General features: G+C 38.4%; 5 protein-coding genes and 3 long non-coding RNA genes across 24 annotated transcripts; 5 read left to right on the top strand and 3 right to left on the bottom strand.

Annotated features, from left to right (window-relative positions):
- The first annotated feature begins 24,299 nt into the window (after positions 1-24,299).
- CFAP206 (cilia and flagella associated protein 206) lies at positions 24,300-56,231 on the top strand. Of its 10 annotated transcripts, none has more exons than XM_070223545.1 (14): positions 24,316-24,443; positions 25,315-25,403; positions 25,821-25,933; positions 26,557-26,640; positions 29,237-29,327; positions 31,029-31,217; positions 32,002-32,160; positions 33,507-33,715; positions 40,651-40,770; positions 42,425-42,623; positions 44,168-44,308; positions 47,051-47,244; positions 51,668-51,808; positions 55,762-56,231. In XM_070223545.1, exons 2-14 carry the CDS (start codon positions 25,361-25,363, stop codon positions 55,990-55,992), a joined length of 1,914 nt encoding a protein of 637 aa, XP_070079646.1. In that variant the 5' UTR covers positions 24,316-24,443; positions 25,315-25,360; the 3' UTR covers positions 55,993-56,231. The 10 variants fall into 10 exon arrangements, with proteins under 10 accessions (XP_023506547.1, XP_001503782.4, XP_014589598.1 ...); XM_070223543.1 differs by having other exon boundaries at positions 24,324-24,443; positions 25,825-25,933; XM_070223546.1 differs by having other exon boundaries at positions 24,340-24,622.
- Positions 56,232-62,348: 6,117 nt separating this feature from the next.
- SLC35A1 (solute carrier family 35 member A1) lies at positions 62,349-90,613 on the top strand. The gene is made up of 8 exons (XM_023650788.2): positions 62,349-62,720; positions 67,887-68,064; positions 79,069-79,228; positions 79,421-79,573; positions 84,720-84,786; positions 86,830-87,006; positions 87,448-87,582; positions 89,693-90,613. The coding sequence occupies exons 1-8, from the start codon at positions 62,705-62,707 to the stop codon at positions 89,815-89,817; spliced, it is 1,011 nt and encodes a 336-aa protein (XP_023506556.1). The 5' UTR covers positions 62,349-62,704; the 3' UTR covers positions 89,818-90,613.
- Positions 90,614-92,022: 1,409 nt separating this feature from the next.
- Positions 92,023-159,672, bottom strand: RARS2 (arginyl-tRNA synthetase 2, mitochondrial). The gene is made up of 20 exons (XM_001500331.7): positions 159,528-159,672; positions 141,180-141,253; positions 136,638-136,740; positions 135,101-135,184; positions 131,751-131,848; positions 126,113-126,168; positions 123,676-123,759; positions 120,844-120,920; positions 109,593-109,751; positions 108,445-108,551; positions 101,265-101,360; positions 98,673-98,733; positions 97,432-97,508; positions 96,795-96,919; positions 95,882-95,949; positions 95,691-95,800; positions 95,144-95,239; positions 94,084-94,158; positions 92,606-92,669; positions 92,023-92,139 (listed from the first exon to the last, which is right to left on the bottom strand). Exons 1-20 carry the CDS (start codon positions 159,561-159,563, stop codon positions 92,053-92,055), a joined length of 1,737 nt encoding a protein of 578 aa, XP_001500381.4. The 5' UTR covers positions 159,564-159,672; the 3' UTR covers positions 92,023-92,052.
- Positions 159,626-219,210, top strand: ORC3 (origin recognition complex subunit 3). 8 transcript variants are annotated; one of them, XM_023650785.2, is made up of 20 exons: positions 159,626-159,799; positions 162,899-162,953; positions 168,170-168,267; positions 169,968-170,112; positions 172,759-172,863; positions 173,782-173,924; positions 175,198-175,328; positions 177,010-177,169; positions 178,436-178,549; positions 182,663-182,796; positions 183,280-183,343; positions 193,490-193,606; positions 194,470-194,549; positions 207,376-207,509; positions 210,090-210,166; positions 211,555-211,655; positions 215,387-215,528; positions 217,121-217,237; positions 218,171-218,250; positions 218,813-219,210. In XM_023650785.2, exons 1-20 carry the CDS (start codon positions 159,776-159,778, stop codon positions 218,916-218,918), a joined length of 2,127 nt encoding a protein of 708 aa, XP_023506553.1. In that variant the 5' UTR covers positions 159,626-159,775; the 3' UTR covers positions 218,919-219,210. The 8 variants fall into 8 exon arrangements, with proteins under 8 accessions (XP_023506553.1, XP_023506555.1, XP_023506552.1 ...); XM_023650787.2 differs by having other exon boundaries at positions 159,675-159,799; positions 210,087-210,166; positions 218,806-219,210; XM_023650784.2 differs by having other exon boundaries at positions 159,675-159,799; positions 210,087-210,166.
- LOC138915792 (uncharacterized) lies at positions 192,552-195,841 on the bottom strand. Its single transcript, XR_011422079.1, has 2 exons — positions 195,688-195,841; positions 192,552-193,626 (listed from the first exon to the last, which is right to left on the bottom strand). It is a non-coding gene; the product is annotated as an uncharacterized lncRNA (long non-coding RNA).
- A 6,505-nt stretch (positions 219,211-225,715) lies between the features above and the next one.
- On the bottom strand, positions 225,716-247,895 carry AKIRIN2 (akirin 2). Its single transcript, XM_023650790.2, has 5 exons — positions 244,520-247,895; positions 229,782-229,925; positions 227,732-227,881; positions 226,652-226,723; positions 225,716-226,397 (listed from the first exon to the last, which is right to left on the bottom strand). Exons 1-5 carry the CDS (start codon positions 245,376-245,378, stop codon positions 226,387-226,389), a joined length of 1,236 nt encoding a protein of 411 aa, XP_023506558.2. The 5' UTR covers positions 245,379-247,895; the 3' UTR covers positions 225,716-226,386.
- LOC111775312 (uncharacterized) lies at positions 245,839-251,270 on the top strand. Its single transcript, XR_002810861.2, has 3 exons — positions 245,839-245,975; positions 249,409-249,595; positions 250,895-251,270. It is a non-coding gene; the product is annotated as an uncharacterized lncRNA (long non-coding RNA).
- Positions 251,271-282,931: 31,661 nt separating this feature from the next.
- LOC111775313 (uncharacterized) lies at positions 282,932-286,305 on the top strand. Its single transcript, XR_002810862.2, has 2 exons — positions 282,932-283,141; positions 285,970-286,305. It is a non-coding gene; the product is annotated as an uncharacterized lncRNA (long non-coding RNA).
- Positions 286,306-288,358: the final 2,053 nt, after the last annotated feature.

The raw sequence follows: 288,358 nt of genomic DNA on the forward strand, positions 1-288,358 counted from the left end.
ATTTGTATTCATAAATAAGATATAAACTTTAAATAGATGCTATCATCATATATACATTATTCTGCAGCTTGTCTGTTGTCACCTAACATTACGTTTTTGAGGTCTATACATGTTGATACATGTCACAGTTTCATCTAGAGAGAAGTGAAATCATAGCAATTTTTATTGTTATTTTTCATAAGAAAATATTATGTGAATAGGAATTGGATTATTTTCTAAATCCCCTAAAACATTAAGACTATATTCCCAGATTGTGCCAAGTTGCCCCAGGGCACTGCAGCAAGCCCACAGCGGTAAAGCAGGGTATTTTCAAGTTCCAAGGGAAACAGTGACATTTGTCAGATCCCACACAAAGTACTACTACGTGGTTCAGACCTATTAGCAACCTGATTTGGCCTAGGTCCTGAGGAGTTGGGTACTTCCTTTGGCCGAGGTCCATGAAAAAATTATTGAGGCACTAAAGTTGGCAGGAACGGAGAAAGTTTGAGAATCTCTGCATTAAGATAAGGAAGCCACGAAGCTGTGTTCTCCATCAGGCCCACTACCTGGGGTGCAACTGCGGGAATCACAGGCTGCGTGTCTCGGAGAAACCGTGCAGCGGTGCAAAGCGAAATCTCCTTCACTGATAAAAACGGTGAGTGACGATACGGAACACCCAGCAGGGATAGGTTAGCGTTTTAAAGCCCTGGCAAACTGCCTAAGGTGAGCTTCTAAATTGTTTCAAATACATGGTTTTCACCAAAAATGCTCCTCAGACCATGATGAAACTTGAACGTGCATGTAGCTATTTACTCATACCAGAGCAGGGCAAGCGTCGAGAGAGGGTCAAGGAGGGCCACGAGCTACAAATGAAGAGGAGATGGTTTTTAATGAATAACAAATCAATCAGCTTTTGCTCACAAGCCGTGTTTCTGACGACTGAACCGTGGTTCGTTCCTTTCGAGAGACCAGGAAATCGGCTGGAGGAATATTGTTGAATACTTACCCCATTTCATCTCAAAGGACAGCATCAGGGCCCCTGTTGTAGGAATGCTTGCGTTCATGCTTATATGTCACCAGGGGTGTCTCAGGGACACTCTGAGGTTTTCTGCTGAGGGAGAAGGCCATTGAGAAGACAGGACCAGTGACAGTCACATTCTCCTCCGTCATGGACACATCTGCACGTGATTCCCTCCGTAATCCCAGGGCCGAGGCCACAGCTTGTTCCGCCACCACATACATTTATTTCTACTTAAATATAAAGAGTCTTATAAGAGAAAAAAAGGATTGTCTGTTTATAAAAGGTTATAAGGGTAGGTTATAAAAATCTTTAAAAGGAAACATGAAGAAGCCTGTGCTTGGGAGGAAATCGCTGAACTTGAAAAGGGAAAAAGCAGTAGCTTTTAGAGGAGATGCCTTTTGATTTTAGCAAGTTAATTTCTTACGTTGCTAAGAAATCTGAGCTGAAAATATACCTCTTTTTCTTCCTGAGTAAGTGATATCCATCTCCCACAGGACCATCTGTGGTCACTATGATGTCACCCTGGCAGAAACTTGAGGACATGAATGGATCAGATGTCTTGAGTCTTAATAAAGCACCAATAACATTTTAAGATAAAAGATTATATAACCTATGGCACTTTTTTGGTAGAGAGGGGTGATTCCAAAAAATATTATCAACCATATTCTCTTTCAATTATAAATGGATTCAAACATAATTTTTTTCCGGGATGTTAAGGTCGTATTTTTTGACCCTTTGCAGGCAAATAAATAATTTGGAGTGTTTTCTGGATTACAGGAATTTAAAAATAAGGCCCACCTTGAGGTCATGTAATAGTTTTGCAGACCCTAAAGCCGTCCTAAACGTCAGCATTGGATTCACAGTTGTTCTTGTAGGTCCTACGTGATTGCACTGCTTGACTAAGTGGCCATGGAGGGGTTTTTCATTTTTCCCAGACCGTGATTTTAATTAGAGAAACACTAGCAGTGGCACGTTGGACATCATGTCATAAATGCTAAGGTAAAATCTGGTACCAAGTAAGGTAGGTGGTTTGACTCCTAAGTGGAATGAAAATTTAATTGAAAACTTGAAAATTGAATTTTTTCAGATCCTAATCTGAAATTTAGGGAATTTAGGCTGGAGATGGTAGGTTCGGTCATTCACTAAGTATTCATGGAAAACCTATTGTGTGCAGTCATTGTGCTAAATTCATGGGGACTTCAGAGATGTATCAGACAGTAGTGGGAGATGATGGGCTCATAAACAATAATAATAACAACACAATGCCAAATCTGGGGAGTGCCCCATGACACCCACTAACAAAGGAGTGTAGGAGTTCAGGGAACAGTAAGAGCTAGTTTTGATCTGGATCTCGAAGGACCAATTCAATCTCAGTAGGCAGATTTGGTGAGAAGAAGGTAGGGTAATTAAGCAGGTGGAGATTTACGAGGAAAGGCACACTGAGGAAACTGTAACCTAGCATGATACGTAAATGGAAGTCGTGAGAGATAAGGCTGGAAAGAGAGGTCAGGACTAACCACAGAGGCTCTCCAACACTGTGCTAGGGAATTAGGAACTTATTTGCTAGGCAACAACATGATCATGAACACCTTCAAAATGAATCAGAGAAAGATGTCCACAGTAAAGCAGAAAATAAAGAGCTAAATCAACCGAGTCATACTTCACATTTGTGATGCAGGAAGCTCTTTTGTTCAGTCAAGAGACACTTTCCTATTAAGAAAAAATATATAGGGTGAAAGCTTTTTGCTATCATCCATGTTTGTAATTTGGAATACTGTTTTCTAATGGAGTTTTGAGAGGACCTAAGGATCAACAAAATAACGCATGTGAAAGAGCTTTGCAAACACTAAAGTCCTAGTTGTTTAATTCTTTCTTGTCAAGTAACATAAAACAACAATTTACATGAGTTGAAGAATAAAATAACATTACGGACATGGAATAGAAGTGTTTTATCATATAAACACTAACGATAAATAACATTCTCCACGACAAGTGAGGGAGAAGGAGAGACTGGATGGAGTGGGGGAAGGGAGATGGAAGAAAGAGAGGGAAGACAGGAGGAGAAAGGAAGATGGTGAAGAAAGGAAGACAGAGGGTCCATAGGAGAGACACACAGGGAGGGTGACGCTTAGGCACACAACTGACAGGAAGCTTCAGAAGATCCCTCATTCGTTCACTTCTCTCTGCTGACAACTTCCTCTCTTTTTCCATCACCGGCACCCTCTCCAAACTTCTGAGCTGGGTACTTCTTGCTCCTCAAATCAAGGAATGAAGAGAACTTAATGGTCATATTTAGGTCATGGTTCACGTGATGACAGACTCTTAATGGCCTATGAACAGATAACAATCTTAGGAATTGCCTGCTTTTGCAAAAGATTTCATAGATGTATAATTTTACTGCCAAGACATTTCACTTTTCAAAGTGCCTTCATATCTGTTGTCTCCTTTGAGCTTCCAGTTATATATGATAAGCATTCTTAACCTCATTTTACAGATTAGAAGAGGGAAAATGGTTGTAGGGTCTTCCTAAGTGATATCTACCTCCCAAAAGACCATCTGTGGCCATTATGATGTCACCTTGGTAGAAACATGAGGACATGAGTGGATCAGATGTCTAGGGAGTGAGTGGAAATTATCTAAAATCTTGATAAAACACCAATAACATTTTAAAATCAATGATTATATAACCTATTCCTGTTTTTTCTTTAGGAGGAGTAGTTTATTATAGTGAAAAGGGTACTAGTCTAAATCAGAAGATCTGAGCTTTAATAGTAACAATGATATAGTTAACTAATAAAAATATCTATGTTTAGTAAGTGCTTATGCCAGACACTATGCCCAACCCCCTCCATCCCTTATTTCCCTGCACCTCCCCCACAACTGTATGAGGTCAACATTATTTTTCGATAAGTGATGTAACTAAGGTTTAGAGAGCTAAGTAACTTGACCAAGTATTGTAATTCAGGCTCTGTATCATTCACATTATTAATAACATCTTTGGGCCTCATATTCCTTCATCTGTAAAATAAGGCCACTGAGATGATTTGAAAAAGAATGAAGATATAGTTTATGCATCACAGTAAGAGAGTCTGTTGCACTATGTCAGGGCTTGCTAAACTTTTGTAAAGGACTAGATACGAAATATTTTAGGCTTTGCAGGCCATACCATCTCTGTTGCAACTAATCCATTCTGCCATTACAGAGCTAAAGCAACCTGAGACAATGTGTAGGATGAGCGTAGCTGTGTTCCAACCACACTTTATCATGGACACTAAAATTTGAATTTCATATCGTTTTCACATGTCACAAAATATTATTGTTCTTTGTTTTTTCTCCAACTATTTAAAAATAGAAAAATCATTCTCAGCTTGCAAGCCATACAAAAACAGGCAGGGGATGGACTTAGCCTGCGGGCTGTAATTTGCAGACCTTTACCTTACGTGAAGGTAGCACAGATATCTATGTCTACAGAAGGTTTTCCTAGAAAACAGTTGCATCCATAAAATAGACATGATTGATGATATTATTTCTAAATGATCAGGAAGGAAATGCATTTCAAGTAGAAGAAATTGTTGCATCTATTCTCATCAATAACCACTGACTCTGCAATGCCTTATACTTTTGGTGTGTGCCGTGTTCGAAGGAATTGCTGGAACACATGAGAATCCATATATCCTGGGACTAGATGGGACAGATTCAACAGAGGCAAAGACCAAACTGATCCCAAAGGCAAGCCCCAAAGAAGAACTTCTACGTAAAGCATTGTTGCCAGACTGAGAAATAGTAGGTTTTAAAAAAGAAAAGCATTAAACAGGCATTTAGTAAAAATAATGAATAGCTTTTTGAACATCCACGATATGGGTCTGGTTCTCCTCAAGGTAGTCAGGCTCCTGGTAGCAGTGGACAAACAGGTTCGGAGAGGGCATCAGTAGAAGTGATGACGAATGTGTTGTCTTCGATTTTGTCTCCATATGCAGCCTTCTTGATGATGTCCCCTCATTAGCACCTCAAATTATAATATTCAGAAGCAGAAATGTACATCACCACCCTCTGGTCCGCGCTCACGGGCACATGTGCACGTGCATTTGGTGTTGTCAGGATGTGCTCCTGGCCAGAGTCCATTCATCTTGTTGGCTTCTCTAATCTCACAGGCATCCTGGTGTGCGAATTCCTTTTGTCTCTTGATACCCCGGCCAAGTAATGGCCACCTGCTACCATACATGTACATATCTCACATGGACAGTCCTGTTGAGGCTTAAGAAGAGGACTCATTCCTGGAGGGAGGGGCGGCAGGGGAGGCATCCCCCCAAGAGGTCACTCATCTCCGACGTCCATCATCTGTGGCAGAGGCAGGCCCTCCTGCGGGAAACAGGAATTCTGAATTCTGTCTCACCCCATAGGAAAGTCCCACCTCCTCCCGGACCCAGCCTCCAAGGGCCCGACTTTGAAGAGGAAAGGTGCCAGATGAGTGCTCTTGTGTGGCAAACACAAGAATGGAGCCTCAGCAGGAAGGAAGGTCAAGAGTCTCCGTGTTGTTCAAGCCTTGGAGAGAGGACCACATCTTGTAACCAGATTACGGTGCTCTCTGATATGCTCCTTCTTTATTTGTTTCATTCCCCCAACTTCGGTAAATTCTGTTTAAATGTTTCAGCCTTGCTTCAGGATTGTCATGGGTTTTAAAAGCAAGTAAAAGCTGAGGAGTTAAAAGGGGACCAGCGCCCCTCTGAGGCCGGCTCAGTGCTGGCAGCAGTAACCAGTGAGATCCCCAAGGGCCTACGCAGTACTTCTGTGGAGACTCGGCCTCCGGCACCACTCTTTTTTGTTTTGTTTTGTTTAAAGATTGGCACCTGAGCTAACAACTGTTGCCAATCTTCTTTATTTTTTTTTTCTGTTTTTTTCTCCCCAAATCCCCCCAGTACATAGTTGTATATTTTAGTTGTGGGTCCTTCTAGTTGTGGCATGTGGGATGCCACCTCAGCATGGCCTGACAAGTGGTGCCATGTCTGCGCCCAGGATCCAAACCCTGGGTGGCCGAAGGGGAGCACGTGAACTCAACCACTCGGCCGCGGGGCCGGCCCCTCTGGCACCACTCTTGCGCCATCAGGAGTTGGTGTTCTGTGGCGAAGGCCATCTTCATCACTGTATGTCCTCCACAATTTCAAATCCCTTCGCAGATAATCATTCTTGCCCAGTAGGTGTGAGCTGATAGCATACAGGTGAGGCATAGGCTGGAGTCTGTGTGACTTCAGGCAAGTTACTTCATTTCTCTGTACTTCAGTTTCCTTATTTATAAAATATGCATAATAGAATCTCTCTGAAATGACTATTAAAATGATTAAATACGTTAACATATAAAGATACTTAGCACAGGGCCAGGCTCATAGTGCATCCTCAGTACAAGTTCCCTATTATTACTACAGTCTATTGTCAGACTTGTTTTTTATCAGCCTGAATAATGGGACAAAATGACCCTCTCCCCTGGGTCTTCTCACTTCCTGGAAAATTAGTAAACTGTAGTAAAACTGGACAACAGCCTCGAAGATCCTAGCACTAGGCTGAGCATTGTGAGAACTCCAAAATGCTCTGACAACGTATTTCTTGTCCCCTGGATGCTTGCAAACGAGTTGGAAAGGCCGATGCATGGATTTAATCTTTGCTCTACTGCTTAAAAGCCTTGATGACTTTGGGCAGGTTCTTTTAAACCTCTCTAGGCCTCAGTTCCCTCTTTTGCAAAATGAAGATTATAACAGTAACCTCATAGGGCTAATATGAGAACTAAATAAGGTAATGAAAGTACAGTGCTTCCAACAGTGCTGGCGTACGGTGAGCGCCAGCTCTTAGCATACATCACCACCGAGCAGTGCGCGTATGACGAAGCGTTAGCAAGTGTGGTGCCTCAGGGACAGAGCACAGGGCCAAGCAGGGAGGCCACTGCGGCTGGACAGGGACAGAGTCTTCATGGAGGAAAGGCTTGAGCTGAGGTTGCAGGTTAGGTAGGATTGGGACGGGCAAACACAAGTTCCAGAAGGAATGGTATTACCAAAAACACTAAGAAGGAAATTGGCAGGGATATTTGTTATTACAGAGCGCCCTATTAATTCCAGCATGCCAGAACCCTCTTTGAGAATTGCAATGGGTAATAAATGGATATAAGAGCTTAATGAACGTTTTCTGACTAGCAAAGAAACAGAGTATTGTGAGGTACTTCTCCTTAAAAGCTACTTTATGTCAGCTTCTTGAATTCTGTAAAATTCTTGGTCTAGATTGTTGGAGCTAAGCTTACGCGGTTATGTAGTCCGGGGGAAAAATGGACGAATTTGTAGCTGTAGGATCCTATTTTGACAGCAGGTGGCTCCCTTACATATATGTAAGAAAAATGGCGCTGGGGTCTGCATAGGAATCATTTACGTCCTTTGAGTAGTTGTCACATACTGTATATCATTGAGGCTGAATTTGGAAGCAATTCTTTGCATTGATTTTTGTATGAAAGATAACATAAATTCAGAAAGAGGGGATTTCTTCCTTCTTAGGAGCTATACTTACCTCTGAGGATAACAGTCCGATTATTGTTCTTTCTGGGAGTGCAAGTCAGACACTTGGCAGTGCATGTTCCCACCGATGCTCTCAGAGACTGCCATTCAGCTTTAACAGTAGCTCACTCGTACATGCTGTAGACCGCACAAATTTGGACTTCTAACCATTCCAACATTAAAGTACAATTTTAGTAACAGCACTGATTAAGAGTAACCCACCAGGAACATTTCATTTCACCGTTCCTTGATACTTAGACCCCACAGAACTCAGCTTCATCTCACTCAGTACCAGAAGTAGTAGTGCTAGTCTCTCTTTCCACCAACGGACCTCCTGACATCCTCACTTGGTGAACTCAGCTCCAGCCTGGTCCGCTTGGCCCATTGTCCCACACCATTTCGCCACATCAACAGGAGCTTTGCTAGAGTCCTCCATTCTGGGGTACTGCTGGAGAAATGGAGCAAATCTGAGCCATTGCAGATTTCAGGATTTTTTTATTTTTCCTTTTTCTCCCCAAAGCCCCCCCCCCTCCCCCCCGGTACATAGTTGTGTATTTTTAGTTGTGGGTCCTTCTAGTTGTGGCATGTGGGATGCCTCCTCAGCATAGCCTCATGAGCAGTGCCATGTCCGCGCCCAGGATTTGAACCTGCGAAACCCTGGGCCACCAAAGCGGAGTACGTGAACTTAACCACTCGGCCGCAGGGCAGGCCCCCATTGCAGACTTAAAATAACGGGAATCCTTGGGGCCAGCCTGGTGGCGCAGTGGTTAAGTTCACACCTTCTGCTTTGGGGGCCTGGGATTCGCTGCTTCGGCTCCTGGTTGCAGACCTACGCACCACTTGTCAAGCCATGCTGTGTCAGGTGTCCCACATTTAAAGTAGTGGAAGATGGGCATGGATCTTAGCTCAGGGCCAGTCTTCCTCAGCAAAAAGAGGAGGATTGGCAGTAGATGTTAGCTCAGGGCTCATCTTCCTCAAAAAAAAAATTAAAATAACAGGAATCCAGGGCTGGCAGGTTACTTAGGGCTCCTCTGGTTCAAGCTCCTCCTTTTATGGCTTTCTAAAATGAGGAAACCAGAAAAGTTACTTGGTCTATCAATTCCACCTTTGCCTCTGCAGGCCAGTCTTACTCTCCCTTCCTTACATCCCTTGTGGACTGTCCGACTTGCTCCATTGGCCACACCTAGAATGTTCTATATAGGACAAGCTAGGGCAACAACATACCGGAAGGAGCAGAGGACTCCTCTAGAAGCTGCATTCACATAGCACACTGCTCTTTCTACTTTGATATATTTATTGGGGAAGTAAGAGGAATCTAAAGCACTTGTCCCCAAGCCACCCCTTGGTGTCACCACTGTGTTGTGCTCCTTGGCCCTCTCCCCGACGTGATGATTGAGAAGTTTGTTTCAATAAGAAGATGGAGAATACAAGGCCAGAGTGTTGTTGAAAGGTGTCTCCCCACCACAGCACACCCTGTTCTCACTTTCTCAATCTTTTCAATCATTTGTAGCCTTTATTGAACCATAAAACCTTTTGAAGATGCTGTGAAACCATGATCCCTCCCTCTAGAAAGAAATGCCCAGGTTCACAGAAGTTTGAATACAGTGTCAGGTCCACACAGCCTTGGAAGCTCCTCTATGCACCTCTGATCGAAAATCTGTCTTAGAGAAAGAGATACTTTTCCTTAAAAAAAAAAAGAAAGAAAAAAAAGAGAAACCCTAACTACCCTACCTGCTATATTACACTCGTTCTCTCACTGTGAGATTTTTTTCTTATGATAACCCCTGGTACTTCTTGAGTGCTTGCCTTGTTCCAGGCTTCTCTCCTAAGGGCTTTCTGTACAATAAGTGGTTTAATCATCACAAGGCCCACGTGGTTGGTAGGTACTGCTGTACAGATTAGAAAAGTGAGACCCATGAAGTTTCAGTAACTTTCCCAAGACTGCCCATCAGTCAGGCTGTTTATGTCCAAAGCCCAGAGGCTTCATCACTCCACTCTATTTTTATGTTTCTTTTCTGGCATATTTGACTTGTAAGTTTAGATGAACAGATATTATCTGAAAGGTTGTATATGAATTTCCTGGGGCTGCCATAACAAATTAACACGAACTAGGTGGGTTAAAACAGCAGAAATTTATTCTCTTACAGCTTCTGGAGGTCAGAAGTCTGCAATAAAGCTATGGACAGGGTCATGCTTTCTCTGGAAGCCCTAAGGGGAAATCTGTTCCTTGTCTCTTCCAGCTTCTGGAGACTGTTGGCATTTTTGGCTTGTAGCTCTATCTTCACATTGCCTTCTCCTATGTGTGTCTGTGTTATCTCCCTTATCAGGACACTTGCAATGGCATTTAGGGCCCACCTGGATAATCCAAGGTAATCTCCTGATGTCAAGATTCTTAATTACATCTGCAAAGACACTTTTTCCAAATAAAGACACTGACTGTTTCAGAGTTAAAAAGACAGGACTGGATGATAATATATCTAGACAGTTTTTAACTGGATGAATGACAACACCTCAAAAACACTGAGAAAGGTTTCCAGAGCAGTGTTTCTGAACTGTGGCTGCACACTATAACCACCTGGGCATCTTGGAAAAATTCAAATGCCTGGGACCTATACCAGATCAATTGATTCAGAATGTCTGGGAGACGGGGTTGAGCATCAGTATTTTTGCAATGGTCCCCAAATCAACAAAAGATACGTGAGACATCTACACAGAAAACTATAAAACATTATTGAGGAAAATTAAAGAACTAAATAAATGGAGAGATAAACCGTGTTCATAGATTAGAAGACTCAACATTATAAAGATGTTAAAAATTAATCTATAGATTCAAATTCTATAGCCACCAATAAAAATCTAGCAAGTATTTTCAAGGAAATTAACAAGATGATTTTATATGGAAAGGCAAAGGGCCAAAAATAACTGATACAATCTTAAAGAAGAACAAAGTTAGAATAATTTGCTCTTATGAAGATTTATCACAAAGCTACAATAATTAATACCCTATGGTATTGATGCAAAGTATGGTCTAAAAGAATAGAATACATTATCTAAACAGGCCAATGTACCACACATTTATGAATACTTGATATTTGACAAAGGAGACACTGCAATGTGATGGGGGAAAAAAATGCTCTTTTTAATGAATGGTGCTGGACCAACTGGATATCGGTATGGGAAAAAAAATGAATGAATATTGACTTCTACTTCACATCAAACACCAAAATCAATTCCCAGTGTATTATAGGTCTAAATGTGAAAGGCAAAACAATAAAGCTTCTAGAAGGCGATTCAGAATATCTTCGTGACTTTGGGGTTAGGCAAAGTTTTCTTAAACAGGACGTAAAATGTACTAAACATAAAGTAAAAGATTAATAAGCTAGACTTCATTAAATTTAAATGTTTTAAAATTTACTATTACACCTGCTACCAACTTCTTATGACTGGATTTCTCAGTTCATATTCTGTTCTTGCTCTCCAAACTGCTCATTCTCCGCTGCTTTCTCTATCTCTTTCAGACCTTGTTCTTATCACATTTCCTACCTTTGATTAAAACAAATAGTCTCTTAACTTATTCTTCATGTGCTTCTTGTCTGAGCAATTTCATTAATGTTAAAGAGTTCTACCTTCTGATTTTGAGCCAAATAACTTTATTTTTACCACATTAAAAATGCGGACTTACTACTTGTGATAAGGAAATTGTGGTCTACTCATACAATGAAATACTAGTCAGCAATAAATGGGAATGAACTATTGATATACACAACAACATGGATGAATCTCAAAATAATTATGTTGTCTGAAAGAAGCTACACCAAAAAATACATATTGTGTGATTCCATTTATATAAAGTTCTAGAAAACGCAAATAATCTATTGAGACAGAAAGCAAATCAGTGGTTGCCTGATCTGCTTGGATGGGAGTGTAAGGGAGGAATGGAAGGGAGAGAATGCGCTGGACAGGTGGGAACTTGCGGGGTGGGGGCGCTGATGATATGTTGATATGTTCATTATCTTGATTGTGGTTATGGCTTCATGGGTGGATACATGTCAAAATTTATCAAACTATCCACCTTAAACATGTGCAGTTTATTGTATTAGAAGTCTTCAGCACTTCTAATAATGGTAAAAAAAATGTATCAGTATCAATAAATTATGACAATGCTTTTGGTACTTCAAGTCATTTTTATTACCAAGTTGTCAACATAGCTAATCTATTTTTTAAAGCGTCTAACACACAAAATTATCATTGTCCATGAAAATTAAAGACAGAGGGGCCAGCCCCATGGCCAAGTGGTTAAGTTCGTGTTCTCTGCTCTGGTGGCCCGGAGTTTCGCCCGTTCAGATCCTGGGTGTGGACATGGCACTGCTCATCAGGCCATGCTGAGGTGGCATCCCACATAGCACAACCAGAGGCACTCACAACTAGGATATACAACTATGTACTGGAGGGCTTTGGGGAGAAGAAGGAAAAAAAGAGGATTGGCAACAGATGTTAGCTCAGGTGCCAATCTTTAAAAAAAAAAATCAAAGACAGAATTTTATATAATGCTGAAAAGATGGAGAAGTGCTTGCTAGAGATTAGGTATTTCTTTCATATTAATTACTTTTTCAAAGTTTGTGCCTCTGGACCACCTGAGCTAGAATAACCTGGGATGCTTGTTAAAATGCAAATTCCTGTCCAGAAATAGCAGGGAACTTTCTTAACCCAAAAATGGTATTTATTTTCAGCAAACATTGCACTTAATGGGATAATATAAGTATTTCTTTGAAAATAATGGAGCTCAGTATTACCATCACTACTATTCAACATCAAACTAGAAGTCCAAATTAGAATAGTAAAAGATGGAAAAGACATGAAAAGTAAGTGGAAAGACTGACACTTCCTTCACTTCAAGACTGACTACAAAGCTACAGTAATCAAGACAGTGTGGTGTCGGCCTAAGAACCGACACGTGGATCAATTGTATAGAATAGAGAGCCCGGAAATAGACCCACACAAATATAGTCAACTAATCTTTGACAAAGTAGCAAAGGGAATTCAAAAGAGAAAGGATAATCTTTTCAACAAATGGTGCTGGAACAACTGGACATCCAGAACAGAAAAAAGAAAATCTATTCACAGACCTTACTCGCTTCACAAAAATTAACTCAAAATAGGTCATAGACCTAAATGTAAAATGCAAACATATAAGACCCTTAGAAGATAACATATGAAAAAATCTAAGCGACCTTGAATTTGGCAATGACTTTTTAAATAAAACACCAAAAGCACAATCCATGAAAGAAAAAATTGATAAGTTGGGCTTAACTAAAATTAAAAACTCTGTTCTATGAAAGAACTGGCTAAAAGAATGAGAAGACAAGAGGCCAGCCCTGTGGTGCAGCAGTTAAGTTCATGCGTTCCACTTCTTGGCCCCAGGGTTCACCAGTTCGGATCCCGGGCACAGACATGGCACTGCTTAGCAAGCCATGCTGTGGCAGGTGTCCCACGTATAAAGCAGAGGAAGATGGGCATGGATGTTAGCTCAGGGCCAGCCTTCCCCAGCAAAAAGAGGAGGATTGGCAGTAGTTAGCTCAGGGCTAATCTTCCTCAAAAAAAAAATAATAATCTTTTTAAAAATAAGAAAATAAAGTGTATTAATTAAAAAGTAAATGGATGAGAAAGGAAGAAGCGAAGCAGTCATTGTTGGCATGTGACATCATTGTATGCTTAGAAAACCAAGAGAACCACTATCAGTTATTAGTAGAATTGGTAAGAGACTTTAGCAAGTTTGCTGGGTACAAAAATCAATGTGTTTTTGCATACTGGCCACAAAGAATCAGAATATAACAAAACATGTTCAAGCCTTCTACAAATAAAATTATAAAACTTCATTGAAAGACAATAGAGAAGTCCAAGATGTATGAAACATATTATATTCAGTGAGAGGAAAATTTGAAGGATAAAAAGATTTAAACATGCCAGTGTTCCCCGTACTGATCCATAGATTCAAAACAATTTTAGTAGCTGTCCCAACAGGTTGTTCTCTGCGGCATGAAAAGATGATCCCAGAATTCATATGGAAGAGCAAAGTGCCAAGAATGGAAGGAGGAGGAGACCAAGGGAGACCCAGGGCAGAGGGGAATCAGAAAGGGGATTACAAGTCTTGAAGCAGCAAGGTGGGAAGTCTCTGGTCCAAGTTCTGAAGGGCGATGTTATGGACTGAATGTATGTGTCTCCCCAAAATTCATAGGTTGATGGTATTAGAAGGTAGAGCCTTTGGAGGTAATTAGGTTTAGGTGAGGTCATGAGAGTCGAGCTCCCATGATGGAATTAGTGCCCTTATAATTAGAGACACCGGAGAGCTCTCTACTACCTGCTCATTCCCAACTCCCCACCCCACCCCCTATGTGAGGGCACAGAGAGAACGTGGCTGTCTGTAAACCAGGAAGAGAGCTCTCACCAGAACCTGACCATGCCAGCAGCAGGGTCTTGGACTTCCAGCCTCTAGAACGGTGAGAAATAAATGCCTGTTGTTTACGCCACTCAGCTAGTGGTATTTTGTTATACAGCCCCAGCTGACTGAGACAGGCAGCAGTGGTTTGGAGTCTTTTGGAGCTGGCAGATGTTGGATGCAGTTTCATGGGGTATGCAAAGCAGGCAGGCTCTAAATGGCTAAAAGTAAATGCTTATCGGAGCTATATTTAATGTGATTGAATATGTCAGATTTTGGATTTTGCACTGGCAGGCTTTGAGCTAACAATCCAAGCATATTGTGAAGAAGTAAACAACATGGGGCCAATATGTGGGGGCCTCCTTTAACCCATTGTACAAGACCAAGATCCTCGTGGAGAAGATCAGGCAGGAGGCAATGCCTCTTAGACACATAGCCTTATTATACACACGTTTTAATTCAAACAATGTGGTATTGGCTTAGGCATCACCAAATAGACAAATGGAATAGAATAGAGTACCTAAAAATTGGCCCTTTTATTTAAGAACGTTTGATTAATGACAGATCTGGCATTGCAGAGCAGTGGGAAAATAGGGTATTCACTAAATGATGCTGGGACAATTGGGTATTCACATGTAAAAAAAGACCTATAAAAAAATCTGGAACTCTTTCCTGAAAAAATAACATGCAATACAAACAATTTTTAAACTCAAAAGTATTTGTCCCAGTGTTATTTATAATGGAGAAAACTTGAAAAGATGCTAAATAATCAATAACAGGAATACTTCGGTAAATTATGACACATCCACTCAATTGCATATTATGCTGCTAATAAAAAGAATGTATACACTCTATAATAAGATGTAGAAATTTGTGTTGTGATGGTAAGTGTAAAAGAATAACATAAGGTATGATAAGAATGTAAAACAAACATACATGAATAAGCATCGAATAAATAATTACACAAACATGTTATCAATACTAATCTTTGTTAATGAAATTATAGGTGATGGGGTTTTTTCCCCCAAATTTCCATAAACAGCATATGCTACTTTCATAATGGAAAATGTCCCAATAAACTATTTTTAAACCTAGGCACTTAATAAATATTTGAACGCTAGCTGAATTTTCGTGCTTTTAATATTGTGGGCGTGTATCTAATTGCTGAGCCAGAATCGCTTCCATGTGCAGTCAGCCTCAGCTCGCCGCGCCTGTCAAACCACCTCAATTATCCGCTCAAACTGTCAGGCATCTTGTGGCTTAATTTTAAATGGAACACAACTCTAGCATGAGACTGTGATTTAAGAGAGGTTATATTGTATTTTGATGAGCTGACTGAAATATATTCCTTTTTCAAGGTTTTTACCTGTTGGTGAAGGATTTAAATTAGGATGTTCCCTGTTTCTGAAAACTGATGCAATCTTGACGTTGTGAAAATTTTTTTTTAGTACTCATTCATCCACAAAAGTAGTTGTTTAGTGTATATTACAAGTCAGACATTAGTCTAGGAGCTGGGAATACAAAGATGAATAAGATTGGGGCCCTGCCCCCATCCCCCAAGCTCACACTATGGTAACAGGAAATAATAGTGTCTTGAAGGGTTGGGGGCACAACAGTAAATCTCCACAGAGTGCAATGGGGGCCCAAATGGGGAAGTGATCAATTGTATGAGGGTGGGAGATTTGGTTGGGAAAGACTTCACTGAACAGGGTGACATTCGAGCTGTATCTTGAAAGGCACAGTTGGGTAGAACAAGTAGTACAATTAGAGGAAGTTGCCTCAGCAAAAGCACAGAACGTCAAAGGCGAGAGTCTTCGGGAAGATTGAGTTCAGGCGTAGCAGGGGGGAGATAAGTGTGCAATAGAACTTTCTGCAATGATGGAAATGTTCCATGTCTTCATTATCTAATAATGGTAGCCACTAGCCACTTGTGGCTAGTGCAACCGAGGAATTGAATTTTAAATTTCATGTAATTTTAACTAATTTAAATTTAAATAGCTTCATGTGGCTAGTGGCTACCATATCGAACAGTACGGATCTAGAGATAAAGAAGCCAGATCAAGGAGAAATTTGCATCCCATGTGAGGGGACTGAATTTTCTTCTGTATGTAGTGGAAAGTCTTCAAAGGGCCATGCATAGGGAAGTACATGATCAACTTTACATTTGGGAGTGGGGTGGACTGGAAGCAGACGAAACATTGAAGGGATTCCAGTAACAGGCCTCAGATAGAGCATGGTAATTACAGAAGGGAATGGACATGAGACATGCTAAGCAGGCAGAGTGGGCAAGCTCAGTGACAGGTCTGAGTGTGCAGGGTGGGGAGGTAGAGAAGTAAATTACCTGAAACAGGTCTGGGGCTGCTTAAATCATTGGGCCTACTTTTAAATCAATGACAAGTCATCCCAATAAAGAATGGCAAGAGTGGGATGGGTTTGGAGAGAAGATTAGTGTTAGAGATAATGAGCTTGGAGAGCAGATGAGAAATCCAGGTGATATACTACTACCTTCCTGCTTGCAGTGTGCCAGGAGGAATTGGCAGTCCAGCCCTCCCAATCAGAGGGACAACTGAATTGAAATAATCTGATGGAATCTTTGGCCTTCGTTCAGACATAAGAAAACAGCTGCTAAAAGTGGAATGCAGGTCTTTTATAATTTCGGCAAAGCTGGAAGAGGATCAAAAAAATTCCTTCTTGGGCCAACCCCATGGCATAGTGTTTAAGTCTGAGCGCTCTGTTTCCACAGCCCGCGGTTCACAGGTTCAGTTCCTGGTGTGGACCTACACGCTGCTCATCAAGCCATGCTGTGGTGGCATCCCACAAACAAAACGGCAGAGGATTGGCACAGATGTTAGCTCAGGGCCACTCTTCCTCACCAAAAAAAAAAAAAAAATTTCTCCTCACAAAAATGAGGACTTATGGACTACAGAGCAAGGTGGGTTCCTTGATAATTGAGAAAATATTCTTTCTTTAATAAAGGTTTAGACTGTACCAAATTAAAGTTTGTCCTTGGGGGCCATGCCATAGTGGTCCCCACAGTGGGAGAGAATCACAGAGATGAAATTCAATCTGGAGCCCAATGCCCAGCCCCCATGCCCACCTCCAACAGCTGCTCTCCCAGGAAGCCTGTAAGCCTGGGGCCCAATAGCGCAGCACTCCCCTGCTGGAGCCCTGGCACCGTCAGACATTGCCCGGCTCTAGCTTGAGGCATGGAGGGAAGGGAAGACTGAGAACAGACTCTCTTCCTGGGGATGCAGAAAGGGGTGCTTGGGGGTAGGCAGAGGATCCTAAGGCAGGAGAGCCAAAGGTAGAGTCGGAGGAAGTTCTTCTGAAGACCTGTCATTAAATGCCTCCTCCTGTCCTTCCAAAATTGCAGTTTCCTTCAGAAATCACCCTAACCCTTCAGCAGAGACATTTAAAACTTCTCCCTTTCTTTCACTCACCCACTCCTATACTCACCTCTCTAACCCAAATAGTCCGGCATGACGGTTACATCTCAGGCTCTGGGGATTTCACAAAATACTTTCCCTGCCTTCCAGGAGCTTATGTTCTAGTGGGAGAGACAGACAAGCAAACAGATCCCTGGAGAACTGAGAGCTCCATCAGGTGTAAGGACTGTGGGGAGGGGAGTGACTGCTTAATGGCTATGGAGCTGTCTTTCTGGGTGGTGAAAATGTTTTAGAACTTGGCAGAGGGGAAGGTGGAGGACCCTAAACCCAATATTGACAGGTCAAGGAAAGTTTCATAGGGGATATGGCTTCTGAAAACATGGAGGAATTAACCAGGTGAAGAGGGAAAAGGGATATTCAGATAGAGTGGTAAACCTCTGCGCAAAGGCCTGGAGGCCAGCCAGTAATTCAACATGGCCGGAGAATGATGAGGGAGTCTGCAACGATGAGAAGGTAGTTGTGAGAGCTGAGGTTGGATGGGGTGAGCTGACATCAGACCATGGAGGGCCTTACACGTCATGGCAAGGAGTTTGGACTTTACCAAGGCCACCAAGAAGCCTTCATAAAGTTTTAACAGAGGAGTGGCATGATCAGCTTTCTGCTTTTGAAATACCATGTGAGTATAGGCAAAGCTTTGGATGGGTACAAGACTGGAGGCAGGGAGCTCAATGAGTTGGCTGTTTCAGTAATCCGGGCAAGAAAAGGTAGTTGCTTTAATTAATTCAGGAGAAGTGGGAATGAGAGAATTGAATTGATTCAAGAGACATTAATGAAGACTTGGTTGTTGGTTAAGGACTGGGGAGATGGGTGTGGGACTGAGTGGGTAAAAGACAGGGAAAAACCTTTTAAAAAAGCTACACAGGGGGCCGGCCCAGTGGCACAGTGGTTAAGTGTGCACATTCTGCTTTGGCGGCCCGGGGTTCACCGGTTCGGATCCCGGGGGTGGACATGGTACCACTTGGCAAGGCATGCTGTGGTAGGCGTCCCACATATAAAGTAGAGGAAGATTAGCATGGATGTGAGCTCAGGGCCAGTCTTCCTCAAAAAAAAAAAAAAAAAAAAGAGATACACAGTAACATTTTCCACATATACAAAATAGATATGTAGGGCCCATCAGAGTTCATCATCAGGGACTCCCAAGGTGTTTCTGATATCCTCTCCCTCACTCTCCAGAGTGGAGAATGACTGCCACAGAGGCTGTAATAGCAAACGTTTGTATGCTTTAGATCCTGTTTTCCTGATTAGGACTAGGTGTATGAAAGTTACCCAGTTTGGGGGAAAAATAATTTTAAGAACCACTACTGCCTCCACTTCTCTTTAGAGGCTTGAATTTGATTATAATAAAATTCACTGACAATTTTTTTCATTTTGTGCTCTTGTAATTTCGATTATTTTGTAATATGTGAAGGAGCAGGACCCCATACTTGGGTATCTGCAGTAAATGTTTCAATTTGCCCCCTGATTTAGGCTGTGAAAATCTGATCCTAAGATCTGTTGTTTCTCCACTGACTGGTTCATGTAGTGGAGAAAAAGATGGGAAATAAAGAATTAATGCTTTCACTCATCATTTGTCTTACCTTTAAAGATGATTGACAATCATAAAGAAAAGTAGATTTTTTTAAGGGTCAGACTAATGGACAGCAGTGCTATTTTGTGTCAGGAAACTCAACTATTCGCTTTCTTTTCTGCCTCTTCATATCTGTGCCCAAGTAACATACCTCTTAAAAGGAATCTCTGTAAGGAAGATGACTAAGGAATGATCTCATGATCTTGACTGAAAGGATGAAGGAAAGTAGACTAAAAATAGTTCATGCTTATTCTAAGAGAAACTGGAACAAGGGTGACTTACATTGTCCTGCTTGTTCCACAGTTTTTCTCATCATTACCCTGAAAATTCAGCTTCCCTCTCCATTATCAAGCATTTTTGTGGAGAAAGTTAAACTGTAAAAGGAAACTGTCAGCTAATTCCAAGGCTCTCTGACTTCCACAGTTTCAAAATTGATATACTACGTATACAGACTAACGTGAGGGCTGTATTTTTTTTTTAAAAAGTAGCTAAGCATCGCACAGCACATGGACAATAATGGAGAACAAAAAGTGAGAGAGAGTGAAAAGCACAAGATTTGTATTTTTTTAAACATTTAAGTATTTTCTTGAAAACCAAGATGCAGCTATATTTTAGTGACTTATGGCCAAAAAGCAAACTAAAAGTCGAGAAGTTCTACATTATTGTGCCTTTTCTTTACTTTTTATTATGAAATATATACGGAACAGGTCAATGTAACATACACGCATCACTGAATAAATAATTATAAAGTGAACATCCATATAACCACCGTCCAGCTGCATTAGAGATTCTTGATCAAAAATCTACTGAGGCTTGCATGAGCTTCAGGGAATCTGTGAATTCTCTGAAATTATGTACAAAATTAGGGACTTCATGCCTTTTTCTGAGGGAAAGAGTCTAGAACTTTTCTCAGGGCCTTAAAAGAGTTCCCTTCAAATCATAAATACTGATTAGAACAATAGGACTAAGATGGCTCTGTGACCTAGTAGCTGTGTAGCCTTAGGCTGGTCTCTTACACTCTCTGAACCTTGAACCTGTAGAATGAAATGATAATTTTTCGTTCTCTCGTGAAGCTATTGTAAGGAACAGCTCATTTGTTATCTGTGAAATGACTTTGTAAACTCTAAAGTATTCTTCCAACTGGTAATTATGGATCTCTGTTAGTCAATGGAAACTTTCTTAGCAAGGTCTTTACAATATCTAAAGAACTGCTAAATTGCTTTCGTTGATCAAGGCTGGTTTAAAAGCCCTAGTCTATCACTATAACCGCTAGTCTGACAACACTCCGATTCCAGACCAGGCCAACCACCTCATCTTCCCGAGCTGCTGCTGAGCTACTGAACGACGCCTGAAGAAAACCACTTAACTTGGCAGGTGGCTTTCACTTCCTATTCATGATCATAACCTTCAGATGAGCATTCATACTGCCCAGCAATGACCTGAAAATGTCTATTAGGCATACTTTTCTACTCTCCTAGATGACTATTTCCTAACAGCCTCTCTCCCACATTACCCACAATTCCACTTCTGACCGAGATGGAATAACAAAGACTGGATTTAACTTTCCCACCAACAACCAGAAAACTGGACAAAATACATAAAGCAACTCATCTCAGACGCTGGAAAACAGACAACACAGGACTGTGATACTTGAGAGAGAGGAAACATATGAGGTTGATTGCCCGAAGTTTCTGGGTAGGCAATTTCCAGATCACAGGAAAGTAAACCTAAATAGAGTCCAGAGACGTAGCTGAGTTGAGGAGAGGGACATCAGCATCCCCAGAGGCTGGGGGAGCTGGGAGTTGAAGAGCAGAGTTTTTTGTTTTTTGGGGTTTTTTTGAGGAAGATTAGCCCTGAGCTAACATCTGCTGCCAATCCTCCTCTTTTTGCTGAGGAAGACTGGCCCTTAGCTCACATCTGTGCCCATCTTCCTCTACTTGATATGTGGGACGCCTACCACAGCATGGCTTGACAAGCAGTGCCATGTCCACACTCGGGATCTGAACCAGTGACGCCCGGGCCGCCAAAGCAGAGCACTGAAGCGGAACATGTGCACTTAACCACTGCACCACCGGGCAGCCCCTGAAGAGCAGAGTTCTGGAAAGGAGGAAGCTGTGCAAAAGAAGAGCTCCATGAATCTGAGTCTTTGCAAGGTCTTTGGCTGTGCATGCATAGACTGAAAATCCACACAGCCCGGCAAAGATCAACCAGGGAGTTGTAGGCTAATAACTCATAGAAGACGGGTAGACATTTGAGCTCTGGCCAGAGCGGAAACCTCAGTGAAAACCTCTGAGCAGTCATTACTTAGTAGTAGGACCAAATTATCCCTGGCATCAAGACTACTCTAGAGTCATCCTAGTAAAGCTGAAAATAGTCCTCAAAGGAGTTGAACTCATCCACAAATAATTTAACCACCTGAAAAAAACAAAGTTAACACTCCTTAAAGGGAGACGACAAAATTCAGACACTTCACAAGGATAACATTCACACTGTCCAACATTCAACAGAAAATCACTAAACATGCTAAAATGCTCAACTCATTTGCTCCTAAGACTTTAGGAAAAAGAAAAATATATACCCCCTCTTTAAAAGTGTGACAGTCCCTGACATCTTAGAGTCACTTAGTCACAGGAATTAAGTCTACAACATTTTTGAAGGTCATCCTTTAGCTTTGAGATAAAAAACATTCAGTAAAATGGAGCTTACTTCCTTTAGTATGACTTCCATCACAATTGGTCAGCTCTATTTATTTATTTTGTGTTAAATTAAATTCACTACCATATGTAGATTTGTAATCTGGTGTTCTGAAACAACATAAAGTCCTCTTTCCCATCTAACAAAACTGAGAATAGTTCATAGAATAGAATACACCAGCTTTTTCTCCAGATAAATATATTCAATTCTTTCCATGTTTTTCTGACAAAATTCTTGTCATTCTCTAGAGGCACTCTAGTTCCCCGGTGTTTCTTTTTAAATTGCTGCCATGTTAAAACTAAGAAAAATTAGTTCTACAAAGACTAGACGTCCAATAAGTCATTGGAGTATGAAATATATTTCATACCTATAGCTAGTCAGGGTCTGTTCTCATGGCAATAACACAGGCTCAAGAGGGAAAGCAGAAATGTGGGGTCTCTTAAAGCCTTGGCTCTGAACTTGGCACACTGTCACTTCCACACATCCCATTGGCCAAAGTCATAAAGCTAAACTCAAAGTCAAAAGTCAAGGAAGGATATTCTACACAAGTCCATGGCAAGGGTGTGCATACAGGGAGGAGTGAAGAATTAGGGCCAATAATTCAGGGTCATACAAAAGGCTAAGTAATGTTTCCAAAGTCACACTATCGTAGGTAGCAGTTAGGGACTGAATTTGGCTGAATGTAGCAGAAAACCTAAATAACAACTGCTTAATGAGAGAGAGGTTTATTTTCTCTGATGTTATGGGAAGTCCAGAGGTAGCCAGTCAAGAAGATTGATATGGCTGCTCTGTGATATCACCAGGAACTCTCCTTTTTAGATTTTTCTTCCATCATCTTTAAGGTGTGGTCCTCATCTTTGTGTCCACAGTAAGCCTGCTGGAACTTCAGCCTGCACATTCTCCTTTCAAGTACAAACAGAAGGGAAGGAGATAGACATAAAATCAAAGTGCTTTCTCTGACACCCTATCCAGTCATTCTACTTACATCTCATTGGCCAGGACCATGTCACAGGCCACTCCCAGCTAAAAGAGGGGTTGACATATCTAGTTTTTTTCCCAGCACAGAATATTGTCATTCACAACATAATCGGGGTTAGTAAGAAAGGAGAAGAAAATTGATGGTAGGTGGGCCGCTAGCAGAATCAGACACACCCAGGAAGTATTTGTGCCAGGATGTGCCCATTAGTTCAAAATTATACTTAACATGATGGCACGACTCTTACCATCTTAAAAAAATTTAATATTCTAATTTATAAGTAATATATGCTCATGAAAGACATTTTGGTAGATATGCTAGAGCATAAAGAAGAAAACAGCCATGATCTCATTGTCCAGATATAATCACTGTGAAAATTTTGCCATATCACTACCTTTTTGTTGTTCTACCTTGTATAGCTACAGTTTCCAAATTGGGCTCAGTCTCTACAAAGAGCTAGGCCCCTCTCCCCATTAGTTTTTTCTTTATTTTGTTTTATAGATAATAAGACAATATATACTCATTATAGGCAATCTAGAAATACCAGAAAAGTATAACGAAATAAAAATAATGACTTAGCCATACTCATATAAGTAATAAATAAAATAAAATCTTACCCTTACTCAGATGCAGACACTGCTAATGATATTGGTGAATTGATTATACATTTTATATATATTATATATGTATGTATATGAATTTGGTTAGGTTTATACTGTATATAAATTTTGCATTTGGCTTTTTAAAAACATAAAACAAACAAGATTTTTATTCACATTATTTTTAATGCCTGCCTAATATTTCACTTTATCAACATTCCTTAAATATCAGGTGTTTAGATTTCCAATGTTTTGCTATTATATATCTTGCTAGTCTAAACATCTATTTTTGCACAAGCTTCATCCACATTTCAGGAAAATTTTCTAGAAGGGGAAAATAAAATCCCTTTGTACTATGACTTGGGTATTTTTGTGTTGATTCATTTCCTAGTAATCTGGGAATGTTTTTAAGCAAAGTATATTCAGTATATTTGTCTTGCAATTTGAGAAAAATCACTGGCAGGAGTCTGTTTAAAAATAAAATTTTGTTGTTTTATGCTCTGCTTCTAATATCAGTTTAATCCTGTTTCATACTTTCACGTCAGTAGGCGAGCCTAACGAACATTATTGTTAAGGGACAAAATCTCATTATCCTAACTCCAGACACGGATGCGTCCTTATCATGTGCTTCTCGAATGTGCAGTTTTCTCCTCTGGCACCTTGGACCATCCTGTTAACAGACCTCCTTTAAACAACAGGTCATGAAACTAAACCGCGATCTTTTTAAAAACTAGAGGCTTTTATAAGAACTCCATTTCTCGATACAACCCCCGGGTTTTCCCGTCCCCTCCGAACTGGCTCCTGCCTCCCGGCTCCCCTCCCCACCTCCTTTTTTAAACGCCGTATAGATTCCCACGCCAGCAAGTTAATACTCCAGTTTAAGAAATCTTGTGTTTGGCACCGTTAACCACTGAGGTTTCTTCTGCCTGCGGTTTGCGTCCTTTTGCGTTTTTGTTTTTGCTTTTGTTTTTTAAGGTTCTCGCCCATCGTTCAGGGACACACTCTCCAGGCGCTGCCCAGCCGAACCTCCCCCTTGGCCCCGCCCATGCCCTTGGCCCCGCCCCTTCGGGCCCCCAGCGTTCGATCTCCATGGTTACACGGCCGACGCGGAGAGCGCCCAGCTGCCCAGAAGGCCCCGGCAAAGACCCCGGGGAAGAATCGTTAGACACGGCTCTAGCTCTCGATTCCGGCCAAGGTCAGCCTCCTCGGGGCTCCGCGCCCTTGAGCCGGAGCTGTGCCCCGCGGGGAGGCGAGCGTGGGGCGGCGGGCAGAGCCGGGGCCGCCGGAGGATCCCGTCCAGCCTCGTTGAGACTTAACTGTCAGTCAGGACTCCTTTCGCGGCGCCGCTGCCGGCCGGAGGCGCCCTGGTGTCAGGTCAGACGTGTGACCCGCACTGCGCCGGCGCCTGCCCGTCTCTGCTCGGCGTCGCTCGTACCCGAGACGGCCAGACCTCCGGAGGCTCAGAGCGTCCGAGAGTGGGCCGGGGAGGGCCTGAGGGGGTCCCTGCGCGGCGCCCGACCGCGCCCGTGCACGCGCACGCAGACACGGACGCGCGGGCCTGCGTTCCCTCAGCGCTTGTGACAAGCTGCTCTTTCAAGCGCTTCACTTTGTCCCACGCTGCTTTAGCCGCTCCGTGTATAGAGCTCGCCTAGTCCTCGCGAAGACTCTAGAAGAAGGAAGTGTCCTGTCTATATTTCAGACGAGGAAACCGCCTCACGGAAGTGAAGCCAATGCCCAAGGTCTCAGCGAGACAGCGGTCGGGTCACGATGGAACCCGGGCAGTCTGGTTCTCCCTGACAAAAAGCCCAGCGCCCCCTGAGCTGAACGCTAGTGATGCCGAGAGTTAGCGTTATGTACCTGGGATTGCCTTTGTTATTCTCTACGTGCGAGGTTCTCCTGTGCTGCTCACTTGCCGATACACAGGAAAATCGGGAATCTCGATAACCATTGAAACCTACCACCTTTTCCTGGTTTACCGTAAATGGAATTAATAAGCAGGAGTTCATTTTTTTCCATGATGCGTAATTCTCATAGTATGTTTTGATTTTTTGCTTTTACGTTTTTAGTCAAGAGTCTAATCTCCAACTTGGATGTGCAGGAAAGACGATTTAGATGATCCAAGCAAGAATTGTCTTCCAAGAGTCTATTATAAAAGGTCATTTAGTGAATGTGGTGGGATAAGCATTTCCTCTTTCAAGCTGCACTCTGCCGCCTACGAAGAGGGTGTGGGGTTGCTCATTTATTCTACTCCCCCCCATACTAGTTAGCCTTTTTTTTAAAGTTTAAAAATATCATGAAGTTAATGTACTTTTGGTGGCCATCATCGTTTAAATAAAGAGGAAATGTCTCAATCATTTGAAGTTCCTATTGCTCTATCGTCAAAATCTTTCGTTTTTATAAATATAGAACTAACTAATGAAAAACAGGAGGGGCCTAGAAACTAATAAACACTAATAAGCTAATAGATAACATTATGACTGTTCACAAATATAGTAGTGGAGAAATCTACAGAGAAAAAATAATATATAATATATAAATACGATTTTTAAAAACCAACCATTGTTTTCTTTAGCCAGAATGCCTCCTACTCAGGCAGAAAGTGTTATAAAGAATATCATTCGAGAAATAGGACAAGAATGTGCCGCCCATGGAGAGATTGTTTCTGAAACTCTGGTTGCTTTTATGGTAAGAATGAATATTTTGGTGAATTACTGCTTTATTAAAAAATGTTTTTAAGTGGTGCCCATTTTCCTCCTAAAATTTTGTGAAGCTTTCCTAAATGTTATTCAGTTGGAAGCATATTGAAATCATCAAAGTTAGTGAAGACTGTTTTTTAAAAGTCTGCAAAGCATGTCAGTTCCAGATTTATAGAGACTGATTTAGAAGCTTGATGAGCTTCAGAAACATCAGTAGTGTCCTGTATTGGGGGGGGGGGGGGTGTTTTTACGTGTATTTTTGTTCACTCTTGTAAAAATTACTCGTTGCTTTGGTTTCTCTATTCTTGCTTTTGGTTTAACAAGTCACAATAAAAATACACTAAAATATTCAGTTTCCCAATCTAAAATCTAGCTGTTGCTTTTAACTTATTTCTCCATATAATCTTTCCAGCACCATCTTCAGATTTGATGTCTATTGCTTCCTTTCTTCAACCTCTGGTGAAAGTGCTGATGAGTTGGGTAATAAGAAAATCAGCCGAATAATCAACTCCTGCGTAATCAAGAGGCAGTTGTTTAAAAAATGGAAACATATTAAACTAATTCATAATAATATGAAATAAAATTATTTAATGGGCTCTTTCCTACTCTCAGGTGAAAGCTGTCGTCCTGGATCCAAGCAATGGCTTCAACATGGATAGAACCCTCATCAAAAGTGATGTGCAGAAACTTGTTAAGGTGATTATCCAACACTTCTCAAGGTTTGGATTATTTATTTACAATTCTAAATACAGTATTTGTGTTAGACATTATTGCCTTTAGCTCCCTGAAACAAAAACCCACCAAGTAGTGGGTGCAAACAAATGAGGCACTTACTTTTTCTCATAAAATAAAGTCTGAAGGTAAATAGTCTGCTTTTCCTGGCTTCTTCCTGCATATGGGATACCATCGTGCATATGGCTTTCATCCCATGATCGCAAGATAGTGCCTTCCTCTCTAGGCAGGTATAAGCGGGGTGGGGAGGGATAAAGGCAAAATGTGTGTGCCAGCAGGGTCTGTCACTTTCTATTCTGAAAATAATAGCTTTCCCAGAATCCTTCCCATCTGCTTACATTTATTGACCAGAATGACATTGCAAGTGAGCTTGGGACATTGATTTTTTCCTTCTTTTTTAGCTGAACAAATCTTTGCCCCAATCCAAATTGAGTCTCTGTTAGTAAGGAAGGAGGGGTATGAATACAGGCAGGTAGCAGCGTCTGCCACAGTATTTTAGAGACATCTTGTTATTAATCTAATGTTACATTAAGAACACTATTAATTGACTTGTCATATACTGTAAAATTACATAGTACTAAATTAATATTCAGATAATATTGATTCAATGTAATTTGTGTTTTTTCAATTCCAAAGGGAAAATTGAAGGCAAAGCAAAATAATGCACAGTTAGAAATGAAGTAGGTGTGCCTGAAAACCTGTTTTAAGAACTAAAGAAGGGGGGCTGGCCCCGTGGCCGAGTGGTTAAGTCGTGCTCTGCTTCAGCGGCCCAGGGTTTCGCCAGTTCAGATCCTGGGTGCGGACATGGCACCACTCATCAGGCCCTGCTGAGGCGGCGTCCCACGTAGCAGAGCCAGAGGGACCTACAACTAGAATATACAACTGTGTACTGGGAGGCTTTGGGGAGAAGAAGAAGAAAAAAAGAAGATTGGGAACAGATATTAGCTCAGGGACAATCTTTAAAAAAAAAAAACTAAAGAAGGCAGAAACTTCAGATATTGTTAATTTTTTCTTATATTTTAAGTTTGACTCACTGAATATGGGTGCTTAAATATTTACTTTCTAAATATTCCTAAATCTATTTCCTAAAAATTCAACATTACTTTTTTTCTTCTGGGTTTAATGATTTTAATTCCCTCCTTCACACAAAGGACCTGACGCAAGCTTTCCCAAGCTTGTACATGGTCATTTTCTGGGCTCAAACAAGTGGCAGAGACAATTTTCATCATCCGCCTCTTCTCCCACAGCAGCAGTTCGCATAGTGGGGTGCGGGTCTGTGTGCTGATGCTGGAGGGAGGGGTCAGGAAGAGCGTTGGGAGCTGGAGCCAGGGAGTGTGTCGTAGGATGACTGTGCAGTGGGGACTTCTTGCTTCTCCAGGGCAGCCTAGAGCTGGGTCTTTCTGTGCTGAGTTTAAATGTGGTAAAAGCCTGTTTTTAGCAGTAGAGGAAATGACTGATAATCAGTGAGAAATTTTATTGGAAAGCCATGGAGGAGAACCAAGGAGGGGCAGAATATGTTTTTCTCCTTTTCATGGCTCAAGATGAGTTTTTCTTTTCCCCCTAACTCAACTAAGTTGGAAAGAATTGAGCTCAATATACTTTTAATGTGACAGGTACATTAACTATCAATATATATCATAATTCAAGTGACAAAGATTGTTTCCTTTTTTCTCAATTAAAAACCACGTGGCTGAGCTAATCTTTGTATTTGTAAAGTCTATGTTTAAAACAGTACTTCTCCACCTGTGGGGCCAGGTGCACAGGTTCCATGCAAATGGAGTGTCCAGTGCTCACTCTTGCATTCTCCTCTCCATCCTCCCAGGAAGGCAGGGTTGGGCTCTCAGGGAGGTGGGCTGAGGGTAATGCTGCCAATGTGCCTGCGGCTGCAGATATAAAGCCTAAGGGGTGAGACAGGGAAGAGAGGGGTTGGGTGGTGGAGAGGAGAGAAGAAAAGAAAAATTCAGATTGATCATCTAATCTAAAGGGGCAAAGGAGAGAGGGGAATGAGCCATTACTGAGGGGGCGGGGGAAAGGGGAATAGGAGAAAACAGACAGAGGATGAAATTTTGAAACAGAAGGCAGGGCCAGAGAAATTTTGTGAGCAGAGGAGAGTAGCTGCAGCAATTTTTTATAAAATGCATGTTACCTCCAGCATCAGCAAAGGAGTGTTGTTTGAGGCTCAAATAAATAGTAATGAGGAGCTGTAGAAAAGCTCTAGGCAGGAGCAAGAGCTTTGTGGAACATTTACCCACATTCAGACTGCATAGACCAACCAAAATGTCAAGTTTCTTGTCTTCAACTAGACTTTTAGCCACCTGGATGTGGTGATATTGGTTACTTAGGGGAAATAACTTATTCCTTAATAAGTGGTGTTGGTTGGGTAAACTATAAAGAGTGAAGTCCTCAAAGAGAAAAATAATAATAAAAGGCATTATTGGTAGGTAAATATCAGAAACTATTGCTTTGATGTTTCCCTTTATTTTTCAAAATAACTTTAGGAAATACTTCTAAGTGTTTCAGAAAATATAACTAGAAGTACTCATGGGATATTCTTTCCTAGCATTGTGTGACTCGGCTCTTGGATAATAAAAATCCATCCCTGGACACCATTAAGATGCAAGTCTACTTTGATATGAATTATACAAGTCGAGGTAACATATGTCTACCTATGTTGATACCCTTTTTAAAGAGAGTCATATTTCAGGTAGTAAAGACTTCATTTGGTTGATAATGGAAAATTTAATTCTTTTGTCTATCTTTTGAAATTGTTTCCAACTTTGGAGAATATAATAGTGTTGGAAATGCTAAATGAGAAAAACACCAATGGCCTTTGTGAGTGTTAAAAGTAAATTCTGATTATTAGACCCATAATAATTGTGTTTCCAAGTTTATTGTGTTTTAACTGTTATACTACTAATACGTAATAATTAGAAATTAAAACAACCAGCCCATTGAAGTTAGAAGTTTTTAATTTGTTGATTTTTTTGTTTCTGGTTTATGTTATTGTCTCATAATGTCTCAAATTATGTAACTTCCCCAAACTGAAGTGAATAATGGGAAATTTAAGTTTAGAACATATTTTCTTATGTATATAGTTTAATGCATGCATCAAAGACAAACTGGAAACCTGAAAAAGGAAATAAATTCCTCTATGGACTAGACTGCCTCTGCACTACGGAAATGCAACCATTATTAACCATTGGTGATTTTTGTTGTATTTTCTTTTTTCCCCTCTGTGTATTGAGCTTTCACTTATGCTACATACATAAAATCACATATCTTGCTTTTTTGCTTAATAATCAAATTTCAGAGTAATAAATATCAGGGAATTAATGACATTGTAATTTAGATTTTTCTTAATTTGCAAACATTTCAAGTTGTTTTTGTGATAAGATTATAGATATGACTTGTGCATGGTTGATATGTTGGTTATTGCCCTTGTAATAGTAAAATAGGATGTCTTATTGAATTAGTTGCAAGAATTGTACTGCTGGTGAATTGTGGCTCCTGCACAAGTAAGCCTAGAACTTATCATGTCACAGGAAGAAGAGAGAAAGATACACTTTTTTTTTTTCTTTGGGGAAGGTTGGCCCTGAGCTAACATCTATTGCCAATCTTCCTCTTTTTGTTTGAGGAAGATTGTCCCTGAGCTAAAATCTTCCTAGTCTTCCTCTGTTTTGTATGTGGGATGCTGCCACAGCATGGCTTGATGAGCAGTATGTAGGTCCGTGCTTGTGATCTGAACCCATGAACCATGGGCTGCCAAAGCAGAGCACACAAACTTAACCACTATGCCACTGGGCTGGCCCCAAAAGATACACTTCTTGATGCAATTCGTGTTATCAGTAATACTATTCAAAAGAAATGTATCTAGAGCTAAAATAGAAATACATGTAATTGAACAGGAATATTTACACTATGTATATGCATATTATATGTGCTTACATGTAGTATACTACATGTACTTACATATAGCATACATGTATGTATATAGAACATGTATTTATACCGTATATATTTACAATATATATTATAAATTATCTTGTATACTTTCTGCTTAATTGGGATATTTTAGCCCTGATATTTCTGTTTGGATTGTCTGCTTAAAGTCATACGTGTTTTGACAAAGTGTGCCATTTACATCACTGTCATAAATCTTTCCCATTAAATTTTTGTCTCGAGGTTACTTGCTGGCCACTGTTTTTTATTTTGACTGTAACATGTTAATAAAATACTTGTTTTTATGCAGTAGGATGCTATACCCAAGCTATTTTTTCTCTTGTCCTGCTTTCTTATGTGAGAAGAATTCTAAATGTCAAAATATATGGAATATTGTCCTTTGCCAATTTTAGAGGAATTTCTTGAAGAGCATCACCGAGTTCTGGAGTCTAGATTAGGCTCTGTTATGAGAGAAATTACAGACAACAGAGCATGTGCTAGAGAAGAATTGGAAAGCCTCTACCGAAAGATCGTCAGCTATGTGTTACTGCGCTCTGGGCTCGGATCCCCCACAGATATCAAGATTGTCAGAGAGGCAACAGGTAACAAGTAGACATGATTTCCATTCCATAATGAAAATATATGAACATTGTGGCTTATACAATGTGTTAAATTACAAGTGTTGATGAAGTTTCATTTTTATCTGAAAAAAAAAATCAGCACAAATAAGAGGTTAAAACTTACCCAGACTCCTTTTACACTGTGTATCAACTCTAAACCTCAAGTAGCACCTCTGGAATGTGAATATTGTTAGCTTTCTTAGAGCCATGTGTCTCTGGGGGCCTGTTACTTCTCATTAGAGAAACACTGGCAGTATGATTAAGAGTACCCAGAGTGGGTAATGAGGACTGCTGGAAGGGAGTTTCATATTGATGAAAGGAATTGTCTCGCCTAAATGGATGATGGAAAAGGACACCATTTTATCTTCAGGAGATACTTGCCACTTTAATACTTTAAGATAAGGAATAGGCAAGATCTCTAACCTTCCTATGGCTTTCTTCCATAATTATTTTAAAGCATCAGTTTTTCTACTCAGAGCCCTAATTAGAAAGCTTGTTTTAATGACCATTGCCAAAAAATTACTGATGGGTGCTTAATTATTGAAATTAATTAATTATAATTATTAATTTATTGAAATTAATTTCAGTAGCCCAGCTTTGGCATGTGATCAATTTTGCTGTGTATTCTGTAATCAGGTATCAGAAGTGTAAAGAATCATAGAAGTAACTATGAAGACCGGCCTCGACTTTCTGCTGAAAGAAACATGATTTAAATTCTGATATCTTTATGCTATCATTTTGTTGTCATTTTTGTGGTTGGTTTTAGCTGCCCTACAGAGTGTGTTTCCTCAGGCTGAGCTTGGGACATTTCTAACTCTGTCTAAGAAGGACAAAGAACGCCAGCTGAAAGAACTCACCATGATTGTTACTGGAATTCGTTTATTTAACCGAGACTGTGGAAAGGGAGGAGAAGGCATTGATGACCGTAGGTATATGGTTAGGTTAATTCTATAGATTATGCAGGTTTAAAATTTAACTTGCATGTGAAGAAAATAACACCCAGTACACCACTGGCATTTTTAGATTTAAGATTTGTGGTTTTGATTATACCTTAGGTAATGTTCATAATGTATAGTGATTTTTTTTTTTTTTGAGGAAGATTAGTCCTGAGCTAACTACTGCCAATCCTCCTCTTTTTGCTGAGGAAGACTGACCCTGAGCTAACATCCATGCCCATCTTCCTCCACTTTATACGTGGGATGTGTACCACAGCATGGCTTTTCCCAAGCGGTGCCATGTCCACACCCAGGATCCGAACCAGCAAACTCCGGGGCCGCCGAGAAGCAGAACGTGTGAACTTAACCACTGCGCCACCAGGCCGGCCCCTGTATAGTGATTTTTAGTTTTGCTAGGGCAAGACTTTAAGTTTTGTGTACTGTGAAGCTAGTTTGGGAGAATGAATCAGTGAAAGAAGTGAGGGGGCCTGCCCGGAGGTCAACCTCCCCAATTCCCTGGGGCTTTGTGTGCTTTACTCCAAATCAGATAACCAAAGGGAATAAAACTCCGTGATTTAGAAAATAAAAAGCCTCCTGAGAGCAGTTGCTGATGCGGTTAGTGGAATGAAGAGGTCCGGGAGGAGCTGTCTGCAGATCTGTGAATTCAGGAGCCTTGGCTGTGCTGTTATATACTTACTCCTTTCCCTACCTGAAGTTTGAGAGTGCTCGTGAACTATCTGGTCAAGGACCTACCAGTAGAAGTTGCTTCCTCGTGGACTGGGTGCGCATATAGGCCCACCGATAAGGGGTTAGTTAGTGGCTTCTACCAGATCACTGATCTGGGACACTAGGGTAATTTTTTGCCTTTTAAAAGCTGTTCTAAAAAGTCAAATTCCCGTTCTTCCTAAAGTTCCCTATCTTCCTAGACTATTCTGTTATTTTTCAGTATCCCAGTCAGTTTCTCAAGTTGCACACCCTTTTTTCTTTTTTACGAGTAGAAAAGAAGACATACAGAAGGAGAGGGGGAGTGGTCTTTGCAGAGGCGCTCGGTCAGTGGCACAGGATACCAAACCTATTCTTTAGACTCTTCTTTCTTTTAGTGGCAAAAGCTGATCTGCTCTAACTTTTGGTTGTCCTTCTGACAATAGCTTTTGTTTGGACAGGTGTTTTTTTCATTCTTCAAGGTGCGGGAGCTGTGAAATACATGCCTCATTATTATTTATTTGGCTGAGAAAAAAAAACCTACTCAATGTTCAAAATATGACCACTTTCTAGGCTTTCTTCTTAATTCTTTTTAGATTCCTTCATGTCTTTCTTAATATGCCTTTTAAACCAGTGCCAGCTATTCTCCATGAAGCGATCCCAGCCACCACTCAGCATATTGACTCCCAACTTCAGATTGCCCAGGAGCAGGCATACCGCTACACAGCCATCCTTGAGAAAGTCAGACAGAACCCGCTCATGAGTGTGCAACTTCAGCCGTATATGTTAAAAGAGGCACTGTATAATGTGCGACAATATGAGATCTTCCTTCAGATCATCTTGGTGAGCTAATGTCATAAGATCTGGGCTTTTCCATAGAATGCAGCTTCTTCATGTATTATGGGGCTAAAACCAAAGGTAGAATGAGGTCATTGATAAAGGAGACGACCTTAATAACTGCACAGTTTCTATTGCATCTGTAGGAACTAAAATAGAAGTGGGGAAGTTGGATTTTGATTTTAATATATTGATTTTCTAGTTGTTTATTCTCTTTGGCGCTCCATCGCATGATTGTTGTTAAGCAGTGGGATGTGTGTATAGGTAAGTAATACTGCATTGTTTGTTTTAATTCAGAGCAAGTGTCTAACATGTTGTTTGGCAGGTAGTTGGCACTCAAATAATTTTTATGTAATTGTTCTTACTGTAAAAACTGGCAGAAAAGATTTTTATTTCTGATGTTTTTAGATCTAATGAGCAAGCCAAACAATATCCCCAGAGTTGGAAAATATGGTAAAGTGGTGATTTTAAACGTTTTTTCAGCAACAGAGCACTTTCATTCAGTTGGAAACTTACTCAGAATCCTAAAAGTATAAGACAGATATTTAGATGGAAAGATTGGAAGACCTTTTCACCAAGGAGCATCCCCATGCCACCCTAGGGTTCCAGGGAATACTGTTTAACTACATCATGACAGCAAGCTATGTTCCCCCTGGTCACTGGTTTTTTCCCCCCAGCTTTATTGAGGTATAATTAACAAGTAAAGTTGTAAGATGTTCGAAGTGTACAATGTGATGATTTCATGTACCTACACATTGTGACAGGATTCCCCCGAGTTAATTGACACTTCCATCCTGTGGGTCACTGTTTACCTTTACACAGCCTCTGCTTTCCAACAACCATGATACTCAGAATCAGTGGAGCCATCTTTTGTATGTGTGAATACTAAGGTCTTGAGGGGTAGAATAAGATGTATTCTGGTCATCTCTTCTTTTTAACTTGTATCTTAATGGCTTGATACTACTTTCGAATGTACTTGATCTGTCTTCTCTCCTTACCTCCACTGTGGAGAATAGGAAGATAAACATCCAGGTGACATGACTTCATTGCAACAAACTAGGAGTGGTCCTTACAACTGACCTACTATCTAATTGCCTTCAGAAGGGAGACTCTTAATCAACTATTCCAAACCAAATCATTCTTTAGGGTAGATGTTCCCCTAACATTGACTTGTGGCTATCAACCTTGTGTAACTAGACACATACTAAGGATTTTTTACGTCAGTTTATCTTGAAGTGCGTACAGGTCCACAGGAATATGACCTTGCATTCACTTTTGTCATCTGCGTTCAGAAGGGATATCATCATATGGTATCTTTTCACAGCTTGTAATTGTGAATCATAGTCAAACAACTAACTGACAGTCTGAAATTCTCACTGGAGTTCTCACTCTTAGAGCTAGACGGACAATGAGTAGAGTGTGTAAGTGATGAGTGTGGGCTCTGCAGCCAGACTGCGTGGGTTCTAATCCTGACTTTGCTACTTACTAAATCTGTCTTTGAGGAAGTTGCCTAACTTCGCTGTGCCTTGGTTTCCACATCTGTAAAATGGGGTTATTGATAGTCTCCACTATGTAAATAAGGGAGAACAGTGCCTGGCACATAGAGCTCAATAAATTGATGATGATGATGATGACAACGATGATGATCCTGCTTCCACCAGTGATGTTTATTATTACCATCATTATCATTGTGAGAGCTTTACCAGAACAGCTCTGATTTCATTTTGGTAGAGGCACAAACTGGAGAGTTCTTATTTTTCTAGATAATATCTTATTTCCAAGGCCTTTGCTGCTCATATTATTGAGAAAGGTAACTCTGATCTTAGCACTCATCGTGACTAGTTCATACTAATTCCAGTCAGGGTCAAGATGAGTTCTCTTAATTTTCTGACATTTTGCTGCTTAATCAGAGTTTCTTTTTTTGTTGTGTTTTTTAACTATTCAGTCTTCCTGCGTGGATCTACCTTAGTTATGGTTAAGGTTGAGTATTACAGAATCGATATTAGTTTAATCAGTATTATCTCTAGGTTATAAAATATGGCAATTTTTGTTTAGCTCAGAGTTTTTCTTATCTGTGAAGTCTATGGATAGTCTTAAAAATTTTTTTACATTATCTGAACAGATATTAATATAATTTTTTGAAGTATTGATTTGAATTTAAAAATTTCTTCTTTTGCCAATGCTACATTCTGTTTATGCAAACATTTGGAAAATCCACTTATCGCCTGGGTAAGATAGTAAGTTATTTTCTTTTCTTTTGATCAAGACATTATCTGCTGCAGTCAACAAATTCAGATATTCTGGAAGAAAAAAGGCGGGGTGATCACAGTCCTGATGGCAGTCTTAGCTGAGAGAACAGAATTCCATCCTCTGTAGGCTGTTGAAGTGCAAGGCAGTCACCAAAGAGAGAAAGCTGCTTATTGTTACTGTGCAAATAAAAGTAGACACAGAACATTTCCTAAAATGTTTAAGTCAAGACTTTTGTAGACTTCCTCCCCCGAGCTCTGTTTGCAGGGCTCATTCACAGAATAGACAACACAGGACTTCCTGATTTTTTCTGATACTGCAAGTAAAAAATCAGTTAGGTGGAATCTGTGTCTTTTTTAGACTTGTTGAAAGACATCCATGGAAGAAAATATGAGGAACTCATAAACTGAAAAGGGAGAGGGGAGGACAAGCAGCATGCTGGGATCACAGGCTTTCCCCAAGCAGTTTTTGACTGCATTATGAAAAAAACTTTTTTTTTTTGAGGAAGATTAGCCCTGAGCTAACTGCTGCCAATCATCGTCTTTTTGCTGAGGAAGACTGGCCCTGAGCTAATATCCATGCCCATCTCCTCTACTTTATATGTGGGATGTCTGCCACAGCATGGCTTTTGCCAAGTGGTGCCATGTCCACACCTGGAATCTGAACTGGTGAACCCCGGGCTGCCAAGAAGCAGAACGTGCAAACTTAACCGCTGCATCACCAGCCAGCCCCATGAAAAAAACTTTTTAAGTGATAGCAGGCATTCCTAGAGGACTAACTTTATTATTTTTTTCACCAACAATCTCATTAGAAATATCTTTTTAAGTGTCAGGATGCTGTCAAGTTCATGGTGGCAGATACATGTTTTTCAAAATGTGGATTTTATCATTGGCAACAAAAACTATTGTTTTCCTGGAGTGACAGACTTGTTTCATCCACACTAAAGAAAATATCTGCCAAATAGCTAACACTCAAAAATCATAGTTTTTCAGTTGTTATTTCAAGTAAAAGTGGTGTTCTGTTGTTGGAGGGGAGAAGCTAGTTCAGTTTGCAATTCAATCATGTAAATATTTTCCTCAAAAGAACTACCCATTTTAATATGCAGTAGAAGAATTTTATATGTACTTTCCATTTTATCACACTGAGTATTAGAAAGCTGTGTACTTAAGGATCAAGATTTAATAAAATTAATACCTTTTACTGCATCATCATAGCTACTGTTAAGTGAAACTGGATTTTTAAAAATTGACGTGTAACTGACATATGACATTAATTAGTTTCAGGTGTACAACATAATAATTTGATACATGTATATATTGCAAAATGATCACTACAATAAGTCTAGTTAACATCCTTAACCTCACATAGTTACAAATTTTGTTTTTCTTGTGATGAGGACTTTTAAGATCTACTCTCTTAGTAACTTTCAAATATACAATACAGTATTGTTTACTATAGTCACCATGCTGTACATTACACCCCCAGGACTTGTTTATCTTATAACTGGAGGTTTGTACCTTCTGACCCCCTTCACCCGTTTCACCCACCCCCTCTTCCCCTGCCTCTTTCAACTACCATTCTATTCTCTGTATCTGTGAGCTCAGTTTTTAAAAAAATTTTTAAGATTCCACATGTAAGTAAGATAACACAATATTTGTCTTTCTCTGTTTGACTTATTTCACTTAGCTTGATGCCTTCAAGGTGCATTCATGTTGTCACAAATGGCAGGATTTCCTTCTTTTTTATGGCTGAATAATATTCTGTTGTGCTTACACGCTACATTTTCTTTATCTGTTCATCCGGTGATGGAGACTTAGGTTGTTTCCATGTCTTGACTATTGTGAATAATGCTGCAGTGAACATGGGGGTGCAGATATCTTTTCTCATGAGTGTTTTAATTTCCTTTGGATAAATACTCAGGAGTGGAATTTCTAGGTCATATGGTAGTTCTATTTTTAATTTTTTGAGGCACCTCCATGCTGTTTTCTATAGTGGCTGTACGAATTTACATTTCCACCAACAGTGCACAAGGATTCCCTTTTCTCCACATCCTCGCCAAAACTTATTTTTTGTCTTTTTGATATTAGCCATTCTCACAGGTGTAAGGTGATATCTCATTATGGTTTTGCTTTGTATTTCTCTCATGATTTGTGATGTTGATCACTTTTTCACATACCTGTTGGCTATCTGTATGTCTTCTTTGGAAAAATGTCTATTCAGATCCTTTGCCCATTTTTTAATTGGATTGTTTGGGATTTTTTGCTATTGAGTTGTGTGGGTTCTTTATATATTTTGGACGTTAATCTCTTATCAGATACTGTATAATTTACAATATTTTCTCCCATTCAGTAGGTTGCCTTTTAATTTTGTTGATGGTTTCCTTTGCTGTGCAGAAGCTTTTTAGTTTGATGTAATCCCGTTTGTTTATTTTTGCTTCCGTTACCTTTGCTTTTGGTATCAAATCCAAAAAATCATCACCAAGACTGATGTCAAGGAGCTTACCACCTATGTTTTCTTCTAGAACTTTTATGGGTTCAAGTCTTATGTTCAAGTCTTTAATCCATTTTGAGTTGATTTTTGCGTATGGTGTAAGATAGTAGTCCAGTTTAATTCTTTTGCATGTGGCCATCTAGTTTTTCCAACATCGTTTATTGGAGAGACTGACCTTCCCCACTGTATATTCTTTATTTTACTCCTTTGTCATAAATTATTGACCTTACAGGTGTGGGTTTATTTCGAGGCTCTCTATTCTGTTTCGTTGATCGATGTGTCTCTTTTGATGCCAGTACAGTGCTGTATTGATTACTATAGCTTTAAAATATGGTTTGAAATCAGGAAGTGCGAAGTCTTCATCTTTGTTCTTCTTTCTCAAGATTGCTTTGGCTTTTTGGAGTCTTTTGTGGTTCCATACAAATTTTAGGATTGTTTGTTCTCTTTCCTTGAAAAATGCCACTGGGACTTTGATAGGGATTGCATTGAATCTAGACTGCTTTGGGTAGTATGGACTTTTTAACAGTATTCGTTCTTCCAATCCGTGAACGGGGAATATCTTGCCATTTATTTGTGAGGTCTAACTTCACAGCTAGAATTCTACATAGTTGTGAACAAGTTCTTTTTGGTAAAATTAAACAGAATGATTACTTTAGGACATTATCAGAAAAAAATCAAGAAGTTCTGCATGCCTACTCTGTGAATGGATCCTGCAAACAAGCTTGGGAAGGAAGTCTAGAGTATCTTCAGTTCTAGGTTTTAAGAAGTGTTCTGTCTTGAATGTAACTTTTACTTTGGAGAACATATGCAGATTTATTTCTGTTTCTTGTTGCTGTTGCACAAATCAAAAAAGACTTTAAGGACTGCATTTTCATATTTGATTCCTAAAGGAAAACTAACAAGGGGGAAAAATAGTCTGTGGAGTAGACAAGAGACCTACTAGGTAGGATAGATAGTATTATATGGAAAAGTAAAGCAAGAGGAGGGGAGATGCTGAAAGAGTAGAATGGATACGATCAAAACAGGATGCACATTGAATAAAAAGTTTTATTAGTTGAAATACAGTAGTAATATTTGCTGTTTCTTATGAAGTAATTATTTTCGTCATTTAAAAATAGTCTAGTAAAGCATATAATTAGGCTACAGATACTGAGAACTCGAATGCACTTTTTTTCTCTTCAAATAGATATCACAGTTTTACACTGTACTGATAAACCCAGACCATTGTAATTTCTGGTCACATCTTAGGCAGTGCACATACTGGGTAAGAGCTGGGCTCTGTCCTCAGTTGGTCTGGGTAGAACCATGATTCTGCCCCTTCTTAGCTGTATATCCTTGGGCAATTTACTTACCTTCTGTAGCTTGGTTTTCTTATTTGTAGTTAATGCTTTTTGTACTTGTGTTTCATATGGTGCTTAGCACATAGTATGAATAAATGCTAGTGATTATTTCAGATTCAGCATTTAGCACTTTATTTTCGGATTACTATTGTTGTATCAGAAATATGCTGTGTTTTTTCAATCCTTAGTTTCTAAGATTTTCTTCATTTTTTTTCACTTAGAAACATTTGCCCTGAGTTAACATTTGTTGCCATTCTCCCTCTTTTTTATGACTGAGGAAGATTGCCCCTGAGCTAGCATCTATGCCAGTCTTCCTCTATTTTGTATGTGGGTCGCCACCACAGCATGGCGATGAGTGGGGTGGGTCTGAATCCAGGATCTGAACCTATGAACCTGGGCTGCCGAAGCAGAGCACATAAAACTTAACCATACGCCTCAGGGCTGGCCCCCAGATTTTCTTCATTTTTGAATGTAATTTTTAAAAATCTTGGCATCAAAATAGTTTTCAGAGGAACACTTCATTAATTGTATCATGAGGAATGGGAAAATAACAGCTATACAAAGTTGTGTCATAGGATTCACCTCTCGGGAATGCAATTATGCTGGATATCAAAGAATACTTTTATACATTTGACAAAAATTATAGCCATTGTGTTTCAAAAGGTTCATCCGTCCAACAGATACTTCTGGAACACCCTCCATGTGTCAGTGCTGTTCTTGGTCTCGGGGTGCCACGCAGGACACACTCTCTGCCCTCACTGAGCTTACCTTCAAGAGATGTAGGGGGCAGGTGGGGTTTAAAACACAGAAGGTTTTTGTAGTGAAATTATAAAAATATTAATGCAAATTATATTGTCTTCACAGTCAGATATAATTACTTGTGCTCAAGAAGTGGAAATGATGATAAAGAAGTTAGGAGCCCAGCTGGAACAATTAAAAATGATTGTAAAATCAAAGACAGCTGTCCCGACATCACAAGTCTTTGTAAGTATTTGTCATTAACTTCGACCTTGTTTAAGGGCAAATGTACTTTTGAGTTCTATAAAATTGAATTGGAAGTAATTATAATTATTAACTATCAAGTACTAAAACTATATTAATTTTATACAAATTGATCCTGTTTTTTATGGTTATTTTATAGTAATAGTATATTATAAGTTGAATGAGAGGATTCCTTTGGTAGGTGATTGTTACTTTGTTGCTTATGGCAACAAAAATAATCCATGGGGTGATTGTTACTGAAGTGTTGCCTATGGCAACAAAAATAATCCATGGGGGGCTGGCCCAGTGGCACAGTGGTTAAGTTTGCATGTGCTGCTTGGCAGCCTGGGGTTCGCAAGTTCAGATCCTGGGCACAGACCTACACACCACTCGTCAAGCCACGCTGTGGCAGTGTCCCATATACAAAGTAAAGGAAGATTGGCACAGATGTTAGCTCAGGGACCATCTTTCTCAAGCAAAAAGAGGAAGATTGGCAATAGATGTTAGCTTAGGGCCCATCTTCCTCACCAAAAAAAAAAAAAAAAAAAAAAAACCAAAGTAAAAGAAAAAAAGTAATCCATAGTGCAGTGTTGAAAATGTGTTCACAGTAGCTAGTTAGAAATTACCTCCAGCAAAGAGATGCTATAACTTGTAACCTTTCTGCAAAGATAGATAATAATCACTTTGTTTACCAGGCCTATACTTACACTGACTTTCTGATTATCTGTACCACTTTATGGGCAAATCTGGTAGCCCCAAAGAGGTATAAGATGCATATGCAGTATTTTATAGAGCATTTTGAGGCTCTCATAATTTTCTGTAATCATTCTCAATACTTCATTTTAAAAACCAAGAAACAAAAAGCTAAGTTGTTTAATTTATAAGTAGGGCCTGATTAATTTTTTTGTTTGTTCTGTAAGTTAGTGAACTTTTATATGAATAAAAAACATTTATCTCACTGACCAAAGATCTTTCACCTGCAGCTCACGAGGCATGCCCCAATTAGCGTCTCTACACTTTCCAGATTTTTGAGTCAAGATTAAGGAAGACAAATCTAGTTATAATAAGTCATATTTAGCTTTTTTGGAAAAAGAGGATATTTTCTCCTTGATATTTTTTTTTTTTAAGATTTTATTTTTTCCTTTTTCTCCTCAAAGCCCCCCGGTACATAGTTGTATATTCTTCGTTGTGGGTCCTTCTAGTTGTGGCATGTGGGACGCTGCCTCAGCATGGTCTGATGAGCAGTGCCATGTCCGCGCCCAGGATTCGAACCAACGAAACACTGGGCCGCCCGCAGCAGAGTGCGTGAACTTAACCACTCAGCCACAGGGCCAGCCCCTTCTCCTTGATCTTTTGAGGTGAAGCGTCCATGAATCTTTCTTAGCTGATCAAGTGTGTGTGGCTTTTTTGAGTAAATTAATTTTATGACAATCATCCCCAAATAAAATGCTTTGAAATAAAATGCAAGTTTATTTTCTCATAATTTTGGAGTCCAATTTCTCTCTAGATTCTATTATCTAACTTCGTGAGACTTTCACTTGTCTTAAGGAAGAATTAATTTCTGTATAAATGAAAAGTTGTATTTATTTTTGAGAGTACAAGGATCTATAGTTTTATTAAACAGTTAATGTTTTGCACATTGTTTTCTCTTCTGCAGCCCATCTTCATTGCACTTTCCAATCTGTGGACCAGCTTTCAGGATGAAACGGTTTTGATTAGTGTCCTCAGTAATTTAACTAGTCACCTGGAGGCATTTCTGGGTGCTCATGAACTACTTTTTCCTGAGAAAGTACTGCGAGGTCTTCTTGATGGAGTGACTGTGAAAACTGATGTGTTTAGAATGAGAGAACAGATGGGTAATAGGAATCATCCATTATTTCCTCTTGCTTTTAAAATTCCCTTTGGAATAAAGTCACTCTTTCGTTTTAACCTTTTCACGTTATATCTTTCTGATAAAATAGTATCTTTTTTGATTACAAAAGTACTAATGGTCATTATAGAAAATGTGGAAAACTGAAAATATGTAACCTGAATATTTTACTATCCAGCAATAACCATTTCTAATGTTATTGTTAGTATTTTGGCCAACAATGGTTGTCTGTGGTTTTGTGTTTGTGTTGTAGTCTTACTGATTTTATTATTGATTTTTAGTAGAAAAGGATACTAATCCTTGCTATAGTTATTTCAAATAAAGCTCCTTTTCTTTGAAATATTTGCCATGTATCTACCTCATATTCAGGTTGAAATTTGTAAATAAATCAATTTTATCCCTGTAAAATTGAGCTTATTTTAGGCCCTTTAAGAGGGTATTCTTATAGGAAGTCTGTCTTTATCGATAACCTTCTTTTAACGTTTTTGGTCCCTTCTATCTTAGTTAAAGACAACTTAAAATTCATGAGAAATGCCAAAGTAGAGTCTGGGACTTGAGTTATTGCCTAAAAAGAAAGTTTTTCCAGAAAATAGATAATTTACTCTCTAAATTTCCTTTTCAAATTTGATTTTTGTAAAAGTGAAAAATAAAAGTGTAGTGGTAATTTCCATTCTTAAACTAGTAAAATACATAAAATCTGGAAACCAAATCAAAGAGACTCAAAAGTATCCTTCCAGTTAAAGTTTTTCCTATTCATTTTTCTTTTCATTAAAACAGCATGTCTAAGTAGATAGTAGCTCAACCGTATGGGCAAAACAGTTTACTTGCACCTGGTTTAGACGTGTCATTTCCCACCATATATCAAAACTTTTTATGCACCAGAACACTATTTATCAAGTGACTGCACCGGTGAATGGGGAGACCTAATGTTCTTTTGAAAGAATTTAATTTACACTTGCCACATCTCATCACTGTTTGGGGCTTTCAGGCTTATCAGGAAAAATGAAGGAAGGTTTATTTTCTCCAAATTATGCATTTACTTCTGGTTGTAGCCACAACGTCGCTGTGTATCTACTGTTTGTATGTAGAGGCAGGCAGAGAAGTGTAGGTAGGATTGCAAAAGCTACGAATCTTGGGGATCAATGTTTTATAAATGCACGTTTTTATTTGTGTAAAAAAATTTAGTCAATTTAACTATCAAATGTAAATAGATCAACCAACACTTGGAAGAATTTTTTGAAAGTGTAAAGAACAAAGATTGTACATCTTGTTATCAAAATTAGGTTACTAAGAGATATTTCCTGACTCTTTCTGCTCAGAACGTTCTCAACTGACTCAGAAGCAGTAGTGTCAGTATATAAGCACCGTATTCAGAGTCTTTTGCCAGCTAGTAGAAAGAGCTGCGCCATCTTGAATGAAGTTGATCTGTCTCTATTTTAGTCACATAGCAGCCACTCTCTTCCGCTTATTTCCTTCCGTTGTTTACTCTTCTCATTGAATAAGTTTTTCTTATTTTCCTTTTCATTTTAGAAGATAGAGTAAATGCAGAGGATTTCAGAAAACTGGAATGGCTTTTCCCAGAAACAACAGCAAATTTTGATAAATTGTTACTTCAGTATCGGGGATTTTGTGCTTACACATTTGCTACAACAGATGGTCTTCTCCTTCCAGGTATAGGGTTGTAAATAATATTACTCCCACTTCCCCATTTTTTCTTTAAATGAAGTGCTGTCATTGTCATTTATTCATTTTTTAAAACTTCATGGGATCTGATGGTGAGCAATGAAAGGAGCTACAAAGATGATTCAGACAAAGTCTTCATCTTTGAGGTGCTCACAGTATAATCTGGTAGACTGAAATAAACAAGAAATTATAGTACAGATGATAAGTGATGGAATGCGTATATAATGAAACATGGATGCTACAATGTCGTAAAAGAGGGCCGACTCATATGCCCAGTGAAGGATTCCAGAAATGTTAGATGGCATTACTAAAATATATCATCTTCAAAGTAATTACTTGAAAGAGCAACACTAATTTGACTGAGATGTTTATTAAAAAAAATTCTTTGTCACTTTATGGTTATATTCTATTAACATAGATCAGGATTTCTGTGTAAGTCAGATGCCTCTAAAGATATGGCCAGTATTTTATCAAGTACAATTTTTTATGATGTATTTATTACTAGAGCATCTCCAAAACAAAGAGTGAATCAGAAATTATGATGAAATAAATTATTATCCAAAAAGTGCCTTGTGAATTGGGAATAACAAGAAGTCAGTTAGAGCTAGAATGAAAACAGTTTGATGACATTGTTTTTTTGTTTGCCTTACACCCTTAACCTCCTTCCTTTTCTTCCCTCTTTGTTATTTCTTTTGTTGTGTTTCACAGTTGGGTGGTACTTTTTTATTCCAAAGAATGATTGAGATTGTGTGTATATACAGGCTAGAGAATATACAAATTGACTCATTTTTTATGGTATTAGATTTTTTCATAATGGGAGTAACAGACGGTTTACTGTGGGGCCCTGAGAGAATAGTATTATTCTAAGGCCCTGGGAGGGTAACTGTACTGAGGAGAAAAGTTAAGAGCCGTGAAGTAAAAAGTGATGGAATGTAGATGGTTTTTTGCTTTTCTTCTCTTTTCTTCTTTTCCTTTCCTTTTTCCTTCCATCTTTCCTCCCTCCCTCCCTTCCTTTCTTCCTTCTTTCACAACGAAGAAAGGAAGGGAGTCATGAGAGACACAAACAGGGACGTGGGGTGATGACAGAGGTAGCAGGATGTAGTTGAAAAAGCTTTGGGCTAAGATTCAGGAAAGCCTGCTTTCCAGTCCCAGTTATACCTGGGAACTGAGTGAACTTAGGAAGCTTCAGCAAATCTCATGCCTGCTGTGGACCTCAGTTTCCGTGTCAGGAAAAGGAGAGGGAACAACTGGGAGGTCTGTTTGGTCCCTTCCAGCTTCCACTATGATTCTAAGAAAGAGAGAAATAGAAAAGTAGAAGGGCTTGTAGGGCTGAGGGTTTCAGAATCTTCTCCGAATAAGCTAGTCGTGACTACTTTATTTCTGTTTACTACATTATTTCTACTTACTACAGTATTTTCTGGGCAGGAGCAACCTGCACTACCTCAGAGGAATTCTGTAGGACTTCCCTCCTTCCGTGGGGGATGCAGACCACATGGCTTAAATCCAAGGTGATGCTGTGGCTTCCCAGTCAGGGTCCTCTTCAGATGTCTTCCCTGACTATTGCCTACCACTCTTTCCTTTCTCACTACTCCAGCGTCACTGACCTTGTTGCTGTTCTTGAACGTTCCAAGCCCATTTTCACCTCAGGAGCCTCTGCACTTCAGAGCCTTTGCACTTTCTATTGCTTCTACTTGGAAGCTCTGTCCCCTAGGTAGCTACATACCCTGCTCCCTCTTGTTATTCAGCCTTTCCTGGTCACCCAATTTAAATGTCAACCTCACCCTTCTACCTTTTACTATGTGTTTAACCTCCTTTATTTTTAATATTTTTTCTGAAGCACTGATCACTTCCTGGCCTATGGTATATTTGTTGATTTGTTGTGAGCAGGAACTTTGTTGTCTTCTATATTCTCAGTGCCAAGAACAGGGTCAGTAAATATTTGTTGAATAATTGAAAGAATAAATAAATAAGACAGTATTGCTGTTTCCTATATAATTACCACAAACTGTGTATATATTTAATAATCCATATTTTATGTAGTATCTTTTGACAGGGAGAAATACTTTCTAACATGCGAATTTGCATTTTGGAAAAGATGTCCCATTTTTGTAGTTCCTACAGATTTTTTTTTTTTTTGAGGAAGATTAGCCCTGAGCTAACATCTGCCACCAATCCTCCTCTTTTTGCTGAGGAAGACTGGCCCTGAGCTAACATCCGTGCCCATCTTCCTCTACTTTATATGTAGGACGCCTACCACAGCGCTTGCCAAGTGCTGCCACGTCCACACCCAGGATCTGAACTGGTGAACCCTGGGCCGCCCAAGCGGAACATGTGCACTTAACTGCTGTGCCACTGGGCCGGCCCCCAGAATTATTTTTAAAACAGTGCTTATAGTAGCATTTAAGAGGATTTGAAAAACCAGCCAGATGACTAAGTGGCTTCTCATAAAAGACTTGTAAACATCTTATATCTGGATAGTGAAATATTTTTATACAAAATCCTACTTTAAAATTTAAAAATATATAAAATTAATTAATTTGTTATGAATTTAATATAAAATATAATTTAACAAAATATATAATTTAAAATTGCTAATTGTAATATTTTAGCCAAATTAAAAAAGTGATATGTTAAAAATGGAATATATAGGGAATGGTTCTATGAGTGTGTTACAAACATAGCCTCACTTAATATTTCGTATCTAATTCAATTCCTTTTCTTAATTTTTAGGAAATTCAGCAATTGGAATTTTGAAATATAAAGACAAGTATTACACTTTCAATTCCAGAGATGCTGCATATTCCTTTGCAGAAAATCCTGAAAATTACATTAATTTAATTACAGAAAAAGCCAAAAAAAATGCAGAGTTAATTCAGCTACTGGAACTTCATCAACAGTTTGAAACCCTCATTCCATATTCTCAGGTAAGCAGGGTCAGTATTTTAAGAATATATGACATTTAAAAGGATAATTAACTAAAGTTGTGTTTTGTTGTTGAATGGTTCCCAAGTCCAGGCAAAGACAGGGTCAGCTGAGGCCTTTACAGGTTATCTGAAGGGGATTCACATCTGAAGATGGAAACTAATGAAATCCACAAAGAATAACGAAAACAACATAGGGAGTCAAATTGACAAATTAGGCTGGAAAAACCTGAATGAGAAAGACTACATTTAGATAAGTCATTGAAACTACAGTATTTCCTTATCTAAGATTGAAGGAGCGCAGCACAGACAACATAGGTGATAACTTTCTTATACTAGGAGTTGTTAAATAATTTAACAGGTTTAAATTGCAGTGGTCTGAAAGGCCTCAGAAAAGATCTGAAGGTGTGTTTCTTTGTATGTCAGTGCCTGTTCTTTAATTCATTCAGCAAATATTTACTGAGCCAATTCCTGTGTGCCAGGCACCATTCTTGGCACACGAGATTAGCAGTGAACAAAATAGATAAAAATCCCTGCTTGCATGGGGCTCACGTTCTACTGCTGTATATTCTTTTCGTTTTCCCTCTCTTTGTCTCTCATTTTTCTTGTTCACCTTTTAATTGCTCTTTCTGTCTCTTCTCTCTCGTTCAGTTCCTGTCTTTCAAACTCACTAAAATAGAAACCTAAAATACATAGTTTAAATGTTTTGTGTTTGTTACTTTTACCAACATTTTGACCATGAAGCAGGTGGGTTTGAGTATGACTGACCAGGTTGACAGGGATCCAAGCAGTGACTGATAAGAGGACGGTCTGGCTGGTGACAGGAAGGCATAGATGGTAGTCTGAATGCTTGGGCAAGAAGACTGGGATCAAGCTCAGGACAGAGTGGTTGGAGGGGTCAGCTGTGGTGGTCAGTACCCTGGACAGCTCAGGTGGCGCTCTTGTTCTCACATGGTGCTACCAGTCTGCTGATGTGACACTCCAGCTGTCCTTTTGGATGAGACAGTTCTCCAGAGTTTCCCCCTGTTGTAAAGAGAGATTAGTCTGTTTGGTATCCTTCTGTATGTGGGCCAATGGTAGGCCTAGAATTTTGGGCTCAAAAGGTTACTGTCAAAATGATTGGACCAGTTTAATTCCAGTCCTTGAGACCTGTCACTTACTCATAATCCTGCTAGCACTTGCTCTTACCTGTGTTTATAATTTTTGCCAATGTGATGAATTTAAAATGGTATCTCATTATTGTTTTAGTTTGCATTTTTCTGAGAATGAAGTTCACCATCTCTTCTTACATCAGTTACTCATTCCGGTTTCGCTTTCTATACATTGGCTACTCATAACTTTTGCCAGTATTTTTTCCCGTACTGCTCTTTCTGTCTTTAACTGTTGATTGGCAGGTGTTTCTTGTCTTGTCTATTGTAAGTGTTAATCCTTTATCAGTTATAAAATTTGCAAATGTCTTTTCCCAGTCTGTCACCTCTCGGTCAGCTTTGGCAGTTGAGTCCTTCATTGAAGATACGTCTTTCATTTTAATGTAGTCAAATCTATTAATTTTTCCCTTTAAAGATTGTGCATTAGAAAGTCTTGTTTTAGAAATCCTTCACTGTCTTAAGGTTATCCATTTACATTTTCTTTTGTTTTAATTTATTATTCACATTTAAGTCTTCAGTCCATTGGAGATAATAAGGAGTTTTAATTTTATTTCTTATGTAGTGAGCCAGTTTTCCCAACACTGTTTACTAATATATGATTTTCCTACTAAATATGATGCCACCCCCATTGTGTTAACAATTCTCATATGAAATGTGTTTGTTTCTAGGCTCTCAATTCTGTTCTACTGACGTATTTGTCTATCTCTATACTGACACCATATTGTTCAAATTACTATTGCTTTGTAATACATTCTATTATCTGATAGAGCAAGCCCTTCCCTTTGCCTTTTCCTTTTTCAAAATTGTCTTAGGTATTCATGCTTGAATCTTTGTATGTCCATGGAAATTTCTTAATGAATTTGCCAAATTACCCAAAGATCTTCCTGAGATTTTAACTGGATTGCATTAAAATAATAAAATAGTTTCTGGGGGGAATTTATGTGTTTATTACATTAGATTGTCCCATCCATAAAAAGTACCATTTGCTTACTTTATTTTTGCCATTAGTAGTTTCATTAATTATGCCTTAATAAAACATAATGGTTTTAGTTATATTTTATATTCTGCCTACTTCTAAAACAGTATGTGAGATAACTTTTTTAAAAAGCACTTATACATCAATTCTGATAAAACAAAACTAAAGGCTAAAAAGAAAAAACTACATGGGAAAATATGTCCCACTCATTTTAAATAAATAACTGGAACTTTTAATTATAATACAGCAAAGGGTATAGAGGATGCATCACTGCATAAAAATAACAAAAACAAATACCTGTGTGTTTATCTCTTATAAAAAGAAAATTCTCTCTCAGTGCTCCCCCTGGACCCTTTTCCAATCTCATTCTTTTCTCTTCCCCACTGCAGTAACTACTTTATGAATTCGGTGTTATTCATCCCTTGCCATTTTAGTTTTGCCATTCATGTATGTATTCCTGAACAATGTGTTACTGTGAAATGACTATGTCTTTTGCCCAATTTTCTACTGGATTATATGTCTTTTTCTTATTGATTTGTAGGAGGTGTTTTTTCAAAAGCACATTTTTGATACTAATTCTTTGTCAGATATATGTTTTGTATACACGTTCCCCCAGTTTGTGACTTATCTTTTCATTCTTTTTGTGCTGTCTTACAAATGAAAATTTTTCATTGTAATGTGTAATTTATCATTCTTTTTCTTCATGTCTTGAACTTTTATGTCTTCTTTAAGAAATTCTCATGAACCCTTGATCATAAAAATATTCTCCTACATTGTTTTTTTAAAAAAAATATGGATTTACCTTTCAAACTAGTTTTTAGTCCGCTTGGATTTGATTTCTGTGTCTGGTGGGAGTGAAGATCCAGTTTTCACTTTTTCCCATGTGAGCAGTAATTGTCCCAGACCATCTGCTCAATAATCTCTCCTTTCCCCACTGAGCTACAGTGTCTTATATGCACGGGCTTACTTTTCAGGCTCTCTATTCTGTTCAATTATTCAATTTTTTAAAAATTCTATATATCTTACTATATAAGATAGTATTATAGTATATACTGTATAATCCTAGATCTTGCTATGGCTTTATAATAAGTCTTTATATCCAGTAGAGTAAGTTCCCCCACCCTTTCTTCTCTAAAGAATTTTGGCTATACTTGACTCTTGACTTTCCATATAAATTTGAGAATTACGTTGTCACGTACCATAAAAAACCTTGAAGGAATTATGACTTTTCATGTCTATAGACAAGAATTATTTGGCCTTGCTACCACTTACATGTAATTTACAGAGTTGTAAGAGAGTTCAAAGACAATGAAAGGATAAAATCAGATAACCAGAAAGGTGTGCCGTATGTAGACAATGCATAGTTTTCCATTAGAGAACAATTTCCCCCTATATATCTGGTCTTCTTTTTCCCTTTCTTTCTATGTAATCTTCAACTCTTCTTCAGTGACCTTCAATACCTCTGAAGGCGAGTTTTGTTCCTCCATATTTCAGTGCTACAGTCCTTATAATTATTTACTTGCTATTTACGTGTATAATATTGTTAATTATCCTTTCCCCATGTTTTTATCTACCCAACTATATCATAAGACCATTCTGAAAGCAACAAGTATATCTTATGTTAAATGGTAGGCACTCACTGATGATCTGTTGCTTGATTTGGGGAAAGAAGTTAATTTCTTCTCCTTCCTCTTTACTATGACCCAAGTTCCTTAAACCTCTACCACCCCACCAGCAACTTCGTATTCAGCATAATCATATCTTGTTTTGTCTGGAATTACTGAATACTTAATATTTGAATAGTGGGCTTCTGGGTGCTGTGGCAGAAAATCAACATATTCAACTAAAACAAAACCACCTTGGATGATAATCTGCTATGTATGCATAGTTTGGGTTTAAGACGTATCCTAAAGATGTTCTAATACTTTAAACAAATGTGATTTATACCTAATATTTAATAGCTACTTTAAACTTCTGTCTGTTTCCAACAAAATATTCACTTACCCTACCAATTGTGAAAATTGGAGAGGGGCATTCCACCTGGGAATGACTGATGTTAGCTTTTCCCTTTCCAAAATATGCCTCCTGCACTAACTTCACAAAGTCAGGGACTAACCCATAACGCCCAGGAAAATAATGACATTTAGCTCACCAAGTATGAGCTTATTTTCTCTGCTACTATTTATAGGTGTATTCCATGTTCAAAATTTCTTGTTTTTTTAATCTTTTGACAGTTTAGCTAAATATTTTAGTTTAATTTTTATTTTTTACAAATATTAATTGCAAAACTCCATTTGTTTAGGTGAAAGATGTTGACAAACATATAAAACCAATTACAAAGTGTGAAAGTGGCACACAGACGGATACACACATATTGCCACCAACAATTGTGAGATCATATGAGTGGAATGAATGGGAATTAAGAAGAAAAGCTATAAAATTGGTTTGTAACAATATTTCCTAAAATTATTTATAGGATGGGAAATTTTAATGTGTTGTTACTCATAGAGTTGGTAAGTTATTTATATAAAATATTGGTTGTTCAGAGTTCTTTGCTAATATAAAAATAATTAGCATAATTTATAATTTGCCAGCTTTACATTGTAAGATCTTCTAATTTTAAGCGTATGTAGAAATACAGAAGCATGAAACTGTTCTCAAATTACACCAGCCAGTAACTAGAACAATGATAGTTGCACGCTATTGATCTATATAATAGTTTATCATCTATATAATCTATCTATATATCTATATATATAATAGTATATTGATCTATATAATAGTTTTAATCTACTGTGCTAATCTAAGAGGTGCTAGTATTTAGAGCACTCCTAACTATTTCTAATCATTTAAAGTATACCTTTGGTTTTTTGGACTTCTTTTGAGGAACAGAATGTTATCTTTGTTGTATCACAGATATTGTCCCCTCTTATTGTCAACATGTTCTCTCCAGACACTGGGATCTCTTGGCCTTCTGATTCTCAGTCACCTTAATCATAATCAGTGCCTACCCTTAGAGCCTATCTTTGAAACTGTGATCCCTGTCGACTCAGTGAAATTCCCCCCACTTACCCTTTTTATAGTATCTTGTCATTTTAAACAACAAACATTTATAGTATGAAGGAAACAAACTCTTTTTATATCTGTAGCCTTTTCTTGGTATGTTTTATCCGTCTCTTTAACTGAGATCAGATGTGAAAATAAACAAAGGCTACCCAAATGAGAACAGAGGCTATTTATTCAAAGCTTGCTATAGCAAGGGTCAGCCACCGTCACTTGGGTTTGGCGGAGACTCAAAGGCAGGCGGGGGAGTGAGAAAGCTTTATAGTGAAAAGGGGAAGGCTTCAGGCGTTCTCTGATGGGAGGCTGTTGACGAGGGAATACGGGAGGTGGGCTGACTTGAAATGGGGCATCTTATGTGATTGATTTGGTGAACACAGTTGACTTTCTCTGGTTGGTGCTCAGTTGCAAGGTGGGGGCAGCAGAAAAATAGGGAAGGTGGCCCATTCCTGACTGTTCTGGGCTGATTGCTACAGCTACAGAGGTTGTGGATCAGAATTCTGTAGTCATATAAGGTCTGGCCTTTGTCCATTTGTATATTCAGTCTCTCACAGGCTCTCACTAGCCACATCATTTCCCTTGCGATCCTCCCTGGTGGCAGCTTTTTAGTTCTCTGATTTCCTGAGATGAGGAAGGTTCAGCTTCCTGGTATATGTTCCAGATCATTGGTCCATTAGCATTCCAATCAGTTACTCTTCTGTAGTTCATGGAGCTCCCTCCCCATATTCTTTTCTATTATCTACTAAACTCACTTGAGCTCATCAGATAACATATATATCCCACCACAGTCATGTGCTGCATAATGATGTTTCGGTCAATGATGGACCACATATACAACAGTGGTCCTATGAGATTATAGCGGAAACAAAAAATTCCTATTGCCTAGTGATGTCATAGCCATTTGTAATATCCTGGTGCAACACGTTACTCGTGTGTTTATGGTGATGCTGGTGTAAATAAGCCTTCGAGTTCTTCAGGAGGTATTCCAGAAGAAGGCATTGTTATCAAAGGAGATCACAGCTCCATGGGTGGTATTGCCCCTGAAGACCTTCCTGGGGGACAAGATATAGAGGAGGAAGACAGTGATATTGATGATCCTGACCCTGTGCAGGCCTAGGCTAATGTGTGTGTTTGTGTCTTAAGTTTTACCAAAAAAATTTTTTAAAAGTTTAAAAGTAAAAAAGAAAGATTTTAAAAATAGAAAAAGCTCACAGAATAAGGATAGAAAGAAAGAAAATATTTTGGTACACTGTACAATGTGTTTGTGTTTTAAGCTAAGTATTATTCAAAAGAGTCAAAAGTTTAAAAAAATCTGAACGTTTATAAACTAAAAAATTACAGTAAGCTAAGGTTAATTTATTGTTGAAGAAAGAGAAATATGTTTATAAATTTAGTGTAGCCTAAGTGTGCAGTGTTTCTCAAGTCTACAGTAGTGCACAGTGATGTCCGAGGCCTTCACATTCACTCACCACTCACTCACTAACTCACCCAGAGCAACTGCCAGTCCTGCAAGCTCCATTCATGGTAAGTGTCCTATACAGGTGTACTGTTTTTTCAATCTTTTATACTATATTTTTACTGTATCTTTTCTATGTTAAGATACACAAATACCTACCACTGTGTTAAAGTTGCCTACAGTACTTAGTACAGTAACATGCTGTACAGGTTTGTAGCCTAGGAGCAATAGCCATATAGCCTAAGTGTGTAGGCTATACCATCTAGGTTTGTGTAAGTACAGTCTGTGATGGTCGCACAATGACGAAATTGCCTAACGACGCATTTCTTAGAATGTACCCCTGTCATTAAGCAACACATGACTGATACTTTGTTCTTCAGGAATTAAGAGTCTAGCAAGTGACATCGATATACTAAAAATATTTCAGTACCTCTTGGTAAGTGGTACATAGCAGAAGCAAAATAAAAATTCTACTCAATTGACTTAGGTGATATTTTAAGTTGCTCTTGAGATACAAATAGGCAGAGGAGAAGAGGGAGTGATGGATGGACAGGATACGAGAGGGGAAGGCGACGGCATCCGTCTGGACTGGAAATGTTAGGAGAGTGGGGTATTCAGTGGGGCTGCACTTCACACCGACCGAATTGTCTTTTCTTCTTCCTCAACCTTCACTTCATTCTGATTCCCACCTGAGACTTAATGATCCCCTATAACTGCATCATGTTGAAAGCCAACTCCCCATATGTTACCAACATAACGTGCTGATGAGACAAGCTGAGTATATTGCTTAAAGTCGTTGGGGGAACCACCACCTCAGCAGAGATTTGAACGTGTCTCAGAGGAGGAACAGCAAGTCAGAATTTATGGAGAATTTGAAGTTTCGTTGAAGGCAGGTCTTTCAATGCCAGGGGTAGGTAGGAGGGTGGGAAGGGGGCTTGAAGTGGGTTGGGAAAAAATCATGAAAAAGCAGTCCAGCATTGATAGGGATAACAAGGTGAAGATTTAGGAGGCTAGGGATGCAAAGAATGTTAGGGCCTAAGCTTTGTGTTGATGCCTACTACTGAAGAGGTGATGCATCTTTTAGGATGTTCTGTAATGAATGCTTAAGTTATTTGCTTCGGCAAGAGTCTCTTGGAAGGGTAAAATTATGCTATGAAGACAACGGAGTAGTAAAGTCCTGTCAATGTAGACAGTAAGCTGCGTGTAGGGGAAGTAGTTTTGGTTCTTAATCACCTGCAGTATCTCAAAACCTGAAATGTTTCCTCGAATTTCAGGTCTCTTCCTCTTCACTCACATGCTCCAGTGCCTTCTGAGTTTTTTTCTTGGACTTCACCATAACTTCAGTAACTCCTCCTCTCTTTTTATGAGCTCCTCCTTGCTTCCCAGCCTGAGTAATCTGTTTAACTTCATGTTTACAAGTAATCCATAAAAGGAGTCAACAAAATGTAGAATAATGTAAAATATAATCTGAAAACATAAGAACTTTTTATTTTAAAAGTTTTGGGTGAAGCTCATTTGAAAAAGACAATGGAAATCTTAAATTTTTTTCTTTTTAAAAGACAAACCAAATATGGTTGAAAAATCCAAGTTGTATGAATCTCAAAGTATAACAATGAAGGAATTAGCAGATTAGATTAACAAATAATTGAGCTCACTAAATCTGAATCTATATGTTCTTTCTTTGGGTCCATTTTCAGAATTTTATATATTTTCCTCCTTGGCAAAGGATATTTATTTTCTATTATGTTCTAGATTTTCTAACGTTCTAATGGTTTATGCTATGCTGTAGGTCTAATTTATTTGTGGATTGAGAAAAAAGGTTAAGCAGATATGATTTGTTCTTTTGAAAAATAATTCCTGTGTATTCTCTTTCTACTTAGGCCAATTTGCGTCAGAAAGTTACTCACTCAGTACAAACTGACCTTAGTCACATGAGAAGAGAAAATGGTTCGCAGGTGTACTCATCGAAGGATGCCAGCACGCAGTCCATGAAGGAGGGCAGCACCAGGGTGCCCAGGCCCCAGGTTTACATAGCTGGTCTCAGAGGGGGCCGGGCTAAAACCACCTGTGGAGTCAAGGTGAACTTAACTAGAGCTATTGATGAAACCTAATTTGAGGCTAATATTTTTTAACCTAATATTTTTTAAAGTAGACACCACCACATTATGAACAATGGCAAATAGTTAAAAGTATCTTTGCATCCATGAAAATGTTAACTTTGTGGTGCTGGCACATTCATTGGTTGTGTGTTTCTTGGATTCTCACTGATATTCACTGTCAAACTGCTACAAAAAACTAAAAATTGTTTTCTGTAACACATTTTCCATTCTATTAAAATTGAAAAATAAAACTCTGTCCATTCATCTTTTATTTGTTAGAAAAAATTGACAGCATCAAGACTGAAATTATGATGCTATCTGGAAATTTTACATAAAATATGGATTTTTGCCCCTTGAAAAAATCAGAATACCTGGCAACACTTGGCCAGTAGTAGCTGTGCGCTTTAATAGACAGGCACTCCCAGTTCCAAGTCCTGCTGCCTTACAGACCTCCCCCTCCGCTTCTTCGCCTTATTTACCTGACCCCGTAGGCAGTTGTGTTTAGGGCCCTTGTGAATGCCTGATAGCTAAATTTTAGAGCTTACATACTTCTAATACCAACTCATAGATAATAAAGGCTCCAAGATGGAGAGACTGTTAAACCTGCTTTAATAGCTGGGGGTCATTTATATTTAGCATATTTTTTCTGCCTAGGTGACTTTTACTAAGGTGTTTGTATAATTTGTCATCTATGTAGGTTAAATGTTATTTATAATATGAATATGTTTCAAAACCCACTTTCCACAGATTTTATAAAGGTAAACATCAAACACACCTACTTCTAAGTTTTCATGATTTTCACACCTGTAGTTTAAAAGGATGTTAAAGATAGGCTGGCTGGCTGTTGAGGCAGGACAGGGAGCTGTACCTGAAGGAGAGGGGATGGTTAGAGCTAATACTAAAGTTTGCAAGATTCACGAATTTGATTTTATCTGTTCTATCAACCCTCATTTGATTCTGCAAGATTCCTAAACACAGAGAAGAATGACTCATAAGCCACAATTTGGGGTTATCAAGTTAAGGCTGAAAGTAAAATTGCCAAGTGAGGGCTGGCCCTGTGGCCGAGTGGTTAAGTTCGCGCGCTCCGCTGCAAGCGGCCCAGTGTTTCGTTGGTTCGAATCCTGGGCGCGGACATGGCACTGCTCATCAAACCATGCTGAGGTAGCGTCCCACATGCCACAACTAGAATGACCCACAACGAAGAATATACAACTATGTACTGGGGGGCTTTGGGGAGAAAAAGGAAAAAATAAAATCTTTAAAAAAAAAGAATTGCCAAGTGAATGAAATACCAAATCCAACTTGAGAAGCTAAACTTAATATCAGAAAGTCACCTGGTAAGTACAAGAGAATCAGAGTGAAGGGACCTGGATCAAATGGTAAACTCATCCTCTCCCAGGACCTCCACCCTCTACCCAAGCCCCATGCTCTCTAAAGATTTCCAAGCACATGCTGAACCCAGTGTTGGAGGTCACCCCCATTTCAGCAGGTCACAGGCTGAACTCATTTTCTTTGCCAAACTTGTTTCTCCTTCTGAATATCCTTCTGTGGTCAGAGGCATCAACACCTACCCAGTAGCATAAATTAAAAACTTCTTTATTGTTTTTGTCTCACGGCCCTTACATTTAACGAGTCATTAAACCCTGTTGATCTGGCTTGACTCATCTTTGGGATCCTTTCTTCCTACTCTCACCGCCACTGCTGGAGTTTAGGACTTAGTCCTATTACCTGACTTATCAGCATGATTTTTCTAACAAGTAAATCTGACCACGTCATCTGCCCCCTCCCCCAAACCTTCACTTCCCTTTGCTTAAAAACCAACAACTCTTTCCCGTTACCCAGGGGATCAAATAAAACCTCCACATATTATGTAAGACTTTTCAAAATATATCTATTTTTATCTTCCAGTTTCATTTTCTGCCCCTCTCATGCTCTCTATACACACTGTACATATTAGGCAAATTGAACCAGAACTCTTCCAATATGTCCTGGTCTTTAATACCACCACTTTCTGCTGTTGCTTTTCACTCTGTCACCTGGAATGTACTTCACAGACACTCCCATGAAATTCTGTTTGTCTTCAAACAGGCTGATCAGGTTTTACCTTTTCAGGGAAAATTTTCCCTGTCACTTCTGAGAGAATTAATTTCTTCTTCCTTTGGATTTTGACTGGATTCCATTTATACTCGTATTATAGCACTTAAAGTAAATAGATGTGTATGTGTTTGTCTATATTCTTCCTGTTAGATTGTGAATTTCTTGAGATTTGAGCTGTGTGTTAGTCATTTTCATATCCCTGACATTTGTATAGTTTCTTGTTGTATGAATGAATGAAAAAAAAAACAGGAATGAATGAAAGGACAAACTGGAAGCAAGGCATTGGTCAAGTGATTATTTTACCAGTTAAGGGGGGAGTTGAAAAGAGTTGAACATCAAAATAGCTATTGGAAAAGAAGAGAGAGAAAAACAGAGAGGGAAATGGAGATTATTTTGGGGGAAGTGGTGGTAAATAAAACTGGATAAGCAGGGTTTGTGTAGCTTTTGTAGGACTTTGAAAGCCAGGCAGAGGACTATGTTGCTTTCCATAGTAGGACATTAGGAAACCACTGCAGATTCTTGAAAGAAGATGAATTGTGGGAGAGGGATTCTGGAGTGGGGAAGGTGGCTAGGAAGCTGTTGCAAGAACTAGGGCATGTGGTAATGGATGACATGATAAGGCAAAGGTGAGATTTAATGAAGGGGATCTCACATCTCAGGAAGGGAAAGTATGACCTTAGGGTTTCTACCCTAGGAGACCAAGGATAACTGGGAAGAGGAACTGTTTGGTCAAAAAAGATAACGTGTTCGGTACTAGAAAATTTGAGTTTAAGGGATGACAAAAATAGTAAGGCAGAGCCCGAATTTGAGCTGGATAGAGATAATTTGGGAGTTCAGCTCCAAGGGAATGGGGATGAAATGAGGAGGAAGAGACGAAATAAGATGGAGGAGCAGTCAGAAGAGTAGAAAAAGACATAAAGGAATCTCTGTTGTCATGGAAGTAAAGTCTAGGGCTGCTACTTACTAGCCGTTACTTAATATCTCTCTGCTGCAGTCTCTTCATCATAAAAGTTGGGATAATAATAGTTCCCAACTCATTGGGTTGTCAAGAGGATTAAATGGGTTACCACACATAAAGCATTTATATGGAAGAGCTTTGTCAATGTCAGCCAAGGGACGAGAGAGTCTCCGATGTCTCATTCTACCGCACTCCCATCCTCATTTTTCCCACTTTCTATTTTCTAGCTCTCAGTTAGTGCCTAGAATAATGCTTAGCACATTATGGCTCTTAATAAATGTCTGATGAATGAACAAACGAGGATGAGGAAGGAGAAAAGGTCAATGGAGCAGGCAACTGCTGAGCTCTGTTTCAACAGAGTTGGCTTGAGTAGAAATAAGATTGCAGCAAATTAAGCAGAAAATCGTAGAAATAAGTACAGACTACATTTCAGGGACTGTTTGGCAGGAAAAGGAAAATGACATTATGGTAACTAAAAAAGGAAACAGAGGCAAGGGAGAGTTAAGCCCAAATAAGAAATGTTTAGATATTGATGATGATTACTCATATTTACCTCTCCTAGTGAAGATATTCAATTTTACATCATCTCCTTGTGTTTTTTTATCTTCTCGGTTATAAAATGCAACAATTCTTCTGGCTTGTCTTTAGTAATATTACACCATAGGAAACAGTTCTTTTAAAATAACAATAACCTAGCAAATTGGTTTTGGATATTTAATAGCAGAATGAGAGTAAAATGCTTAAACTGTCAGGGAAACAATTGTGTTTAGGTATCTGCATTTATCTCCATGTTCTCATGGTTAATGGTTGACTATACTTTAAACTTTAGCACTTTTAATAATCTGTTCTATAGCTACCATATTTGATTTTAACTATAACCCCGTTAAGCCTTTTAGTATTTGCTTACTGCACAGGCTTTTTGTTTGATTCAGTTCACACTTTTACTTTATTACCATTGGATAAAGTACTGGGCTTCCTTTTATACAATTCGCTGAGACTAGGGTAGCTCTGATGCTTGAGAAGAGATAGAAAGGAGCAGGGCAAATACTGCAGCTTGAGAGTGACAATCAGGAATATCAGTAGGGTCTCAAATGGCAACAGCAATAGCTGCCTGAGGCACTGTAAGGTTAGCTCATCATCAGGCAAATGACCTTGTGGTCCACATGTTGAAGATTGCTGCTGCTTGCACTAACCAGGGCTGTACAGAAAGCTGGGCATAAATAAAAGAAACACATCAAGCCAAGAGTTTTTCCTCCAAGATTTAGGATAATTCAGAATGAGAAAGTAAAAATTAGCTCGAACTAAGAATCTAAATATCTGCTTGGCCATTCATTCAGCTGGGATAACAAACAGAATTGCCAGCTGCAAAGTTAACAGGAAATATTTCTCCCAAGGATATGCTGCAGCTGTAAAGTATAACAACCACCCCTCTTTTGAGTGTCTAATTTATAACTCACTGAAAAATTTTGTTCTCTAAGTCATACACTATTTAGGAAACTTGCTGTTGAAATTCTATCAGTAAGAGTGAAACACCCCACTCTTACTGGGAGGATTTAAGTCACTTTGACACAAAGAAGCAGCCCCAATTTCCAACCTACGTGCAATCTTCATTTAAGGGGCTCCTGAATACAACAGTCCACATCTATAATAACTTTATAGTTTCCAAGAAACAGGATCCTGAGACTATTGTGCAGTCCAGATCTGATGGCGACTTCTTTACTCACAGCCCTGCTTTGAGTCTCTCAAAACACTGCTTCCTTTAAATTTCACCTGAGTCTGTCCTTCCCCCAATTCTATAACTCTTTATTTTCCTTTGTATCCTAAGATATCCCTGTTCCTCTGGTGTGTATTTTCCCTCACTGAAATGGGTCAATAATCCTGACTCTGACTATAGGTTTGTCCCTGGCAATCAAGTTGGGCTGATCAAGTTAGGACAAGAGGCATCAAAATCTAGTTAAGCTTCATGCCAAGAGAGTAGAAAGTCTTTGTGGACAACGAAAATTTATAAGAAAAGTAGAGTTCATCAGCATGATATGTTATGTGAACCAGAAATGCCACAAAAATGGCCCAACAGAATTTCACCCACCACCATAATTGTGATTAGTTCGTGTGTGTGTGTGTGTGTGTGTGTGTGTGTGTAATACTATCCTCCACCAGAAGGAACCAAAGTTCCTTGAATTATAGTTGATTCCTCAACCTAGGATGGAAGAATCAAGATTGGCCTGGAACCTCTTGTTGTTGCCAGAAATAAAAAATCTTGTGCAGACTTAAAGAAAGGAGTAGGCTTACAAGGGCCGTACTGGACAACCTGAACATCAAAAAGAGAATAATTATAGTTAACTGAAGTAAGTTGAGACTATAATGATACCCCAAAATGGGAGGAAATAAACAAACTGTACAAAGCACTAGCTGTAAAACAAAAGGAAGGTGTGAGAGAATATTTTCAATTTTTAAAATTAATTTCAAGGACACATATGAGTTTTCTGTTTAAGTGTATGTATAAGAACATACACTGGAACTGAAGAATTAATTCCACAAGTGGGAATGTACCAATTACAAGAAGAGCTGGTTAGCACCAGCGAGCACACATACAACCAGGTAGATGGAGGGTCCAACGTATTTCAAAATGAGATTAATCAAATGTCTAACTCTACAAAGTTAGCTGTGATGCTAATAAAGCACGCAAAATTTTCCAATAGTGTTAATAGAATAGATATATCTAAATGTATATTAACAATAAGACAATGGCATATAACTAACCACTCAAAACTCTAAAGTCATTTTGCGGAAAGATCATGCTATAGAACGTGTAGGCTGCTGAACATCTCACAATCTTGTACCCCTGTTCTTGTAAGGGCTGAGGTATCTTTATTGTATTTTTAACCAATCCACATATCTTGAACGCCTTTTATTTTGCCAATGAATTATTTCTAACATCGTTTTTGCTAATATCCTCTAGTGAAAGAGGAGATTATAGCGGTTGAAGTAAATGCCTGTTGACACGTCTAATACTTTTGAAGAGTTTTCGATGTGTGAAGATCACATAGTTACAATGTCTGGCTGGGTAAATATAATCAATGGCAGTGCTGACGATTAAGGACACAGGCACAAGACTTCTGAACAATATGTAATATAAATTATATTAAGTTTAAATAAGAGGTAAGGTAATGGAAGGTAATGAGCGAGGCAGAAGTTATAAAAGTTGCTGAACGTAGTTCCTGTTACTTTATGAGTTCTGGGAGCTTCTACAACAGCTTTGACAGTTATGAATCACGGTCTAACCTCAAATCCTTATTTGCTGCCCAATCACCTCAGTGAGGACTACAATTCCCAGAAGGCAGCGCTCCCTCCCTTGACTCGGCTTCCTCAGCAGGTCGGGAGTTGTAGTTTACAGAACAACGCTTTCCAACCGAGTTTTACGCACTTGTCAGCAAGGACTCGGTCGTAAAAACCTCTCTTCTATCTGGTCTTCCCATTTTCGGGAGTAGCTCGGATTCCAGAGCCTAGTTTTCGAGCTTGGCTGGGCGGGAGGTGGAGGGCTGGCCGGCCGGCGAGGCGCTCTAGGCCGAGGGGTGTCGTCTCTATGACCGCGGGAGGCGGTCCCCGGTGTCCGGCGCAGGGCGCGCGGAGGGGGCGCGCGTCAGTTCCGCGCGGGGCTGTCGGGGGACGATGGCCGCATCAAGAGGTGAGGCCGCGGCCGCCGGGCAGGGGAGCTCGCGGGGGACGGGGGCCGGCTAGCGTCAGCGCGTGTTCGCGCCTGCCGGCGGCCGACCCCCCTGCGCGCCCGCTGGGCCCCGGAGCCGGGCTGAGGCGGCGGGCTTCGGGCGTTGGTGTGGAGCCCTCGCCGGTCAGGGAGCGCGGGGCAGTGGGCTCCCGCTGCGGCTGCTGCCCCGGGGCCGGCTCCGCGCAGGGCAGGACGTCGGCCCGAGGCCGCCGGCCTCCGGGAGCTGGCGGTGGGTGGGAACCGAACCCCGACGGGTCCGGGCCGCGGCGTCCCCGGAGCGGGCTGGACCGCATCGCCCCGCGGGAGGACCGCATCTCTCCCGCGCGCCTGCCCTGCGGATGCCCGGGGGCTTGGGGGCATGCTCGGTGTCAGAGGCTGGGCGGCGGCCGGGCCGAGGGACAGCCGCGGAGAGCGTCACCGGGCATTGGAACGGCACTGAAGCCGGAACGGGACGGAGACGGCAGTCGTTAACAGAGTGCCTCCCGAGGAGGGTGCTGTATGTAGTGAGAAGGGACACATTCGTATTTGGGGTGGAGGGTGAGAGACATCCCCCGTCGCCCAGCGATGGCACGTCAGAGTAAGAATACTTGATGACTAACTGCCATTTCGTGAGGGTGAGTCTGAATAACTCCGCAGCACTTTTGTTTTGCTCAGCGTAGTAAGTTAGGACCAGAGCTGAATTTCTGGACCCTAGAGCAGTAGCTAGGGGAGACTGGGCCCCGCCCGGGTTCTTTCTCCACCCTTCTCTCATAGAACACTTGGCTTCACCTCTGAGCTCAATGCTGAGCAAATATTTAAAGAATAGGTTTCTGCCTAGATGCCGGATGATCTTCCTGTTTGGGGAGCCACGTTGATCATTCAAGCCCTGCCCAGGGGCATTGTCTGCAGGTGCCTGTGCTTCTCTCATGCATTCTCCCATTTCAAATAAGTTCAACCTTAAGAGTCTTTTTGTAGCAATACAGGAAGTAAAGGGGGAAAAAAAATAGAATTGTTTTGATAACTAACATGGAATGGGGACCAGCAAGATTAATGATGAGCGAAACTTCAAAATTACAGAAGTCAAATCATTATCTGAAATAGTTACAATTTATAGATTTAGACCTATTGCCAGTGCATAGTTGTTGTGCCTTAGTCATGTTATGGCCACTAGAAATGTGTAATACTAACAAAATAGCAGTTTCCATAGCTTCCATGTCTTCCCCAGAGGGCTTCTTTATCTGGGACCTCCTGAATTTCCAGGTTCTCAGGTATTACAGATAATGTCCCTGTCAGGACGGGGAAAATCCCCTTTTTTCCCTTCTTGTCTTCTTATGGTTGGACTACTAACAAAATTGACACAAGACCAGATTAACAGGAGAATAATCCAGTTTAATACGTACAGATTGGAGATCATAGAGAAATGATGCTCGAAGAGTGAACACAGCAGGCAGTATATCTATCTTTTACACAAAGAAACCATAAATTTGTGGGGGATGGCAGGGCAAAGAAACCTAGATGTGAGGTACGTAATTAGTGAGGAATTTCTGCAGAGTATATGTTGGTGTTGCAATCCAATGTATACATCAGGATAGATGCGGAGAGGGCTGATGGCCACTCTGAGTTTATTATAACCAGCGTTTCAATCTATACATAGCTTACATCTGTTAAACATACTCAGGTGTTCTGGACAAGGTAATTAGCGAATGCCAAGAATTCTCAGTGATTTCTCAAGGAGCCCTCCCTCGGCCTCTGTTTTAATATTATCATGTTATTGCTGTACTCGTATATTTTATCTCGGAGCATGCAAGACCTCCTAGGCAGCGGCCCCTCCTGCTCCCGATATCGGGTCTCCATCTGTGCCCCCAGGTGACCGTGCCTGGCTTAGGTTGCCCCACCCTGGAGGTCTTACCCGTCGTTGGCTAACTGGCCTTCTCACCTCTGGGTCTCAGTTTGTTGGCAAGCCTTTTCCAGTGATTATTAACCCCTCCTGTGTCAGGGGTGGCTACAGTATAGGCTTGAGATAGTAAATTATCAAGGTTTGTTTATGTGGCTTCTTGCCCTGAATCCCCCAGCTCTGGTGATAAGGATGTGGGGCGAGCTCATTTCTCATGGAAGATTGATTTCCTCCTTTCAGGGGAACAGAACCAGGAGGGTCAGAATGCCCTTTTTGCTTCTCAAGTAACTTTAATTCAAGATAATCAATATGCTATTATGGGATATTTTGGGGTGGCCTGCCCTAGGCCCCAACGTCCCCTTTAAAATATAGTAAAATATACCTGAAAAAAATAACTTCAGACTGTAAATTTCTTTGGGGCTGCATTTTCCACACAGAAACAGATAATTTGTGGGAGCTAATGGGAACTTTGTGAGAAGCAGAAAACAGTGCAGAAGTGCCAGTTCAACAGTGCAGTTGACTTGTGGGCTAGGTGTACAGTTACTGGCCTTGGGCGTGATTTGAATACTGAGCAAAATTTACATCGATTATGTGTCATGGACTTTTGATACTACCCTGAAAAAATTGAAATTGCTAATAATTGAAATTTCATACTGGAGAGTTTGTGAATAGAGTAAACAGGAAATGTTTTGATCTAATGTTAAACTGAAGTTAGAGAAAATACTTAAAAGCATTAAGTATTTTTTAAAAGTTTATATATGTTTTTAAAATGGTATTCCATACCAAGCCCTGTATGTTTTACAAATATCTAAACTTACTTAATTACTCTTCCATTTAGATCAGTAGTTATTTTCGAGAATATAATAGATATTCCCATATAATCACTATGCAAATGGGTATACTTGTAAAGTTGGTGACAATAATAATTCTAGGTCAGAATATGTTTGTAGGCTGTAAATATTTGGTTTAGTGTTTAAACATCCACTATACTGTTTTTGGAATCAGGAATGTATATAACAGCTAAAATAAAGTAGTTTTTGTTTGGCAGTCCTACCTCTCTTGTTTATGAAACTGTGGATAATCTGGGACATGGGTTGGCAAACTTTTTCTGTAAAGGGCTGGATGGTCTCTATCATGACTACTCAACTCTGCTGTTGCAGGGCAAAGAAGTAGCCATAGACTGTTAGGAAACAAATGAGCGTGGCTGTGTTCCAATAAAACTTTATTTATGGACACTGAAATTTGAATTTCATACAATTTTCACTTGTCACAAAAGGTTATTTGGTTATTTTAAAACGTTTTTTTCAGCCACTTAAAAATGTCAAACTGTTCTGAGCTTGTGGGCCATATGAAAAATGAGATGAGCTGTAGTTTGCTCACCCTTATCTGGAAGATGGGAAGTGCTTCTGCTGTAGAATACAGGTGTTATTGCTGTTTGTTTTTGAAGTCATACATTTTTCCCTGTGTAGGAAAGTTTTAGAACAAAGGAAGTATTGTAGTGATCGCCTTCACTTCCTTTTACATGAACATTGCTTTTTGGCTCCTCAGGTCTTTTGGAAAGAAAGTTTAGGCAGATATAAGCTCTATTTCTTCTGTTATACCGTATTACTTCTTAGTTGAAACCTGATATAATTTTTAAAATTTGCCTACAATTTACAAATAATTCTTTAATTTACTCAGGGGAAAATATTTATGTCAAAGGACCTATTTTCTTGTAAGTTCCTACCTTCCCATATCTAAAGATAATTTCTTTGAAACTCCTATTTTCTGTCCCTATGAAAGTCGTCTTTGAATTGTGGTTAGGCTCCCAAAGCAGAGAAGAGCAGCATGCTTAACACAAGGATGTAGTTACAGGAGCAGTCCAGAGTCACCCTGTGTCCCTCTGTTTCTTAACCCAGGTGGTCAAAGTGGCCCACAGGCCAAATCCAGCCTGTCGCTTATTTCTCTACGGCTCAGAGCTAAGAATCGTGTTTACAGACGGACATTTTTGATTGATTTGTTGGAACACTAACTTTGAAGACCAATGAAGTGAAATGTTACCCCTCAAAAAGAATTCCATTATTCTCCATAGTAGACCTATATTACAAAGCATTGTACTCAATTACTGTATTTTGAATTTGTCAAAAAAATTGTGAGATTTTTCTCTCTTGTTACCTAAATACCTACGTGATAGCCTTGATTTTGCCTTCTGGCCTGAAAAGTCTAAACTGTTTACTGTTAGCCTTTTACAGAAAAAATTTGCTGATTCCTGTTTAACCTGAGCCTGAAGATTTGAAAGAAGATTAAGGAGTGCTGGGGGATGAGTGGTGGGAGGTGTAGAAACCGTTTGAGCCTTGGGTGGTGGCAGTATCGGAGCAGGGCTGGGAGTGAGGAAGTATGAGGGAGACCTGTACCCCAGTGCTCGCAGTTTTGTTGAAAGTGCTGGACTGGCCCTGCCTGAGTTGGCTGCTGCTCAGGTATACTTGCCAGCAGTTCTTAAATTGAGTGTGTGTAAGTTGTATGTATTTCCTGCATTTCAAGTTTTACAGCACTTCATTCTTAATACTCTTCTTTGTGTTATGAAAATTTTTTTATTTTTGAGGGAGACTGGCCCATCTTCCTCTACTTTTCTATGTGGGACACCACCACAGCATGGCTTGACAAGAGGTGCATAGGTCTGCACCTGGGATCCGAACCAGCGAACCCCGGGTTACCGAAGTGGAATGTGTGAACTTAACTGCTGTGCCAGTGGGCCGGCCCCAAAATATTTTTTGTATAATGCTATGAAATGAGAGGCCAGATGATTTATTTTTTATTGTGATGAAGTTCTATATTAAGCTCCACTTTTATCACTCAATAACTCCTTTTATTTTCTTTCTGCTGTCTTTAAATTTAGAATATACATTGCTGTAATTCTGTTTATCCTGCTTTTGTGCTTTGCCTTCATAAGTTTGAATTACAAAGATATCTAAAATATGCAATTTATAACATCCCAAACTAGAGTTGGTATACCACATAATCTTGCAATTGAGGCAATCCTCAGGAACAAAATCTGTCCCTAACAGTTGGTATTTAAAGTCAGTTGTATTTGCTGTATGTATGTTTGTTTGTGTTCATGTAACTGGAAAGTATTGTTTTGAAATAAATTTTTAAATATCATGGAATTTAAAATATTTTGTATTTGAAATTGGAAAGCATTTTGAAGTATAATGTTGACTAACTTATATACATAATATTGTCTACTAAATAATATCTTTTTTGCACATATTTTCCAGAAAATGTCAGTTTATTATTCAAGTTATACTGCTTGACAGTGATGACCCTGGTGGCTGCAGCTTATACCATAGCTTTAAGATACACAAGGACATCAGACAAAGAACTCTACTTTTCAACCACAGCCGTGTGTATCACAGAAGTTATAAAGTTATTGCTAAGTGTGGGAATTTTAGCTAAGTGAGTATAAATACTTTTTAGTGTATTAAATTATTATTTTTCCACTTAGTTAAGGTATTTTCTTTATTAGAAAGTTCAAGCTACATCTTTATATGTTTGATTGCTCTAGAGCAGTGTTTCTTGACTCAGGGCGATTTCACTCCCTAGGAGATATTTTTGGTTGTTCCAATTTGGAGGATGCTACTGACGTCTAGTGGGTAGAGGCCAAGGATGCTGCTCAACATCCTACAATGCACGGGCCAACCCTCCACAACGAAGAATTATCCAGCCCCAAATATCAGTAGTGCTGAGATTGGAGAACTTTGCCCTAAAGCAGAGGTTGGCACACTGTAGCCCACGGGCCAGATCCAGCTTGCTGCCTGTTTGTTCCCAAATGAGACTGTATGGCTCACAAAGCCTAAACTAGTTGCCATTTGGCCCTTACAGAAAAAATTTACTGACCTCTGTTCCAGAGGAATATAATGACAATAGTTAACATTTTGTGCGTGTTTCCTGTGTTAAGTGCTAGGCACTATGCTAAGTGCTTTTCACTAATGATCTCATTTAGTCTCTATGCATTTTTTAGGTAAATACTATAATTACCCCTGTTTTGCTTGTATAGCATCTGAAGTTCTTCAGTCCTACCCTGTTAATATGTGGCAGCACTGGGCTTTGCATCTGTAACATCATAAGGGAATCGTTTTAGCTCAGGATGGTATATGAGAGGGGGTTAAGAAGAGGGCTTTGCAGTGACACAGACCTGATTTTAATCTGAGACTTACTGGAATTATGACTCTGCACACATTTCTTAACCTCTGTAAGCTTTAGTTTCTTCATTTTTTAATTGGAGAAAATAATATGGGGGTGTGAGAATTAAGTAAAATCCTGTAGGAAATTACTTGGGGAAAGAGTTATGAGATGGGGACCCATCTGGGTCATGTGGTCAGGTGAGAATTCATACAGGTTTAAGATGTGAGTTGGTGAGAGTGGGGAACCAGTGAGGAATAGCATGTGTGCAGGCTTTTAGGTAGAAACAAAATACATTAAAACACTTTTAAACTTCATTTAACAAATATTTATTGAGTGATTTCTATGTGGCAGTGTTATAAGAGGAGCTGGATATACAGGTATGAATGAAATACATATGGTTTCTGCTTGCGTGCAACTTAGGTTTAGTGGAAGAGACAAAATAAACCAGTAAACACACACATGATTACAAATAACGATGTGAAAAAAATACTCTAAAAATGGTTTGGGGAGGGAAAAAAGAACAGAAAAATAACTTGAGGCTAGATACTGTGACAGCCTACCTTGTTAGGTTGCAAGTAGGGTAAAATCTCAGGCCTTTCACAGTTTCTTACTTCAGATTCATTTTTATGGAAATTTAGCTTTCTTTAGGAGATTCTTCATTCTGGATAATGTCAGATAAATGAGACGCTTTAAAAGGCCATATTCCAAAGGCACAAGGCTCTGTTTAAAACCCCAGAACAACTTCCATATAACAACCTAAGAGTTAGTAACCTAACAAAATTTAAGGTTTAGCTTCTTTTAAGACAAATATAGGGTTATGGGAAGAAGAGAGACAGGGGAACACATTTCTTCTCTTTATTCCCAGACTTCCATAAGGAGGAAAAATTTTGACTCAGAAGTGAACTAGGACTGTCAAGCATGAAATCAGTTACTTTAAACTGTAAGATCAAATCATGGGTCAATTGTTTTGTAACCATTACGAATTTCTAAAAACCAGTGTGCAAAAACAATGAGGCCTTTGGTGTAACTCAGCAGTTGGGCTTGTGTTCTGTCAAGCTACCTGCATAGACTTTTTGTTTTATTTCAGTGCTTTTCCAGCTTTGCATCGCTTGTATATAGTATTTCTTATTCTTCAGCTATTTGATGTTACGGATATGGTCAGTTGTAGTTTGTTTTATGGAAATTTTTTGGAAATTATATCAACTAAAAGCACAAAAATTTCTAAAAATTCACCAAATAATTGTGATGAAATAACAACAGTGTGGGAAACCAAATCCTGTACTTCATCATCATCATCACTAAGTAGTTGCTGTCTGTCACCAGCATAGTGTAGAGGCTCACAAAAGGCTCACAAAAAAAAGAATCATGACGTACCGAGTTTTGGTCGTTGGCATTTGATAGTATATGGCTAACAAGAATTTGGCTGTGAAGAAGAATCATTTAAAACACATGGAGTTTCTAAGTGGAAAAACCACTGGAAGAAAGTTTACAAAACATGAAAGAAGTGAAATGCATTTGAAACTACTGGATTTTGAAGTGAATATAATTTTTATGGAGAAACATGTTGGCAGATTATGATGTGCTTATTCAAAACACATTGGCAGAAACAGAATACCTGCTATTCATAGCAAGGAAATATTTTGTTTCTTGTAAGAAATGGTTGACTTTTAGAGGGCATCTGTAAAAATGTTAACTTCTTGGAACGGTAAAAGAGTGAAAGATAGAGAATTATTTCAACCTATGAGGTATTTCATATATGTGTGTGTGTATGTGTGTGTGTGTAACAGTATAATGAGAAACCACAGAACTAATATAAAGAGGAACACACAATAATAAGTGCAGTATGTTTAGACAAAGGGAAGTCACCTTGTTTACGAAATATCAAGAGTCAGTCTGCTCTGAGGCAGCATCCTAGAATTTTACGTTGGACCTGTATTAAGCAGGCTAGGGGAAGCATAGCCTCAGTCAGTGCCCGCATTAGAACCTTCAGGTCCCAGGAGTTTAAGCGGAGGCAGTTGGAGCTCCAGGCTTAGTTCATGGCGGCCCTTTGGAGATCTCAAGTCTAGTCACTCACCTCTCGTGTGAGAACTTCGAGCCTGGAAAGGGACTAATTATTGTAATCTCTGTCTAAGGAATCTGACCTGACCAAATGGATCAGCAAGGTTCCAGACCCATGTTTTATTTTTTAATTAATTAATTTATTTTGAGGAAGATTAGCCCTGAGCTAATGTCTGCTACCCATCCTCCTCTTTTTTGCTGAGGCAGACTGGCCCTGAGCTAATATCTGTGCCCATCTTCCTCTACTTTATATGTGGGATACCTGCCACCGCATGGCTTGATAAGTGGTGTGTAGGTCCGCACCCAGGATCCAAACTGGCAAACCCCAGGCCACTGAAGTGGAACATGCAAACTTAACCGCTGTGCCACTAGGCCAGCCCCTCCAGACCCATGTTTTAAATGAAAGGCCAGTCTCTGTCAGGATTTGAGGTGGTAGGGAATTTCTATACCTAGGGAATCCTATTCGGACAGAGACATGATGGCAATCTAGGTCAAAAGGCTGAGACCCCATTCCCTGGGGTAGGAGTATGGGTTGCATCCCGAGGCATGGGTTTGCTGGTATTGTAAAACTTCTGTAGGCTGAAACACTGAAAGGCAATAGCTTAATTTTAATCCCAGATCTTTTCTTTCCCCTACTTATTTATAATATTTAACAAAGAGCTAATTAAAAAATTATAAATGGAATTCACTTGAAATTTTTCTCCCTGATGTGTTTAGGATATTTAACTTCTTAGAAGATTCACAGACTTGGTTCAGTGAGGAGTGCCTAATACATATTGGGGCAGCAAAGATCATGGATTTCATTTACATTTCTTCAGAAAAAAGTAAAAACACATCTTTCAGATTGTGGTAAAAGAACGGAAGGCAGAGAAATGCATACCTTGTTGTGATCTCAAGGAAAACTGGGCGATAAATATGAGGAACATACTTAAAATATGTTGTTGCCATAATATATAAAGTTATGTTAAAATCGCCTGAGAAAAACCAAAGAATAATGCCTCTTTTGGGGACTATTGTGAAAAATGAGTGTTTGAAAACCTAATGAGCAGATATCTAACTTCTTTTCTTTAGAAAGCAAATAACTACACTCTAAAATAACAACAGTTAATCCCTGTCAAAATGTGTTATGTAAAGTGCCAAACATCCTCTTTTAAGATTGCAGCAACTAAATTTGCTGCCTTCAGACGCTCAGGATTGTTGCTATTGAGAATGGCAGGCTGCCAGTGGGATGGGACTGAGGAAACGTTCTTTCCCGTCTCCCATTAGAAACAGGTGAGGGAACCTGCAGGTAAATACAGCTAATTTTTATTTCATTCTCGTACCTCTGTTTGCCATAGCTGTTTCATCTTCTATGATGAGGAATCTTAGGCTGAGGGAAGTTTTAATTTGCCAAAGCTACCTAGAAAGTGATTGGCAGTGATCAAGTTCCCTGATCTCTAATTTTCTAATCATGCGCCTTTCAGAACAGTGAAATAATTGAGCAGTTTTTTGATTAGCAAGGATAAAGATAACCATTGCTAGTAGCATTGTTAGACATTTCAGCAATTTTCAATAATTTTATTTTTTGTTTTCTCTTATTTTAAATTTTTATTTCCAAGTAACATTTTCCCATGTGTGTTTTATCATATTCTTTCTATGTATGTATGTTTGTGTGTATAATTTTTTTAAACTGTTTTAGTATCTTTTACACAAGTTGTCCCTTTGTCTCTAAATTCTTTAGTGCATATTTCCTAAAAACAAGGACATTCTCCTACATAATCACAAAATATCAAAATTGAGACATGAGTATTGATACAATACTATTACGTAATTCACAAGGCTTAGATAAATTTTATCAATTGTCCATTAATGTCCTTTAATAGTCAGATAATCACACTTTACATTTAGTTGTCATATCTCCAGCTTCCTTTAACTTGGAACAGTTCCTCCATCTTTGTTTTTCATGTCTTTGACATTGTGGAAGAGCATAGTCCATTTATTTTGTAGAATGTTCTCAAATTTATGTTTGTTGAATGCTTTCGTATGAATAAATCTAGAGTCCCTGTGTCCTGTCGTGTCCTCCCCCTCCCCCCAGGAATGTCATACAAATGATGTGTTCTTCTCAGTGCAGCATGTCCTGAGGCACATAATATCTATTTGCCCTATTACTGGTGATTAAACTTTGATTTCTTGATTAAGCTAGTGCCTGCTGCATTTCTCAACATAAAGTTACCAGTTTTCTCTTTGAATTAATAAATACCTTGTGGAGAGATATTTTGAAACCAAGTAAATATCCTGTTTCTCATCACACTTTCACTGGATAGTTTTATTGTCCATTGATGTTGCCAAATGGTAATTTCCTAATTCCATCCTTCCCTGTACATTTATTAGTTGGCATTCTACTCTAAGACACTTTCCCTTCTATCCCCTTCTCCCTCTCCGTGTCCCTCTCAGCATGGATTTGTGGATGATTTTGTTGTATGGGCTGGAATCCATTATTATCTTTATTTATTTTGATGCTCAAATTGTCTCAGATTCAACAGTGGGATCTTCAAGCTTCCTCCTGTTTCTTATTTACATATTTCCATCAATCTTTAGCAGTTTCTTTTTAGCATAGCAGGATGTTCAAGGCTTATTTTGTACTTCTCTGTCCGAGTCCTGAAAGCATACATTTCTGCAAGAAGCCTTGTTCCTTCCCCCCTACCCGCCCCAGAATAGTGTTTAAGAAATCAGAATCTAGACACCAGGTATGCACATTGCTCCCAGGGGGTCATTGCTTCTAGGCCCTTCCAGCAGACAGAGCTAGGAAATAAATACATGTGTGTACATACACACCTACCTATTTCTGTATTTCTGTCCATGTAGAGATATGCGTGTGTGTATGACAGTGGAGTATATATTGCTTGACACCTACAGTTCTGATCCAACACCACAGAGGTCATCATAACCTTCTCCTTTTCCATATTTGTTCCCTTCTCCAGTGGTGAGGAGTCTGGCTCCCCTTATCCTCCACATAATTTATGTATTTGCTCAGTTCTGGAATACATAATAATTACTTTCAGAATTTCTAACATACAGCTGTGAAAAAACACACGTACTAACTAAAATTCAGTATTTCTATGTAGTTCTTTTTGCTGTTAGTTTTAGAGCAAACAGTAAAAAGACTAGGTTTTAGAATACTTGGCTTAGTGCTCCTTTTCTCCTTCAGTGTAATTCTGTTATTCATTGTAAAAACTGAAAGGTTTTTTGGTTTTTGTTTGTAATTAATTTTGGGCTTTCTCCTTATCTTTGTTGATTTTACTTAAAATTTCCAGTAATTTTTGGAATGTGAAAGTATGCTTATCAAGCAGAAGTTGTTAGAACTGTTACAAAAAAGGGGGAGTGGGAAAGAATTAATGGATAGCTACTTTGATAAATAAGGTTTAAGTTTATGTGGTCTGATTAATTGGTGAGTTTTAGTTACATGCACAAGACTCTGTGGGGCACTGTGTGTATATATATGGTATACACTGTGCTCTGCTTTACTTTATTTTCACTTGATGTTTTATCTTAGAGATGGTTCCATGTCCGTACATAGAAACCTGTCTCATTCTTTTTAAGAGCGGCATGGTATTCCATCATATGGACGTATTATATCTACCAGTCTCTCTTAATGAGCATTTGGGTTATTGACAGTCTTCTGCTACAAAACAAAGATATAATACACTGTTGTACACATGTATGTTTATACAAGATCACTTAAATTGCAAAGGAAATTACTAAATCCTATTTTTGGGGATGGGAGTGGATTAGCAGTTTGATGTTGCAAAAGTTCTATATGTGAATAAGTTGATTTTTTAAATATTTGAATTATATGTTACCAATTTCTAAGTTATAATCTGATTGAAATAAAAAAATATAACATTTAAGGATTTTTTTTAATACAACTAATTACTACTACAATTCACAGGAGAATTGCTGGTTAGCTGTGTTAGCTATAAAAACTGACAGTTTAGATTTAAATCTGTCATTCGTAGTGTGAAGAGAGGGAAGTGAAAACACTTTCATGGTGTCATAGAACAAAGTCAGCTTTTTGTTGCTTGCTATCTACCACAGTCTATAAAAGCTAAATAAACCTAGCAGATGTGTAAACGTACACATCCTTTGTGTGTGTTTAGTCATAAACCAAATGAATCATAAATCTTTAAACTACTTATCCATATAAGACTGGAGAAAATTATTTTACTATTTTGCAGTATTCTCTTGAATAATTAATGTGGCTGTCAAATACTTATGGTTATAGATTAGCCAGTCCTATTCAATTTCTCTTGCTGGGTTTACATTTTGTCTGCCTCTTTGTACCCATGGTGTAATGGGTTTAGGGTTATGGAGAAGAAATAAAAGTCACGTACCTTATGTGATGCGTATTTTGGTCCTCAGATGACCGTATTGGTGTTTATACCTGGTCCCCCAAGTCTTCTATGTAAGTGAATTATACTTAACTATGCAGATGATAAATTTGTAAATAAGATTTCAATTTCTTTTTTTTTTAAAGATTTTATTTTTCCTTTTTCTCCCAAAGCCCCACTGGTACATAGTTGTGGGTCCTTCTAGTTGTGGCATGTGGGATGCTGCCTCAGCATGGCTTGATGAGCGGTGCCACGTCCACGCTGAGGATTCGAACTGGCAAAACCCTGGGCTGTGAAGCGGAGTGCCCGAACTTAACCACTTGGCCATGGGGCCGGCCCCAAGATTTAAATTTCTTAAGCTCCTGAGTAACTTCTGCTGTGTGCCATTTTGCATTGTGCTTTGGTAACCTAGCCAAGGATTTGATGCCTCCTAGTAGTTCTCGTCAGATCAGGAGCTGGAAGAATGAGGCCTACTTTTGACCAAACAGGTCAGAAAGAATTGGTTTCAGCTGGTTGATAGGAAATTTAGTGGGGGAGGCGACAGTGGAATCTCTGTAGTCAACTCGGAGCTTTAGCATTTCCTTAAGTAGTAAAAGATTGCACAGATTCTATTCTAGTGTTAAAAATCAAACGAATTGTTTAAATTGTTTAAACAGGAAATTAATTGTTTAAATAGGAAATTAGCGTGGTTTGATGAGCAGTGCCATGTCCGCACCCAGGATTCGAACCAACAAAACACTGGGCCGCCTGTAGCGGAGCACGCGAACTTAACCACTCGGCCATGGGGGCAGCCCCTGGTCATTTATTTTTGTCTATTCAATAGTAAAACAAAAGGATGGATGACTACTAGTGTTTTCTGGAAGATATATTGCTGTTATTGCTTTCTTTTAAATTTTAGTGAGTAAAGCTAACTACAAGCTTTAAGAGTTGTATTCTTAATAAATAGGTTAAATTAAGCAGGATTTAATCTGATTAATACTGAAAGCAGTGACCTCCTTAAAAACTTTCTGTGTGGTAAGATTCCCACATATTCTTTCTTATATCTCCTAAATCTCTTTATTCTTCTTTCCGATGTTTTTGTTATTCTTGAGCTTTTGATTTCTTTTACAAGTTCTTTTAGCATCGTCTGCTATTTTTTGTATTAAAATTCTAGGGCACTACAGTGAAACTTGAGCACTCCAGTAGTTGGCTTTCTGGTACCCCTTGGCTTCTCTAATACCTGCATTAGAGAAGGAACCAGAAAAAGATACGAAAGCCTCCTGGCAGTGAAGAGAGTCATTCCTGAGCCTCCAACAAAAAGGGCGTCTTTTATTTCTGTGGCCTAGGCAAGGATGTAGCCAGAAGAGCCAGAGACCTGAAGGTCAATCCAGCACGCTGTGCTCTCCCAGTCTGCCACGCTGAAGGAGAGGAGTCCGCAGACTGGCTGGTGATGTCTCATAGGCCCTTCTTTTTATGTGAAAGCTGAAAAGTGTGGGAGAAGAGATAAGGGAGGAGAAAAGTGATGGGGAGAAAAGAGAACAACAGTAACCTTGATTATTGGTGCAGGCATGGTGGTTATTAGGAGTACCAGCCAGTTCCTTAAGGAGCCCATATTCTGACAGGGCAAAAAGAAGCAGTGGTAAAGACCGACTCTGTCTCTGGATAGCCAGAAATTCAGTTGATACCAGTGAAGGCTTAGAGTCTCTCTAAGGGGTGGGAGTGAGATGGCATTGCCCATAGCCAGAGATTAGGGAAAGGATAGATAGCCACTCGACTAGAGCTTGAGGAATCTTATGTGGGCGATAAACGGATACGGAAGGAGGTGGAATGTGGGAGACGGATACAAACAGGTACTTCTCTGTAGTTCCTTAGGGTACCACTCTGAAGCTTTATTAGTATTTAGGTCAGTATTTTAGAAGGGCATTAAAAGTAATAGCACAGTGAAAGCAGTGACCTGTACTTCACAAAGTCTGTAAGATTTATCTCTCTGCTATCATATGATGCTTACTAGTGACAATAGGACATTAAAGAAAATGTTCTAATCCATCACACTTTGTTAAGGTGGTTCTTTGAGTTGGACCCCTGTGATTCTTTTTAATTTTGATCTCTTTTTTTAAATTTTTTCTTCAATTTTATAATTGAGGGAAAACATTCTTTGAAAAATTATTCTTTATGCTGTTTGAGATGTCAAGAAAGTATATAGGACATCTTAGATTTGCATTAAATAGTAGTTAAAGGGCCAGCCTGTGGCATAGTGGTTAAGTGCATGCTCTGCTTTCGTGGCCTGGGGTTTGCAGGTTTGGATTCTAGGTGCAGACCTACATACCACTCATCAAGCCATGCTGTTGTGGCATACCTCATACAAAAAGTAGAGGAAGATTGGCACAGATGTTAGCTCAGCAATAATCTTCCTCAAGCAAAAAGGAAGACTGGCAACAGATGTTAGCTCAGGGCCAATCTTCCCCACCAAAAAAAAAAAAAAAAAAAAAAGTCAAAAGTTTAAAGTGCCAGTCTTCAGACACTTGGAAAATTCTACTACATAGCATTTCTCAGTAGAGTGATCTTTTGGTATTCTTTCCCTCTTCTGGATGCAGTTTGTAGTCTCCCATCAGGCTGTGGGCATTACTTTTCAGCATATAGATTTATCATTGTGGTGTAGAGCATGTTGAATTTGGCAAAGAGGAAGATCTGTAACTAAGAAAGACATCGTTTGTTTCTGTGGCCTAGGCCACATTTCCTGTCTTTTCTTAAGCACTTTCTGGGGCTGGAGTGTTCTACAGGGGATAGGCAGAGAAGTCAGCTTGACATGATGGACTTTTTGCTCCCTCTCAGGACTTGGGCAATTAGTTCACCCTATTTAAATATGAAAAAAATTCAGTTAATGACTGTTGATTCTAATATGTTAACCAGAAATATAGAGGCTCATTGTGATTATGATAAACTTTGAGTTGAAACAGATCCATCTCCCCAACAAAGCATCACGTCTTCTCACAGTGTGAGGTGCAGTTAGGGCCCTGTAATACTCTTTTCATGTTCATGCTCATTATAAAACACTGTTTTATTTTTATTTGCAGGAAATAAAAGAGCAGATTTACAACAGGGGCAAGTATGAGCCAGATAGCTAGTTCCTCCTGAGGAAGAATGGGAACAGTTAAGAGCATGTATGAGTAATACGGAGTCAGGAAGTAGGCTTTACGTACATTACAAATATAGTTTACTTTTGTTGCTTTTAGGAAATAATTCAGATTTCCTGCAAAATTGTACATATATGTACTTGATTTTTATGAGAATACCTATTTAAAGATTTACTGTCTACTATATTTCATAACAGAACTAATTTACAAATATTGACCTGAATTGCTCAGTTCCTATCCCAAGTAACTGCCCTAATTACCAAAGCTGTTTTCTTTTGTTTGCAATTTAAATCTATTATAATAAAAGAAAAAGTTTTAAAAGTGGATATGCAACTTGATTAATTAAAAAAATAATCAGGGTGAACTTGATGTAATAGCAAAGTGGCAGTTAACTTTTTATAGGTAATATGAGCAATTCTGGTTTCCTATTATCTCATTATTTAATATACTCAAAAACTCCTGGAGCTTTGACCAGAGGTTGATGATGGTAAACTTAATTGTTGTTATATTTTCCCGAATAGAACTTGTAACTGTTTTTCCTTTATGAGGATGCATTGTTGGTATGTTTCTTTTAATAAATCTAAAATTAGTTGAAAGTTATTAAAACAAGTTTGCTAAATTACATCAGTGGACTTAACACAATATAGCTATCCTGTGTGTGAAGGAATCTTATCAAAAGGATGCTCTTTAATCTTCTTCCTCACCCACTTCTCATTTTCCCCTTTTGATTTCCAAAGAGAAACAGCCAGTCTGGGTAGATTCAAGGCGTCTTTGATAGAAAATGTCTTGGGGAGCCCCAAGGAACTGATGAAGTTAAGTGTGCCGTCGTTAGTGTATGCCGTTCAGAACAACATGGCTTTCCTAGCTCTCAGCAATCTGGATGCAGCAGTGTACCAGGTAAGTGGAGTACATGACCAGGAAAAGCGTAGAATTTAAAAAGGGTTTTCCTGGTGAGGAGATTTTTATTAACCCTTTATCACATTATCAAGTATTTTTCTCCGTAATTCTTTTAATGATATCAAAAATAATATATTTGTGTCAGAGACTAATGTTAACTAAAAATTCATTAATTCATTGTTTTGTTTCTAGGTGACCTACCAATTGAAGATTCCCTGTACTGCTTTATGTACTGTTTTAATGTTAAACCGGACACTCAGCAAATTACAGTGGATTTCAGTTTTTATGCTGTGTGGTGGAGTCATACTTGTACAGTGGAAACCAGCCCAAGCTACAAAAGTTGTGGTAAGAAACAAAATGCGTACCATGACTGAAGTGGGAGACTTCCTGAGTCTCCTACACGTCACACAGTCACACTGATGAGTGTGGTACACTTCTGTTCCTTTGACGGAAATCGTCTCTGCCCTATAGATAGGCTTTTTTTCCCCTTAGGACAATGTTATTATTAAGGATGATAATACTTATTGGCTTTCTTTTTTTTTGAGGGAACTATGCATTAAAAATGTTAGAGATGGAAGGTCCCTTAAACTTAATGTAATCCACCCCCTTCATTTTATGGATGACGAAAAGTTCAAAACTTCTATACCTCTTTTAGCCATTCTTCTCAGAAATACTGAGTAAGGTTTTCTCCATCTAATTTTCATCTTCTCCCTCAATTCGCAAAGTTTTTTATCCTTTTGTACATACTCCCATTGTCAGTGATACAGATTACAAGGGAGTAGTGTTTTTACTGACAATTGATAACTAAAATAGGGCAAAAAGTGCCCTTTACTTCTAACTTTTAGTTTGTTCAGGGTTAAATGTTAAGGTACATACTTGATTTTTTTTAATGTTATATGCTTTATTTTTTAAATTTTTTAAATTTTTTTTTTGAGGAAGATTAGCCCTGAGCTAACTACTGCCAGTCCTCCTCTTTGTGCTGAAGATGACTGGCCCTGAGCTAACATCTGTGCTCATCTTCCTCTACTTTATACGTGGGACGCCTACCACAGCATGGCGTGCCAAGCAGTGCCATGTCCGCACCCGGGATCCGAACCGGTGAACCCTGGGCCGCTGAGAAGCAGAATGTGTGAACTTAACCACTGCACCACCAGGCCGGCCCCTGTTATATGCTTTAATAGGTTATTTTCCCAAAGCAAAGTAGGAAGTGGAACTGTCGTGAATGACCTTCTGACAGTCAGGACCTTTCCTCTTCACCTTGTAGCAAATGAAAGACCATGGTTCTCTTAGGGGATGTATGGAGAGCTTGTGAAAGTAGGAAGTCAGTTCCTTTTTAAGGAAATAATGAAAAGTAGTTATTTTCTAGCCTGGTGGGGAAAATTTTCTTTTCCAGAAAATGAGTTTTAGGTTAATATTTATTGTCTTCACATGATGTTTAAGCATGCTCATATTCTTAGTGACATTTCAAAACAGTGATCAAATATGCACTGCACATTTAACTCAGTTGTAGACCTGCAGAGAAATAATTTGTTTGGGAAGTAAGGCAAATGCATAAAAGTTAAATATGAACTTTAAGTAACAACTCTCTCCGTTAGAAAAGGTGTTATGTCCACCTCACATAGGTAATGTATGTGAAAAGTTTAGTAAGCTGAAGCAGAGTATAGGGCAGCTTATCTTGCTTTTGGACCATTCTGGAACGTTCTTTCATATTTTAAACAGAATGCAGCTTCCTGGAACTGCTTCTCATTATTCTTTGTTCTTGTGACAATAACTCAAATCCCTAACTCCATATGATGATCCTTTGACTGTCTGAGGACAGTGTCACATCCCCACCATCCAAGACTTTTTTCCTCCCTCGTTGAGATAACCCTGTCGTTTCTTTCTATGATTTCTAGAGACTTTCTGATCCCTGCCTCTTGCCCCAGTTACTGCCTTGTATTTCTCTTCTAGATGCATTCATCTATTACTGTTCCTTAGTACAGTCATGTACTGCATAATGACATTTCGGTCAACAGTGGACTGCATATACAACGGAGGTTCCGTAGGGACAGTACCGTAGAGCATAGGTGTGTAGTAGGCTATACCATCTAGGTTTGCCTAAGGACACTCTGGTGTTCACGACAACGAAATTGCCTGTCGATGCATTTCTCAGAACCTATCCCTGTCATTAAGTGACACATGACTGTGTGTCCTAAAACTTCACAGTCTCCAGGTGTTGACTGACTAGTGTGAGGTATGGCTTGCTAATTACCTCCTTTGTTCTGACTACTAGAGACTTGGTAAATCAGCATAGGATTGTATTAGTTTTGGGGGGATAGGTGCTATCCATTCTATAACTGATTATATACAACCACATGTAGCTGTTTCACATAACTAGTTTGTCTCAAATGTGTCTTGTGCAGTGGGCTTCTTCTAGCCAAATGCAGGATGTGTTTGTATTTATTGAGCTAATCTTGTTAGCTTTGGGTCATTGTTCAGGCCTTTGAGGTCTTTTCAGCCCTTATCCATTATTAGCTTTTTTTTTGTTTTGAGTATCATACTTTCTACAGATTCAAGAAATAGTCTTCTGGGTCTTCACTGAAAATTCTAGACAGGAGAGGATCAGAGTTGTTATTCTTCAGACCTCTCTTTAGCTTGGCTTTTTTTTCTTGCTTATTAAGCACTTCTTATCTCTCTGTTTTTAGGGGTCTGGAATTTGAGGGTGCCTTGACTAGGCGGTTCCTGCTTGTGGTCTCTCATTGGGTTGCAGTGGGCATATTGGTTAGGGCTGCCATTGGCTGAAGGCTTGACTGGGCCTGGAGGGTCTGTTCCCTAGGGGGCTCATTCATATGCCTGGTGAGCTGGTAGTGCTTTGGTCTGGCTTGATTTTATTCTATTAGTTAGCACTTTGCTGTATACCTTCACTCAGCTATCAATAGAATTGTGCTGTTATCCTCACTGCATTCTCTGGCTCATTCATAAAAATATTATGCAAATCTGTCAGATTTCTCGCTAAACATTATCTCTATGGAATAATTCCCCTTACCACTTACACTAGGAATCCATTCAGTAAAGAAATCTGGTATGTCTCCTCTTAGGGAAGCCACACTGTTTTCTAGTAATTACAATTAAAATTTTTAAGTTGCTCAAGTCATCTGTTCTAGCATTTTGCTAGTAATCAATAATTAGTTACAGCTACAATCATTTATACAGCGCTAAATACCAGCAGCGTTCTAAGTGCTTTACATATAATAACTCACTTATGCCTACAACAAACATGAGGCTCGTATTGTTTTTATTTCCATTTTCAGATGAGGAAACTGATAGGCAAAGAGGTGAGTAACGTGTCCAGTAACATTGCTTGAAGCCAGGCAGCGTGGCTCCAGAGCCCGTGCTGAGCTTGCTGGGCTGCTTACAGGTCTCAAGCAGCCATCAATCATTTCGGCAGCTTTTCTGTCCCTCTGCCTTTTTGAAAATAAGGACAGTGTTTGCCCAATCCAAATTTCCTGGCGTAGCTTCCAGCCTTCATTATTCCTCAGAGACAGAGTGATCAGTATCTTGAATTGCTACTATTCTTGGTCAAGATACTTTTGAATTTATTTTATTTAGCTAAGTATTCTTATAAGAGTAAACCAGATGTCTTGGACGTTTCCTTTTAAATGTTTACTTATTTATATATTATTTAAAAATTATTATTCACAGAGAAAATGGAAACTAGATTTGGGTAACTCTTATTTTCTTACCATATAACTACATCATCTCGCCCAAGCAGCATACTCTTTTCTTCTTGAACTAAACAGACTTTTAAAAGCCTTCTTAAAAGTTTTAAAGGGTTTTGCAAGCCTCCACTGACTCTGAGTTTTCAATTTCTTGATACTAAAATTTCTGGTTAGATTCCTCTTGGTTATGTGTACTGGAGTTCTTTTTATAAAATCAGAATTCATTAAGATGCCCTTAGTCACCTTGATTTCTTTATGTATTCTTTTTTGACTCTTCACCAGAATCTCATTCTTTAGACCCTCTTATCCCTCTTGAAGCATATTCCTGCTAGCTGTGGAATTCTAACTTAAAGTTTTGTTTTTTTGAATTTTGATTTATTCAAGACTGGAACCCATGTTTCTTAACTGTGCTGTGTTTGGCTATAACTCATGCTAAAATGGCATGGTTGCTATTTTCCAAAGTTTCTGTCACTTCCACTTCATCACCCAGTAGTTTATTAGTCAGAATTACATCCAGAGAAGCAGTGTCTATCACTGTTTTTCCTAATTGTAGAGAGATTAAACTGGCAGAAAAGCAAGCTAGGAATTTATCAGATACTATTTTTGGTAGCTTGAGCTTCCTAGCAGTTGTTGGGATAGGAGAAATCTCACACCATTTTTTTCTCATCTCTAGCCACTCTTGTAGTTTGTATTAGGAAAGCACCCGTGTTTATCACTTGTGGTCTCTAGCAGTAGTTCTCAAACTTTAGTGTACACTAGAATCAACTGGAAGGTTAAAACAGATTGCTGGGCCCCATCCCCATAGTGGATGATTAGGAGGTCTGGGGTGGGGGTGTCAATTTTCATTTCTAACAAGTTCCCAGGTGATGCTGCTGCAGTTGGTCCACAGACCATACTTTGAGAACCACTAGTCCACAATATCTTCTGTTTCTCCTTTTATCTTCATGCAAATATTTTAGACCACGCTTTCTTTCTCAAGTACTTAAAGTAATACTCTCCTTATATCAGGTTTATTTATTCTGAACAAGGTATATGCTTGTCTAATATTACAGTCATGCGTCTCAACCCTTTAATTTCAGTGTTACTACTGAGATAGTGTATATCTCTGAGGAAACACTGATGAAAGCTCCTGAGGGTTAGTTAAGGGAAGAAAAAGGAAATAAAGTTTAAAGAGTAGGTTGGGGCCCATATACATGTATCTGTCAGCACAGTATTAGGATTATATATACCCATCAATCTCTCCTATCCATGAACTATTTAAGAACCAGAGCTGCATATTATCTTTATTTAGTATGGAACAGTATATCTGATACAGTATATCTGATACATAGCAGGTATGCTATTAATATTTAATAAAAATTCAGTAAAGTAGGAAATCTTAAAAGTCATTACTTCATCCTGTAGGTGATAGGGAATAAATAAAAAAAGTTAAACTGTAACTGTTTCCATGACTGATGCTATAAGGGGCTGAGTTAGGGTGGTGGCAGAAGTTAAAATAAGAGGCTGGCTTACTATGCAAAATTCTATACTAGGGTGCCCCTTGTTGTTAGGAAATAGGTACACGTGTTATATTGAGTATTTACTATGGCTGCAACCTGAGGGGCACATTTTTAACTTAAGAGCTTTGGTTTAATCTCTGGGATGGTCCCGTCTTATTCTACAGAGTAGTTGTGTTTCATATGGCATACTTTCAGTATCACTATAACACAGATTTTTGTATTCATGTATTTGGTCTCTTGATGAATTCTATTTATTAGTCACTAAAAATAACTTTTAAAACATTACTATTGCAGGTGGAACAGAACCCACTGTTAGGGTTTGGCGCTATAGCTATTGCTGTATTATGCTCAGGATTTGCAGGTAAATCATAAAAGCATCATTTTATTCTGTTGTCAAATTTCTAAAAAAAATCAAACTTTAAATAGGGATCTAGTTTATCTTGCTTTATCATAACAATTTTATTCCCCCTAAAGCTTATCTTCTTATGTTTAGTTATTTAGTTTTGTGTCAGCTGTTTTTCCAGTAAATGCATGCTAGTGTTTAAGTCAGTTCAGACCTCAATCCTTATTCATGCTTGCAGTTATCTAAGAATATACTTCTGTTATCCTTGACCATTCTCAGTCCAGCCAAGAACCCAAAAGTAAATGAAAAAAGGCCTCTGAAAATGGAGGAAGTTAGCCATCAGAAAACTCAAATTCTGTTTTCCTGGAACTGTCACTATCCTCAGGCTAGATTCTGCTGCTTTAGGCTTAGGTACCAGCTCAGTATCTGTTTTTCTCTGGTAACCTCAAGTTCTGCCTGTGCTTCAACAGTTTAGGACTATGGCCTAGGCAGGAAATGGAGGTGGGGTGGAGAGTTCCTCAGAAAGCTTAGTACACAAAAGTCACAGGAGAAAGCGGGGGACACGAACCAAAATCATGAACATCAAATGAACATGAAAGTCTGGAATCTTATGTGTAGGGACAAGCAATCCTCCACTGAATCAAGAAGAGACAAAGTATGAATGTTAAGTGTAACATAAGAAATGAATGTGTTTGAGAAATAGCTCCAACAGAAGAAACTGCAAGTTTTTTTAGTAGAGAGTCTATTAGTTACAGCTATACATCTTTATTAATACCTTTATTGGTGCTATTTCAAGAGTTAGGACTCTGTTTTTATTTTTGACTAGGAAAGTAGGCTGAATTTATAAGTGAAATATTGCTTGTAAAAAAGATGTTTGATAAGGGGAAAATATAAATTTCGGGATATACTTAATGATAACATGCTAAATTTTTATTCTTAGGAACCAGTAAATTAGAAAGAAAAATTGAGTTACCTCAAAAATAATATACTATTTGATTTTTTATCACTATTTTGAATAATTAAATGTTTGCGTCCAACATTCTATTTAGTTCAGCCTCTCAGTACACAATTGAGGAAACTCTAAGCCTGGAGTAACTGAGCACTGAATAGTTAAATGGTTTTCACAGATAGGAAAATCAAAGGAGGAAATAGGAGTAGCTGTGGTATGTTTGTTCCCATTCTCTGGCTCTTTCCATAGGTTCATCAGAAAGAACCTCGTTTTTCATTAGAATTTTTAGGTGATTAGTACTTTAGTGACAATTCCTAAATTTCTAATTAACATGGTCCTTGTAACTAAAACCTTTAATGTCCTTGTTAAATGTGCCTTCATTTTAGGTGTAAAATTTACAGCAGTGGTATGTGATTTTTTTTTTGGTGGGGGGGTTGGTGCTCTTTTGGAGTATCTGAAAAAAGCTGTGGACACTCAACCCCAGAAAAGTGCACATACACACAAAATGTGTTATCTAGTTAGGGAGGTCATGGTCCTTCTGACATTGTGTATGACCTCGGTTTGTGGAATCCTGCTTTAAAGGAAAATGGCTTCACTCAGCAAGTTCTGTTTAAATTTTATTTTGGTTGTGTTAACTTACTCTGAAAAAAATCCCAAGTGGTGATTATATTGGTTATTTTGCAAAGGTGGTAGTATTCATTACCGGGCAGATATTATAGGGGTATGATTGTACTGTAACAGTATAGTTTTCCAGCTGAGCAAAGCAAGTATTTTATTGGCATGAACAGAGCTCTTGCGATCTATCTCACTGCTATAATAAGGCAGAAGCTGTTCTCAACAATAATTTGAGTCTCTTGTTAAATGCAGGTTAGAAAGTTCCTTCTTGGCTATTAATTCTATATGCTCTGTAAAAATACAAATTGGTAATGTTCAGTATACCAGTGTGTCAAACCAATATAATAAATGTGCATTTAATTAATGTAAAATGTCTGGTCCCCAAATCATATATTTATATTATCATATCTCTAGGTTATTGCTCTAAATGAAAGACATTTTAAGTTAATTTCTAATAATATCTTTATTTCGTATTTGCATGTCTAATTTTCTTTCAGGAGTATATTTTGAAAAAGTTTTAAAGAGTTCAGACACTTCCCTTTGGGTGAGAAACATTCAAATGTATCTATCAGGGATTGTTGTGACATTAGCTGGCGTCTACTTGTCAGATGGAGCTGAAGTTAAAGAAAAAGGATTTTTCTATGGTTACACATATTATGTCTGGTTTGTCATCTGTAAGTATCCAGGAATTAAAGCTTCTGGGTAGATCTTCTTTTTAAAGTTAGATGTCCATTTTAAGCCTTTATAGCATTTTGAAATTGTTCCTTTGACACTGTGAACACCAGTTTGAAAACGTAATTTTGGTTTTATTGACTTTTGTGGTGTAGCTATCCCAAAGCAATTTTGCCTTCACAATCAAAAGTATCTAATGTGTTGGCAAGAAATGTGTACAGTTTCGTAGTAGACCACAGAGCCCTTCGGGCATCTGAAAAACAATGTTGTTTTGTAGCAACTACTACTCAATTTTAGTACAAACTCTCTCAGATGGCTGCTTCTATGGAATAGTATTTTCCTAGGTAAATTAGTATGGCATCTCTGGGGATGAAAACTGACTCGCCATCCTAGAAGGCTTCATTTATTTGGGTGTTAAGATTTTCTTTCTTTCTCTATACAAGTTCTTGCGAGTGTTGGAGGCCTCTACACCTCTATTGTGGTCAAGTACACAGACAACATCATGAAGGGCTTTTCCGCAGCAGCAGCCATCGTCCTTTCTACCATTGCTTCAGTGATGCTGTTTGGATTACAGATAAGTATGTCTTAGTTTGTACTGTTAACTTTTCAACATGGAAGAGCTTCTCACTTCCTTGATTCATTTTATCTTGGATTAAATATGGCAGTTGGTCTTAGTGTTCACAGAAATTCCTAGTTTTGTTACAATTTATTCTACAAGGAGAGCAGTTCATAGTTGTGTGCTATGTGAGTCAGCACTTCTTGGGGTGTTGAAATGTTCCTAGAGCGTAAGCTGAGGGTGTCAGTTCTGAGTGAGTGAGGGCGTTCCTCAGTTACTGGGAAGAGCTTTCTCGCAGTCAAGGCCTCCCCGTTCCCCAGGCATTAGGCACATGACAACGGAAGTGCTTCAGGGTGAATACAGTGTGATTAGGTACGCAAAGAAATAAATATAAGGACTTTAGGAAATGATTCCTTTCTGCAGTACAATTAAAGTATTTAAGCTTTTTATTTTGAGGAAAGAGCAGAAAATCTCTTTTATTTCCCCCTTAGTTTGTACCTTCTCTTTTGGAGTTGGGTGTGAACTGGTTTTGAAACTAAAATCCAAATGTGAATTTTCTTTTCTCTTCTATAAAGGTGTCTTTGTTTCATTTAATACGTAATTAAGACAAAATTCATTACGGTAGCTGGCATTCTGGCATCACTGCTATACTATTCCTTCTAATATAATTTTCCCTAGCCCACATCCAGCATTAAGTTGGCTTCTGAATTATTTAAGCAGTGATGTTGATTTAACATTTCAGGGTGCTTTTATGCTTAATAATCATTTTCTTTACTGATCAATTATACCATAAACTAATACATGAGGAAAATCTGTCAAATAGCCACATTAAATACAAGAAACAGACCTGGCCTATATTTACATTTCATTTTAAAATTGATCCTTGTTATACATGCAAATAGAGGAATGCCAACCTTGTAGAAATCTTAGAAAACCATTTTATAGCTGTGCAATCTTTGAGAAGTTACTTAACCTATGTCTCAGTTTCTTCAGCTGTAAAATGGGAATGACAGTTATCACCCATCTCCTAGGGTTGTTTCAGGTGAAGTGCTTAGAATACTGCCCGGCACATACTAAGTACTCTGTGGAAAGCCAGCCACTTACCATGTCAGTGTCAGGTACTATAGGCTCTGCTCTAGATGTTTTTCTGACCTGATTTGGGTGAAGTTTCAATTGTAGTTCTGGTCCATCTTTATGCTCAACAAATCCTTATGCCTTTGCTCCTAAGGAATATTTGGGAACAGTATAAAATGCTTTTTGGTCAATGTTCTGTCTTACTGATGGTCAGGGAAATTAATTAGAATGTCTTAGCAATCTTCCAGTTTCCTATTTAGATTTAATTTACCTCCTTCTCCTTTTTTGAAGACAAAGCTGGTCTTTTCTAGTTAGGACACAGCTTGATGTCATTTCTCTGCATGTCATTTTTAAAGCTATTAAGACTGTGCCATTGTCCTCCATGGAGAATACAGTTCAGTTTTGAACAGGACGTACAGTTTTGAAGTAGATTTTGACACGAGCATTTATTTTAATATGCCTACTTGTCAAGTTTGACAAGTTGTAATTTAGTTTTTTGTGTCTTGATTTTTAGAATTAAGATGGAAAAAAGACAAGGCTAGCAGAAAATTGGATTTTATTCAGTAAATCACCACCTCCTTTCCTATTCAGAAATCTTCAGTGGTTTGAATCATTGGTCACTTAACTGTTTGAATTTTGCTCAACTACCTTTTGCCTTAAATTTTCTCAGGTTTCTAGTATCATGGAAAAGCCACATTCCACTGCCTTTTAAAAAAAAAAAAAATCAGTATATAGGGAAGTTAGTGTGTTCTTTGTCAGAGTGGTCCAGGGCAGCCATACTTGTGTTCTTGAAAAGGGTGTAGTCAGTGATTGTCACTCCCTTGATTTTACCACTTTTTCGGGGCAGGGGGGCGGTGGGTAGCGCACGGGGTGGTGGGGAAGACTAGAATTGATGACCTTTCTAACCTTATATCATAAAAGTATAACATTTAGATTGATTTATTTTCCATGTGATCAGATGTAAATCTACAATTGAAAGTTCAAAATTTTAAGTTGATTGTTGTTATATTATTTTAAAGACACCAATACACAGTAAGACTTTTTTCCCCCCTTTTCAGCACTCACCTTTGCTCTGGGTGCTCTTCTCGTCTGTGTTTCTATATATCTCTATGGATTACCCCGACAAGACACTACATCCATCCAACAAGGAGAAACAACTTCAAAAGAGAGAGTCGGTGTATGATTTCAGCCTCAAAAGAGATTCCTACTAAAACTACACTATTTGCATTAAACTAGAGCCTTAAGTCAATCCCAGAAGGTAGCTTAAACAAACAAAAGCAACAAATTAACTGAGTGGCATAAGAATTAAGAAGAAAGCTATCTGAGTGAATTGCTACAAAGATTTAACATGACCTGTTTGAGGTCAACCCGTTTTGTTTTTAAATGAAGGAATTATATTATTGTATATATAATGTACATACAAAGTATGGAGAGGATATGGTGTTAATAAAAATCATGTGAAGCTACAATATTCAAAGTCACAAAGTTTGGGACAATGTTAAGGGTTAAAGTGCCAAAGCCATTTCTGTATTAACTGTTCTCTTGTTCAGGTACCGGGGAGAAGGATGACCCCTCCTTGTTCTCCAGCTCACATATAGTATTTTGTCGCAGCATCAGTAAAGACCTAGCTCTTTTCTTACAAAAGAGAGCAAAAATAAGACAGGCTAGTTCAGAAACAAACTGAATGTGTGACTTCTCAAACTGAATCTATTTCGTAACTCAGACAGTGATTTCTGGGTGTGACTGAGTACTCCTTTCAGTGCTGTATTTGTGCCATTCATTGTCTGGATTCATATTTCTTTGCTGTTAGATGATATACTTTTCTTCAAAAAATATTTCTAATGTCACTTTTGTACTTTTTTTTATAAAGTATGTTTAACTGTTGGGCTCTCAATAATTTGTGAAATTTCAGTGTTTTTAAAAAAATTTCTATAGAATGTTAATAGGGAAATTCAGCAATAAACTTAATTTATATGAAATCTGTTCGATCACTTTTTGTTCTGTAGATATGACCATTAAGGTAATGCAAAACCAAACCGACAAACCCAAAACATGAAATTTTTAATTCTTCCTGTGTTGGAATTGTATCAGTTTGAGTTCTTTGGTTGCAAATGATAGCTGTAAACCACCTCCAGCCAGCCGTAAGCAAAAACAAGTTGATCAGGAGGACTGCAGTCAGGGTTGTAGGGCTCTAGGGTGTCAGGATTAATGGACAGTCTGTTCAGGGAGCTGCTTTTGGAAAGACCTGGCTTTAATCATCACCGTCCCAGGTCACTTCACTCAAGATTCAAATACTGAGGAGGCTCCCACACTCTGGGAAGGAGAACATTTCTCCAAAGAAGTGGAGAGGGATACTGAACATGTAAAACATGTCCCAACGGTACATTTTTATTACACGGCTGGTTTGCTAAGGAAATTTTAATGATATTTTAAGTAGAAAATCAGCAGTCTGGAAGCTAATTCACTTAAAATTGAGACTGCACGGATGAGTCTTTTCTAGGACTAAGAAGTATACCATACTTGCCAATACAAAGCTATGTTCATTCAACTAGAGAAGCTTTGGTTCACACCAACTTGCTTCTCTATTTTTAAAACTAGACACTCATTGGTATTCAGAGGACATCTTGTAGCAACGTTTGGAATGAACTGTAGCAAACGTAAATGGAAATGCTGGCAGATGAGGAGAGCTGTACTGATCAAACAGAACAGAGCCTACTCACGTTACCTAAACAAATCCTACAAAGTATACTTGACCCATATGGTAGATACATGAAGGAAACAGTTTAAGAAACTCCATTTAAAATTATGGTTTAACTAATGGACTAATTTTTATAAAAAGATTCTAATACAATACCTGTACAAGTAATTCCTTGCTATTCAAATGTCCTCAGTTCCTGAGTTCACATAGTAAGAGTTACCTGTATATATCAACAAAAAGATAAGCAACAAGATCTGTTCTCTGGAAGTAGTTGTCAGCTGTATTGGCAAAAAGGCTTGATTTTAGTCCCCCTGAATTTATTCAGAACTAGCCATAATTATAAGAAAACTGAGATTTTTTTCTTCATCAATTTTATTTGATGAAAATATTAGATCACTTCAGTTACAAGAATAGTTTCTGGAAGAATAACATTGTAAGAAACCTCAAGCTAGAGTTTAAACTCTAATCCTTTATCCTCATTAGACCACAATGAATTTTAAAAGATTTAGCTTAGTTTTACAAAAATCTGTTTAGTACATATTGACCATGAGGGAACTCTGATGATTTCTTTTGTAGGGGTAAAGATTTAATAAGTTGATAAATCACTTAGACTTAATAAAATATAGATTCTGACACAGAATGATAGTTTAAATTCTATTCTAAACAGCAAGGCATATAAGAATAGATAACTAGAATTCAAAAAGCCATTTTAATTAGAAATTACATCCTACATACAGGTGTTATTCCAAGAAGTTTCATTCCGTTGGCTAGGACAGAACGGACAGCTCTGAAAAGATGAAGTCTGGCCTACAAAATAAATCAAAGAATTATTAAGTGTTTAATTCAGTAACAGGCTAACTATAAGTGAATAAGAGTGTATTTAAAAGTAATTCTAACTTTCTTCTAATTAAGTAGGAACAATATCTCAGTGCCCGAGGGTTTGCTATGGGCAAGGGAAGACAAATCCCTAGCATCCCTTGTAATAAGGCTGGCACCCACGGGCTGGGGAGCGGGAGTCACAGGGTCATGAGACAATACAGCCACAGATAAAGGGACTCATCACTCTAACACTTGATGTAGGAGAATGTGTTTCAGAGTCTAGTATGTTGTAAAGTAAACACTGATGGTTAGAGCCCAATTCTAATTATTACCTGAATCTATAAGTACTTTGCTGTAGTTGAACAACAGGATACCATTTTAGAAACATTTACAAGACTGACTCAGTAAGCTAGCCTGAGGATGCCAGACATTACACAGAAAACACCCAACCTACCCCGGCCACTTCAGGAGGACTGTCTTTTACGTGCAGTGTTTTGTGTGCCACAGCTGTAAGATGACTGACACGGGAAAAGAGAAATCATGGTTAGGACCAGCAGTAATTTCCTGTTGTAACCTATCAGCTTGATAACTAATCCTACTCTCTCACCTTACAGATAAAGAAATCAAAGCCTAGAGCCAGTGAAGGATGTATCCAAAGTTGGAAAGCTGAGACTGGAATTCACTGCTTTTCTACAATAGGCAAAGTAAAACACACTCAACTTAAGCTTTAGATTTTGGTCCTGGTTCTACTAATACCAGGTGGCAAGTTCTTAAGATTATGATTTCAATCCTGTTAGTTTTACAACTATGAAGAATTCCTTTCTAATTAGTTTTTCCTCAGTTAGGTGCCCTTTACAAAGATGGAAAGTATAACGTGCCTGGCCTTTCCCCGTCTGTACGGTGAGGAGGTGGAGTAGAGACTAGCTGTCACTCCACTGCACACACACTGCCACTTTTCTTTAAAGTATCTTTTCTCTTCAGGAATGGCAAGTAGAACAATGTGCCAGAGAAATGATGCTTTTATGACATTTGTCTCAATGATTAAGTGACCTTTAATAAGACTTTCTGACTTTTTCAACTCTACGTGTCTAAGTGGAAATTAAAGGAAAAAAAATCTTATTTAAATCTGGGGAAGACAAGGTAAAAAGCATAATCAGGAAAACAATACCAGTAAATCTCTGATTTCAGTATGTCTTAAGTAAAAGAAACTATTTCTTTTCTTAATTAGCGTTATGGGAAGACCCAGCCATCGCCATAGAAGGGCAGACTCAACTTCTATTGGAGTTTCTACAACAGCTCCTGTGGAGTCTCTAGCAAGTGTCACTGACTCACTTCCCAATTCATTCTCTATCCTCTAGCTGACTGATTTTTCTGCGCCTCTGCTTAAAACCTTTTTATGGACGCCACTGCCCTGAAAATAAATCAAAATACCTTAGTGCATGGCAAAAAGGCCTATATGTGCTTCATTTCTCATCCCTGCCAGGACTATGCTTGTAGTTCCTTTAATGCATCATGTTTTTGTTCAACTTTGGGCTTTTTCTGCCTCCTCTGCCACCTTGCTTCTCCTGATTAATAGCTCGTCCTTTCCTCTGCAAAGCCCTCTCTGATTCCTCAAGGCTGGGCTGAGTGCCCTAACATTGTCTCTTACGTCCACTCTATTATAACACATATGCACTGCTCTATAACCACCTATGACAAACTGTTGGTTCCCACTCACTGGACTATAGTGACTGTACCTTATATCACTGAACAAATGAATGAACATTAATTACTAATTTGCAAAGATGAAGCAAGAATTCCTGTAACTTAAAGCACATAATTTTTTAGGCCAAGGGGCTTGTTTATAGGAAACTTTTAGATGAAAGAAAGGTCCTTTGTCAGATCAGTCTTGAATGTCTTTTAACACCTGAAAATAGCAGGACAATAAAGTACCTTAGAGTTAGAAGGTAACTGACAATGTGCCTGGGTTGAAGGTCCTGAGATGACCTATAAAGCACCTCGTCGAACCTAAAAGAAAGATGACAGGAGCAGTTGGCAGGGGAACACTGCTCATATTATACTGAGCTAAGATGCTAAGACAAAGGTCTAGGATGCAAGGTTGACTTGACATCATTAAGGGGAGATGGTATAGGAAAAAAGACCTTGCGTACCTTTGAAAGTAAAGGCACACTTTTCTTTCTTACAAATTCCTTGATGGCAGCTATGTTCCAAAACATCTTCATATCCCTTAAGCCTAGCCCAGAGCAAGGACTCAAATATGGCTGTTAAATGGGATGTAAACAGTCTCTAGCCATGTTTAGGGACATAATCTAGAAACGAGCAAATACAGTCTACCCTCAATGCCAAGAAAACCTGGTTGGCTTATTTTTCCTCACAAATTAGCCAAATGTGAGCAAACTAACTCCTGATCCCAGGCAAGAGCCACTGGCCATTGTGTGGCAATCAGAGAAAACTGCCTTGTGAACCAGCCACATCCGTTCCAGAGACTAATCTCTCCGGACAAGTCTGGCTTCACCAATAACACTTGTGAGAAGAACTCAAAGGTCTGGGCCCTTGCTGAGTGCAGGGGCATTAGACAGACATGTATTTGAGACTGTGAATTGAAACCAAGAGGCAAATGAAGGACTTATGGTCTCAGCGAATCTGCACCAAGGCAGGATTTTCCTTTACTTATCACAGAAGGCGAGAAGATGATCTTTTCCAAAACTAAAAGGTTATGCTTTTACCAGGCTTTACATTCACATACCATGACCTAGAGGACATTAGGCACCTGGGCTGATTCAGCAGTGATAATAATTTTAAGACCTAAGGAGTGACCTTGAGCATGCTCTCTGTCTGCCCTCAAAGGGCAGACAATCACTTTTGGGTCATACCTTCAGGAAAATGCTGTCTAGAGACAGGAGACAGGAGGCCTGTTCACTCCAGTGGTCAGTAAACCACCAGCAGTCATTTCACTAGTGGAAGCTGACTTGATAATACTAGGCACTCATACCTGAGAAGGTGCTGGAGAATTGAAACAGACTGTGGCTCTTGTAAACAAGCAGTGTTGCAGTCATTTAGATAACCACATCCAAAAGTCTCTTCCAAACTGTCATCAAAAGTTTAAAAATAAGAAAGGATTAAACGAGTCATCCAACCACACATAATTGCAAGTGACGAAGACCATGTCAGAATACACAGTCCTGCTCTCCCTAACATAGCCCTAGGCTTTGAAGCTAACATCGTTTGACTTGATGCCTCAATTTCCCCTAAATCTGTTTCTTCACCTGAAAATGGAGTATATTCTTTGGCAGGGTTATTCTGAGGACTAAATAAGGTAATATACATAGAAGCATTTCTTATGTAGGCACTTAATAAATAAATATTCTAAAACCCCCCAAAAACCGGATGTAACAGGAGGTCCACTGTACTTTAACTAGTTTTGAATATGGATGCTGGAGAAGCCCAGAAAACAAGACCTTTGGTCTTAGGACCACACTAGCTAAACCCCCCCCGGGGAAGGTCCACGGGGCCCAGGGTTTCCCTGCAGCCTCCTGTACCTGTGGAGGCGGGCGTGCGTGTACTGTAGGAAGACTCCTGTGTCCCCACGACTCTGGAAAACACGATCCCAGCTGAACTGATAGTCAGATAAGAGTAAACCTTTGAAGTCCTAAAACGACAGAGTAAAGCTTCAGTGCTGGGGTTTGTTCTAGTACCAAAAAAGGGCTCAGAGGAAGCAGTGTAAACAGACCTGAATGATGAGCGCTGCCAGCCCGACCCTCTCTGCCGTCTCCTGTGGGTTCTCGAGTTCTTTGGTTGCTGAAACAGGCAAGGCAACTACCTTTAATGTGTGTGAATCTACAGAATCAGGGATTAAAGTGGAGATAAAATCTGCCCAACGTGTATGAGGACAGCGTCAAGAACAAATAGGTTCACAGTGGGCAATTTACTTTCCTAATTTAAGCTGATTTACCTTTGATAATGACATTTCCCCTGCCAACATTAAAGAGGAAGAAATACAAATTTATTTTTCTTATAAATATCCCTTGTAAGACATTAGACATAGCTGGTACTTATTTTCCCAAGGGTGAAAGTCAAACAAAGCCATAAGGACTCGTGACTTGTATCCAGTTAGATAACACAGGAGCTTTGCACAACCACTCCAGCAAGAGAATGACAGTGCTGAAGCTGTCCATGAACAGAGGCCCAGGGTTCTATCAATTTATTTATTTATTTATTTTTTTAAAGATTTTATTTTTTCCTTTTTCTCTCCAAAGCCCCCCCGGTACATAGTTGTATATTCTTCGTTGTGGGTCCTTCTAGTTGTGGCATGTGGGACGCTGCCTCAGCGTGGTTTGATGAGTAGTGCCATGTCCGCGCCCAGGATTCGAACCAACGAAACACTGGGCCGCCTGCAGCGGAGCACGTGAACTTAACCACTAGGCCACGGGGCCAGCCCCGGTTCCATCAATTTAGATGACTGAAGTGAACAACCACGCAGTAATTCTAAAAATTCTAGCACCTCTAATTAGTGCAAACTATTTTTGACAAGGTCAGTGGAAAGTCAGTGGAGGAACGGACATAATAAAGGACACTGCACAAAAGTCCAGCAAAACAAAAGTGGTACATAAGCTATGACTGTAACAACAAAAAAGTGAATTCACTCTTAATAGAAGCCATGTTCTGTAGCATCCTTAATTGGATCTCATTTAAAACATCTTCCAGAAAAGTAACATCTCCTCTTCGAGTCTTCATTCCTTGTACTACTCCAAAGGGCACGTGCTGGCACCTGAAATGGTGTGGGCATTTAGTTCATGGGAAACAAGAAAGAAGCTGGTGATCAAAGTATATAATAATATCCTTTCAGAGAGTAATTTTAACTTTATCTCTTATAGATAGATTCTTTAAAAGTTAATAAATTGAAATAGAATGTAATTTGTTGTGTGTCACAAAAGATGTTAGACACACAGCTTTATTTCATAGAGATAATCACTAGCACATGATGAAATTACTAGTTGCCTTTATGGAAAAAAGGAGACGGTGATTAAGAATTTTGAAAATCAAGCCACTGAGAGCAGACGTCTAATAACACATTTATTAAATGTTTATAAGCTAGAAATTAATATAACCAGGGCATAAATTAACGCAAAAAACAAATCTGCTTTTTCACACCAACAGCTTGAAACAAAGAAGTGATATTTGCATGAAAATCTTCAACAACCTGGTACATTTTTGGACTTGGCTGACCTAACAAAGCTTTAACGATCCTGAGCAGGCAATTAAGAACCAAGCAGCCGTTACCTTTCTGCCCAATCATATCCCATGATCTGCAGCAGCTGGAATACTTGCTGAAAATGCTTTTTTTGCCCTTTATCTGTCTTGGGAAGAAAATGTATTTAAAATAAAAGAACAGTGATAAGTTAATCTACTTAAATAGGTTGGACATGAATCAAATTAACATACTTGAGCTTTGACAGATGAGAGTCATTATCAACTGATACATTTCAAACACACAAAGAGGATGCCACTAGAAGGACGTCTCGGCTGAGGGTTCTGCAACAGGAAATAAGAGCTGCAGCACCCCACTGAGTCAGGAGGAAATACGAACTATCTTCTTAGTATTCCATTTAAATTCCTTCTCTCTCAGCTGCTATGAACTTTACCTCCAAGAAGGCCAAAGCTACGCTCTAAACAGATATTCAATGGCAAGTGTTTTTCTTAGGAGAAAGGGAGGCTGCACATGGAAAGGAAGGAAAGGGAAGAAGAGACTAGATACTACTTGGCACGCAAAGGCATTCGCTATGCTGAGGGAAAAAAGCCAATCTCAGATTACCTACTGTATGATTCCATTTGTGTAACATTCTCAACGTGACAGAACTGCAGTACGGAGACCACAGCGGTGGCTGCCAGGGGTTAGGGTTGCGGGGAAGGTGTGACTATTAAGTGGTTGCCATGATGGAGTGTGTTTTGTGATGGAACAGTTCTGTATTCTCAATGTGGTGATGGTTACACAAATCTAAACATGTGATAAGATTTCATAAAACCACATACACACCAACATCCACGTCCTCTCACAAGAACATGTAAAAATTGGTGAAATTTAAATAAGGTCTCCAAGAATGTTAATTTCCCAGTATTGACAAAGTACTATGGTTATGGAAGATAGTAGCTTTGGGGGAAGCTGAGTGAAGGGTACATGGAAACTCATGCTATTCTGAAACCTCTTGTGAGTCTTAAAAGATTTAAAATAAGTTATTTTTTAAAAAATGCATTATAGTGACTGTACACATTCATTCTACATAGCCATCTTCCTGATTGGGTAATTTTTTTTTACTATGAAGCAATGTGAACTTTTTTCATTTTTAAGTGTTTTTTAGAAAATATATATAGTGGTTGCCACCTTAAATATACCTAACATTGAATCCTTTCTATAGTTTGACAAAATTATTTTCCCATAGTTTTCAGTGTGGCATCCAACTTCTATCTCTGCAGTTTCACGAGGCAGGGGTCATAACCTTTTGTTCTTTATTGTGATTACTTACCACATAAATCATTCTATCAAAATGATACTTGTCCATTCGATCTATAGCAGCTGCAAGATCTCTAAAAAATTGGCCATAAATCAAGAGTTACTAAGCAGATCTGGGTAACAATTTGTTTTACTATTTAATAGTAATGAGGCTTTTCTAATTAAGAACTCCTATTATCCCACAGCCTGGGGTACACTATCCATTGCTTATATAATCCCAATACCACGCCTTGATACAGAGTAATAACAAAAATAGCTTTGGGGAAAGCAATACCAATAAAAGTGCTATGAAAAGTAATAAAACAAAAATAAATAAAAGCTCTGGGACAAGTAATAACTAAAATAGCTCTGGGCAAAGTGTCTATAGGTAAACGTTTATGATTTGTTAATTAAGCCTCTACTGGAAAAAACCACCTGTCACTTTTCTGCAAGACACTCTCTTAAAGGACACATTGAAAACACAGGTGATGTAGAGCTAAATGGGGACCCTCCAGCTACTCCTCTAGTAGTACTAGCAAGGACTTTCACAGTCTTGGATGAGTCATGAGCAATTCTTCCTAAGGTATTTTAAAAGATCATAAAGTCTTTGGCAAAAATCCCACTTATCTCTTTTCTCTCTCATTAAATACAAAATACTCAGTTTGCATGTAGTATGAAATAATGACAAATAAACCATAAACTATGAAATTTCAAGTCAAGATTATAGAAATACTGAAATTTAAAACTAAAGCTATTTTTGACTAATAACATATGACACTGGGAGGATTTAAAAAGTTCCTACATCTTTTGAAATGTTCAGGATCATCAAAATGTCATTAGTATCTACCTCATTAAAATTAAATTATTTTAATATTAAAATTTCACGAGGGTGAATAAGTAGGAAAAATATAGCATTTTCAGCCTTTTGGGCTCCTGAGACATGTTATAGTAATAATAATAATAATAATAATAATAATAATAATAATAATAGATTGTGAAACACTGGTATAGAAGATTATCCCAAAAATGAAGTCATAAATATACCCCCCCAATTATATTTTTTGGTTTGAGCCAAGAACAAAACAAAGAGAAATCTTTTGATCTGATGAAAGACTAAAAGAGAAGAAAATAAGAAAAAGTTCTAGGTTGAGTTTGTAGAACCTGAATTTGAAAGCCAAAGAAAAGCCAGGTCTTTTAGTCCAGATCTCTCCTTTCACAAAGTAGGGAACCAGGGCCCAAGAGGTCAAGTGATGGCCATGGTCTCAGAACAAAAAGGCCAGGTCTCCAGCCTCACCCTGCGCTCTTGTTAGTATTTTCCTGCACTTCTCTGTGTCTTTTATAAAAACTGCTTTAATTCACATCAACACACATAGATGTATTCTATAAGAAACCCACAGAAAGGGCAGAAACAGCTAAAGTTAAAGTAAGGTGAAAAATCAAACATTTCAACAAGTGGCAAAAAGACAATTATTCTCCCAAAGAAAAAAGAGAAAGTATAGTTGTTAAGATAAATACACAGAAAAATCTAGACCTAATGACAGCTCAGAAAAGATACCACATCAGGATAGTTACAGTGTTTACGACAATGGAGCCTCTGTTCTGAGCAGATACATTTCTTATAACCACTGCTCCAGGGTGTCTTTATTTAATCTGTCCAGTGACGGTTAACTGGCACAAAAATTTCTCCACTATAGATTTTTTTGTATCTAGAAAAATAAATGTACCTCTTAGATATATAGGTTCTTCTCACTTCCTAACCTCAATTGTATGGAACTGATAAATGGAAATGTCAAAAAGTAAAAGAAAGTAAGAGATTAATTTCTAAGGAACAATAAGAGAGCTGGATGGTTGTTCAATGTTGTTTGGGACAAGTGATAATAATTAACAACAATAAAATGTCATTACTTTAACTATGCTACAAAAGTGGTTTCTGATCTAACCTAAACTCTGGCCTGGGACACACTACAGCCTTCTGCCAGCAGGGCTTGAGTATGGCTGCATTTACTTGTGTGGCTTCTTCATTGTCCTGTCTTCTCCTTCCTATTAGCTTTGTCCTGGAAGTAAGTGTGCTTGATAACCCAGTTCTCACTGATTAATAGAGACTGCTCCTTTCCACAAGGTCAGTCATAGAGACGAATAAAAAAATATAAGCGATGTGGCCTACTTCTTCCTTGGCCTATTTTACCACAATCAGAATGAGGTCTGGTACTTATGTCCATGTAAGATGGTTTTTACAGAGTGAGGACACCACTGAGCCAATAGGGCTGCCTTCTAGGATTCACTTCCTGCCAATACGCAATTTTAAAATACTTACAGTTGATTATGAGGTACCTCCATTTTATAGTTTGTAGAACAGTGTATTTAGCTGTGGAAATCCTATGATGTTTAACTCATTTTAAACAGTTTTTAAGTCACTTTTCTGATGATATTAAACCTTTACAGGAACTATAACTGGCAATAAATAGAAACTCAATAAATATTTTTTGAGTGGTGAGAATAAGAGTTTTAGAAATTAGGATTTGGTAACAGTTTCGAGGATAAAATGACTGTCTTAGCATTAATCCTAGAACAAAGAACACGAAGTCATATACACATTCTAATGCTGACTTTCACAGAAGATACAAACCTGGTTGCATAGAGAGAAGTCCCATCGCTTCGCATTACAGTACAAATCGAGGAGGGGTCACCATTCCCAGAAAGATCCACTACAGCTGTTCCTTTTCTGGAAATGCAAAGAAGTAACTGAAGCAATATAATAACACCTTTAAAAGTATAATATCTATAACATAATCTTTGGCAAAGCGGAAGCTATTTTTATTACTCAAGTACCAATAGGCGGTGTAACCAATAACAAAGAAAAACAAGGAGGAATATGACCTAAATCTATTAAGAGTGGGTATAATGTAATTAATTAAGATTTGGTTATCCTATATATTTCTTTATTGTATTTATTTTTTTTGCAGGGAAAGATTCACCCTGAGCTAACATCTATTGCCAATCCTCCTCTTTTTTTTTTTTGCCTCCCCAAAGCCCCAGTGCATGGTTGTATATCCTAGTTGCTAGTCCTTCTAGTTCTTTGGTGTGAGCTGCTGCCACAGCACGGCAACTGACAGATGGGTGGTGTGGTTCTACGACTGGGAAACAAACCTGTGCTGCCAAAGTGGTGAGAGCACTGAACTTTAACCACTAGACCCTCAGGGCTGGCTCTGGTTATCCTATATTTTTAAATCTGTAGCTCTGGATAAAGTACTTAGATAAAATCTTTAATATACACCACTGGAAAATGAGATTTCAACTGCACTTTAACCATGAAATATACTCTTTTTTTAATTAAAAAATTTTTTTTTATTGAGTTCATAAAGTTTACATCAACGTGAGATTCCAGTTGTACATTATTTCTTGACTATCACCACATAAGTGCTCCCCTTCACCCCATGCCCACTCCCCACCCCCCTTCCCCTGGTAACCACTGAACTCTTTTCTTTGTCCATGTTTGTTTATATTCTGTATGAGTGAAATCATCTGATGTTTGTCTTTCTCAGCCAGGCTTATTTCGCCAAGCATTATTCCCTCCAAGTCCTTCCATGTTGTTCCAAATAGGATGAATTTGTCATTTTTATGGCTGAGAAGTATTCCATTGTATGTCTATATATATGTGTATGTGTGTGTGTGACCTCTTCTTTATCTAATCATCAGTCGATGGGCACTTGGGTTGTTTCCATGTCTTGGCTATTGTGAATAGTGCTGCAGTGAACGTAGGGGTGCCTATGTTACTTTGGATTGTTGATTTCAAGTTGTTTGGGTAGATACCCAGTAGTGGGATAGCTGGGACGTATGGTAGTTCTATTTTCAGTTTTTTGAGGAACCTCCATACTGTTTGTCCATAGTGGCTGCACCAGTTTGCATTCCCATCAGCAGTATATGAGGGTTCCCTTTTCTCTATTTTGATTCTAGTTTCTTTTGTCTTGCAGAAGCTCTTTAGTCTAATGAAGTCCCACTTGTTTTTCTTTTGTTCCCCTTGTCTGAGATGACATGGTACTCAAAAAGATTCTTTTAAGTTCAATGTCAAAGAGTGTACTACCGATATGATCTTCCAGGAGGTTTTATGGTTTCAGGATTTATCTTCAAGTCTTTGATCCATTTTGAGTTTATTTTTGTGTATGGCGTGAGATAATGGTCTACCTTCATTCTTTTGCATGTGGCTGTCCAGTTTTCCCAACACCATTTATTGAAGAGACTATCTTTTCTCCAATGTATGTTCTTGGTGCCTTTGTCGAACATTAGAAACCATAGATGTGTGGTTTTATTTCTGGGCTTTCAGTTCTGTTCCATTGATCTCTGTGCCTGTTTTTGTACCAGTACCATGCCATTTTGATCACTATGGCTTTGTAGTGCATTTTGAAGTCAGGGATTGTGATACCTCCAGCTTTGTTCTTTTTTCTCACGATTGCCTTAGCAATTCAGGGTCTTTGGTTGCCCCATGTGAATTTTAGGATTCTTTGTTCTATTTCTGTGCAGAATGTCATTGGGATTCTGATTGGGATTAGATTAAATCTGTAGATTGCTTTGGGTAGTATGGACATTTTAACTATGTTTATTCTTCCAATCCACATGCATGGAATCTCTTTCCATCTCTTTATGTCATTACCAATTTCTTTCATAATGTTTTATAGTTTTCATTGTATAAGTCCTTCACCTCCTTACTTAAATTTATTCCTAGGTACTTTATTCTTTTAGTTGCGATTGTAAATGGAATTGTATTCTCGAGTTCTCTTTCTGTAAGTTCGTTATCAGAGTACAGAAAAGCAACTGATTTTTGTAAGTTGATTTTGTACCCTGCAACTTTCCTGTAGTTGTTAATTATTTCTATTAGGTTTCCAATGGATTCTTTGGGGTTTTCTATATATAAGATCATGCCATCAGCAAACAGTGAGAGTTTCACTTCTTCACCCCCTATTTGGATTCCTTTTATTCCTTTCTCTTGCCTAATTGCTCTGGCCAAAACCTCTAGTACTATGTTGAATAAGAGTGGTGATAGTGGGCATCCTTGTCTTGTTCCTGTTCTCAGGGGGATGGCATTCAATATTTGCTCATTGAGTATGCTGTTGGCTGTGGGTTTGTCATATATGGCCTTTATTATGTTGAGGTAATTTCCTTCTATCCCCATTTTGTTGAGAGTTTTTATCATAAATGGCTGTTGGATCTTGTCAGATGCGTTCTCTGCATCTATTGAGATGATCACGTGGTTTTTATTCCTCAAGTTGTTGACACGGTGTAACATGTTGATTGATTTGTGAATGTTGAACCATCCCTGTGTCCCTGGTATAAATTCCACTTGATCATGTTGTATGATCCTTTTGATGTATTACTGAATTCGGGTTGCCAAAATGTTGTTGAGGACTTTTGCATCTGTGTTCATCAGCGATATTGGTCTGTAGTTTTCCTTTTTGGTGTTGTTCTTGTCAGGTTTTGGTATCAGGGTGATGTTGGCCTCATTGAATGTATTAGGAAGTGTTCCATCTTCCCTAAGTTTTTGGAATAGATTGAGAAAAATAGGTATTAAATCCTCTCTGAAAGTCTGCTGGAATTCCCCAGGGAAGCCATCTGGTCCTGGGATTTTATTCTTTGGGATGATTTGATTACTGTTTCAATCTCTTTCCCTGTGGTTGGTCTATTCAGATTATCTGTTTCTTCTTGATTCAGCTTTGGGAGGTTGTAAGAGTCTAGAATTTATCCATTTCCTCTAAATTGTCCATTTAGTTGGCATATAGTTTTTCGTAGTATTTTCTTATAATCCGTTCTGTTTCTGTGGTGTCTGTTGTTATTTCTCCTCTTTCATTTCTAATTTTATCTGAGCTTTCTCTCCTTTTTTCTTTGTAAGTCTGGCTAGGGGTTTGTCAATTTTATTTATCTTCTCAGAGAACCAGCTCTTTGTTTCATCGATCCTTTCTACTGCCTTTTTTGTTTCAAGAGCATTTATTTCTGCTCTGATTTTTATTATTTCTCTCCTTCTGTTGACTTTGGGCTTTATTTGTTCTTCTTTTTCTAATTCAGTTAGGTGTAGTTTGAGATTGCTTATTTGGGATTTTTCCTGTTTGTTAAGGTGTGCCTGTATTCTGATGAATTTCCCTCTTCATACAGCTTTTGCTGTATCCCATATGAGTTGGTATGGTATGTTATCATTTTCATCTGTCTCCAGATATTTTTTGATTTCTCCTTTAACTTCTTCAATCATCCATTGCTTGTTCAATAGCATGTTGTTTAGTCTCCACATCTTTGTTCCTTTCTCAGCTTTTTCCTTGTAATTAATTTCTTGCTTTATAGCATTGTGATCAGAAAAGATGCTTTTTATTATTTCAATTTTCTTAAATTTATTGAGGCTTGCCTTGTTTCCCAACATATGGTCTATTCTTGAGAATGTTCCATGCGCACTTGAGAAGAATGTGTATTCTGCTGTTTTGGATGGAGTGTTCTATATATGTCTACTAAGTCCAACTGGTTTAGCTTTTCACTTAATTCCACTGCTTCCTTGTTGATTTTCTGTCTGGATGTTCTATCCATTGATGTGAGTGGAGTGATGAGGTCCCCTACTATTATTGTGTTATTATTATCTTCTTTTAGATTTGTTAATAGTTGCTTTATGAACTTTGGTCCTGTGTTGAGTGCAAAGACATTTGTAAGTGTTATTTCTTCTTGATGGAGTGTCCCTTTGATCATTATATGCCACCCCTCTTTGTCTCTCTTTAGCTGTCTTATCTTGAAGTATACTTTGTCTAATGTAAGTATTGCGACACCTGCTTTCTTTTGTTTGCCATTAGCTTGGAGTATCATCTTCCATCCCTTCACTCTTGAGACTGTATTTGTCACTGGAGCTGAGATATGTTTCCTGGAGGCAGCATAATGTTGGGTCTTGTTCTTTAATCCATTTTGCCACTCTGTCTTTTTATTGGAGAATTTAATCCATTTACTTTTAGGGTGATTATTGATGTATGAGGGCTTAATGCTGTCATTTTATCACTTGTTTTCTGGTTTTCCTGCATTTCCTTTGTTTCTCATCCTGTGTTTTTTGGTCTACCCATTGGATTACATAGTTTTTTATGATGTGTTTCTTTGTTTTCTCCTTATTTATTATTTATGTCTCTTTTCTGTTTTTTGTTTAGTGGCTACCCTGAGGTTTGTATTCACAATCTCGTGTATAAGATAGTCCATTTTCTGATGGCCTCTTATTTACTTATCTAAACTGATTCAGTCCCTTTCCTCCTCCCCTCCTAAGTTGTTTTTCTCACATCTTATTCCATCTTATGTTGTGAGTTTGTGATTAAAATGACAGGATTATCTTTGCTTTTGGTGTTTTCCTTCCCTTTAACTTAATGCTATACTCGAGTATTTGCTATCCCATTCTGATTCTGTCTACCTATTTATCTCCTTACTCTGTGTCTTGTGACCCCTTTCTCCCCGCCTTTTTCTTTTCCAGGTATGAGGGCCTTCTTGAGGATTTCTTGTAGGGGGGGCGGTCTCATGGCTACGAAGTGCCTTAGCTTTTGTTTGTCTGGGAAAGTTTTTCTCTCTCCCTCATATCTGAAGGATACTTTTGCTGGATAGAGTATCCTTGACTGAAAATTTCTGTCCTTTAAAGATTTGAGTATGTCATTCCATTCTCTCCTAGCTTATAAGGTTTCTGCAGAGAAATTTGCTGAAAGCCTGAATGGGTTCCTTTGGAGGTTATTTTCTCCTGCCTTGCTGCCCTTAGTATTCTTTCTTTGTCATTCACTCTTGCCAGTATTACTACTATATGCCTTGCAGTAGGTCTTTTTACATTGACATATCTAGGAGATCTGGAAGCCTCTTCCACACAGATTTCTCTCTCTTTCCCTAGGTTTGGGAAGTTCTCTGCTATTATTTCTTCGAACATGCTTTCTTTTCCATTCTCCTTCTCTTCTTCTTGAATACCTATAATTCTTACATTGCATTTCCTAATTGAGTTGGATATTTCTTGGAGACCTTCTTCATTTCTTTTTAGTCTTAGTTCTCTCTCATCCTGTCTGGAACATTTCAACATGTCTATCTTTGATTATGCTGATACGCTCCTCTATGATGTCCACTTGAGTGTTCAGGAAATCCGTATTTTGTTTTATCTCTTCCATTGTGTCTTTCATCTCTTACACTGCTGATTGATTCTTCTTTATAGTTTCAATTTCTTTTGTGAAGTAGTTCCTGAACTTGTTGAATTGTTTCTCTACATTCTCTTTTACCTTGTTGAGTTTTTTGATGATAGCTATTTTGAATTCATTGTCATTTAGATTACATATTTCTGTGTGCTCAGGACTGAATTCTGGATACTTGTCATTTTCTCTCTGGTCTGGAGATCTGATCTAGTGTTTGATATTGCTAGAGGAAGCGGGTCAGATCTTACACATCCTGATATTATTTAGTTGCAGTTACTGCCTATCACCACTGGGTGGGGGTCAAGAGCCACGTATTCTGAGCCCTCCACCTTCAGCTGAGATCCCAGGCAATGGAGTGGGCATGGGATGGGTCGGGGGAGGGCACTTTCTCCTGCGTGCTCTCCGGGCTTCCTCTATCTGCTCTCACTATCTGGTCTCCTGGGGTGTTGGCTTGATGAGGTCACCCCCCCACCCCACAAAAGCTCTCCTCCCAACTGAGGTCTTCACTCTAGGCTGCATGGGCCTTTGGGGGTCTTTACTGTTTCTACAAATGAACGTCCCCTTCCCCATTCTTTCCCTCACGGAGCATCCTGTGGTTGCAGATCACAGTCTTTAGGGCAAGGAGTGAAGTTCTCTCTCACTCTGTTCCAGCTCCTACGAGGGGGGCTCCAGCCTCTCTGCCCTTTGTCGTTTGGCTGCGTGTGTCTCTAAGGTTTTGCGTTGTGTTAGGATGTGTAAGATCCGATCTGTAAGATGTTGGAGTATGGATGATGGAGTATGGACATCACTCTGACATACACTCTTCTTTTAATTCAAGTCATTATAACATTCAATATTGGGCTAATTTTTAACATGCTAGCAAGCACCCTTGAGTAATAAAACCATGGAATTTTGTTATTGTCTTTCTTGCTTGATACGGTCATCTAAAAATTTTTCTTAAGGACATTACTGAGGAAGTTCTGCACCACATTCTCCATGTCTTCTTTATAAGGATGACAAGAGAAATTGCTCTTTGGTGCTATGAAAAGTGGCAGTTCTAAGCAACTATATTATAGATGGCTGGGCTCCTAAGACTGGTGCGATTTCTCTGTTTGATTGGCTGACAGGAAGCTCAAAGATAAATTGCAAATCTAAGCTTTAAGTAAGGAAACAGAATCCCAGTGTGTTATATGATGCACCAATATCACCCTTGACTTCATATTACTTTTTCTGCCTCTATACTTCCTGATTTCTTCATTTTATTCTTTCAAAAGCTTATTGTATTATACTTATTTTCATAAGCTGCCTTTTTGAACAGGATGGAATTTTTTAAAAAGGCAGGGTTGGGTAAGATGTGAGTTCCACTTCCTTTTTCCAGTTATACCATTATCAGCTGTGTGACCTTAGGTAGGTGACTTACACTTTCTGTGCTTCAGTTTTTTCATGTATAACGAGCAGATAACATCCTTTCTCCCAACCAAACAAGGATTTTGCTATGGCACCAAAAGACAGCATGTGGGAAAGTACTCTGAATAGCAAAAAGTGCTATAAAAAATGCCAGGAAGACTGCACACCACATTCTGTCACCCTAACTGAGAAAATACATTAATACCAATTTCAAAGAACAAATAACTTTCCTAAAGTATAGTAACCTGATCATACATTGTTTTCTGTAGGAGTCCTTTACTGTCCAGCAATTTTAAGACTTCTTGAGATTTTTCACGATAAAATGATTCCCCTGAGTATTCATCAAAGTGTACTCCTAGACGCTAAAAGGGTTCAGAAACAAAAGAAAAACTGGTTACTTAAATGTCCTATTATTTTCCCCTAAGACAAAATAGAATGTCCTACAGTCTGTCACAAAGATAGGGAAAATAAAAATTAGATCAATCACTCCTCTGCTCCACCTTCCAACAGCTCCCCTGACCCAGTCAAGTCCTCACAATGGTCCTGTGCTGTACAATATAGTAGTCACCAGGCACATGTGGTTATTTTAATTCAAATTAAATAAAACTGAAAATTCAGTTTCTCAGTCACACTTCTCACACTTCAAGTGCTCAATAGCTACATGTGACTAGTGGCTACCACATTGGTTAACGTGGATACAGACATTTCCATCAGAGCAGGAAGCTAGACTGGACGGCCCTGGACAATGTCCTACATCATGCCTCACCCTACAACTTCTTCAGCCTCTCCTACTGTTCTCATCTTGCTTTCCTGCTCCAACTACATGGGCTTCTTTACTGAAACTCTCCTCATTTTACCCACAGACAGCACACCTGGTCTCCCCTTCCCAGCTTCATTTTTCTCCATAGCACCATCTTCATCTAACAGACTATATATGTTCTTGGTTAATTTGCTTTCTTTAATTCATTCCCTGTCTCCCTGCTAGAAGGTCAAGTTCACAAGAATAGGACTTTTATCTCTTTCATTCACTGTTGCATTCCTCCCCAGTCCCTAAAATGTGCATTAAATGAATGAATTTACACACATCACACATGGCCCAAGGAAGCAAAAGAAGAAAAACTGATTAAGAAAAAGTGAAGGGATGATAGATGGGAGAGAAGAAAACCCAGACTGAAATGAAATACCAGAATGTCACCTGATATTCAGTCTGTGAAATTCACAGGACTCAGGATTATCTTATAGTTCTTTCAGCCCAAAGAACAATATTTGAGTCCTAATTTTCAACCTAATGATAAATCTCTTTTTAAAACATGGGCTTAAGAAGCCAGCTTTACTACCCAGCAGTACCAGTCAAGAGCTCATCGCATCACTGGAGAGCAGAAGGGAGAGCAGGCAGGTGGTACCTTGTAAATCCGAACATACTCTTCTATGCTCAAGTCCCGAAACTTCTGCCAGAGTGCAAGTGCTTGCATGTCACCCAGTTCCAATCGCTGGAAGAACTCACGTGCTGATTTTGCTACACTTTTATCATCTGCTGCTTCTTTATTAACTTGTACATAAACCTAAAAGCACGATAGTACATTAAACGAAGTACGTTACTAGTCACTGTTATCTTGAATAAAGAAAATAAGAAAACAAAACACAATCCTGAGCATTCTCATTGAAAGGTTAGCCAACTGTCCTTATCACAGAGTATAACTTTTTCTTTCCTTTTGTTGCCATGGGCCCTTAGTGAACTCTATGGACCCCGTGTCAAAATGTTTCTAAATGCATAATAAAGTCAAATACATGGGATAACAAAGGAAATAATTACACTGAAATAGAGTTATACAAATATTTAATAAAAATTAATTTGTGATATAGTAATGGAAAATGCTAAATTTCTGGTAGCTGTTGGTGAAAATAATGAGTAATTTTTTCTTCCCACCCAAGTTCACACACCCTTAGGTTAAGAATGCCTGGTTTAGATTAAGTTAACATTTCTTCTTTTTTTTAAAAAAAAAAAAGTCAAATTATTATTGCTGCAACTTCTCTGAGAAAGGTTTAAAAAAGTAGGATGATTCAATCTGGCAAAGAAAAGGTCAAAAGATGATTTAGCAGTTGTTTCAATGAAAGATTTTTTAAACTGTTCATAAATCTGCAAGAGACCAATGTAAAACAGGTGATCTAGGAGGATGATTTAGCAGTTGTTTTAATGAAAGATTTTTTAAACTGTTCTCTAAATCCGCAAAAGACCATTGTAAAAGAGGTGACCTAGGATGACCTGGATAGTTCACTTAATTACCCTCCAGCCTGGGCTCCTGAGAACTGTGTGGAGCACTCACGTCTGGAGTGTTTCACACCATCTGTCTTGGCTGGTTTAGCTCTAGACTCCCCCCACCCCCCAGTGACCAGAGCAGAGCTGGATGGCTTATTAAGGGCTCTTCCAGCTCTAGGATTGTGTGTTCACAATGCAGTAGTTAATAATTTCTCAGGCTCCAAAATGCAAGGTTAATAAATGACATTAAAATATCAACATTATAGCTCAAACAGTATGAAGTTATGGATATGGACTATAAAGATTTTACTTACAAGTTGTAACTCACTTCCAGGTTGAAACATGAATGATAAATTTACTATCCTCGTATTTCTTCTAGAAAGGTATTAAAGTAGCATGAAAGTAATAAAAATTGGCAAATAAACTACCAAAAAAATATGAGGCCTCTAAACTCTTACAGTAATATCATCAAAATATCATGGCAGCAGCATTTGGGTAGAAAAAAGTGATTTTATTGCTGGAGAATACACTGGGTAATTGAGTAAGCCCTAATGTGGCTTATACCCATGATATACTGCCAACAAAAGAGACAGGGCATTAAACATCTATCTCAAGGTAAATCTCATCTTTAACAGATGGCTTGTATTAATTACTGGAATGGCAGACTTGAATGAATAAATACTCCTAAATGAAAGTTAAAAGTACCTAATATTTCTTCCTCTTTAAAGCATATTGTACAGAAAAGAGTTAACATAGCAGGCCTGAGACTGCCATCTTTAAATCTCCTGCTTGCAAGGTTAGCCCTTGGTGCCATCTGGCAACTTGGATTTTGGGTATGTTCCTACCAACCTAACTGATGAGTGGCTCACTGTGCCTAAAACTGTCTGTGCGAATAATATGGTTTATTCTGAACACTGGCTTTCCCTCTGAGAGTTTGGAATTTTAGTCCCTGTTAAGCAGAAGGTACCTACATGATCAACTTCCAATGGAAACCTTGGGCATGGAGCATCTAATGAGCTTCCCTGGTAGACAACATTTCATACATGTTGTCACAATTTGTTGCTGGAGTAATTAAGTGGATTGTGTGTGACGTCACTAGGAAACGACTCTTGGAAGCTTGGCCTGGTTTCCTCCAGGCTTTGCCCCATGTGCTTTTCCCTTCACTAATGTTGCTCTGTATCCTTTCACTGTAATAAGTCATAGCTGTGAGTACAAATATATGCTGAGTCCTTTGAGTCCTCCTGGTGAATCGCCAAACCTGGCAGTGGTCTTGGGAGCCCTGACACACATATCATGAAAAATTAATTTCCACATGGTCCTATGAATAAATCCAGAGTAATGCATGCAATGCCAATTAGAAAACAGAGAAACAAGATTTTGGTAAGGTGTAGGAAAACTGAGAGAGAGTCACTGCAAGATAACAAACTGCAGACTTCCTGACTTTTGAATGACCTACCCGCTGACAAATGCTGAATAGTCCAGCCGACAGGAGTAAAAACATATAGGCATACCTCAGAGATACTGGGCTCCAGATCAACACAATAAAATGAATATCACAATAAAGCAAGTCACACGAATTTTTTGGTTTCCCAGTGCATATAAAAGTTATGTTTATACTATACTGTAGTCCCTTAAGTGTGAAATAGCATCATGTCTAGGTAAACAATACACATACCTTAATTAAAAAATGCTTTATTCCTAAAAAATGCTAATCATCACCTGAGCCTAAAGCGAGTTACCATCTTTTTCCAGGCAGAGGGTCTTGCCTTGATGTTCATGGCTGCTGACTGATCAGGATGATGGTTGCTGAAGGCTGGGGTGGCTGTGGCAATTTCTTAAAATAAGACAAGGAGGTTTGCCACATCAATTAACTCTTCCTTTCACGATATCTCTATAGCATGCAACGCTGTTTAATAGCATTTTACCCACAGTAGAATTCTTTGAAAATTTGAGCCAATCCTCTCAAACCCCTGCCACTGCTTTATCAACTAAGTTTACATAATATTCTAAATCCTTTGTGATTTCAACAATTTTCACAGCAACTTCACCAGGAGTAGATTCCATCTCAAAAAACCACTTTCTTTGCCTATCCAAAAGAGGCAACTCCCCATCCGTTAAAGTTTCATCATGCTATTGCAGCAATTCAGTCACATCTTCAGGGTCCACTTCTAATTCTAGTTCTCTTGCTATTTCCACCACATCTGCAGTTACTTCCTCCACTGAAGTCTTGAACCCCTCAGAGTCATCTATTAGGGTGAGAATCAACTTCTTCCAAACTCTTGTTAATGTTGATATTTTGACCTCTTCCCATGAACCACAAATGTTTTTAGTGGCATCTGGAATGGTGAATCCTTTCCAGAAGGTTTTCACTTTACTTTGCCCAGATCCATCAAAGGAATCACTATGACAGCTATGGCCTTACAAAATGTATTTCTTAAATAATAAGACTTGAAAATTGAGATTACTCCTTGATCCGTGGACTGCAGAATGATGTGCTAGTAGGCATGAAAATAACATTAATCTCATTGTACATCTCCATTAGAGCTCTTGGGTGACTAGGTACACTGTCAATGAGCAGTGATACTTTGAAAGGAATCTTTTGTTCTGAGCAGTAGGTCTCAACAGTGGGCTTACAATATTCAGTAATCCATGCTGTAAACAGATGTGCTGTCATCCATGCTTTGTTGTTCCACGTACAGAGCAGAGGCAGAGTAGATTTAGCACAATTCCTAAGGATCCTGAGATTTTCAGAATGGTAACCGAGCATCGGCTTCAACTTAAAGTCACCAGCCGCATTAGCCCCTAACAAGAGTCTGCCTGTCGTGTAAAGTTTTGAAGCCAGGCATTGACTTCTCTCTGGCTATGAAAGTCCTGGATGGCATCTTCTAGTATAAAGTCCTTTCGTTTACAGTGAAAATCTGTTGTTTAGTGTAGCACCTTCATTAATTATTTTAGCTTGATCTTCTGGATAACTTGCTGCAGCTTCTACATCAGCACTTGCTGCTTCCCCTTGCACTTTTCTGTTATCGAGACAGCTTCTTTCCTTTAACCTCAAGAACCAACCTCTGCCAGCTCCAAAATTTCTTCTGCAGCTTCCTCACCTCTCTCAGCCTTCATGGAATTGAAGAGAGTTAGGGCCTTGCTCTGGATGAGGCTTTGTTTTAAGGGAATGTTGTGGCTGATTTGATCTATCCAGATCACTAAAACTTTCTCCATATCAGCAGTAAGGCTGCTTCACTTTCTTACCATTGGTGTGTTCACTGGACTAGCATTTTTAATTTCCTTCAAGAACTTTTCCTCTGCATTCACAATTCAGCTAACTGGCACAAGAGGCCTAGCTTTCAGCCTGTCTCAGCTTTCGGCATGGCTTCCTCACTAAGCTTAATCATTTCTAGCTTTCAATTTAAAGTGAGACACGTGTGACTCTTCCTTTCACTTGAACACACAGAGGCCATTGTAGGGTCATTAACTGGCCTAATTTCAATATTGTGTCTAGGGAATAGGGAGGCCTGAGGAGAGGAAGAGAGAGAGGGGAACGGCCGGTCGGTGGAGCAGTCACAACACACACAATGTTTATCAATTGAGTTTGCCCTTGTATACGGGTGTGGTTCGTGGTGCGCCAAAAACGACGACAATAGTAACAAAGATCAATGGTCGCACATCACTATAACAAGTATAAAAAGTTTGAAATATCGCGAGAATTACCAAAATGTGACACACAGACACTGAGCAAATGCTGTTGGAAAAATGAAACTGACAGACTTGCTTGACGCAGAGTTGCCAAAAACTTCAATTTGTAAAAAATGCAGCATATATGAAGCACAATAAAATGAGGTATGCCTGTACATGTGTGTCCATAAATGGTTTGTGATTCCACATCTCTCTCTCTCACACACACACACACACACACACACATATACATGGGTGTGGGCACACAATTTATAAGCAAATATATACAAAACGTCCTTATTTTCAGAAAAGGTTTTAGCTAGTTTTTTTTTAAAATCTAGGACTTTAAACTCAAATAGCCAAACATTTAAAAATGCGATATGCATTCAAACCATTGAGAAGAATATTTTTAGGAAAAATTTCACCAGAATCTTTTCCCTTTCTTAAAATTTAAAATAGAAATAATTAAAACACAAAAACTCTTCATACTACTTGAAAAATCTTGGCATTTCAGCAATTTGTACTTATAAACCAAACATTACTGAAAATCAACTGACACTATCAAACAGAACAATAGAAGGGTCTTAATTAGCACTTAACAATCTGCGTGTAAATGTACAAGATAAAACTATGTTAACGTTCATCACTTTTTTAGAAAAGAAATGCTTTTCTCTTCATAAAATAAATTTAACACTATGTACTTCTGAAATTGTAGAGTTTTAATTTACAGTTACCATGATCTTCTTAAAGTATGCATTTTGAAGATGGCTTCCTTTTGAAGCTAGATCTAGACACAAAGGAATAAAAAGGAAATTTTAAATTTGGGTTTGATAATAAGACAGTGTGGCTTAAGCAAAGTGTTTTTGAGGATGGAAATACAATTTTTCTTTTAGTTATTAAAATGCAAAAGTCAGCTGTATTTCCATTAGAAAATAAACTAAGTGTCTGAGATTTCCTTAAAAGAATATTAACCTTTTCTTTTCATGATTTCTAGACGTTGGGATTGCCAAAAAGCATATTACATTTTATTCCTAATTTAAATGATTAAGACAATTAGAGTCAGCTCTTGGAATGATTTTCCCAAATGTAAGAAATAAGTGTGAAAAATAAGAGAAGGAGATATGGCCTCTTACTCCTTCTTAATTCCTTGAACTTGATTCTAGAATACCATTAGCCTCAGAGGCACCATTTACTCCCTTCGTGCAGGGCTCTAACGCCATCCCTAGTTATTTCTGTCTTAGAACTAAGAAACTGCAAAGAATTGTTAGCATAACTTGGACATTAAAGATCCTGTTACCTGTAAACTTATTTATATTTATTTATCTTAAAATGCATTTAATTTTTATCTCATTTTTTAAGAAAAGAACATGCAACAAATTCATGATTTTGACAAACAAACAAGTTCATTGCTGGTTTAATGCTGTTTCATGTCTTGATCAAAAATTTCTTAGAGAACTGTTGGCTGAGATTCCTAATGTTAAATGAAATATTAAAGAAATTAAAACAAATTAATATAATTATATCGATACATCAGTTAATAAAGTCAAAACTTGTTAGGTAAAAAAATAACTCAATTGAAGTAATTATTTCATTAGTCATCAAATTCTTCCTCCTTAGTACATCATTAGTAGCATATAAACAGCATGGTACCATCCATTCATCTTCTTTTATTATCTGGAATCTCCAGTTTTTATTCTCTGTACAACTATAATAACATCCATAATATCTTACACCTTTATTCAAGGTTAGGTTGCTAATTACTAACTTCTTGTAGATCACCATGCACTAGTGCCTAACATACATTTCTCATGTTGAGAAAAGTGTTTTTTGCACATTTCAGTGGGGTAGGATAACGACTGAGCTATGAACAGGTACTCTGGCCTTGTTGGGTATTTCCATCCTTGTTCTAAGAACACTCAGAGGACAAGGAGACACTGTAGGGCTGTCCCAGGAGAGTAGGGTTAGGGAGAAAGGCAAGCAGCTTTGGGAAGCATGGTCAAGAGCAATGGGGAGGCAGAGAAGCTTCCAGGAGAGAAGAAAGGAGAACTGCCTAGACTAGGAAGGGATGAGGGAACACTTTCAGGAGTAGCAGAAGCTGAGCAGCCCCTGGGCTGGTAGCAGGCCCATAGAGGGAAATAGTTCACTGTGTCCCTACACAGGGAGGCTGCTCTCTAGGCCTGTGGAACCTCCCAGGTGAACCCGTAACACAAGCAGAGGTGTGTGCCTCTATGACATCATGAAGGCTTGGATACTGGGCATATCAGTCAGGCCCAGTGTGGACTGAAGAAAGAGGAGGCCTCCACGCCCGTCCTGGGATGCATGTGGAGAACTCTGTGGTTTTGGGAGGTGGGGAATCCCTAAACAACGACTTAAGCTGACTCTCACCAGTCTCGAAAGGGATGGGTGGTTTCTGATTTAATTAGGCTTATAATTTAAGAGCCATTTCTTACATATAAGTGTTATAACGAGTAAAATTTGTATCAACCATTACAATAGCTTTCCCTGAAAAATGTAACGTGACCTAACCACTAAAAAACTCCTAAGTTCACTTCTTCATAAAATAAAAATTTCTAACTGCATAAATAATCCTATATATGTCTAAATCAATTTAGTCTTGAATTGTTCTCTTTACTTAAGTTTGAGACTCTGAAGCCAGGAAAAACATGGTCTCTTGAGGAATAGATACCTCTTCCACATTTTACAAAATGAGAGCAAGTAAACATTATCACTCGTCAAATTGCTGCTTTGATCTTGTCCTATTTTATATTTATTATTATTTTTTTGCTACTGATACAGGGAAGTTCAGAGTCAAATCTAGGTATTACCTAATAACACATTATCTTCTGATTTTCTATGTGGTTTTTTATTAAATGCCTATCAGTGTAATCACCTCAAATCCTTTTAGAAAGAGGCAGTGTAAAAATAATGAAATTCTATGGAACTCATTTTGAACTTAAGAAAAAATTTATACTATTTGTGTTAGTATGTCATGTTACCTTTATAAATGCCAGTGCTACGGTATAGGGCTCTTGCATACTTTATTGGCAGGACATTAATCTCTTATGAGAGGCTGCTCATATTTCAGAGGAATGTCTATGGTTATCAAAACCCATATTAATAAGGAACATGCAATGAGCCGAGTTCTAAAACCTTGTGTAGCAAAAAAAAAAAAAAAAAAAGGCGGGGCTATTTTTTAAGTTTTTATTTTTCCCTTTTCTCCCCAAAGCCCCCTGGTACATAACTGTATATTTTAGTTGTGGGTCCTTCTAGTTGTGGCATGCAGGACACCACCTCAGCATGGCTTGATGAGCGGTGCCACGTCCGCGCCCAGGATCTGAACCGGCGAAACCCTGGGCCGCTGCAGCGGAGCTCTAGAACTTAACCACTCAGCCACTGGGCCATCCCCTGGGCTATATACTCTTAAAGGTACAGTGTTAGATGTTATCGAGGTCCATTCAAGTACTTTAAATCTAGGAGGAACCCTGAGAAATTACTTTTAAAAATTATTAAACCAGATAAAAGTAAATGATACCCATATATCCATGATTTCAATTTAACATTTGTTAACTTTTACAGTAGAAATTACTTTTAAGTGGAACGGCTTTTTATAAGTATTCCAAAGCTTATTAAAAATATTTTCCTTGAATCAACAGTGTGAATTCTCAACAGCAAATATATTAGTTATTTTACTCATCAGACAATTTAGGAGGGAAGAACTATTACAAAACGACTTCCCCATTTTGGGACAACGAATTAGAACAATTAAAGAAAAGGTTTCAAACGTTGGCCAACGAAAGTCCTAAGTCCATGTGCAACACATCTAGATGTCATGGGAGAAGAATGACTATAGGTATAGAGAAAACCAGTATTGAAGCAAAGCACAAAAATGGAAATCCTATAGAGAAATGACTGTAATTGTCAAATATTTTCATCACAGAAAAAAATTCCTGAAATCATCATATAATATCATGTCTAACCTGGCTGAGAAACTGAAACTGGAGGATACTGATCATGGTACAATTTAGAGGAAGGTAGGCCACAAAATCTGCTACTGGATGGCCACAGCCAAATTAAAACAAATATGCCAGAAGGTTGAAACCACCAAAACTGAACTACTAATTGTGTCTCTGGTACAGCAATTCGAGGATGAAAGAGGAAAATGCTATATAAGTAATCACAACCAATGGAAATGAATGGCTCAGAAAGTATTTTGTCATGCCAGTGGGGGCAGGGCAGTGCAGTGCACAGTGCACACAGGAGCCAGATGGACTGTGTTGGAATCCTGGGTCTGACCCTTGGGCTCTTCATCGGTAAAGTAAATTAGATTCTAACAAATCGTAACTAGTGTATGCTACAATAGTTAGCCCTTCTTTGGAGCTATACAATAAGTTTTATATCCCATCATTTAAATGAAAGACAAAGTGGCAAGAGAGCACTACAAGATGGAATTCATTCAAACATTTACTGCCAGGCACAGTTTGTGGGGCTGGGAATAAAAGATCAGGAAGACATGGTCCTTCCCCTCAAAGAGCTCACAACTAATTACGACTTGTCCAGGAAAAAACCAGGGATTCAACCAAAGCCTTGAGAAACAGATGTTCACAAATAAGAAAGGTAAATGCAGATTGTTCTGAAGTTTTGTTTCCCATCAGCCAGTGCCAACATTACTGATTGCTACACCAAACACTTACGAAGCTCAGAATCACCATCCCTGGAAAGATGATGGATCATCTGTATTACCATCGATACCCTATCGGACACGACTGAAGCATGATGCATGCAAGGGCACATTTCGACTTTTAAATAAACTCACTTGCTGGTATGACCTTCACGTTTTCTTTTAGGAATAGAATAAAATCATTTATTAATATTTGCCTAAAGCTCAAAGAAATAAGGAAGAAATCCTCACTCATGCTACAAGTTCTTGTTGTACGTAACCTACAGTGACAACTATAATTTTAAAGTGAAAAGTGGGTTGCAAAAATTAGCACAGATATAAAATAACCTGGAGTTTCCCATTTTAAGCTCTGCATTTTCTCTTTCCTGCAAAGGAAGAGGAGAGCAGGTGAGCGCTCTAACGAATTTCTCCCTTCCATTCCACAGGGCACGTGGTGTACGTGACTTGCCCTCTTTTGTCTAAAGGCTGCTCCCCTAGGAAGCTATCAGACAAAAGCACACTTGAAAGCAATGCCACTGTTCCCTGAGTTTTTAGTTAATCATAGAAGTAGCCCCAGCCTTTGTTTCTTCTTATGTATATTCATCAATTAACAACCTCAAACGTAGATGTGTGATCTCCCACTTTTTACAAGTCTCAAGAGGCAGGAAATTGTATTAAACTGCATAGAAAGAAGTATGTTTAGGTTTCTGCAGAGTATGAGAACAGATTTTACTAAAATACTTAAAACTTTACGGGCAACAAAGATTACTATTTTCAGGATTAAATAAAAACTTTTGAGGCAGGGTGAGAGAAAGACGAGAGTCGTAACTCTCACATGTCAAATTGTACTCTAAATTCTTAACCACGTCCTCTCGGTGACACGAGGTCTCCAAGCAGCTATCTGTATTTTCTGCACTGAGGGTTGGCTCTCTGGGCCTGAATCTGAGGAAAGTTCACTAATCTTGTGGTAAAAGATACTCGCCATTTTTCAAAGTTTTAACAAATAATACAGTAAAAATACCAGGCACTAAGATGGATGCTTTATTTATAGACAACCACAAAGAATTATTAATTTTTAAGTTCTTGCTTATCGATAAAACTCTTAATGGGAAAGAGAGAAGAAAAAATTCTTTGGCTAATATTATAAATCAATATGTGGGCATTTAAAGTGCAGTGCAGGCATGGATTCAGGAGGAAATTCAAACCTTTAAGTTTTTAAGAATCAGAATTTTTTTTGTTAAATTTAACTACAAAGTCAGCTGCAGGAGAAAAATCTTTTAACAAACAGGAAAATGATGACGCGCTCTCTGTGGCTTTGCCTAGTGAAGTGAAGCATTATTTTGGTAAATACTGTTCTTCACACACAGGCATATCTTTAGTCTGACCCCCTGGTATGTCACCAACATGGCTGACGTCCTATCTATGTTTCTCCTTGTGAAGCCCAGAAACAGCAGAGATAACAACTGGGACAATGAAAAGGAAACACATCCCTGGAAACTAATTGGACAGGAAGAGCTTTATTAATGAACTCCAGGAAGGATTGAGGACAGAGAAGCAAAGCATCCAAGAGACTAAATGGAGTAGAACTGAAAGGAGTTCACAGTGGGCAAAAGTCAGGAAAAGGAGCTGAAAGATAAAAATGGAAAAAGCACACACAAATTCAGAAAGAAATACACGACTTCCTCCACAATAGAACAAGAGCAAAAAAGTATATATTCATGTTTTTCAAGTCTAAGTGGATTATAATTATTGCCATGAAGAAACCTGTGGTACCTATCAACTGACAAAAAATTGAGAAATTTCTCTGTGTGTTGAATCTGTTATCCTACGTGTTTATTCTCTATCTGGAGAAATACTGTCCCAAATCAACTAAAATAGTAATAAAAGAAACACTTGGATTTGAAAATGAAAAGAACTCCTAGTAAAATAAAAGCAACATTTTCAATTGTTTTGGTTCGTTTTAAAGAACACTTTTTTAAAGCCTCTGGGATTAAAAAATGTGTTGCCAAGCTGCATAATACTCAGAAGAAAAAGTTGAAGCATTTGCTAATATTGTTTCTTGCCAACTTACTTCAAAGAGATGCTGTAAAGGATTGGACTGGAGTTTTTCTTCATAGCCAAACAGTTGGAAGCCAGTTCCCAGAAGACCTACCACAATAATCCATAAATGAAAAAATTATAAAATGGAACAGCAGAGAACAATCATGGCAGGGAATAGGTATAGTTCTATAAAAAGATCAATCTCTCATAGTTACATACCCTGAGAATACTGCAAAACACACACTATCACCTTCTGCTATACCACAGACTGACACAAGTCAAATTCAATATATTGAATCTTGAACAGATCACTGAAATTAACCTCACAGAAACCAACAGACTATGAGCTCACCAAAGGAAGAGTCTAGGACTAATTTATCTTTTTACTAACAGATAGCTTTATCCTTAGCAGACATTAGTAAAACAAGCATTTATTGAGCAGCTACTCTGTGGAAGGACATCATGATGCTAGACACTGGACACTTGCAATTTGTGAAAACAAATGGATGGAAAGTGATTTCACAACTTTTTAAACTTGTAGATATTAAAAGAAAGCAAAGGTAGGAATTGGCTTGGTGTTATAACATTAGTTCTTAAACAAACAGCTGAAGGAAAACAATAAAAGATAAAACTTGCAACATCCGTGATTACTTCTCCCATTCAAGGGGACCAAGCAACAAAATTCTTTTATCTGGCCATATATGTCTTTTATTTGCCAATGACATTTTGTTAGTCTTCAACGATAGGTTCAGAGTTCAGGGATAGTACTAACTTGAAGCTTTTTTTTAAAAAAAAGTAGCAAATGAGGTTTGTAAACTAGCAATGAAAATTCCTAGTATGGACTGTGAATATTTACACTCAAGATATTTTGCTAAAAGGTGATCACAATTTCAATTTGAAAAGATATATGCAGTCTGGGGCCAAGAGCAATAATAGGTAGTTTAATTATTTTAAAAACCAACCTATTTCTACAACTGTATCAATTACCAAGCCTCAGATCTAAAGGAGCCATTGCCACTGGGCCTTGGTGATACTCACTTTTCTACATGGGCTCAGCAGAAAGTAGGATGCTACTGAACACAGGGACATACGCTACTTTGGAGCTTAGACAGAAACTAGAAGGATGACTGAAATATGTACCAGCTCTACTCACTTTCAAGCAAAAGCAAATGTGATTATGATTCAGGGTCTTGGGAGCAGGGTGTGGAAAGATGCCCAGAGTGTTTTAAAAACAGAAATGGGAAAAGTAAAAGCCAATTCCATTTAACATTCAACCTAATGTATTTTCAAAAACTAATTCTGTGCTTAGGAACTGTCTGCCAACTTACAATAGGGTATAGCTGAAACAGCCCAAATTAAAACTCTTCCACAGTGATGGTGATGACAGAAATGGTGACAGATCATTAACCATAGTGGTCCTTTGGAGAAAAACTGCTATAACAAAATCTTGCAACTAAAATTTCATGAATACCATAATCACACTTTTGCTAATACCTGTGAAATGCTGAATCTGTCAAACTAATATAAAGTGGATGCCATCTATTAAATCTGACTGTTGAGCCTAGAGCCTAAACCTCTGAGTACCAACTGTTGTGAACTGCAGGTGGATTTTTTAAATGCAGGGCATGTTTTCTGATTCTTTCACAGTGAATAGTAAGAGCACTATTAACGGGGTCTAAAAAAGATTTTTATTAACTGAGACGATAACATTCATAAGAGAATGTCATGATAAATCTGTCTTTTGGAAAGTTTGATTTCATTTCACTAGATATAGAAGATAACAGTATCAGTGAACTTTAGAACTGGCAGTGCACACTGCACTTTACAGAAGCTTTAAAATATTACCTAGCCCTTCTTTCAGAATAGCATTGTAAAATACTTTCCAAGACAGATTTATTCATCATTCTGAGTGCCTCTTATGTGCCAAGCACTATGGATACAAAAATAATTACGAGACAGTCCACGGCTTCCTGGAACATACCATCTAGCAAGGGAGAGAAGCACAAAAATCAGAATACAGTAAGCGAGAAGCCTACCTGACAAGAGCTGGGGCCTAGGCACTTGGTGAGGTGAGAAGGGGCAAGGGCATATTGGGTGTCACAGAAGGCTTTACAGAGGTGTCACAAGGGCTTGATCTCAAAATCCACATGGGAGTTGCCAGAGGCTTTAAAAGTTTGTATTTCACATGCTACTGGTCCTTCACTATCTTAGCAACTTCACTTTTCTCACCCTTCCACACCCTGATCACTGGTGTGTAGGAGCGAAGGATGGTTCTGAGTAAACTCACAACACGAGAGAGAATCTGCGGCACTCAACTATTTGGGTCTCACTCCTCTCTTCCACTCTTTTCTTTTTGACCTCCCGCCACTGTACAATTTAAGGGGAAGTCAAAGTATCCCAGTTTATCTTTCCTCTGGGTGACTGGCCAGGGTACGACCACAGATCCCACTTCATGTAGGACGGCCCAGGGAGGCTGGACCTCACTAGTTTTAAAAATGGCAGGGCTGTGGTTGAGGTGTATATAGCTACTTACTTTTTCCCTGTATACTCACTTCATTTAACTAACAAATGTAAGCTACTTTTCTTTAATAAAACCACAAAAGTCTGCATTTATCAGGTCTTGCTTTGAATGTCTTAAGTTTCCTTCCCCAAAACTTATTTGTGTGGTGAGACTTACTCTAATAAATAAAATACAAGATTCATATGCAAAAGAGCTATTAGGGAAAAAAAAAAAAACAAGTAGGAGGCAGTACTTCATCCAGTGGGATTCTGCCTATATTCTGTCCAGATGACCAAGTGACATGATATTAAAAGAAATTAAACTTAACAATGAAATAAAAAATAAAATCTCAAACTTACTTACCAAACTGCATGCCCCAATCTCCAAGGTAATTTATTCTTGTTACTTGATGTCCTAAAGCTTCTTTGAGATTTGCTATAAAATTTCCTAGTAATCAATAAAATATACAGTTTCTCATTCTTATTATCCATGTTGGCATAAGAACCATGTGCTTCTCTAAATCAAAGCATAACACAGAAAATTCTTTTGGCAAAATTTACCAACTCAGTTTTTTTTTTTTTACTAAAACGTTCATTATTGTGTTTTCATCTATGTTATGGAAAGGGAGTAAGGAATTATTTTGGGGGCAGTTATTCCAAACAATCTCACAATTTTCTCAAGAACAGAATTTTCATCAACATTAATGGGAGTTAGGAACACATGTTAGAGTAATTGCTATTCTGAGTCAATTCCAAGGACAGAAAATAACAGAATCTCAGTAACTAATGAGAAATATATAATTTGGCTGTGCCCTGAAGAAACTGAGCCATACTGTTCCCCCGCCAACCCCAAATAGCTCACTCTACCTTCTTTCAATCAGTTAAGTCCATCCTCTCATGCCTACTCCCTAAGAGCGCATAGTAGTCCGAGGCCTCCACCTTCCTGTACTGCTGATGCTGGCTGGAAAATCAGCATCTATTCCACTCTCCTTCTAGTGCGTCCTCACATACTGCAGAGGCTGGAAACCTAAAAACTACATTTCCCAGAATCTCTTGCATTTCGGTTTGGGTAATTAGGTAGACTTTTCGTGAGATTTAGAAGGTGAGAATGAGGTGGACGGGGAGCTACTTCTAGTTTTTCTGACAAGCACAGCTGTAGAGGCTTTGTATTTTAGTGGCATCAGTACTAGATGTGCTGTCATGCAACCTCCAAAGGTAGTGAAAGACAGGGTATGGGACTGCCTCTTTGCTAGTATGAATTCTAGAAGGCATGGCAGGAGCAGTGGCAATTTCCTGACCGTGGCAGTGGCAGTGTGGCTCTAGAGCAGTGGAAGCGATTGCAGAAACGGCAGAAGGGCTCTTGATGACCAAGTTCTATGATATAGTTTGGGGAGTCATTTATGTCAGCTTAACCCAAAACTTCTTCAGCACTCCCAACAACTGAGTAAACTATCCAATATCCCATAATAAATCCGTCCCTGCTTTTACTTGAGTAGATCTAGTTTTCTGCAAATAATCCCTCACCAATATGCCTAGCTGACTTAAATTACTGCAGCTACTTCTTTTCCAGCTTCCCTACTTCTAATCTGTACTTCCCAACCTTTTGCAGCTGGTACTCAGACTTTATTCTTGTTTTTCTTAGCACCTTATTATCTTACAAATCCAATTAAATGTCTGAACCTAGGCTTTTGGAATTAGACTGCCTAATTTCAAGTCCTGGCTATGATACTTACTAGCTATGTGATTTTGAAAAAGTTACTTTTGGTATCTGAGTTTCCTCATCCATAAACCAGAGTTAACAGTACTTAGCAAACAGGGCTATTGTGAAACTAATTGAGATAATACATGAAACAACTTAACATGGTAAGTAAGTTCTCAATAAATACTCTCTCTTCCTGGTTCAAATGTTTCCTTTAACACTGTCAAACAACTTTATCATGCTCTACCCATCATTTGCTCACTCCTATACTTTTGACTTACTCATGCAGCTTTTCTCATACACTATATTTCTTATGCTCTTTTTCATCAAGTCCTGTCATTTCCTCTCTTAAAGTGCTATTTGAGAACTCTATAAAAATAAGATCTGACTGCAGTTCAATAACAATCTATGACACAAGTACCGATTCTTCCAATTCTTACAAGTATTCAAGGATGGGTTAGATGACTTTCTCCTAAGCATGCAAAAGACAAGATTTCTACACTGAAGACAGATACATGAGATAAAACTCCAAAGTCCACTCCAACTCTAACATTATACAATTCTAACTGCAGTTTTTAAGTTGGGCTGCTGCATACTGTCATGTTTTAAATAAATGAAAATCGTATTATACATTGAAGCATTACAGCTATGAAGTACGAGAGTAGTCTTTCTTTAGTAGAATAGTCTTGTTTCAATTTCCAGTCTGGAACACTCCAGTTAGTACTCACATGACTGAGATTGAGTTTCCTTTGTAAAGTAAAATATATGAACAAAAATATCATCCCCACATAATTATTTTCATTTTTCCATCTTTCAGTTCCTCTCCATATTTTTAAAAAGATAAAATCATAACATACATACCAGTTAAGACCAGTTTCTGAGTTAATCTTTGAAAAATTTGGTTTAGAAACAAATTTCTTTCTTCCATTTCTAAATCAATTTTTCCCATTTCATGTAATAGTTAATCAGCATCAAGCTCATATATATTTCAAATATTTTGCTTTTTGTCCTTTTGTTATTTAAGCATTAAACCATTAGTTTGTATTATCAGGGACTGCCTCAAAGGCATGTTTAGTATTTTCATGAAACTAACACCACTTACCTATGATGGTAGAACGCAAATGTCCAACGTGAAATTTTTTGGCAACATTAGGTGAACTGCAAATAATTGCAAAAGTTATTTTTCTGTTCTCAGAACAAGAGTTCTAAAACGAACTAGGTCATGCCTCCATAGTTTAACACAAATGGGGACTAAGGCCTTTGGTAATTTAGGGCAAAGATAAGTTAAGTAGCAGAAATTCAGAGCAAAAATAAATTAGAACTCAGAAAGAATCATCCTTTGTGAAATTGATCCTGTGACTCATGAGGTAGTACCATACACAAAAGTGGCACATAACTTAGGAAGCAAATACATTTAAGGATTGATAAAAAGATGAAGAAATTCAGAGGTATTGTTTTGACACAAACAATGTAGATTACTGAGAATTAAGCTTAGCACACCAGTTCTCAAACCTTTTATCCTCTTAAAAATTATTGAAGACCCCAAAGAAATTTTGTTTATATGAGTAATATCTATCAACATTTACTATATCAGAAATTAAGATTGAAAATTTTAAAGTATTTATGTATAAAACTTCCCAGAACAACCAGAAATCTGATTCACCACTCCAAATTCTCAAGCAACACATTTATCACTCCCATGTGTGCTTGACAAGTTGTAATCGATAATTTAACAATAGCATATGCTTGTAGAGCACTCGCTATCTGACAAGCACAGCTTCACACAATTTACATGCATTAACTCACTGAGTGCTCAGAGGAGCTGTGAGGTAAGGTACTCTCATCTCTTATTTTACTGATGAGGGAAGTGACACAAGGAGAAGAGATAAGGAAGCAAATGTAGCAATACCTTGAGGACTCTTGAACCTGGGTGATGAGCATATAGGACTTAATCATACTGTTCTCTCTGTTTTGTGTATGTTTGAAAATTTCATAAGTTTTTCAACATTTAAAAAAGATATATAAACTTGAACACAGCAGGTTAAAAAGGTGGTATAAATAGAGCTTAAGTTTGGTCTGTGTGTCTCCAAAGCCTTGTTATATATCCTTTTTAAGGGAATTACAATTTAAAATCTGGATCCTACAGATACCTGTGCACAATTGAGAAATTATGAAACTATAAGGATGTTGATTTAACCATCATTTAGAAAGAAAATGAATGTTCTTCCATAGGATTAAAAAATAAGGAATCTTGCACTCCTACCCAACAGGGACTGGATTTACCCTTCTGCTTTAAACAACCAGAAAATCAGAAAAATATATGAAACACTAGTTTCATGAAACCAGACAACAGGACAGTGAAGGACTGTGATCCTTGAGACAATCAGAGCAAACTAGGTGGCACCCAGGACCGCCTAACTCGCAAACCTGTGGGACTTTTAGTGAAAGGAGAAAAGTCTATTGCATGAAATGTGTATATCAGTAAAGAAGAAAGCTTTCAAATCAAGAATCTAAGGTTCTCCTTTAAGAAACTAGACAGGGAGGAGCAAACTAAATCCAAAGCAAGCAGAATAAAAGGGAATAATAAAGATAAAAGCAAAAATCAACAAAATAGAAAAAAATGACAGAGAAACTGTTCCATATCCTAATTGTAGTGGTGGTTATGTGACTTACACACTTTTGCCAAAACACGCCAAATTATATGTTGAAATCTGGTGAACTGTATTGTATGTAATTATACCTCAATGAAGCTGATTAAAAAAAAAATCTCCAGACAACAGAATACTATGAAACAATTAAAATAATAAGACAGCTCTGGATGTACTGATATTAAAGGAAAAGATATATTGTTTAGTGAAAAAAAGCAAGGAGTAGAACAAGGTACAGCCTGTGTGATCTGTTTATAAATGCACAGAATAGCTCTGGGTGTGTAAACAAGCAGCTGGCATTGGTGAATGCCCATTTGGAGAGAACTGGGAAACTGGCATGGCAAGGAAACTTCCTTTTCACTGAATATCCTTTTGCCATCTCTGAATTTCTAAAAACCACGTATCTATATTATCTGTTTTTTAAAAAAAGCTTTCACATAGCTTTTGCCTTTTTTCTCTAGGATTAGAACTGAATCTATCTAGGTCTTCACAAAATGTCCCTTGAAATCATCAATTTGCCTTTCTCTTGCACCACACTCCTACTGGGAAGGGAATACAAGGAGATGGAAAATACAAATACAGTTCCTTTGGCAACCAAAGTAGCCACTATGAATTACAATTTGGACACTTGATTGGGGCTTTAAAAAAATTATTTCAGGGGCTGGCCCAGTGGCGCAGCAGTTAAGTTCACACGTTCCGCTTTGGCGGCCTGGGGTTCACCCGTTCGGATCCCGGGTGCGGACATGGCACCGCTCATCAAGCCATGCTGTGGTAGGCATCCCACATATAAAGTAGAGGAAGATGGGCACGGATATTAGCTCAGGGTCAGGCATCCTCAGCAAAAAGAGGAGGACTTGCAGCAGATGTTAGCTCAGGGATAATCTTCCTCAAAAAAACAAAAAGAAAAATTATTTCATATAATTTCTTCAATCTTGTAAGAAAAGACAGATATTTTTTACTCTAATTTTCCAGATAGAAAAAAGACTAGAGAACTAAATTCCCATCCATGATCACTGAATCAATTACTAAGTGAGAACTGGTCCCCTGATCTCCTAGTTTCCCATTTTACCAATCAGAGGTCCTCAATCTGTTTATGAGGAGAACACTTCACATCGGGGAACAGCAGTGGGTAGGGGAGTGTGCGCTGAGGAAAGAAGAGGAAAGGCTACCACTGCTGACTGTGCTCCTGCAGATTTGATCTGAACAAAACAGGAAAGCTCACAGGAAAGGCAACAGGAGCAGCTTCCAGTCTTCTTTCACCTAGCAGGCAGAGTCCAGGTCCATGGTGGACAGTCACCTACCCTGTCACTCTATCACACTGCTCCCAGATCCCACAAAAGACATGCCAACCAGCACTGGGCATCAGGGAGGCAGTAAAGGTTAAGTGTGCGAGAGTCAGAGTTAGCTCTAGGACTCTGAGCAAGTTACTTGACCTGTTATCATCACCATCATCTCAATTTGGGGGCCCAGTTTCCTGAACACAGTGATTATATCTCTTGCTTTTGTGGGGAAAGCTGCCTGGTCTATTTCAGATACTATATATTTAAAAAATTTTCTTCTCTCACTTCTCTCATTTTCAGAAAAAATTCAAGAATGATGTTTTCTATCAATTTTGCCTCTGTCCCCCAACTGTGTGTCTCCACTTTGAAACCTCAGTGACAAGCACCACAGCATCTGGAAAACTTCTAAGGGAGGGAGCAGCTTTGGTCCCACAGATGGAAAATAACAGAGCAAAGATGGTTGCTGGGAAATGGACTCTGCCTCCCTCAGCATTCAGATGCTCATCTAAGTTCCAGGCTTCCGTAACTGCTTTAGAAAAAAGTTGAGAGAGGCAAATCCGTAAGCAAATAAACTCCCATACAAAAACCCTACTGAAGACGACTCAAATAGAACAGGTTATTTTTAGGCATTTCTTACAAGCATAAACAAAAAAGAGCATTGTACGGGGAAAAACACTTTGGACAAAAGCCAGAGAATCAATGAGTAAGGAAGACTGAGGTCTTGGTAGTTTGAGCTTGGCTGGGGAGGAAGGATGGTGAAGGTGAAGTGAAAATGGGGAGGAAGGTGTTAAAAGTGAGCAACTATTCAAGTTTCAAAAAACTCATGATGGCATTATGTCAAGGGGGAATGTATGGTAACAGATACTTTGCCACCCCCTACTGATTTTCCTTTACTGCTCGTTAGGTAACAGCAAGGACTGTCAGAGTAATATGGAACTGAAGTGACTCCCCAGAGAAGAAGGGTATGTGTTCCACATCAATTTAAAGACATGAATGAAAAGAATTAAAGATGGCCACAAATTGTTTGCCACTCTTGCCATGAAGAGATGTAGTCTATTTTCCCTCCTTTTGAATCTGGCTGATCTTGTGACTTGCTTTACAAGCAGAAAGTGACAGAAGTGATGCTATGCCTGTTACATGACCAGATGCTTTTACTATCTTGGAGCCCTGAGCACTTTGTAAAGAGGTCTGGCTACTCTGCTGGAGAGACAATGTTGGGGGAGAGAGAGATGCCTGGCCAGCCCTCAGGGGAGATGCCAGACAAGTAAATGCATCTCCTGGATTTGTAGCCCCAGTATAATCTCTAGATGACCCGAGCTGCATACGTGACCACAGTTAAGTAAAAGAACCATTGAGGTAAGCTCTCCCTGATTTCCTGATCTGTGGAGTCATGAACATTAAAATTGTTGTTTTAAGATACTAATCAGGAGTTGGCAAACTTTTTCTTAAAGAGTCAGATAGTAAATATTTTAGGTTTTCAGGCCATCCAATCTCTTATCTCGACTATTCAACTCAACTCTACTGTACGCCACTATAGTATGAAAGCAGCCACTGTGACAATATGTAAATGAAAGTGTAAGCCTGTGTTCCAATAAAACTGTATTTACAAAAACAGGTGGCAGACTGGGTTTTGCTCATAGCTGAAGTCTGCCAATTCCTGTACTAAGTTTTGGAGTGGCTTATTATGCAAGAAGAGAGAACTAAAACGACAGGCAAGTTTCTTTGGGGGATGGATGGCCTTAGTGTAGCTAAGGAGTGTAGCTCCTCTCTGGTGTGAGGATGACTGCAGGAAGTCCCTCTCCTCTCTTTCATGCAACAAATATTTACACTAAACTGTACTTATCACGACTGAGGTGCACTGGCAGCCTAAGATTTATTCATATCTGTCTGCTCCATAGTAGCATTAGCTTACTCAGCAATCAGACCTTCTCATAAAAAGGTGAGTTTATGAGTCTTTTAGGGTTTGCTTTTGCTAAGATCACGAGAGAGTGGTAGAGACAGGACAAATGTGGAAGCCATAAAACCCATTCACCTCTGATTATCATAACTAACTTGTAACTTAATAAAAGTTATCATCATAAATTCTAAGTTAGGAAACCTGAAATCACATTTCCCATATCAATTTTTTGAAATCCTCCACAAAAATATATACTTAAGAAGACAAAAGACTCTAGCAAGTGCCATCCTTCTAAGTGGCAAACAGTTCATCAAGACTCTTCTCCAGCTTTTACGAAGGCAAATGCAATATTTCTCGTAATTTTCATGAGCTGTCAACCTGTCAGCTCTAGTCGGAAAGTGTTCCCTTTTCTCTTTTGGTTACCTAAAAACAGTTCAAATATTAAGACAGTGGTACTGACAGCACATCAGAAAGTTATTATGAAGACTATTTAGAGGCATATTAAAACTTCAAGCTATTTTTCTGGTAATTTTTAAAAATAACTATTACAAACACTACAATGCTTTGTTCTCTGGTAATCCCATTACTTTAACAATTCTTAATATGGTAGTAACCATTGTCTCTGCCTTGAGAGTCTAAGATAAAAAAGTAGTTTTTCCAAAAAGATAACTATTAAATACTTGATTAAAAAAAGAAAAAAAACCCAAAAGAATCACTAGACATTTTTTTGATTGGAGTCCAAACACTTTTCTTTGTGGTTTAATGATCAATTCACTGTGATTTTAAGAAAATAATATAATCTCACTGGTTTTCAATGTTTCCTCGTGCAATTTTGTGAGACCGCAGGTGCTAATGGTAAAATACTCCCTGCCCAGCCAGCTGATTACCCGACACAGAAGATGGGCAGGCACTCACCTGAACTCAACCACAATCTTCTTCTGGGGAAGATCAGAGAAAAGTTCACTTTTTAATCCGTATTTTGGGCCATCTTCAATTACTTGTTGTAGCACTGTCTGAAAATAAAAGGTGTGGGATTTAACGATAGAAAAAATTGCAATTTTCTTAATCATTTTGTTACTAGAAACTAAATATTCCTAATTTGCTCATTCTAATTTATGGACATATCAGTCTGTAGCACAGGAGAGATTCTGCGAGGGAAAAGGGAAATCCTAGGAACTCCTAGGTTTCTGACTTGGTTATCAGCTAAGTGAGTGGAAATGGAGAATGTAGAAGATAGAGGAGCTTTTAACTATAGAATGTCAGTGAGCTAGTAAAGTTTCCTGATAGTCCAACACGTGAATAAGCTAGAGACCCATCTATTCATCAACATGTATGTTTAAATGTAAGACGTGCTCAGTAATGTAAATATAGCTGCAACAGAGTTTATAATCAGAAATTAAATCTTTCAAAGGTTTCACATTTTGGAATGTTAGCAAATTAATGAACATTCCATTTGGCTGGTACTTTCTGTTTGTCTATGACCATCACATTTTCTATGGATGATTTCTGTCACTTTAACTCTGTTTTGGTTGATATTTCTCTACAGCTCTCAATCAGGACTTCGAAAGAAGCTACCATTATCTATCTGCCTAGTTAATTCTTTGGCCAACAGCTGAAAAGTGCTTAATCATTCATTCTTTCCATGTGTTCAGCCAATTGGCACTATTTGTAACCTGAATGCATGCACTGCCTATTGATATAAACTCAATCAGTGAAATAACCACCAGAATTAGAGCCATTTAAATTAGTATTTCTTTTTCTTTTTTCTTATTTGGTAGAGCATGCAAAGTTGAATTTGGCAAATAAAAAATGCATGTGTGCATGTGAAATAAAAATGATGTTATCCATTGTGTACTTCTAAGGCACACAAAAAACTCAATTTTGTTTGCCTTTTTCCCATTTGGTTAAACTCATATTTTCTCTTTTTTCTCCCACTAAATAAACTATTACTTGAAGTTACAGTTTCTCTTGAAAGTCATCTGTAAGCTGGTGACAGGTAGAAATTTGGTACCAAAATCAGTTCTTCACAACATATGAATTCATTGTATCTCCTTCTAGCTTTGAAAAATGTGTTCTCTAGTCCAGAGATTTGGCAGTTCCCACCGCCTCTAATTTCACATTCCAGCCTCCTACCTTTGAGGATGATTTATATGAAGACACTTTAAGCCACTATTAGTGATCCAGACTTAAGCGAACATTTAATCATCTCTGGTGCTGCCAGTGCTAATAATTTAATTGCAATGAATGGATATATTTTATGCAAGGCTAATTTTGTACATGTGTAAGCAATGACACATTCATAATTCTCTGAGGAATAAGTTTTAGACATAGATCATTGACTACATTTCAATCTTGATAACTTTAAAATGTAAAAAAGAAAAAAAAGGCTTTATAACGGTCCTAAGAAGGGCTGAATTTTTTTCCTGATGTGATCTGAAAAATTCATTAAATATGCAAATGACCACTGGTTAAGGCCTGAAAATAATGAAGCCAGATGTAGAAGAAATTAGGCTTTGAGCAAACAAGCATTATCATAAAAAAATTATAACACAGGCACATTCAATACTCCTTTTTCAGACTATGGGTATTCCTTGTTCTAGGATGTATATCTTTACTGTGACACTGAGCAGGGCTACTGTGAGCAATCTGTTGTTCCTCTGATGAAAATCACACTAAGATCCACATCCTCAAAGCTGCAATGAAGGGAGAATTTCCATGTGAGCAAAAGTAGCTGAATCTCAAAGCCATGCCTCCTGTTCCTTCGTTGTCAATTGAGAAGGACTTAGCAATATTTTTAATAAGTGAGCTAGTGGGCATCCTTAAACTGGAGAAAATCTCATAGTACGTTAATTGTAATAAAGCATGAAAATTCATGGCCATTGAAATTTTACATTATTAAGTAAATATATGCCTTGCCTCGAAATGTAAACCACATCTCTTTCAGCTAAGCTGACTGTAAAGGCAAACCCCATGTACTATAGTACATTTTCCCATCTCTGGGAAAACAAAACAAGTAAAATACTGCTGCCTATCAAATGACCTAAAGTTTGAAGGGTACTTTGGCGAGCTGCATTTTTACTTTCATAAAAATTAAGACAGCAACTGGAAGAATGAATTATTTATTTAAAAATGATAAATTAGACTCACTGGTTTGCTAAGTTGAACATGAAATGTTACCAAGAACCCAGCAGGTTGTAGACACTTTTTAACAAGCTCAAAACAAATTTCCTTCTTGTCCTTGTGACTGATTTTAGTTAACTAGCTTACCTTGAAGTAAGAATGAAAAAAAGATAAAAGAAAAAGGTTCAAAGATTTAGAGACAAGCATGAAACACTAACTTTCCTTCAGAATAATTATAGGGCTGATGGGCTATATAACTCTGATAAGAAACTATATTATTAGAAATTTTGGTTTTATAGTTATTTTCAATTCAAGACTGCAGCATTTACTAAGCCTGACCAATCCAACACTGGTGTGTATTTCTTTTTCTAAAAAATAATAGACCAAAACATGCATTATGATAAATTTTAAATTTTAATTGAGATGAAAGTCTCAACAAAAGGTCTCATACCACACTGTCTTTCCAGGATGACCTGTTCTCTATGGTCTCTCTCAAGTGAGACCCTATTCCTCCAGGAGATTCCCCTCTAGGCCATTCTGATTTCTCCATCTCTGATCTTTCTTATGCATGTTATATCAATCACCTTTTGCTGTTTTAATATTTATTGTTTTATTAAAAGAAGAAGCTGTCTTATGGTTTCTTCTGTAAAAATCTTATGCTCCCAACAGGTTATAGGCTACGACAGAGCATAAACCAGCAGTACCCTTTTTGTATTCAATACAGAGTCCACTAATTCATTCAACAATGGTTATCTCACACCCACTGTCTGCCAGGCACTGTCCTAGGAATTGAGGATCTGATAGTGAGAAAAACAGATGCTATGAGCCCTAACAGAAAATAGAGTTTAAAGGGCAAGGCATTAATCAAATAAAAAGAATGTACAATGGCAACTATGATAACTTCTGCAAAGGAGAGATACACAGTGCTATGAGAACAGATAAATGAAGGAGTGAGAAAGGCACTGCCCAGGAAATACCAAGATTTGAAGATAAGCAGGAGTGGGTGGCACTCCAGGCAGAGGGATCAGAATGTGCAGAGGTGGTGAGGTAAGAGGAGGAACAATAAGCTTAAGAACTGGAGGAAACCACTGTAACTAAAGCAGAGTGTGTGAAGGTACAGTAGCTAGAACATAACTCATTCTTACCTTTGTCAATAGTTCTCTGTTTATTTTGAAATTTACAGTCCCTTGACCAGTACTGATTTCACTCACCACTGTATCACATTTTAGCTGAAAAGACAACAAATGAAGTAAAATATAAGTTATAAAATAGGCCCAAAAAGATTTGTAGTTCTAACACTATCGAATTGGCTTCCAAAGGCAGCAGGTGTGTCATCTCTCACAGTCATTATATCTGAACCTAGGCCTTAGCCAGTCTCTTCAGTTCCATCATTCTATTTGGCTAAACAGGTTTTCTTCTTTTCCTGACAAGAACTCTATTCCGTATTCAGAGTCTCTCTCTCTTTCTCTTTCCCATTCTCTCACTTCAAATTCTCCATCTAACATGGAAGAAAGAGAGCAACACCTTACCCCACCCTAGGGACCCTGATGTGCAATGAACTCTTTTTATTTCACCTACCTTTCAAGAGAGCGACAGAACATGACATTCTATCAGGGCCTAAGCTAAAAAACTTGCACCAATACATAAAATTTAAATAATTTAAATACTTTGTCTTTAAGGAATATGCTTTAAACTTTTAATCAACTAGATATTCAAAGCACCTGATACACCCATGGAACTTGAAAAGATATCTGCTGTCACTAAAGAGACAGTAGTCTTTATTTGTGAGAACTCATAGAAGATGGAGGGAAAGAGAATAAATATTGTAATTAGGATAATTCTACACTTGGTGTACTTCCTGATAAAAATCTGGGATGATTTTGTGATCAAATAAATATTTATTCAGCTACCAAAGTTCCTTTATGATATTCATTCTTTTTTTTTAATGTTATGTGTTTTTAAAAATTATTTTATTGAGATTATATTGGCTTATAATATTGTGTACATACTCATTTTTAAACATCATTTTCTACAATAATGACTTTCATTGTTCCACTTCTTCAGTGTGCCCAGTCACCTCCTTTGTGTCACATGTAATAATCCTATTAAAACAAAACCTTGTCCAACACCTGCCTTTTCCAATAGTATTACAGTAATAATTTGGATTTGGTCATTCTCTACAATCCTTTCAATTCCTCTTTTAGATACCAAACCCATCAGAGAAATTAGAAATGAAAGAGGTTTATTAAATCATCTAACCACTTCTTCTCTGTAATCATGGTTCTATTTACATCTAATCATTTCTTCTCATATTTTAATGTTCATCTTCTCAGAAACTCATTTCAAAAATTGCAACCCACTGCTCTAATTTATCAAGCTTGTTCTGCTAAATTCAGAAGTCCATCCAGCTTCAATCTGTAAATGTAATTAACACTTCAGTCCCCCATAAGTAGTTAATCAAAAAATTGAACAATGTCAGCTCAAGAGGAATGCTTTACAACTAATTGTAAAAAGCATCCTAACCTTACAGTACACAGCTAAAATGAATTTATATTTTCCAAGGTGCCTTGAACAAAGAAACACTATTAAATTCATTATTATGGCTGCGATAGCCTGCTGAGTGTTTTTTCCTTTAAAATAACACATTTATTATAATGTCAAAAAGGTACAGTGCTAAAGTACCTTCTCTGCCAGTCTCGTGGCTTGAACTTGCATATCTGGTCTCGAATGGCCATTGTTGTTTTCCAATAGAGAATCCACAGAAAGCTGAAAATCAGCTACTTCTCTAAAGAGACATTGAAATAGAAAAAGGTTATTGTTACCTTAAAAAACATTACTAGTGTACCAAAAAAAGACTGATCACTTTGGGTTCTCCACACTGACACAATTTTATCAGAAGAAGGTGTTGACTTTCAAAATATAAGGCAAAGAAATTGGAAATAACATCATCTTGTATTTATTTAGAACTTTATCTTGTATCGTCTTAGAAAATTCCTCCTCTTCTATTACCTGGTTGTAGCTATATAATATCTCTGTGACAAATAGAGAGCAACCACCTTATTTTGTAGATGTGAAAATTGACATCTGGAAAGTTCATTGTCTCCTCTAAAATCCTACTCCAACTAAAACGCAGACTCAGAAAAAAGTGCAGGTTTCTTCCTCCACTATTCCAAATGCTGGCTTCTTTTAAGTCCCTCCATTGAGCTCCAAACGACCAAAGCAAAAATATTTTTTAAATGTTGTAATCTGAGTTTCAACATGAGAAAAAGAAGAATATTATTCTTGACAGTCAGTAGTTGATTAAAGTGACAGACATTGCCATTCGTCCTTTTCACTGGGTTAGTGGTGAAACAATGCAAAAACAAAGAAACCAAGAAACAAACACAAAGCAACTGATTAGTGAAAATAATCATTTGCCTCATGAAAGCAGTTACCTCTAGGGACAGATAGCAGGGAGTGGAATCAAAGAAGTATATACAAGTGGCTTCAACAGTATCTACAATGTTTGATTTCTAAAAACAAAAATCAAGAGTGCCCCCCAACCCCTGCCACAATAAAAGACAAAGTAAATTTGGAAAAAAGTTAAGACTTGTCATGTTAGAAAGTGAGCACAAGTGTTCGTTATATTATTCTCTATGAATTTTTCTGTAGTTTGAAATAGTTCAGGGTATAAAAAAATTTTGATCAATATACAAACATCTACACAATTACCCACACTGAACGTCTTCTGATGTTTAACAGGGAACTAGAGAATGTGACTCTATGTGCAGAGTAAGTGGTTGAATCATTGTCTGCCTAGCCCATCTGTCACTGACACAAAAGGCCACATTTTGGAGAGGCACAAATGATTTTCTTCTTACCACTTTTGGAATTCAGGGACACGCCTAAAAAATCCTGTGTGACTTCTGATTAACATCACATTAAAGAACCCAGTCAACAATGACCATTAAGAATTTTCCTGAGCCTTAATCCATTATCCATGCAGCCTAATGTGAATTACAGTTACCAACCCAAACTCATCTACTGAATATTTGAGCTGTAACAGCAGACCCAAGTTCATCTATCAATCAGTGTCTGTGTGATCTTGAGCACGTTGCTTAATCTCTCTGCTACCTCAGTAAAGTGGTGATGATAATGGCACCTACTTCCCAGTGTTCCTAAGAAATTAAGTCCTGGTAAAATAATACTAATTCCAGTTCTGATGTTAAATAAAAATATTAAGTAGTACCAGTACTGAGCCTGTAGTTCTTCATATATTGGCTTGCTTGGGGAACTATACTGTTTCTTTTCTAAGACTATTCTCTAATTATTAAATGACAATTCAATTTTTTAAAGATTAAACTTCAATTGTGGAAATTCATATGAGGTTTGAATGTATTGTATTTACTCTTACCAAAAGAATCTGATACTTTAGTTAAGTATTTGTGCCAATAATGTGGGAAATTGAACAGTTTAACAAAATGGGAATAATACACAAAGCAGAACAAGAATAAACACACAAAGATTTTTTAAAAGTAAGTAATAAGAACCATGATAATATTATTAATTGAAATTATATAGATTGAATGCACCAAAGATTAAATTATGATTTGCAATATATAGCTAGGATACTTTAAAAAAGATTTAATATGACCATAAACCTACAGGATGGCTCTCAAACATCCAGGAAACACAAAGAGGTCACATGATATTCTGTAGATAGTTTGATGATTTTATTCTAGACGTGAATAATGAACTAATTTAACTCAATTTAAAAATTTTATTATCTCATTAGAATCACAAATATTTCCAATTAGTTCAGTGGTAGAAGGACAAATTAAAAAATCATCCTTTTGGTCTATTAACAATGATTAACACCAACGTATTAAACTAGGAATATTTAAAACATGAATTCTGAAATTATGTGAAGGGTTACTTGCCAGTAAGAAAGACCCAAAAGAGAAGTAAATGCTTCAGGGAGGTGGGAAAGGATCAACCAGACTTGACCTATTTCCCAGTTTTCCCTTTAGGGAGCTTTTAATTATATACCCACAAGAAACTCTTGCTTTGCCTATTTAAAGAGGTAATTACTGAATGTGAATACATTTAAAGTCAGAACTGAAAACAATCTAAATGTCCATCAACAGGGGAGTGTTAGACTATTATTAAGCCATTATTACAAGTGATATTTGCAAAAAGAGAATGATGTCAAGGGAAAAGGGTTCAAAAATTATGCATACAGTAGTTGTATAGCTACTTTTTTTTAAAGGCTGCAAGACATATTCAAAGAGAAAATATAAAAAATACACCAACTTGCTAACATCACCTGTCTTACTGTAGTAAGACTTTCGGGGTTTTTTCTTCTTCTGTATTTTCCTGAATTTCCTTAAGAAGATTATCTGTTTTGCTTTTGTGATAGAAAAACAAATTAATTTTTAAAAAATCTTTTAAAAAGACATAATATCTAGACCATGAAAAGAAGTAATTGTCAAAATAATCCAGTGTGAGAGACAGGGGATAGGGTTCTAGATGAAACAATTGGCTGTGTGCCAATGATAGTGAGTGATGGGCACATAGGGGTTCATTAAACTATTCTACTTTCACATTGTTTACAATTTTAAAAAATAAATTAAAAAAGCAATAGCTACTTTCCCACTATTTCTGAGGAGTAGTTGTGGTGTCAGTGAAATCCAGAGGCTTTAGTACTACTGGCTTATAACAAAGTTATTAATCCTGTCTACTACAATCAATATTATATAGGAATTCCAACATAGTTGAAAACCGAATTGAGAGAATTATGAGATCTGAGCAAATTGATGCATATTACATTAAATAAACCACATTAACAAAAATAATGTTGCTTAACTCTCCTGGTACTTGATAGCATTCTAGAATAAAGTTAGAAATATAGAACAGTTAGGCTTAGTTTTAGTAATGTAAAGGATACCTGGGTTGATTATGGCAAAACAGCACAGCTTCCCTTTGTTTTAAGTAAGTTTAATATGCAGAATTTTAGACTTATAGCCTGGAAAAATTGAGGCCCTTCCCAATATCAATTTTCTATAAATAAAAGTCTTCGTTTTCAGATTGTTAAAGTGGAGCTGTCCAAAGGAGCTCCAGGGGGGTAAAGGAAATCCTATTCAAAAGGTGGGCCAAGAAAGTTTAGCTTATTAAAGGCCTTTGAAATATAAAATAAAAACTGAGACATTCCATTATGCAAAATGTCATTTACAGATTTTATGAAATAGGTAACTGGTTTGGAACATTACATCAATTTACATATAATTATGAGGTCCCCTTGGTCAGGGGTTGCCTCTCTCCTGGAACTCGATGTAGAGGAAGTCACAGCAGGCCATTTTACAGGTGCTCTCTTTTAAGGCCATATGTAGCCTTTCTCTTCCTTTTCTATTTCTCTCTTTGTCTTAATCTGGGAACAAGAATATTCATCCTACTCTATCTTAAAGGCCTGACAATGTTAAGGGGACAAAATGATGTAAGGACATAATGGTACTGATAATTATATCTTTACATCTTTCTAAAGCTTAGGGCTTAAATGCCTATTATCTAGCTAATTTTTGTCACTAATAATTGACTGAGAGGGTATTTTATCCAAGTATTGAAGTTTTCTATCAAAATGATAAACAAGTATCAATTAGGATGACCAAACTCACAAAGAGACGGATATTTCCCTACAAACAAGAAAGCAACGACGGATTGTAGGTAGTCCTAACCAATAGTTTTCTATCACAGGGACACCTCAAATGGAGACTCAAAAAACAACAACAAAATGACAAGCCCAACACAAACAATCTAGCAGGTAAATATGGTACAACAGTATTCAAACGTCAGAAGAGTGAAGGCATCTTTAAGATGCCCTCAAAAACCCTGAGATTCTAACCATGATCTTAGTTCGCTCATTTCTTGAACAGAATTAAATTTGAACCTCACTCCTAATTTTTCTTAAAGATTTTGCTATAATTATAGTTATTAGCATACACAAACACCAAAACATAAGAATAACATAATTCTTATGTTAATATAATATAATATATAATCTGCCATGTCAGAGCACCTAACAGACAGACTCTAAATATTTAAGTCAATAGGAACAATAGGTTGAATATAATGACTCATACCTTATGGTTAATTTCAAAGACTATCCTATAAATTGAAGTACAACAAATTATTTTTTATATTGACAAAGCCAGAAGCATTTTAGACAGTTACAAATATACTATACTTAACTCTTTTTTTGAAATTGGAACTGCAGATATTGATTTGATCAAATTTTCTGGAGGAAGATCCAACACTCTGGAAAGCTACAAATCAAAAAGAACAAAATAGGGCAAGATGGTTAATACATTTGTTCAGATTCAATGGAATCCTACTTAGCGATAAAGAGAATAAACTATTGATAACACAATGAGCCTCAAATGCATTATGCTAAGTGACAGAAGCTAGATACAATTTAGGATTCAATTTATTTGACATTCAAGAAAACCCAAAACTGTAAAGACGAAGAATAGATCAGTGGTAGTCAAAAGTTGAAGGTGAGGAGAGAGTTTGACCATAAAGTAGCAAACAAAATTGTTTATCAAAAAGGATGAATTTTATATTTGTAAATTTAAAAAATTTTTTTATAAAAAGAGAGAGGATGAACCCCTGAGGGACCAAAGATAACACATTTTTTATTCATTCAAAAAGTATTTATTGTGTACCTACTTTGTGCCAGGCATTGTTTTAGGCGTTGGAGATACAGCAGTGAATAAAAGACACAAAAACCTCATGGGACTTAAAAACAAACAAGCAAGCAAAGAAACAATGGGGGAACAATTTGATCCCCAAGTCCTATCAGAGGTTTATTCATCAGAACAGCAGGGTTGGAGGCACTTATATTTTTAGAAAGCTCCTTGAATGATTGTAATACACAGCCAAAGATGTAAACTACTGCTCGCATCAGAAACTCGCGGTTATTGGAGGAGACATTCCCATTTATTGAATGATTTTTACATGACAGGGCGCCTTACATGCCTTAAGTTTTTTTTGAAACAATCCCATGATTTTTATACTTTCATAGCCTTTATTTCATGAATAACGAAACTGAAGTACAGAAATTTATGTAATTTGCTTAAGTGGAAAAGCTGGGATGTGAACACAAACTATCTAAAACCAGAACCTCCACTTGACTCCTATCTCCATCCTTTCAATGAGAAATGCATAAAAACAAAATAGTGAAATAGTGGTAAGGCCATAATGACCTTAGACATGTCTTCATCTTTCTTCCCCATCTCCTCAGTCTCTATGGAGCCACTGCACCAGACAAGCTGTGGTTGCTGAGTTGGGAGACAGGAAAGGGAATGCTGGGGTAAATAGGAAAAGTAAAGAATTTAAGAGATCAAGGACAAATCTTCAGAGGTGTTAGAAACTGTTCAGAAGAGGGGGGAATAAAACTAAAATCACTGTCTCCTGATAGTAATAATATTTACTCTCCTAGTGTCAGAAGAAATCATTTGTTGAATTTCATAAATGTAAAAGAAAAAAAAAAAAAGGCTAAACTTGCAGGTCCAGAGCTGTTGTTTATCTTCAAGATGCTCTGTACATTTCTGCTTTGATCTAGTATGTGTTGATTTTTAAATTTAAATCTCAGAGTACAATAATTACTTTTTAAATTCTAGTATTTAGGAAGAGCATTACCATTACTGTATCCCCTATGAAAAGGTTATTTCCTTAGGATATTTTCCCAGAAGTAGATAAATATTTCCAAAGCATTTACAGAATAAAGGCTATAACAGTTCATGTTTATACTACAAATTGTTCCTGCCAATAGATGCATCAGTAATAAAGGTTCTTTTATAATCTCTTTTAGGAGGAAAAAAGGATTTAAATTCCAGTTCCACTTTTACTAGCTATGAGTCCTTGAGAAAGTCAGTTTACATGAATGAGCTTAAGTTTTCACATCTGAAAAATGGGTATAATAAACTAGGTCTCTTGTGAGGATTACAAAAAGTGTCACATAATCTGCATGTAATAAATAACGTTTACTTCTGCCTTCGAAAAGGTTTTATTTTGACATAACATTTCCCAAATTTACCCATAACCACTAAGGTTTTCTGCCTATCTTAAATATAACTCTGCTGAAAAACAACTTTGTGATGTAGATCAATTTTAAAGCATTTCAGCTGACAAGTACGTTGTGAACCTAGGTAATAAGATGTTTACATTCAAATGAACAACACAAAAAATTATCCTTCTGATATAAACTAAACTACTTAAAAATTGTTTATTATTATATCTCATTTGCTCCAATGGACTCTGAGGGGGCTTAAACACATAAAAATAAAATAAAGTGAAGATACAAAATTATACCAGAAAACTCAAGGTAATGATAGTTATTAGCTTCTTGGCAACTACACAGCATGCTTCACCTAGTAACAGACCCAGCAAGACAGCAGGAACACACTCTTTCCAAAAGTAAATTCTAAGACCAAGTTATATTCATGTGAAGATCTGAACACCAAAATAGAAATATCCTCAACAGTTTTACAAAGGCACAGAAACATTCTTACATGATATAAATTAAAAAACCAAAAAGAAAGAGGAGGACAGGAGGGGGGGGAGTTATTGTTTAACAGGTACAAAGTTTCAGTTTTGCAAGATGAAGATTTCTGGAAATGGTTGGTGGTAACAGTTGCACAACAATGTGAATGTTCTTAATGCCACTGAACTGCACATTTAAAAATGGTTAAGACAGGGGCTGGCCCCGGGGCCTAGTGGTTAAGCTCACGTGCTCTGCTGCAGGGGGCTCAGTGTTTCGTTGGTTCGAATCCTGGGTGCGGACATGGCACTGCTCATCAAACCACGCTGAGGCAGCGTCCCACGTGCCACAACTAGCAGGACCCACAACGAAGAATATACAACTATGTACTGGGGGGCTTTGGGGAGACAAAGGAAAAAAATAAAATCTTAAAAAAAAAATTTTTTAAAATGGTTAAGACAGTCAATTTTATATTATGCATATTTTCCCACAATTAACAACAAAACAAAACCCAAAGGGAAAGAACTCTGGGATTAAATAGTGGAATGAAGGCTTCTTTACATAATCTGCCACCTCCCAACTCCCACTCAGTATCAAATTAAAATGAAAAGGAAGGAAGAATGGAGGGAGGGGAGAAAGGAAGAAAGGTAAGTAGTAAACAGATAGGTTGGATGGTTCTCCAGCAGCAACTACACAGTTTAGGCATAGCCCAAAGTTATAAACTTCAAAAGTGATAGCCAAGGAAAGATAAAGCAGATTTTGAAGAGGAACGGAGAAGGCCTGTTTGGCAAAGGCTCCGAACTTGAATTAACAATTCTCATTAATACCCCAAATCTGGAGAGAAAAAATTGAATGGATTCCATTATTTTTTCCATCTATGGCTGAGAGATGTTAGTGCTCTGGGAAATAATGACTAAAACAGAGAAGGGAATTCCAGCACTATCTAGCAGAAGTGAAGATTCCAGGGCAGCACACCGAGGGCCTCCCCAGTGGAGACACAATACATCCCCCAATTACAGGGAACGAATGTTGATATGGTGTTCATGGGCAGTAAGAATCAGAGGAGGAACTTTTACAGGAAGACGAAAAAATATCAGGGCTAACAAAAACTTAATATGCCAAGTCAGAGTTCAGGAGTAATGTGTACAGGTCACCATGACCTACTGGAGAGACAAAAGTGGAGCGGAAAGCAGCAGAGTTTATATTTTTGCAATCACAAAAGTGAGGAGAGCCAAGAATAAATCTGATATGGAGAGTAAAGAAGTCACCCACACAACGTGTGAACAAATAGAAAGACTGAGCACAGCTGTCAAGCACGAGCAAGATGAAAAAGAAAAGGCATGACAAAGAGGCAAACAAAGTGAGAGAGAGCAAGGAACACAATGAAAGACAGAGAAAAAGACAGAATGGAAGATGCAGCAAATGGGAGACTGAAGAACTCTGTCAAGAAGAAAATATAACCTGAGTACAAAGACATTCTTCACGAGTGCTTCAAGATTTGGAATTTTCAGAAATGTCAAGATAATAAACAAGAACTAAGAGGCAAGATGGAAAAACAACAAAGTGAGATAAAAGCGGAGTTTAAAAATCAAATAAATAAATTGATGATCCAATATTTTTTATTATAGAATAATTAAGAAACACAAAGGAAGACAACAGCCATAACTGAAAATAAAAGTATGACACAGAAAGGGCTAAGATAATCAGAGAATACAGATTTTTTTAAAAGAGAGATTAAATCAATCAGAGAAAAATAAATAAAAGTGGGTACGAGATAACCCAACCTTAGGATAACCGGTGTCCCTAAAATACAAAAGAAGAGCAGCAAAGCAGCAAGCAGACAGGAAGACAGGTGAATTGGTTCTCCAGCAGCAAATACATAAGGACAGAGAGACACAGTCCAAAGCCATACTCTTCACAAAGCGATAGCCAAGGAAAAGATACAAAAGATCCTGAAGCACATGGAGCAGCCACGGTTAGCAGGGCTCCTACTTTGGTCTCACTTATCAGAAGCCATAGAGGTGAATCAACAAAAGCCAAGAAAAATAAAAAGTATTCATAGATATGCATCGTGGCTCCCCCCAAAAGCAGGGCCTGAGAAAAGGACTGTGTGCAGGTAGTTTATATGGGAGGTGACTCCTGAGGGCAAAGTGACAGACTGGGGAGAATGAGAGGGAAGGAGAAAAAGTTAATAGAAGATTGTGCTATCAAGTTCACTGCTACAGGCAATGGGGGCTTAATTTCTACGGTCCTTTCCAAGAAACATATACAACGTCTACCAAAATTGTCTATCAAAAAATAGGAAGCAGGAGCTTATCCCTCATCGACTGAGGGCTGTCCTTGGGGGTGTTAACTCTGCCAGCACTTGAGGTGAGTATGGGCTGGGACCAGCAAGCTTCAGACAGGATGAGGAGCTGTGAGCGTAAGTGCATGCAAACAGATGTAGAACTGTTCACACAAGTGGCAGCTGGAGTCAGAGGTGTGATCAAGGTGATGGAAATTGGGCATAATATCCAATAAAAGGAAAAACATCCCTGAGGTAAAGAACCAAATCTAAATCCTGGTCTATTGCAGCTACGGCACACCATTCAGCAGTGAAATGAAAGAACTAGACCTCCGTGCATCACTACAGGTAAATCTTTTAAATACTGAGGCAAACAAACAAAAAAACCCCAAGTTGCAGAAGGATAATTATAATTTGATTACAGCTTATATAAATGTAATAACTTGCAAAAGAATACTATTTAGAGATACATTGACAGGTAGTAAGTGACATGCACAGATATGATAAACACAGAACCTCATATGTGAGGAAAGAGAGTTTGCAACCAGGGATGGGAACCCAGGAGATTTTAATAGCATTTGTAATAGTTTATTTTCAAGCTGGGTGGTGGGCACAAGGATACTAACTATATTCTTCTCCTTGATTAAATATTTCATTAAAAAAAGAAACAAACTGGGTCTACAGATCAAAATAAATTACTCTGTCAGGAAAATATAATACAGAAAATTCAATGCTGAGGTACATCCTGGTTAAGTGATTAAATTTCAAAAATAAAGCACCCAATCAAGAAAATTCCAGAAATGAAACAAACATACTTTACTTTGTAGCCATGTCACCTAATCACAAAGACCATGACTTGTTTAAAGCAAATAATTTAGCAGTAATAGTATATAAGACTGGATTTAACCACTGGAGAAGTTGCAAACTGCTATGTTTCACCTGCTCAGTTGTTTTTTAACTTGAATGAGTTGCCAATGTACGAAAACTGAAATTTTTACAACATTAGATCACTGCATGCATTTGCATCTGTGGTACCAGTCTTATAAAAATTCAAAATCAGAACTAGACAATCTGGTGTTATTCCTTTATTTCTAAAATGAAGATTTTCGATATTATTTCTCAATCTATTATTTTGATAGTATTTCCAAACATGCTAATTTTCCAATAATTAAATTTCCTTTTGATACTTCTAACCTTATTTTATCTGAGATGTCATAATTTCTTGAAAAAAGAAAAAAACAAAAGTAAAATTAAAAAAAAAAATAAAGCACCATGAGCCCTTCTTGAAAAATCTACTGACAGAGAAAAATTCAGCCAATTAAGCCATACATCAGGAAAAGGACTGTGGTAAGCATCTTATCCAATTCAATATAAAAGGAATAGGAGACAAGTTGTGCAGATGTGATTACTAAATGGACTATAAGTATTACAAACTTTGAGAAAGTTATCCAAACAAATAAGGAAAGGTAGAGGAAGGTTATACCAACTACCAGAATGCTAATGCCCTCATCTCTCATGGCAGGGCTTGATACTGTCTAAATCTGAAACATCAAGGTTTTTAAAAATCACTCCAAATTGTAATGTTCATTGTAATCTCTTTTTCTTAACGGTAGAGGACTCATTTAGGAAATACATCAATAATTCTTTGAACTGCACTTTGGTTTCTTTTTCTTTTATTAACTTCCAGCAAAACTATGTTTAATACTTTTTATTTAAAACAGGAATTCGATTATGGGTACATGGGGAATCAATACTATTATAATTTTAGTAGTTGGACATTTTCCATCATAAAACTTAGGAAAAATTAAAAAACCTAAAATTAAGAACTTGTTACAATACAGCCAAATTTTTATAAAAAGTATATCTATCCAGTCTTCTTTCTTTTTTCCTGCTTGTATATCTGCAATGAAATACATCTAAAATAAAGGTCAACGAATGTTAATGATGATGATTATTTATGGGGGAGGGTTTTTAAAAATTGTCTGTACCTTTTGGTATTGCTTAATTCTTTGCAATGAGCAGGCATTATTTTTGCAAAATGAGAAAGATTTTTTTCTTTACCAAAGCACAACTTTATGAAAGTACTGTTAAGGAATTCCTATTGAAAGCTAAGCAGGATGGTTCAGATACGTAGTTCTCTACGTACATTAATTAGCTTGTGGGGAGTCCTCAACCACTCCTTTCCCTGGCACACAGGCACACATGATTCCTACCACTAGTACCCAGGTACTGAACACAAAGCCAAAAAGTATCCTACCAACCTGGCTCTAGACAGCTGCTCAATTCAGTTAGGAGCTAAACTTGCCAGGCTCAAGATCAAAATCTCTGGTAATTGTATAAAAAAACTAATTTCGCTAATGAAAAAGAGATCCATATGCTTTAGCAACCAGATACATAGGTGGCAGAACTGAAACCTTCTTATTTTTATCCATATAACACAGTCTATAAGACCATGAGTCTTAAAGTTCTTAAAAGGTTATCAATCACTCTTCCAGATCTTAAATTACTTAACTTGTCAATCACCCCTGGTTATTCCTCACTTCTGAGTCTCTTATATAACCAGGTCAGGCTCTGTATTTGGCACCAAGAGCCAATGCACAATCACTCCAACTTCTGCAGAGACTTCCTTCAGGCACAGGTCTGGATTATCTCAGACTCAAACAAGAAGCAAATAAGGTGACAATTGAAATTTCAGGGTTCAGAAGAGAACTTCCCAAATGATGTGGAGGGCAAGTTATTCCTAATTAACCATAACGAAAGAAAGTTAGCACAGACCTGTAGAACCTGTGGTTTTAAGCTAAACTGAATGCTAGTGGGCCTGTGAGAATAGGTTAGCAGCAAAGTACACACCTAGATAATTAACTCAGTCCTGTAGTTCACCTGAATATGGAAGAGTATCTTCCCAACACAAAAATTTCACCTTAGGACTAGATGACAACAACTGGTCAACAAGTTTAATTGCTCCTTGAGGCCGCACTTGAAATATGACAATAAAACTCATCAGCAGTCAAGGAGGTTTGTCTTCTATTCACTGTTCGCCATGTGTCTCTTCTCTCAAGTTAGGTAGATAGAAGTTAATGAGGAGGAGAGCTTACTCCATTTAAAATGTACTAAGTACATGACAACTAAATGTAGTTTGTGATTCTATTCTGGAAAAAAAGGCATCATTGAAAAACATCAACAAAACTGGAATGGACTGTAAATTAGATAAAAGTATATATCAATGTTATGTGACTCTAGCAACGTACAGTGATTATGTAAGATAAGCCTTGTTCTTAGGAAGCTAACAATTAGGTATTAACAGGTTAAGGAGCATGATGTGTGAAACATGATACAAATGATATAGGAAAAATAAATTATATACATAGATTTAGAGAGAGATGAAACGAATGTGGCAAAATGTTAATAACTAGTGAATCTGGATGCAGGGTAGATGGAATTCTCATACTATTATCACAACTTTTCTGTAAGTTTGAAATTACTTCAAATTAAAAGTAAAAAAAACTAAAACGAACCAGCTGCATTTATTTTAAACTTAACATCAAAATCTAAATGAAAAGGAAGGGAGAAAGGGAAATAAATCTTCACTCCGTCATATCTCTGAGCTGGACATAGCGCTGAACATTTTACAAAGGTTATTCTACAGAATACAAAGAATTTCAGTTCTTAGTCAATAACAGTGAGAGAACAAATTTGTAAGACAGTATAGCAAACAAATTTCTAAGACAGAAATAGCATCCCATTCCAGAGCAAAGGGGAACATGCTTACTGCCCATGATGATAGACTCAGCGTTCATCTCCTAGGCAGACACAAAATAACCAATAACCATTCTATAGATAAGAGTGATAAGGTGAGTTTTACTTGCACCAGGGTGAGGATTATAACCCAAGAAGGTAGTTTGCACAAAGAAAGCATTCTAGAGAAGCATGGTTTTCAGTAGTCTTAGACCTTTTTAGAACAAAGAACATACATTAAACATGCCCAGGATACAGATTCATCAAAGTTTCAAAGAGGTAATCAGTCGCCAATTAGCAGGTCAACATGACCCCGAAGTCTGGGAAAGGGAACTTAGCTTCAGGAGTCCTAATAGGGGCGTTCCTGAAAGGGCCTTGTAGGAGGGGAAGTCTTCTTTATCTTGAGAGAGGGCATTCCTTACTTCAGTGGTTAAAACAGATGTACAATGCATGTTTGACAGGCCATAAGTCAGGCATCTTTAGTTTAAGCTAAAGCCATTTTGAACCAGAATAGCTACCCCATATACCTCAGTATGTGAAAATCTCGTCACCTTTATAAGACAGCGTACTGCCTGAGCAGAATAGTCTGACCCTCTTCACATTGCCCAGTGGGAAGAAGAGGGGCTTGGGGAACCAAAACAAGAAAATGTTGATACTCTGGCTACTGCTCTTGCTGTGAATAATAAAATCCTTTTCTCCCATGCAGGGGTCTCACGTTTTCTGCACCCATGCATGGAACTGTGGGGTACTAACTCATAGGGTAAAATCACAGATGCCTCACATTCTTGACACTAAGCGTTTTCTGTTAACATCATCACAATAGCCCTGTAAAGTTCAGCAAAACACTGCAAGGTACAAGTAAGGTATTCCACAAATAGCAGTTATTATTATCCTCATCATTGTCATTATTAACTCTTGCACCAATCCTATAAACTTGGACTCAATATCATCATCTTACAGCTGACAGGTTTTTTTTTTTTTTAAAGATTTTATTTTTTCCTTTTTCTCCCCAAAGCCCCCCAGTACATAGTTGTATATTCTTCATTGTGGGTCCTTCTAGTTGTGGCATGGGGACACTGCCTCAGCGTGGTTTGATGAGCAGTGCCATGTCTGCGCCCAGGATTCGAACCAACGAAACACTGGGCCACCTGCAGCGGAGCACATGAACTTAACCACTTGGCCACGGGGCCAGCCCCATGACAGGTTAATTAACCTGCCAAGAGTCAGTCAGTCACACAAATGGGGCTGGGATTTCATCCTTTCCATTACTACCATGTCATCTCATGGCTTTAAAATTCTGAACTCATTTGGTGAAGCTACAAACTTCATATTATATCAGAACAGCTGTTCATTCTTCAAGTAGGTGTTAAACACCGTCTATGTTGCAGGCACTTTGCTGGTGCTGGGGAAATAATAGTGAATAAAACATGTTCTCTGTCTTAATGAAGCTTATAGAGGAAACATACACCAAAACAAGTACAAACACATAAATAAAACAATTAACTCCTAAGTGTTATGATGAAAGCATCCAAGGGACTGACACAGAGAATAACTGGAGGACACACTTTCCAAACTATAGGTTGTCAGCTGGGACTAAATTCAGTGAGTCCCAATGAACATTTTTAAAAAAATGAAATAGCATAGACTAGAAAAGAATGTACACACATTATAAGGTAAGTATTTTGTGAAACTTCCATCTTGTATAAAGGGTCATGAAATAAAATGTATTTCTTTTAGGCGCAGGGAATAATCTATGCAATGGGAATGAAAAGACCTTGCTATGTTGGAAAAACAGAAAATAACTGTGGCTAGGATCCTACAGAAAGAAGGGATGGAGTGGTATGAACTGAGATTGCAGAAAAAGACATCAAGTTCTGATAGAGTCTGTGCAATGTAGTTTTAAACAGATAAATGACATGATTCGATTGACATTTTAGAAGTCACTTTCCTCCACAAGGACAATGGATTGGAGGGAGGGCAAGAATGGGAACAGAAAGACCCATCAGAAGGCTGTTACAAACAGCTGATACAGGGGATAACGGTAGCTTGGTGTGGGGTGGGCAAAGGGAGGGGCAGCAGTGATGGAAAAGAGTGGATGGATCCAAGATAGTAGATTGAGGATTGAATCAACAGGACTTGCTGAAGTGAGGCATCAGAATCATGCTCTAAACTTGAGTCATGCTCAAATATTGCGGTTCCATGAAGATACCATGCTCTTCCACGTGTCTGTGTCTATGCACATGCTCTTTTTGGAATACCCTACCCCTTCCCAAGCTCTCACTCCAATTACTTCGTACACTCCTACCCATCCTCTCCAACATTACCTTTTCCACAAAGCCTTCCCTGACGCTTAGGAGCCGTCCTCTCCATGTTCCCTTAGCACTGCACATATGCTTCTAATACAGTGGTTACAGACTACACTGCAATCACCTGTTTACATATCTGTTTCACAAGTTAGTCCGGAGCCATTCCAGGGCAGAAACCGTATTTTATTCACTTTCAACCTTGGGACTGATGATAGTGCTCAGAAAACTGCAGACCCATTAATCAAAGTTTGCTGAATGAATGTGCCATTTCATGTAATACTTCATTTCTAAACTAGCAAAGGGATCCCCATTTGTGAAGATATGTATTGCACATATTATTTTTTTTTTGATGATGATTAGCTCTGAGCTAACATCTGCCACCAATCCTCCTCTTTTTGCTGATGAAGGCTGGCCCTGAGCAAACATCCGTGCCCATCTTCCTCTACTTTATACGTGGAACGCCTGCCACAGCATGGCTTGATATGCAGTGCGTAGGTCTGCACTTGAGATCTGAACCAGAGAACCCTTGGATGCCGAAGCGGAATGTGCAAACTTAACTGGTGTCACTGGGCTGGCCCCTCTATTGCACATATTTTTATTTATCCTCATTTCAGATCATCCCTCAATAACTCCATATTCGGAGAAATATATATTTGCTTAGTTTATGTTGCTATACAAACCTGTTAGATACTGTTTAATGATCAGATTGTGCTCCCTGCCTTCACAAACTAAACAGCATAGTATATGGGGAAGAGCTCATTTTGAAGTTAGACAGATCTCCGTTCACAAACCAACTCTTCAATTTATTGACCATGTGGCCTTGGGTAGGTTATTTAATCTCTCCGGATCTCAATTTGCTCAATTATACAATAAGGTTAATACTTTTATGTCATAAGTTTGTCAAGGGATTTAAATGTGAATGTACAGTAACCAGTACAAATATACACTCAATACGTATTAGTTCCTGCTTCTCCAACTTACCTTCTTTACAAGGAAGAATATAGCCTTTGCAAAAGCAAACACAAAATGTTTCTGGCCAAGGCACAAACTTTACCTAATGGCTAAGAACGGAAACCATCTTATCTCTCCATAAACACAAAGCTTGGACACCGAGGCCCAAAACTACCTACCCTGGACATAGTTTACTGTCTATGTTAACATGCCTATATTATTTCTTTGTCTTCATTAGCATAATTTTACTATTCTAGGAGACTCCTGCCCAGACAACTAACTGGATTGTTCATTACAAGGACTTCCTGAAAAATCTATCAATTCTTCAATAGAAAGCATCAACAGTTTATGCCCTAAGACGCCTTGCACTCCTCATTTTGCACTTTCCATCAACCTTAAAACTGCTAAGATCAGTATTCATTCCCAATCAAGCCATCTCCTCCACTCCCCTCCCCTGTTACCTTCTGCCACTGAAAGACCAGCCTTAAACCATATTTCAAATTCTCAGTAAAATCTGACCTTGCTTCTCAGAGACACTACAAAAACACTATCAAGCTGGTGTTCTCCCTTACCCCAGTAAGGCATAAACTGAGTTTTGTCTTATCAAAAGATCCAGTGGTGATATTTGGGAAGCTGGCAGTGAATAGGGCAATACACCTACAGGCATAAAGACAAGGCAGAGGGATTTCCCCACAAAAGTCCAGAAATACTGTAAAAATGAACTAAGAGAACTTATATACCAAAATACGTCCACTAATATGTCCATTAGTAAAGAGGAAGAGGATTTATCAAGACTACAACAGAAAGTTTCATTGCAAAATGTCATAGGTGGCCAATGCATTTTAAAAGTTATTTTTAATGAATTCTAGATTTATGTTCCAGTGTTTTATTCCCTTCCTCATCATACAGCAGTCTCATGTTATCTTTGGAGTTACCAAAAATAATGCTAGGACAGGCAGCCAAAGTGACTGCAAGAGAAATGACCAGTTTTAAAGTTGGATCCTTTCGAATAAAAATTCAGATACATCATCAACTTCCTCAAATGTAAAGAACACTCATTTCTATCGGGTCTAATCATGGCCCACTGACTTTCTACCCAGGTAAAGTATACAAAGCTGTGGGGTGGGAAGGAGTGAGGGAAGCAACATGTTCCTTTTCAGATTTACTTTTTGATGCGGGGTCAGTGAGCCGAGGAGTCCGGATGGTATGGCCAAAATTAAGAGCTCTGTTTAATTGGCTTAAAGTAAGCGCTTACATAAATTCTAAATGTAGTAGAAATTAATCCAATGTCTTTCAAGTTCATGCGATGTGAGTTAACCTTTGGTAAATGAAAGCTTGTTTAAGTTTGTTGGTTTGATTGAAATAGTCTTCTTGTCAGAGTTGCCGGTATTTGCATATGATGCAGGCATGCAGCCTGGGTTTACTAGTCAAATAAGTTTACATTGTCTGTTAAATTCATCAGCAAGATAATAGCTTTAAATGATGACCAGTTTTGCCTAATGTCTCATGAGGTTTTTGTGGGTAATCTGAACATAATTGTTGGAAACAAACGGTTTAAATAGATAAAAGTGGGTACAATAACTGTTTTATGGTCTGTATACTTGGGGGAAAAAAAAAACCCAGCTTTGAAATTCTTTTTGGTAACAATCTTGAGTTTTGCCAAGTTAAGTTAAATGATAAAACAATCTGAGTATCTGGGTCATTTTTGGATTGAATAGAACACAAACGTTATTGCTAAATGTATATAAGTTATCTACTTTTGGCTTCTTATTGTAAAGAGGCTAACAGCATTTGGGTCTATTAAAAAGCATGCCTTGTGTTTTATTGTGAAGTGGCATGTTTCTAGAAATTATGAAGTGTTTAGAATGCTGATGTAAAAGACAATTCGTAATTGCTTAGCTTTTTAGTGTTTACTATGGTCTGTTAAGGGTTAAAAGTTCTTATTAACCTATATAATTAAAGCTACTGGGAATTAATAAGGGAAACAGCTCTGTATTCAAGGAAAGTAAAATGTATGTTTTCAGTAAAGAAGGTATAAAGAATGGAAATATTTTGTTTGTTGGGTTAAGAAAGATAAATTTGTCCTAAAGTACTAGAAAGTAAGAAAGAAAGCATGGGACAAATTCTGAAGGCAAAAAGAAAGTTGTAGAAGGTTTGTGAAGGAGAAATTCTGAAAGGAGTTTTATGCTAGTAAACCTGGCTAAGATTAAAATGAATCTAATTAACTAAGTGGGTTTTAATATGAAAAAGTAAACTGGTACAAAAATTAGAATTTGGTTTTCTCTCTCAAAAGGTTAATTTTCTTGAATTTTTGGCCTGCTCTAAGTCTACCTAAAAGACAGAATCTGGCTTGTTAAAACAATTGGTTAGGTTCGGGAAAAAAGAGGTCTCTTAAAATTTTGACTGTTTAGCTATTTACCCTTGACTATATGTTGTCATTTTGAGTATATACCTGAGCATTGTTACACAGTGAGCATTGTTTCCTATTTGAAGAAGTATTTTAAAAACTTTTGATTTTTTTTTTTTTAAAGATTTTATTTTTTTTCCTTTTTCTCCTCAAAGCCCCCCGCTACATAGTTGTATATTCTTTGTTGTGGGTCCTTCTAGTTGTGGCATGTGGGATGCTGCCTCAGCGTGGTTTGATGAGCAGTGCCATGTCCGTGCCCAGGATTCGAACTGACGAAGCACTGGGCCGCCTGCAGCGGAGTGTGCGAACTTAACTATTCAGCCACGGGTCCAGCCCCAAAAACTTTTGATATTTTTGACAAGCTTCTCCCTCAAAAATATTCAAATCCTGAATGAAGGCTTTCTTTTGACCTTGTGGAAGGAAAAAGAATTTCTCTGAGGATTTTCAGAGGGCCCTTGAGACTTCTCAAAGAAATTTGTTCTCTCTCTTCCTATAAGGAGGAAAATACTAAATTAATTAGGCTTATTTGGTCTATTAAACTACATGGGGAAGCACTGTCAAATAAGTGATGATAAACTTTCTTAGGTGTATTATTTGGGTAAATGCTATTAATATAGGAGGCTTAAAATTATATAACATTCCTAAAATTCTGATCTGTCCTGGTTATCAGTCATAATTTTAGTTATTATCTAGAAGTGTTGTATGTCACAGAAGTAGCCAAGTTTCTTTGTCAATTGCCCTTTTGAGTCTTTTGTCCATTTACAGATAGTTGCTGTTTTACTCTGATGCTTTTTGCTTTTGCAAATGTTTCATCTTCAGAGCAATTCCTGGAAAGGATTCTGACACAAGATTCTAAACTATGGCTTTCTTTTTTTTTTTTTTTTAAAGATTTTATTGTTTTCCTTTTTCTCCCCAAAGCCCCCCGGTACATAGTTGTATATTCTTAGTTGTGGGTCCTTCTAGTTGTGGCATGTGGGATGCTGCCTCAGCATGGTTCAATGAGCAGTGCCATGTCTGCACCCAGGGTTCGAACCAACGAAACACTGGGCCACCTGCAGCGGAGTGCGAGAACCTAACCACTCGGCCACGGGGCCAGCCCCTAAACTACGGGTTTCTGATAAACTTTCAGATTGTAAAACTGAACTGGGTAAGAAATTACAGAATTCTAACAGAAACCGAGCTCACAGATCTGCTAACAGAAGATTAAGCTCAAGAATCAATTATACAGGACTGTGTGAACTGATGAGGATGATCATAACTTTTTATGACTTCTGTTTGAAATATTGTTGAGTTTTGATGTGTTGTTTTGTTTTCTTAGAATTAAAGAAATCTTTTTCTCTTTTCTCTTATGCTAACTATGACTTACAGCAATTTAGTGAAATTATACCTTTATGAGCAAAACTGAAACATTTATCTTTTTCTCCCTCCCTGATCCCTCCAGAATTTGGAAACTCTTTTTGAGTGAGTATGGTTATTTCATGGCAGTATCTGCCTAAGTTCAATAAGAATCTATTCTCCTTATAACAGGACACATTGGTTATATTACCAAGGCTTTGACTGGAATGTCGTATTTGAGAAACGTACAGGCTCAGATATGACAATACTGCCTTTGAGGAATAAGGTTGACTTTCTGGAAATAAAGCCACCTGGAAATATACGCCTGGTACCTTGTTTACAGAGATTCTAGCAATCTTATCGGGTAAGTAAGGAAGCTTGCTTATCTGGCAGATGCAAGGAACCTCAGAATATTTTGGGGGACCTAGAGAAGAGAGGACTCCACCTAAACCTGTAGGTACTACAGGTAAAATCTGATGGCAAGTCCTTGGCTTGGCTTTTCTGGCCTTGAGAGACCTTTACAGTTCAATCTGAGATTCCTAATAAAAGATTCCAGCAAAGCAGATTTTAAAAAGCCTGTATAATCAATTGCTATTCTTGCTGCACTTATGTAAATAATTGGACCAAGTTTTATTGAAATGACACTTATTTTGCAAACCAGTTTATCTTAATTTGGCTATCTTTTATAAAAGTGAGGGTGATTTTAGAGAGAAAAATTATGTTTCAGTAGAAGCTATAGTACACATTCATGGATATTAGATTCTAGCTCTTCTCTTCTACAAGATTCATCTATTACTAATCATAATGTCTCCTTGTGGCCATCCATCTCTGATACCAGGGAGTTCCCTGGTCACAATCAAGCCTTTTCCTTCAATACTACTGCCCAAATACTAACTAGATGTGCCCTGTCACAGGTGGATCATAAACAACAAGTTCCAAAGGTAAAGTCCCCAACTTATCGATACACACAGGATGGACTATATCAAATTTGGGATGAATATATTTGGCTCACTCCTACTAGTGGTCAACTCAGTCAAAAGGCCACTCTATGTTGGGAACAAACCAATCACACCTGTGATACATGGCCTAATAGCACCCGACCTATGGGAAAAATTCCCAGTTATATGTGTTCTCATATCATAGCCTTAAGAAATACTGATTGGTTGGGATTGACTGGGATAGATGGCCCAGCGTACGTTGGTTATCCCCTAATGGCACTCAGTGGTTATCTGGCTCCAACTTATGGCCTTGGCTGCCACCTGGATGGATTGGACGATGCACCCTAGGTTTCAACGCACCCTAGGTTTCGTCTGGATGCAAGGTAGAACTACATTTACTATATCTCCTCCTGCTAACCTACCCAACCTGCAACAGCACTGGACCCACTCTGTCTTCCACTGGTATGACCACCTTGCCTCAGTTTTCCTTCCCCAATTAGGAATTGAAAGTGTCATCTGGCACATGGAAGCTCCAAACAAATTTACTATGAAAACATTGAATGATACACAACATAGCCTTTCGCTGCTCGATTTAGAAGTATCCCAAATGTGTAAGGCAGTCCTCAAAAACCGAATGGCACTGGATGTCTTGACAGCAGCACAGGGGGGCACTTGTGCCATTATAAAAACTGAATGTTGTGTTTATATTCCTGACTACCATCAAAATATCTCTGCCTTCCTATCTGATAGAGCCACCAAATTAAATCCATGTTTGATCCTACCCTATCTCTAAATGATTGGTTGAACTTATGGTCAGGTCCAGGTTTCTAGACTACTATCAAAACCTTATTCAATTGGGTTAATCATATTGCTCGTATTTCTTATTATAATTTGTTGTCTATTTCATTGTTTGTCTTCCACACGTCAACAAAGTTTCACCTCCTGGACCACCTCTCATCAAATGATTGTCTCATCTCCAGAGGCTCTGTATACCTTGTCAGCCTTGGACTCCACAGCCACAGCCTTCCAGTCCACTGAACTTCCTGCCTGTACCCCTATGGCCCCATTTAGGGACAGCTCTACGACCTTGTACAGCCGGAAGTAGTTATAGAAGACTGACCATCCTCCATATCCCCAAACTATTTCGGGGCCAAATGGGTTCAGGGGGGTTTATGATGAGGATTATTTTAGGCTGGTTACCTGTAATAAAAGCAACTCTGAGGAGCTTGCCCTCAGAGTTTGCTTGCCCTTCGTTGGGAAACATTTACATTTGTAAGGGAAATCTCCATCTGTAAAGATGCCACCCTCTTTGCACCAGGAGGAAGGTGGGATGGTGTCCTCTCTGGAAACTCTTAATGGGGAAGGCAAGGACTTAAGTTGTTTACCGTCTGGCAACCTCATGTAACTGACACGCCCCCCCCCCCCCCCAACATCCTCCTTTGTCTTTAGCTGAAGATAGTATTTAGGGTGGTGGCTTCTGGCCTTTACTTAATCCTATTTGATTCTTATCTAAAAGTTATAGGACCACCCAATAGCCAGACCCCCACCTGCACTGATACCATTTTAACTTTTTTACATATTCTTTCCTTTGTCTTGTAAAGAGATAACTCACATACCTATGCCTTAAATTTAGCCCTACCCTCAGCTCAGTTTTGCAGCAGCAACATGCCAGCACCAGCTCTGACTGCCCGTGGGTCCTGTCCCCACGCAGCAGCTCTGACTGCCCATGGGTCCTGTCCCCATGCCAGCAGCATCTCTGGCTGCCCGTGGGTCCTGTCCCCATGCTATTCCATACTAGTCTCTAAATAAAAGAGCACTACTGCCAGATCTTAAGAGTCCAAGAAATCTTTCTTTCGACTCCTCAGCTCACCGACCCCGCATCACTTTTCACCCTGAGAAACTATCTGGGCCACAGGCCCGACCCTCCAGCGGGTTTGCCTCAGCAGCTCCAGCAGCTCCAGAGAAGGGTGAGGAGGCGCTAGAAACAAACAGGGTTTCCGCGGAACCCCCCTCCCGCTGACTGAGGACTGGCCCACAGCAGTGAAAGAGTCTCGGGGTGCCAGCCTCCGCGGGGGTCCTCCTGCCAACTCCCGGATCCGTACCTGACAAGCGATAGACCTGCGGAAGCCACACGCCATGGCCCACTCCACGAAGCGCTTCAGGGCCGGCGGGCACCCTGCCTCGCCCCGCCCTCCTCTGCATGCCCCGCCTCCGCGCGCCGGAAGCCGGCCCCGAGGGTGCTGCCGGCCAATCACGGAGCCGCGTGCCCCAGCACTAACCTCTGCCCCGCTGCCGCGAGGGCGCGCGGGAAATCCCGAGTGCATCTGTAATCCCGCGGGCCGCTGGGGCCATGGCCACCTCGTCGGTGTCCAAGGTACGTGAGGGAAGGCGCCCACTAGGGCTCCGCCGCCGCCTCTCTCCTTTCCGTAGAAGGGATAAAGCGGAAGTTACAGAGGCTTCGGTGTGCCGGCTTGAGGGGAGGCAATGGCGGGCCAAGCTAGGGCTCTTCGCTCCAGGTCTACTTGAGGCCAACTTTGCTTGGGGAGCGACGGCGCCGATCTGCTTTAGCTACCTGGCTAGGAGGACTTTTGAGTTCTGGTTTGTGGAGGCCGGATGCTCCGACGATGTGCCCCCGTCTCCTCTCCTTTTTCCTTCTCATAGATATGTACTATGCGCCAAGCGCTACTAGGTACCGAGATACAGCAGTAAACCAAATAGGTTGTTTCTGCACTCAAAGACATTAAACACAGATAAACTGATGATCACAAATTGTGATAAGTGTAAGCAAGAAGGTTCTAAGTGAGAGAACAGGAGAGCGACATAAGCCTAATATAGATTGGCGGGGGTCAGCGAAGGCCTAGAGAAAGTGACATTTTAGCTGAGATCTGAAAAATGAGTAGAAGTTAGTCAAGCAAAGGACTGGGAGGCAGCGGCGCTGTTCTGGCAGAGAGAGTGGCATGTTCTTTGGCTCAGAAGATAGAAATAAAGTGGCATATTAGAGGAATTGAAAAATCAGTATAATCAGAGAGTAGAGATAGAGGGAGCATTATAAAAAATGAGAACGAGAAAGTAGTGTATATGTGTGTGTGTGTGTGTGTGTGTGTGTGTGTGTGTGAGATGAGATCATGTAAACCTTCCCATTTGGGCTGCCTCGCTTGCCAGGAATTGCAAGACACGATAGTGTAGTTGGTAAGAAGATAACGCTAGAGATGTATTGTCCAATGTGACAGACACTAGCCACGTGTGGCTATTTAAATTTGAATCAAAATAAAGTAAAATTAAATAAAATTGAAAATTCAGTCCCCATTTCAAATGCTCAATAACCACATGTGGCCGTGGCTACTGTATTAGCGCAGATCTGTGATGTTTCCATCATTATCGAAAGTTCCATTAGACAGCCCTACTACAGACCAAGTAAAGTAAGACCTTTCCTAATATGAGTGCAACCGGAAGCTCCTGAAGTTAAGCTATCTGATAAAGCTGAGAAAGCAAATGAAGAAGCTGCAAAGACATTTCTCCCTACATTAAATCAGTGGATTAGTGAAGAAGGCTATACCATGGATCTAATTTTTAATTTTGATTAAATTAAAATAAAAAAAATTTTTAGGCGTTCATAAATCTTAGCTTTTATTACTTCTTTCAGAGGATTACTGTGAGGATCACATGAGATAATGCATCTGAGAGGATTTGTGAAATCATAAGAACTATCTTAATGGCTGTGCTTTCCAAGACTACATATCAAGGAGGAACTACCAGCCATTGGGTTTATGGTTACAAAGGATTGACTGTGATGCTAGATTTAACTGTGCTAGTACTTTTTATTAAGATTGGTACTGTTTTTGTTTTGCCCTGGTTATAAAGTTCCCGAGGTTTTGAGTGGTCTGTCCCCTAATCTTTTTTGTTGCATAAGCCTCTCTTATTTTTGTCTATCTTGCAGAATTGTGAGGTTTTTTTTTTTTTCAGGAAAGCATTTATGGCATTGTAACAGAAATGCTTGTATTGAGATGATTATGAAGGAGACTTACATAAATAAGAATCTTTAAGGACTGTTTCAGGAATTGAGGGAACTGCCAGCTTTTTATTTTTTTATATAACCTATCTCAACTTCCCTTTCCTGGTCATATTTTCTGGCTTTTGGCTCTCCTTCTAGACTTCTTCCTCCATCTCAAACAGCATCACTTGATCAGCTGTTCAAAGTGGTTAACCGTATTAGTACTACTGCCATATTATTAGCATCCATTCCTGGCACTCTTCATATCTCACTCCTTCAGAGCTCCTTTTCCTTTACTGAATTGCAGGTGATTATAGAAAGGAGGCAATGACAAGCTTGTTGCGGTACTACATGATTTTTCTAAATGTGTATGCACATTCCAAATAGTTCGACTAGTTGCAGATATAGTAGTATAAGGCACAATTCTTATTTTGGATCCTGTAATCCAAATGGCCAGTTTATACTTGCACAGCTGTCTTTAGCACTATCCTGAGATGACTTTTTCTAGGTATGTATCTTTCATTCTTTCTTCATTTTCCATAGAAATGGCAGTCTTTCAGAAGCTATCCATGATGTATGGCTTTAGGATTGGTAGAATTAACACAGAACCAGTAGCTTGAGGGCTATATATCACTAGTCAAATAATGTTACGAGACTAAATGTAAGTAGGAAATTACCAGGAAAATTACTCGGCAAGCATTCACTCATTCCATATATTGATGGCCTAATGTATATGTTAACACTATACTAAACATGGGGGAAACAATTATGAATTGAATGCAATCTGCTCTGAAGGTGCTGACAAGCTAGCTTGGGAGACAGACCCATAAATAACTATGATACAGAATGGGAGTGATTTAAAACAAAGCAAAATAAAGATATTCAAGTACTGTGAGATCTCAGGAGAGGGAATAATTCTGACTACAGAATTGGGGAAGGTTTCCCAGAGCAGGTGAGTTTGAGTGGAACTTTAATGGATAAATGAATAAGAGTTTATCAGATGAAGAAAGGTATGTAAAGTGAGACAATAGCCAAAATTATCTATTTCCTGTCAAGGATCTAGATACTTGGTGTTTAATTAAATAACAAATAACTTCTCTTGAGATGGGAGAATGTCACTATTTTCGATCTTCGTGATCTTCATTTTAATTTATGTAGCCCTTCAATTTAATCTAAGTTTTATAAAAATGGAAGCTTTGTGGGTTTAAATTTCATCAGCTTTTATTTTCTTTGCCTCTTAGATCAGGTCACAAAGAACAAAATCAAAGATGAGCATCCCATGGGAAGGAAGAGAAAGAAATGGATAGTCCCCTTGTTGTTTAAGAATTTTCCTTCTTTAATTCAGATAGAAGAGATGTCATTTCTTAGCACTTTAAAGAAATGTCTTTTTTAAAAAATCTGCTTATCCATAAAATACTTGGTCAATCGGATTTGTCTGCTCTTTAGCTTTGACTTTATGCTTTTTTTCTTTCTTTTTTATAGGGCTGTTTTGTGTTTAAGCCAAACTTCAAGAAGAGAAAGATCTCTGTGCCAATAGGTAAGATGTCTTATGGTCAGATTTGTTGGTTTTCCTCCTCCAAGTCTTAAACTTTAAGAACTAAGCTAACCATAATTGAATTTAGTAATTCTCTTGTCTAAGCTTGGCTTACTTACCCTGTTGATGTAGCAGATATGTTCTGAGGTGTAGATCCAAGGGATCAGGGGACACCCCAGGGTTCTAATCTAAAAGGGAATCCAAATATACCTTCAAAAGGCAAATTGGAAAGTAAATTTCCTTTGAATGATATGTCACCATGTTTTAAAAAAGATTGTCTTAAAAATCTCAGTGGTTTCCTGGGGTGAGGTAGGGAGAATTGACTGTAAAAGGGCAAGAAAGACTTTTTGGAGTGATGGAAATGTTCCCTAGATTGAGGGGGTGTTTAAATGGGTGTATACTTTTGCTAGGACACATCAAACTGTTAAAATGGGCATATTGTATTTTATTATTTGTTAAATTATACCTCAATAAAATTAAATTATTAAAAAAGAAGATACTGCCTTCATTGTCTTCATTTATCTCCAGATATCTATTTAGTGATCCAGTTACGAAGACTTGACTTCTGGGCCAGCCTGGTGGCGCAGCGGTTAAGTTCACGCGTTCCACTTCAGCGGCCAGGGGTTTGCCGATTCCAGTCCCGGTGTGGACATGGCACCGCTTGGCACGCCATGCTGTGGCAGGCGTCCCACATATGAAGTAGAGGAAGATGGGCACAGATGTTAGCTCAGGGCCAGTCTTCCTCAGCAAAAAGAGGAGGATTGGCAGCAGATGTTAGCTCAGGGCTAATTTTCCTCAAAAAAAAAAAAAGACTTCTTCAAACAAATCACAATAGTACTGTTAGTCAGAAACACAATATTACTGTTAGACAGAAAGTGTTATTGCACTGGTTCTCAATTGTGGCTACACATTAGAATCACTTGGGGAACTTTTTAAAGAAAAAAGTTATTTTTGTTTTTGTTTTTTTCCTGATAGGATGGTAGATTCCATGCAGTTGCAAGAAATAGTATAGAGTTCACCTGTGCTCTTCACCTAGTTGTTCCCAGTGGTAATATTTTGCATAATTATAGTATAGTATCACAATGAAGGAACTGACATTGGTGCAATCCACCAATCGTATTCAGATTTCAATTTGGGGAACTTTTTAAAGACACTAATGCCCAGACCCCGACCCAGACCGAGTGAAGCAGAATCTCTGGGAGTGGGACCCAGCGCCCCACAGGCTTATTGAGTATTTACACTCAATAGTAAGCACTGTGAAAATTCATTCCAATGGAAAAATTGTGACATGGAATTAAGCATACTCATGCACTAGTTTTTAATTAAAAAGGAAAAACAACTATACCATTGTTTGACTAAGGACATAAATAATTTGAATATATAGAATGGGATTTTTTGAAATCATGATATGCTGCAGACCTTAGGGTCTTAATCCTTCGGTTTGAGACTAGCTAGATAAGAGACTTGTGTGCTCAAGGATAAAGTAGTAAAATAATGGTTCATATTGAGAGGAACAGCGTAGAAAGTATGACTTAGGATAAGAATCCAGTTTCTTGTTAACAGGGGAATAAACAGCAATCTTGAGCTCTACACCGTTAGAGACTTAGTTTCAAAGAAACCTGAAGCTATCTGTATTCCTTGCCCTCCTCCCCATCAAAAATGAAAAGTGTTAGCGATGGACTTGGAAATAATGAACAAAGAATAGCTACATTAAAATTATTTTATTTATTTATTTATTTTCTCCCCAAATCCCTCCAGTACATAGTTGTATATTTTAGTTGTGGGTCCCTCTAACTGTGGCGTGCAGGACGCCACCTCATCATGGCTATGTCCACGCCAAGGATCCGAACCGGCAAAACCCTGGACTGCCAAAGTAGAGCGTGCAAATTTAACCACTTGGCCACATGGCAGGCCCCCCAAATTATTTTGTTTTTAAGTGATTGACTTATGAACAAATTTCTTTAATGTTGGAGATTGCTAAACTTAACTAGAAATAGTTCATTTTCAGAGAAAAGTCAAGACTTGTTCCCCCATTATCCGTGGAGGATACATAGCATGAAATGACATCTGATATCATCAGCAATGTAATTATATCTAATAAAATTGCTAACATTTATTGGGTGTTTATTATGTGCCAGACTATTCTGAGCAGTTTATATGTGTTAATTTGTTTAATCCTCTCAGCAAACTATGAGGAATATATTATTTTCATCTCCATTAAAATATATGAGGATGGTGCTAGTAAGTAGCAGATCTGGGATTTGAACCCGAATTGTCTGATTCCAGAGCCTGTGGCCTAACCATTACCTGATACTGCCTCTCATAATATGAGGAGAGTTTTTGCTTAGAACTTTTTGTATTGAATTTCAACTACAATTTGTTAAAATTTGTTTAAAGATTTTAGTATTAGTAAGCCTAATGTGTGTAATTGTATAATTTGAACTTTGCTTTAGAAGTACATTAAGTTTGGGGTTTTTTTTCATTGTGGTGCTCTAAGAACAAGAAATAGTGTTAGAATATAAGAATCTTAGAGGTATTGACCTTGATTATAAGCCCGATGGAGCAGGAATGAGGAAAACATATCCAGATTTTAGCACTTGCCTTCACTGGCTTCAATTCTTGAAACAGATTGCCTGGAGAAGTAGGAAGATGCTCTGCATTTTGCCCACCATCTGTCCCCTGACTTGAAGACCCTTGGGCATATACCTAAGAGGAGACTGGTAACTCTCCCTCTCAGTGCTCTGTGGATGACTGCACATCCTGGGAAGCAGCTGGGTAGAAGTGGCGGGGCGGGGCTGGGGAGAGAGAGACCGGCCGCAGCCCTGGCGCTGTAGGAGGTGTTCACACTGAACTGAAGCGCTGTGAGTGGGAGCAGGAGGAGACCTGACGACAACAGTGACCACTTATGTTCTTCCTGTCCCCTCAGTGCTTTTGTATTTTACCTACCTGATCTCTAAATGACTGAGAGAAGTTAGGATAACGGGTTAAAGTGTCCTAGTGCTGTTGTTTCCCAATTTCTAACAGTATTTTTGTTACCTATTTTGATGCAGTGTAATTCAGCACATAAAAAGTTCTTGTCTTGACTTCCCACTTTAACATTTTACTATGATTGTATGCATTATCAAAATGAAATGACTATTTTTGTTTTATATAAGGCTACCTTGTTATTCTGCTCTCTTAGTAGTGTATCTCCTTGCCTTTTTTGTTTGCGTTTTTATGCTATAACCTTGTCTACCATTTTACCGTATGATGACTTCAATATATTTTAAGGTGTGATAAAATTAAAAAATCAATATTTGCTAAAAATCTCAGTCAACTATGATTAGAAGGTAAGTTCCTTATCATGAAAGAGAATTTCTATCCCAAATTATCAGTTAATGTTAAAACTTAATGACAGAATGCTAGCAGTATCTCTGTAAAATCAGGAACAAAATATGTACTTTCACAATTATTTTTTTAATACTGTGAAAGTTCTAGCTGTTACAATAAAATATGAACAGTAAACAACAAGAAATATGAAGGGAAGTAGAAAACTATAAGGGATGTAAAATATTTGATTAAAGGAAGAGACCTGTAATGTTTGGATGTGAATTTTTTTAACATATTAAAAATGTCATTTTGAGCCAGCCCTGATGGCCTAGTGGTTAAAGTTTGGCAGGCTCCATTTTGGCTGCTTGGGGTTGGTTTCCAGGTGAGGAGCCATACCACTCGTCTGTCAGTTGCCATGGTATGGAGGTGGCTCACATAGGAGAACTAGAAGGACTTACAACTATAATATACAACTATGTACTGGGGCTTTGGGGAATTAAAAAAAAAAGAGAGAGGAAGATTGGCCACAGATGTTAGCTTAGGGTGAATCTTTCCCAGGGCGAAACAAAGAGTCATTTCTCCCCGACTCAATCTACAGATTTTATTTTATCCAGTCAAAATACCAGTGTAATTATTTTTGAGAAATGACAAAATTAATTTAAAAGAATGGCTTAAAATTTTTTGAACAAGAATGATAATGTTTGGTGGTGGTGGAAGACATTAATCTATTTGATATTAGAACATATTACAAAGCTACAATAATTAAAACAGTTCAGGACTGGTATAGGAATAGAGTTGGATGCAGTAGAACAAAAGAAAAAGCTCAAAAATAGTTCCAAGTATATATAAGTATTTAGACAATGAAGGCATCTCAAAGCAGTGGAAGAAAGGATAGATTGATTATTCAATAACTGTTTTTCAAACTGAAGGGTTGAAAGTCTGAGTCATGAAATCAGTTTAGTGGGTCATGATAGTTTTAAAAAACAGAATAGAAAACATTTCCTATCACATGATAAGGATAAGTATTATTTGTGGGACTTTTGTTTTTGTTTCTGTTATATATATGTGTGTTAGATTATAACATAAAATGTATTTCTTAATGTGGATCATGGTTTAAAAAATTTGAAAACCACTGCAGTAAATGGTGTTTTGAAAAATGGCTATTTGGAGGAAAGCATTCAAAAAGGATATAAAATAATACAGACTAAATAAAAGGCTAGGCTAAACTATGTCAATCAAACAAAAGAACAAGAATTGTTGTACTAAGAATCATTTAATAAAGGAGAGTTCAAAGCAAATATGTGAAGCAAAGTATATAAGCCCTTAGAATAAGAGCAAATAGTGAAAATACGTTAATATTAAATGTATATACCTCAAACCAAACCCCTTAAATAAAAACTGTTAGACAGACTATCTCTGGTAGGATATTTAAGAAGCTGATGACAGTGGTTGCCTCTCAAGAGCAAGATTGGGGCACTGGTCTTTGGAGTCAGAGATGGGAGGAAAATGGAGTTTTCACTGTGTACACTTTTATAAGATTTAATACATTTTTAACCAAATGCATGTATTATGGATTCAAATGAGTTAAGAGAAAATTATTAAAAGCTTCAGTGATTTATGATTACCAATGGGGGAAAAAACCCTAGAAATTCAAAAGCAAATAATTGAAATATAATCTAAAAATTAAAAAAGATATTTTTAATCTTATAGATACAATTAATATAGTAAAAATATAAGTATATAAAGAAAATCAAATGTAAAGGACATTGAGTATTTTTTCTTCCCAAATATATATATTTTTGATTCATATAAAAAAATTCAGCCCCATCACTTACTGTGTGACTTTCCATAGAGATTTTCTAACTTTTATTATATAAAAAAGAAACTGACATTTCTTTCTGTGTTCATAGAGGACTATTTTAATAAAGGGAAAGATGAGTCTGAGGACAGTAAGCTTCGATTTGAAACTTATCATTTGATATGGCAGCAGATGAAATGTGAAACTCAGGTGAATGCTTTTTTTAATAACTTAACTTTTCTCTAATATGTAAATCTCATGTTTGTTGCTTCCCATTTTCCTTTCCACCACTTTACAAGTGTATTGATGAAATATAGGTAGTATTGGTTAACCGTATCTGTATATCCTAAAAAAAACCCTCACCTTCCAGGTATTAAGTGTAGCTTCAGGTACCAGAACATGTTTATAATAATAGCTGCTAAGGCAAGGGGCCTTTTACATTTCCTCACAGCTTTTAAATGGTGGCACTCTTTAAATTATCCATTCTGTTATATAAGTAAGAAATCAAGCTGTTTCTAAACTACTTCACTCCTTCATCCTTATATCCATGTTCTTTATAATCGAGCGCTGAAAAATTTCACCATCGTAGCAAATTCATACTCTAGGGCCAACATCTTGACCAACAGCGTTGTATTTTTTTGTTTTTTAATGCCTTTAGGAGGGTTATGATGCACTCTCCAGTTTATTGCTGCTTCCCACCACTCTTATTGCGTTACAGCTACTGGCTTTGCCCGTTCATGAATTCTATGGGACCCTTGAAGGTATTTGAGTTTGCGGTTTCCAGTTTAGACCCTCTTCATTTCTTAACCTGGATTATCATACCCTCCTGACGTCCCTGCCTCTGATGTCAAACCCTTCAGATCTGTCACTAGCCCCACCGGCACCATTGACCAAATTAGGAAAGTCCTCCCTTCAGGCAGATACAGCCCCATGCCAGGCTACAGAGATTTTTCCAGCCCCTCTACCAGTGCAGCCTCTCAGATCCCCTCTAATCTGGCCTTTACAGTGCTGCCAGGTTAACCCTTCTTTACCCTCATTTAATCATATCTCTGCTTTAAATCCCTCCAGTGGTTTTCCCCATGGGATAAAATCCAAAGCCATTAACATCACATGTGTATTTTCCTCCTCTGGCCCCTTGCTTATTTGTCCAGCCTCATTCCCTACCACTTCTCATGTTCTTTATGCTTAGCTATACCTATGGTTCCCCAGATGTTTGGTGCTTTCTTCCTTCCTTGCCTTCTTCACTCCCCATTCCTTCTGACTTTCTTTTACCTACCATCACCTCCTCCATAGCCTGCTCTAATGCTTTGGCTCAAATATATCATATCCTCAGCTTAAATTGGATGATCTTTGTTCCTAAATTGGATTGGATACTCTTTGTTCCTATATAGTCATGCGTTGCTTAACGAGGGGTATACGTTCTGAGAAATGTATCCTTAGGTGATTTCGTCATTGTGCAAACATCATTGAGAGTACTTACACAAACCTAGATGGTATAGCTTACTACACACCCAGGCTATATGGTACTAATCTTATGGGAGCACAGTCGTATATGTGGTCTGTCATTGACCAAATGTCGTTAATGTGGCACATGACTGTATTATCATAGCACTATACACAATGTGTTTTAATTGTAAGTGTTCTTGCTCAATTTCTTCACTTTTTAGAGTAGAGACTATCTTTCCTTTGTAAGGTGGTTCGTAAATGTTTCTTGAATGAATAAATGAGGGAATCCAAAGCACTAAGCACTAGAGATTTAAGGAAAAAACATTTTTTATTTCATCCATTTTATAATCATTTTACATGCAGTCTTTGGGATTGAATTCATGACACTTTTCTTTCCCAAACTTGGAAAGACTCATTAGATTACCACTAATAATAATTCATAAAGTTTTGTGTTTTCTTTATAGCGACTCCAAGAGGAATTAAATAAAAACCTGTTTGACAGTCTGATTGAATTTCTGCAAAAGTCTCATTCTGGATTCCAGAAGAATTCAAAAGACTGGGGCAGTCAAATAAAACTCAGAGAAATTCCAACTGCTGCTCTTGTTCTAGGTGTGTACACGTGTTTGGTTTTTTTTAATTGCTGATTTTGTCGTTGAGAATAGTGGGGAATAACCTGTTCTGATAAACCTGTTTTGTCTTTTTCATTTACAGAATTAAACCAGTTATGGTTTGCTTTGCATATACTTTCAAAACCAATAGAAGTTTCTTATATTCATCATACATCTGTAAATTAAAAGAAACTGATCTAGGGTTAGCTAGTGCCCTCAACTTTTTGTCAGAGAAATGAAGGGGAAGTGTATTTGTGTTACTCTTTCTTCCTTAGATATATTAGGAGAATATATGAGATTGGAATTTGGTAATAAAGAAACCACCAGTAGGTTAATAAATTTGATTTTTAAACTTTTTAATCATATCTTCAATGGAATTACTCTTTGACCTTAATTTTATTTCCTTGTGCTTAGTTTTTCCATCTCAGATTGTTTTATAATATTGAATTAAAATTAATTGTTTAGAAGGGGGTTTGGATGAATTGTATATAAATTGCTTTCAGGCTGCAGGTCATAAGTTTCTTAGGTACTTAAATATCTATCATTAATATCTAATTTTTACCAAACATCTGGATTGCGGTATAATGGAAAGAATTTCTTTGGAATATTAGCAAATTTCCTTCCTTCTTTTTGAAGAGTTGAGTTTATTTGGATTCCAAACATCCTCTTCATTTCACTTCCAATTTGTTATTTATGCAGGGTTTGTTATAACACTGGGCTCTGAGATAAGACATTAATTTTGTTGTTCATTAATTCTGCCTCTAATACTGTTCATTACCTAAATCTTATTCCTGCTATTCAGGACAATACTTCTCAAACTTTAATGTACCCACAAATAACCTCCAGGAAATCTTATTAAAATGCAGATTTCTGTTAATAGGTCTGGGGTGGGACCTAAAATTCTGCATTTCTCACAGGCTTCCAGCTCATGCCATACTGCTAATCCCGAGAGGGCTCTGAGTCAGAAGACTCCAGGGAATGATTTTTACAATGCTGTGAACCAGCTTTACAGTGCAGCCTACCACTTAATTTCAAAACCCCTTCAACTGATAGACGAGAGTCTGAGGCCCAGTGATGGCCAGCTTATGCTGTTGGGTGCTTTGTTTCTCTACTGCTGGGTTACAGCAAGTGGAAGTGGAGGGGGGAAACACAATCAAGAGGGATGACCTGATAGATTGTTGAGAGAACCCTGTTTGAATCCTTGCTCTGCCTACTGCCAAAAGGAGAAAAGAAGCTAATGGAAATCATATGTGTCAAAGTCAGTGGTCTGAGGAGAACATTTTTCCAGTTAAAGACATTGTTGATTATCTTGTTTGTAATAAACAAGTTCATTGTTTTAAGGAACAAATTGTTAAATAGCTTATAAAGTCAGTCAGTGAAAGACAGGATAAGCCAGTGTTTTCTAAACTCCCACATTTGTTCAGACATGCAGTATCACAGTCATAGACCATAACACATGCTAGGAATATCGTTTTGATACTATAAAAAAAAATCTATACTCAATGCTTAAGTACGGTTGCACATTTTTTATTTTCAAAAAGGTATATCCATTTAAAAATACCCTGCCAACGTTTTTATTTGTTGGCTCTCCTAGAAAAAAAAACGTTCCTTATTGATAGCATGGATGATTCTGAAACTTTTCTTTTTCTTCCAAGCAATGGGAGTTTTATAGTAGCAAGTCTCAAGCAATTTCAAGATGTCTACTGCTGGTACCTGTCTAAGCACCAAAAACTTTCTAGAAATCACAGATTGTGACATTAGGGAAATTATCAGTTAATAGAAGTTTTTCCCAAAATAGTGGGCAAATTTCCACTCGACTCTGATAACTGCATGCAGAGCACTGAAACTCTGATTTGTGGAAATGAGAGCCATAGGTTCAGTAAATACCAAAAGGACTCTGAAGTTTTTATTTGTTTTTAGGCTCTTCCCTCAGAAATCAACTTAGTGTACATTTTACCTGTTGTAGCTACTACTTTGATCATTAGTAGTGTTGATGGTTGGATCCTCCTCACTTGTTAAGTCAGAGTCACAGTAAGGATGGAATTCATAGCCCCTTATTTTGTGTGTGTGTGTGTGTGTGTGTGTGTGAGGAAGATTGGCCCTGAGCTAACATCTGTTGCCAATCTTCCTCTTGTTGCTTGAGGAAGATTGTTGCTGAGCTAACGTCTGTGCCACCCTTCCTCTATTTTGTATGTGGGATGCCACCACAGCATGGCATGATGAGCAGTGTGTAGGTCTGAACCCGCGGATCCCAGGCCATCAAAGCAGAGCACTTGAACTTAACCACTACACCACCGGGCCGGCCCTGATAGCCCCTTATTTTTGAATGATTATTTTAAAGAGCTCTTTGTGAATTTTACAAAGTAATGAAATTGCTCCTAAGATGTTTTCAAGGGTCAACTACACATCCTCAGTAATTTTTTAAAAGAAATTGTGCTAAATACCTTTCCTGACAAATAAGTATAACGTGCCTTTAGATGTCTGTTGTTAATGGAGATCTCTTCATATATTTTCTTGGTTTCTGTTATTAATCATGTTTTAAAAATATTTTTACTTAGTAATTCACTTGACATAGTAAATAGCTTTTCTTATTGTTAAATTATTATTAATAAAAAGGATGGTGTAATATTGATGTATTATCCCATAGGTGTGAATGTAACAGATCATGATTTAACATTCAGAAGTCTCACAGAAGCCCTTCAGAGTCATGTCACACCATATGTAGTCTCACTGCAATCTAAAGATTGTCCGGGTAAAGTATAAATGCCGTAATAACCTTGGTGACATGTTACCAATCTCTTCGTCCTTCTCTCCCTCAGTTTTGGCAGGGTGAGGTTTAGTGCTTCCCAGTGATCTTGACTGTTGCAGGACTCTTTGCCACCTTTTGCTTTGTTTGTTTCAACCCATCTCTGTCCTATCAGCTTCGCTGCCAGTAATAGTCCAGGCATTTTACAAGATGTGTTCCTTAACTCAGTGAAATTTTAATAGGAAGGTTTGTGACAGGGGCTGAGAATTGAGGAATAGGGAGCTCTTAGTTAGCCCAACAGAGAGTCGACTACATAGGCTCATATTTATAGCCTCAAATCATCTTATTGTCCCACTTTGAAAGGCCCACTGTGGTAAAAATAGTCCATTGCTAGAGCTAATCTTGGGTATCTGAAGCCATGAAATCATAAAGAATGTGGACAGCAATACAGTAGAATGTGCTTAGATTTGGACTGATATAAGGGCTTTCTGTGCTTATGTTACTTTCATGTTCATAAACTGATTGGAATTAAGTAAAGCCCTTAGAACATCTTTATTGATGACTATAAGGAAGATTTATAATCAGTAAAATATCTTATGTAAATAAAACTTTTGATCCTTTTAGAGGGGCCTTAAAAAACTTTTGTTGTCCAGTGTAATTTAAATGTATGTTATTCCTTATATAATTCATAGTTTTTGTGTTTACGCATTTGCTTAGGTAATACTTTTATAGTAGATAATGTACATAAAGTTTGGCCTAGTGTTAGTCTGAATTAATGAAATTTAAATATTACAGAGAGGATACTTATGACCATTAATAGTTAATATGTTAAATGTTATGTTAGTTATATTAATGTTAAGTATAGAAAAACGCATTCTTTATTCTCTAGGGGAAATAAGCTTTCTTACCTTTTATATTCTGCAGATTTGAAACATTTTTTGCAAAAGCTTGTCTCACAGTTGATGGACTGCTGTGTCGATGTAGAATCCAAAGAGGAGGAAAGCGCTCAGAAAAAGACACACTGTTCAATGGATTCTCTTTCCAGTTGGTATACTAATGTCACACAGGTAAGTGTAAACTCAGAATTTTTTACCAGGAAATTGGCATGTGATTGAAGAGTCTTTGAATTAGATTAAACATAGTACTGTTTTATTCTAATAAGAATATGCTTATGCAGCACTAGCTGTTAATTTAATAGTAGCTACTTATTTTTCCTAAGGCTCCTAGAGTTTAAAAGTATTCTTTTATCAATGTGCACCCTAATTCCTAAGTGTTTAGGTTCTTACAAGGCCATTTTATTTGTGGGAGAATATCCTCTAGTGACAAAAAGTTCAGGAATTGGTTCTGCTGCAGGTTCTATCCCTGTGACAATGGCTATAACTTTGATATATTATCTCCTAGGTTCCTCAGTATTTGCTTTTGTGCAGTGGAACCATGCTGCCAATACCCATTGTCAACTTAGTCTCATGAGGAATAGTCATTTTTTTTTTTTTTAATTTGTTCCATGTTTAGAATTCTTGGGGAATAAATGCTCTGTAAGTAAAGTGTATTCAACAAACAGATAAATAAAAAGAAGTTCCATTCTACCATGACAGTCTCCGGTGAAAACGAATAACTTAGGTGATTCATGGGTCACTGTACCATAAAACCACAACCTTAGTTTATGATGTTGTGTAGCCAGATAGTATGGGAAAAAATACTGTGGTGGCATTTTCTGATGAACATATTTGCTGAAGTCATCATAAGTAAAGTTTCATTTTGCTTTATATAGGGATTAAACTGGTTTTAATGCTTACCATAATATCTAAGTTGATCCACAATTTTAGATTTTCTAGAAATCAAACACTACATGTAGTTTATGTCAGGTATCTTTAAAAGATTGGGATCGAACCAGATGATATTTAAGGTGCTTTTCAACTTGAAATTTTACAGTAGCAGACCAGCAAGTAGTGTTATTATGCTTTTTAATAAAAAATACTAGTTCTTACCTTACAGCAAAGGAAAATATAACATTCTACCAAGAGAAAAATCAAATTTACAGAAAATGTTCTCTTTTCTCCATGCTTTTCCTGTTATTTTCTCAGATAGCAGAAAACTGTAAATATTTCATGAGTTATAGATTTTACTGAACCTTTTTCTTCTTGGTTATTATTCCCATGTCAGACACAGAAAGATTCTGCTAATAACTGTTGCCATGAGTTTCTATTTATTATGTGGGAGAAATAAAAGAAACAATGTTACTGTGAAATGTAAAGGGCGACACATCAACATGTGGCATTATAGCATTGTTTGAGTGGTAAGGCTTACTTCTGACTCCTTCTTTCCACAATGGCTTACAAGAAGACAGACCCAAAAATGCCAAGGAAAAAGAGGACTTCTAGCCAATGGCAGTCTCCTCCTGTTGTGCTTATCTTAAAGGATATGGAAAGCTTCACCACAAAAGTACTCCAAGACTTCATAATTATCAGCAGGTAGATGGTATATCACCTGGCTTCTGCCAAAGTTCGTTTTATTAAGAAAACATATAACTTTTAACTTAAAAAGCAACCTTTTTGGGAGAAAATGAATGGCAATTTAATCTTCATTTTAATACCAGCTGGATGGAAACCCAGATGATTTCACATTCCTTATAATTGAATGCCCAAAGACCTCCCATCAGATTTTCATTTGCTTTTTTGACCCAAGAATGAGAATCAAATGACAAAAGTTAGCCAGTTTTCAATGAGCATGATAAGGCAGTAAGAAATATAGTTTTTCTCACCAAGATTGTCTATGTCTTACTTGCCCATTAAATAGATAAACTGCTCCAGGTTGAAATATTTTTGTCAGGTCTTACTTCTACCCTTAGAAGCTCTGAGTTACATATAGTTCTACTGAGCAAGAATGTTTTCTAAATAACATTATCTTGTACAATATTTCTGTGAGAAACAACTTCCATGATCTCATTGGATCTTCAAAGCAATCCTATTTGACTCAGAGTTGAAGTAACTAACCCAGTTTTGTAATCTAGTGACATGCATTTCCCTTGGTACATTTTTGAGGATAAAATTTATTTTGGCTTCTTCTTTTTGTTAACTTGCATAATAGTTATGGCTACCTTTGCCTAAAGCTATATTGTGTTATAATTTACTATTATATTTATAATTCCTAGTTTGATAGTGTCTTTATTTTACCATTGAAACTAAACTAATACTAAGATTTTTCTTAATGCTAACACTGAATTGCTTAACATGCTGGAAAAATGCACAGTACAGAATAGTGACAGAAAAGCTGTACTTTTTTGGAGCTCAGACTTGTGACTCATTTTACCATCAAAAGTAAAGAAGAAGAACTTACAACAGTAGTAGATTCCAGGCACTTTACTCCTATGAAGGTAGACCTGCATACAGCTGGAATACTGAAAAGCAGTAGCTAACAGGAGGGAGCAAGCAAAGTCATTATCCATGATACAAAGGGCTCTGACCTGCAGTAGCTCTCAAACATAGTGCCATTTTACTCCGTGGAAGCCATTTGTGTTCATACTGGTAATGCTAAGAATAAATTGTGTGCAGTAAATTTGAGTTAAGAATGCGAGGAAAGGATGTAACATTTTTTAATGATGTCCATTAAAAATATGTCTTACATATGTTTAAGAAACGGTTTCTAATTCTTAGCTGTCGTGGCTGGGTGACATAGTGTCTGTTAGAAATGTCCATAAGTAGAGTAAGTGACCATGAACATTAGTGAGCTTTATGTCACTGAACTCTTAAAGCCTAGGCTGGATGTGTAACTGTGAGGAAGACTGTAGGCAGGGCTCAAACGTCGGGCGAGAGGTTAAATGGAACGGTATCTAATACCTGTTCTGACACTCGGGGTTGGGTATAACCTTAGACGGAGGCCCTGGATCTCTCTGGACCTCTGTGTTCTTATTTATAAAATGAGAACATCCATTAAAAGGTTGACTTCAGAGCTAGCATGTCTAGGAAATAACTGTTTCTATGTTATTTAACAGAGGAAAATGAGTGACCTAGAAAATTTTACTATTTATCATAATACTCCTTTGGCAGTGTCTTATAAAGTAGACATTAAAATAAAAGTTGTCTTATTTTGAAATAGGATGTATTGAAATATATTTGCTAAATAAATTGCACTTTTGTATCTTCCTTTGAAAAGTCAACATCTACATGAATTTCCACTAATACTCATTTTTGGAATCGCCACATCTCCTATTATCATCCATCGGTTGCTTCCTCATGCAGTGTCATCTCTATTGTGTATAGAACTTTTCCAATCTTTGTCTTGCAAGGAGCACCTGACTACAGTACTTGATAAGGTAAAAAAAAAGAGAAAAAATTTTACCAGTGAAATAAGATGAAAAGAAAACTGCCAAGAATAGATTATAAATGTTAGTAATAAATTTCTACATCTCTCAGAGTATGATATTGAACATATTCTTTCACATATTTAAATATGTGAGAATTTTTATTAAAGATTTTCATAGCGGTATAGTATTGCCTCTTCAAATAAAATATGAGCTTTATGAAAAGAATGATCATATCTATCTATATCTATTACCTATCATTCAATCAGTCAGTCATTACTCAATAGAATATTGTGGGTTTTTTAAATAAAGTTTTACAGAATTTAATGGCTTCCTAGTAACAGTAACAATGTTTTGATTCTTACATTGTATGTAAAGTGATTTGAAGTTTTTAATGGACTCTTTCCTGTCGGTACTGCTCTTGACAAAAAATAAATACTAATGTTTCCCCAGACCTTTAGCTCTGTTTCTACCTAAATAGAAATAGGGTTCTTTAGTATTGATCTGCCACAAATTGTTGCTAGACTCAGCTTCTTCAAGGTCTGCCTCATACTGCTTGTGTAAGGTAAACGAATGACAACTTTCCATTTCTTTACTAACCACATCTACGTTTTTTTCTCATAAAGGTGATATCCATTGGTTTACCGACATAAGAGAAAGTTTTTCCAGCTACAGTATTTAAAATTGCTTGTTTGTGGCCAAATTCAGTTGGCTTTCTATAACTATGCTGCTGTTTAAAAAGCCTAGTATGACTTTTCATTTTAAGATGTAAAATCTTTACTATAGGCCTTTGAAAACTGGCTGAATAATACAAATTCAGCTATTTTATATTTTTTAAATAGACATCTTTTAATTTTGGGTTTCTCATTTGACAGTGTATAATGTGTTACTCTTTATTCATGTATGTCAGTAGGGATGAAGAAGAAATCTTATCTGATAGCAAGAATTGCCCAAGCCTGCAGCTTCTTCAGTAGCTTCTGGTGGAAGAAGAGGGATTATATAGTTAATAGTAGTTTTTTAAAATTAGGAGTCAGATGGAGGATGATGGATGGCTTTGATTCTGAAGATGTAGTATGAATAGCTTCTTTTTTTGGTTGATACTGTTGTATAAATTAATTTAAAATTTTGATTGATATTTGACATAAAAAACCTACCTACTAATTATAGCTTTCATAGTTACTGTGTCATGATATTCTTTGCCTCGTTATTTATGCTTGATATTTTTGAAGAGTGAAAAATAACAAGGAGTGTTCCTTGACCCCCTTTTATCTCTTTCAGCTACTTCTTACAACTCAGTTTCCCTTTAAGCTAAGTGAAAAAGTGTTACAGATTCTGACCAATATCTTTTTGTATCATGATTTCTCAATTCAGAACTTTATAAAAGGACTTCAGGTAAGAAGACACTAATAGGTTTGAAAATTCACAAGCTGGTTCTAAATAATTTGCATGTTTTTTCAAACTATGTATTGTGATAATTAAGGCATTTTAAATGGCTAAATCTAGGATAAGTAAATTCAAGTTGTAGTATTCTAGGTTCTAGCATTCCTTTGTTATCTTGCAGCAAAATATAGAGAACACATTAATTAAGGGGTCAAAAGTGGAAAAAGACCTCCCTCCATTCGAGTGATTCTTAGCCATCTTGGTAGTGGGGAGGAAGAGACCTTTTTTTGAGAATCTGCTGACAGCTTATGGACTTTCTACCTAGGAAATGCTGTATATAAGGGGTCAGCAAACTTTCCGTAAAGCAGCAGATATTAAATATTTTTGGCTTTGCATGCTCCCTATGGTCTTTGTTGCATATTTTTCTTTTTTTTTTTTTAAGATTTTATTTTTTTCCTTTTTCTCCCCAAAGCCCCCCGGTACATAGTTGTATATTCTTCTTTGTGGATCCTTCTAGTTGTGGCACGTGGGACGCTGCCTCAGCCTGGTTTCATGAGCAGTGCCATGTCCACGCCCAGGATTCGAACCAATGAAACACTGGGCCACCTGCAGCGGAGCGCGCGCGAACTTAACCACTCGGCCACAGGGCCAGCCCCCATATTTTTCTTTTTTTAAATAACCCTTTAAAGATGTAAAAAACATTCCTAGTTCCTGGGCCATACAAAAGTAAGCTGTGAGCTGTAGTTTGCTCTCTCCTGCACATATATATGTGTGTGTTCATTTATATTTATTCTTATATGTTGGAAATCCATTTTCACTAAGGTTTCACAAATTGCTGGAAGAAACTTCATGAACTTAGATTCATAACATCTGTTCTAATCTAAAAAAAGACCCTATTCACCAGTTGTTTAAAAGTTAATGTTATTTCCTTCTCTTGGCAACTACCTAAAATACCTCAGCAAAGTGTAGTCATTGTGAACACATGCCAGTTGTTAAGTTCATTGAAACCTATATGTTAGTAACCTTTGGTACAAAGTGCAATATGATAATACCTCATGTTGTGTAGTGCCTTGAAGATTATAAATTATTTCTCATATGTATTCTTTCTCCACATAAAACACTGTAGTGGTCTCTTATGACTAATGTGTGTGTGTGTGTGTGTGTGTGTGTGTGTTTCAAATTTAAAAAGAGTATTTTAAAGTAAGAAAATATCATTTACCTTAGCAATATGTGAAATTAAATGATATTGAGATAAAAAACTTTCTAATTTACTTCTCATTTATTTCATTCACTCATCTATGTACTCATAAGTATCATCAGGAGCCTCCTATAAGCCAAGCACTATGCTGAGCCCTGGAGATACAGAGAACAAAGAAATCTGCCTTCAAATCACTCACTGTGAAGCAGAAGAGTAAACCTGCAGTTACAGTTCTGAGTAGTCACTGCTGTGAAAGAAACCTGCCTGGGGATTCCGTAGGCGAGCAGAAGTGTATCCTGAGGAATAGGAATTAGCCAGGTCAAAACTGGAAGAGCATTCCAGGCAAAGGCCACAATAGAGGGAGAGAGATCTATTAGAGGGCTATGGCAGTAATGTAGACAGGATATGACAAGGGCTAAACTAAGGCAGTGATAGTGGGACTGGAGAGGAGGAAACAAATTTGAGGATGAGAGAGAATCAATAGAACCTAGTGACTAAGCGGATCATAGGATATGTAAGAGAGGAACATTGGCGACAGACACAGTTCTAGCTTGGCAGATGGATTGGCGGTTGGTACCATTTATTAAGTGTACATGTTAATATAAAGTGAAGAGCCAGTTTGTTAGAAAAGGATGAACTTCTTTTTGTATATGGTTAATTTGGGGTATGTTGGATATAAAGATTTGGCACTCAGGAGTAAGATCTGGACTAGAAATATTTAGGATTTATCATTGAAAGGTGGTAGTTGACGTCATGTAATGAGGATCAGGCATCACCCAGAGGAGTGAAGAAAGGACTGAGGTAGAACCCTAAGGCAAGATGACACAGAAGAGTGAGCAATGCAAAAGGAGACTAAGCACAGTAAAGAAATCCAGTGGAAAGTAGAGTATCATTGCACTGGAGGGAAGAGTTTTAGGAAATATAAACTGTAGTCTCAAATACCATTGAGAAAGTGACTGAAGAAAAAGACATTAACCAGGTTACTTAATCTCTCTGGGTCTTGGTTTTTTCATCTATAAATGAGGGGATCAGATTAGGTGATTTTTTTTTCTCTTTGAGGAAGATTAGCCCTGAGCTAACATCCACCGCCAATCCTCCTCTTTTTGCTGAGGAAGACTGGCCCTAAGCTAACATCCCTGCCCGTCTTCCTCTACTTTATATGTGGGACTCTTGCCACAGCATGGCTTGACAAGTGGTGCTAGGTCTGCACCCGGGATCCAAACCAGCGAACCGCCAAAGCGGAACATGTAAATTTAACTGCTGCACCAGCAGGTGGGACCCCAGATTAGATGATTTTTATAGGTTCCTGATAATTGACTAAGCACCTCCTTTGTGCTGGGGACTTTACTCAGTATTTATGTTGTTTCATTAATATGTATTATTGTCCTCAGTTTTGCACATGAAGAAACAGAGGCTTGGGTTAAATGGTTTGGCCAAGGTTGCATGGCTAATAAGTGGCAGAGCCTTTACACTCCATTAGTCCAGTGCTCCTAATTATCAGTAGGAAGTATGTGTAGTCCTGATTTCTGCAGGAGGTTCAATAGGGCAGGTAATCATTCTGTATATATTTAAGTCCTTCCATAATTAGGTGGATATGTTAACCAACTTATTAATTGACCTGGGTGTGAGAACACACTTGGACAAAATAGTTAAGTAATGCTGGGTCCTTATCCTATTTATAGTTGTACTGTAACTCATGTGATTTCCTCCCATTCCTCCTCGGCAAATCTGGTATCATGTTTGGTTTTTACTTTTCTCATGTGTAAAAAGTGGTGTTAACATCAGAATAAATATTATCACATTAATATAATTGGAAAATGTAAGAAACAAGATTGTTAATATGTGCAAAAATAATTTAGCACTTGACATGAACAGTTGCATTTTATTTTATACTTATGTCTAAGTTAGGCTGGCCCTTTACCTTACAGCCTTATATTTCTTCTGGAATGGACTATTTTGGAGGATTTCCTTTAGCCTTGGGTATCTGATCCTCAGTTATATGGGCTGAGAAATTCATTTTCAGTTTACCTGGGAAGGATCAAGCTCAAATACCTTTAGACTGATATATAAGCTAGTATGTCAATTTATTAATTTGTGATGGAGAATGCTGTTTTCCAGTGACCAGAATGTGTTTTGTCCGCTATCTAGGGAACTGTCTCTCCAGTATCAAGGAATCTGGAAAAACCAAACTGGTCGCTAGAGTCAGTTTTTAACATTTGGATAGTCTTGTGAGATGTATCTTACAAGTTATGGGAGAATCTGGAAAATCATAACCCCTTGTACTGCAGGAGACCATAGATAGCATTCTAGTCACTAGAATACTTATATCTACCAGATATTGCACTATGTTTTCCTCCATGAGATAAAACATGAATTTAAAAGGATGCATTTTCTTTAGCCATCCCTCATTTTTCATTATTCTCTTTTATCAATAGGCAAAGCTTCTACCATTGAAGCATTTTTATTTACTTAGCAGACCAGTTTTTACAGTGATTTTAGATCAGTATTTTCTTATGAGTATTTGGTGTATGAATATTGACTAAGCACCTCCTTTGTGCCGGGCACTTTACTAAGTATTTACGTTGTTATTAGACTTTTAGGTGACAGCCCAGTCTTATCCCCACTGCATTGACTGTTATTGTAAGTGAGTTGCTTCTGACAGCTTATCTATCCGTTTATATTAGTTTCTTTTAGTTTATACTTCAGAGATTACAATTTTCTCACTTTGCAAAATTGGAGCCTTAAAATATTAAAGGTATGGTACCATTTATGCATTGTTTGCAGTGTTATTGTGACATTATTAAATATATTAGTGCCATAAATACTTTTGCTGTTTAAAAAAAGACACCTTAAAATTGAGCAGACATAGGGCAAACGATTTACTGCCAAAGTATAACAAATATATTTAATCTTCACATTTCTTTCAGCTTTCTCTATTAGAGCATTTCTATTCCCAGCCTCTCAGTGTTCTGTGCTGCAGTCTCCCAGAAGCCAAGAGAAGAATACATTCTTTATCAGATAATCAATGTGAAAACATCCGACGTCTTCCATCATTTAGGAGGTAAAAAGAGAAGTACATATTTAACACATCTTATAATAGAGTTCAGGGTAAAATAAGGAATCTCAGATCCAGTTATTTTTGAAGTGGGGAAAGGAAAAATAACCTTTTTGTTTTGTTCAGAGCAAAATAAAACCCTTCTAATTGTGAGATATCTTTGTTGTATTTGAAAATTTGCCATAAAGAAAAATATTTTTACCAGGGGACATAATTTGCAGGTTTTCTAGAATTACTTTTTATAAATAACATTTCCTATTTCTGGAGTCTATGGCCTTTGTTTCTGATTAGACCTTTAGACTATGAACTGCAGCTGATTTAAGGAGTTAAAAATTACTGTTAAACCATGACTGTCATCTTGAATTTATTTTTGAGAAGAAATGAAAGAATGTGGCCACCAGTCTACGTAGTTCTTTTTCCTCATATGGCATTCAAATATTTAGAATGTTTAATTTTCTCTTTTTGTGTGTGGGATGGTAAAAATTTTAGGTACGTGGAAAAGCAAGCTTCAGAAAAGCAAGTTGCGCTATTGACCGATGAGAGATTTTTGAAGGTAGGAATGTGGGTGTATCTGTTTCAGTTTTATTCTTTTTTTCCTTCATGAAAAAGAATATGCACATAACATTTATTGAGTTAATTTTATAAAACATATATGTACATCCTAATATGCTTTGCACAATGAAGTAGTGAGTTTTGATAATCATATAGGAAGGTGACTATGAAAGATGACACAAAACCTTAGTTCTAAAACATAACACTTTTTTTATTGAGAAAAAGTTTTAAGTGTAACGCTAGGTTTCTCCTGTGGTCTATTTTGAAAACACTTTTAGATCTCAACTTTCTTTCCTCATAGCAGTTTTGGAACCTGCAGCCAACCTCATTTTAACATTCTTTTAAAGGCTGTCGTAAATAAAAGCCCATGGAAGCCATGCAGCTTAGGGACCCACTGCTAAATGGGTATTGATTTGATTTGAAAAAATATCATAATATGTTGACAGTGTAGTGCTAGGGAAACAGTAATAAGCTTAGAAAATTATGAGCTAGCCATACAACATATGGAATATCAAAAGAAGAGGGTTTTTTCCTTTCTTGAATAAATAATACTTGGCCGTGGTACATAATTCAAAAGGCAAAAGATAATACACAGTGAAAAAACCCCCTTCCACCTTTATTCTCCAACTACTCACTTCCCCTCCCTGGATACAGTCAGTGTTTTAGTTTCTTATGTATCATTCTAGAGCTACTCTCCACACAGACAAGTAATTATATGTATTTTTGGAGAAGATAAGGATATTATATACACTATTCTGCACCTTGTTTTGCACTTCATCTTGGAAATCATTCCATATCAGTACTAAAGAGTGGCATAGTATTTTACTGAATGAATGTACCTTCATTTTATTGAACAAGCCCCTCATTGAGGGACAATTAGAAATGCATAAGGTCACACTTACTTTCATACTCTTCATGCCTTTTTTAGGAAAAAGTTGTTAGAAAATTATAATAAAATTAAGATGAGATTGAAGTTAAGCCCTAGTGCTATGTGTGGTTTTGCTGATACGTACTATTTTCCAATTTTGAATAAAAGAAGGTTAGCTCCTAAAGGGCATGTGTTCTGTATATTTCTAAATACTAATTTACCTCCTTTTTGCAAATTCTCAAAAAATATTAAGAGTGGCTTTTTTTAAATTGAGGTATAATTGACATACAACATTACAGTGGGGAATGGCTTTTATTAAATATTATTTCTAATGCGGGCTCCATACTGGGCCATAGTATAAAATCACTTCTGGATTGTGTTTAATAGTCGTTTTAATAATTTCTGTAACCTTTTCAGAGCAGTATAGGAAGTCCTCAAATCCTAATGCAGGTTATTTCAGTAGAAAGGAAATGTAAGAACCAGTGGAAAAGGATGTGTACTATTTACTGAGTCTTTAAGATTGGATAGATTAGCTCTCTGCTGAGTCAGCTAGTTGCCAAGTACATTTCCTGGTAGAACTTTGTCAAGAGTGTATTTTCAGAAGCCAGGAATAGATTTTTAAAGAGTACTTTTAACCGTTGAGATCACAAAGGGAGAGAATGTCTAGGCTGGAGCGTTAAAAGAAATAGCGTGACACTTATCTCTGCTTTTCAGTAACTTTTGTGTATTTTCTAAGCGTTTATTTTTACTGTACTTGTTCTTATTGCACTTAACCAGCCCTGTTTATTATTATCTTTGGTGTGTTCATTTTACGATTGTATATTTTGTCATTTAAAGGCATATTTTTTGAGACTTACGTAGTGAGAAATATGAAGGAGCACAAAGATTTGTACCCTTACCCTGAAAAAGTTATCTGCAGGCTACCTGCTAAATTCAAAGGACAGAAGACGTCTGTGAAAAATATTAATCAATTGTCTGTTGATTTTTCTAGTTTAGAGTGAAAGTAGTTTTGAATATTTTATTCTTATTATAATGCTGCTCTTTTTCCGTTTTTATAGTTTTCTTTTAAAACACATGATAATCCATTTTATCACAATAAAAAAAATTGGAAAAACTCCATATGATAATCAATATGGTACCACATGATATGGGGGAGGATCCTGATCTTGACTCAGAAATCTTGCATTTGAACTCCAGCTACTCATATAACAATAAAACTTTTATAAATGTAAATCATAAATATTGTTACTATTTGTTTTTCACTATGATAAAAAATTAAGATATCAATATGAATACATAGTTTTATATATTATAGTATTCTGTATTATAATAAATACTATATATAATAATATATATAATACTCTATGTTATATAGCCACATAGATTATATAGTTATATAGACATGCCTATTGTTAGAGTTTATCATTTTGTACCCATTTTGTACACTCAGATTTCTAAGACATAGACCTCAAACTTTACTCCAGAGAAATTTATGCTTTTTATATTTAGACTGTTTCTGCCCTAAAAATATACTTTGCTCTCCACTCTGCATCCCCAGAGTTTCTGATTTTGTAGCTCTGAAGTAAGTTTCAAGAATTTGCATTTCTAGCAACGTCCAAGGTTAATGCTGATGTTGCTGGTGTGGAGACACTTTGAGAACCACTGAACTAGACTGACTCCCTAGAAGGAAATGTTGTTTATTGTTTCCCATATGTTATTTTCTTAAGTGTAGAACTCATCTACTAAATCCCAACTTAAACAAATGATTCATCTCAATTATACTCTGACTGGACTCAAGATGTGAAAAAAACCCTCAACTCCTGTAATATTACAGACCCTTCAATTCACAGATACTACTTTCAAACTGTATGCCACCTTTGTATTTCATAAACTCCTTTTAAGAGCGGGTTTTTTGAGAATGTACTTTTAAATTTAAAAGTTCAGCTGATTAAACCATGTACATTTGTAGAAGTTTCCTGGGAAGTGAATTCAAACTAAGGTGGGACGTTAGAAGGTCATATACAGCTGATGAAAGACTAAAGATTCTGTGCATTTTCTCCTTTTTGAGTCGTCTGACCCTTGAACAGTTGTACAGTGCAGCTGGGTACAATGGCCAGAAAGTGTCCTCTGACAGTGCACTATCAAGTTTTTCTAGGTTCTAGCAGAATGAGTTTGCACGAACTCCCATTAAGTTCAACTTCCGATGGCTCAATAGCTGTGAAAGCCTGTGGTAGAAATTTAACCAAACAATCTTGAAAGTTCCTTCTGGCTCTAGACCTGTGGTTTTATTTACTTGTCTGTTAAACAATTAGTAAGAATTTTTTCTGACTGGTTAAATCATTGATTCCTCATTAAAATTTTAGTTTAGTACATAGGTGTAACTGAAGGTGGGTAAATTATGTTAGACTACTATACTTTTTAGATGAAACGGGAGGAGCAGTGACTGGATATATTTTTACCCATAGTGCTGCTTTAGTAATCGAGCTATTTTTTTTTTTTAATTTAAACCTTTATGAAACAATATTTCATGAGAAATTGACTTGTCAAAAGTGCCTTAAACAGAACTTCAAACACACCATAATTACAAAGATATAATTTTTATTGTCTGTGCCAGAAATTTTGTTCCAAGTTAGATATTAAGGAGACCTTTAAAAAAGATTGTGGCTTCATATATTTGCATAATTGTTATCCTTATCGATAAAAAAAAACACTAGGCCTTGAAATACTGGAAAGATTTTTTAAATAGTGAAAAATTCTCTTCCTTTCCATGAGCAAATGTTTTGGGGGAATGGGGTAACATTAACAGCTTTTCCCAATTAGTAGATAATTGTTATGCACTGTCTCATTGTGAGTCACAGCCACCACATAAGACAGATGTTTTTATCTCTTTGTATAGATGAAAAGAGTCACAAAATGATTAAATAACTTGCCTGTCTAAAGTGTCACATTTAGCAAATGGAAGATCTGGCATTAATACCCAGGCCTGATGTCAAAGCTCACACATTTTCCATGACACTTTTTTCAAGAATTAGTATAAACTGATGAGAAGGAGCCTAAGGTTCTTTATTAGTGTTTGAGAAATCAGAAATGGGGTTTTCAAATACTGTGGCAAGTTAATGATGAAGATCTTTTGTAGGAGGCTTAGAAAACCACTCGGTAGGAGGCAGCTTCAGCCCCTATAGTGAGGTGGCCACGTGTCATGCAGCACTACATGCTGTTGCTCCAGTTAAAGAAAGAAGGCGAAACAACCCCTTCTCCCCACCAAATATATGTTGTTAGGTCATTGTATAGTTACGTATTATATATGTATACACCAGTGTCATTTATGTAGACACACACACACACTTTATTTTCAAGAGACTTTTTTTAAAAAAGCAAGTCCCAACACCATAGCAAAGATTGGGTTCATTTTAATCCTGTGCTTTCCACACCAACCACATCATCAATACATATTACCAGTAATGATTTGCTATTCATGTTGATCCTGTCTTGTCAAGAAGTTACATTATGCTCAGTATATTTAATGAATGACTAATTCCCTATACTTCTTTTAAGAAAATCCATTTATATATTTTTACTCAAATCTTCCTTAAAGCTATTTGGCATGGTTTCAATGCTTAAAGGGTTAAACTTTGTGCCATGTAGAAAACTCATATACAGTCCCTAACAGGTGACAGTTGACATTTTATTAGTCTGACCTGTTAATATTTCATGTCTCTATGCCTGTGTGCCCAACTAGCTCTTAAATCTATTGAGAGCGGCACATAATTCTTGAACTTCTTAGAATTGTAATGTGGTACTATTAGAAAGACAACCTGATTCATCATGCTCATTTTACAAATGAAGAACTACAGCCAAGGCAGGGAAGCGTCTGAGGTCACAGAGCGAGTTCGTGGGAGTGCAAGGACTTCTTTCACCATTTAGTTTGCTCATCCTGGTGATTCATGAACAGAAGGCACAAAACTGGTTCATGAATTTGGGGAGAACTGCCTTTCACCTTTGCTCCCACCTCTTTCTGTTTCTTTTGATAGACCTAAAGGTCAAGAGGAGGGGAAAAAACCTATTAGACAAAATAACAACAGGAAAGAAGAAAACAAGCGCAAGACAAATACCGCACGTGACAGGACAAGTGAGGTGTGAGCCTCACAGAGTGTCAGGATCCAAACCCTCTGTCAAGTGCTTCTCCTGGTCTACAGTGCCCAGTAGGAATAGGGAGAACAAACGGCAGAGATGGATGCGGAGACCAGTGCTCGTGCCACACGAGAGCTGGGAGCAAGCTGTGCTTGGCGCTCTTATTTGGTAGCTGTAATATGATAAGTCAAGTCTGGGAAAAACTGCCAGCCAAAATTTCTCTCTAATGGGAAAAATAATGCTTAGTTCTATCAAGATGATAAATGAGAAAATGCTGTTTTCTTGGACAGCTAATACCTCTTAATCCTAAAATTCAATGTAAGTCTGTTTTACCAGCTTTTAATGATCAGTGAATTGATTAAAAGGAACAAGACACAAAAATTTACAGTCATTTTTATGTACTTCCTTAAGTACACTTATGTACATTCTTCACCCTGGTGCATACAATTCTACACACAAAAGTGATAAATATTATGGAAATCAGAAGAGAAATAAATGCAAAAACTAAGCATCGTAGCAAATGTAATTCTGCCTGTTCATATTTTCTTTACCTATATATAAGATTTACAGATCCATTGGCTTCTCCTCCACAGAAACTAACTAGCTCAGTCATGATAGAGGCCCTGTCGTCTAAGTAAACCATAATACATGAATGATTTTTGAATGAATGACCAACAGAACTTATGTGATTGGAGACGGCTAATTTAAAAGGGTGTATTACACATTGATTGGCAACCCACGGCATAATATGAATGTGGTTCTTTTTAGGTCCATAGTTTTTTTTAAAGACTGAGCCAACATTTACAAATTGAGAAATTTTATGTTAAAATTTCAGACTTTTGTCTTCTTTTGAAAAATTAGTAAATCTGGCCCACATCCAGCAAGACAACAAGCAGTTGCTCTTATTTAGAAGAGAGACTGAGGGCCAGCCTGGTGGCGCAGCGGTTAAGTTCGCACGTTCTGCATCTCGGCGCCTGGGGTTCGCCAGTTTGGATCCCGGGTGTGGACATGGCACCACTTGGCAAGCCATGCTGTGGTAGACGTCCCACATATAAAGTAGAGGAAGATGGGCAAGGATGTTAGCTCAGGGACAGTCTTCCTCAGCAAAAAGAGGAGGATTGGCAGTAGTTAGCTCAGGGCTAATCGTCCTCAAAAAAAAAAAAAGACAAGAAAAAGAAGAGAGACTGAGTGTTGGTCTCCATTCATTAATGCACTTCCTCATTCAACAGATTTATTTATTTATTTATTTATTTTTGCTGAAGAAGATTCGCCTTGAGCCAACATCTGTTGCCAATCGTCCTCCTTTTTGCTTGAGGAAGATTAGCCCTGAGCTAACATCTGTGCCAGTCTTCCTCTATTTTGTATGTGGGTTGCCGCCACGGTGTGGCCGCTGCTGAGTGGTGTAAGCCCATGCCCTGGAACTGAACCCGGGCCATGGAAGTGTAGCATACTGAACTTAAATGGGGCCAGCCCCTCAACAGATATTTCTGGAGTGCCTAGTGTGTGCCAGGTATTAGTCGAGGTGCTAAGAATACAGGAGTGAACAAAACAGACAAACAGCCCTGCCTTCATGGAGCTTACATACTAGCAAGATAAATTGGTAAACTATGTTAGTGCTAATTGTTAAGGAGAAAAGAGTAAAGGAGAGAAAGGGACTGAAGTTTGGTGTGCATGCAGAGTAGGACTGAAATTTTAAATAAGGGCCTCACTAAGAAGGTGAATCTTGAGTAAAGACCTAAAGGAAGTTACAGAGCTTGCCATACAGGAATCTAGGAGAAGAAAGAGAATTCCAAGCAGAGTGAGAGCAAGTGGAAAGGACCTGAGGTTGGAGCGTGTCTGGCATGTTTGAGAAAGAGTGAAGAGGCTGCTACGTGTTTGCTGTTTTTCTTGTAGCAGAGAAATATTTCTGTCCCGTATCTTATAAAAGATTAGTCAAGGGGCTGGCCCCGTGGCCGAGTGGTTAAGTTCGCGCGCTCCGCTGCAGGCGGCCCAGTGTTTCGTTGGTTCGAATCCTGGGCGCGGACATGGCACTGCTCATCAAACCATGCTGAGGCAGCGTCCCACATGCCACAACTAGAAGGACCCACAACGAAGAATATACAACTATGTACTGGGGGGCTTTGGGGAGAAAAAGGAAAAAATAAAAAAATCTTTAAAAAAAAAAAAAAGATTAGTCAAGACAAAGAGGTCTTCATATTTCAAGAACAGAAGAAAGCATATCTCTTTGGGAAATAATGAATATCCCTAGACAAAGTGTATCTTTGTAGAAAACAATCATTCTAAACACAATTAGGAAATAAAACAGTGGCAACTATGACTAGTGTACAGAAAAGATGCTGGAGGAAAAATTTAATGAATGGAAAACAGGATTACTATTTCAACAGACTTTGGACATAAGGCAGAGATCTGGGGTGGTCAAAATTACTCTTGAAAATCCCTTAGGGGGCTGGCCCCATGGCCGAGTGGTTAAGTTCGCGCGCTTCGCTGCAGGCGGCCCAGTGTTTCATTGGTTCGAATCCTGGGCGTGGACATGGCACTGCTCATCGGACCACGCTGGGGCGGCGTCCCACATGCCACAACTAGAAGAACCCACAACAAAAAATACACAACTATGTACCGGGGGGCTTTGGGGAGAAAAAGGAAAAAATAAAATCTTTAAAAAAAAAGAAAATCCCTTAGAAAGATATAACAGATCTTATGTCATTAAGTTCAGCTTGTTGCTGCCCTCAAGTTGATTGTGATTTCTAGTGACCCTGTGAGTAGCAGAGCTGAGCTCTGCCAGGTCTTTTTATGCTGTCTTCTCACCTTCCGGTGCTCTACCAGACTGCTTCACTGCTATTCACGGGGTTTTCATGGCCAATATTTTTGGAAGAGGGTGGTCAGCTCCTTCTTACTAGTCTGTCTTAAATCTGGAAGCTCCTCTGAAACCTGTCCACCATGGGTGACCCTACTGGTATTTGAAATACCAGTGGCATAGCTTTCAGCATCACAGCAACAAGCAGCAGACACAGGACGACAACTGACAGACGGGTGGTGTGGTTCCCCGACCAGGAAATTAACCCGGGCCACAGTGGTGAGAGCAACGGATCTTAACCACTAGACCACCAGGCTGGCTAAATCCAGCACAGCCAATTTTACTTCTAGTGTTGGAACCAGAACTCCATTTCCTCAGTTGAGCATCAGATGAGATAGTCTGCCATGTTATATAAACGAAACAAAACAAAACAAAAGTAGGTAGCAAAACAAAGCAAAAGTAGGTAGCGCTAGTAGCATGAAGTATGATTATTATTTAGTAATAGATTCCTTTTTCTCCAGAATATTCCATTTAAAAGCTATTTAAGCACACAGCAATGCAAACAATTAGTGGCTTTATGCAATCTTTATGTTATAGCTTACAGTAAAAATATAATTAAAGTATACTCTCCCAGTGGTGGTTAAAGTATCTTTTGTTATGATAGGAGACCTAGATTTTTGAAATTGCCAACTATCTCAAATACTGGGAGGAAAAACTTTTTTTGCTGAGGAAGATTCACCATGAGCTAACATCTGTTGCCAATCTTCCTTTTTTTCTAATCTTCCTCTTTTTTCACTTGAGGAAGATTAGCCCTGAGCTAACATCTGTGCCAGTCTTCCTTTGTTTTATATGTGGGTCACTGCCACAGCATGGCTGACAAGTGGTGTAGGTCTGCACCTGGGATCTGAACCTGCAAACCCAGGCTGCTGAAGTGGAGTTTGCTGAACTTAACCACTATGCCATGGGGCAGGCCCCCCCTTTTTTTGGTGAGAAAGATTGGGCCTGAGCTTACATTTGTGGCCATCTTCCTCTATTTTGTATGTGAGACACCTGCACAGCATGGCCTGATGAGTGATGTGTAGGTCCACACTGGGGATCTGAACCAGCAAACCCCAGGCTGCCAAAGCGGAGCGTGCAAACTCAACCACTATGCCACCAGGCCAGCCCCCAGGAAAAACATTTTGATACCAAAAGCTGTTCTTTAATTTGTCCTATGCTTTCAGGTAATGCCCATAGATTACTGACCAAGGAATTTATTTCTAAGTGAGTTAGAGTTTAGGCAAGTATATCAGATTTGTTGTTTTATATTGGTTAGATTTGCTTGAATTTATTGATATCTGAGGTGTTATTTTCTGCATGGTTGGCTGCTGAAAATAATGGATATCTGCAAGCTATTACTGAAAAAAAGACAGCCCAGTAGTTAAAGTCCTTTATTTGACTTCTTAGAGGAGGAAAAAGTTTGAAGACCATGTCACAGATCATAATCCTCTTAAGAAAACATTAGAGAAATAAGCCATTATAAAAGTACTTGAGGTCTGAAAACACTTGATAGGACACAGGGTTTTAAAATAATTACTCAACTATTTCAGAAGGTTCTAGAAAACATTGCCACCCACAAAAAAATATCTTTTGAAACTGACTTGTGAGATTAGTCATCCCATAGGTTTCTTAAGACACTGTTTCCCATATCATACTTGCTGGATTCTAAATTATAAAGCTTGTTAGCTTCAGATTTCTCTTTTTCACTTTGCCCCCCCTCACTTGCTAAAGTAAATAAAACCAGTATTAGAGATGCTCAACAAAAGGCAAGGATTTATCAGAATTACCTGTGGTGTTTCTTCTACAGTCTTTCCCACTTCCCTTTCAAACAGAACTCTAGCAGTACTTTAAGAAAAGCATACGTCATAAGCAGAACCTCACCAACTGTTAATTACATTTGTACTGTGCTCTCTGGTGATCTCACCCTTCCGATGCCAGTGAGGGAGGGATAGGGTCACAGGCCCACCTCGCCATGGCACACCCCACAGGCACAGGCAGGTACTCAGCAACATGCTCTTTTGCACACTTGTATTTTTGGGGACCAAGTTATTGTGGCAATGCTGTAGATAGGAGGAAATTAGAGTGTTAATTTTAGTGTGTGTAAAGTATCACCAGGCTTGATACTAAATCAAAAACGCTCACCCAGCCTTTATCCTGGATTTTGTGTGCATTATAAATTCTCAGAATTAAGGAGGTTAATTTGTAATTCTGAATCTTCTCTCATCATTTTTTGGAAATTATGTATATCCATGAAGTAGATTTTAGTATTATATTGTTTTAATTACGGACTTACATATTTGTAATGTGATTTTTAGGAGGAAGCACAATCATTACTAGAAAACCTGTATGTTTACCATACAAATTACTTCCTGGTTTTGAGATGTCTTCATCAATTCACCTCTTCTCTTCCCAAGTACCCATTGGGTCGACAGGTAACTTCTTCCTTTGAAATCTATAAAGTAGGAATATTAGTAGTTTTTTGCTTTGATTTCAGTAGCATTCAGGGATATCAAAATTTGAAATGGATCCAAATCTTACAGTGAGTGCACAATCTAAATCAATTCCAGCTGTACACATGATTGGTAACTGAAACAGTATTTTTTGTTCTGATGGCCACAACTAGAAACAACCACCTGAATCTCAGTGGTATTGCTTCCCCTACAATGTATTTGTGCTAATGCATTTTAACTTTCTTTAACACTTCTTTGTCACTTATACCGAGAGAGCTAATCCTCCACCTTAGTGAAATGGAAAAAAGAATCTGTTTAAGAATGTTTAATGGTTAACCTTGCGTGGCACCAAGAACTAAAAGGGAAGCAGCACTTCTGCTCCTTGCAAAATTGTGCTCCTCTGGCCTTTGTGTCATACCACACACCTGTGGACCATCCGTAGAATGGATGTTAATGGAAGAATTCTGAATTCCTAAGTCTTTGCATCCTTAACTCAAAGGTTTAGAGAACAAATATAGATATGTAAGAATGACTTGTTTATAAGACAATTTCTGCCATTAAGCCTTCTTTTTAATAATCACATTATCTTTTTATCATTTTCTTATTACAAAGTGACCCGTAATATCAGCCAATCCCAATATAGTCTCGTTTTGCTTCTGTGTAAATGGTGTTCTTATAAAGCCTGATCCATGTGATATATGCCAAGTCTGTTGTCAACTAAAGAAAATGGTTGTTTTTAATAACACTAATTTTTTGTCTTGACCATTTATGATTTTGCCAAACTGGCAGTGTGCAAACTTAGTATATCACTCTTGTTTCCTCACGAGTATACTCTTCACTTACAGATCAGAGAGCTGTACTGCACATGTTTGGAAAAGAACATATGGGATTCAGAGGAGTATGCATCGGCCTTGCAGCTGCTGAGGTAGTTCTTTTGTTGTTTTTTTCTTTTTTGTCTGCTCCAAGCCTGCCAATAAGTAACACCTTTCTCTAGAACTCTGCCTGCCAAGGAGTTTCATAAGCGGCCATTTTGTGTCTAATATTTGTATATATCTTGAATTTATGTTTGTAGCTTATAGTGTTTTTAATATAATGCCCATCCATTTCTTTGCTGGTTTTACCTTATTTTTGAACTTGTGATTTTTAAAGTAAAATGAGTTTTTGTTTGGTCAAATATTGACACTACATGAGGAGAGCTTAGGTATGGACCATTTTCATCCAGCCAGCTTGACGTCATGGCAGGGAAAGTAGTCATGGAAGGTGAGCTCACCATGGCCCGACCTGTCTGAGTGGAGGAGCAGCGTCACGGATGAACCTTCATTTCACGGGCTGAAACGAAGCCTGTGAAGGTCTCTGCTGACCTTGATGAGGAACAGCCAAGAGTAGGTAGTGGTTTTGATGCCTTCCCCTACCTGAGCTAGCTTTGTTCACATTAATAATGGGTAATTCATAAATTATTTACCTCCTAGTATATGAATAAATAAGATATTTTAGTGTTATTATCAGATATCAAAGATCATTTACTATCCCCAACAAATTTACGTTTTAAAGTTATAATCATTTGTTTTCCTTGGCTTTATTTGTTATATGTATGGTGACTTCTTAGTCTTCCATAAAAATAATGATCACATGGATAATGAGAAACGGAAAATCAAGTGGAGTTGTTTCTGTACAGTCTTATAATTTTCCTTAGTGGATACAAATGCTTATATGAAAATATCATAAAGAAGTCTGAGAACTGAATATTTCTTAAGTCTTGGCTTCCTCTGGGCTCACAAGAAAAGAACAGATGGGCACAGTAGGAGGAAAATTCACAGTGAAAGCACTTTAAGTCCGAGACTTAATAATACAAATGTTAGTGATCTAGCAGGTGCAGATTAAGATAGGAAACTAATTTTATGCTATCTGAAAAAATAACTCCCTATGGAAACTAGATTGCCACTGAAAAGCTATGTTTTATTTCATTTATTTAAATGCCAATAACAGATTTCTTTGTATTTATATACTTCAACTAGAATATTTCTCAGATTTCTTTTGTTTTCTCTTCAGCTCAACATACCTACCTCAAACACCCACTTGATTCTTGCTGGATTTCCTCTTTAACCTTTGTGATTAGTGATTGTCTTCCTTCTCCAGTTGGGTATTCCCAAACTCATAGATTCCTTTGTCCAGGAGTAACTTGTTCCTTTCCTTCTGCATCTCCCTGGCACTGGTAATCTTGGAGTACAAGTCAAGGATCAAAAATGTCAATTCCAAACTAGGGCAAGGAAACATGAGCAATAATAGTAATCATGACCCTAGTAACCATGGCTTATGAAAGCTTGCAGTGCGCCAGGCACTGTGTTCATACTTTCAGTATATCTTCCAGTCTAACACTCAGGTACATCTTAGTAGCAGATACTATTAGCCACACTTTACAGCTGAGAAAACTGAAGCTCACGTAGGTTGCAGGTGATTTGCCTGAGATCTCTTAGCTGTTGATGGAACCGGGATTCTAATCCAAGTCTGACTTCAAAGCTCTTGTATCTTCCACTGTTCTTTGCTAAGATCTAAAATATGGATTTGGGGATCTGAGTAAAGCAGAAGCAATAAATAGAAAGTCATTTTGCTAAGCTGAGGTCAGAAACATAGGAATATAAAAAGCACTAATCGTCAACTATAGTAGCTACAGCAAGGACAGGCAAGAGTCTGGGCACTACAAGAGGGAAAAAGAATCTGGGAACTTCCAGACTGGAATTCTTTTCCCCTTTGTACACAGTAGATGTGGACAAGAAGTCAGGAACACTTGTCAGTTGAGGCATTCTAAGTAGGAATCATCTGAATTTAGGAAAACAGACATTCTTATCACTTGTCTTCAAACAATTCAAGTCATGAGAGAAAATGAGATTAAAATGATCACTGAATGTTACTTTGGAAAGAAAAACTAGGCACTGTTAGAAACACAGTACAGTAACATTTCCAATTTGAATTTTTTTGTTAAGGAGGACCTTAAAGGCAGTATTTCTCTTGAAAAATCCTTTTTCTGGAAACTGGCATATTTACATAACCATAGATCTACTTGATGAAATATTTTGTGTCCATTAAAAAGTATTTAATTCCTAACATATGTATGGAACCACAAAAGACCCCAGATAGACAAAACAATCTTGAGAAAGAACACACAGGTGGAAGCATCACGCTTCCTGATTTCAAACTGTATTACAAAGCTACAGTAATTAAAACAGTATGGTATTGGCACAAAAAGACATATAGATCAATGGGACAGAATAGAGAGTCCAGAAATAAACCCATGCATATATGGGCAAGTAATTTATGACAAAGGAGGTGAGAACATACAATGGGGAAAGGATAGTCTTTTCAATAAATGGTGTTGAGAAAACTGGACAGCCACTTGCAAAAGAAGGAAACTGGACCACTATCTTACACCATTCACAAAAATCAAATCAAAATGAGTTAAAAACTTTGAACATAGACTTGAAACCATAAAACTAGAAGAAAACCAATGGTAAGCTCTTGATGTTGGTCCTGGCAATGGCTTTTTAGCTTTGACACCAAAAGCAATGGCAACAAAAGCAAAAAAAAAAAAGTGGGCCTACATCAAACTAAAGAGCTTCTGCACAGCAAAGGAAACTATCAACAAAATGAAAAGGCAACCTACTGAATGGGAGAAAATATTTGTAAATCATGTATCTGGTAAGGGGTTAACATCCAAAATATATAAAGAACTTATACAACTCCATAGCAAAAAAGACCAAACAATCTGATTAAAAAATGGGCAGAGGATCTGAATAGACATTATTCCAAAGAAGACATACAGATGGCCAACAGGTACATGAAAAGGTGCTCAGCATCACTAATCATCAGGGAAATGCAAATCAAAATAGAATGGCTGTTGTCAAAGAGACAAGAAATGTGTTGGTGAGGATGCGGAGGAAAGGGAACCCTTGTGCACTGTTGGTGGGAATGTAAACTGGTGCAGCCACTATGAAAAACAGTATGGAGGTTCCTCAAAAAATTAAAAATAGAACTACCATATGACCCAGCAATTCCACTTCTAGGTATTTATCCTAAGGAAACAAAAACACTAGCTCAAAAAGATATCTGCACTCCCATGTTCATTATGGGATTATTTACAACAGCCAAGACATGGAAACAACATAAGTGTCCGTTGATAGATGAATGGATAAAGGAATTGTATACATACAACGGAATATTATTTAACCATATAAAGAAGGAAATCCTGCCGTAACACTGAACTCATAGACCAGAGAACAGGTTGGTGGTTCCAGAGGTAGGGGATGGGAGATGGGCAAAATGGTTGTAGGTCCCCAAATGTACAAACTTCCAGTTATAAAATAAATAAATCCTGGGGATATAATGTACAGCATGGTGACTATAGTTAATAATATTGTATGTTTGAAAGTTGCTAAGAGAATAGATCTTAAAAGTTCTCATCACAAGAAAAGAAATTTACAACTGTGTGATAATGGATGTTAACTAGATTTATTGTGGTGATCATTTCACAATATATACATATATTGAATCATTATGTTGTACACTTGAAACTAATATAATGTTATGTCAGATGTATCTCAATTAACAAAAGTATTTACAAGGAATTTGTAATAATGTGGGAAATGTTTGTCATACATTCGTGAGTGGAAAAAGACCTACAGGATTTTATATCAGAGTTTTTTAAAAAATGTATGCAACAAAACATTGATGTGTGTGGGGGAGCATGCAAATATGCCTTTATAATATGTCATTATTTGACACAAGTGCAATGGTTCTGCATGTCTTCCATAGCCTTTCCTCTCTCACTCAACTCTTAGAGCATGAAGACTTATACAGGATATGAGTTGGTTAATTTTTTGCTCAACCATGTATCATTCCACAAGTACATATTTAAGTTTTGGAATAGGAAGTGGTAAAAAGGATGTTAACCCAGCAATGAGCTCGATGAGTACAGTGGCTTCTCCAGGTCAGCTATGAAGGATCTTAAGAAGAAAAATTTACCTTTCTATTGGAGAGAATTTCTAAATAGCCATCTAGAAACCAAACACTAGACCAGGAATTTTTCAGACTTTTGAAATTCAAAAAACTCTGTTTCAATAATAAGGTCTTAAGGGTTTATATAAATCATAGACTCCTCAACTTAGAGGAACATAATGGATCAGCTGGACCTGAAGAATATTGCACTCACATCAGTAGCAGTGAATGGCTATGGGAATGATTCTTGGATTGGGGAAAATGAAAAGTGTGCCCCTCTTCTTTGGGGAATTTACTATGCCGTCCACTCTGTCAATTGAGAGTTATTCATCTAGAGTTAGCCCATGTTCTTCCAAATAAGGAAACCAAAGTGAGAAACATTGAGTGACTTTTCTGCAGTTGGCAGAGCTGGGATTTAAATCTGAATCTTCAAAGTTCAGTCCATTTTTCAGCCCTATTCCAATTATTTGAGAGGTGGTATAAAAGGAAATTTATATGGGTTTGTGGCCAATAGTCCATGTTCAGAGCGTACCCAAAATTTTAAAATGAGCCAGCAGAGCAAGCCTCTGTGCACTCAGTACCCCCCCCTCCCATCTTGGCACAGGATACAGACATATAAATGAAAGGAGCCACAGTGTCTAGGCTGCTTATCCCAAGTGTAACCTTATGTGCTTGCTACAGAAACAGATTTGTAAATTGAAGATGATTGATAGCTGAAGGAATTTACTTTAGGCTGAAAGAAATTATTCTAATTTCTGAGTAAGGCTTTTGAGTTAAACAGTAATATATTAGCAAGTCAGCTCAGCTTTCATTGAGTTAAAAAAAAAATGACGCATGACCCAAGTAATAATATTAACATTTGATCACTTTAGCTTAGTTCAAAGAGATTAGAGATTTGGAATCTAAATAATGCATTGTTTCCTGACTTTGCAGATCAACTTTAGATGATATTTAAAGATCTAGTTATAAAAATGACATGGCTCCACAGTCTCTGAGATCCTAAATAGCAGTAATCTAACTTTTGAGGATCTAGATTTGTCCGTGCAGAAGCTATATGAGACTGCATGCACCATTAAAATAGAATTTCTTTTTTTTAGAACAAGGATTGCCAATCCTGAATTTGTATCACATCAGGTCCTCCACAATTATCTGTGGGCTTGTGGTAAAATCAGACACACAGCTGAATTGTTGAAGCACATTTTAAAGCAAAAGATACTGAGAGCTACTGTTTTGAGAATAATGATTTGTAGCTTTTAGCATGCCTAATGATTTCTACCCTCTCCCCAAAGACTCTGAATCTGACCATTGGGAACCTGGGTGTGGTGGTCATCAGCACCATTTAAATCTGCATTTAACAAGCGCTCCACCACGTTTGGACAGATGGCCCAGGGACCACACTTTGAGAAATACTGTTCTAGAAAATAAAGGGGAATAAAAGAGGGGTACCAAAAATTGAGGGAAAAAATGAAGCCATCAAAGGAAAAGAAGAGTCTTTATCTGTGGAGAGGCTGGATGGCTTTGGGCAGTTGATCTCAAATTTGTTCCAAAACTGGACTAAAGTATTCCACTGCTAATAGTGAGCAATGGCTTTTTATCTCAATAAACAGAAAAAGATCTGAATTTGTATTTTTTTAATTAAACATTTAATGCCTACTACCACTTTCCTGCTAGTAAAGTGAAAAAGTATCTAAGAAATATTAAAAACTCAAATAGCCGATGAAACTTAGTTTAACAACTTTTTTTCTTATGAACTCGGGTATACTTTTATATTGCATTAATAAAATATGTATATATTTAGAAAAATATAAAAACATGTATAGTTTTTAGAAACAACTAAAATTGTTTCTAACCATATGAGAGAATTAAATTTATTCATTTTGACATACAAAAAAAAGCATGGTGTTCCACAAAGGGCACCATGACTTCCAGGTGCTCCCCGACATGAACCAGTTTGAGAATAAAGAAACTGTTCTCACTCAGGCCTGAAGTCATGAAATTCTTTAGCAATGCATGGCCATTGCCTTGTTCATCCATTCAAAAAATGTTTTTTTAATGCTTGATATGTGGAGCCACTGATCTGATCACAAAGATGACCCTGGTCTTACCTACATTGAATTTTGACCAAATGAGAGATTAAGGTGGATGAGTAGATAGTCAGTTACAATACAGAGTAGTGAGTGCTGTGATGGGTGAGGTCTGGGGTCCTACGGAGCTAATAGACGGGACAGCTAACCTCCACTTGGGGGGTTGAGCAGTCTCTTGGAGGAAGTGGCATGGAATATGAAATATTGTCTAGGCTTAGGAGGAATTATGAATATTTTTGGTTTCCATTTCACTTGTTATGATCATATATGATTGCTTCGTTGTGTTGTCATTGAAGAAGACAACCTCTGTGGGTTTTTTTGTAAGCTTTTCTTATTTTCTTAACTTCTAGTCTTTGTTGATATATTTACAGTTTGAGTTTTTGAATATTTTCCAAAACTGTTTTACAATGGTAATGTCTGTTTAGAACTTGAGAAGTCATTATTCAGAAGACCTTTGCATTAGCCATGGATTGACCAGTTTCTCCTTGTAGCCTGTTCTCAGACGTTTATATAATCAGTACATACTTCACCAGAAATTACTGGCTTTCCGCATGATGAAGCAGAACACTCCATTGCCCTGCAGGATGATTGCTTTTAATGATTGCTAAATGATTCTCTTTCTGTCTTAGTTAAGGAAACTTTTTTTTATGACAACCTATAAAGCTTTTAACACATTAAGTATCACATTAAGTATCACAAGCCTTTTTTGAACCATTTACCTGATAGAGATATAATCACTTAAGTTGGTTAAAGATAAACAGCTCTTTTTCGGCATTAACATGGCCTATCTTAGATGTGTTTTTCCCTTTCTCTTTAAAGTAATCTAGTGTGGTGGCTTTCAAACTTTTACATTCTGATATTTTCTTTTCAATTTTATTCTACTTCTTTTAAAGCAGAATGCTAGATGGAATCCACCAGAATTCAAAGGCCATGTCACAGTCTCCAATTCCTCTTCTCATTCTCTCTTTAACTGACGGTTTGTGCACTGTATCAAAACTACTTTGATCAAGGTCACCAGTAACCTCCATGTTCCTAAATCTAATGGTCAGTTCTCCATCTTCATTTGTGTTAAGCTGCATTTAACACAGTTCATCATTCCTTCCTTAATGACTTCCAGGACCCAGCCTCTGGTGGTTTCTCTTCTTCCTGACAGCCTAACATAACAGTGCCCCAGGGCTTGGTTGAAAGCCCACTCTTTTCCCCTGAGTGTCAGACTGTTACTTCCATCTACCTATTCAACACCACTACTTGGACATCCAATACACATCTCAAAGTTAACATGTTCAAAACTGAATGCCTGATCTTCCCCCGGAAACCTATAATCTTTCTGTGGTCTCTCCCACTGTTCAAAGCCAAAAACCTGAGTTCTGCCTTCAAAATATATCAAGAATCAAACCTCTTCTTGCCACTTTCTCTTAGTGACCAAGTCACCATCATCTCGCACCTGGATTATTGCAAGAGCCTCCTAACTAGTTTCCTTGCTTCCACACATGTTCCCCTACAGGTTTTTCTCAAAACAGCAGTCAGAATATTCCTTTTGAAATATGTCAGATAATGTTACTCCTTTGCTCAAAACCGTCCATTAACTCCTCTTTTCACTCAGAGTAAAAGCCCCAGTCTATGCAATGACCCAACATGATCTAGACCCCACTCCCTCTCTGCTTTCATCTCCCACCACTTAGTCTCTCTTTCCACTTCAGTCACCTTGGCCTCCTCGTTCTTCTTGAACATGCCAGACATACACCCACCGTAGGCCTTTGCATGCATTGTTCCCTCTGCCAGGAAGAGCTCTTCTAGATATTTGTATGGCTAACACTCTTACCTCCTTCACATATTTGGTCAATGTCATCTTCTCAAGGAGGCCTAATAACTAATTTAAAATTGAAACCTACCTGCTGACTCCAAAGCCTCAATTACTCTGTTCAATACCGATTGGTATTTCCCATAATACCAATTTTTAACATACATATAGTAACACGAGATAGGTAGTGTTTGTTGTCTGTGCACCACTCTCCCGCCCCTGCTAGAAGGTAAGTTTTATGAGGACAGGGTTTTGATTCACTGAGGTATATCCCAAATGCCCACAACAGTGCTTGGTATGTAGTCGGCATTCAATAAATGTTTACTGAATGAACGAATGGTTTCATGACTAACTAATGGCTGAAACCCATTTTGAAAACCTAGTTTGAAAAATGCTGGTCTAGTGGCTAGACTCGGTCCTTAATTTTCTTCTTAGGGTGCTATATATAACAAACTTTTGGGGATAAATTAAATTTTTCATTTTTTGGTTTTCAATTAATTTTGTTCAGTTAGGTTTCAGAGTGCTTGTTGGAGTCACTCTAATAGTAACCTAAATGAAAACATAACAGCACTTTTCTGAAAGTACCCCTTGTGTTATATAACTCTGAAAACCAGTCATCCACTCTTAGCAATTTGTACTTCTAGGTTTTTTCCAAGTACAAACATATATTAAATCATACTATATACAGTGTTCTACAACTTGCATTTTTTTGTTTTTTGGATTTGTTTGGTGGGTTTTTGTTGTGGTAGTTATTTGTTTTGCACCTAATATTCTACCACAGACACTGTCCTGAGATGCAGTACAGCATGGTCAGTAAGAGCATGGATGCCAAGCCAGACTGGGTTCAAATCCCAGCTGTGCCGTTACCACACACTGGACAAGTTACTTAAGTTTTCTGTACCTGTTTTCTCATCCGTTAACATGTGAATAATAATAGTATCTACATCATACAATGTTCTGGAGGTCAAATGAGGCCTGGTACATGTGTGCATATAAGTGTTAGCTGTTTTTAGTATTACTTCATTGTTTATCACTGCTATGTAATATCTCGTGTTTTGAAAGTGTAACATTTCATTTAATCAGTCCCTTGCTTGATATATATTTAGGTTGTTTCTAATTCTTCTCTGTTACAAACAGTAATCATCAGGGGTGAGTGTGTTTTTGCACATTTGTATAGTTACTTTCATAAAATAAATACATAGACATAGACTTTCAAAGTCTAAAATATAAACTCTGTTGTACCAAGGTAAACTTGTGCCAACACGGTATCAGTATTTGTTTCTCCACACTGTTGCTGATGCTGAATATTATCAGGCTTAAGTATCTTTCTTTGTTGTCTTTCAGTATTTTATGATAGATGGACTAGTTTTCCCCCACCCCCACACCCTACTCAGTTTTATTTTATCTGAACTACATTGAGGTAGTGATCTCTTTTTTTCAAACTAGTTACTTCCAGTACCTCCCATCCCTTCCCTACTGATTGAAATGCGACCTTTGTGTCATGTACCAAATTCCCATATACACCTTGATCTCTTTCTAGACTTAATCTCTTCTATTGGCCTCTCTATTCCTATACAAGTACCATTGATTTTAATCACTGTACTTTATACCTTTTGATATATTAATAGCCCCACTACACACACTCAAGCATACACACATTGTTCCTCTTTTTTAGGAACAATTATTTTTCCAGGTAAATTTTAGAATAATTGTATGAGGTTTTAAAAGAATACCCACTGGGATTTTGTTTCAAAAAGTGTTAAAAGTATAGATTAATTTGGAATGAATTTGTATCTTTACAGTATTGAGGGTTAGAACTTAAAAATGTCTGTTCATTTATTCAGGGCTTTCATTTTTTTTATGTCTTACACATTTGTTATAAATACACGTGTATTCTATGTTTTGTGTTGCCATTTTGAGCATGCTTTTTTCTTAAATAGTTTATATACAATATTGATTACATGTCCCTGTAAGGTATTAACATGTGTGTGTGTATACACACACACACGTCTTTTTTTTTTTTATTTATTTTTTTTATTGAGTTATTGATAGGTTACAATCTTGTGAAATTTCAGTTGTACATTAATGTTTGTCAGTCATGTTGTAGGTGCACCACTTCACCCTTTGTGCCCACCCCCCACCCCACCTTTCCCCTGGTATCCACTAAACTGTTCTTGGTCCATAGTTTTAAATTCCTCATATGAGTGGAGTCATATACAGATTATCTTTCTCTTGCTGGCTTACTTCACTTAACATAATTCTCTCAAGGTCCATCCATGTTATTGCAAATGGAATGATTTTGTTCTGTTTTGCAGCTGAGTAGTATTCCATTGTATATATGTACCACATCTTCTTTATCCATTCGTCTGTTGATGGGCACTTAGGTTGCTTCCATGTCTTGGCTATTGTAAACAGTGCTGCAATAAACATTGGGGTGCACAGGACTTTTGGGATTGCTGACTTCAGGCTCTTTGGATAAATACCCAGTAGTGGGATGGCTGGATTGTATGGTAGTTCTATTTTTAGTTTTTTGAGGAATCTCCATACTGTTTTCCATAGTGGCTGCACCAGTTTGCATTCCCACCAGCAGTGTATGAGGGTTCCTTTTTCTCCACAACCTCTCCAACATTTGTTGCTATTAGTTTTAGATATTTTTGTCATTCTAACGGGCACACACACGTCTTTTATCCACACACCCTTTTACATCTTTAATACTTCCCCAGTTCTCTTAGATTATCTAACCTTATAATCATATCTTATGCAAATAATAAATTTCATCCTCTTTTTATACCACTTGCTTCTTTTTTCTTAATTTGCTGTAGTGACTGAACTCTAGAATGATGTTGAGTAACAGTGATGATAGCAGGCCTCTTTGTTGCTCCTTTCTGAGTATGTATAATTGAATTGAAAAAACTCCTCTCAATGACTTTATTGGGTTGATCACATTATTAGCTCAATCAGCCTTACTTCAAGTCTTCTTTTATTTTAAACCAGAGCATACTTGGGGAAGTTTAAGATCTTTTGCTACTCTGGAAACAATAAGAACATAATCTTTGGCTGAGAATAAAAAGAGTAATAATTATCTGAAGCCCTGGAAGTTTATGTCTGAGGAGAACGATCTACCCCCTCCAATCAAATGCCACATTAAGTTATGATTAATAAAATTTGACTTCAAAATTATGACATAATGCCATTTTTTCTTGAACGCTGAAAATGAATAATAGTCTGGGCTTCGCCTTCCTTGATATTCAAATTTGCAAGCTGCAAATAGATGCAAGGTGTGGCTGCCTGTAGCCTGGGAAGCTAGTCTTCAGCGTGCTGCTGACGTGGGTTCGCCCTCCGCCTCCATTCCTGCAGCCTCTTCGCCCCTCCCAGCAAGCCTGTGCTGGTGATTCCTTGGACCCTAGAAATGCTGATCTTATCCATTTGAGTAGGGCTAAAGGTCAGGCAGGTATAACGGATTGTTCAAGTGTATCTGACTTGGAGTAGTTAACTATCTTCTCAACAGTTTAACTCCATCGGGGCAACAGAAAACCAGAAATTTTAAATAATTTCAAATGCAATCAAGAATTAAATGTGTTGGTTTAGTTTTCTTTGACCTGTGAGCTGCCTTTCATTCACAGATAAAGAAAACACTGTGGATAATTATTTCATTGTTGTAGAAAGAGGAAGAAAAGGTTTTATACTTTTTCTTAAAACCAGGGAAAAGTTTACTTTTTGTCCACCCCAACCAGTTTCTGTATTTATTGGTTGACATTTTTTATTTTTTCATTTAAGTTTTAGTTGAAGTAACCAGCTTAATTTCTCAGTAGTTATAATCTACCTAGCTTTATATCTCTTTTTCCTAACTTAGTAATATTAGTATTTTTCCCAGATTTTTATTATGAAAAATGTCAAACGTAAAGACAGTTATCTTGCAGAATAATGGCCCATATTCTGGATTTGTCTGCTTGTTTCTTGATTAATATAAGAACTTTTAATCAATGTAGTCTTCATGATTTAGGTCTGTTTGGTGAGAATAATTTGTATACTTGTGTCATGGCAATTAATAATTACTAATATTGACCTGGTTCCTTTGCATTGTGTTACTGAATATGATCTTAATGGAGAGATCGTATAAAGAATGGCTCTGAGTACGGGATCCTAATTTTAGAATATCTGTGTTCTCTCTCCATTTCTAACAAAGATTTCCTCTATGGCTTTGAATGAGTTACACAACCATTCTCCCTGTGCTATAAAACAAGCAGAATTGCCTTCCTTGTTTAAAGTTCAGTGGATTTACTGACTGGTGTTTATAAAGCCCATGGAAGATGTAAAGCTTGGCTAAAATGGTAACAATTAGCAAAATGATTGTGATACTCTTTTGGTCCTTTCAAATAAGCTTTCATTTAGCCTAAGTGTTCTATCCTCAGCAGACATTTCTTGTCTCATATTTACATTTAGATCTGAAAGAGAGGGAAACTAACCTTAAATGTCTACTGTGTGGTAAGCGCTGTGCTAGATTCTTCAAATGCATCTTCTCATTTAATTTTTAAGCCTCCACCTAACCTATGAAATATATCAGTTCCTATTTTTATTTTACAGACAAGGAAACCAAGGATCAGAGATGTGTAGTAACTTATTCTGTATTATAAACATAGTAAGTGCCAGAGCCAGGCTGTGAACCCAGATCTTTGTAAATTTTCTAAGTTGAGCTTTATGTAAGAACTCTTCTGAATACTATGTCACTGAAGAAAATCTCTCCAAAAAAAGTTGGTAGCTACTAATGAAGAATTTACACCATCTTCTGACCAGAAACATTTAATATGTAGACAATGTTTTTTAAGTATATTAATTTTCCAGTTATATTACATCCCCTGTCACTGACTCTGTTCTAGGATGTTGGCAAAGGATGAACTGATGACCATACTTGAAAAATGTTTCAAGGTTTTTAAGTCCTCTTCTGAAAAGCAGCTTGGCAGCACAGCAAAGAAAATAGAGGAGCTCCTGGCCCAGTTTCAGAGCCTTGATGGTGAGAATATAATATCTTGCCAATTCTACTAGCTATGACAGTCATTTAACTAAAATAACATGGAAACCCCCACATTCTGATGTGTTGAGAGTTGAAGAGATAAAGTAGTTCATGAGCAGTCAGTATAACAAGACTGAGAATATCACCTCTTCATAGTCACAGTAAGCCAAATGGTTCTCTTCTAGATATGGTTTCAATGATGAAAAGCATCAAATGGGCAGGAAAAAAAAAATGGCAACAAAACGAAATTAGAAAGATTGGAGAGAGTAGCAGGGCATCATAATTAAGGACTCCTTTTGGATGTTTTTTCTTAAGCATTTCATCAAGTTCTTTATAGATTTCAAAAACAATGCATAAATCATTTGTAACCCTGAAAAATTAATAGCTTGAACTGCTTTCACAGCACTGAGGCTCATTGCTATGCTGATTACCAAAATATGCATGAGGTTTGCTTTAATCAGATTTACAAAGGCTTGACTCTCTCAGTCCTAAATGAACTGAGGCAGCCTGGCATTCCTCACTGTTGGAGGGCTACAGTTTCCTTTAATTTGCACGACCTCCACACAATCATTTGTATCCTGATTGTGCACACGTAGCCATGTTCTGTTCTCGAATGCTTCAGGACTTCTTTGTTGTAATGGGGCACCATGGATTGATACTGATCATTAACTTTTCATGGGCTCTTCTCTTGCTTTATTTCTAGCATCAAAATATGATATTCTTCTGGTAAAACAGACAAAATGAGTGTGCACCTTTTATTTTCCCCCAGTTAGGGAAATGTTTTAACAGAGTTTGGGGAAAAGAGGCAGCATGGTGTGTAAGCACACAGATTGGACATGGCATGATGAAACATTTCACTTGGAATGTCTATATCCTTTTCTATGTTTGGCAAGTGTTCCTTTGTCTTGAAAATCCTTTGGATTTAGGAAAGCACTTTTGCTGAAATGCCTCCGTATCTCTCCATTGTTGCAGTGCTAGGCACCTGATGAGTGCTGAGTCAATGGAAGGCGAAAGAGAAAGGTTGCTTGACTCTTAGAGTGGCAGGAGCAGCTAGTATGAAGTACTCTACAGTACAAAGGGGTTCCCTCCGAATTATGTGTAGGCATTGCTCCTTTGCACTAGAGCCTGAGCTGAACCATTTTTCAAGTCATAAAAATTGTAAAGGGCTGGAAATTCATATCATAGAGATCACTGAGGACAGCTACAAACAGAAATTAAAGCCCAGGAAGAGAAAGTAACTTGCTCCAGATCACAGCGAACTAGTGGTGGCACCCAGACTAGAGCCCACCTCTCTTAACCACCAGCTCATTGTTTTTTTCCTCTGATTCACAATTTAAATGTCCCCCTAATTGTGGTCATTGGGATAGTCAGGGGCCACCACTGAGGACATAAATAGGCTAAAAGAGTTAGAGGAATATCAGATAAATTAGGTAAATTTCAATCTTTTACAAAATTGGACTCGGGGATTTTTGTAAAATGAAATTGCAGATATAATTTTAATTGAAGTTTATGTAACATAAGGTAGAGAACAAATTCTGTGATGTTCTAATATTAAATAGAGGAATGCTGCTTTTAGAAATGGGAAGGCTGGAGATTAAGTGACACATTGTCAATAATAAAGTGAAATTAAACTGCTACACTGGACAAGTAGAAATATTTGACTATATGCTAGCTCTGGTTCCTTAACACTTACTACATATTACAGTCTGGGTTTAAAATTACATTTGGAGGGTTAAGTAAGCCAGACTGTCATATCAGATTTATTTTTAAGGCTTTGCTACATGTTAATGAAATGGGACAAAGAATTTATTAGATATTTTAACCTTCAGTTATATCTTTCTTGAACCAAGAATTATCCATGGCTAAAAAGAAATTTATTCTTTGAGAACAATGCAGATTCTCCAGCCTCATCCCTCTGTCTTAGATTTAGGCCAAATCAGTCATGTGAGTGTAAGGTTCCTTAAACCTGCCCTGCCCTGGAAGGAGGATATTAGGGCCTCATGCTCTCTAGAAGCACAGCTACACCTTCTGCCAGGTTTGACCTTCTGTTCTCGTCACTGAAGAACCATGATGCACTTTGCATCTTAGAAGAATATTTCAAAACTTTTACACCTTACCCTCTTCATACTCAAATAGCATTGTGTCAAAAAATAGTGAATTGGAAGATCGAGGCCAAGTTTGCCAGGGTGTATTGTGTTGTTTACAATCTTGGCATAGTCAAAGGAATACAATTTAAATCTATTTATTTGTTTTTTAAAAGCTATTTATAACAGCACAAAGATTGGAGCTTTTTGCTGTTGGTTTGGGGGTTTTGTTTGTATTTTGTTTTGTTTTCATTGTGGTCACATTTTAAAAAATTCAGTACCTAGTATTTTGAAGACTTCTCTGCAGCATAACCTACATAGTATTTATTGACCTTTGGCTTCTGGAAAAAATCATTTATCTGATGGAACCTTGATCCCTTGAAACATTAAAAAAAAAGATGAGACTTTATTTCCCTTGAGTAGTAGAAATGTTTGTTCTCTTGACTTGAATGGATATACCCTAGTAAATGGATATTGGTTTGTGTATTAAAAGCAGAAGCCAAAGAGGAAGAAGATACTTCTGGGTCACACTCAAAGGGGCTTCAGAAGACAGACCTCTATCATCTTCAGAAGGTCAGGTTACTTTCTTTTCCTTGCAACATCCTGTGATGCTTGCAACATCCTGTGATGTTCCCTTTTTTCTGTGTGTGCTCTAGATTAGTGCTACTTGGATGTTGTTTTCATTTTTAAACTACAACCAGGAACAAAGCAGACTTTGTAACTCACTTATAAATTGAACATACTGTTTATCCCACTGCCATTCCCATTTTCCATGTATGCTAGCTAAGTTACTAGCTTACATAGGTGGAAACTGTTCCTGTAGCCTGAGAGAAAGAGAATTAACTAGCAATAAGGGAAAATGGGAACATGGCTGCAAAAAAGTAATCTGATTATCGGATGTATTTGTTTTCCTGTTTGATCAAACTGAGAGCTCCAAAAGAGCCTAACACACTAGTTTTAGATATTTTTGATTTTTTTAAATGTGTATCCAGTATACAGCAGAAATTGAGCCACAGTGTATATCCAATATAATCTTTTTGAAATAGTTCTAACTTGGATCTTGGTTGTCAAAGTAAAGAACCTTGTTTGTACCATCATAACAAGTTATGATAAATGTAGAGTAAAATTTCAATCTAAGCAAAACAAAACATATGGAGTCTATTCTGTTAGTATGGCAGAAGGGCAAGGGTTTTTTTTTTTCCTTCTGAGTCTTTTTCTTAAATGAAGTAACAGGTTGTGGATAATGAGCACTCTGCCATATAACTTAGTAATGAAGTGAAATGCCCTTTTCCTCTTTCTCTGAAAATTCACTTGATGTATATCTGAAGCAAAGGCCTAGGAGGAGAGATTCTTTCCAGACCTCAAAAATAAAAGATAAGGGGCTGGCTCCGTGGCCGAGTGGTTAAGTTCGTGTGCTCCGCTGCGGCAGCCCAGGGTTCAGATCCTGGGCGCGGACATGGCATCGCTCGTCAGGCCATGTTGAGGTGGTGTCCCACATCCCACAACTAGAAGGACCTGCAACTAAGATATACAACTGTGTATCAGGGGGGTTTGGGAAATAAAGCAGAAATAAATAAATAAATAAATAATAAAAGATAAGAGGCCAGCCTGGTGGTATAGTGGTTAAGTTCACAGGCTCCACTTCAGCAGCCCAGGGTTAATGGGTTTGGATCCCGGGGGCAGACCTACATGCTGCGCATCAAGCCATGCTGTGGTGGCACCCCACATACAAAACAGAGGAAGATTGGCACAGATGTTAGCTCAGGGACAATCTTCCTCACCAAAAAAAAAAAAAAAAAAAAAAAAGAAATTTAAGCACAATCCATTTTGATCTGGTTCTTTCTCTGCACATTATGTTTTATGGAAAGGGCATCAACTGCCTCTGCCTAAGCAACAGAGCTCCCTTTTGAGGGGTATTCTGTCTCAGAATCACCAGAAAAGGTATGTTCTTTCATCCATAGTCCTTATTGGAAATGAAGGAGTTAAGAAGAACCAGTAAGAAACAGACCAAGTTTGAAGTACTCAGAGAAAAAGTTGTGAACTTCATTGACAGTCTGGTGAGGTGAGTCTGTTGCTCTTAAGAGCTAAAAAGCAGGCTATCTTCCCAAAAAGCACTGGTGTGATAGCTGTCCACAGCCACTCTAGGACGCTTTCTCCTATATTAGGCTTTATGCTTCTCAGCTTCCTCCGTCCAGTTTAGAATTGTAGTGTTGATTATTTTCCAGCCTTATTAGGATGTCTAATCAAATGACTTAGTTCATTCTTTTACTGACACTTCAAGAACACAGGTTTAAACTTGATCTAGTTCATTAGGCTGGGGCAGAGAGTCGGGTTGGGGGTGGAAACAAAAACTGTCTCCTTTCTAATAACAAGTGTTTGCATTTCCTTTTATCCTTGCTCTATCTTTGCTGGGAGTATGCTGGATCTGTGCCAAGCCAAGAAAACAGAGAGAGCAAACTAGCCGTAATGCCCTGTTTTATCCTGAGTAAAGGACTTCTAATTCTGAAGAACACCAGCCCAACTCATTATCAGGACTACATTCATGTTGAGAAATGTACTCATAGTCAATTTAGAAATCCACTAGTCCTGCCTATATTTTAAGATGATTCCATTTTGGGAAACCTAGATCATTCTGATTCATGGATATCCCAAAAGCCAGCCCTATGTAGCTGTGTAAAATCACCCACCTAAGCTGCCTGTCAGGCAATTGGAACATACCATAGGAAAAAAAAAATGAGAAGTGTGAAAAATAAAAGTAGGAAATAACTGTTATTTATCATTGCTTATTCTGTTTTTTAATGGCAGTTCAAACTCAACAGCAGGCTAGGCACTAGTACTAAGAAAACAGCAGCTCAGTTATTGAAGACAGAATGGTTTTCTGATAAATTACCTATCCTTGAAAGTGAAAAGTTCCATTTTGCAGGACAATGTGGGGGCAGAGTCATTGTTCCTAGTCATTGGGGAGAAATTACTAATGCCATGAAAGAGGTCCAAATGACCAACCAAGTGTAACAAAAGGAAGGTTAAAGTCAGAGAACTGTGTCATATAAAAGTGATGCAATGCAATATTGAACTGACCTACTGGCCAGAAATGACCTTTTAGAACTCATACAGTTAACCTTGTCTTTGGTGTTCTTGTAGTTTCTAGACCCAAGTTCCTGGCTCTTTCCTTTCACCAAGTTGTGACTATTGTAGTTGGTAAAAATAATTTTGCCATGTAATTTAGCATAATTTATAGGCCAAATGTCAGGTTCCTTTCTGAGTTCCCACAAATCCCAAATTGTAGGCTCTGAAGCCAAACCAACCATTCCCCTTTTGTGACCTTTCACCTAATATGTCTCACTTTTTACCTTTCTGAGCAGTTAATGAAACAAAACTGAGCATGATTGAAATGTGTTGTGTTGGGGAATCATAAAATTTTCCATACTAGGATTTACTGTCTTTACCAAGATTGACTATCTCAGAAGGGAAGAGATAGGTTTGTAGCATGTTAGAGCTAAAAGGGACCTGAGGAGTCATGTGGCAGCTAAAGTCCCGAGAGAGGCTATGACTTGTGGAAAGTCACAGTCCCAGTTTGCTGACATCTGTCAAAAGGCCCTCTCGATTTCTCCACACTGTCCCCAAGGACCACATCACAGATGTTTGACCAGATCTTGGAGTTCTGGAGAAAAGATGTCCTTTAAAGATAAACATAAGCACTAGGCTCCAGGAGGCGGGGTTCCCAGTATACCATGAACAGCTCTTGCTGAAACTACTGAGAGCAGAGAATAAGTTGCCACTTTGTAAGTTACTGTTTTCACCAAAATACAAGCTTCAACTCTGTAGCCTTTGTTGTTATTAAGTGGTCCTCCCAGTTCCCTCCAAAGCACCTCTCTTTTGCTTGTGAACTCAGATCTGAATTCAAAATGAGCATCATCCAATGCTCTAGTACGAGACTCACTGCTTATTTCTTCTCACAGCAAATAAGATACAGAAGTATATTTTTATGCCAATCTCCAAGTTTGCAGTTAGACAAAAAATTCTAATGTATGATTTGTTACTGTTGTTCAACTAATGTAGCCCAGTGGAAACCAAATACAGGCAAATATTTTGCCTGTGATGGAAGTTCTTTGAGGATATCCAAAGGCTTTTTGCCTTGGGAATTGCCTAAATTTCTAAACATTAAAGATGTGAAAAAGGGAGAGGAGTACAAATATGAAAGAATAGTTTCTTTGAAATTGACTCTATCTGGTTGCCTTGTTAGATTTCCAGTCCTTATTATATTGCAAGGACTTCAGTAGTGTCTTTTAATGGCAGTTATGTATAACGAGTGGGGAAAAGAGCCTGAGGTTGGTGTAGGAAGAGTTTGTGGTCAGAAATTACAGATGGGCAGCCAGCCATTCAGGGTGGCAGCCAGCATCACCCATTCCTGAAGTTACAGCTAAATTAACTTAACCTTGAGTATGATGTTAGTAGTACTTGAGGTGTAGAATTCTGGTCTTTAGGGCCAAGTCAAAATCATACCCTTTTTGCAAATGAGTTTTATTCCAATTGACTCTGGAGAAGGTGCTGCATCTAGAACTGGAATGAGCAGAGGGCCAGGAGCTCTTGAGACTGGGAGAAGGGAGATGGTGATGAGTGATGTAAATGGTTAATATGCTCTTCACTTCCTCTCTTCCTCAAAGCGACTGACGGCACAGGTGAAGCAGGTGTAGTGGGATTTTCTAGGCAGTGTTATCCTCTCCAGCAGGGAGAAAGCCAGGACACCAGGAAGAAGAGGGGTAATTTTCCTGGTGGCTAGGCTGAGGTAGCTGCTTTGTTCTGCCTGCCCTGGTGGGAAAAGGAGCTGCCACAAATCTGTCATGTGGCCAAAATACTTTACGCCCAGGACTGTACTAAGCCCCAGGAATCTTTATGAAGGCATGTGAGTTAACTACTTTAATCAAGTTAGTGACTTATTACTCTGTCTTTGGGTTGTGTGTGCCAAAGCTTCCGCCTTCCAATTTACTACCTTCCAGGCCACTGAAGGGCAATGTTACTGTCATAGCACAGACCAGCTGATGGGCTCATTATAAATTTAAAGTGAACTTTTTAATGCTTTATTTTTTAAGTTCAGATTTCATTAAAATTGGTTTGTCATCTACCTCATAAATAAGGCAAAAATCTCAAGTTACAATGGCTATTTAACAACTGAAATTTTAATAACGAACAATGTGTTTGTTTTTCAATACTCTGAAGCTAAAATTCAGCCTTTTCTGCCTTCTAAAGTAAAAAAGTAATTCAACATATAAAAAACTTTCAGGGTATCATTTCTATAAGAGATATCACTTAAAACATTTTCTGTGATCCAGAAAGAATTTCCTAAACTCTTAATTCCAGGTCTGAGGCCTGTGTTTAACACTGCCAAGAATTAAATGTTATGGTAAAGAATGTGGATATCTCAGTTTTCTAAATAATTTACTTTATGAAAGTATTCATTCATACTTTAAGAAATTCTACCTTAAAGATCTTAAACAGAAAAGTAATTTATGCACATTTGTTCCAAAAGGTTTAAATCAGAACTGAAATACATACTTTTTTGTACTCTAAGGAGTCTGAAAATTTTTAAAAATACTATATGGAAGAGGTACAGTTCTGAGTTAATCTACACTGGATTTGATATTTGGGTTTTCTTTCATTTGTTTTTGGTCTTTGTTGATTTTGCTCTTTAAGTAAATTAATTGCTCAGTCTTCCACAGAGGATTGACAAAAATATTATATTGAAAATAAACCTGTGCTTATCTAAAAGCTGACACTTAACTTGGGCTGTTCCAGAGAGTATCTTCTGCCCCCAGACACACAGCCTCTGCACGAGGCGGTGTACTTCAGTGCCGCCCACACGCTTCGTGAGCACCTGAATGCTGCTCCGCGAGTAGCCCTTCACACCGCACTCAACAATCCTTATTATTATCTCAAGGTAAGGAGCAGACTCATTTTTCGGAGAGTTTAGTTCAGACCCAAGACTTCTTTATCACAAGAATATTGTATATTTGCAGTTCTAAGGAGCAAGGAGTTGGCAGCTCAGGGTCGCATCTCTTTCAGCTATTTTTAAAAATTCTTTAGATTTTTGAGGGCATTTTCTAAGCCAGTGAAGATACCAGTTAGTAGACAACTAATGCTGCCAACTTTTGATCATGTGTAAATGTCTTCCCTTCATGTGATAAAACCAGATCATAGGCATTAAGACTGGAACGTATAATGCTACTAGTACTGTGAAAATTAAGGAAGAGTTTCCTGCAGACATAGCAGTAGATAACGGGTCAAACAATATGGCTTAATGAAATTACTTGAAAGATCCAAATGATGGTTTCTGATGGAAAAAAGAAAAACTTTGGGATTTCATTTTAGATTTTAAACCAAATAAAGATCTACTCCGGGAGATACCTCCAGAGCTGAGTTTAGAGGAGGGCCAGCAGTCTGCCAGGGATGAAACTAAAATCCAGACACATTTGCTAGTTCCAAGAAATTGTTCTTTAAACAGAGTTCAAAACTGTTCAGAATTTTAAAAACTTTCTTATGACCAGGTAAAGTGATCACTTTAAACATTTCAGTAAGCTATATTTCAGTAAGTTATATATACATGAAATAACTTGATATTTTGCTAATAAGTTATCAACTCAGTTAAGCACCTAGAAATCTTGCCATAAATACTTAAGTGACTCCATGAAAAACCTATGAAGAGTGTTCCAACTGGTTTTTTGTTCCAAAATAGCACACAGACCAACATGCTAAGCGTTACAGGGGAATAGTTGGTAGGAAGATATAAATCAACAGTTTTCAATGATGGTGATAGTGGGGAGCTTGAATAATTTCATATTGAAAAGCACAAAATGTCAATTATTTTTATTATATAAACCACAAATTAACTCTGACAAAGTCTTTTTGGCTAGTGGCAGGTCACAGAAGAGGACTCCTGCAGTCCCAGCAGTCTTTGGGAGGATATATTATAATCTCTGAGCATATGTGTGAGAGAGATTCTCTCTCAGTAAGAACCATGGATTTCAAATAGGTTGAAAAAGTGCTGATGGTTTTTGTAGGGGTTAGGATCTGCAGTGCTGTCAACACAGTCTTCTTTGAGAGAACTTATAGCCTTGGTAGTGGTGTGTTGGTATTTATTAATAGAGTAACTGCTAGAATTCACATAATTACAAATGTTGGAAGTGGCATTTTATTGAAAATCCACAAAGAATTCCATAAACTATTTATGGAAAGCGGAAGTGCTTTAGGGTCTTGGAAATTAATAATATATGATTAAAATGAAAAATATGCTTGTCTTCTAATCCTGGGAGTATTCTTCTAGTGAAAAGGAGCTAGGGGGATTATGATCAAGACCTAATCCTAAACAAAAACTAGCTAAATTTTAGAGAGTAAATGCAACCCCCTAAATAAAGCAAACCAAAGACTCCATTTACTGGATTACTAAATTTAGGTTAGGGACTTCATTAATATCTGTTTTTGTTCCTAATGATTTCTAAAGTGTACTCATCTTAAGTTTACTGTGATTTTTAGAACGAAGCACTGAAAAGTGAAGAAGGCTGCATTCCAAATGTTGCCCCCGACATCTGCATAGCATATAAACTGCACCTAGAGTGTAGCAGGCTGATCAACCTCGTGGACTGGTCAGAGGTAGGTCAGGGAGGAGAGAGAGAGCTGTTTACTTGTCTAACCACCCATGACAACTTTCCTGGAATGTTTTTCTATTTTTGGTACTTTGAAACTCTTTTTTTTTTAATGCCCTGTCTTTTGTTTGGAAAACGTAAATCACCTCATACTTCAAAAGTTCCTCCAGAAAAGCAGCTAACTGCTCAACAGTCCCATTCCCAATCATTCTGATCCCACATGCCTCAGCCAAGCCAATCCTGCGTTCATGCCAGGTCAAAGTAAGCGTGTGACCTAACCTCACAGTTAACAATAAGTGAAAACAGTTTAGGTCAGTTCTGTTATTCGACAAAATAAAAAAGTATATTATTAACTAGCATTTCTCTTATTGCATAAAAGAAAAAACATGCATTGGAATAACTACCCAACAGATTTAAGTTGCAATCAGGAAGTACAAGGAATACTTGGCAAGGCAATGGACAGCTGTTGTTACTCTTTACAATAAGTAACTATTCTTCCCCTCCTCAGAAGAATACTGCAAATTTAACTCTGTTGAAGGTCCTATTTGACAGATGTGATGTCATCATATAAAATATGCATAATTGGCTGCTTCCAAGAAAATCAGGCATTTTCCTGGGGTAATGGAGGTTGGGGAGTGCAGGATACAGGGCATCCTTTGCTTTTCAACTTTGACTAGTTTTGTTTCTTGTTTTTCTCTGTATACTTCCTAGTTCTCTGAAATGTAAGAGTATTCAGGAACCATTCCATTGTCTTTTAATGTGTACCTGCTTTAAAGTGATCATCAGTTTTGAGAATCTGAAATTTGGTATAATAAAAAATATGTGCCAGCTATCAGCAGCAGCTGTGCATGACCTGGCTTCACACAGAGCCATCAAAGGCAATAAAGGATGTCTGGCAACAGTAGAGATTTTTATTTTCTTCTGTATTGTCTCTCAAAAGGCTTTTGCAACAGTTGTGACAGCTGCTGAAAAAATGGATGCTAATTCTATAACCTCAGAAGAAAGGAATGAAATTATCCAGTATCCTTTTAAACGACTTCTATAATGTCCAAGTATACATATAGAATATAAGTTTAGTTTCTCCAGATCTACATTAGAGATTTATAAAGACATGCTCCAAGCAACCTTATTACTTACTAATATTAATCATACCATCCCAAAATAACTTGTTTATAAATATTCATTCGGAATTTAGTCTAAAAACAAGACCAAATCTGAAATATTGGTCTAAAACTTACATGAAGGTCATATTCCAAAATTCACCAAAAATGTCCGAAACTGTCACTCAATTTTCTACTTTTCTAAGATTATTAATGTACTTTTCGAATTTGGGGGGTGGGGCAATTTTCACACTATGTGAAAAATTAGAATTAGGTAAGCAAGTGTTAAGCACTTTTCCATTTGTGTCTTATTGACATTGGATTCTAGTATATTTAATGTTTTCCAGGATGGGTTATAGTTTAATTTAGAAGTATATTTTTGAACTATATTTCAGTTTACTAACTAATGTTTTAACATTGAGATTTTAACTTCTTTTTATCAAAAATACAACATGGTGAATTTCCTTAGCTACAGCCTCCAGTGCTCGGTTTATTAGAGCTGTTTCTGAACTAGAACTTTTAGGATTTATAAAACCTACCAAACAGAAGACTGACCATGTGGCAAGGCTAACATGGGGAGGCTGCTAGAAGGCAAATGAATGAAACCAGAAGGATCCCATTTAGCTTAAGAGAAAAAGGAGACCAGCCATATTTACATACCTCTAGAGGAAGACTGTTCTGGAAAGAAATTAAATGTGTAATCCCCATGTGATATTTGACAAGTAGACTGCTAACCCCCAACAGGAATGTATCAAAACACCTTTGGAGTACTTTAGAATCCACTAAATAATTCACTTACATTGTAACCAAAACCTCTCCTGTTACCACTATAATTTTCACAGCCATTACTAAATTATGAATAAATTGTTTTTGAACAAAATAATGTATAAATGTAATAAATTCCTTTATCCAGGAGTATAAATTATTTGCATTTGATTGAATGGTACTCATTCCTGCTCCCCCAGTGTCTTGCACTGGCCTTCCTCACTTTAGTAAACTGTGTCGTAAGTAAGATCAATATCCTACAGGCTTATTTGTTCTAGTAACTACACAGGTTCTAAAACTCTCTCTGTTGTCCCATTCCTTTAGTCTTACAACTTAAAAAGTCCCAGGTTGTTTGACTTTATGCTTAAAGACAGTAAATATTCTCCTTGAGGATGACCCATCATTGAGTATTAGAGCCTGTAAGCTGTTACAAATCGCCTCTCAACTTCATAAGGCTCAGCTGAAATGACAACTAGCTCTCTTCCATAACAAGAACACATCAAGACAATGAAACAAAGATACCTCAAGTTCACTATTTAATATTCTACTTCCAAGAGAATTCTAGGACATGTCTTTATGACTACTCACTAACATACTAAAATTACCATGCAAATATGCCCAGGAGAAAAAAAAAAGTCCAAATTCATATAAACTGTTCTGGGTTCATAAAACTTAGAACTATGTAATTGCAGGCCTTTTTTTGTGCTTTGAGGACAAATTTAATGTATAACTAATTAAGCAAATTTAGTAAGTAATTTAAACCTCGTTAATGCTGGAGTGTAAAGGAGGAACAAAGAGTATCGTAGCTCTCTGACAAACATGATGGGCTGAGATGACATTACTGGATAACTGCTCCCCTCCCCCTCTTCCTGCTCCAAAAACATAAAAATGCTAGATGAAATATATCCCAAAAACAAACTGTCAAAATGTTGCCAGAGTTAAAAAGAAAGGGAAATCCCAAGGTACCAGAAATAATCAACCACAACCCAGAGCAGAAAGTGTCTAGCCCTACAGAGCTTTGAGACAACCACCAGAGTAGTATTAGTTAAGGTATATTAAATGTCTTATCATCATCTAAAAGATGCCAGGATTTCTTATTCAGCAGAATTTAAACACATGTACATATGCACAAAGGGCTGTCAACTTGGAAATTAAGGAATTTATGATATGTAGACAAAAACACCACCACAAGGAAGAAACCGAAGGAGGAAGAGGCTTTTGACACCTGAGAATCCGTGTGTTAAAAGGCAGAGCCTCTGTCATCTTGGGTCCCTGAAGGAGAGCATGGAGCTGAGCCTCTGCCAAATGCATACAATCGAAGCGTAAATTTCTATTATGTGAAGTCTCCATGATTTATCTTCACAGCAACTAGCTCAGTATTTTTTCTCAATATTCTATAGTCATTCCCCAAAATAGTCAAATGTGCCCAAAATGATGTTTCATTTTTGACAGTGGTTGGTAAAATCTAGGGAAAGAACGTGTGAATAATTTTAAGGGTTTTCCATTTATTGCCTATTTACTTAAGTGAGGCAATCGGCATCAGGAAAGGTTTTCCAGTACTTTATGTCTTAATATGCACACACTGTCAACATCTACGATGTGATTTCCTCCAGCCTTCAAATGGTGCAGATGAGCACCAGATAAAATTGTGTTTAGAAACCATTTCTTTCAACTACACTCATACAGCAAAATGCTTCACTGTACGGTACTGAGGAACTGTCCTCACACAGACCAGCAGATTCATGTCTGTCTGAGGTGCCCCTAGTAAAGTAAAAGCCCTGCTTTACTTTTTCCTTTTGCTGGGCACTTTGTTGAATTCATGCTACCTAAGCATGTCATGCATTGAACCACTTTAATTTTCCTTACTACCTAAAGATATTAGATAAGAGACCAGCAGAATGGAAACTGTCCTCTTTTCATAGTGAATACCCAAAAGAGCTATAAAATTAAAACATGAAGCTCATTTGTGGTAATCAATGGAGCACCAAACCCTCAAGCCAGGCTATGAAACGTCAGCTTAATTCTGTGTCCATTCCTTAATACAGCAAAACCGCAAGGAAAATACCTTACAATTGGGATAGTCTGATTCACTGAATCTTTTGTTCAATGAAATACTAATCTGAAAACCCTGAAGTATAGTTTGAAATGCATCCAAAAAATATTTACTTAAGCACATTCCATGTCCCAGGCACTGGACCAGGCACTTGTGATTCTTCAGTGAACAAAGATCTTTGCCCTCATTACATTCTAGCAGAGGAAACAGAATAGACAATTATATAGTATGTTATAGAAAAGAAGAACTGGGATGCCATCTTGCAGATTTAAAAACAGGCCTCATTGAGATTACATTTGAACAAAAACTCAAAGTTGGTAAAAGATTTACCCATGAAGTTTTATGGGAGAAGTGCATTGTAAGCAGAGAACAGCAATAACCCCTTGGCTGGAGGAACAGCAAGAGCCGCCAGTGTGGGGGAGGCAGAGGGAGCAAAAGGGAGACTAGAAAGTGAATGAGGTGGAGTGGAGTGCAGTGCAGGTAATTTAGGGCCCTAACGACAGACCACTGTAAGGTCTTTGGCCTTTTACTTAGGTAGGAAGCCATCTAAGTAAACCACTTAGATCTTTAAAGGATCACCGACTGTGATGAGAAGAGACTTGGATAGGTGAGGAGACATAAATGAAGCAAAACAAAGACCACTGAGGAGATCAGTGAAATCTTCCAGGCAAGACATGATAGCATCTTGGATGAGGGTAAGAGTAGACATGGCGAGATTTTAGATGGAAGCAAGATTAGAAGGAATTCAAGACTGTTTTTTGGCTGAGAATCTTGAAGAATGAAGATGCCATTAACTGACTGGGGTTGATTAGGAGGAAAAGGTTAAGAGGCAAAAATAAGAGTGGTTTTCAACATAAGTTTTAAGACCTCCATTAGATGTCCAAGTGGAAATGTCACATAGGGAGGTAAACAGAATCTGATGTCTTTAGGATTAGATGACATCACAAAAGTGAGTATGAACAGAGGAAGCAAGGAGCCCAAGGTCAAACTCTGAGGCATACCTTTGTTGTAAAGTTCAGAGAAATGAATGACTGGACCAGCAGCAAAAAAGGAGCAGTTTTACAAAGGAACCAGATAACTGAGAAGGAGCAGCCAGTAAAGTAGGAGGAAAATCAGGCAAGTGTGGTAACTTGCAAACTAACTGAAGAAAGCATTTCAAAGTCATGTTGATTCGATTCAGCAATGTGGAAATCATTGGTGACTAATAAGAGGAGCAGTGAAGACAAAGCCTGACAGGCATCACCTATCAGATGACCTAACAAGTGTCCAAACTTATCACTAGTCTAGGAAAGCCATACATTGTATGATGTAATATGGAGACCATAATATCCTCTTGCACAAAACATTTAACCTGAAACTAATAAAACTATAAACCTAATTTCAGTTTACAGGAAGTTCAAAAGGATAGAAAAGGTTAAATTAATGACACCACAAAGAAACATTCTACAAGACAGTAATTCTAATTATTCCACAAAGTCAGAATCTTGATTGAATCCTACTTAGCAAGAAAAAAAGCGGCAAAAGACATTTTGGGGACAAATGGGAAAATATGAATATAGACTAAATGTTAAAAATTAGCGAAGTATTATTTTAAATAAGATAACGGTATCAAAGTATATTTATGTAGAACCACCTTATTCTTAGGAGGTGCATCATGTATACAGTAGTCCTCCCCTATCTGCAGTTTCACTTTCTGTGGTTCCAGTTACCCACGGTCAACCTCAGTCTGAAAAAAGTGGAAAACTCAAGAAACAGATAATTCATAAATTTTAAATTGCCATGCCATTCTGAACAAGGTGATGAAATCTCTCACTGTCCGCTCCATCCATCCGGGACTTGAATCATCCCTTTGTCTATCATATCCACACTGTATATGCTACCCACCCCAGCAGTCATTGAGTAGCTGTCTCAGTTATCAGATCAACTGTCATAGTATCACAGTGTTTGTGTTCAAGTAACCTTTATTTTACTTAATAATGACCCCAAAGACAAGAGTTGTGATGCTGGCAATTCAGATATTCTCTTACTGTGCCTTACTTATAAACTAAACTTTATCATAGGTATGTATGAATAGGAGAAAACATAGTATACCTAGGGTTCAGTACCATCCATGGTTTCAGGCATCCACGGGGGGTCTTGGAACGTATCCCCTGCAGATGAGGAGGGACTACTGCACATTTTTTTTAAGAGTTAAAAAATATATACATATAAAGCAAATATGGCAACATAATAATTGTTCATTTTAAGTGAATCGCTGGACTGTTCTTTCAGCTTTTCCATTTGAAGTTTTTTCTTAATAAAAGAAGTTGGAAAAAAAGGGAAACAGGAAGATTAGAAGTTCAGAAAATTCTTGAGTTTTCTATAAAGATTACAGAGCAGAAAAATAGGATAATAGCTAGAGAGGGATTATAAAAGCAGAAGATTTTTAATACTATGTTTATTATGCTTATGGGAATGATCGAACTAGCAAAGATAAAGAAAATGGATGCGAGAGAGAGAGAGAGGACTGCTGGAACTGTGTCTAGACAGGGTTGGAGCTAATGCTCCCTACCCAGGGCAAACGCGGGAGTAGAGGACTGCTGGAGCCATGCCCGTGAGCTAGAGGGGCAGGCTACTAGGTGCTTTAGCAGAACACTCACTTAGAATACCACTTACTAATTTTGAAGCAAGTGAGTAAAAAGAACCCAAATAAGCCAAAGACAATTATTTCCAACCCTAGCTGCTTGGATCATCTAGGGAGCATAATAAACCGATTCCAACAGTCCTCCCCTCCTCCCAATTTTATAAAGCAATCTCTGGGGGGTAAAACCTGGAAATCTTCCCTAAAAGCTCTCCCGTTAATATTGCTGATACAATAACATCTCATTTGGAAACTATTTTCTTTTAGGGAGGTAAGTTGTTGCCGTAGGCCAAAGATATCTTTGATATTTTAAACCTCCACTATTTATTTTTCTCAGATTACCTATGCCTATTTTTCCTCAAAAATGCACAGCATTATACCTAGCCATGTGCCCCTGTTAATCAGGGATTTATTGGACACATTACAGCAACCTAAACGCATGCAGCACAACCACTGCCTTTTATTAAAAGAAAGCTGACTGTTAGCACACTAAATTCTGTAGATATTTACCTATTAAAAGCAATTTCAGGGATTTGGGGGAATTCAGAATCCCTAGGTTGCTACTATAATCTTTTTATTGAGATCAAGTGTGGTTGGTATTTGGATTAGAGTAATCAAGTACTGGATCCAACTAATTATAACTAAGTCCAAGAAGTTGCCATTTTTTTTTATCTTCTGGAACTACCTCACATACCACTTAAAATCAGTAAGTAGCCCATAAGCTAAGACTTTCTGGTAAGGTGATAAGCAGAAATTTGGCTGTGGAGGAAATTTTATTCTTGATGAGAAGTGAATCTGGAATTAAAACCATATTACTTGTGGCTCCAGTCAGATTGCCAGCACTGATTTTCCTTTTAGCATATCTTGCCCTCCAAGTGTAAAAAACAGCTCTTTTATAAATTTAAATCTATGCAAAAATTCACATGTGCTTACTTAAAAGAATGTTCATCATTTTGCCCTTACTAGGGTTAAGAAGGGATAACTTATTTATATTCACTCTATTCCCACTCCTCCATATTTTAACTTGTTGCTTGCACTCTTTTTTATATTCACTCTACCCCCACTCCATATTTTAACTTATTGCTTTCATTCTTCGAATATAGCTGGGGACTCCCCCAACACCCAACATTCGGTAGTATATCAGGAGGTACATTTTTGTTTGTCACAACTTGGGGGAACAGTGCTACTGGCATCTAGTGGTAGAGGCCAGGGATACTTAAGAAAGAATGATCTGGCCCAAACTGCCAGCAGTGCTGAGGTTGAGAATCTCTGTATGAGTCCATTAAAACCAGGTAGAATTATCCACCTTATTTATGGCCACCTTGTGCCATACCAATATTTCTCAAACACTTAATGGGTATATGAATACTGGGGAATCTTGTGAAAGCCCATACCACTTTTCAGCCTTGTTTTAAACAAAGAATTGGTAAAATATGATCACCAAAGTTAAAAAGGGAGGAAAAAAATCCTTTTTCTTTCTTCTACTAATTAGGTCAATTATAAATATATATGTCCCAGTACACTTATGATTGGTTTAATTGGTGGAAATATGCTAAGAGAATTCAAAAAAATTCACTGAAGCATTTTTGTTCACTTCATTTTCGGAAAGCTGTGTTTGGAAAGTGAGTTAAATGTGCTGAATCATGCTTTCATGTCATCCTTTTAAAAAAAACCTGCATTCTACTGATATCTTTGAGGTAAAAATTCTACAGCTGTAAAAACTGATCTATTATATAATGTTCTATCATGCAGTCAGTTATAAGAGAAGCAATTTGGAATCAGAAGTCAGATTTTGAAAAGCAGCACTCAAATGTTAGATTATGTAGTACATGAAAGATTTTTAAATCTTATCAGAAAGTCAACTTCATTGAATCAGGGAAAATGCTTACATTTAAAACACTGGCATTATTCAAATACTACCCATCAGTACATTAAAAAACAAGCAGATTAGAAGTAAATGTTTTATTCTTTCAACTAAATTCCAGTACTACAAGGGCAGTAAAACAATGATACACTGGGAAAAAATGCAGCAATAAACATTTGTTAAAAAGACTGATGGAATAAATAAAAACTACCAAAAAAAAAGAAAGAAAATCATAAAAACCCATTCTGAAACCCCAAGAAGTCCTGGAATACAGAAATGCCCTCCTCCTTCACTATTTCACAGGAAGCACTGTAGGCTATTTGCTTAATAATGTCCTGGGATTACATTCTAAATTATTAATAACTGGTTACAGCTCGGTTGTAGTGCACAATTAAAATCACACTAACTTCATCTGAAGTGTCATTCTACAGTTTTATTTACACAACCAGTGAAGGGCATGTTCTTAGAATACCAGATTTAATCCTTTTCAAACATTAATGTAAGAAGCCAAATTGTAATGATACAGCAAATGAGGCCACTGGTATTAATACAGGTAGCAAAGGTCCACATCCGGGTGGTATTGACATCAGGGAAATTTCCAAAACCAGTTGCTGCCTAAAGTGGTTGCCACTGACGAAAGCTTGAAATAACCTGTATTCATAGGGGGGTATTGGCATTGCTGCATGTCATAATTGGGACCTCTTGCAACAATTCAACAAAGAACAAGGCAGCCCACAAATGCAGAAAACGTGATTCATGAAACATCTAAAGAGGGAGAAAAGGAAAATTAGTGCAAAATGTAGGTCAAAATTCAAACACACACCAGATCTTCATCCCCAATATTGCCATAAGTATTTAAGTAACCAAAAGCAAGCCTTAGTAGTTTTGCTGCCTATTTCCTCTAGGCTTTTTCTCCATGATTTTCTGTTAAATTCTCTTCTTGAGTATGAAGATAATTATAGTAAATGTCTTCTCCTTAAAAGACTGTCTTGTTTTCAATTCAAAGATGAAATACTTACAACTAGCAGGCTGTTCTCCATATCGTCGCATTATTTGATCATGCGTAAACTTCACAAATGCATCATATTGTTCTATAAATAAAGGTACACATTAATTACATGATTTGCAATATCTCTCTAATATATTAAAGCCAGATAAACTCTGAAAAATCCAATAAATACAGTGAAGCATTCTAAGTTGGCACTCTGAATCAGACACATAACCTCAGTAATACTAATAGTGTATCAAATGGAAAGAGGCACAGAGCTTAGTCGGGAAACCACTTTGTCCAAATCACACAAGTTCAGGTATAGACTAGGTCGGGCTTCTTTCTCAACCTATTAAGAATAAAGGGCTTAAAATAAAAAAAAAAAATCTTTCCACTCTGCAAGTTAATTGTAAGTCGTCTATGAATGGCAATTTATTCCAAGGAGAGGAAATGAGACAACAAAAGCCTGACACAACATGATATATCCAAAAACATCCACCTGCAACCTAATCAGATTCTCTTGATTAGCACCTTGATTTAACTCCTTAAGAATCAAAAAGCTTACAATACCCACAATAAAATCTGTGGCTTAAAAATCGGGGAAAATTCTGATTAAGTTACCATATATAATACATTTTATTTACTGCACTTAAATTATCAAGTTTTACTACAAATTTTTTTGGATAATTAAAACAAGAATGCAGCGGCTTTTGATACTCTAAAATGATGTTCACGGTGCCAGTTAGATATTTCAAGTGTCTAGATTAATGGCAAAGTTATCATGAAAGATAGGCAGTTCAAAGATCCACAACCAAATTGTGGTATAGTCAAGTTTTCAGCACAGGGTACTTTATCAAAAGAAAAATCTACTTCACTAATACTGCACCTGATCTACATGGCTAACAAATACTATTTCTTGAGGTAACAGAGGAGGGTCATGAGCTACAGGGAGGTTCATTTCCTTTCTTGAACTGAATGAAATTCTCTGGTTCTTGGAAAACATACTGTACCAGTGTATAAAAAGGGTAATTTAACTGACATGAAGTACATGTGGGAAATAATCCGTTTCTTATGAGCTTCTCAGAGACTCTAAAATAAACACATCTCATACCTGCAAGTTTTGTGTTTAATATTTCTTCATACTCTTCTCGAACCTTCTCTTCACGTTCTTTCAACAAACGTTCACAGATCATCCCAACCTGCCGTAGAGTGAATAAGGGCTGTTCTTTTTTTAATGGTGAGGATGTTGCAGATGAAGCCCCTATGTATAAGATGAACCAAAAAAAGCATGTGATTTAGAGTGATCATAGAAAGCATCTTCTAACTCAAGAGGTTTCATCTGGATCTTTTCAATGTTCATATAAAAGCATTTTTTATCACTTTTTAGCACATTATTTCCCAAGTAGTCTTAAAACAGGTGTAATCCCATCAGCAAGTCACTCTGGAAAAACACAGCAAGATGCATGCAATCAAACATAAGGGAAAAAGTCTGAAGGTGAGTGGACAAAATTACAAGATAAAAACAAGATTTAATCAAGTTTTTGTTTTTTAATTAATGATATTAGCTAGGAGACCAGTTTGTAAAAATAAATACTGAGAATATACTAATATTCAACATTAAATTTTATGGTACAAAGTCCTTAAGGATTATTAATCTAACAGCCACTTGGCATTATCAAATAGTGATACTTGATAGAAAAGATTTCTTCTGAATGCATTCCTCTTAAAGTACTACTTAATGCACTTTGATTTTCCAAAAACATCACTCCTCTTTTATTAAAAAGAACATGTGAAATTAATTTTTTTGAGAACTCAGGATTATGATAGCCATCTATTATAACACTGCTACAAGTATTTTACATGCATACAGATACACAAATTTGCTATCAATTGTGCGTCCTGCTGTGTATCTGCCCCTGGTACCCTCAATTCCTCTTTTCACTTGCCCCTACACGGCTGGGACCAGTTACTAACTATGCTTGTTAGAGATGTGTCTATCACAAGAATAAAGTATACCAGCTTTAGTCCATAACTACACTAAGGCTATCTTTATTTAATTCCCAGCTTTCTTAGTTGAGGCTGCCAGTTAAATGATCTAAGAAGCAAACTGACTAACAGATGATGATGATCTTGGTTTCCTGCTGATATAATCTAGTTTCTACCCTCACCCCATTTCACCCACTTATACCTGGCCCCCAAAATTGGCAGGAGTACTGCAGAATGTTTTGAACAATTTCATGTTTCCTAATCTAATTTTATTTGACTGTTTTCTAGCCTTTGAATGTTTTTTTTATTCTGCCAGGTTTTCCTATCACTGCTGGGAGGGAAGGGAAGGAAGGCAGGCAACTACTGTCACAAGAAAAACTATCTTGCTGAGAACTTTACTAATGCTAACAGCCACTTTTGATGGCTCTTTTTCAGTAAGAAGCTTTACTTTCCCTTCACTTCAAACAGCCTTCATTTTTATACCTTTTTTGTTTTTCAGAAAAAGTGTACTTGCAAACTATTCCCTCCAACAAAAGGTAACAGATCAAAAATAACCCACCTTTAGGAATCTATCCTAATAGGGTATATGTACAGGGACATTTTTGTAAATACTCTAATAGCAGAAATTCTGAGTCCAATTATTGATCATTAATGGTTAGTTTAATAATTATGGGAAATACATAAAATGGCAAACCATTCAGCCATGGCAAGGTACATCATTACCTAACGAAGCACACAGTATATTGTTATTATTTATTTTTTTTAATAGAAGCTACAAATCATAATACTTTTGGGGAAGTCCATTTAGGCGATCTATATAAAGACTTGGATATTAGGCGACAGACAGGTCTTTGGGTGGTGGGAATGCAAGTGGCAATTATAGTCAGCCCTCTGCATGTGCGGGTTCCACATCCTCGGATTCAACCAACTGCGGATCCTGTAGGTATTATGTTTATGATTTGCGGTTGGCTGAACCGTGGGGTCCTGGCAGGGATACCAAGGGACAACTATAACTTGTTTTGTACCACGTTTTTAAGAGATCAGGCATTACTTGTAAAAAAAAAAAAAAAATGTTTTTTAAAAATCAAGAGGAGAAATAGGAGCTTGAGTGACTGAAGGCAACTTGTATTACCTTTTCCCATACTAAATAATATTCCCTTTAAGTTTATTATTACCTGGCGAAGCTGGTCCACTGAGGAGAAATGCATGTGGCTGTGCATCAGAAGTACAACATGGATCTGTCTGCTGGAAACTAGTTTCTAAATGTCTTCTCTTCTGCATGCGTTTATACTCTTGTTTTATGTTGTACAGAATTTGTTCTAAAAGAAAAAAGTTAAAATTTGGCAAGATAAAAACTTTTAAGTTTAAAAAAAAGTTGTGTTGTTTCCAACAATTATTTAGTGGATCTACTGAACATATCCTCTTCAAATAAAATACAGAAAACTGATGATCTGGGAAGAATTAGTTTCAGCATTAATGGGGGCACTCATTCAGAAACAGCACATACATACTACCTGGAATTCAGCTATTCTAAAATGCCATTCTTTTTGAGCACTGATTAGCAAAAAATAAATTTAAGTGTTTTCCATTTAATGTAAAGATAAGGGACTCAACTAAAATACATATTTTATTCAAATTCTTAAGAGTCCCAAACTCAAAGGTCATTTACTCATCACACATATAACTATTAACAGGATTTTCCAAGACCATAAATAATTAGAAGCAGGAAGGACTATGTATATACTAGTACACACTAGTGAGAAGTGACAGTATACTGGTCAGCAAAATGAGAGTAGATGGGAACTAAAAATGATCATACATTAAATATTAGGCTCAAAAGAGCCTATGAATATTACAGCATTAACAACAAAGTGTTATCTGATTCTTGGGGGTAAAAACCCACGTAAAGTGACTGGTACCTGTACAGGTACTCAATAAGAAGCACCGTACCACAGAGCCATTATCTTCAGCCACAACCATCCATCCAAACAGGGGTACAAATTATATCAAACATATCCTTTAGGCCAGTATAATTCATTTTAGAAAGCTTTCTAATTTAAAATAGTTGCCATTTAGCCTCTCCAGAAAATCACTCCCTGAGATTTCGACTCCCCTACAGACTGACTTTTTCACAACCACCGTAGCTCCTAAATTAATAGGTTATCCATGTGAAACTAATCCCAAGAAGTTTATTAGTCCCAATCCAAAGCAAAATTAAACACAAATTAAAAGTTAAGGTGGCAACTAACAGGCAATAAAATGATTCATAAATATAATGGAGTGTAACTTGACCAATTCTACAATGGTGCATTAATTTAAAAAGGAATTGAAAATTCGAAGGCTAAAGATTTATGTAAGATGAAACAATTGTTTTTTTAAATTTAATAGCGATGGTTTTCTTAGGTATATACTAAATTCTCATGTTTCTTTTCTCACTTTATATTGTTTCCTAGTAAGAAAAACTTTCAGGGCTTTTGAGAGAGACTGAGGGGACATCAATCAGTCTTAAACATTTTATATTCTGCCAATTTCCTTATTTTAACTGGGGAAAAAAAAGAAAAGTTGCAAAAGATAGATCCACTTAAGATTGCACTTACGTAAATTTTGTGTATAAACAAACCTGTTTACATAGACATGAATGTGCAGTTTAAGTACAAAATTATACATTAGAATGATTAACTTCAGGATGGCTGTGTGAGGGGTGCTTTAGCTGTATTTAACATTTTTCAGAATGTTAACATTTGTTTATACTAAACATGGTCAACCATTCAGTCCTTTTCCATTTATTTGAAATAGTTGTAATTTAAAAACTAAGTCACCAGTGTGAAATAAAATGGTTGTCTACGGAACAGTTAAGCACCTTGATAGAAATGGGTTTCCTAAGCTTCACAGGTGTCCAATAAAACTAGTGCAACATCCTATACCAACCAGGACAAGCACACATATCCTTAATTTTTAATAAGAGAACTCTTTCAGTAGCAATATTCTAAAAGGTTTTTAAAATAATGATGTTTTGACCTCTGACAGCAAGCTTCACTCATTTATCACTTTCTGTTCAAAGCTACCATCACCCTGATCAAAAATGCCTGAATTCAAAGCATCCTAACGTTTATTCACAACCAGAGACTTCAAATGTATTAGCACAGAGTAACCTGACCTTAATATCTTTCTGTGACATTCTTTGACCATCACATAGCTGTTCTCAGATTACTTTAGTCTTCCTTTTGCCTCACAAAAATCAACCAAAGCACAACTAAGATGTACCAAAAGAATAGTGGTAACAAACTCAATTTCTTCACTTGATAGCCTCAAACAAGATCCAGCCTAGGATTAAGATATGGTAAAACTTTTAAAAATTAGTTTTGTAAACCTCCATACCATCTAATACTTAAGAGACATCATAATAAGTTAAGGAATTTTAAGGTATACATTTACAAATGAATTCACCAATTTAAATGTACAATTTGATGAGCTCTGACAAGTGCACACATAAGTCTTGCAACCACCACAACCATAATAAAGAACTTTATCACCTCCAAAAGTTCTCTCCTTTCTTATTTCTTAAGCTCCTATTCTTCACCATCACAACTACATTCATGTACTGTCACTATATAGTTTTGCCTCTTCTAAAATTTGATATAAATGACATCATGAAGAGTGTGGATTTTTGCATCTGATGTCTTTCACTCACACCCCCCCCCCCACCTGTCCATTTCCGTTTAATGAACATTCGGATTCTTTCCAATTTGGGGATATTATGAATATTGAAGTAGAAGTCTATGAGTGGACAAATTCTCATTTTTCTTGGGTAAACATGTAAGAGTGGGATGGATGGCCTGATTATATGGTAAGTGCATGCTTTTACTTTGTAGGTAATTGTCAAACCATTTTCCAGAGGAACTGTACCATTTTGCATTCCCACCAGTAATATATGAGTTCCAGCTGCTCCACATCTTTGCCAACACTTGATATTGTCAGTTAAAGAGCTGCAGAATTTTTAATGCTATTGCCTGCACTGCTTTTTACATCTAATATGATGCAACTATGTCACCTAAGCCTCACTGTGACCTCAAATGCTCTAATGCGGGTAACATGTGATCAACAACATTATGCAGTGAATGCGCCAATTTAACTTGGTCAAGATCTGAGCAGCACAAGTAGCAAACAGCTAACTGTAAGCCTCAAACTCGACTTCTCTCAGTTCAGAGGCATAAGCAGTTTTGAAACTGCTAACTCAAGAAATTTCCCCATATTCGACATTCCACAAATCACATTTTAGGCTCAAACTAGATTTCTGGCTGACTTAAGCTGCTTCCATACCAGCTGCATGAAGGCCTTCTGGACGTCAATAAAGTACCTATGTCTACTTAGTCTTAAGCTACTTAAATCTAGCCATCTCTTAACAAACTAGCAAGTGACATTTTATTCCATGTACATGTAACATCTGACATTGTGTTCCCAACATACAATGTATGGTCCATTAAAGAAAAAGAAAGTCAAATAAACTTCATTTATATTATCAGTTGCAGATTCCAGTTTTAATTATGCAAGCTGCATATTTGCCTTATGAAGGAGACTGAATTTGCAGCAAATCAATTAGAGCAAAATATGTACTTATCTTCATGACAATCCACACCACAAATGGTTGTATATTACTTTTCAAAATCCTAAAAGCTACATCGCTCTTTCACCATACTCTTTTGCCAAAATACTAAGACTCTCTTCTACTGTACTAGGTTAAAGTGAAAGTCAGTATTAGCAAATTCTATGACTAATGGCATTTACATTTCCAAATCTAGTAAATATCATTGGGATTGCTAATAAAATCCTCCTCCTTAACAGGTAAGAGATTATCAATGAGCCAGCAGTTATCCATTTGGCATATTTTTTTTAAAAAAACAAAAAACCTAGGTGAATGTGAAAAGAAAAAGCCTGGCTTAAAGCAGTATTAAGCCAACATCCAAAATATTTCACTCTTCTTCGCTGCCACAGTACTTCAGAAAGCCTGGACACAATGAACAAGATCATCAATATAAAACAGGAGAAAGCAGTTGACGGGATAAAAAAAAAAGTAACTGAGTTGATGAGAGTAAAAGAAACAGCATCAAGATGGGACTAAGAGCAAAGGGAGGCATATGGAATTAGAAGCAACTAAAAATGGGTTTAAAGAACCATAAAATTGGGGGGGGGGGGGGGGAACCAAGCATCTGTCTAGAGTCCATAAGATGTCTAAAAACCTGTGCTATGTGAAACTAAACTTTTGCTCCAGACCTGTATAGCCTTAATGTTTTCCTACTGACATAATTATTGAACATTAAGGTTTCATTAACAGTTTTAAATATAGGAGTATAAGACCCCTTTTTTAATCACCTTATATGTTAATTTCTCTATGGAGTATCTCCGAAAAAACAAAGTGAAAGTTCATCAAGATAGATAAACAATGGGATTAAAAATAAAATAAATCTTAAAAGTATGTAAGTTCTAGGCAGGAACACAAATGAAATGGGAAACCTGTAAACAACTAAGAACAGAAAACCTGCAGTAGCCACTAAGACCCAAAACTAAGGAACTGTTCCAAATCAAACAACAGACCAAATCTAGAGCTCTCAACTACATACTAGACATGGCCATGTCTACTGTATAAATTAAAACACACACAATTAAGAGTTGCTATGGAGACCCATTTTTGTAAATCGACTATTTTCCCAGTATCATCTGTTCAAAACTAAAACAGTTCTTATGTTCTCCTTGAAGGAACCTTAAGGACAATGTTCTTATCCAGCTGAGAGCTACCTAACTAAAAAGAATGAGCTGATGTCATTTTAATTCACTTTAAAATTACTGCTAAGTCAAAAGGACGTGGAATCAATTTTAACACAAGATTATCAAGTTATATCTACATTTTTAAACTTCTATTTGGATTAACATGAATCATAATAAGCATGATATAGCTGCACACAATTACATAAAGAGTATTATCTACAGTACTTTAGCAAGTGGCTTAGACTCTACATTACATTTTACTGTATAAGAGGCATTTATTTATCTCCTACAAGATGAAGAAAAACTATAATCACTACAGGTCAAATTCTATTTTTTCACTGGTTCTATAATAGCCAGTGATTCCTTATTTGAAATAAATGACTCTATTTGTTAAAACCCTGCAGGTCGATGTATAAATTTTACAAATTAACTGCACAATGGAAGTCACTAATGCAAGGAGTCCAGCAATGCTCAGTCAGCAGGTGGCTCCTCCCTGATATTCAAGAAGTTTCTTATCTTTATTTGATATTACTGTAGATTTTAAAGACATATGTTAACCCTGTTGCTTTTGTTGTTTAGCTCTTTTACTGTCTGCAAATACCTTCTGAAACAGCTTACAAGCTAGAAAAATAAAGAGTAGTAAGAAGCCCAAAAAAGCAGTAAATGGGGAAGAACAAGGAGAAATTGGACCATTCAAAACCCAAAATACGCATGCTACAGAAAACATTTAATGCCAAGGCAAGAAGTCCAGCTTCTATTCCAATTAACCATGGCCATGAAGACAAGGTAAGGTTTGAAGAATACAGAGAGCACACTCCTTGAGGAGAACTCTAGGCAGCACAATCAAGCTGAAGAGCAAATCCATCTCCTATAACAACTTATTAGGGCACCCAAACACACACAAGTATGAGCTATGGTTGCAACTGATGATTCACAGGCTAAACTGACCCCAAGGACATGTCTGGCCTGAATACTTTTAAAAAAAAAATAAGTGTGACTTTGTGGCCAACATTTAAAAGTGGGGTGATTTTACATTAAAAGTCAGATTTCTGGCTGTTGCTGGGGAAAACTGGACTATGTGGCAAAATCCAGCTAAAGAGTGGTTGCTACCTTTTGGGCATAAGTTCTCAAGCAGTTCTGAAACTCTGACTGCACACACAAATCACCTGAGGATTTTGTTAAACTACGGACTCTGAGAAATGGAGCCTCAGATTCTACTTTTCTAATGAGTTTCCAGTTGATGCTGCTGGGCACTAGAAAGGTTAGAACCCACCTAGTTTACTTCACTCATTTATATTACTTGCCTGGAATAATGAACATTTAAGTTTATATCGCCTGCTTAAAATAATAACTCTCCTACTGTGACAATTAAATAGAAAAGTGGTTGGTTTATTTATTACTGGACATACCAGGAAGTGGAGAGGAAGAGAAGGAAAGCGGTAACAGCCAAGATTATTACAAGTACAAAAATATTTAAGGTGATCTAAATTCATTTGCCACCTTCACCTGCATGGCTTTTGTAGTTCTAAGTTAGACATACTCCTCTCTAGCAGGAAAATATTCTGTAAATCAAATTTAAACTTGATTGGAACTACTTAGGGAGACTCATTACATGACTAACATACATAAATTCATTTTTCCTAACACACCGTTCTTAAAATATAAAATTCATGTTCATTATATGATTCATAGTTAAATGCATTTACTTTTCTATGTCTGCTTTAAGAGCAATTAAGACTACCTCTCACACCAGACGGCACTGATTGTAAGCCCACAGATATCTTTTGTTTATCCCATATATTTTGTAAGTTAGCTGTGAATATTTAAAAGTCAACAGATTTCACAAAAATTCTGACTTCTGGGGGGAGGGAGGGCTACTGGAAAGATCTGACAATAAAAAGCTCAAATTCCCCACAGCTGGAACTAAGAACTATAAACTGAACTATAAAGATGTAAATTAGAGAGTCATCTGTAAGTGGAAACTGAAGTCAGGGGCATGCACATGATTGCATAGGGAGCTTAATATTAAGCTGGATAGGAATGGCGCTGAACCTAGAACTGAAAAACTCCTAAGTTTAATGGCCAGATGAAGACAGAAAGAACAGCCAGAAAGTGGAGGTAAACAGTGTTGTCACAGAAGGAGAAAAAAAAAGTATTTCAAAAGGAAGGGAGTGGGTCAGCAACGTGAATGCCATAAGAAAGATCAAAGAAAACAAGGACCGACTGCGTGCCATGGAAGTCACTGATGACTTGACAAGAGCTGTCTGAGGCACAAATACACCAGGAGTGAGGTGAGAACCAAAGAAATGGAACCAAATAGACTATCTGAAAGCTCTTTGAATTTGGTTTTGAAGTGGAGGAATCTGGAGGAAAATGAGGATGTTCTGTTTACTTTCTAATGGAGGCTTGACAATATTTAAAGCCAAAAGTAAAGATCCAATTGAGAGAGAAAAATAATCAAGAGGATAAGGTTCCTCTGCAGAGAAGCGGGATCCTTCCCTTACCATGTAATAAAGTGCTTTAATTATCTCATTTAATCTTTCTCAATGATACTAAAAGGGAAAACAGCATAGGCACAAATGTTAGTAGTGATGGTACTGGGAACAATGAAGAAGCTGTCATTTGATGGCTTCTATTTTTTTCTGTGAAGTAGAAGGCAAGGTTATTTACTGAAATGGCAGGACTGCTGGACAATGTAAAAAGTCTCATTCAAGGTTGCCCTATTGTGATTGTCTCCAGAACTGGGGGACAGGAAATACTCTTAATCCTCACAAGAACCCCAGGAAGCAGACAGTACTATCATCATGTGCATAATTCTATAAATGAGGAAAATGAGGCTTTGATTCAATGGCTTCTGAAAGGTCACACAGCTGGAACACGGCAGAGCCCAGCCTGATCTCAGAGCGTAAGCTCTATTGCCCTCTCCAGTATTGTATTACTACACCTAGCCGGTATTCCACAAGTACCTAAAGTTACAGTAAGTCACAGTGAGGAAAGCTAATTTTTAAAAAACAGGGTGTCAGAATAGATGATTACTACCATGTATTATTGGTACTTCATACCCTGAAACCTCAAATTCTACAACTGTTAAGAAGGTAGTAACAAAAACAGCATAATTCTCATCTACCTAGAGCCCTGAAACTGTCATCACTGGCTATCAACCGAGTAATTATAAGAAATATTCATATTACATTCAGATATTTATATAAGTGATGCTTCAAGAGTCTTTAAACCGCCTGCTCTTAGGATAGGCATCTATATCTAACCAGAATGTTTTATTAGTGTTTTAAAAGTGAGGAAATATTCTAAATTGGTAGGTCAGCATTGCCACACATAAACAACTGATGCCAGCCTCTCATAATATACTATTTCACCTTGGGCCATGAATGGTTGTTACAGTGAGCATCAGGTTCCCCTGTCCTGTTACGGAAACCTAAACCACCTATATTTTTAACCAAGTATACCACTTAGAAAAATTTTTCTTCCAGAGAATTATATTTTAGCATTAGGAACAAGGCAATCCTCTCTAACAATTAACAGGCAAAGTTTAGAGACAATAATGTTTGAAAAATCAGCTTTTTGCAATCTTTCAAGTTCCACTCTACATTCTATTCTTCATTTGCTGGATCAATTCAACAATACTGTATTATTTTTTAAAAAAAGAAAGAAAATCAACTCTTCCAGGTCCCTCCCTCCAACCTTTCCCTTTAGTGTGACTTTTGGAGGGAGTTTTCTAAGAATTAAGATTAATGGAAATGAAAATGAATGCTAACCCAAAGTCAGAAAACACATCATAGACCAAAAAAATTTCAGCAACAGCCAACAAAAAAGCTTCAACACTTACCTAAAAAGAAAATCACCTTTAAGGTTTCAAAAGTAGTACAACTGTGATTTAATCAGTAAGCCAATTTAGGCTGCCAAAGGCGAAAGTAATGCTAACGTGGAAAAATGTCCACAAGGAATTAAAATACAGTCATGTACCACATTAAGGACGTTTTGGTCAATGACAGGCCGCAGATCCAACAGTGCTCCCCTAAGATTAATACCATACAGCCTAGGTGTGTAGTAGTCTAGGTTTGTGTAAGGACACTATGATGTTCGCTCAACATCGAAACAGCCTAATGATGCGTTTCTTAGAATGCATCTCTGTAATTAAGTGACACATGATGGTAGGTATATTGATAAAGCAAAAAGATTACAGCATTTTTATTCAAGTTTAGCTAGGTAGTAAAGTATCAGCAATGGCAGCTCTTTCAGTCCCTTGAGAGATTTTGTCTTGTCTTTGCCTAACCAGCACGGTATCTGGAACTCAAATGAGGTTTATAAGAGCCTGAACAAGTGAATTCTAAAGTATTCAGATTTTTCTAATATTTGAGAAAAACCAAGTACGTGAATAGACCCAGAAATTAAGTCAAACCCAAAAACTGTATTATTGGAAAGATTACAATTTTAATAACATCAAACGTTGCAAAGCACTAATACATTTCAGGATGATCTGCCTATGACATTTGTGACAGACAAACACTAATGACTTAAGATTTTTAAAGAGAGGAAGAAGTAAGTTAAACCCCAAGACAAACTACCAACATATTATGAGCTATTTGCTTTTCTAGTGCTGGGAGGTTAAAAGTAACTATTACCACCCAAAAAAGCCTAACATCACAAGAAAGATTACAAAATCCGACATACTGGAACATTCTGATCAAAAGGCCCAAAATAAATATCAAAGCTGATAACTCGACAGACACTAGAATTTTAATTTACCTGCAAGGATTCTCTCCCTGCTCAATATAGCTGCAGTATCTTCTCATCATGTGAGAAATTTGCTGTAACTGAAATCATTCCTTTAGAAATAAAAGATCAGAACTTCATATATTACAAAATATTTTCTCCTGAAAATCATGTAAATTCTTCAAAAATGTGTTTTTTCAAATAAGCAAATCTCTGCAAACAGTGAAATCCTTGTAGATGGTGCTATTTCAAATATTGTAATGCACATAGTCCGTGTTTATCATCATTGTCCAAAAAAGATGAGGGAATACTGAGAAGTATACTTCAAGTGCCTCAGAAAAAGCACTGTTCAAAGCCAAACTAATCGTTCTATTTCTTATTACTACTCATTTGTTTCCGTCACAATTTTTTTTTTAAATGTTGTCAAGTATTGTGGCTATATTGTCACAAAACAGTCTAAAAAGAAAAACTGGTACATAAGAGGGGGTAGAACTGAAATTACATTTTTATTTTTATCATCAGCATCTCTAAGAACCTTGGGAAACGCCAAGGCTCGATCAACTCAACAAATAAACTCAATAAATATTTTAAAACTTTGTGATAAGACATTAACTAAGAGGATAGGTATGGCAGATAAGAATACCTTTGGGGTTATTTTCCAACTTTACAATGTAAGTCCCATTTGATCCATCCTACCCCCTCAAAATCCAAGAGGCATTCCTGTTAAGAGTTTTTGCTACAAGACTGTGGGTGATGGGTCATATTTCTCAAATGTGTTTAGAAAGTTGAGAAACACTGGTAAGCTGAGTTCTAGAAACCCTACACTCAGCAATAAAATTAAAGATGAATCTCAAACTAAATTCATTTGTGAAAACATATTTGCTGTCTGCAGATGCCAGGCTGGTTCATATAGGTTTGAACAAGTATTCCAGCCTCCATGCGTTCTTGAAAGTAGGTAGTCTTCTCAAAGGCAAGAAATTCACTGTGGTTTCACATACGCATAGAGAACATTCTGTGAGTCAAGAGCACTAGCACAGTGTTAACACAAAGACTGCAGAGACCACAAGTAGCTGATTAATTCAGTTATATGTACTTGAAAAGACCCAACTCAACACCATTATCTAGTTTCATGAAATAACCATCCAAGAGGTCCCAACTTAACCCATGCTATCATTCTGCATTCTTTTTTAAGTGCAAGGACAATCCAAAGTTTCTTTTCAAAGAGGAAAAATACACAAAACTGGGCCCTTCCACTGACTTTCTTATTTCTCAACTTTTCAAAACAAAAGCGTTTCTATCATTCTGTCTTCCTGGGTGTACCTAAACACTTAGTAAAGGCCTGCCCGAGTAACACATTACGTATATTCTTTTTCCTATAAAGCCATTTGAGAACTGAAGAAATGTATTATTCTCCCTTACATCTCAGATTATGTCTCTTCAGCAACCATGATAACTAGTAGATTCTATATCTAAAGGGCTAACCAACCTCTCTCTGATCTAGCCATGGTTTACCCTATGTGTTTCTGTGCTCAAGATAGGCTTTATTTTTCTACTTTCAAAACAAAATAGCTCAATAATTAATACAACTGTGCACTTTCAATGGCCATAAATTTACAGGATTCTTAAACGCATAATTCATAGAACTACGAAATAACTCCAGCTACACACACAGTCCTAAACAAAGTATCAGGTTTAAAATCCAAAGTACAAAGACCATTAAAAACAGTTTATTTGCCAAATCCACTGAGAGACCAGAGGCAACTTATAACAGCTGTCTAAACAACCACAAAATATTAAAAACACTTCTGGCTCAGTATAAATGACATCTGAAGTGAAATGCTGCCTCCTCCAACAGACATCTCATTTGTTTGCCTAGAACCATTTATACTTCATTTAAGCCAGCTGGTATCTCCGTTTGCAGGCATGCATCAATGTCTACTGAACAATCTAAGTTCCTGTACACCCTTCCCCATTCACAAGATGCAATTTCCATTTTTAATGGCAAGTTTCCAGCAAATACAACGAGTTCCTTCAAATGAACTTAACTCTTCATCCAACTCAATTCCTAGGGCAGACTAGAGCAATGATAACAAAACAAACAATGTGCATAAAAGTCACCTACCAAACTCACAGAGGTTGACAGCCATAGAAGCATCTCTTCACCAGACCATTCATTCATTCACTACACAATTATGAAAAACACCACGTTGGATTTGACTGACAGTCTCTTGTAATGTTACATAATATTTTGGTTTTATTAAAATAATTTTTTCCTTGAGAATGTCATAATCTTTTGGCTAAATGGTAATACTCTGAGCTGTTTCAAAAACCAATAAAGAAAAACAAAACACTTTGAATCTGTTTTCAACTAACATACCAGAATGAGTACTGGTGTAGCTAGTAGAAGCATTCATTTTTCCCACCATATTCAATGCTTTCCCCCGCCCCCAATACCTCCACTCATCATTCACTTTTCCTTTTCCACATCCAGGGGTATTATAAACCTCACTGCTGACACCCTAGAGAGAAGTAGGTAAACTTCTTCTGTAAAGACCAGACAGTAAATATTTGAGCTTTGGGAAAATACAGCCGCTGTCACTACTCAACTCCGCTACTGCAGCCTGCAATGGACAATACTTAAAAAAATAAATAACAAAGAATGAGCATGGCTGCATTCCAATAAAATTCATTTGCCAGCCCTTTCCTTTTTCCTAGCATTAAGTTGCAACGGTGTGAAAAATATTGATTTAAATAATAGTCATCAAGACAAACTTTGGAATTACCTTCCTGGGATGACTAAAATAAACTAGGGTTTAAAACAGATGTCCAAGTTCCTGAAATGACTAGTAAAGCTGAAACATGACTTCAATAACACATCAGAAGACACTGTGTAAAAGTATCCAGCGAAGAATGGTGATAATGGTAAATTTATATACATGCTCTGAAAAAAATTCACTTCAGCACTCTAGTTCTAAACTATTTCAATTTCTCTTTGAACTCATAGAAACGAAAGGAAAACAGTTTCCACAGAGTCCCAGTCAATCTCAATTTGCTAAGTCACTTTCCATTTCTAATCCTATCTACTTATTTCAGCGAAGGATATACAAGTACTCACTCTGCTAAGTTTAAGAATCACCACTGTTAAAATAGGAATCTAAAAATTAGGTGCGTGTGAAAATTATTTCCAAGTGTGGTGACATGAAAACTGGGAAGCTCTTTGATACCTGCACAACACTGCAGCTCCCATTATGACAACATTTTTACAAAACCAGGAGCATGCCCAAGATTGGCCATGTAAACACAGTCAAATTAAATTACGTATAGAAAGTCATTCAAAATAACAGTAAAGGTAAATTTTAGCAATTCAAAACTTGAGCAATTTTATCTGCTTTTCTAAGTCAACTTTTAATGTTAAGATTCAAATTAGTTGAAATAGCTAATAACTTTCAGGAGACTCAATAACAATCAATTATGGTGTGATTTTTAGAGTTCAGGATATGACCAAACTTCCAGAGTAAATGTCCAAAATGGAAGACACTGCAGTATTTTGGAAAAAGTGAATTTGAATCAGCAGGCTTAAACAACTCCAATGATTCCAGCTGTTTTACCAGCATATAGTCCACTTAATTGAAATTTGAGAAAATTCAGGGCAAACCACACTAGCCAAGCTACAGATATATCAATGAAACGACAAATCTGCAAAGGATCACATTTCTTTCTGAATAAGCTTCCTTTAAAGTGAGGACAAATGTTATAGCCGCTGGCTGGTTTGCCATCTACGCTCCAGACTATTTCAGCATTGAGATATATTTCAGCTCCCAAACCTAACACTGTATTAATTCACTCCCTCGACAGAAATTTACTGCTGGTTAGCCAGAGCTATTTTTAAGTAGCTTTATTAGTTGTTAAGTACAGATTCCATGGTATCATTTCAATTTTCAATGATACCATTTCACTGAAAAAGACAAATTCTAAAAATAATGTTAACCACCAGGAGCCCATTCTTAACAATGACTGTTTCTTCTTTAATGTATAGCCTAACAATAAATCAATGAATGCCTTTATACAGAAGACAGTTTAGGTTCGCTTTAAAGCTATCTTGGAATTCTTCCAAACTAGCCACAACTCTAAAATAGTATATCTTTAAGTTAGGTCAAAGATTTAATAGCAAAAAATGGTAGCCTAGGCATTTGAACGTCTCCCTGTAAATTTGGGCAAAGATATTTTAAAACCTGACCTGAAAAAACAAAACAAAATTTAGTCAATTCCAAGTAGAAGTCCCCGAATATAAAGGTATATACGCCCAGATTTTTTTTAAGCTAACGATGAAACATTTAAATCAAACTATGAAAAAGCTTTGTCTACAGGTCATATTATTACCAAAGAAACAAACACAAAACCTTTGCATATCACACACACAAAGGAGACAGATTTACACTACCAGTCCACAAAAGCCTATCTCGGGACTGTGCCAGGGGCACACAAGGATTTTCAAAGTACAGAAAAAACTGGGCATACACACGCGGTACGAAGCAGCCAAAAGGCATTTCCCCACAGTCACTTTCAGGAAATGTTTCAAGATGAAAAGCAAAAATCGTCTGAAGTCCTTTGGAATCTCGGGTTGATTTCTTTATTATTCTCAAGGCTGTTTTTCTCCCAACATACTGCGCTGGGCAGAAAATAACACACTTCCAACTACACGCCAATACTCAGGCCCAATTTTCGATACAATGTGCTTTTCCTTAAAAGTTCAAGTTTCTCAAGGTCTGAACGTATAGCGTGATCATATTACAGCACTCGGGAAGAGCATTTTCTTTGTTGTTGACCCTGCTAGGGAAACAGGTCTTGACTCAGCCAAAGTGGCGTTCTTGTGGGTGATTAATGACAGGCCTAGATCGCGCCCCGGTGACATCCATCCCCACCCCCCACCCCCTCTGTACTAAAATCAGCCATGTCTGAACTGGAGAAGGGGCTGCCGCCTCGCCTCGAACCCCCCAGTCCCAGAGTGAAAAGCTGCAGCCGACCGATTCTGGGAGACGAGGCACGGAGATTCGGGGGAAACGTGACCCACCCCTCGCCCGAATTTATGAATAATATCGCCCTCCCGGATCATTTCCGCCGGGGCTCTCCAGACTACGGAAACACTCAATTCCAGTCATTCGGCCCAAAGAAAAGGATCTTCCTCTTCCCCACAACACCCGGCAAGGCACGGCCCCTACCCACCGCCCCAACGCCCCCCTCTCTTGACATCAGGCCATCTCTATTGTGTCTCCGAGGCCGGACGAGCTAATTCGAAAGAAGGTGGTCGCCCGACTCCTCCGCTGAGAGGAGGACGCGTCCGGCACCCCCGCTGCGGCCGCATCCCGCGCCCCGGGACCCCGTCCCCTCACCCCCCGGGCGGCCGCGGGCCGAGTCCCACCTGTGGTGAGGCGGGAGGAGACGTCGCCGAAGGGGGACGGCTCCATTCGGAGATACTTCTGCGGTGAGGCCGCGGCGGCCGAGAAGGAGGCGGCGGTGGCCGCGGCGGCCGACGACGGGGAGGCGGCGGCTGAGGTGGGCGCCGACAATGGCGCACATCGCCTCCGCTTCGGGGACGCCGGGCTCAGCAGAGGGTCGAAATCCAGAGTCCTTTTCAGAGTGGCTCCGCACGCCATGGCCGGGGCGGCGGAGGCGCCGGGCTTGGGTGAGGTCGGGGAGGGCGAAGGGAGGGGGCGAGTGAGGACGCGAGGGGAGCCTAACCGACGGGCTCGGGAGCAGGAGGGCGGCTGGCGGACGCCGGCTGGGAGACGAGAGCCGCCGCTGCCTCCGCGGCAGGGCAGTGGCCCGGGCCGGCGCGGGCGAGAACGGGAGGGGCGGTGGCGGCAGCTCGCGCCCGCCGCGTCAGGGGGGCTCTTCCGCCTGCTCCGGCGCGGCTCCCCCGGGAGAGGCTCCGGCCGCCCCCGCCGTCCGTTCGAGCTTTGCGCCGCGCCTGAGGCGCTCCTGCGCTGACACCGGCTCCCTTCGGAAGTCGATACCAGCTTCGTGAGGTATGAGGCCGGGACGCGGCTCCTGAGACGCCTGGGCAGGGGCAGAAGCTCGAGAGCGGCGGTCGATGCGGAGGGATTGCGAGGTAGCGGCGGCGGCCGGAGCTCAAGCGAACACGTCCAGCCGCTTCCCCTTCCACTGTACGACTCTTCCACCCGCCGCCGGCCCCAATATGGCGTCAATAACAACGCCGCCGATTCAAATCCTGCGGCCTCAGGACGCGTGCGCATAGGGTGGCTACCACGAGGGCGCATTCTGGGAGTTGTAGTTTTTCACTGTGAGGAGGAATCCCCGTGAAAAGCGGTTAGGGAGGAGTCACGGAAACTACGACTCCCGTCATTCAAGGCGCGCGACTCTCAGTTCCGGGTTGGAATTTAAATCCCCTACACAGCTTGAGTGTAGAAGGAACTAAGCAAAAGAGAAAAAAAGAAAAAGCTGTGAGAGAGTGTGAGAGAGGAAGGCAAACCCGTAGGGAAAGCGGCCTTAAAATACCTTTAAAATTCAGGACATTAGTTGTCCGGATACCGCTCCCACACTGATTTAACAACCAGGAAATAGAAAACTAAGCCAACCTAACAGTCCAAGACAGATTAATTTCCGTAATGAATGCCAAGAACAAAACCTGTCACATCGAAGGGCTAGGAAATAATAAGATTATGGAACCTATTTAGGACTGCTAGAGAGAACAACGTAATAGTATCAGGTTACCGGATCCTTGATTGAACTCCATCCTTGTCCTTCCCAGGTAGCTGTTTGCAGCCGCTTACTAAATTTTGCAAAGCCAGCTTTATCCTGTAAATGAATAAGATTTAAACGACGTACAGTACCAAATTGTTTGCTTCGGATAAAAAGTGAGTGATATCAAAAATTGTATTATCTCTATTGAATATTGGTGTATTTTGTGAACGGTAAAAATTGAAAGACGTAGTGAAATCTCTAGGGAGCAGATGTTGGACCCATTTTGTAAGCAGAGAAAAATATTTTTTCTAAAAGTTTCACTTTTAATCAGGTACCTAAAATAAGTCAAATACAGCATTAATAAAAAGGTGATTTATGCAAAAAACTATCACCAGTCCAGTACAAAACTACTTATCTATGTGAATGCCATATTATAAAATGTTCATAGATATCAAATACTGGCTTCCAGTGCTTATGTATTCCTATCATTTATTCAGTAACTAAAAGAAGTTTTGTACCACTTTGTCTTTTATTCTTTATACCAGTTTTGGACAGTAGTTCGATATATTTATTCTTGTTTTATAGAATTGTTTGACGCCTCAAAGATCAGCAGTCCTGATCACACTGATTGTGTCAACAACTAAGTGAGCTAGTTTTATTTTGAGATGTTATACTGTTTGGAAAATATATTTCAAAAATGATCAGTGTTTAATAAAACAGCAGCTTTACTGTGACACCCAATAGGTAAATTTTTACTAAATTCTAAGCACTCTATGAAATCTATGATATGGTGAAATTAACAGAATATACATATTTTATGTAAATAAGTAGGAAAAGATAGGTTAACCCATGGAAAACAAATAACAAGGCATTTATGTTCCTGTTAAGTGTTTTCTGGAATTAAGATTTGACCTTAAATTATAGTGCTTACATTGGAAAGGGAGTGTTATGAGCTGATTTGTGTCTCCTCAAAATTTATATGTTGAAGTCCTAACCCCAGGTATCTCAGAATATGACCATATTTGGAAATAGGGTCATTTCAGATATAATTAGTTAAGATGAAGTCACAGTGGAGTTCTGTGGGCCCGTGATCCAATATGACTAATATCCTTATTAAAAAAGGGGAAAATTGGATTCAGGCAGGCAGAACACCACGTGACGTGAAGGCAGAAATCTAGGTGCTGCGTCTACAAGCCGAGGAAAGCTAAGGATTGCCAGCAAACCACCAGAAGTTAGGAGAGACATGGAAGATTCTCCCTCACCATCCACAGAAAGAACCAACCCTGCTGATACCTTGATCTCAGAGATCTAGACTCGAACTGTAAGACAATAAGTTTCTATTGTTTAAGCCATCCAGTTTGTGGTACTGTTATGGCAGACCTAGGAAACTAATACAGGGGGATTGTGGTTATCATTTGAGTTACACTGGACTGCCTGGAAAATGGGGAAAGAGTTGTGTGTAAAGGTGGTATGGGACATCTGGTAAACTTGACATTTCCGTCATAATGGCTGCTTATGCGATCACCATGGCACAGCATATCTGCAAAACGCTCTCTGTATGATGAAACAGTGACGGGGCTGGCGCAGCCTCCCCTTCTGCCAATGACTAAGGTACCTGTTCAGAAGCTAAGAGGAAAAAAGGGACCCCTTCCCTATTCATCTTTGTATCTTCGCTCAGGCTCTCTGCTCCATACTTTTTGCCTGACTGCTTGCCCTTTAAGACTCAACCCAGGTATAAACTCCCATAGGAAGCCTTCCCCCAACAATTCCAGGCTGAATCAGTTTTACAGATTCGCATAGAAAGAGGCGCCTACCTGCAAATCTTCATCATCATGCCCACCATACTGTAATAGAATTCTCTGTGCGTGAATCTGCCTCTCCCACCACAGTACGTATTAGCTCGTTGCCAATAGTATAGTCCTTTGCACACTTCAACAAATACCCATTGAATGTTTCTTCAGTATTTTAAAATCACCCTATCCTCTCAGTAGCCTACGTTATCCTTGTCCCTAAGACAGTTACCTACCGAAATAGTATAGCAACCCTTTTAGGATAGAAGAATGCTGTTGAAGGAGAAAAAAGAAAAAAACCTAAAAAAATCTTTCTTAGACTAAAATTAAAGATAAAAATAAGCAACATATATGCACCCCTATGTTCGTTGCAGCACTATTCACAATAGCAAGACAGGGAAACAATCCAAGTGCCCATCCACTGATGATTGGATAAAGAAGATGTGGTATATATATACAATGGAATACCACTCAGCCATAAAAAATGACAAAATCATCCCATTTGCAACAACATGGATGGACCTGGAGGGAATTATGCTAAGTGAAATAAGCCAGACTGAGAAAGACCAACACTAGATGATTTCACTCATATGTGGAATATGAACAAACACATGGACAAAGAAAAGAGTTCAGTGGTTACCAGGGGAAGGGGGGTGGGGGGCAGGCACAGGGGGTGAAGGGGAGCACTTATGTGGTGATAGACAAGAAATAATCTACAACTGAAATTTCACAATGATGTAAACTATTATGAACTCAAAAAATAAATAAAAATAATACTTTCAAGCCCATAAATCTTAATATAGTTTAGAAGTGAATCTTTATTTTGTTGATCAAGAGGAAAAGAAAACTATATTTAACACACTAATATGTTGAATCAGGTCACATGAATGTAAATACATAGTACAGCTATTGGCTCCAGTGACCTACACTGACCAGGGTTGCTCTTGTTGTGACTAAAAGCCCTATAACAGGTTTCAAAGGCTTGAAATATTTAGAATAGTTTTGTGACAATCTAGGAAGTATTTTCTGATTTGCACAATCTTAGATGCCTCTGAAGAAAATCAAACTGTTCTACCAAGATGCTTGTCTTTGGTTGGTATTAGACTTTTCTAACACCTCCCAAAATATTCCCCGGGATCTGATTCTGATGACTCATTCTTTGGCTAAAGCCAGTAAAAGTAGACATAGGTGGATGACACAAGATCTCATCATCCTGAGCCTGAAGATCCTCTTTGTACCATAAATCATTTTTCAAACAATTTTTCTGACGTCAAATAAAGATAAGTGCAAATATGTAAGGTGTGGAGAGGTGTTTGCTGACTTTGCATGCTGAGTTTGAGTAATCGTAGGCTCAGCATTAGGAACAGCAGCTCCAGTTCAGGAGTCACTTCAAATCTATATTCAGAACAAGCATTGCCTAGGGCAAAAAAAAAAGTTTAATCATTGTGTAAATGAGTATAGTAGAGAAGAGTACACATTGTAGTTCCTTCCATGTAAGATTTTGCAGGCTGGCCGAAACCTCTTCTAAGCACTGTATTTGGAATACATACTACTTTTCGTTGTAGATGTGATGCTGGCTAATTTTATTTTGCTTTCATTCTTTTGGATGTGGTTGTTATTTTGAGTTGATTGGATAGATCATAGAGTTATCAAAACCATATATCTGTGAGTGATTTCAAGAGGTCACCTAGTCTAGTTGCCAGCCTTAAGGCATGTTTACCTGTAAACTACTCAGGCCAAATCAGTATCTATCTGACTCTTTCTAAAGAATTTCAGACAACATCCAAAATCCAGCTGCAAATTCTCTTCTATCTAGCTGTAACCTCTTCTCCATCAGAGGCTGATTTCTACTGGTATAGTGCTCTATGAAGAAAAGTGCGCCGCTCCAGGAAACAAGCTATGATTCGCTTATCCTGCAGGACTTCGAAAGAAACCACAGGAAAGTCTCTGGCAGTCAAAAGAAGTTTTTATGAAGTCCTTATTTTAAAATTAGCATACTTTCCGTGAGTACCTGTATCCTTACTCAGACTGTTTACTCTTACTACAGAAAAGTTAATCACTTTTGGAGATCTTATTTCCCAGCCCAAGCCAATCAGAAGAATCAAGTAGGAGGAAAGGAGAAAAGGAAAATGCGGTATACACTGACTACCACAAGCAGTCCAATCACTGCATAGCAAAGAAAGAGACTGTAAAAAATGACCACAAAATTCAAAAATCCAACAGCCTTGAGCCACCGAAGTGTGAGGACAATCAGCCCAACTGCAGCTGAGGCATCGCTGTATTATTACAGCACCATATAATAATGGTAGGCTTGCCAGATTTAACACATAAAAACATAAGACACCCACTTAAATTTGAATTTCATTTAAACAAGGAATAATGTTAGTACAAGTATGTTCCAAATATTGCCTGTGTTTATCTGAAATCCAAATTTTACTGGGTGTCTTGTATTTTATCTGGCAACCTTAAATAAGATGGGGATCCCAAGTCGTCAGTAAAGCACAACCTGTTGTTAGTATGCAGTTCAAAAACTGTGTAACAAATATGATATTAGAAAATGTTCCATGAATAGTATTTAAGATTAAGCAAATCAAAACTTCCAGTTGTCCAGAAAGTTAATCTATGTGAAATACTTTGAGCCATGCATGTTCTATTCATTGCAGAGTCCTAGGCATAAAATAAACACTTAATAAACACTAGACAAATAGTGAAAAGCTTAACACACCATCTCCCCAATGATGGGGCACCTCAAGCCCCTGTAGGTTGTCCCTAGCCCCTCCTGGTTATTTAGTTCTAGAATTCCTTCACACCTTCTACTGCAGATGTCGGTTCTGTTGTCCTGTTTGGGTCCAAGCCTGACTCAGAGTTGGTGTCACTCTCTGTGTCGGACTCCCGTTCCCTCTTGTGCCTGTTGTCCTGGGCTTCCATGATGCCACCATGAGCCTTTCCTGATGAGGCTTGTTGAGAGAATGAGATGACGCCTACACTTCCCCAATATTTTGGGCTTCCTCTGCAAGCCTAATGTTATAAGGGTCAGTCAGGTGTGTGGTATAAAGGAAATAAAGAAACAGGCCCAGCTCTTCCCCCAGGAGCAGCTTTTCCATTCCCACCCACTGATAACAAGCATCAACCTGGGACCAATTATTGGTCACTTGCAGCCTCGGGGCCTGTATTAAGGCTAGGGCTTCACTGGGTGCCCCAGAAACGGCTAGATTTCATCTGGAACTTGTGTCCCACATTAATTATTCTATGTGGTTCGATTAGTCAAGAAATTATCCACCTCTTTTTTTTTTTTTTTTTAGGAAGATTAGCCCTGAGCTAACTGCCAATCCTCCTCTTTTTGCTGCGGAAGACTCGCCCTGAGCTAACATCTGTGCCCATCTTTCTCTACTTTATATGTGGGACGCCTACCACAGCATGGTGTGCCAAGTGGTGCCATGTCCGCGCGCCACCAGGCCCGCCCCTCCACCTCTTAAAGGAGACAGTCTACACTCTTAACAGGGCTTGCCTCTGAACAATGGGACATGGAATGTGTCTGTGGGAACAAGATGAACTGAACACAGGTCCCGCCCTCAAAGGAGCTTACTTTCTACCTTATATGATTGTCTGAAGAGTCTTTTACAAATATCCCATTTATCATAATTATTTGAAAATTAAAATATAATTTTCTGGAAAAAATGTCATCTCAATTACCACTATCCTGAAAACTAAAAGCCAGTCCATCCTTAAACAGTGCCCAGCCCATAGTAAACCCTTAGTCAGTACTGGCTGTTATTATCATGCTAAGGCAAACGCCAAAATTTCCCCAAGCCTGAGGTGGTCGAAGAATTTCAAGGGTACCATCTTGTTCATTAGACTGCCCAGAGGCCAGGCACAGCTGCTGGGGACCAGTTTCTGAGCCAAGCTCCTCCCTCCCCTCTGTCCCCAGCCATCAGGAGGGAACTCAGACAAGATCTAGGTTCCGAATAAGTGTAGCTGGGCTACAGGGTGTGTCTCTTTTAATCCCACTTAGATAGGTGAGTTAGAGCCTAGGTTGGCAATATATGGAGAGAATAAAAGTATTATTTACAGGCATGCCACCATGGCCCAGGCGCCTTCTCAATTCATCTTAGTGAAAATCCAAGGTAGTAGTGTTAATCTCGTTTTACTCTTGAACCTGTGGCTCATGCCTAAGGTCACACAGTCTTAAATGGGTCAGCATTGGAACTATGACCCAAGTTTGCAAGACCTCAAAGGTGTGTTCTGGTACTCCACACTGTTGACTCGGGCAGCGAAGAAGCCTGGAAAGAAAGAGAGGGATTAATTTAAATTTTACAAAGCATCATAATAGACATAAGTAGCAAGTGGTCAATAAAAAAAAAAAATCTTTTTTAAGGACAGTGTCAGCATATGTTCCAGAAGACACAAAAGAATGTATCCCCTGACTGCTTCACTGCGTTCTGTTTCCCCATGGAACCTGCTATTTGAGCACCAAGCTTTAAAAGATGATTGACAGTTGTGGTATCATGTTTCTGTTCTAAGGCAATTGTGAGTTCCCAGGGAGTATTGTGGAGTCACATGTGACCCACATGACTTATTTTCCTTTCCTTAAAAGGTCTTTCATTGTGTCTCTCACACAGCCAGCTACAGATCACTAAGAGTCATTCCTAAATCATGTTAGCCACATCTTTTACTTCATTTGCTAACAAGCAGCTAAATAGAAGTTCAGATTCTTTTTATTCCTCTTGGTTGCTTGCTGCTTAAAGTGTAGCCCATGGACCAGAAGCATTGGCATCGCCTAGGAGCACACCTGGAGCTACTGAAGCAAAATCTGCATTTTAACAAGCCCCTCAGGTGATTCATATGTGCGTTAACTTTGAGAAGCTCTGCGATAATTCACTTGGCCCCTCCCTCACAGATGTGCTAATCACACTAGGCAGTGGTCCTCAGGTGTGTGCCAGGCCCTCTGTGAGGCCGCAGCAACACTAAGATGACTAAGGCATGGCCCCTGTGATAGATAGAAAGTAGAATGAAAGAAAGGAGTCTAGGCCATCTAGAAATGCTCAGCTGAATCAATGAGCATTCCGGTATCTAAATGTCTTTCTGCTCTGGGAAAGCCTGGAGTTCAGAATGGCTTTCAAGGGAGACAACACACCTGAATGTTGTGTTTGCTTTTCAAGAGATCATAACCCAGGAAAGTGATAAGAAAAGGAAAGATAGATAGATACATCCTTCGTACCGCTAACCTATTTGTTCTTTCTCCAGTAACTATCCCTCAGAGCACTCCAACAGAGATGTAAGACAGCTAAGCTTCTGAGAATCCACTCACTGAACAAATGTTTATTGAGTGATTGCTATACACCCATCTCTGTGCTAGGGGCCCCAGTTACGGATTAAAAACGACATGGTGCCAGCCCTCATGGAGCTCAGAGGCGTGTGTGAACCATTACTACCCATGTCTGTGAGGATAAACAGAAGGCTGTGGCTTGCAGTTTGAGAGGAAAGGACTAATTCTGCCCTAGTTTTCTTTCTTCTGTAAACTCTGTAACATTACTTTCATGGCCTGGGGGTTCCTCTCAAGAATTTCTTTAGCACCTGAGATGAGAGGGTATGAATAGGAGCCAGCTACCTTCTTCAAAAGTGGGAATGGTCTTGATAAAAAAAACTAAAGCATCATCTGCTGTCCAAGAACAATTCTCCTGAAATTATGCAACTCATCCTTCCAGCACTGTGCTCCGTATCACTGCTACTCAAAATGTGGTCTGTGGGTTTGTTCCCAGCCACAGCAAGGTAAGTATAGAAACCAGCAATGATGGTTTAGAAACCTTGATGGCAATTTGACATTGTCACAACATGCAAGGGCATCAGCAGAGGACCAGTCTCGTTGAACAGTGTGCTATAGATGGAATGTTTGTGTTCCCCACAAAATTCAGATGTTGAAACCTAATCCTCTGTGTAATGGTATTTGGAAGTTGGGCCTTTGAGAGGTGATTAGGTCATGAGGGTGGAGCCCTCACGAATGGGATTAGCACCCTTATAACAGAGGCCCCAGAGATCTCCCTTGCCCCTTCCACCATGAAGACACATAGAGAAGGCATATCCGTGAAACAGAAGCAAGTCCTGTATGAATGCCTGGAACTTGGACTTCCCAGCCTCTGGAACTGTGGGAAGTAAGTGTTTGTTGTTTTTAAGCGACGCAGCTTATGGTATCTTCTTATAGCAGCCTGAACAAACTAAGACACAGGGTGCAGTTCAGGTGTTGAACTGGAATGGGTGAGTCACATGTGACACAGATTTTATACCAGCCATTCCCAGTAGAACCACTAGTGATGTTTTAAAGTTCATTTGTCAACTGTAACCCAAAAGTGTATAAAATCCAGAATTCATCTTGTTCATTTGTTTATCGAAGAGAATTTAAATTTAACTACAACTTTAAAGCATCCATTTTGGAACTGACTACTGATGAAGGTTGGAAATGAATGTTGAATATACAACATTATGTGCTTCATTTTAGATGGAAGTGAAAAATGAGTATCTGGAGCTTGCTGAAATTGCTTTAAATTCTCTTTTCCCTTTCTTATCAACCTACCTCTGTGTGAGTGGTTTCTCTACTGTGAACGTGATTAAAACAATCATAGAAACTGTTTAGATATACACGATCCTCTCTGCGTAGCGCTATCATCTATCTAACCTAGATTAGATAAGTTAACGGGCAAAAAGCAAGCTCACTTATCACAGAAAAAACTTTAAATATTAATGTACAAATGTTTGTTTCAAGTACGCATATCAGCATTTAATTTGGGGAATTGCTATTACCTTCATAACGTTTTGTTTTGTCACAAATGTGGAATGACAAAAAAGTGCTGAAGCAACACTAATTGCCTGTACACGCTTTCAGTGAACAATTTTTGTAATTTTTTCTCCTATTTTCTCTCTGATTGTCTCTATTGAAATATAATCTATTGACATATATATTCAATATAGTCTATTGACTCTAATTAAAAAGCAGGCTTGTACTTTATATTTTCTTTTTTATTTCTTTTTTCTAGTAATTCATTTTTGTTCTATTTACAAAAGTGTCAGTCCACTTTGATTGGGGGAATAAAACCTGGCCCTTTACCTTGGATAGTTTGAGAAAAACTTCTCTATAGTAACCTGTCTGTTAATGACTGCTACTGTCAAACCAGCTGATGAAAAAGAAGGAACACTATTAGCTAATATGTGTAAAGTATTGACTACCTGCCAGGCATGTTCTGTGTGTTACTACACAGTTAACACATGTTACATGTATTAACTCATTTGCTCTTACCTTATAACTTAGATGCCATTGTATCACCATATTACTGATGAGAAGACTGAGGCACAGAGAGGTTGAGTTTCTTGCTCAAGGTCACACAGCTCTAAAGTGGCAGAGCCCAGTGCCAGCATCCGTGCTTTTATCTGCAAGGAGATATAAGACAGGCATTGTAGTCATAGTCCTCCACCAAAAACTATGGGCTTACGTGAGTCATTTAACCTGTGTGGGAAAAGAAAAGGAAGAATTAGAAAAGATAACAAAAGCTACTATGCAGAGTCCTTCCCATGTGCCAGCATTGAGTTAAGTGCTTTACGTGCATGATCTCAGTGTCTCCTAAGTGTGGGGTGATACAGGAAATGGTTTCAGGTAGTCGGGGAGATGATTTAGTGGTGCACGGGCAAGGCAGAGGTCAAATTGCATCGAGTAATGAGAAAGCTATTCCTTCTCTGAGTCTCTGACTCCTTCTGATCACATCTGGGAGGGTTTCTTTCATGCAGGTCTTGAGAAACATTCTAACATCGTCTTATTTCCTTTCGTTACAAAAGGAGAGCAGGCGTTAGGCTTAACACTTTCTCTGGCAACAAGTCTTTTTTATTTTTAGTGCACCTTCGATTTAGGGCAAGTTGTTTTCCATTTGTAATAAGGATATAAAATTTCCTTTAAAAAGGTATTTAGGTTTAAAAAGTGAGCTATGGAAAAATGTAAAGAGGATGATAGTATAGGTCTTACATGGACTTGGCAAAAGTTATGACTAATGAAGTTTGGAAAATACTTCATTATCTTTCATCAACCAGCTAAGGTAGATTCTACTGTTCTCTATCTATAGGACGGAAGTCTGAGGCTTAGAAAAGTTCAGTAACCCAAGGCCACTCCGTAGGAAGGTGAGGAGCTGGGATTCAAATCTAAAAGAGTCTGCTTCCAAAATTAGTGCCCTTACCCATCACTTATCCTGCCTCCCTTACGTGGAGCCTGCCCTTGCCCATCCAGGACCAGCTCTCTGGCGCTCTGTGATGGTACTTCAGGACGTAAGACCACGGTTCTCAAAGAGCACTCCTTTCTGGAGGTCCTCCAGGAAGGTCCTCCTCTAGGTCTTTTCAGCATAATACTAAGATATAGTTTGTCTCTTTCATTCTCGTTCGCTCACAAGTGTACAGGGAAGTTTTCCAGAGGCTACATGACATGTGATGTCACAACACAGTGAGTGCAGAAGCAGATATGAGAATCCACCTGCCTTCTATCAACCCAGACACTAAAAAGATTTACAAAAATTTTAAACAACGCTGTTCTTCTCATTGAATCTTTTTTGTTTGCTTGTTTTAGAAACTATAGTTTAAAAATATGTGATTTATGTTAACATGTAATGGGTTTATTATTGTTATTTTTAAATGAATAAATAAGTAAATATTTTACACACTCATCCATCTTAATTTCTAATACATTAAACATCAATATACATAGCCCACATGAACAAGTTCTTTGGGGTTGTCAAGAGTTCAAAGGGGTCTTAAGATGGAAAAGATGTGGATAACATTTTTTAATATTAATGAAAACTTTTTTCTCTCAGTATCTCCACCCTTCCTTTCCTCCTCCTGTAGACTCCCCGCTCCGTTTAAGCAGGTAATCCCTGGGATTCATTGCTTCAAGGGAAGGACATTAGTGGCAAGCAGAAATAGTGTCTAGCTTTTGTGTTCCCGAAAAGCCTAAACCCATTAAGGAAGTTATGCTAAGTGCTTTGAAGCAGTCATATCAAAATATAGCCAATGCTAGTGAGAAAAAACAATAGCAGTGTTGAGACAGGGCAGCTTTCCCAGGCTAGTAAAATATTTCTCACCTCTTGAGGGTGGATGTGGGGAAGGACAAAGACAAAAGAGTGACGGGAGAAGAGGAGGAGAGAACTGGGCTGAAGGGGCCAGGCAGACAAAGCCAAGCACTGCTCAGCCCCAGTGGGGCATCTTCCATTGTCCAGGAGCCAGGTGGGAGCTGGGAACTGCCACTGCCTAAATCCAGTGTCTCTCAGAGGCAGCCCCCCTTCTCGATCCCTATGACCCTCTGCAGGAATGACACCATCTATTCATCCAACCTGGACAACTGCACCCTCAAAACATCCCAGCGCATCAGAAGCCCAAGGGAGGGGGCCTAGGGCCCTGGAGGGTTCATGGGAGTCAAGAGTGAGAGCTCTAGACTCTGTAAGTGCAGGGTCTGATGGGAATCAGCTGCAGGTCTGCCCTGAGTTGGGAGAGCAGTTCAACACACCTTTTCTCGAATATTAGGAGCACCAACATGCCCGTTGGCAAATAAGCAAAGAAGGGACTGTGTTGCATTCTAGCAGAAGTTGCAAACTGATTGCCCTCTCATTGAGTTCAGCCCACAAGCAAGTTTTCTTGGTCCAGCTTAGGAGATTTGCTTTGTTTGTTTTCATTAGAATACTTTTGAGAGGAATCCATGCACTATCCAGGGCCCACTGTCCTTTCTCCCGTCCAACTCTTTCACTGGTCAACATTCTCTGCCTTACCCCTGAGGACATCTGAGTTTTCTGAGCCCTGCTTTACAAAGTGTTTGACCTGTAGTAGCTGAAGATGAAACCTCTAAACTATATAGAATGATGCGTCTGTACATTTTTCCGACGAAAGAGTCTTAACTTTCACCAACTACTCAAAGGAATCTCTGACATCTGGGTTGGAATCCTGGCTGCTGTTCACTGGCTGTGTGACCTTGAGCATGTCACTTAACCTGTCTGTGCCTCCATTTCCTCATCTGTGAAATGGGGTGTTAATATAGTATCTAACTCTAAAGGTGAGGAGCAAATGAGCTAATGTATGAAAAGCACTTAGAATGGTGAACTGTTTGCCAGGGTTGGCTATTGTTATTATAGAGGAGGTGGACCGCAGGGAGGTAGAGACCGGGGAGGTGAAAGCCTACGTCACAGGGGCCAACCTAGAGTAGAGAGGCATTTCGGTGCCCAGCCCATCTTCAGGATGCAGCCTGTGTAGTCCTCAGAGCTCTTTCATTCAGCAAAGGGTGCCAGCACCTTGGAAATGAGCAGCAAGGCTTCTCTGCCTGTAGCCAAAATGTCTGCCAGCAGCCGGGATACGAGTATGCCTCTTGTTCTCAGAAAGACAACCAGCTGACGGTGGCCGTCAGAGGGGGCCTGAAGTCATGATCTTGGAGACCACAGTTCTGCCCTGGAGACCAATGCCACCTTACTTCTAGGCTCTAGACACAGAGCTGGGCCAGCCCAGGGGGCAGAGGTATAGCAGAGTCAGACAGCAGAAACTGGAATCCTGCACCCCCTTTCCAGCTGAGTGTTCTTGAGCAACTTACTAAACCTCCCTAAGCCTTGGTTTCCTCTTTTGTAAAACTGAGCAACAATATGCCTACTTTACCAGATGAATAATATAACATGCAAAGTACTTATCAGGGACATAGTAAGTGCTGAATAAACAGAACCATTGCTATAGGAAGGTGGGCGTACTGAGATAGGGCTTGCAGGGAGCTGAGCGGCAGCGGGGGTCCAGGTGCCTGACTGGAGGGGGACCTCTGGAAGAACAAATCAAAGGGCCACTAGGGTGAAGATACTTTGGGCCCACTGTGCAATTTTTGCTTCAGCTCCCCTTCGTGCTTGGGAATCACAGACTTCTTAGGGCTCCTTTGGGCTTCTCAGGAACCATGAGAGGAGAAAATTAAGATTCAAATATTCTTTCAAAAACATCTCCTCGTCCCTGGTATTCCCATGAATTGAAGAAATTGTGATACTGCTTATCTAAGAGAAATCCATTCAAATTGGCTTAAGGAGACAAAACTTTCTCACAGGCCTGGAGGATAGGGAGTGCTCAGGACCATGGGCCCTCATCTCTGCTTCCAAGGCATTCCTGCTTCTTTCCTTTCTCCCTGCAGATCTACTTTCTCTTCTTTATGATGCTCATGACCAAAAATGGCTGACCCAGCCCAGCTTTGTATCATTTTCTGTTTGAAGTACACAGACTAGAGGTGTCCTATTCTTAAGTCCAAACTCCCGGGACAGGAAATTTATTGGCCCAGCTCCTGTCACATGCCTGGACCAGCTACTCAACCAAAAGTGTGTCAACCAAAGAAGGAGGAAATAGAAGTGAGTGGCACAGACACTCAAATTCAGACAGTTCATAGAGGAAGAAGACCAAATGGCTAAGGAATACCTTAAAAGATACTCGTCTTCACTAATATTCAAAGAAATGCAAATGAGCACAACAACATGAGGTGCTAATTTTTTTTTGGACCACCAGATTGGCAATAATGAAAGATGAAGGTAATTGCAGGAAGCTTGCTAAGGCTGTAGGGTGATACGACTTTTCTGGTGTTAGCTTGTCATATTTTAAATGTGCATAACCTTTAACCCAGTAATTTTAGTTGTAGGAATTTATCCTAAGGAAATAGTTAGAACATGCACAGGCATATTTGTATATACACGTGCATATATATAGATGTTCATTGCAGTATTTTTAATATTTAAGAAAAACTTATACACACCCTTCAGTGGAGGGTAGAGATTATGGCACAAAGGAATGCTAAGAAGCCATTATAAAGGACGAGATAGATTTATATGTAAGATGTATACAGCAAGCTGTAAAATTTTTAAAAAAAAGCAAACTACAAAAAAGAATAGATAATATAATCCCATTTTTGTTAAACACATACAGTATATAATACATACTCTATTTAGAGCATGTATACATACACATCTGTATGCATTTGCCTGCTTATGTGTGTGTACATATGATATATATATATATATATATATATATCAGGAAGGATAGATATAAAACTAATAATTGTGGTCATCCCTGGGAATAACTAGAAGTATGGAAAGTTTTTGCTTCCTGTTTTATCCATTTCTATATTGTTGAGCTTTTTAAAAGCAAGTGTAAATTACTTTTATAATTGGATGAAAAAAGCAATAAGATATGCATGGCTTGATGAGAGGTATGTAGGTCCGCACCCGACATCCGAACCCTCAAACCCCCGGGCCGCTGAAGCAGAGCACACAAACTTAGCCACTACACTACCAGGCCAGTCCCTGAGCTTTTAAAATTGAAGAAGGACAACAAAAATCCATTTTCCCAGTGGCAGACAGGCAGAGTAGGTGGCCACAAAGGCTGTCCCTGCCCAGATCCTGGGATTATTGGGCAGGAGCTTTCCAGGGTGGAAAGGAGAAAAGTCAGCTTCTCCCAGGACCGCAGAGTACATGAGGGCTATCCTATTGGCAGAATGTGGCTCACCCACAACCCAAAGGGCCTTCTCCTTCTGCTATAGATGAATTAATGAACTTAATAAAGTTGAGTGAAACTCTTCAGCTCAATCTAGAGATAGTCTATTTACATATTTACATATGAAAAGAGGGGGCAGAGGCAGGTAAATGATGAGAGGTGAGGTGTGCAGCCAAGGGAGGGGTTGGATGCGGGAAGAACTAGAGGCCAAACTGGGAAAGGTGGAGGTGGCCCGGGTCAATTCCAGAGACTCATTTACCTGCTGTCCATCATAGGTTCGTGTGGGCGCTTGGGGCTTTTTTAAAGGAACTTGAATGGGTTGGGAAATTGAAATTCTCACTGGGATTATTATTATTTTTGAAGTGTTTCCCTTTGGATCCTTGCTTTCTCGATAGGAACATGCTAAATATTAAAAGAGCCAGTTGTCATTTCTTTCAATACCACAGGAGATTTCAAGGGGGGGGGAAATTAACCTTGCTGTGTAGGCAACTTTACAAGAATGCCTCAATTTCACATGTTGTGGGATAGCTGTATTAATCTGGCATAGATAGAAAGCAATTTCTATTAATACAGTCTTTTGTCTTTATTTGCAGTGGGCAGTTCACCAATAACGCATTTGAGAAAATTGCTCACCAACAGCATTAGAATTGAGTGAATTTCGCCATATTACTTTTTCAAGCCTCTGACAACTTGACAGGCAGATTCTTTTAGAGCAAGGTCTGTTTCTTGTCTTCATTTAGAATTCCACTCTAAGCAAGAAACATTTGCTGAATGCCTACCTAGAGACTTCAACATTGCTAGCGCATATAATGGCCTTCCAAAAATGTTTGCTGTAATGGTAATGTTGGGGATAATACACCACTGGACTTATTGCGAAGACAGTTTTTGAATGATTGTTCACATGAAACCTGCCAAATCGTTGATATTAGAGTTGCTCATTCCTTACATTATGAGATTCTGAAGATGAAAATAATAATCATAGACAGCAAGAGCTGGGAGGTCATCTTGTTCAGCTCCCTCAGGTTACACATGAGGAAATGAGTCTCTGAAAGATTAGGAGTATGTCTAGTTTTATGACTAAAAAGTGGCAGAGATTTTTTTTTTCACTCCAAATTCGATGCACTTTTTGTCATAACTCAGCATGTCTCTCTCAGACCCAAGTCTGTCTCAGAGATGCCAAAAATTCTCTTCTCCCTACTCACATTCCGCCTCAGAGGCTCTGCCCCACTCATAACCCTGGAAGGGACAGCGCTACATCCCATGTGACTATGCCCCACCAGTCTCAGCGACTGACCCGGGGAAAGACTTCTGACCTAAGCTGGGCTGATCGGATACTCTCTCAAGAATTTGGAATGAGGACAAAGAGGCTGAGTCATTTAGCTGTGTAGAGCCAAGCTGCAAGGTCATGCCCAGCGGGCCTGCCACAACAGGCCAAAGCCACATGCTAGTGAGTGAGGGGAAGCTGAGAAACCATGAGTCAGCAGAAAAAGCCAGTCTGCAAACAGAGGAGCAGAAGGATGGAGCAGATGCCCAGAGACAAATAGAGACACTGTGTACCTCAAAAGGCAGAAGAGAGACAGAGAGAGAGAGAGAGAGAGAAAATCTGCATAATCCCCTTCTTGATCCCATTATGCCCAGCTTTATCTCCTGCACTAGCTTATTGTAACCCCACAGTCAACTCTGCCTTTCAATCAACCCTCTTTTTATTTGAGCTAAGTGGAATTCTATTCTTTGCATCTAAATTCTTCCTGTCTAAGACACTGAACAATTCATAGTGAATATATTTTTGAGTGTAAAGACTGCTCCTTTTTTTTATGAAGATTATGGAAATTAAAGTCTTATCTCAAAACCCACAATAGGATGAGTGGTTTTCTGCATTCTCCTCACTCCCTATCCAGACCTTGGAGACCAAGTTTTCCAGGAGAGCAGTTTCCAGAACTTCAGATGAGAGCTAACCCCTCTTTGGATCTTCCCCCAGAGTACACTAGAGATATTTTGTCTAGAAGTAGAGATTTTATAAGGGTATGTAGCTGCCACCTTGAGGATATATATTAGGACTTCCTAGAGTCTTTCCATTTAAAGTTTTCAAGGGTTGAGCCTGTATTCTCTTAAAGCCTCTGTTCCTTTAGATGTGTTTGTGGAATCTCCATAGGCCCAATGTTGACCTAGCTGGGAGGTGTCCATATCCATCGAAGTTCAGGTTTATTCCTGTGCTAATCTCTTTCAAATAGTGGACAGAGCCTTTTGAAAAATTCCACTTACCCTTCTAAAATTCTTAGAAATAATTCAAGTATAAAATGATGGTAAGTGATTGAGTAAACTAGAGTTATTCATCTGATGGAATACTATACAGATATTTAAAAAGGATAACTACCAAGATCTGACAACATGGAAGAGATTTATGATTCAATGAATAAGGAGAAAAGCAGAATGCAAAGTTATAAGTATCAACGATGTGAAAACAGGTTCATATACGGACATTTTTCTTGATAGTCCTCAACAAGGTAACTGAGGTAGCCACAACCAATCCATAGATCTTGGCATGTGGGATAAAATCTGTTGGGCATTTCTGCCTTAGATGATTTTGGCTGGGGAAGAGTTGCTGACCTGGTTTGGGTGCTGAGTTTTTTCTTCCATTGACCTGATTCTGTGCCCCGTGTTGGTCTACTTCTGTGCCTGTTCAAAGCACTCCCAGCTGACGTGACCTACCGATTATGGAGAGGTCTCAGCCTCTCTGTCTGCACTTACTTAAAGTCTTGTATGGAGACCTTTTGCTTTGTACCACACAGATTTCAACAACTGTCTTTAGACTGCTTTCATTAGTTTTTTCCTATCTGCTCTGTCTCATATCTGTGACAAGGTGGAGATGTGCCTTTCCTTCAGTATGCTAATAACTTCTGCAGTTTCTGAAAATGCCCTCTAAACCTAAGGTAAGAGGGAGAGACATTGTATCTCTCGCATTTGGTAGGAAAAAAACAATTTGTGGACCAAATACTGCCCGAAAGACTTTCTTCTCTTACAGTAAAGCTCTTCTATGGCTGTTTTATGAACCACTCATGACAAATCCCGTCGGCAAGCATAAGGAATTAAACACTGGCCTCTTGATGCTTTACAAGGGTTTGGTTGCCTAATTATCTCATGCCCACTACAGTATAACAGAATAGAGTATAACATTTGTTATGTTGGAGCCACACATCATTTCTCGAAAGCCTTTCCCACATCAAGGAAACTCATACATTATGAGTCCTGCCTTCTCAAGATAAAACTAAAAGTCACTCTTCCAGCCTTCTTTGCAACCGGGGGGTAAGCATGTGATCTAGTTTCTGCAATCAGATGCAGCCATGCAAGACTGCAATGCAGAGAGAAAACTGTGAGAAAGCAGGTGTCATGCAAAGTCAGTTTTCTGGTAAGGGCTGTGGAGCTTGGCAGAGGCACCAAGACAGAAATGGCAGCAACCCTAGCATTGGCATCCTCTGTGGGGGTTGTCCGTGCTGCCACAGTGCCTGTGCATGTGGCAGTCCCTCCTGTACCGTCTAGCAGTGTAATCTGGATATAAATTCTTGCAAGGTAGCCTCAGAGCATGATTCTCTGGCCCTTCCAGAAGACTATGTGCTATCTAACATCCTTTGATACATTCTTTTTATTTTTAAACTCACAAGAGTGGATTCTGTTGTCTGCAACTAAAAATCTTGACTAATATACAACTTTCATGATTTTGTTTCAAGCTGAGGGACTTAGAAGTGATTTTTGTTTTTATTCATCATGCCTCACCAGCTGGCAGATACAAATAGGGTCACATTAATGACAAATTTTAAATTTTACTGGCTCTTGCTTCCATTTGCATAACGTAGATTTTTCTGGCCTCACTCAAGGTCTCTTCCAGAATCCCCTTCCGTGGAGGGTGGTCTTCTACCCTCCATCTTCTATGTGCCTTCTATGTGCTCGTAAACATTTCTCTCAGGTTCTTGCTACTCCTGTGTTTTTGGCTGTGGCCTAAGAAGCCGTTTGTGGATATTGGCTCAGTATCTATGTCAGTGCCCAGTGTGAGGAGACTGATACCTGTGTCAGTGTGTGCTGCCTCTAATACTTTCACTCTGTGTCACCCCTGGACCAGAAGCACCACAGCCCATGTCCACTTGTTTTACAGGGGTCCCTTATGAAAATATTTCCTTCAGCGACTGCACACAGCCCTTGTCTCTAAGGCTCAGACGTGAGTACCTGAGGCTGAGCCAAGGGATCAAATAGATGCTGTTTATCTTTTCCACTTCCTTACTCTTTCTCCAACATGCAGGCTTTCCTCTCCTCTCCCCCATGCAAATCAACTCATGCAAATAGACATCTGCCAATAGACATCTGCAAATATGGGCTGTAACATTACAGTTCATGCCTTGTCCTATCTGTGTCCTCAAAGTGGGAACAGTTTAGGACCAAGCTGGTGGACTTCTGAAATGTTATTTTTATTTTTCAACATTTCACAAGTTGTGGTTATAATGCTATTTTTTCAACAAGTAGAAAAGTAGGACCTGAAACAGTCAATTTGTCCTGTGGAATGTGTGCTGACACAGCCTGCCTTTGCCAGGATGCTTTCTTACAGATGTCTTCTCCCCCTGCACCCTCGAGTATCTGTCTGTTAATGGAATACAGGCAACTTCTTTGGCAAGTAGATTCAGAATGTCAGCACCAGCGATGAGTTTTAGGAAAATGGAACAAGTAGGGGGTTTCTCAGCAGTACCACTGCCAGTTTTCCCTGGGCACTTGTATCAGTTTAATTTAATGACTTCAATCAGGATATTTTACTCATCCTAACTCAGAGGCTCAAGATTTTAGAGATCAGCAGAGAATTCAATGTATTATAGTCTTGCTTTGTAGAAATTATTGGGTGGAGTTTTTCTGAGTAAATGGAGCAGTAAAAATCCCTTCTTACCACTACTTTCCAGCCCAGCTTTGCCATTTGGCATGTGTCCACCCGTAGTTATTTTAAGAATTCCAGATTATAGTTCATAAAAGATCATAAAGCAATATTATGCCCCCAGATTGAGTCCTGCAAATAGCATTAAAATATCTCTTCTCTAGAAAATATTATAAAAAGTGCCTCAGAATTATATAGGTACAAGATTTCCATTGCTTTTTGGATTTCTGTTACGACTCCTTTGGAAAATACAGTTTGCTCCTGGATAGTGAACTCCTATAACTTTTTACAAATTCAGCAAAGAGCAAAGAAAGGAAAGACTGGTGAATGTGAGGAGGAACATCCAACCTTGTTCTGAGGGAGAGATTTCACAAGCTGCCAAAGTGGCCCAGAGGATTTAAGGGGAAGAGACGTCCCAAGGAAGCCCTAAGCCCTCCAGTTGTTTGAAGCTGAGGATGCACTCTGGGAGACCTGACTGTTGAAAAAGTATTGCAGGATCTCAGTTGACTCCTGCTATCTCGAGCTGAATCCTAGAGGAGAAAGAAGACGTGTTTTGAGGATGTGGTAGGAAAGAAGGCAAGCTTTACGAGAAGGGACAGCAGGAGCCGCAGAGGAGAAATGTGACTCGAGAGGTACACAGGGATAGTTTGACACTCAGGGGAAGTGATTCTTTCCTCAACGCCTGTTTCCAGCATAGATACTGTAATGCAGTGTCTACCCTCACTTACATTTTCTGACAACCAATTTTTCAAAAAAATTCACTGAGATATACAAGTACTAATTTAAAATAGCTAACCATGCATGAACTAAGCATCATGTTTTTATGTGTGGGAAATAGATTTTCAGATCATTTTAGCAGTGGTTCTGTTGAAAGTGTAGAGTAAAGAAAAAGAGATAAGGAAGAAGATGCTGAGTGTATCCAATTTTTGTAGGGTACAAAAAAGTCTCGTGGAACATGTATGGTTCACTTGAAATCTTAAAATGCATTAATTATAAAACTCAAGAGGTTCTGAGATAAGATATGATTTTGGTTTATGTCCACAAAATAATATTTGAGTCTGGAGTACACGAAAGAGTTTTCCCAGATATTGTGCTTTCTTTTTCATTTTTCTCAGAAACGTGCAAGGATAAAGTACAAGATTATGGAAAGACAAACTTTCTTGCTTCTTTCTGATGACAAAAAGGTGAGTGAGTCATTTGCTCAAACACCAGCCTAGAAATTTGATCTCGTGCATCCTTGAATAGGAAGCCTCAGCCGGGCAGCCCTCCAGCTGGTAAGAGGATCTCCAAGGCGCATGATGAAAAGGGCAGGCTGAACCTGCAGCCCTCCCTTCCTCCTCTCTCTGGTTTCTGGCAGCCTTTCTGCACACAGATCATCCTTTACTGGTATTCTGCCTGCAAATGGGCTATTCCCTTTTGGCTCACTACCATTCGGATCAGAACCCTGAGCCTCCGTGGAGATGTGAACCAGGCAGGTCTGGCTCAGCTTCACTTTATGACACAAAGGAATGTGACCTTTATGCTCCTTGGGAATGGTTTGTGTCGCTGACTGGGCCCCAAGATCAAGGTCATCCATGTGATTCCTGGAAAGAGATGCAGAGTGGGCATCCCTGGTCTGGGCCAGGTGCCTCAAATCACAGCATTTTAGAATAGGAAACGTGTGCTGTGGTTCTTGAGAAGGACTAGACAAGTGAGGAAGGTTGCCGTGATGCATGCAAACATTTGCACTAGGGAGAAGGGGTGAAGGTGTGAAGGTGTGTGTCTTTAGCTGGGCCACCTTGTTCAGCTGGGTCACCCGCACAAAAGTAGCTCAGCAGCACAAGTATTAGAAATCAGACAAGGCCCAGTGCGTGAGAGGCCAGGCTCCTCCCCGGGAGTGCGAGTCCCCGTCACTTCCCCTCGCAGAGGCAGGGAAGTCCTTTCTACTTTACATTTCCATCGTGATAATTACACAATTGGAAAAGAACTCAGATGAAGGAAACTCTGTAGCTTCCCTGGTGAGGTAAAGAGGAGTGTAGCCAATGTCAGAACAAGAGCAACATTTCCTGTATACCCTCCTGAATCATCGTATAATAGGCTTCTGACATGCAGAAAGCCCTGAAGAAATGTAGCAGAGAAGGAAGTGAATGAGCCAAATGCATTGGCTCAGTGCCCAAGGAACACCCTACTTTGAGGATAAAATTGCACCTCTTGTGCCAACAGTTCAGGCAAGGGAAGCTACACAAATAATGCTTGGAATTCAGCGGCAGGACAAGCCAAAATAGGTCTTGTAGGCTTTTTTTTTTCTCCAATGGCCTCTAAGATTGCTCTCTTGCATGGTTTGTTTGCTTACTTGCTTTAGCTCAGGTGATGAGATGAGGGGGTAAACAACCCGCCCTCTTGTTCTGAGGAGCATCTGTTTAGATGACACAGAGGGATGTCATCCAGGTAAAAGAGGGTGTGGAACCCTGCTACCTCATACCTCCCTCCTGTGTAAATGAAAAGCCAAAGGCTACTGGAAAAAGTCATTTGTGGCCAGCTCTTGGGGGAGAGAAGTAATTTCATACTGAGAAAGTCACACTCCAAATTTTAACCTAGTGCTCTTTCCTGCTCTTACTCATAAAGTGATTCACATGACTTTTAGGAGCTTTAGCCTCTTCAGAATGAAGGAACTAGCAAGCCAGTGGCCACCTGATGGACTTACACAACATGGCTTATTCTGGAGGAAAGGGAAGTCAGAGTGGGGATCATTTATTTCATCAGCCTCATGATCACAAACGTTACCCAGGCTAAAAATGGTCTTTAGTCACTCTGCCATTTATACTTTTCCCCCTAGCTTCCAAATTCTCAGGCGTAAATTCTCTTTTTGTGAAGTCTACTTTTAACTTAAAAATTCTTCCTTCTGTTCTTATTTTTCTGTTACTTTTCTCCTTGTTTAATCCTTTCCATTATCCAATAATAGAAATAGGATAGCAAAAGGAGTTGGGCAGCAGAAAAAGAAGAAGACCAAATACGAGATGGATTGACTCCATAATGGAAGCCATAAGCATGAGTCTTCAGAAGCTGAGTAGGGCTGTTGAGGTCAGAATATTGTGGACATCACTCATTCATAGGATCGCCAGGAGTTGTAGCTGACTTGATGGCAGGCAACAACAACAACAAGTTGGGAAGGTTGCTAACTCAACCCCAAACCAGCGAGTAAGAAGAGAAATGGAAGACCCTCATACTCCATTTTCTTGGGTGTAATCAAGAAACCAACATGTGGCCAAATCCAATCAGATTAAACAAAGGAAACTGATTGCTCATGTGCATTACAACCAGAATGAGGTAACGATGAACACTAGTATTGTGGTTTGACAAAGGAGACCCAAACATCAAGAATTTCAGGGTCTGACAGTAAACACTAGGAAGATACTTGATCTGGTGAAATAGCTGGTACTTAGGAGCTTACTGTGTGCTGGACACTGTTCTAATCACTTTACACATATTAACTCATTTAATCCTCGCAACAAAGCTACCAGGTATTTACCATTATTATCCACTTTTGCAGATGAGGGAAACTGAGACAAAAAATAGTGCAAGTGGTAGACATGGAGAGGTACTATGCTTCAAAGGACTTTCTGTTCAGCTGCCTACACCTGTCAGTGCCTTCAAAATGTACCTCAGCTGTTAGGCCCAAGGTCATGGCCTTCCCAGGGCAGCACGCCTTGGGTGACAGAGAGGCAAGGTATAAAAGCCCAGCCATCTTGGCCCTACATAGGACAATTCTGATGAGTGATAGTCAAAACAGAGCTCCCTGCCTGATTGACAGAAGCTTTGATGAGCACACATCGCATTTCAACTTCTGCCTCAGTTAGGGTGACCAACCATCCCACCGGTTTTAGCACCGAAAGTTAGTTCTGTGTCCCAAGAAACCCTCATCCCAGGCAAACCAGAATGGTTGGTCACTTTAGCCCAATCCTCCTTCCTTCCCCTTCTTTCCGTAAGTGTTGACCCCTAATAATCATCTTGCACCGCAAACTCCATCTCAGTGTCTGCCTCCTGAGAACCCACATGTGACAGAGCCATGATTATATCACACATGATGGGCATTCTGGCAGCAGATTGTGTGTTCTTAATCTCTAAGCTTCACTCTCCATTTATAAAAGAGTTCTGGTCATTAGAAAGCAGTACTCAACAGAGGTCCAGACAGGTTCTCCAGGCTCCGTACAGCCCAGAAGAATTACTTCTCAATAGAATAAAAGTAATTCATGTCTATTAGATGTGCCAGGCAATGAGCTAAGTGCACTGCCTATGAAGGAGGTTTTATCAACATCCTTATTTTACAGGTGAGAAAGCTAAGGCTTAAAGAGTTTACTTGCCTCAGGATTTTAACCTAGGCACTCTGCTCCTAAATTAGAAGTTTAGATAAATCCGACTAGCTTAGCATTATAAAATAGAAGATTTTTTTGGAGGAGAGTTGTAAGAGCGGGTTCAGGGTACATCAGGGAAGATTTTATATGGAAAAAGTCCAGCAAAATGGCAAGAGGCTACAGTCCAAAGTTGTCAAAAAAGCTAAAAGAATTTAAGAACAGGGATGTTAAATATTTGATTGTAGCTGTTTATATTGCAGTGAAGTAAATCTCTATCACTCTCTCCATCTTCTCGAACCTTCACAAACCTTCAGTAAAGTTGGGCACAGAAGAGCCTCACATGTGGTATGTGTGGAAATCATAAAGGGGCTGCCTGAGCAGAGAGCAGGAATTCCAGAGGCAAGAAATCAGAACTAGAGAGGCCATGTGACAGCCCTCTCCAAATTCTCCTCACCTCCGCCTGCCACCAGGCCTGGAGGAATTTGCAGAAATATTCAGGAGCTTATTGGACTTTGCACACACCTGGGAAGAGATCTAATTTGTTTGTATCTTTAGGAGAGTGAGATTCCAGATGATAGCTGAGGTGCATTGCATGACAAGGAGTCTATTAAGATAAATCAAAATGATAAAGGCAGCTATCTAGGAGAGGGAAGCAAGAAAATGGATAATTTATATTTTCTTTTTTGTGCTTTTTCTGGGTTTTCAAGATTTCTACAACACATAAGTGTTACCTTCATAATCTGGGAAAAGAACAATAAATGATCAGTGTCTATTTCTCCTGTGTTCCTGATTATATAGACTCTTCTGTCTCTTGGGTGCACCTAGTCACTAAAAAGACACAGACAAAACAAATACATGTGTAAAACATGTCACTGATTCATATATAGGTATTTTATATATTTACAGAAAAAGAGTCTAAATATTGAGTAAGGACTCATTACCTTAGTGTCAGAGCACCCAAAATGTTTCAGGTGAGTGCCATAGGTCTAGGAAGAGCAAAATGTCTTTAAGATTCCAAGACAATCCTTGAGACTTTAATCAGGCCAACTTGATATTGATCAGGCCAAGGTTTAGTCCTGACTTGATTCATAACTCATGTAATTTTGAGTGTGCAGGTGATTTTCTCTCCTTAATTCTCCTGTTCTCAAAGTGATGAAAATTATTTGCAAACAGATAATGCTTATAAAGAAATTTGAGGTCTCTGGATTAATGATTCTATATAAAAGGAGAGTTACAATTGTAACATATTTTAACGTTACTGATCCAGCAAAGTGACCAATATTCAGACCAAAAAACAGAAACAAAAAATTATAAACAAGTTTCTTTGCTTCTTTTGAATAACCCAGGTCCTAAAATTTAATGAAAAGTCTAATTTAAAATGTAAATGTTTTTTCCCTTCTTCAGAAGTATTTAATAGGAAAACAAAGGCACAGTTTATTATTTTGAAATAGCTCAAATACTCTGGAGTGCAGAGGGATGAAAGATCCATGATTTCGTGTCCTGGATATATCATCTTTGACTTGTTAATTTCCACGTTTGGGCAGAGAGTGGTTGAAAAATGAACACTCTCTGTTCTTTTAGAAAATGAACAGATCCCGAGCAAAGGCATGGAAAGTTTAAAGCATCGTTATCAAGAGAAAGGGGATTCTGTAAGCCATTAGATCCGTGTCCTCTTGACTGACAAGGAGAAATGTATCGATGTACACCCTGAAATTGACATCATACTATAAACCAATGTTACTTTAATAAAAAAATGAAAAACAAAACAAGCAAACAAACAAACAAATGTATCGTCTCCCTCATCCCTGATGTCTTAGCCTGAAGCTGGCCATCAAGCTTTGCTTTCTTCCACTGAGATGGTATTTTCTACTGATGGGCTGCTTCTGCTTCCACTTCTGAGTCAGCGAGCAAGATTTACTTCTGGGACCCACCTTATAAACAAACATATTTAAATCTCGTAGTAATTTTAAGATTTCTTTATTGCTAGTAAGGACTTGAGAACCATGAAGATATAAATGTTATCAGTGATGGTAAATTTTAGAAGAACTTACAAATATCCTAACAAAATGCATGTGACATCCATTTACTGCAATGACAGCAATAAACTATTTTTTTTTAAATGAATGGGTAAGATACGAAATTAAAAGGAAAAGTCTGTGTCTAAGTGATACACTATTTTAACACTTTTTGTATGATTCTTTAAAAATTTATTTCTTTGGTTTAGCTCCTGGTTTGGAAACCAGCTATAAAGGACATTTTGGGGATTATTGGGGGAAAATTTGAGCATGGACTGCACATTAGGTGATATTAAGGAGTTAACATTAATTTTGTTCAGTGAGATAATCTTATTTTAGCTATGAAGGAAAATGTTCTTACTTTTTAGTGATGTGTGCTGAAGTATTTATAGATAAGATGTCACTGTCTCTAGTTTGCCTTAAAAACTTTCAACAGAAACAGCAAAGTGAGTTAAAAAATTAAAATTTGTTTCATCCTATCATACTTTTCGTTCTCATTTTTATTCATGATCTTTCTTCTCAAAACGTCTTACTTTCTTGCATTCTTATTTATTTATACATTTATTATTTTTATTATAAAAGTAATTTAACAATATTACAAAAAATTGAAAAATTCATAATCCTACTTCTCCCCTGCCCTGCCCCAAATATCATTAGGATATTTTCTTTCAGTTTTTTGCTGAATTATATTGTTTTACTTTAATCAGAGTGTATGTACAATTTGGTCTCCTGTGTTTTTTCCCTTAGCATTGTATCTTGAGTCTTGCAGCCCCTTAAATTTCCCAACATACATCCTTTCAGTGCTACTAAAAAGCAAGCTATGTTTAACCTCCCTACATCCAATGTCTGTTCCTACTGTCTGTCTCACAGCCAATCAAGCCCAGGTGACTGTTTGCTGAACACGTGTGGGCTGCTTCACGCCGGAGCAGCACAGCTGGGCTGGACAGAGAGGGGAACCACACCACATGGAAGCCTGGCTCCTCCCTCCCACCCACACACAGCATAGATGCAGCCTATCGGTCTCCTTCTACAAAATGAGAAAAAAGTTCATTGTATATTTGCGTGGTGCCAAAGGATCACTCTACAAATGACTTGCCAGTTATAAGGGGGAGAACAGGACTTTACAATGGGGGAATCTGGAGGCCACCACTCAAACCCCGTGACCAATTTCGGCGTCACCTATAGTGAGACACTAGACAATATGTACTTCCTGATACGATGCCATGTGAAGTACAGGTCTTTATCTGTGAAGCAGTGCTGCCAAAATGTGTAATCCACATCTAAGCAAGCCTTCCATGTCGACATTTCGGTTTATGGGAAATACTGGTGATTAAGGGACACGTTAAGTGATACCACGAGGAAATCTAGAAGTTGGGATGTTCTACTAGGCAACTGGCCCAGACTTCTCAACAAGCCAAAGTCATGTAAAGAAAGAAGGAGTGGGAAAGGGGGCTGTTTTAGATTAAAAGTGCTTGAGATCCATAACAGCAAAATGCAATGTGTGTTCCCTTTTTGCATCCTGGTTTGAACAAACCAGATATGAAAGCAATTGTGGAGAAAAGTAGGTATTAGATGGTAATAAAAGTTACGGAAATTTTGTTAGGTCTGTTACAAAGGAGAATTTTTTTTAGCAGAAAGATAATTTTTTTATTGATGTATAGTTGACAAGCAATATTATATTAGTTTCAGGTGTACAATATAGTGATTCAACATTTATGAAATGATCACCACACGTCTAGTAACCATCTGTCACATACAAAGTTATTACAATGTTATTGACTATATTCCCCATGCTGTACCTTACATCCCCATGATTTATTTATTTTATAACTGGAAGTTTGTACCTCTTAATCCCCTTCACCTATTTCGCCCATCCCCCCAAGAATGTTTTTATTTATTGGAGATGAATGTTTGTTGTGCTGTTCTTTCTACTTTTCAAGGTATTTTAAATATCTCATTAAAAAGATATTCTGGGAATGGAGTAGAGACGGGGAGGGAGGTGCTTTCACTGGGAACAGGATGGGGTGTTTCTATTGCTTTCTGCTTTCATCATAAAAAATGAGTTACTGTTCAAGACATGAGAGATGAGATAAACAAACAATATAAAGTTACACAAGATTAAACAGACTATATTTTCAAAGTTTGTTGCAGAATTTAATTTCATTTGCTTCTCTCTGAGGTGGGGATAACACAGGCAAACAGTTTTAAAATGGGAACACCTAATACAAAGTTTTTGCTACGCAGGAGGAAAGAGAAGATAACCACAACATGTGTTTGTTGCACACCTACCATATGCCAGGCACCGTGCCAAGTGTTGGATATATCACAACAAAGTCCAGTGTGGTCCCTGCCACAGTGGAATGTGCTCTCTGGAAGGGAAGGCAGACAAAAACATGCAAACGGACAAATAACGTAATAGGAACACTTCGTCTTGGGGGGTGGGGAACAAGCAAAGTCTGTGAAAGAGAACTACAGGTGTGAGGGTCAGGAAAGGGCTCTCCACGGAGGTACCCTCGGGCTGGGTCCTGTAGGAGGAGGAGGAGTCAGCAGAGGAAAGGGGAAGAGGAGAGCATTCCGGGCAGAGGAAACTGTGCAAAAGTCCTCATGGGGGAAAAGGAACTGAAGAAACCGAGTGTCACGTTGGTGTAGTGAGCAAGGGGCACTGGGGCACAAGTGAGCTGGAGAAATAGCTTTTAGGCCAGGACAAGGAATTTAGATTTTTTTCTAAGTGCAACAGGAAGCCATATTCAATAGTATCCACTTATTTAAAAATATTCCATTTTTAAGAAGACTTAGGGAAATTGCTAACACACTAAAAGCTTGGGAACTACAACCACATGTCCTATACTCCAGCAACACTCAACCACCCAGTACAACCCTTTCAGTTCTTCTAATTGGATGCCTCCCACCAGCCAATGTGGCAAACTAATAGTCATTTGGTGTATTAGGAATCTGTTGCTGGATAACAAACTACCCTCCTTACTTTCTTGCCATGTGGCCTCTTCATAGACCTACTTGAGTGTCCTCATGACATGGCAGCTGACTTTCCTCAAGTGAGTGATCTGAGTAAGAGAGTAAGAAGGAAACCACAGTGCTGTTGATAACCTAGGCTTGAAAGTAACACACACTGTCACTTCTGTCGTCTTCTATTAGTGTCACTAAGACTGAGTCATTAAGTCTAGCCGGCACTCAAGGGGAGGGGTATTAAGTTCTACCTCTTAAAAGGAGGAGTTTCCAAAAATTTGTGGACGAATTTTGAAAACCACCACATTCAGTGACCCAACTCAAATGTCATCTCCCATATGAAGTCTTCCTTGATTTTCCTGAGCAGAGCAAGTCACTCTCTTCTCTCAGTTTTTACAGAATTTCATTTCTATCTCTTACAGCTCTTGCCTGGTTTATTGTAATTAGTTTACTTATGTGTCTATCTTTCTCACTAGACTGGAAGCTCCTCAGGCCAAGGGACTGTGTCTTTTTCATCATTTGCATCTTCAATCTGCTCATTAATGAAATTCTCAGATGACCAAGGGACACCACCATCTATCACTCGTGAGATAATATTTTTAAAAGACCCCGTCACACTTAATGCTTTTCTTGCCTCTCTTTTTTCTTGACTTACTCTTTGTATTATATATAGACATGTCTTCTCCACTAGATGATAAACTCCAAAAATAAGACTATCTTAGTCATCTCTCTTTTTAAATTCTTCATAGCACCAAAGGCATTGCTCGGCATTATAATAATAAATATCTTTTAAAAAAAGAACTAAATAAGAGAGGGCCTGACGAGTTCAAAAATCCTTCCCCTTCTTGGGTAATTGGAATATTTACTGGCTACCTCAGCTCCATGTAAAATCTAATAAAGAAAAATGACCTCAGTTCATAATGCATAAAACATTCAGCATTGTGAAAGACCTCTGAAGCACAAGGGGTCTTCTATTCTGTTTTGTTTGCTTCCTTATTGCTTGGCAGAATCACACTCTAACACTATGAGGCTCCCCTTAGCATTCAGTGGAAAGAACTTGAGAGGAGATCTTTTTATTTTCTTTCTGAGAATGAGAAGCTATATTCGCTCTTACAGTTACAAAGTACCATCCTGTCCTTGGTCATAGTTTATAGAATGTTAGCAATTCAGGTAGTTTTATCTAGATTGAGTTGGCGGCCTGGATGGCCTTGGTTCTGATGAGCAGAAATCCTGTGACATTGGGAGAAGTGTGCTAGGGCAGGTTGCTTTGGCCTTGGCAGAAGTGGTTTGACCAGCCCTGAGCATGTCAGGCTTAGGGTGGGGGAAGGGGGCAAAGAAGTGAGCAGAGGATGGAACTTGGTCTGTACCTCTGCCCCTTTTCACCTTGACTAGGACGTTCTTTCTCATGATTGCTCATTAAAGAATCAAGATTACTGCACATTAAAATTAAAGAAAAATAGTGGAAGAGCCTCCAGCAAAATAGCCAATGCAGCATATCAAAGGGTCACTTTCTTCTCAAAAGGAAAAACTAAATGCATATCAACTCCTTTCCTTTCTGTCTCTGACCTATAAAGACAGAACTGCCTTGACAGGACAAAAATGCCTGCTTTTACTGGACTCCCCTGTTTCTAAGAAGGTGATCCATTCATGCTAAATCAGATAACATGGTAAGCCCGGAGCATGATATCTGGCATCCAGTAGGCTCTCAAACAGCGGTGGTTGCTCTGACGGTTATAACGCTAATGTTGGTTGGGTTCTCTGGTTCTGAGACAACTAAGGTGAAATAAAATCCTGGATGACTTCTCCAGCAGGTTCTGAAGGAAGAATCATGGTATCTAATGGCCTAGACACATTCACATTTTACTTGTCTCAATTCAATAGCACAGTAAACTTGAAAGAAAGAACTAGGCTTTCAAAGATGTTTGAAAGAGATGCATCCTGGGAAATGTACCCTCCCCAGGGGAGAATGGCAGGAGGCCTCTTGAGGGAGAGACACCTCCGCCCTTCTAAGAGAGAAGACAGAAGGGTGTTTGTTTCACATAGGACTTGACAGCAAAGATTACTGTTTTCTTTGTTAAACAGCTTTCTGAAACATGTTAGTAGCTTGTCTGACTATTGCCCGAAAGGGTGGAGGGTAGAGAATAAAACTGCAAATTGCTGGTGAGTTATTCAGCATTCAAGTTTCAACAAATCTAGAACTCATGCTAACATTATATTTAATTTCAGGTTAAATCTGGAAAATCTAAAATCTTGGTGACAACGAATGAAATGATAAGTGAATTTAAAAATACATGCAGAAAGATCAAGAGTTTAAAAAGAAAATCATTTTGGTTAGTACACTCTCTTCCCGGTGGGTCTCTTTTCTAAGTCAGATGAAAAATGTTTAATCAAATGCCTTTAATTAAAGCTCTGCACACATGGAGAAGCACAAGTGGAGTTTATTTCAGTTAGACAAGAGTGTCCAAGGGTTCAGTTGCTAGAAAATCGACATTTAATAACATGCATTTCTAACAGAGACTCCCATTTTGTTTCAAGTCGTGAAAAAACTGAAGCTTGCTAAAGGGGTAACAGCTGTAAACATCTCGTCTATTTTTTTTTCAGTTTTTATCTCATTCACAGTGATTATTACTGGTGTATTAACTGAGCCGGAGCATATTGAACAGAACTGTCTGGGTGAGATGAGCAGCCTGAGATTCATTTGCTAAGAAACACCAACTAATTTCACCAACTACCCCTAAACCAACCAACCAGAGAATTCATGATAAACACTGCTTGACTTACCAGATGCTGCACTATGAGAAGATGAGAAGAGAGGTGTTGTGTCAGGGGACGAGGCACACTGGGCTGGCAACCAGGGCACTCAGTTCTAGCCCAACTCTCCTGGGAACAATCACTATAAACCAGGACAGGCCATTCACCTCTATGGTCTTAACTTCCTTCTCTAGACCTTGAGTGGGTCAACTAGATGGCTGATAATACGTAGCTAATATTTAATGAGTCTTGCACATCTGTACACGGCAAGGTGCCCTGATGTCCAGTGTGATGTGGAGCATGGGCTCCGGAGCAAGGCTGCCTTGGTTCAGAGTGATTGTTGGGAGAGTGACTTCACTGCCCCTTCCTCATCTATGAATGGATATGTAATGGGCCCCACGTTATAGGGCTGTCGTGAGGTCTAAATGTGATAATATACCTAAAGCCCCTAGAAGAGAGTCTGCTGTAAATGTTAGCTGACATTTAATTCTTCAAAAAGTTTCCTTTCCAGATGGATTTCCTGAGTTCAGTGCTTTTGCTTGGTCACCACTCCCAACTGTCTGGAGTGTCCATATGTCCCCTGTGAATATTTTGTGACTTTTATTATCCCGTGGAAGTGTTTGATGGATGTTCTGCATGGATATTAGAGCTCTAATTTTCAAGCTGTGAAAGGAAGTGAACTTGTTGGGGAAAAAAGACTTAGGCTTTAAATACCTCTAATGTCCTTTGATTTTCATCTCGTGTGCAGTGGGTGCTATTTAATGCCTCTGTGTGGCATTAAGTACCAGGATCTGAAGATTAAGTATCAGGGTCTGAAGAATGGTATTAGAAATGCTGCTGATGGCTCCCACAGTTTTACGAGTTGTTAGCCCTTGCCTAGACCCCAACTCAAAGGCATGTATTCATGCACTCATTCATTCTTTCACTCACGAGCTTTTATTGAGCACTTACTGTGTATCAGTCACTACAAGATAAATAATACATGGTTCCTCTTTGGAAGAGCTCAGAGCCTAAAGGGGAAGACAATGAAAAAAATTATAAATTACCAAAGTGGTAAGTGCAGTGGCAAGGACATCAACAAAATGCTCTGGGAGCCCAGAGAACAGAGCAACTAATTGTGCCTGGAGGAGCCAGGAAGTGACAACTGAACTGAGCCTTGAATGGCAAATAAGACCTCTGTGTGATTGTGCATGTGTTTATCTGTCTGGGCATGGCAGGGACGGGGAAGAGCAAAAGTGCTGTGAGAGAGGCTGAGGGCTGTTGCGGGCACAATCAATGTCCCTGGGGAAAGATAAGCTTTTCTTAAGTGAACAACCCCATCTAACATCCCACCTTCCTCCAGGGATGAGGGAATTTATATCAGGCATCCTGTATAGGATACCTCAACGTTAAGTCTTGAACTTAAAAGCAGGTGCATAATGATTTCTGAGTCCCCCAAAAGAACCTGGTATACTACAGAGCAGCTAAATTCCTCTTAAAATATAGGTAGTATGTGACGCCATCAAAAATTCCCAAAAAGTCTTTTTGAGGTAGGCTCGTGAGAAAGGTAAAGAGAATGGATGTTAGAACACAGAAGATAGTTTACCGCAAGGGTTTTAGAAGCCCACAAAATCTGTACAATGAACACTCGTACACCAACCACCTAGATTCAACAATTGTTAACTTTTTTCCAATTTATCACATTTGATTCACATGTGGATGTGTACGTATATATACATAGGAAACATTTTAAAGAAAATGACCAACATCATGATATTTTATACCGAAATACCTCTAAACACATGCCCCATATTAAGGATGTTTTCCTACATAACTGAACACCAGTCTCACACCTAACAGAATAAACAATAAATCCCTAATTTCTAAGACTGCATCCATATTTATTTTTTCCTGGATGTCCCAAATTATATTTTATAACTCTTTTTTTTAACAAAGCAAATATATATTTTTAATGGGTGGCATAAGAACCTTGGACTTCTCGGACATGGACAAGTCTAATTTCTACTTTAAACTGTATTTTGCACCTCGCCAGATTTCTCTGAAGCCTAAACTATCGCTTAGGGTTGTATAAGTACACACAAATGTGCAAGCAAAATGGGATTATTCTGCTAAGGAAAGCTAAAGAAAGAAGAGCCAGGATTTAGAAAACAGTGACGTTCTAAGAACCTCGTCCCTTCAGGCCAAGTTTCTCAGAAAGGTTGGTCTGCTTTTTTCTAACAGAGAGAATGCAAGGATTAAATTGATCATAAAGCAACAATGCTAACAGGTGATAGTCAACTTTTCTTTTTGACACTCCATGGTGAACTTGGGTTTTTTAATCAGATGTTAGGAAATGGAAAAAGAGAAGCAAGAACATTCTGATTGCTTTTCAAAATCGTTTTCTCACACCTCTCCTCACCATCTCACACCACCCGGGATTCAATCAGGGCTGTGAAAAGTTCTGCCAGACTCCATGCCCCAGACACCAGGCATCCTCCGTTAAGGTGTGTGGCCTGAAGATGCTCTGAGTCCTGAGAACACGAGAAATATCCATTTCTACCAGGAGACCTGAAGCAACTGCTGAAGGGAGATGATTTTTTTTTTTTTTTTTTTTTTTGCTGAGGAAGATTAACCTTGAGCTAACATCTCTGTCAATCTTCCTCTATTTTATACGTGAGTTGCTCACACAGCATGGCTGATGAGTGGTGTAGGTTCAAGCCAGGATTCGAACCCACGAACCTGGGCCACCAAAGTGGAGCATGCCGAACTTAACCACTAGGCCATATGGCTGGCCCCAAGAAGACTTAATTATAGTATAACAAAAGGATTTGAGACAAAATGATAAATATTAAAAAATTTTTTAAATTAACTTCAATTTACAGAAAAATTGTAAATGTAGTACCAAGAATTTTGTTCCAGAACTATATGAGAGTAATTTGCCAAACTGATGTGCCATAATCCATAATACTTTACCCTCCTACATAACCACAATACAATCATCAAAATTAGGAAATTAACACTGATACATGCTACCATCTAACACTCAAATCCCATTCAAGTTTTAGCAATTCTTTCATAGCAAAAAGATTCAATTTGGAATCACACCTTGCCTTTAGTTGTCATGTCTGTTTAATCTTATCCAATCTGGAGGAATCCCTCTGTCATTACTTGACTTTTATGATCTCAAAACTTTTGAAGAATCTGGACCAGTTGTTTTGCAGAATGCCCCTCAGTTTTGTTTCTGTTTTGTTTTTTGAGGAAGATTAGCCCTGAGCTAACTACTGCCAATCTTCCTCTTTTTTCTGAGGAAGACTGGCCCTGAGCTAACATCTGTGTCCATCTTCCTCTATTTCATACGTGGGACGCCTACCACAGCATGGCTTTTGCCAAGCGGTGCCATGTCTGCACCCGGGATCCAAACCGGCGAACCCCGGGTCTCCGAGAAGCGGAACGTGCGAACTTAACCACTGCGCCACTGGGCTGGCCCTCAGTTTTGTTTTGTCAAATGTTTCCTCATGATCAGATTCAGCCTGTGCATCTTTGGCCAGAATATCAGAGACATGATGCTGTGTTCTTCTCATTGCATCTTATCAAGTGGCACACTATTTTAATTTGTTCCATTACTGATAATATTCACTCTGATTATTTGATTAAGGTGTTAGCTGCCAAGCTGCTTTGATGTAAAGCTACTCTTTTCCCTTTTGTGATTAATTAGTATTGAGTGGGGAGATATTTTGAAATGATGTAAATGTCCCATTTCCAATCAAACTTAGTTTATTCATATATTAATTTATATCATTATGGGCTCTGTTTCTATTTTATTCAGTGGTTTATAATCTGTTACTATCATTATTTATTTGACGATCAGATTGTCCCTGATTTGTCCAACAGCAGTTCCTTCAAACTGAGTCTTATCTCCTTTTGACAAGGCCTCACCATTCCTTGAACATTTCCTTTCTTTCTGATACAAAGCATTTTCCAGAATTATGTTGTACTTTTCAGGCTCAGCCCTGAATCAGCTGTTTCTCCAGGGATCCCTCGTTCCTTTCGGTGGAGAATGGTGTCTATAACGTAGGTGTGCTCCTTGTTCTCGGGGTATGGCAGCTTCCAGGAGCTCTCCCTGGACAGAACTAACCGATATATACATGCATTACTTTCCTATTGCTGCTGTAACAAATTACCACAAACTTAGTGGCTTAAGACAACACAAATTATTACCTTACAGTTCTGCAGGTCAGAAGTCCTAAAATCAAGGTGTCAGAAGGGCTGTGTTCCTGCTGGAGGCTTTGGAAGAGTTCCATTTCCTTGACTTTTCCACCTTCTAAAAGCTGCCTGCATTCCTTAGCTTGCGGCCCCTTCCTCCATTTTCAAGCCAGCAGAATAGCGTCTTCAAATCTCTCTCTCTTCCTCTCTGACCTCTGCTTCTGTCATCACATTTCTGCTTCTGCCTCTGACCCTCCCGCCTTCCAGTGTAATCACAAGGACCTTTGTTATTATTTTGGCCCACACAGATAATCCCAGATAATCTTCCCATCTGAAGACGCTTAACTTAATCACACCTGAAAAGTCCCTTTTGCCATAGAAGGTAATACATTCACAGATTTGGAGCATTAGGAGGTGGACCTTTGGGGAATGGGGGTCCATTATTCTACATTTCACAACATGTATGTGCGTATATACACATTTATTTATATATCTATATAACCATATTGAAAACCATGAGTTCACCTGGATACCTCCAGTTCTAACCCAACAACTACAGGGTCCATTCCAGGTTTCTCTGTTTCAATATTTGTGACTCCCTTTGCCAACAGTGAGAAACCTGTTCCCATTATCCTCAATGAGTTACTTATTTGATTTACTGCCTCCATGTGACCAGTCTCCTATTCCACTTCTGTCCTCTTAGTCATGGAGGAATGTCCTCCCACTCCGCCTGGACTCTGACACTTCACACCTGGCTGCCCTTCCACAGGGACACCCTCCTCATCCCACTCGGACTCTGCCACCCTGAGCCAGGCTGCCCCCTGCAGGAACACTGCCCTCACCCGGCTCAGGCTCTGACACCCCACCCTGAGCAGCCCTCCTGTGTGGGCACCCTTCTCACCCAGCTGGGGCCCCGACAGCTGGCTTTGACCGTCAAGACTCTCCTCTTAGGTGCTCTGGCCCACCCACTGGTTTTAGGAGCAAATCGTTGAGAGAGGGAAGGAAAGAGAAAGAAAAGCCCAAGTGACTTATATTTAGGAAGGAGAAAGGGCAGTAAAACCTTGATCGGAACAAGGGTGGGAACTGTGGAATGCTGCGGGGACGGGAGGTGGGGAGTGAGGTGGAGTACACAACAGAGGACTTGAGCCTTGAAGACATGCTCGTTCCTGGAATTGGCCCCCGTCCTTGGGCCTGTTTGCGTATTTGAGGAGTCGACTCGTATTTTTCTGGGCTGAGAAAGCTGCCACCAGCCTGGAGCCTCATCAAACCACTTTTTATTAAAAACCACCCTTTGGCTCTTATGTTTTTTATGCTGATTAAGAACACTGACTTGGCTGAAGGAACAAGAGGGCTGATTGTTGCTCTGTCTCTTGAAGCAGAAGAGGCTTTTGATCAAGTTGAGTGGGAGTTTATGTTTGAGGTACTTTAAAAAATGAAATTTGGAGATAAGCTTATGAACTGAATTTGAACTTCATTCTAAGTTCATTGAACAAAAATGTTTCAGATCCTTTTAATCTGGAAAAAGCCCGCTGCAATTGCCCTTTTAAACTCTTAGTTTTTTTTAAGATAAAGCTCTTTCTTAAATTATTTACCATTTATCTACCTACTGAGATGGGCACTTCAAAAATAAACTGTGAAGCTCAAAGATGTTTGAATTTCTTACTTTCCAAGGGCTGAGCACATTGGCTTGGGTGTCTCTCCCTTCACCCCGGCACCCAGAGGAAAGGCACTGTCTGGTGGTGACAAGGAAGGATCAGTTTCTCGGTGGCAATCTGGGGTCGTGCTTGGCTTCACAGCGCGGGACTGTGGGATAGTCACACAGAAAGCAGAAGCTTGTGGGTTCTAATCTCAGTTCCCCCACTGGCGTCTGAGTGCCTTTAGGTGAGTCATTTAATTTCCACATGTTTAGTCTGTCCCCTCCTAGACATGGAGCCAACGATACCCTCATCTGCTCATCTCCTAGAGATGTTGTAAGGGCCGATGGGTGTACAGGGCAGTCAAACGTTGCATATGTGTGTTGAGCTAAGAAAGTAAGACCATGAGCCCAGAGATGTCTTCAAGTTGGAGGTGATCTTTCCCTTCAGGAATGGGCTATGCTTATGGTGCTAGGATTTTTTGGCTATTTCTCTGTTTGTCTTATTAATTCAACTTATGCTATTATTAATTATACACATAATAATATGCTTGGTTCAACACAGATGAAGTCATCCACTTCAATATTTTTTGTGTACTTCCCATTGCCTGGCTCACTCTCTGTATTAGATTTAAGAACCTAAGTAAAAACAGAATTATGGGAAGATCAGAAAATGTGAAATATTTGTGAACAAATTCATGTCTATGGTTCTACTGTTAACTCTGAGGATTCATTTATTTGAAGAGAGGTTTCTCTTTTTATCATAAAACTTATCTGAGGGAAGCTGAGCTTCAGTTTCCTGAGTATTCGTGAAAGACACAGCTGAGTTTTTAACAGGAAGAGCTCCCGTTTGCCAATTTCTCATAGGAGGACAGTGCTCCCGAAGACATGGTATTCCACTTCATTAATTTCCATATAGCTGTTCCCTGCTAAAAATGATATTAACCTAAATGAGGCCCCTTTGCAGTGGCAAGCAGAGAGTAAGAATGAACATCATCAGTGTATCCCCAACACAGGGCAGTTAAGCCAGATTATACACAAACTGAAAACTAAACTAAAAATGATTATTTCATACTCCTGAAAAATCCTCATTTTGCGCACGTGGAAAGAATTTCTTTCCACAGCATATCCCCCACTCCATGCAGATGATCATTGCCCTCAATGACACTACTTTTGAACAGGCTGCAGCAAGAAATCTTAGCGCTTTTATATCAACCAGAGCTGCCATCTAAGTTCAAAACGCCAAGGGAAAAATAAAAAACACAAAATAATATGACACAGACTAGGAACTAAGGGTTTGGCAGCTTTGTTTCCAGTTGTTGGCTTTGGCTCTGGGTAGGGCTTCTGGTTGGCTGCTGTAGGAAAACTTTTGGACTATTTTCGACAGACAGAGCAGGCCACATGAAATTTCTATTATTACTTCAATCTTGGCTGGCTCTGGTGCACAGAATTGGCTGCCATCTGTCCGTCGTCCTGCAGCGTGTCATTGCTGAGCGATGCACGGGGACCTCCCCCAGAGCCTGCTTCAGGATCATTACCTCTTAGAGAGGAGACCATCTCCAGTAAGGTCTTCTCAATACTGTAGCTGCTGATGTTTCTGGAGGAGAACCAAGCTCAACCCAATTTTTCTTTTCTAAATCTTTGTCATTACTAACTGTGTCAAAATCTAAGGTACCAACCAGCTCTTAAGTCAGAAACCAGAAAAAATTCTATAGGATTACAACACTTAAGATTTGTGTGTATTTCTAAATATGTATCCAAGAACCAGGGAGAATGTCATCAATTCTCTAGGCAACTCCCACAGGGAGAGCCTGGGTTTGCTCCCCAAACCTTATTTGCTCCTTCTTGGTTAAGGCGGAAGGAGGAGGCAGTTTAAAGGACCTACCTGGGATTTAAACAGAACCCGCAAAACTTCCAGTGTTTAAAAGTAATAATTCCTATGTCTTTACATGTAGTGACCTCAGCACTGAAGAAATTCCAGGGGGCTGTGGTCTCACTCGTTGATGTTCACATTTCCTGGCCTCACACACAAGAAGAAAGACTACATGGAAGAAAGAAAGTCCATTTCAGTAGACTTCGGACCATGTGGAGTCCGCTCTGTGGTGTGCCAGAAAGTTGAGGTTGACTGATTTATGTTTTTGTTGAGAATCCTGAGTTTTAGGAAAATGGAATTCAAGCTGAGGGGGCAGCTTTACTTTTGCAATGGAGTTTTGTTTCTTTGTGCTCAAATCCCATTGCCTTGGGAACCATCAAAAATGGGAGAATGATGGGGCCGGCCCTGTGGCCAGTGGTTAAGTTTGGTGCGCTCCACTTCAGTGGCCCAGGTTCACCAGGCACAGACCTACACCGCTCATCGGTGGCCAAGCGGTGGTGGCTACCCGCATATGAAACAGAGGAAGATTGGCACAGATGTCAGCTCAGGGTGAATCCTCCTGAAGCAAAAAGTGGAGGATTGGCAACAGATGTTAGTCAGGGTGAATCTTCCTCAGCAAACAAAAAGGAAGAATGATGATGAGAGATGGAACATCTTTCTCCAGATTGGTTGATAGAAAAATTGGGCCAAGAAGGAACTAAGATTGTAGAGTGTTCTAATTTTGCCACCGATTCACTAGTTCAGTAACCTGAGGAGATTATCTTTGTTGGTTCACGACTCAACCTCCCTCTCTGTAAAATTAGGACACTGATGTTCCTTACATAGGTAGTATGGCAAGAGGGTTGAGAGCATGAGTCTGGGGGGCAGAGTGCCTTGTTTGAACTCTAACTCCATCACTTCTAACTGTGCGACTTTGGGCAAGTTATTTGACACACCCTTGAGCCTCAGTTTCCTCATCTAAAGTGAGGATGACAATAGTGCCTACTTTTTAGAACTGTTGTGAGGAATACATGTCATGATATAGCTAAAATGCCTGCACGCAGTACCCACTCAGTGTTAGTGTTAGTGTTGTTTTACTTCTCTGGAGCTCGTATTGGTATTATTATTATAACCTAACCGGAGATACTGAGGTAGTACAAAGAAGTAAAGAAATAAGCACAAATAGAAGTTCACCTTGAGTCTATTTTTTTTTTTCTTTAACAGGGCATTTTGTACAAGAACCAAGATTTCAAGAACTTTTGCAAATGTGGATTAACTGGAAATGTTTCACAACCTATCTACACGTGATGTCAGCGAAAATTTAAGGAACAAGCAGAGTGATGCTGGGACAAGGAGCAGAGTGGGAGGTCCCTACCTCTGTCATCACATCCAGGGGTAGGCCAAGGCATTGGCAGGATCTCCAGCAATATCCTCATAACAATTACTTTAGGTGGAATTTGGATTTTAGAAACATTAGCTAGTTACTCGGGTGAGGTGAGCACGCTGTCACTCCGGGGGCTGGGTTAATTGCATTGCAAATAAACAAACGCTTAAAGATGATGCATTCTGAAGCGTTCACTTACAGCAAAAGGCAAGCCCAAAGCCGTGGAGATGAGGCAAGAAGTCAGGAGAAACCTGGATCTCATTTAGGTTTTGTCTTTCCTGAGCTGGCTCTTCTCCATCTATTCAGGCTTATTTTCTGCTTTTCCTCAACATACCCTCTTCATTCTCTTCAGCTCTGCTTCCCATGGACCCATAGCTATGATATGCTCAGCTTTTACTCATGTTGGCCCTCTTGGAAAGCTTCCCTTTCTCATCTTCTTTTTCATATTTTACTCATCGTTTATGGCCTAAAGCACCTGCTTTCCTCTCCGTACGTCTCTCCCTTGCTATGCTGCTTTCATGATTTCTCTCAGCATCTGGAAGAATTATATAGTCAAAAGGCTTCCATTTCCTTGCTATCCCTGCAGCACCAGGTCCCTGCAAGTGATTAATGCATGCTTTCTTTATGGCCCTCGGGGCACATTTACTGAAGGCCTGTGATGTGGCACATCTGTGCTAGCAGCAAAATATTATAAGTGGATATTATTCCTATTTCATAGATTTTTTAAAAATGAGGCTTTAAGATATTAAGTTATTTGCTCAAAGCCCCACAGCTAGCAAGTGACAAGGATGGAATTTAAATTTGAGTCTATCCTTTTTCCACCTTTCTGTAGAGAATATTGTGTGCTGAATGAGAACAAGTCACGGTGAGTGGGTAGGAGGGAAGGGAAAGGCTACTTAGAAAATCTAGAGATGAGCTTGACAGAATTGGTTACCGGATTTAGTGAGCAGTTGGGTGGGGGTGAGGTGGGCAGAGTGTTCGGGACTGAGCACACAAAAGGATGAGAGGCCAAAGGAATGCTCATGGAAGACCAGAGGGAAAGGGCTTCAAAGGTGGGCAAGGGCCATATCTCTCTGACCTCCTCTCTTGGGGGGAGACTGGTTGAAGCTTGGTCTGAGTGCTGGCCAGAGGCCTGGTGCCAGGGTGAGAGTTTCCCCAAACAGCAAAATGAGAGAACTACAGGATGAATGCAAGCTCTGCCCTTAGGAGGAGAGAAGGCCAAATTGGACTGCTCCTTCAGTCATTGAACTCAGGCACTGAGAGCGGGGCCAGAACTTGGAGACAAAGCTGAATTTCAAAAGCTAGGTGGACCCTAGAATGAAGTGGAGAGTCAAGAGTAAGTATGGGGGCAGGGCTTGGATCTTAGGCACATTTGATGAATAGAGCTGGTAGGCTGGGGCTTGTCTGAAATAGCTTCAAGGGGCAAGGGTAGACCTAGGTGGCTTGCAGGCACAGGATCTAGGAAAAGAAGATAACGAAGGGCCTTAGATGATCGTAGTAAGGGGTAGAGTCTTTAAAAAGATCTCTCATCCCTCTAACCTCAGAGTAAGTTGTCAACGGTGGGGGATGGAAGGATGGAGTGGGACTGTTGGTGGCAGAATCTGTTAAGGGCCTCCATAGAGTTGATTCATTGGGAGCAGCAGAGATATGGGTAGAATGCCCTATCCCCAAAAACTCAGTTACTACGGAGTGAAATGTGTCAGGGAGGAGCTACACTGGGTTCTCTGGAAGTCTCATGCTGTCTGTAGGAGGGCTTCTACATGGAGGCTGAGGTGTGTTTTGGAGGTTTGTGATTCCCTTCCTTTCAAGAATATTCATCTGTTCATTTATTGACTAATTATCTGTTGAGCACATAACATTGCGCTAGGTACCACTCTGGGCACTGGGAACAGTGGAGGCCAAGGCATTATAGTGGAGGAGATAGACACAGAAGAAATAAACACACAATTAAGGTATAAATATGGAAAGTGAGTGCGATGAGAGACATGATAGGAGGGTCTGACTTAGATCAGGATGAGTAGACAGGCCTCTCTGAGGAACTGATATTTAAGCTGAGATGTGATGGATGCACAGGAGTGAATGAGGCAAAGCCTGAGGGAAGAGCATTCCAGGCCAAGATAATGTGAGCAAAATCTTTGAGGTAGAAAAGAACTTGAAGTTTCAAGAGAAATCAAGAAAGTCAGTGTATCGTTGGAATTCAGTGAGCAAAGAAGTGGGGGCTAGAGAAGC

Source organism: Equus caballus, chromosome 10 (assembly GCF_041296265.1).
Source record: "Equus caballus isolate H_3958 breed thoroughbred chromosome 10, TB-T2T, whole genome shotgun sequence".
Lineage (NCBI taxonomy): Eukaryota > Metazoa > Chordata > Mammalia > Perissodactyla > Equidae > Equus > Equus caballus.

Coding starts and splice junctions, on each gene's coding strand:
- SLC35A1 (XM_023650788.2), top strand. Junction 79,574..84,719: donor CCCAAGCTACAAAAGTTGTG/GTAAGAAACAAA, acceptor TTACTATTGCAG/GTGGAACAGAACCCACTGTT. Junction 87,007..87,447: donor TTATGTCTGGTTTGTCATCT/GTAAGTATCCAG, acceptor TCTCTATACAAG/TTCTTGCGAGTGTTGGAGGC.
- ORC3 (XM_023650784.2), top strand. CDS start 159,776: ATGGCCACCTCGTCGGTGTCCAAG. Junction 178,550..182,662: donor ACTTTATAAAAGGACTTCAG/GTAAGAAGACAC, acceptor CATTTCTTTCAG/CTTTCTCTATTAGAGCATTT. Junction 183,344..193,489: donor CCGATGAGAGATTTTTGAAG/GTAGGAATGTGG, acceptor TGTGATTTTTAG/GAGGAAGCACAATCATTACT.
- RARS2 (XM_001500331.7), bottom strand. CDS start 159,563: ATGGCGTGTGGCTTCCGCAGGTCTATCGCTTGTCAG. Junction 131,849..135,100: donor ACAGAGAACTATTGACAAAG/GTAAGAATGAGT, acceptor TTTTATTTTCAG/ACAGTGCTACAACAAGTAAT. Junction 98,734..101,264: donor ACTTCTCTCTATGCAACCAG/GTTTGTATCTTC, acceptor CCAATTTTTTAG/AGATCTTGCAGCTGCTATAG.
- AKIRIN2 (XM_023650790.2), bottom strand. CDS start 245,378: ATGCGCCCTCGTGGTAGCCACCCTATGCGCACGCGTCCTGAGGCCGCA. Junction 229,926..244,519: donor CTCCTCCCGCCTCACCACAG/GTGGGACTCGGC, acceptor TTTTTCTTTTAG/AACAAATTCTGTACAACATA. Junction 227,882..229,781: donor CAGTGGACCAGCTTCGCCAG/GTAATAATAAAC, acceptor TCTTATACATAG/GGGCTTCATCTGCAACATCC.
- CFAP206 (XM_001503732.5), top strand. CDS start 24,338: ATGGTTACACGGCCGACGCGGAGAGCGCCCAGCTGCCCAGAAGGCCCC. Junction 33,716..40,650: donor TCTTCCTTCAGATCATCTTG/GTGAGCTAATGT, acceptor TTGTCTTCACAG/TCAGATATAATTACTTGTGC. Junction 40,771..42,424: donor TCCCGACATCACAAGTCTTT/GTAAGTATTTGT, acceptor TCTCTTCTGCAG/CCCATCTTCATTGCACTTTC.